Source organism: Emydura macquarii, unplaced genomic scaffold, assembly GCF_026122565.2.
Source record: "Emydura macquarii macquarii isolate MOO-44397 ecotype Brisbane River unplaced genomic scaffold, CSIRO-AGI_Emac_v2 contig_2768, whole genome shotgun sequence".
Classification (NCBI taxonomy): domain Eukaryota; kingdom Metazoa; phylum Chordata; order Testudines; family Chelidae; genus Emydura; species Emydura macquarii.
In genome coordinates, this window is record NW_027132905.1 from 40,477,425 (window position 1) to 40,738,961 (window position 261,537).

Below are 261,537 nucleotides of genomic sequence, written 5' to 3' on the forward strand. Positions count from 1 at the left end.
GAGAATTCATTTTGAGCTCAATTCTAGAAAGGGGCTGCATTTCTGTGCTTTTGTTTTATCTGAACCTCTCTTAATGCTAATGGAAATGGTAACCTATGCCATCAAGTTCTCCTGGCATATCTTCACATGTGGATGTCTTCTCCTGGATGCTGTGAAACCCCAGAATCTTGCCAGAGGCAATCCACCCAGGCCTTCTTCCTTCTTTACTAACTGAGACTGTGTGCTGGTTAATATTAACTTTGAATTGCTCCTGCTTTATCACAATAGCCTACAAAATTTTCTCTCCTTGGTCTCAGGCTCTGAACTAGCTACGAGTTCCAGGTTAATTTTAATTTTCAGTTTAAGAATGTAATCCTCAAGACGTCGCTTTCTCTGTGAAGTATAGGAATTGCCTCTTCATCTTTTCTGTTTTCTTGGATTTGTTTTATTTTGTTTTTTGTTTGTTTTTTCTCTATAGTATAAATTCTGCTTAAGGGGGGATGTAATCAGAACATCAAAAAGAGACAGTACACCTATTGGTTAGAGTGTAGGACTGGGAGTCAGGACTTCTGTGTTCTATTCCTGCCTATGAGAGAAGGGTGTTCCTAGTGGTTAGGGCAGGACTCCTGGATTCTCTTCCCAGTTCTTCACTGATTTGATTTGATGCTGCATCATGGGAAGCCACTTTGCCTGTTTGTCTCAGTTTACCCATCTGTATTTTTTTTTTTTTTACATTTAAAATAATATGAAGTTTGTATGCATCAACCCCTGTGGTTTCTGAGCATGTGACAAACACTGCATTACACTGAATACCCACAACACAGAACAGAACTAACCCCTTCCAGTACTATCCCTGACCACCCCAAGGAAAAATTCTCTCCAAGGACTGCTATAGTCAACCACTGCCTGACCAAAATGGCATAGATGGTGCTGTAAAGAGCAAAATTCTGGACCACCAGAGGGAGTGATGGGGACCCTAAATGAAAATGAGAGACTCCCCTTTAGAGACTGTGAAATTAGAATGGACATACAAATACTTATCTCCTAGGTGGGCTGTAAAGCTTAAATTGTTAATTAATGAGTGTAAAGTGATTTAACATCCTTGGCAGAAAGGAGCTAGAGAGATGCAAATATTGTTAATTAATTTATTATTAATTATTATGTATTATTAATGTTATCAGTGATTTTCCAATTAAGATCATGGGGAAAGCAAGGGATCTCTCATTGGCAACTGTGTGAAATGGGAAAATAGGTGAAAGATGATTTATAAATAGTGACTGGCATCACTGAGGCCCAGATCCTATACCATTAAAGCGAAGTTGAGCTTTGCTATTGACTTAATGACCAAGCTCAAGCCTTTAATCTTTGGTAAACAAAACCTAAGTGTGTAGTTTGCAAGGGTTTTTTTTTTTTAATTAACACTCTGAAACAAATTACTTTTTCATTCTGTCACTAGTTAACACAGGTTTCTGGAGAGGCATGGTGATGCTTCTTTTTGCAGGATTTGTGTTCTTTTTAAGGTGTATTGTCACCCTTTGAGACACACTAGTTATTTCATAAACTCTTAGGTTTTAAGTGTTTTTTTACTGTTTATTTTAAAGGGAGGAAATAGCAGGTGTGATTACTAAAATGATCCAATTTGCTTGACATACTGTAGAAGCAAATAGAAAAAAAAATCAAAAAGCTGAATGCAAGAAAACTGCCAAGACGACATTTTTAACACTTACACCAGACAAACTGTTGGGTTTCAAATTGGCAAACAGTTTGTGATGACAGTCCTTTGATAGTTTTCTCTCTATGAGATGCTCCAACAGGAAAACTCATCTCCTGGGAAGAGGGGCTCCTAGGTACTGGGGAGCAGATGATGCCACTCAAATCCAGATTGCTAGAGAATCATGGAATTGTAGAAATTAAAGCTCGGATCCTGCAATCGGATTGCAGGGTTGAGTCTTAAAAATGGGAAGAGCTTACTTGGCTTGACAGCACAAGATGATGCAGAATAATGCTGGGTACATAATCAGTAACATAGTTTATTGGCTGAATGGAGCCTTTTTCTGATTGGTGCAAACAAACCCACACAGTTCGGCGGGGGAGGAATATGATGGCTTTAGCCACTTTTTATGCCAGGAGCCATTTTGCATCCCAGAACCTAGAACCATTAATGATCTGGAAGATGGGGTAGATTGCACCCTCAGCAAGTTTGCAGATGACACTAAGCTGTGGGGAGTGGTAGATACCCTGGAAGGTAGGGATAGGATACAGAAGGGCCAAAAGAAATCTAATGAGGTTCAACAAAGAAAAGTGCAGAGTCCTCCACTTAGGAAGGAAGAATCCCATGCACAGCTATAGACTGGGGACCAATGAGCTAGGCAGCAGTTCTGCAGAAAGGACCTGGGGGTAACAGTGGATAAAAAGCTGGATATGAGTCAGCAGTGTGCCCTGGTTGTCAAGAAGGCTAATAGCATATTGGGCTGCATTAGGAGGAGCATTGCCAGCAGGTCACGGGAAGTGATTATTCCCCTCTATTCGGCATTGGTAAGGCTGCATTTAGAGTATTGTGTCCAGTTTTGGGTCCCCCACTATAAAAAGGATGTAGACAAGTTGGAGAGAGTACAGCGGAGGGCAACAAAAATGATTAGGGGGCTGGAGCACAGAACTTATGAGGAGAGGCTAAGGAAACTGGGCTTGTTTAGTCTGCAAAAGAGAAGAATGAGGGGGGATTTGATAACAGCCTTTAACTACCTGAAAGGGGGTTCCAGGGAGAATGGGGCTAGGCTGTTCTCGGTGGTGGCAGATGACAGAACAAGGAGCAACAGTCTCAAGTTGCAGTTAGGGAGGTCTAGGTTGGATATTAGGAAAAAGTTTTTCACTAGGAGGGTGGTGAAGCACTGGAATGGGTTACTTAGGGAAGTGGTGGAATCTCCATCTTTAGAGGTTTTTAAGCTGAGGCTTGACAAAGCCCTGGCTGGGATGATATAGCTGAGGTTAGTCCTGCTTTGAGCAGGGGGTTGGACTAGATGACCTCCTGAGGTCCCTTCCAACTCTAATATTCTGTGATTCTAAGATGCACTTAGATAGCCCTGAGTGCCTGCCTAAGTTATGGCAGCCCAAAATCAGATGCATATAATCGCTAATGCTGGCTCCTGCTCCTTCATGCCCTAGCTTCCAGAGAGGGCCTTGAAAGATAGTCAACGGTTGTTGTACTCAGTTCCTGCACCAAGGCAATTCACCCCCAGCTGGATCAGTCAGTTACAGTCCCTTTATCCTGCCAAAATAGGAGGGAGAATCCTTCCTTATATTTCTTATTAATTTCTCCTGTATCCAAAATTTTTTCAGGCAGATGCACTTCAAGCTGTGAGCTTCTTAAAATCCCAATATTGCCAGCCTCATATGTTTAAAAATCATGAGTCAGGCCCAGCAAGTCATGAGAATGGTTTAAACATGATTTTTAAAATAATTTTTGGGTTCTCTTTATTTGCCTTCTGCCATTGTGGGCTTTAGACATTATTATAAGTTTTATTGTGCAACTACAAAGGCTTACACATCTTTTTAAAAATGGAAGCTGAGATTTTCAGATAACATGATTCCATCAGCTGGGTCTTTGGGAGAAATACCAACAATTGTGACACTCCCAATAAAATTGCAAGAGTTGGCAACACTGATTTATTGAGAGTATTCAGAATTCACATTTCACTAGTTGAGCTATTTTGAATAGACCTATGTGTCACATTGTTTACACACACATACTGTTCTTTGACTAGCTAAATGTAACTCTGAGCATGCAAGAGCCAAAGATTTTTTGTGTCTATAAATTTGAAGTTCACTTTCAGTCTAGACCATATTTCCCTAGTTTCTTTATAAGAATGTCATATGGGACCGTGTCAAAAGCCTTCCCAAAAATCTATGGCACCTCTGTGCAGAGGTTCCAGCACAAAGACTGTGTACCACTCACATCCCATCAGTGCAGACACAATAAGAAACTCTTTGCCTTGAACTTTCACCCATAACTCCAACCAAGCCTGTGCACAATCTTTTATGAGGTTCAAAAGAAACTCTCTGAATTCATCTCTCCACATGTTATTTCTCATTTCTGGTAGAGAGAAGCCTGAACCAAAATCCAATATCAAAGCTTTGGGAAGTCTCAGATGCAGAGTTGCATCCCCTTTAGTTTCTGGGTCCTCTGAACAGTCCTGTCCTGTCCGGGACATAGAAGTGCTCAGATACTACCAGAAAGGCTCTTTGTAGACATTTCTAGTCATATAGGAAGGAGCCACAATTAGGAATCTCAGAGAAATTTAATTCCTACTAGACTTCCAACTCAGTTTGCTAGGCTCACAATGGTGCATATGAGCTTCAGAGAAACATCCCAGCTTTGTTGGAGTAATCCCCACCCTCCAACAAAAGGCTGCACATGCCTTGTGCAAGGTTAAAAGTTATCTACTGCCTGGGATTAAACTAAACAGAACCTTCAGCCTCAGCTTTCTTCTCGAGTTTTTCATGTTATGATTCCTCTCTTCAGTCTTGTCTTCATTCAGAAAAACACGGATGTTCTTACCACCTGTGTTAGATAATGTGGTAAAAGCCTAAAGTTTGTGTGTTTTACATGGATTAGTTGGTTGAGATAAACCCTAGGTTCTCCCCTATTTATCTCAAGCTGTCAACGTGTGTGAAAACTACTGTTGCCTCATCCACACAAGGATTTTACCATGTGTTCACTAACATGTGGTTACCCCCACACACGTCTTTTTCCTAGTGTGGACACACCTGAGGAGGAGGAGGAGCTGGAGCAGCTGCTGCTGCTGCTGCTGCTACCACCTCTCCTAGCTCCAACTTCCTTTCCAGCTAGTTCCACCTCCTCTATTTGCAGGGGGCAGTTTAATGAATCACACCTGCCCTAATGAGTCATCAGTGAATAAATTGTAGCTTCCAACACCTATCAGCAGGCTGGGACAGTCCTGCTATCTATAATAGGGGCTGTATCTAGACCAAACCTGAAATCTCAACCATTTGTTGTTCATGGTTCAATGGTCAGTTTATTACAATATAGTCCTGCAAATAGTTGAATGGCACCTCCATGCATCTTCCTTTGGGTCTAGTATATCATAACTATCCCACTTAGGAAGGGAAGAAATTATGGTTGTCAGGATAGTGCCCAGTCTAAAGTCTCTAATCTTGCAATCTGTTTTATTTTCCTCTTGAGGAGGAGAAGGTGCTGATGCACAGACAGAAATATTTGGTTCATTTGCACAAGGACCCATGCCCTCAACTGGAGGGATTGTATAGCCCTGTGTCATAGGTTTGGTACCGTTATCAACTCACTGAGATTCTCCTTTGGATCAAGTTGTAGCGCCCTATGCTCTGGGGTAGGAGGATCTGAGCTCTGTTTCTGCAGGTGCCCTGAGATTGTGAGTGGCCATAGCGTGCATTATAGTTACAACCAGCAGTTAAAGAGAAGGGGACCCCTGCTCCTCTCCCTGGCTTGGGCACGCAGTGATCCCCTGGCTCTGTAGCTGGTATGAGGAGAACTCCATCTCCAGTTTCAGTCCGCCTCAACCACTTATTTCAACCATAGAGTCCTAGTCGTCATAGACTTCTGTGTGAGCTAGTGTGTACGTACAAAATATCCAAGATCCTTCTCCCATACATACAAGTAGGGCTTTGACATCAGATTCACCAGACCAGTGCAGTCGATGGGGAAAGAGTGGATGTCAGAAATAACGGATCAAACCTGCTATTTACAGTAGAAAAGGGAACTTTCCAAATTCCTCGTTATTTATTTTCTTCTCTTCTCTCCATTAAACTTTTCTCCTGCTAAACACCAGCCAGGCTACTCAAACTTTATATCATTTAAGTGGATGTGTTACACCTACAGCTGAATGAATAATTCAGTTCCTAGTCACTGTCTGACTTTGATAGGAAGAAAAGGGGGAGTCCCCAAGGATCTGATTATGTGAATCTTAGCTCAGCTGGGGGGAGGGGAAGGCTAATTAATTACATATTTACTGTGGGGAATACTTAAGAAGCACCCAAGTACTGATTTTCATGGGGTGTCTCTGATCACAGTTGAGACCATAGTACCAAGGCAACCAGCCTCTTGGAAACTTAACGCTTTCACGTCTGGTTAGAGCATTGGGAAATTAAAAAACAACAACAAAACACCTGGATTGTGTTTCATTTGAAAAACACCTGAACTGCAGAATGATTCATCATCTGGTGCTGTTGGATTCATTGTTGATGCAGTTGTGAAGGTGATTTTTTTTCCCCTCCCCATGTTGTTTTCCATTTCCTGGGAGACTTTACATCTGAAAGCAAATGTGGAGCCGGCTGCCTCTCCCAGAGAGTTAAGGCAACATGGTAGTATTACCATTGACACTAGAGATGCAAATTATTTTTCACTTGGCACCAGAAAGATTTGTGCTGCCAAGAGAACTATCTCTAGATTAAGCTTTTTTTTTAAATACTGCAAACTATTTTGGTAGCAGCAAATTACTGTTGCTTGGTGGTACATGATCTCTGGCTATTTTTAATGCCTCTGGGACACATTTGCAACTCTCCTTCCAGTGTACATGTATGGTCACTGTCTGAAGGAATCAAGGCCCCTTTTATAGCTAGACCATTTCCATTCTGTGCAGAACAGGTGAGAACTGCAGTTTTAGAATGATTTGCTCCTTCAGCTCTGGTAGTATATCTCTATAATGTAAAAACCCTGTTCACAAACACTTATTGCTTAATGTTTCTAATGACGGCTTTGAGCTTTCCTTATACATTCCCATTTGGGCTTGTTATTCTTCCTCATTTCCTGTCCTAAAGAATAGAACAGAGTTTTTGTGTGCTTTATAAAAAGCTGTTCTGTTTTGCCCTAGAGGTGGCTGCATTTGGTGTATTACCGTATGCATAGGGCTGTATTCTGGCTGGTGAGGCGCCGGGGTGCATACCACCACACCTGTCTCCAGAGAGGTGAGCAAAGTGGAAACTGGCAGTCCTGATTCTATTTCCATTACAACATAATTTGCCTCTTCCCAAGCCCTCTGCAGCTTTGGAGAGGTTTAATAGGACATGGCCATGAGACAAGGGCTCACAGTCTGCAAGATCATTAATGAGTGTTTCTTGGCCCATGCTGCTTTAGTACAGCATCTCCCATAGATTTATTCCCAGTCCTAGTAGATTGCAGAGAAAATTTATGCTGTGTACAGCTGTGTCCACGGTGAAGAGGATTGTGCCACTTTCCCTGCACTTACCAGAATCTGGCAATGGTTTGTAAAGTATTTTGGCATCTCTTGAGAGGACAGGAGCTGTAACAGAAAGATATAGGCCAGATTCTTTGGATTGGCTGTGCCACACTCGATGCAGGACCCAGGGTGAGGGCAAAAGGTAGTGTTGATCCTGGGATGGCTAGGGAACAATCCAACCTAAATCAGCTCTAAATTATGCCAGCATTTATTGTCCCCTCAGGACTGTTCTGCCACCTTGGGATCACTAGAGCACAACGTTGCTGCCACGCCCCCTTCCATGTCTGACCCACTGCCATCATTTCCCTGCTATGGGGGAAGGGCTGGTAGCATAGAACCAGTTACAGCAGCTTTAATCCCCCTGGGGATTCACCTGTGTCAGAGGACTGCCCTTCAACCTCCTGGGAGGGAAGCAAGGATCTGTGTTAATAAAATGGCCTGCCAAATAAAACCAAGTTTCATGAAGAGCACTGCAAGAGGAGAACACCCTTCTCCAGCAAAAGATCCCTTTGGAATTAGGAATTGGCGGGTGAGATGTGCATGTGCTTCCTTGATTTATCCTGAGCCCCAGCATCGTGGAGAACAAAAATAACGTCAGCACATCCCAGGGGCTCACTTGCCAATTCCAGCAACAGGTGGCAGCATGTCATGCTGCAGCTTTAGTGGCCTCTGGAGTGAAATGGCAGCTTGTGCACAGGGCAGTTTGCCTATTGCTAGAAAGGCCGGCTCCATTCAGCCTTTCTGTCACCTGGCAGCACTCATGTTTTCCTCTGTGAGCAATGGCATTTCCCCAGCCAGCACCTCCAAAAAACCCCTTCTTTAAAAAAGGGAAAGTGTTTCCACAGCTCTGGGAAGTCCTCTCCTCAAAACCTTCCAGAACTTTTCCATAGTTAATTTCTATGCTGTGGGAAATCTTTTGGGGTTGTTGCGACTCTTTCAGAGGGTCAGTAAATCAATCTGGTTTTATTCTGGGAATTGGAGCTGAATGGTTATCTTTTTGGCAGCAATGTGGTCTGATGGGCAACTCACAGGACCATAACCCAGGGCTTTGTTGGCCTATTATCCACCCCTTGGCACCTGTATTGTCACTTTTCTCTTGTACAAAGTGGGCCCAGTTTCTCGTGACCCTGCACTTCTGCCTTGATTCTCCATTGCACTGCACCTTCCTTCTGTAGCCATTTGCAAAAAGGTGCAAAATGCTACCATTGGTGTTGATGGGTGGAGAATGGTGATTTGGTAGCAGTTTTACACACACATTTCTCACAGATGTAAGAATCTGTCCCGCCCGCTCTGCCATTGCCTCTCTCTGAAACCTTGGGGACAATACTGACTCACTTTCCACATCTGTAAAAGGGAGACAATAACACCGGCATTGTTTTTAGTTAGCCTACAGGAAGCGCTTTGTTGATGTAGCAAGCTAATAAAGTTAAGGATGTTTATAAACTGGCAATGAGACTAAAACAAAACCCTGGATCAGAAGCAGGGAAGAACTAGAATTAAACCTCCAGGAAAGGAAGAAAAGTAGCTCTCTGGTTAAGGGACTAAACTGGAACTCAGGAGATCTGGATTCAATTCCTGGCTTAGCCACAGACTCCCTGTGTGACCTTGGGCAAGTTGCTTAGGCCCAGATCCTCAAAGGTATTTAGGTGCCTACCTCCCACTGAAATCAAACAGGAGTCAGGCACCTAAATACCTTTGAGGATCTGGGCCTTAATGTCTTGGCGCCTCATCTCTCCATCTGTAAAATGAGAATAATAATCCTGCCTTTCTCCATGATTTGTCTGTTTGGAGAGTAGGTTCTCTGGAGCTGGGACTGTCTATTACTAAGTGTATGGATAGTGCCTAGCACAATGGGGCCCTACTCTTAGATGGGCAGTCTAGGTGATGGTCTAATACAAATAGTTCTCATAAAAAGGCCCAGGTGCAGTTAGTTCTGTATGAAGACTTGGGGTTCAGGGTAGATAGGCAGTTCTCCCCTATTTCTATTCACAATACAGGTAGGGCAGGTATCAACCCTCCCACTCCCCTTATTGTGGGTACCCACATTATTTCAGAACCACTGGACACAGACCTGCCCTATTGAGGCTCACCTTCCATGATGACATCACGTACAGACTGGGAGTACAGTTTTTCCCCTCGTCTTCATTTTAATTCATAGGATTTTTTTTTTTTTTTAATCTGCTGTTTATTCTCCATCTTGGATGCATAGATGCCTCCAGCAAGCTTTGTGTGCCAGGGAATTATGGGTCCACAGTGTCTGCAAATCTGCATCGCAGCCAAAGCCTTTGAAAGCTGCATCTCTTGAATGGCATGACTTTGGCTGGCTTCCTCCCTTACCCTCCCTCTCTTTCTCTCCATTAATCCAGCCTGGTTATCCCCACAACTCTGAGTGGAGCCTGTCTGCACTGCACAGCATAGAACTTGGTGGGGGGGCGTCTTCACTTCCTAGCAGATGAGCTCTGAAGCCTCCTGCATAAGGCATAAGAACAGGTAGCACATGGGCTGCACTCTTCCTGCCTACCACCATGACTAAACACTTTGGGACCGGCTTTCAGAAGGGCTCTGACAGTAGGACCCCACTCTCCTAACTGCATGATACTCAGAAAGGGTAGGGGCACACCCTGTCTGTTTGTTCACTCCAAAGGAACTTCCAAAGGGGAAGCTGCATCTGATTTTCCTTTCTTCTCCAGCCCTTTTGCTGTTTCTTCTTTTATTTAAAATATTCATGCTTTCTGTGTTTCCCAAGTAAATCAGAATGCATATGAAGTGCTAGTTACATGTAGTTATAGAAGCTGTTTTCCCCTCTGATGGCCTGCAAGCATTTTTTTCCCTAAAACTGTCTCTTTCCCACCTCCCCACCCCCGAGCTTCAGCAAGCTCAGCTGCACATAATGACATCCAATCTGTTCAGGAAAAGGAAAAACCAGGAGAGGGAGAATATTTCCCTTTGATTTATAGAGAAGCCAAGCTGGCAGAGAACCCAGCTCAGGGATGGGTGGAAGAGAAAGCAAAAAGCAAATTTGTGATGCACAGGCAAACTCTCCCCCTGGGAAGGTGCCAGCCAGCACAGCAGCCTCGGTCGACAGAGAAGCTTTGCAGGTTTCATCTGTGCACCCCAGGCGTCTTCCTTCCCAGTGCATTACTATCTCCCTGCAAACACACACCCACGGTCTGTGCAAAGCCGCACTTGCTAATTTAATTTTAAAATGACATTAGAGCTAATACAACCCAGCTCATTAGCACTAGACAAAACACACAGATCTCCATGTGAAGAGACGGTGGCTTAGACCTGGGCAGAGTGGAGACCCGGCAGTTCTGATGCCGCTGTTCTCATTCCAAGGTACCATTTTCGAATGAGGATCCGTGCTTTGGATGAGAAAGATGTGGCTCACTTAGGAACAAGGGATGAGTGAGATAAGCGAGTGAAGAAGATGGATCTTGACTTATGGTTAAGTCACTGGACTGGGACTGCCCGGTGTGAATCAGGAGTAACTCTACCAAAGTTGATGGAGTCACACTAGTGTAAAACCATTGTGAGTGAGAGAATACTCAGGTGCGTAGTGTTTTGTAGACTCACTTATCCCCCTCACTGCCTAGGGGTAAATGACAACACATGGCACATGTTTGGACCTGACCTGATTTGGGAATATTTACTCTTCTGGCTGTGGTCATGAATGGGATGGACAGCTAGAGGCAGAAGCATCCAGTGTGATATAGCCAGGAACTGCACAGTTTCCATTGTACCTTAGTCCTGAACTGCAGCCCCCCCTATTCCGGTCCTGAGCTCCTCATCCCCACTCTTAAATCTCTCTCTCTTTCTCTCTCTCTCTCTCACACACACACGCACATGCATGCACGCGCGCACACGCACACACACAGGGCTTTTCCCGTACACTGCCTGGATCCTGACCTTCAGTACCTCCTCCAGTCCTGCACCCCAGCACACATGCACAGATAACGCTGCTCACATACCTCAGTCCTGACCTGCAGTGCCTCCTGCTTGGAGCCATCTTGAATAGAGCTTGCCACTGACACTGAGTCACACAGTGATTTTTCTGCTGTGGTTATATGCCCCCCAACTGCCAGCCCCACAAAGGAGACCCAGCAAACTCATGGATGACCCAGGCTTCAGAAAGGAAGGGGTTCGTGCATTAAGCCACTGGGTCGCCTGGCTTCCTCAAACAATTTCATAACGTCTCTACCAGGAGACATTCCCATTCCCATGTCATTGTTCACAGAAGTGTAAACAACTTCACTCAACCACAAATAATTCCCCGTGCTCTTCTCTCTGCTGAAAATCCATCTGTGGAACTGATAGTGGCTTTGCCATCTGACTCTCAGAGCTATGCCCTGCCATGTCATGGTGATCCATTTAATAAGTGCAACAGCCCAGAGGATGGCATGTCATTTAGTTTGCTTTGCAGCAGGACAGGATGTGCGGAAAGTAACAGACAAACAAAGCGCTCCTGACCCCAGCTGCAATGGAAACAGGTGCTTTTCGCATGGGGAAGCCACTGTCAGTTCTGATTGTTCAAGTACTCTCTAGCAAAGAGGATGATACAGCCTGGCATGAAGGACAAGGAGCAAGATAAATGCCAGCAAACCGGCATGAAGGCAGCATCAGCATCTAAACTGCTATAGAAATTAACTGTGTGTGTCTGTTGTTATTACGTACTGTCAAGTCATCTGGTTTAGGTAATCAAGGGAGAGCTGTACTGAGAGATTCTGGCTCCTTTCAGAGAGCCAGCCCTCAAACGCAGCCAGGCTAGCGGAGATTCTGCATCCATTGTACTCTGCAAAAGAGAGAGTATTTACACTGCATGCACCTCACAGCTAAGCTAGCATGAGAGCCTGGAGAACTGGAAGTTCACGTCTGCACAGGGGTGGTCCCAGGGGCAGAGCAGGGATGCGTATGTTCCAGGAAACAATAATGCATTGCAAGGTCATTGGTGACTGACTCTAGGAGGTGATGCCAGAACAGTCTCACTGGCTGGGCTTTCCCTTGGCTCAGACCCAACTGTGGACACAGAGCCAAATGAGAGCCAGCGTTGTCAGTTCGAGACAGGCTTATCTGCCCTAAGTCACTGTCATGTTTTCAGGCTAAGCACTTTGTCGTTAATTGATCCGCAGTGGCTGATTTGGCACAAAAGCCTATTTCCTTTTGCATGCATCATCCCAGTGTTCAGTCCCTGAATGTCTTTGCACCCAGAGTCCTGGGATTTCCACTACCATCCATTAATTAGCCTCCCAACCCCTGGGAGGCAGGGGAGTGTTATCCTCATTCTCTAGAGGGGCACTGAGACACGCAGATGTGAAGTGACTTTCTAAAGTTACACAACAAGTTAGTGGAAAAGTTGGGAAAGGAAGCTGGGCATCCTGACTCCTGGGTGTGTCCAGAAATACTGAGTCAGTGACAGACAGACAGATTTCAAGGGAGTTACAACAGCTCTGGTTTAGGCCCTGAAAGCATGGCAACTTTCTAGGCAAACAGAGCCATCCACCAGCAATTCCCACAGCTTTGGGAAGCAGCGTTGGTCAGGTCAGTGTCTACAGACAACACTCTCCCCGCCTCTCCGTTCCCCTCCCACCCCCGACTCACCACACTACAAAATATAGATTGGTTGAGTCTGCCCCACCTTCTGTATTTCATTTACATTAGCACCAGAGGGCTCCAGTCAAGGCCAGAGCCCCCACTGTGCTAAATGCTGTGTGTACACACACACAGATATATATAGTCAGAGACAGTCCCTGGCCTGAAGAGATTACAAGATAGACAAAGGATGGGAAAGGACACAGAGGTGCAGAGCCTTGCTCCAGGAGGCTTGAACCCCAAGCCGTTGCCCTATCCACTACGGCTTCTCTGGCATTTTCACATTCGCCTATTCAATTGCCTCCGGGCTGCAACGTGTTGATTAGCAGAAGCCAGGGGGAAGGACATGGCTGTGAGCCTACCTAAATTTGAGAGGCAAGCAGCCTGCAAGCTCCGTACCTAACCACAGCTTGTTCAGTTTTCAGATACCTCTGTTCCCATTGATACCATGGGGACCTAGCCACCTGTCCCAGGGACACGCTTTTGTTGTCTACTCAGGCCTACAGGGACCAAACCCAACCAAGCCAGATGGCTCAGGGCCAGAACTGCTGGAAAACTCAATCAGTAGCACCACCCACTTCTATTTTGTTCCTGACAGCAGATATGTGATTTCAGCACTCGTCTGCTAGATGAGAATAATTAAAACCCAGACCACCCTGGCCCAAAGCTTCCCCGTAGGTAAGATTTCAAGCTTATGACACCTACCTCAGCCTAATTATAAGCTAAGAACAACTTGGCTCCCAATTTTCCACATTGATTTCTTTTCTCTCTCTCTCTCTCTCTCTCTCTGCAACTATAAATAAACAGATTAATATTCTGGTAATTGAATTGCAGCCATCCCCATGAGCCTCTTGTTCCCATCTCCCTCCAGCAGGATGGTGAGCCAGGATGAAATGCCTGCTTTCTGGTAAGTACCATCCACATAGCAGCTGGAGAACAGAGAATCTGAGGGAAATGCACAAGTGCTCTGGCGTTTTTTTATTTCCTGGGGGCATTTATAGAGGACAGGTCTCAGAGCACAAGTGCATTTGCTGCACGATAGGCTAAGCAAAGGAAAACACAAGCCTTACAAAGCATCCCATGTGCCTGACTCCTCCATCCTCCCCCGGGCACACACCCTATGGCTCTGATATCTACTGTCGTTGTGCCATCACACATGGTTGCTGGTTGTGGAAGGCACACAAGGATGCAAGCTTAGGGCTGGCTGATGAGACTGAGCCATAATTAACTCTGTGCTGTGCAGGGTCTCAGCTCCACGACTCATCTCATCAAGGTTGATGGGATGCTTGTGACAACCTCCCCATGCAGCCCTTTGACAATTGAGGAAGCAGTGAGTGCGAGGGTAGAAGCAGTGTGGTCCAGTGGAAAGAGCAGGGAACTGGACATCTGGCCTGTAATTCCAGGCTCTGCCATTGGCTCACATTGTGAGCTTTGGCAACAACATTAAATGCTTCAGCTTACTTCAGCTGTTTGTTACGAGGGTTAATGGACGCTGAGGAGCACTCTGAGGGCCTGGTCTGAATGGTACTACAGCATGCATCATCTCAAGGCCCAATCCTGCTAGGTGCTTGGTACATTCTTTGGGGTGCTGAATCCTTAACTGTCATGGAGTTCAACAGAAGGAGTTGCTCCCACCTTGCAGTGGCACTCAAAGAGAAAGGAGCTTTTGGCCCAGCTTTTATGAAACCTGCCAATCCAGACTCTTTGCTGGGCTCCTGTCCTGTGTTATTGGCTGACTTGTAGAGATGCACCAACCAGCCAACATCTCTTTAAGATTCTGATAAATGAGACTTGGTTTCAATCTGGCCTTTGTTTTGCCCTTGCAAATCTGAAACACAGTTGATGAGATTTTGCAAAACCCAAACCACCAGCCCCAGTTTTACCCTTCTCTTCTGACTGGTGCCATGCTGACAATATCTCTGTGCATAGCCAGTTTGTCTGAGGGCAGGGAATCATTCAGATATCTGTGCCAGCCTCCTGTTGGGATTAGAAGGATCTGCCAGCGCTAATCCAGGATTAATTTTCAAAACAAAAGTATTGTTTTGCTGGCTATGTGTGCTGCATCTGGAAGGGTTGCATGCAGGGAGCAAACTCGGTCTCCTGAGTGGGTCTCCCCTGTGTCCTTTTGTCTCCTTGTGTGTTCTTTCTGGGGAATTGTCTCCTAGAGAATAAACATTAGGCTCACTCCTCACTGGATGCTCACCTCCAGTGCAGTTAGACTACTCAGTGGAGTTAGTGTGAGGATAAAGGTGATCTGATGTATATGATGAGAAGCAGCAGTTTCTAACGGCTAACACACAGGACCGAGAGCTAGGACACCCCTGGGTTCTGCCACTAGCTTACTCTGTGCTCTTGGGCAAATTGCTCCACCTTGGTCCCTCAGTTTCCCCCTCTGTGGAATGGGCACAACAACCTTACAGTGGGGCTGGGAGGATTAATGTTTGCTGTACTTTGAGATCCTCCAAGGAAAGACTGTGCAAAAGGGCATTGTGTTACCATTGTTTACACCGCCAGCCTTCCATTGACTTCAGCAGGGATTTAACTGAAGTAAGCAGTGAGTGAAGCCTCTGTCAGGACTCTTTGGCGAGGAGTTGCACAGTGTTTCTGGATTTCCCCAGTCCAACCTCCCTCCCCCAGGCTGTACTTGTCCCACACCCTCATTTCCTGTAAGCTTTGCAGAGTTCCTCTTTCCATTTCAGCTAATTTTCCACGTGGCAAAGCATAAAAGGTCCAGCTTTTGGAGTGGTGCATATGCCAGACAGGGGGACAGATCTGCTTAATACTTGCTCCTTCCTGGTCAGGCACCTGACGCAGCACTGGGAGGAGCTGTAACCTTCCGGGCCTGAGGATGACTGCTACTATGTGGCATTGCTATAAGGAAACCAGCACCTGTGTCTGTCATCCTGTCTCTCTCCTGATTCACACAGAAACCAAGCCTTAACAGCACAGAGACCTCCTGGCGGCTGCTGTCTGAGACACTGACTACGGTATTTCCTGTGTCTGTGCGCACCTGTGCCCACAAACTCAGCATCTGTGCTGTGCTGGGGAGGGAGAGGAAGAGGAAGGGTTGCCAGTCTTGCAGCAGCAACAAACGCAAGAGAGAGAGCCCGGTTTCATTCCCAACATGCTGTCTGAATCAGAATTGATGCATTAGCTTATTAACAGCTCCATTCCATATCTCAACACCCCAGACAAGGAGTTTGCTCCGCAGAGATCTTTGTTCCCCTTTGGGGGGTAGGGGCTGCGGGAGGAATTAGGAAATACCAAGCCAATGAGAGCCATTTGGCATTGTTCCACCAGCACACACTGTTTTATTAACAGAAATCACTCACGTCGCTGAGACATGGAGCCAGCCAAACCCTGCAGCAGTGCCAGCAATCAGGGGCTGTCTCCTTGCTGCTGTGGTTCCCACCAGTACATGAGACACATCGATGCACTTGGATGGAACGGAGTGCAAGCGAAAGAGGAAGAAGGGTAGAGGGACCTGCTTGTGTTTAGTGAGATACAGTCTTTTAGGGTGGAGAGGCCCGGTTCATCGCGCGGGTAGCTCCACTGGCATCTGCGGTTTACAGACAGGATCAGTTTGGCCCTCAGTCAGTTCTGAATAGTTGTCACACGAGGAAGCCAACATCCCTGCCAATGGGACACCCCTGACCTGTGGGAACCTTGAACTCCTAGAACCACAAATGTTAAACAGAAGCCTGGGTTCTGGTGTCTGAGCCCTGCCACTGACTCACTGTGTGACCTCATGCAAGTATCTTAGCTACTTATGTGGCCCCCTCTTACCGCAGTATCTGAGTACCTCCCAATTTGTACCATATTTATTCTCACAGCACCCCAATGTGGTAGGGCAGTGCTACTCTCCCCATTTAACAGTTAAAGAGCAGAGACTGAGAGAGGCTAAGGGACTTCCCCAGGGTCATGCAAGGGGTCTGGTGGAGCAGGAAATTGAATGTAGGTCTCCCTAACCATTGGGCAGTCCTTCCTCCCCAGATGTTCAATGTGTTTGAGACTGTGATGCGTCACAGCTTCACAGAGTGCCATAAAGGCTCTGAAATCAGAAGACAAATAAAAAGAACTCAAATTTAATTTAATTTTTTTTTTTTTGACCTCATGAGTTTTTGGAGCCTGACTCAGGATTTGTGAAAGCTTGGGGCTGCCAATGCTGCACTGTGCACAGACCTGTACAGATAACAAATATGGCAGTTAGAATCATGAGTGTCAGCCACCCAGGCTTCACGGGGACCATCTCCCCACAAGTCCTTTAAGAGGGGTTAGCTGAGCTGCAGCCAGCCAATCTCAGGGCCACAATCTCATCCTAATCTATGTCTTCTCACTTTTCCTAGCTGCTTTCTGAAGATTAAGGCCTGATCTATTCATGCAGTTGTATCAGTTTAATGGTTTCATTTTCTACCTATTTAGTGTGTGTGACTACACTTATATTGGTTTAAATCTGGCTTGTATTAGTTTGGCTAGCATCAGCAAATTTATAGATACAATCTAAACCAATATAACCCATTTTGAACCAACAGTAGAGGCTTTCTCTATGCTGGGAAGTTGCATTGGTTTAATCTAAGGTTTGAATTTAAACCAATACAATTAAGATAGTGCAAATCTCTGTGTGGATACTCTTATTTCAGTATCAGAGTGGTTGTTTTTCGTTAATTTAGGTCATTTAGAAACAGGTTTAAGTTAAATTGCAAGAAGCCATTCTGACACTGAAATAAGTGTCCACTCAAGGACTTGAATCATTTTAACTATATTGGTTTAACAAGCAATTTAAAATAAACTGATGCAACTTTCCCATCAGACAATACAGTGCAACTTTTGTGTGTTAACTCTCTGGTCTTACACTGGATTAACTTGAATGGTTTAGTTAATGTCTATACGTAGACAAGCCCCAAGCAGCCAAGGTCTTTGGCATCTTTACTTGCTCCCTGCATGTGACAAGCAATATCCTGTTGACTGTTGGTAAACACTGGAGCCCTCCAATAACAACATGTTACTTGCTGTTCCTTCCCCACATTCAGTGATAGATGTCAAAAACCAGAGCCTACCCCTGACTTGAGCTTCTTTCCCATCTGATGTGCACACAATTAGCTGACCTTGACACCACACCTAGCTCCCCACGCTGCTGTCTCATTAGCTTGTGCTCCAGCCATGCTTACCTTTCACAGGTCTAAATTCATAGCTGGGCCACCCGTGATGTGAATAGTTCCACTGCATTTGCTGGAGCAAGTGCTCGTAACTCTGGCAGGATCTGGCTGCAAGCTGTATAGACTCCAGTTACTCAGATATCTCCTAACCCTGCAGGGGGGCCAGATCACTAAACACAAGGTAGCAGACAAGGGAATGTTTAATTCACCAGCACAGATTCCTCTGCCCATCGCTGCCTATTTGATTAAAAATATATATACATGCCAAAGGCTTGATATGTCTCATGTGCCCCATTTAGCATCTGCTGAGAATCCCGGAGCTGCCTGCAGTGGAAAACAAATCACTGGAGGATAGATTTGATGGAAGGAAAAAACAAAGCAATTGACACCCTCAGGCACCAAAAATCTCCAAACTGATTCTTGCTGACTACAGGCAGCAAAGCAATTTATGGGAACATGGTTGAGAGCTCTCTTTATTTCAGAGATGCAAAATCCCTGCCTGGCACTTATGTTAACACTTCATAAGGCAAAGCCAATGAGCTATCTGGGCTCCCAAGGCCTCAGCCCTGGGGAAGCTCTTAATGGGAGTCAAAAGAGAGATTAAACTCTGGAGAGAAATCAGGGAAATGTGAAACAAAGGCAGAGGTGTAGCATGAGGGCTGAGGAGCTCAATACAGAGGAAGCAAACGTCTCCTGTGCTGTGGATTCCCTTGCATTGCATTCTCTCTTTGGGCCAGATCCTCAGCACGGGTGAATCGGGATAACTCCATCAATGGATATGGTCCTTGAGTCCAATGAATGGAAAGCACTCTGCAGATGGAAGCAGGGGTGTTTGGTAGCTGGTGTTTGGTAGGTGGCAGCCAGATTTATTTTTTTTAAGGAGTTATTGCAGTGAGAGACAGGAAAACAGACGGAGTGGGAGAGAGAGCAGTGAGTGGTTCATTGGCACCGTTTGTCTGGCACAGCAGGTTCAGCACTTACTTTTGAGCTACGTCTCTCTCCAGATGGCTGGTGGGAGCCAATTACCCAGCTCCCTGCATATCGTGCTCCACACTGGAAATGTATTGTACCTCTTGCCATCTTTTAAAAGCTTTTTTTTTTTTTTAACCCAGTGTAACCCACCGGTGAGTGTATATTAGGGTTGCCTGCTGTACCTGATCCATAAAATATATGAATTTGTTCACTCCAGCTCTGGGTCTTTATCCCAAGCTATAACACCCTAAGCTTTTAGCATTAGAGGTCCCTGGTTCAATCCCCATAGGGTGGTCATAGAACCCATCTTCCTGCCTTTCAGCTGTTGCTTTTGTTTTATCTGAGGCTCATTTCTCATCTGAATCATGTCATGCAATAATTCCTCAGGGGAAAGAGGATTCACCTGGGTACACTGGATTCATTTCTCTGAACATCACTGGATTCGTGCAAACAATTAATTAGTAATGAAGGAGGGTGAGAAGCTAGAAGTTAGAAAAGTAAAAATGGATGGGCCGGTACCATGAACAAAGAATCTTTTCAGGAACTTGATAGAGTGACCCTGGTCCTACAAATTTTATTTATTGTTAAGCTTTTCTATGGCCCAGGTTGCCATAGTAACCGAGAACCTCATCTACATTGAAGAATTTGCCCTTACAACCCCCCATGAAGGTAGCAGTTGTTTTACGGTGGAGAAACTGAGGCACTGAGATATTAAGGCCTGATTTTCAGGGGTGCAGGTTCGCCAGCACTCCCATTGACTTCAGCGAGAGTTGTGGGTGCTCAGCCTTTCTGAAAATCAGGTTCTGTGTGGCTTGCAGTGGGCTTTCATAGCAGCTTAAGGAATAGAACCCCGTTCTTCTGAGTCCCAGTCCACGACCTAGACCAAAAATCTGCCTCATTCTAGTGAAACAGAATAAAAGGCCCAAATTATTTCCAGGGCACCACAAAGCAGAAGCTGCAACTCAAATATAGTGAACCTCTCTTCAGAATTTAAAGAGTCCTGTCTCCATAAGGGGCCACTCTCTATATCATGTAGATAAAATCCATCTGTAGGGCAGTTTCGAATAAAGTGAATGAATGACACCTATATGTGTGTCCATTCTCACTGGCATCTGGACTCTCTGAAGCAGCCAGTTTACTAAATGCTCCCAAATTAATTTCCTGCCTACATGAAGCCTATGAAGTTGCCATCTTTAAAATGTTCCCAAAGATTTTGAAATAATCCTTTCTTTCTTAAAGGCCATTAGTATTTGCTGCATGTGAGTCATTAAGCAAACTGGAGATAGTTTGTATCCTACTGGTTCCTCTGCAGAGCAGGAGGAAGTTAGGGTTCCTAGAGCGCCCGTCTCATGAGCTGGTTAACCTCAACTTGCTTCTGACTCACAAAGTGCATTACACACTGGGCTTCCTTCTCTTCCCCCCCTCCCACTCCTGATTTTCCATTTGAAATATGGCATGAGCTGGGACATGCAATCAATGGGAAGAACTTACAGGAAATGGAAGCCATAAACAAAGATGATTGGCTGAGTTTAAGTGAAGTCTGGAGTGCAGTTGTTGAAACAAACTACTCGCTTCAGTTCTGTCCGGGTCACTAGGATGAATACATTTTAGATTGAAATGTGGGAGAAAGATGGCTTGAGTTGGCCAGGGATAGCGTAGTCTCCTTCTGGGGGGAATGGCTGAGATACGCCTTTTAAAAGTGGACTGCATGTATCTTCCAGCACTGGACGAAGAGGGCATAAGACTTCATTCTACTTTTGGCTGAAGCCACTGACTTTCTCGGTAACCTTAGATGCATCACTTTGCCTCGCTGCTCCCGTGAGGCCAGACTTCCAGAAAGGCTCAGCAACCACAACTGGGGCCGTATTTTCCAGAAAACTTAGCTTCCATTCAGGCATCTTTAAATCAAGACTGAACATCTTTTGAAAAGATGTGCCATAGCTCAAACAGCTCTGTGTTTGATGCAGAAACTACAGGGTGACAATCTCTGGGCTGGGTAATGCAGGAAGTCAGACTAGATTATCATAATTGTATCTTCTGACCTTAAAATCTATTAATCTAAATACATGCTTGTATTTTCAAAAGAGGTCAGCACCCAGCACCTTCCCTTGTTCTCAACAGATGTGGTAGGCTGGGGATTTTCTGTTGTTTTCAATGGGAGCTGCTGGGGACTGGACACTTTTGAAAGTCTGGTCATTTCATTTAGGTGCCAAATGAGGGCTGACTGCTTCTGAATTCTGGCCCTACTTGTGGATGCAAAGCCCATCTGGAAATTCTGGTCTTAGTTATCCTGACTGTAACATGGAGCTAATGATTCTTCCACCCCTTTCTAAAGTACTGTGAGATCTATGGATGAAAGTGCCACATATCCCTCTCATAATAGCTAATTAAATAAGAAGCTTGTGAATCAAACCCTAGCAATATTGCAATGAACAGAACAACTCTTTCGTTTTCTCATGCTGCCTTTTCAATACAGAATAAAGATACTGCATAGGTCGATGTAGCTTGAGGGAAAAGTCTCAAGCAGCCATATGTGGCGGGTGGGAATGTGTTCTTGGGATCAGAATAGGGAATGCATGACAGGACTCCTGGGTGTCATTTGCTGCTCTGCCACTGATTTGCTCTGGGACATTAGGCAAGTCACATCCCTCCTCTGCCTCTGTAAAATACAGAGAATACACCTCACAGGGGGTTTTTGGAACTTAAAATTAAATGTCTGCAGGGTGTTCTGTGACTCTTGGATGTTATTCAAGAGCAAAATATTATTAAAATCCCATAGTTTCAATTATTTCTTCTGATTTCTAACTCCAAGAGAATCCATGTCTGTCACATGGTAGCTGGTCCCTGTGGATAGTCCAAGCGTAGCGCCCCTGGACCAGAGCAGGTGAGCCCAATCCAGCTAATTCTAGAGGGCTGGGATCAGGCCCCTGGGAAGGAGAGGCTGAGCCCTGGAGTGGAAAAGCCACACTGGAGTGGAACTAGCTCCTGAGGTGGGTCCCTGGAGCAGGGACTCAGGGAAACAGCTCTGCGGATGCTGGTCCAGCAGGGGAGCAGAGCTGACTGAGGCAGGAGCTGGAGTACCAGAGACCCCTAGGTGGGTTGGCCGTAGGGCCAAGGACTTTAAGACTATTTTCTGTTTGTTTGATAACCTCTGTTTAAAGGAATAAACCTCCTTGAAAAGACTGGACATGGTGGTGCATGCTTTGGAGCTGGGGAGAAGGGCAGCTCTCTAACAATGGTACCAGAAGTGGGATACTGGCTCAGTGACAATGTTCCTTTAAGGCACTGGGGTACATTGGTAACTGTAACATAGATATGAGGAATATGGCTCCTTGCTTGAGCTGGCCGACTCATAAGGCTCCTTGTCACGTCTGATTGGAATTAACTCTGCTTTCTTCCTTCAACTACTCTCCACCCTTCAGAAAGGAAACTGCAGTAACAAATCAGATTCTTCAGTAATGCATTTCAAGTTTGGGGGGTTTTTAGGTCCTGGAGCAAAATTCACCAGTTTTAGAGGGACAACAGGAAAGGGGGGAATGAGGTGGAAGTATATATAATCCCTTTAATATTTTAAAATTTAATTATTTCCAAATTAGGTTAGCGAGACTGTCAAGAATACTGCATCTAAAGTATGGAGCCCACAGGCAGCATTGGAAAATGAGACGAGAAATTAATAAAAAAAAAAAAAAAAAGCTATTGCTTCAAGGCAGCAGACTGGAACGCTGACATTCCATTACTCCGTCTGTCTGCTGAATTCATTTAGAATCTGTGGCCTAAATAGGCTAGTTTAAAGAGGCATGCTCCAGTGTTGGTGTTTTTTTATTTTATATATATAACATTTTTTTTTGCTAGGGGATTTCTCTTTAGAGGAAGCAAACTGTATATGAAACGGGCAGGGGATTTGCACATCATGGGATTGGGGTATTGCTAACCTATCTGTAGTTAAAATGATATTTTAATGCCTTTTGTAAAGTTTTACAGTGTGTGGTCTGGAGCTTGCAATTGGCCCAGGGTGAGCGACCCCCCAGTGGGGCAGTACACAGGCACCAGGGCTTGCGTATGCAGATCCAATTACAGGATTGGACCTAAATCTGGAATGACAGCAGCCACCATTGATGTGCAGTCAATTCAGGAGTGTGGGGGTGGGGAAGAAAGCTAGGATGTGACAGCTGTTTAACAGCTCTTGGCAATGCTACATAAAAGTTTGGGACAGGAAGTGAATCAAAGTCCTAAATGCAGTTTGAATTTAGGCCTACCTAAGTGTAGTCAGACCAAAGAATCTGACGCCCCCTACTGTTGAGTGTTTCAAAGTTCCCAGGTGATCAAGATGCTCTATCTTACATCTCATCCAAAAACACTGCACCCTCCAGCAGCACAGCATTCCCTGACATCAAGTAAGGGCATTGGTTTAATGCTGACTCAGAGGGAAGAACGCCACCCACCAAAACACCATGGCCAATTCTGGCAGCACCATTTTTTTTTCCCTGGGGAGATCCCCTTCAAGTACTGACCTTGTGCTTCCCTGCTTGGCATGTGTGAGATCCAAGATCAAAAGCTTGAAGCCATCTAACTGCAGCATTAGAAGATCTCATAAGCATATACAAGAGGCTAGAAAGCTGGTTTAACAGCAGTCTAGAAGGGAAAGAAGAAAATGATTCTCCACTTTGCTAACAGGAGACTTACAAGTGTTTCACTTCTGGGCATTTTCTGAACCATCTGGATACCAGGAGGATAAAAGCTACCAATGTAACCTCCCACTAAGATCAATTGTTTAAAGCTTTCTATGTATTTCTAGTCTGGCTTTGTCTTCCCCCGCAAGATTTAGAAACAGGTCCATGAATATCCTAGGAGCAGAATAGTGTAATGTTCTATTTATTTATTTTTCTCACTGTGCCTTTTTTATGTAAATCATCTCAAATTCCCTGATTTATCATCTTTGAGGCCTTTGGACTAATCACATAGAAAGGAAACCCATGAATTTTTATGGGGAGTCATATATAAGCTGTTAAATTGGCCCCTTCTCCTCATGCTTTGCTCTCAATATGGATTTTGTCAAAAGTTTTTGCTGAGTGAAATGCAGATTACCCAGCAGACGGATGTCCTGGTAAAGCTTCAAATGGCTTTAGTGATGCAATCTACCTGGAGACGGCATCCTGGGTTTTGTTTCCAAACATACATGATCTTATCTGGCAATATTCTCAGAGCCCTCCTTCAAATTCCCGAGGACCTTCAACTCTCATTGGCCCACCCTTTTGCAGGATCAAGCCCATATTTCCTAATCTAGTTGTTTATTTTAGGCATTTAGACTATGCACGTCACTGGTATCTTGTGCTGGAGAAGGCACAGGCACTATATGCCCATGCCTAGGGCTCCTTGAGTCACATGATTCCTTCAGAATCTCAGTTTCTAGGTGGATTTTTGGTTTGGTTTGGTTTGGTTTGGTTTCTAGTGCTCCTGGTTGAGAAAAATAGCTTGAAAACATAACCCATGTTGTGCTCTCAATATGCTGAGTCTGCCTGCGTCTGTAAAGAGCCTGAAACAATAGCTCTGAGAAGGGGAGCGCCTTATTCATCTCAGTGGGGTGTTAATTCCAATGCCCACTGTTCTTGGAGACCTTGCCAACCCCACCCAGCAGAAGATTTAGTGGATGGCAGTGGGAAAGAAATGCAGCCTAGACCTCTACTTTAGCAGCTATCCTAGCAGCTGGAGTTTAAGTATTGTTTCCATTCCCCCTGCCTCTCCAGGGAAAAGGCTCCTGTTGCCATCCCTGCTATACCTCCTGGGGGAAAAGGAGGTCCTATGCTGCTGCCCTGTTTCTCTAGGAGGGAAGGAAGCCCACTGCCACTCCAAGTGAGGGGTAGAGATGCAGCATGGGGATTTCAAAGCACTTTAGAAGATGAAACGCATAATCATCATCATTTTCACAGGTGGGGATGCTGAGACACAGAGAGGTGAAGTTCTCACCCAAGGGCATGCAGCCAGTCAGTGGCAGACCCATGACTAGAACTCAGGAGTCCTCCTGACTCCCAGTCATATGCTCATTCCTCTAGCCAAAAGCCGAGTCATTGTCACTGACTGAGAGAGAGATCTGTGCGACCACTCGCTAATCGGTAGCTCAGCACACAGCTGTGCTACAGCTCAGGCAAGCATTCCAGTGCTCAGGTCGGTGGAGATTTCAGTCCAGCATGAGGCAAAGTATAAAACTGAGAGCACAGCAAAACATTTGGCAGAAGAAGCATGGTCTGCAGTCCTCTATGACACTGGTCACAAAGTATTAGTTTCCTCTATCACCCATTCACAGAGCAATGCTCACTTTTAATCACTCTTGTTCTTCCCACAACATGTGATACTGCTGAAGAATCATGTGTTTGAGTTAAGGAAATGACTCGTTCAGCTTTAATGATTTTCTTATTAATCTGTGACCAGTTAGGAAATTTGAGTTTTTACCATGACCAATGCAATGACATTTTTCAACTCTGTTGATGTGCATGTACTCGTCCTGTCCCATCATCCCCCCAGTCATGTTGCAATGGGCTGGGGCTGGTTTTTTAATATCCTCATAGAATGGAAAGGAGATGCCCCATCTTGTGAAATAAAACAGTGCAGTTGTTGAGCTGCCACTCCTCTCCCTGGGCTTCACAACCCAAGCCCGAATATCTGCACAGCTATTTTTAGCACCATAGGATGCACCCTGCAAGCTCAAGTCGGTAAACCCAGGCTCTGAGACTCATTGAAAGAGGTTTCTGCTTGCCATGGGAGACATATCCTGGATGTGCTGAATATCTGTCCATGAGTGTCACAGTAGGAGCCGTTGGATGTTGAACTCTTTTGTAAACTTGGTACCTACTAAAAATAGAGCTGGGCGAATAATGGATTTTTCAGTATGCTGGCAATTCTGAAAAGTCAAAAAAGAAAATTCATTTTGGATTGAATAAAACATTGTTTGCCCCAAAACAAAACGTTTCGATTTCGAGCATTTTTTAACATATGATTTTTTCATTTCCAAACAAAATATCGTTCTGAACAAAAAATTGAAATGTGTCCATTTTTTTGGAATTTTGTTTTTCCAAAACAATTTGGTGAAACTTGACACATATTCACAAAATGCTTTAGTGTCAATGAATCTGCATTTTTTACCCCCAAAATACATTTTTTTTTTTTTTTTTTTTAGCCAAAAAATTTCACTCAGCTCTTCTTGAAGATCTGGCCCTGAGCTCTTTTGAGAATTTGACTTCCCCTCTCCACAATTCTAAATTAAACCCTAGATCCAACACTCCCATGTGAGATACTCTCTAACTCAACCAGTTCTTATCTTACTGCACTGATGGCCTGTGCTATACAGGAGATCAGACTAGATTATCATAAGCGTCCCTTCTGCCCTTAATATCTGTGAAATTTGGGCGAGTTTCAAAATCCAATGTTCTTAGGTGAAATCCATTTCATGCCCCCTTGATTGCATTGTGACGGCCACCAATGGCCAAGCAGGGTATCCCTGAAGCAGATCTCTCTCAAACACTGTTGTTTCACTCCACAAGGCTTCATACAAGCCTTTTCTGTTGTTGATGTTCTAGTTTCAATCTGTGTGTGTTCACATCACCCCAAAATACCACTGAGGCACGGGACAGGATTGAGAAAAGATTAGACATTTGTATGGAGGACAATGAGACCATCCACAGATACATTAGATAGGATGAAAACTTTCAAAATAAGGAATATAAACCCTCATGCTTCAGGACTTAAAACAGTCCTTACTGATGGAGATTAGAAACAAACTCCCCTATGGGCAGATTATTCCATAATTGCTTTTTATCAGATCATAGAAATTATGGGGTTACTTCTGGCTGAAGCATGTAATACTGAGCACTGTTCAAGATAGGATCCACTTCAGTGTCCACCACCGTGTTGTACATCATAGCTATCTAGAACTTTACAGCAGAAGCTGGGCTAGAACTTGGATCTTGCCTATTTAAAAGTATAGATCCTTATCAGCTGAGCAAAAAGAAACTTTTACCTTGTAGCAACCCATAGATGAGCAGTTCCAAGTCCATCCAGGGAAGGGCAGAGAGTCACATGTACACTAGCCAGCTCATTACAATATTTTTACACTATATTTTTTTCCAAACCTTTCCTCTGTTTTCTACTTAGATAGGTATGATGGAGTATGTTATTCATGCTGCATGTTTGCTAATGCATTTCTCATCCAGTCTAAAGAATGGACATAGGCCCTCTGGGTAAATAATAAATGTACTTGTGAAATTTCCTCCAGAGAGTTAATATAATATCTTGCAAATATGAGTCATAGTAATGTATATTCCATCTTTTTAACACTGACAATAGGGGAAAATATTCTAAAAATCAGTTTGTTTCTTTACTTGTTTTAAAAAGACTTTTAATGGGATTGCAGTTTAACTTTTAAAAGGATTTTAATAGGGATCATTTGCTGCCGGGAACATCTGTGCAGTTAAACAACATATTTTATTATTTTCAGAAGACTAGCCCCTTGCTTACACTGAAGGAACCAAACAAGTTCTCACATGTATATTGATTGAAAATCCTCAGGGTTTTACCATTCTTGGAAATATGTTGTTTTACAGAACTGTAAAATTAATTATTTTAGGGGGGAGGCATATTTTCTATCTCATTAATCTGAACTGACAATTTCGTACTAACTGCCCCTTTCCTGCAACTTGTATGACAAATTTCTTACCACACAAGTCACCTCACTGAAAGCGTGAGAGCAATCCTTACTCATGCAAGGTTTGTGCACACAGGCTTTTTTACATAGTAAAAAGAATATAGAGGACATGAATCGATAAACTGTGGTGGTTTTGAACTTATTTTAAGCATACTTCTCTTGAAACAGAAACAGAATTTGAAAAGTCAAAAGAATAAAAAATGGTTCCAGTGCATGCAGAGAATGGCACTTGTTCTGTTTGATAGTCTTCAGGGATTGTTCAATGAAAAGGCTTCCATTTTTGTTGTGCTTTTCTGTTAGTAAAACAGGAACAAAACCAACCATTTTCTTCTACAGGTATGTGCAGTAGAATGCAATATCTATACACACAAACACACAGGATGGTGGTGTACAAGGATAATATATTATTGAATATAACCCTAAACTCCTAACCTTTTGAAAAGGGGCCAACAACTGCCACTAGTCCTTGAGTAACTAGGCCACAGCCTCTGCTTGTGTTCTGCCTCACTATCTCATTGTTAATCTCATCCCACATTACTATGTGCAAATCAAAAACAAACAAAAAAAAGTTTGGTGTTTTTGAATGATTATTAAAAAGGGATACAAACAAACCAAGATTCACAGCAACAGTCACTTACCCAGTGAATGAAAATTACTCGCTGGGTTACTAGCTCATCTTGGAGAACTCTTCTGGCTGTAAGAGCATCTCCTCTCGCATCCTTAAGGTGATGGGACCACTTGACTTTCCTTCATTAAGAGCCCTAAAAGAGACACTCAGAATCACAAGAGCCTTGAACACACCTACAAGCATACCCAAACGCATCAGAGAAATATTTTCCCACTAGCAGCTTCACTGCAGAGAACAAGGAGGACATCCTTCCACACTCAAAACTGGCATAGTCTTCCATGAGACTTCTCTGGTAAAGTAATGGCAGCAGCTGGCCTTAACAGTTTGTTCACTGTCTTATTCCTTTCTATTTCAAAGTGTTTTAATATGAACTGCCTATCCTGATTCTCTATTTTATTCCTCTGTGCTACAGAGGAACAAAGTTCTTTCCTTCCCTATTAAAACCAAATTCGTCTATGGCAGTGGTCCCCAAACTTTTTCCATCCCTCCTCCTCTTTACCCAGTCTGCGCACCCCCAAGAGCTGCGATCAGGAGCCAGGGCTGGGGGTGGGGCCAGAACTGTAGTCAGACTCAGGAGCTGGGGCGAGGAATAGAGTCATGGTTGGGGGCTGGGAGTGGGGCCAGGAGCAGGGCTGAGGCTGGAGCTGCGGCCAGGATCAGGAGTCAGGGGACATGACCACAGCTGGAGCTGTGGCTGGGGCTGCAGCTGGGAGCAGAGTTGGGCCAGGGCTGTGGCCGGGAGTGGGGCCACAGTCAGGACTGAGGCCAGGGCTCGAACTACAGCGGGGGGCCAGAGTGGAGCTGGGGGCAAAGCAGGGCTAGGTGGTGCTTCCTCCTCACCCCCAGTGGGGGCTGGCCCAGGCCCTGCCGTACCTCCCGAATGCTCCTCTGTATCCCCCTCCTGGGGGCATGCCCCATAGTTTGGGACCACTGTTCTATGGTGTCCACTTTCCCACACCTCCATCATTCCCACGCGTGCATACACACACAAAAACTAAACCCTCGTTTCTCTGCACAAGTCAGATCTTCTTATGGTTTGGAGTCCAATTTTTGAGGTGTTGAGTACTCTCAACTCCCAGTGAGCTCAGTAGGAGTTAAGAACACTCAGCACTTTGCAAAATCAGGCCCTATAGTTATTTTTATGGAGCTTTCTTTGTATTTTCCTCTACTTTTCATAGGACAAGCTCTGTTAGAACGTGCTATGTAGGTCTCTAAGGTATGACATAGGGATCAGGGAAAAACAGATGCTCAGCTGGTGTAAATCAGCTTAGCTCCTTTAAAGTCAATGGAGCTGCACCAGTGTATACCAGCTAAGGATCTGGCCCAATATTTGGCAATACTTTGATTCCCTGGAACTGCAGGATTGCATGCATCCCAGCAAGAACAAGTTGGAGTATGGCTATACTAGACTTTTTTTTTAATCTCAAGCTAATTTATTGCCAAGTAACTCAAAATAATCCACACATTTGTAATAGTTGATGTGGACATTCCCAAATGTTTGTTCCAGGCTACCCCTGTTTTTACTTTAGGGCAATCAACCAATTCTTAGATAAAATTCTAGTGTAGACAAAACCTTGTGCTTTCAAACTTCTGTGGTAACAAAATGAAATTCTGTGCTGTTTGTGTGTGGGTCTTTTGGATGATACTTTAAAAACTGAGCTTCTGGGTGAACATTTAACATCCCTTGGCACAGTCTTTGACAATGGGTATGTCTACACTGCAATCCTGGGCTGTGACTGCAGCTCCTGTAGCTAGCTATAACTGAGCTCTCTGTGATCTAGCTAACTCAGGTACCAGAGTAGTGATGCTGCTACACCACAGTTTTAACACAGGCTAGCTGCCAAAGTGATTACCCAGATTTCTGGGCAGGTTTGTGCAGCCCAATGTGCCATGGTTTCACAGCTATTGGTACCCGAGCTAGCTATAGCTGTGCTGTGTGCCTGGTCTCCCAGCGGACACCTGAGATGTGGCTACCTTTCAGTGGCCCAGAACTTGACTCTGTCTATGCATATACACGTGTGCCAGCAGAACTATCCTGAAGTGTCATTTGCAGTGATGGTATGGTAAAAACATTGGAGGGAAAGATAGCTAGAGGGGAACCTCAGCTAATGAGGCTTATACCTAATATGCTTCCTCCACTGGTCCTTTACTTCTCATCCTGTTAGATACTGAAGTTGATCCTGAGACAATTAAAAGGTTCACGTGATGAGAATGAAGATTGCAGCTATCCCTCTTGATGTTACTTACTTACAGTTTCACCTAGGCTGCTGTTAGAACTGTGAACTCTGTAACCTTCCCTGTTTGGTCCTGGGCTTGTTATTTATGCTCCCGGCAGGCTTATCTTCCTCTTTACGTACCAACGGAACTGGAAATAAGCACCTGGCCTACGACGCTGCAAGCATTAGAGCTGCATGGGACTGTAACTGGGGAAGCAGCCCCTGGAGACTTGCATTAAAAACATTGTGTTATTCCTCCCGTCTCCCATTAGGCTGCAGTTCAGCCCATTTAACTGCTGCTGTTACTTACATGTGCCCATTTCCACTTGGATGCTCTTTCAGTCCAGCTCAGGATCCTGCTTGATCCTGCCTAAGTCTTTAGATCTTAAGAGAATTCCCTGAGCGTTGGTTAAAATGCACTCAGGCTGCACTGGCAAACACGTATTTTAGTGTTAACATTTCTCCCTCCTGGAATCAGAACTGCTTCACCATGAGTCTCTCAGACAGCTACTGGGGGGAGTTTGCTCTCACTGCAAGGGGAAAGCCCTGTGTTGTCAGAACAGGATTTGATTTGTAACCCTGCTGTCACCATGACAGGAAGCATAGTGATAACTGAAATCCTAGGCCCTTGTGACTCCATTCTGTGTGTTTAATTGTAAGTGAAAAACTGCAGAGTTTAAAGGTAAACTTCTAAGCAAATCTAAAACCTGACTTAATCCCTGATTTCTCAGCTTTCAATCCCCACTAATCAGGCAGTCAGGGTTCATCACTGCAGAAAGAAATGGCAGCTAACTTTGAAGAAATTTCTTTCCCATCTGCAAAAGCCTTTTAGTCCATTTTGGTTGAATGAAGATATCCCAGAATGCATCTTTCTGTGGCATCACAAACACCATGGGTAGCAACTGAGTTTGAGATGTCACTTTCTGGGACCTCTTCAGGAAAGAATGAGAGGATATATAATTTAAAATGTACTGCTGGGTTGAATGCCCCTGCTCCCTAACTGGTGGAACTATTCAGCCTGTAAATCCATGTAATTGTAGAGTCCCAACTCTGCTACTTCCCTAATCATCCATAGAGTCTTGCAAGGCAAAAAGGGTAGATGAAACCTGAATTTCTAAAAGCAATGAAACCAACCTGAAAAACTTTGTTTTAAAACAACTTTCAGGCCTTTCAAATACATGAACAAGATTGGGGGGGGGGGGGGGGCGGGGCTAATGGCACAACCTCCCCCTCCCCCCCCCCCCCCCGTTATTAAGCCTTTTGACGAGCATCTTTAATTCAATGGCATATTTGCCACTCACCTTTAAGGAGCTCTGTTAAATGGTCTGTCTCTTTAAAAGATTTCCTTTAGGAAGAGACTTAGCTCATTTTCCTGAAAGGAAGAAGAGACTCCAAGGTCCTCTCCTAAATAGGTAATTGCTTGTGACTCTTCAGGTCTCAGAAACTTGAACAGGTAATTGGCTCCAATTAAGTTTCCTCACAGGTGCTTATGCAGCTGCCAGCTGGAAATAGCAGCGACGCAGCCACTCTTGGAAAGTGAACTAACCTCAGGAGGAGTGGGGGGTCAAGAATATGGCAAGGAATAAAGCACAGGAGGAGATCGTGAGAGAGGCAGCAAGTGATCAATCTCAGCACTATGGTCTCATGGCACAGCTGGCTCAGCCAGGGGCTCACGTGAGGACAGTTGCACAAGAACCTCTGGAAAATGAACCTGTGTGAGATGCCCTACTTGCCTGCAGGCATTCGATAACCTCAGGGCTTTGGCCAAGCAGAGCTGCCCAAGGAGGCTGCAGCTTCCTAGCCAAACACAGTATGAAAACCCAAGGCCTGATTCTTCTCTCGCACCAGTTGTACAGCTCTGTAACCCTGCCGATTTCACTAGAGTTGCTCCTGGCTCATACCAGTGTGACAGAGAGGAGAATCAGGCCCTAGTTCTTTTGCACTACCCACACTTCTCCAACCCACAGCTCTGCTGCCCCTTAGCAATTCCACAGTAACGGGCTGGGGACCTGTACTGAAGGAACTCTAGCAAATGTCATAAACCTGAAACAGAACCAAATGGAAGGATCCAGGCTTTGAATTTACCTTCTCTACAGTGTTGTTTTGCCTTAGCTTCTTGATTTGTCACTCCTCATCCTCAATGCTCTGCTACGCTGTCTCTCTGATTTAGATGCAAGGCAGGGTTCTGGCCTTTAATGGTCTAGTCCAGTGTTTCTCAATTAAATTTGGCCGCGGAACCCTTTATAACTTCTGCGGGGCCATGTGATACCCTCCGCTGAAAAATCCGGGACATCTTCCCCTTTTCGGCGGCGCGCTGTCAGCTGTTTGGCAGCACGCGCTGTCAGCTGTTTTCGGCGGTGCGATTTCAGCAGCTTTCGGTGGCGCAGTTTCAATTTTTCGTGGAACCCTGAAATTCATCTTGCGGAACCCCAGGGTTCCATGGAACACCAATTGAGAAACACTGGTCTAGTCTGTAATGAACATTATCCTTCAGTGGCTTTTGCTTTGGTCTGGTTACTGCAGGACCTGTGTTCCCTACATTGCACAAGCTCCCAGTTGTTTTGCAGGGGCTGTTTGAGTCAAAGTTTTGATTTTATTCTATTAAGGTAGGATTTTCAAAAGGGCCTAAGGGACCTGGAAAGGCAATGGGACTTGTGCTTCTAAGTGGAATGCAAGTCCCACCACTTAGGCCTGGTCTACACTTTCCTGGCGATTCGGCAGCAGTTGACAGGAGTTACACAAGCTATGCAGCGTAGCTTGTGTAACTCCCATCGACTGTTGTGCTTCCCTTCTGTGCGGCGTCTTCACTGCACTGCGCGGTTCCCATCGACGCAGCACTATGCCACTTGAGGGGGTGGTTTTACAGTGTTGACTTCTGGATCAATTGAGCAGGTCTTCACTGACCGCTCAATTGATCCAGAAAGGCCAATCTGACGGCAGCGACTTTGCCGCTGTCAGTGTAGACATACCCTTAGGCACTTTTGAAAACCTCACTCATGAGCCTCCATTTGTTGAGTCCTTGCAGTTCATTTTATAATGCATGTAGGTGTGATTGAATAATGTTTGTGCCCTTGCCAGAGGGCGTCAATAGATTCATTTTAGACACTGAAAAAATAAATATAAATAAAAAAACTCTGGCAACTTCTACACTACTCATAAAACAGTGTCCAACAATGAGAACAGATGAAATCATCTGGGGCTCAATGACCCCTGCTACAAAGTATGTTATTGGGCTCAATTTTATTCACTTACCTAGTGTGGAAAAAGAATTCTCTCCCCTGCAAGAAATACCGGGTGAAATTCTCTGGGCTGGGTTATGCAGAAGGGCAAACTGGATGATCACAATTGTCTCTTCTGGGCTGAATATCTATGACTCCATAAGACCCATTTGAGCTGGCTATAGCTGCTGCAGTTCCACGCTCTTGCTTTGTATAAGACTGTGCAAGCTTACTGTGCATTTGAAGAAACCACTTTAAAAAACACAACATGTAAATTGACATAGTTTGGAAGTATCAGAAAGCTTCACAGCTGTACATTTCATGGATTTGAGTGTTCCTCTGTCTTATCTATAAACTCCATTGAACCACAGGTGGTAAAAGACATTGGAAAAGGCCCAAATTGTTGCACAGATGGTCATTAATGGTGAGAAAGGAAAAAGGGAAAGTGAACACATTTTTCCAGACTTCTGAGGAAGGGGAGGGAAATGTGACAGCTGAGCCCATTAATGTCAGAGGAATTCAAGCCACTGTGTAACTCAGGAAAAACTCATTTCTCCTGCAGTGCAGAAACTCTTAGCCAGACATGGCCTGAAGTGAAATCACAGCTCTAAACGTCTCCTGGACTTTGTTAGTTTCCAGTTCTGGGTCTGACTTTTGTGGTTGGTTCTGAGCTGACAAAAAGCCTCAGATTCAAATACTCCAAAATCAGGGGATGTTTGGATGCAAGCTTTGTATCTCCACTCCCTAGGTCTGGTTCAGATTGGGCTGTGGAAATGCTCCAGAAGATGCCCCTTTACTTGGGTCACTTAAAAATAGACTGGGGCAAGAGTGGTGAGCCAAAGCATGGTACTAGAAATTGTACAATAGGGCACGTTCCTGCACTAGCTGGAGGAGTGACAATAGATGAAGAGAAAGATCTAAGAAATCTTTTCCATCTCTAGTTTGTGATTCTGTGGTAAGCATCCAAGCATAATTGAGCCTCTCCGTGGGCCTCCTATGAACCGGTGGCCACATGAGATATCCGGTGATTTCTGGTGCTGGATGTGGTAAGAATTACTGCTAGGACAATCATAACACTTACCCTTTGGGGCCCAATCCTGCAACTGCACATGCTTATCTTTGTTACTTACATGAATGAAGTTATTCCTGGGCATAACTGTGGGGCGGGGGGGAGGGAGAGCCCTCAACCACAGGTAACAAAGCTGGATCGGTAACATTATTACCAATATACAGATGGGAAAACTGGGGCATCAAATGCAGAAGGGACTTACCCAAGGTCACAAAGCAGATCAGTGGCACAGCCAGGAGTAGAACCTAGCTTTGCCGACTCCCTCCTTGACCCATCTCCCTGACCATACTGCTCCTTGTGACAGCTGGTCCCAGGATATTAGAGAGACAAGGTGGGGGAGGCAATGTCTTTTATTGGACCAGCTTCTGTTGGTGAGAGAGAGAAGTTTTTGAGTTTACATGGAGCTCTTCTTCACATTTGGGAAATGTACTATGTTATAGCTAAATACCAGGTGGAACAGATTGTTTAGCATAAGTAGTTAACACACATATTTCAAGGGACTATTCAAGGTAAAGTAGCCCGTTAACACCTCTCCAGTCATAGGGGAAAAGGAGAAAAAAACAGACTGGGAGCAGAGGGAGGAGGGGGTTACATGAGCTCTAGATTGTAATAAGCCATAAATCCAGGAAGGGCCGTATTATCCATTAGGCAAAATAGGCACAGTGCCTAGGGCCTACAAAACTTTCAGGGCCTATGAAAAAAATTTGTATATATAATTTTTTTATTTTTACTTAAAAAAACTATTTATTAATAGCTTAAAATCAAATTAGTTATTTCGGTCTGGGGGCCTATGAAGGCAAGTGTGCCTAGGGCCTACGAAGGTCTTAAAACGGCCCTGAATCCAGGGTCTCTATTCTGTCCATGATTTTTGGTATCTAGCAAAGTTATGAATTTAAGCTCCCAGGCTCATCATTCGAAAGTAGATGTTCTGCAGGTTTCCTGTGAGGATGAGGATTGTTTGATGAGTTCCTGTATGAGTTCCAGGGTGGGGTGGAAGGTGACAACCAGAAGTGTGCTACTGGATGGGGGTTTATTTCTGTATTGCAACAGGTTCTCTTTGGGTACCCATCCGTTAAAACTTTCTCTAGCATCAACTTCCTGGACACCACAATCAGCTTCAGCAATGGAACCCTACAGACAACTATGCACAAGAAACCCCTGGATCACCCTCCCCTTCCTTCACAGAGCCAGTAACCACCCCAAACACACCAAGAAATCTGTTATCTATAGTCAGGAACTCAGATACCCCAGAATAAGCTCCAAGGAGAAAGTCCGGGATATATACCTTAACACACTTAAAACCGCCTTCACCAAATAAGGACATGCCAGAGGACATGAGAAATATACCTCATCATGGAATGGGCTAGCCAAATACCTGAAGGGAACCTGATCCACTACAGAAAGAAACCCCGCTCTGACCGCACACTCCTAGTTGTTACTGCCACCGGTATCACCAGTAGACAGGGTATCATCAAACATGTACAACCCATAATCAATGGGGACCACATCCAGGAAAATCTTTCCTGAACCCCCCTCTTCTGGCCTTCAAACAACGCCCCAGTCCCCCCAAGCTCTTCATCATCAGAAGGAAGCTCATCACCACAGACCAGGCCATGTCATCTCAAAGCCCACATCTCGATCAATCAATCAATCAATCAGTAAATATTCTGATTTGCTTTTCGATTTGAGTTTCAAGGCAGTTCTTATTTTAGTTCAAGCATTCCCCTTTGATCTGATATACAACTACACTACCAGCTTGCGAGGGTAACTGTAAATTCGCTTTGTGTGCTCAATTTAGCTCAATTTGTACATCTTTCCTGAAGACATTACAAGTGACAGGTTTGTGATCCGTGTGGAAATAATTTCACCAAGCAGGTTATAATAGACTTCTACATTCTTGAGAATATGTTGATATTCTCCTCAGCCCACACACTTCCTCTCTTTAATGTTATTTACATGTTTGTGTAAGTGCTAAAAATGATAAACGCTATTGCACAATAACATACAGTAAACGCTGCAACATATCAGACAGCAGATTTCTGTGCTGGGAGAGGAAAAGCTCCCATCCGTTCCCACCCATTATTTGCATTACTGGTCTCCGAGAAAGATTTATTTATATATATTTGCCTGTGGGGATATGTATTGGGGTTTTCCTCAGGTTCATCTAGCCCTGTTATCCAACCATTATGAAATTAAGCCTTTCACCCATCAGAGTTTGAGTTTATTAAGGGGAAAGATGACAGCCCGTCTGCTCTGATTGCAAAAATGGTCATGAGATTGCTGGTTTCTTGTCTGGGTTTTTCTGTTTCAGACAGACTGTCTCCCTGCAGAGAGGGCCCACAGGAGGCTGGGAGAAACCAGGAGGTAGTAACAGACTGGCAGCCAGCAATATTAGATGTAAATGTTTTCAAACATGAACCAACTGGGTGAGGGGCAGACCTCTTAGACCCTGCAGATGAAGAAACGTCTGTTTTGTTTTTCTGGTGGTTTATAAAGCAGCAAATTATTACTATGGTTTGTGACCCAAGCTGCCACTCTCACTTCTGTTTTTCATTCCCTCTTCCTGTGGTATAAAATCCACGTCTGGAGAATGTACAATATTATGTATAAATTCCTGGGCATAGTTTGTGGCATCCTTTTTCATGTTTTTTATGTGACTCAGTAAATATTTCAGGCCCCATCCTGCAACCCTGACCCACTTGAGTAATCCCATTAACTTCAATGGGTTTATTCCTGTGGATAAGGACTGCCTCAGTGTGTGCTTCTCAACACTGCAGTGTTGCTAATTCTTGTGATTTTATCACAAGCTTCATATTTGGTGTTTCTCTGAAAGCCCCAGCTCCTGGAGTCATGGGAAGACACAACCATATCAGCTTTCATAGTTTAAAAAAAGGAAGTTTCTAACCCTGAGTCTAGTGGGAGAATGCCTAGTTTGTGAATCCCACTGGGGCTTAAGGATGAGCTGGGTACTGGGCGTCAGGACTTATGCGGTCATGCACATGCCCACCAGCACAAATTTAGGTGCCTAGTTAATTCAGATGCCTACAGGGTTAGGCAGCAGCTGAGTGGGGGTTTTGATTTTGGACTTAGGCAGCTAAAGTGGTAGTTGGCATCCACATCTCTTTGTGGACCTAGCCCTAACTGTGCAAAAGCCAGAAGAGAAATAGAAAAAACCCAGAATGTATAATTAAAAAACCCCTCCATTTTTAACCCAATCCCATGAATTTTGGAGGCCTGGCCTGTGATTTTTGAGTGTTCAGGGTTGGTAATGCAGAAGTGTGATTAAAGGCCTGGCCCCTAAAACTGCATTCACCAGAAGGGAGAAATACCCATGGATGCTACTCATTCTGTGTTACTGCCCCCAAACTACTTCTGAAAGAGACTTTGATCGGAGAGGTTCCAGCAACAGAATGGAGATGTTGGAATTTCCTTGGCTGCCTATAACCAAGGAAAAAGAAACATTTTGTCATAGTCATAGAATGATAGAGCTGCAGGCAAGAAGGGATCATCCGGTCTGATGTCCTGTATATCACAGGCGACCCACACCATCCAGCAGCCATACACTGAACCCGACGACTGGAATTAGACCAAAGTATTACAGCCCACAGGAGACCAAACTGTTATACGCCCCAGGCAGCCAACAGGAATAACTGAGGTGCACCAATGCCCAAGGCACCTGCAATGGCAGGGAATTGATTAATCTGAATAGGTTATTTCAAAGGCTCGGGGCCTGATCCTGCAAGCTGCTCTGTGCAGGACAGGCTCTGGAAGCGAATGGGCCTTTGCAAGGGCAAAATACGTGATAAATGTTTCAGAGAGTTGGAAAAATGTTTCCAGGTTCGGTCTCCATGTCCTTTTGCTTATAAACCAGACGCTTTATTATCAGAAGCCCAACTGTACAGACTGTAGTGGGAGAGGAAATTGGAACTATGATATTTTTAGAAACTTCTACGAAAAAACCCTAACATAGTTTCTTCATAGGGAATAACATTGTCATTCATAGGCGCACCATGTCATGATTTTTCAGGGCTAAAAGCAAAAGCCTTATATCATTAGAAATCCAGCAATCTGTCTTTCCAGTGCTATGATGTGCTCTCACTTTTCACCTTGATTTGATTGGTTATGGGTTTGGGATCTTAAACTTGTCATTGGTCCAAGACTAAATAATTCCTAATTTAGTATCTAGGTCAGTATAATTATGTGACTCAAGTTTCACACTTTGTGTGGACAACAGGAAAAATGTTGTAGCAGGTGGTTTAAAAAAATTAATAATAAACCAATGGCTGTTTGAAATGCCTCAGCTTTTTGGACTGTTAGAACTTAGTCTGAGCAAAACTGGATTGGAGGGCAGAGGGCTGTTAAGGTGATCAAACACAATTTATCACATGGCTCTGCAATTTATTACATAGATATTACCATTACCAGCACGGGGGGGTGTTTGCTTCCTAGGAGACACACAAACCAAACTAACCTCTAACAACCATACCAAGATCAAAATTCTAATTCCAGACATGGTGTGCAACTCAGGGGCTAGCACTGCATCTGAAATATAATACACCTGAGATTAGAGTCTGGCCTTAAAGATATAGTTTCTCTTAAGCCTCACTCTGCTTGGACTATAATTGTAGTAAAGTGAGTAAGTAGCTGTGCAGATGCTAACCAGATGCAAATATCAAACTACAGTTCAACATGTTTCCTGACAATAATACTACAGTGTTACTATGGTGATAACAGATTCACTAGAGGTTTGATTTAATAAAGCATGATTGCATGTTAGTATCTGTATAGTTACCATAGTTTTATTCAAACAACTGTGCTTTTACTATAGTTTTATGAGTGAACTAATAGTATTACCACTGGGCTTAGTTTTTCCTTGAGAATCCTCTATTTTCAAGAGAAAATTTGCTGTCTAAGCAGGTCCTGGTAAATTGTCTTAATTGATCTTTCCCCCCAAAAAAACTGGCAAATAGGGATATCTATGACTCTGAACATACAGTTTCAGTCCCTGAACATTAAAGCCATCGAGCTTGGTGGCAATGCCATAAAATTGTTAAATACTGAATTCATATCATGCTGTTTGATATTCAGTCAATTGATTTAGGGTCCAATCCTGAGTAAGACTCCCCAAAGAAGCCCTAAGAGTTTGGGGTAAACAAAGAACACAAGATCAGACCCTTTGTGTCTAGTGTTTAATGCTATTTGTGTGTCAGTTAGCAACAGACGGGAGCATTCAACTCCCAGCGTCTGCTCAGCCAAGGACTCAAATGTCAAGACTTCTACTTAATTATTTAAAGCTAATCACCTGTGATCTGATAGGGCTAAATTCTACTCCATTATAAATCCAATGAATGTGAATGTCACTCTGGATTTACACCAGTGGAGCTAACAGCACATTTTGGCCCTTAAATCCCACTTGAGGTTCTGATCTCCCTTGTCTTGCACTTTGTCTAGTCGTTTACAGCTGTGGAAAGTGGCTGTCAGTGGTAGGAGAGGGGACTTGGCAGCGTTTTCACACTCACTTTGCATAGGCATGAATGATGACACAAGGTGCAAGACAGTGGCAAATCAGGCCCAGAATAAGCTAAATTCTTCTGGCACCTCTGCCCTGATCCTGCTTTCACTGTAGTCAATGGCAAAACTCTCACTGGCTGTAATGGTGTGGGCTCCTCTCCTTAACTCCAGGTGTGTCATTTCAGAAAAATTGGTGGGGAGGAGATGGAGATGGCCAGGTTGTGTCAGCGTATAAAACGTTATATGGGACGATATCCTACAAAGTCTGGTGGGGAGCAAAAAGTGGAGCAGACAGAGCTATGAAAAGTCTGTGGGTGGCAAACCAAGATCTGGGAGGGGCAACTGCCACCCTTGTTCCATAGCAAATGTCGCCCCTCTGTAACACTCTGTGGCCCCCTTCACTTTGATAAGCTGGTATTCAATTAACATTTGGATCAGTTTAGGTCCCTTCTACATTCTATGAGACTGAGAGGAGCTGCTGTCTCCTTTTACCCCTGAATAATAAAAATAATACTACTGGTAATTCATAATGATGATGCTAATCCTCCAGCCAAATGTGTGCGATCATCGTTAGCTCAGCACTATTCTCAGGCAGAGCTTCATTGGTATTCAGTACACCGCCACCTCTGTCACTGCTCTGTGCACTCCGGGTCTGGAATCCTCAGGGAGCCTCACAGCTGTCAGATTGACTTCCATCATTTCTTCCTGAGCCGAGACACAAATTACCCAGCCAGCCATCAGGCTAGACTCTGCAATCGAACCTACAATTTCTAAGTGGTAAAATCCCCCATCCCAATTCAGAGAAAAGGTTCAGTCTGTGCGGGGGTGGGGAGGGGACCGTTTGGGGTTGTGGGGGGTGGATTTCTCCTTTCCTCTTCTGTTCTTTTGAAGTCATTATCGGGCTGGAGATCTCCTAAAACACAAGAGGCAGAGAGATATGCCTGGGCTAATGACTGGCAAGCCCTGAGTGAGTCACAGACATGTCAGCTCAGAATCTTACCTGGAAAGACCAGACTATTGAGTGTATGTCTACACAGCAAAGAAAAACCCATGGCTAGCCTGTCAGCTGACTTGGGCTCACAGGGCTGGCGTTAGATCAGAAACTGAGGGACCCTGCTGTATTTCATTTCCACAATGTTCTGAAGTAGGTGAGTGTTGGAATCATGTAAGAAATGTCTCATAGCCCTGCACCTTCCCTATTCCACCCTTCCTGTCACTCTTCTCTCTCTGTGACAGCCATCAAATACAGTCCGAGCCAGACAGTGCACTCAACAACAACCTCATTCCACATTCCCACTTTGTCCCTTTCCAGCCCTGCATATGCCTATGCCAATGGCTAGCTCCCAAGGTTTCTGAAGTGCAGCTGAATAAGGAAAGGCTTTGAATGGGTCAGATAGGTTTGTAGATTATTGAAATGTCTCAGCATCCCAGGGAAATTGGGAAATTAGATATAATTAGGCAGAGAACATACATAATTTTTTTTAAAAAAGCACCCCCATCCAGGCATTCCTACCTAAAAAGAACGCCTTTAAAATTCCCCTTGAATTTGCCGAACAGGCTTGAATGGTAGGAGAAGTGTATGAGTCATTCTTTCTCTCTGCAGAACAGGAAAGCCTGTGGAGGGTGGAGGCATGTCAGCGCACAATGTGGTACACTTTAAAATTTCAGCTGAAATGACTAGGTTGAAGAAGTAGGAGGCTTGATACTACACACTTGAGAAGATAAGGGCAGAAGGAATTACTGGACAGGAATAAGTCACTTGGCCCAACTTTTTCATATAGGTATCTCAAGTTCAGATCTCTTCATTCTTTCTCCAGAATCTGTCTGTTTGCCTTGCATTGTGAGTGAGACTCATTATCTTAGCCACTCAGAGAGCTACCACTGGCCAATTGTTCTTAATCTGAGTTGTAAGGAGAAGGACAGAACTAGTCCCATGCACAGAGCATCAGTAACATGCATCTGTCACCCAAAAATTCACAGGGATCCCATTTCCAATCCTGTTGTTGCCCATCTCAATAGAACCGGGCAGGGATCGCTGTAGCCCTACAATAATCTCTGCAGCTCCAGTGCAAGCTGGTTGGAAGGGTGAGGATCCATGGAGGAATGCCATAGGTGATGGAGAGCTCATTAGTATGCCTTTCCTGCCCCCCTGCCAGCAATTCTGCACCACCCATCTGCAGGGCAAAGGCAGATCCTCTCTACTGTTGCACTCCATTTCCAGCATCCTCGGCACTGGCTGGCATGGTGCAATGCCAGCAGTCCCAGGGCCAGTGGTCCAACACTCTTCTTGCTGCCATGTTACATGGGCCCAGGACTTGCTCGAAGTACAGGTTAGTGCAGTCTCCAGGGTAGTCAGCATGGCAGCAGAACAAGATCTTGGTCCACATAGAGGGACAGCACATGCATTGGCTATGCGAGCGTCCCAAGCTCTCATACTGAGAAACCTCAATATCTGTTGCAACAAAGGCCCTGATCCAAAGTCCAGGGAGATCAGTGGGAATCTTTCCAATGAGTTTGATGGGCTTTGGATCAGACCCCAAATGAGTAATTGTTTGCTCTTCTCTAGTGCCTTCCATCCAAGGATCTCAAAGCACTTTACAAGCATTAATTATCCTTCCCCTCCCCATCCTTCCAGTGAGTAGGGAAATACTAAACCCATTTTATAGATGGAAACTGAGATACAGGATAGGTGACTAACATTACAAGAGCTAATCAGCAGCTAAACCACAAATCAAACCCAGGAATCCTGTCTCTCAGGCTTGTCCATGCTGCTTCTCAATGTACTGCAGAAAAGGTTGAAATAACAACATAATTCATAAAAACCCACATGCCACAAGCCCCCAAGTGGATGGATAATTATTGTAAGAGTAGACTGAACCAGGTGGTAATAAACTAAACGCTAGGAGCACAATCCTGTCACGTGCTGCCCTGTTACAAGCCTGGATGCTTCCAAAGGACTCTGCAGTGCACTGGCTCATGTACCATCTTCCCCAAGGGGGCATGATCTGCTGCTAGCCCCGCAGCCTGTTTGTGCATATGGCATGTGCTGGCTTGCGCAGAGGCCATTCCTTCTCAGAAAAGCTCTAAACAGCACTCTGTAGTGAGACATGGTGGCAGCCCCCATCCTGCCTAGGACCTAGCACAACACCACTGCCAATGGTCACCCTTATGTGGCTCCCTCCAGAAAAGAGCAGGGCTCTGGCCCTATATTTACACATGGGAGATCACCCTCTCTAACAACAATTTGCAGATCCGGTAATCACTCCCCTGGAGCTAATGGGAGTTTTATGCATAAAACAAATGCAGGAGACAGCCCTGTTGTTTAGCTGAATTTTTAACAGAAGGTGTTTCATCAAATAGCTCAAAATCTTGTCTGTTTTCTGTAATGCTTTATCTCCATAGCGCATCTGCTAACCCGGTGCATCATGTTTAGCCAAGCCAAAAATGAAACCTATGACAGGCCTTCCTAGTTTTTTGTGACTAATTTATCCGCTTGTAGAGCAGGTGGAGCTGTTTGTTCTGAATTTAGCCCCCAGTCCAGATTTTGGCAGAAGAATTCACCAAATGCTTTCCGCAGATAATTTCTGGCCCCTTTGCTGTGTGCAAATGGTTTTAAAGATGGTCATAATTTTTCAAATTTCAGTGAAATTTTTAATTTTGGAAGCAAAGAAAAAAAAATGAATGAACATTTTCTCTCCTTTCTGCACCAGCTCTGAAATTCACTGTTAGAAATGTCTCTGACTGGGTGACTGGAAAGTGCCTAATAAAATGCTGTCATGAATTCCCACACAAGTATCATTCAGTGCTAAAATGTGTGAAGTGTTGGGGCTCTGTGAACATTGTCATAAGCACACAGTTGTCCAAATACCCACAAATGATGACTCTGAAGTTTGCTCTTATTCAGAAACAGTTTCTAACTGCCAGTATTCTTTGATCAAGTCAGGTCATTCCTTACAATGTCCAGAGCAGTTCACTCATTCCTAGTGATCAGCGTGCCCTGTAGCTAGGCCACAGCTAGGCCCAGCAGTAATCAGGGATTACTAATGATACATATTGAAATCTACTCCCTCGAGCCATTCTTCAGAGAATCAGGGAAATATCAAGCAAAAAGGACGGTCTCTTGTCTTTTATGCTGAAATTCGTTTATCGAGGGGGTTCGTTAGCCTTTGTGCCTTGCTTCCCCAGGATCAGAAGCATTCAACCCTCTTATTAAAAGGAACAGTCTTTGCAGTTTTGAATTCTGCCCATTGCAACATTAGGTCTGGAACTCTCAGTGAGAAGAGCAGGCAGGTGTACACAGAGCCGATACTTGCATTGCTGTCTCTCTTGTAGGATGCGGCATGTGCACCTAGAGCATATGAGCAGTGCCTCTGGGAGCAGCATCAGAGGAGAACCTCTGATTCCAGGATAGCTTTGCTCACATCTCCTGTATGTTCTCATCTGTGCAAGATAACATGTGATGTTCTCTTGTGTGAACCTTTTCTCCCTGTGTTTACAATGGCTTGTCTCTCGTTCTCGTTGAAATATATTTTCTTCCTTCCTCTGTATTTAAAATATTACACTCCACATGCTGATTTCAAACACAGCAGCAAAGACATACAGATGCTAAGAAGAGAAGCAGTGGCAGGCAGTGTAAGGAAAAGCATGCCAAGGAGTCAGCACGTACGTACCTGCTTCCCAGCACAATACCAACAGCATGAGCTTAGCACTCAAGATGGGCAGTTTGAGGAGCATAATCATGTGCTCCTCTCACGGAAGCTTCTGTGGTTCTCCTAACTCTAAAATAAACCGTTCCTGTTGAAAAGGCCTGTTTGCACTCTATGGGTCAGATTTTCAAAAGCGCTCACAGCCTTTGGGTGCTGGGCTCTTTGAAAATCTGGCTATAAGAGTCACAATAAGAGCTACAGGGGCCCAAGCCCTTTAGAAAGTCCAGCCCTTATTTAGGTGCCTAAATGGGAGCTGAGGTATTGGAAAATCTGGCCCGAGTTGTGGGTGCTGAGCCCTTGAAAATCTGGACTCACATATGTTGGGGGAGGGGGGAGGGGCCAGAAGTGATATGGGGTTGGTAAGGCAGTTCCAGTTTAAATGGTTGGTAAGAAACAGTAGTTTGATTCTTAATTCAGAACAGCGACCCGAAATCCTTTCAGGGAGCTATTCACCATTTGTTGAATTTCACAAAGTCCATACGACCCGAGGGACAGATTCTGATCTGAGTTACTCTGGTCTAAGGACTTACTCTGAATTTACACTGGTGTAATTGAGAGAGTTACACTGATAAAGCTGACCCTGAAGCCCTGTCTATTCTGTGGTTTTTTGCACTATTGGCTGCATTGACATGAGTCTCTGGTGTAGACATGCCATGTAGACAAGCCCTGCATGGGGCTGTGCTAAGTCAACAAAGATCTATTGCAATCAGTGACCGGATACTATTCTGGGAACCACCCCAGCTATTAATTTCAACATCAGACATAAAATAGGTCACTTCTGTAGCTTTGAGTTCCCCTGTGTATCTGTACAGGTGACCTCCCAGCAGTGACCTACAATCAGGAGATGCAGTCTGAAGCAGCAACAATTTCCTCACAGCAAGAACCTGCCAATGCTTCTTCCTGAGGTGGGTTTTGGTTGTTGGGTTTTTTTTGTTTTTTGTTTTGTTTTGTTTTGTTTTTTTTAAGTAGGTCAAGCCTGTGAACTGCTCAGACTCTGCGGACCCTCCATTCATTTTATCACTGTCACCCAGCACTGTAGAGAGACTGGCTACTTCTTTGTGAATGAACACTGGCAGCCTGGATGCAACATAAATTCAGTTAGTGCAAGCTCAGATGCTTGCTAGACTAAAATCAGAGCAGCCACACAAACAACAATCACTTAGCTAAAAGAGGACACTCCGGGACGGGGAAATCTTAAAGATCTGCTAACACCATTTGGAAAACATTGTGTTTCCAGAAAATTACCTTTATCCCTCTCTCCCTATCTTATTTACTTCTTAGGCTATGTCTACACTGCTGAGGGAAGTCCACTTACTTTAAGTCGACTTTCAGCAGCCGATTTTTAGAAATCGCAGCAGCGTGTATACACTACGCTGTTTGCGCAGGTCTCCTGCGTTTACACTGACCAGCCTTAATTCGAATTGCAAAGCAGTGCAATGTGGGTAGCTATCCCACAGTGCAACTAGCCACGGTGGCTGTTGGGACAAGTGTCATCGTCCCAGGATGCAACGCTGCTTTTCCCCCTTCTCCCCCCCAAACAAAAACAGGAAAAGTATTTTTGTGCCGATTTTTTACTCCCCGTGATTGCCATTGCTGCAGACACATGGAGCCAGCTCAACTCTGCACTATAATTGTGAGCGTGACAAATACATCGCGGCTTATCATCGATTATTTTAGAAATAGAGCAAGAAGCCGAAGCACAGACAACACCGATGCTACAAGCCATCTGCAGTCCATGGAGCGCCGGTTCTGGTGCAGGGAAACAAGCACACACTGGTGGGACCACATCGTTATGCAGCTGTAGGATGATGATCAGTGGCTGCAAAACTTTCGTATGCGAAAGGCAACTTTCCTCGAACTGTGCTCGGAGCTGGCCCTGTCCATGAAGCACGTGAATACTCGCTTGAGACAAGCTATGATGGTGGAGAAGAGAGTCACCACTGCTCTGTGGAAGCTGGCAACCCCCGACTGTTACCGCTCAGTTGGGAATCAATTCGGAGTCAGTAAATCTACAGTGGGCATAGCCGTGAATCAAGTGTGCAGTGCCATAAATAGACTTCTGCTATAAAGGCTAGTGACTTTGGGAAATGTGCAGGACATAATGCAGGGGTTTGCCACAATGGGCTTCCCAAACTGTGGGGAGGAGGGGGCCATTGATGGGATGCACATCCCCATCTTAGCACCAGCACACCTAGCGACCAAGTACATAAACCGCAAGAGATACTTTTCCATGGTCCTGCAGGGGCTTGTGGATCACAGGGGTCGTTTCAAAGACATCTATGTGGGGTGGCCTGGGAAGGTGCATGAGACTTATGTATTTCGTAATTCAGGGCTGTTCTCTAAGATGCAGGTGGGCACTTTCTTCCCAGACCAAAAAATTCACACTGGGGGTGTGGAAATGCCAATAGTGATCCTGGGGGATCCTGCTTACCCCTTGCTCCCTTGGCTAATGAAACCATACACCGGTCACCTTGACAGTGACAAGGAGTGTTTTAATAAGAGGTTAAGCAGTTGCAGAATGGTTGTAGAATGTGCCTTTGGGCGTTTAAAGGGTAGATGGAGGAGTCTCCTCACTAGGCTGGACATGAGTGAGAAGTACCTCCCTTCTGTGATATCTGCTTGCTGTGTTCTTCAGAATGTGTGTGAAGCGAAGGGTGAGAGGCTGTGGAGGCAGAAAGACTGGCTGCCAATTATGAGCAGCCAGATGCCAGCACAGAATGAAAGAAAAATAACAAGGTAGCCACTGTTAGCATAGTGAAGAAAATGATACAACTCTAACAATGTAGATAGTGATTGACCTGATACAATGTAGACAATGATCTCCTGCTACAATATAGACAATAATCGCCATGCAGTGCATGGGGCAAACACAGAGCCTCATTCCATTCCTGACATCCCAGAAGGGTCTGCTCGCTGTGCCATTACAGAGAGGATCAGAGGACAGCGTGGTGGGGGGGGGGAACCTCTGCTGGTCTTTTAAACCCTTACAGAGAGGAATTGTGGAGAGTGGGGGGGAGGAGGGGGGATCTCTGCTTAAAACAAAGATTTGCTGGACGCAGCGGGGTACCGGCAGTGTTCTGCCATGCTTGCAGCGAAGTATCCTACCGTGGAGTGAGGAATAAGGCAGCCCTCCCCTGAAAAGTTTTGTGAAGGATAACAGATTACATACATTAAAGTTTCTGTGAGATATCAACTGATGATAAACTGATGATTCCAATGGATTTATATCAGCTGATATATCAGACGATCTGGTCCATCGACTTGTATGGAGCTATGTCAGCTTACACTAAACAAAATTCTGGCCCACTGACTTGAATAGAACAATGTCAGTTTACCTCTGGCCTGTAATGCTGCTCATAGATGTCATAATTTCTCTCTTTTCTCTCCCTATTTTTTATTACCATTGATACTGCATGGAAATTCAAGGCAGGTTCAACTGACCTCTGGGTAATCCCACAGTACAGTCACTGAAGCGCCTAAAATCCCCTTTGAGCCTCCCTCCCCCATCTCCCCAATGTAAAAGGACAGAACTGCTAAGAAGAAAAAAAACCTCACCAGATGTGCCTTCCCTGGGATCATTAGTGCTGTCCTGTGAGCTGCTGGACTGCTCAGGGGTCAGGAATATGTCCTGACTTTCAGGGAGAACGGACACCCCGCTCTCCTGCACCCTGCTCTCCTCAGCCGCCTCCTCCTCCTCCTCGTCCATAGAGTCCTCATCATTGCCATGTGACCTAGCGGAGGTATCGATACTGCGGGGTGGCACCGTGGTGGGATCACCACCGAGAATTGCATGCACCGCATCATGGAAGCGGCATGTTTGGGCGAGGAGCCAGAACGGCTGTTAGCCTCCCTGGCTTTCTGATAAGACTGACGCAGCTCCTTGATCTTCACGCAGTACTGCTGAGTGTCCCTCTGGTGTCCCTTCTCCAGCATGCCTTGGGATATCTTCCCATAAATGTCCAGATTCCTTTTGCTGGCTCTGAGCTGAGCCAGAACGGACTCCTCACCCCACAGCCCAATGAGGTCTGGAGCGCGTTTGAGTTTTGCAGTAGCCATGCGGAGAACAGTGACAAAGTTCCATGCTGGCAGCACAGGAAATGAAAATTCAAATCTTCCCGGGGCTTGAGGGGAGGGGACTTCTCCTGGTAGTGTGACCACTGAGCAGCACAGCGCGACTGTCCAGAGTGGTCAAAACAAGGCATTGTGGAATTAATTCGATTTATGTGATGTTGTGTCTACACTGACACTAAATTGATTTAACAAATTCGATTTAGGCACTACGCCACTTGCAGAGGTGGTCTTAAGTCAATTTTCCAGGTACCTTCATTTGAATTATCAGTGGTGCCAGTGTAGACACAGGTGTAAGTAGGTCAACTTAAGTGACTGTAAGTCAACCTAAGTCACCAGTGTAGACCAGGCCTTAGTTTTCTAAAACTCCCATCGCCATGCCTCCTAAGCACTTGGACTCTAAGATCATCAGTTCATGCAATCAGCATACCTTCATTGATTCCAATGGATTTATATCAGCTGATATATCAGACAATCTGGTCCATCGACTTGTATGGAGCTATGTCAGCTTACACTAAACAAAATTCTGGCCCACTGACTTGAATAGAACAATGTCAGTTTACCTCTGGCCTGTAATGCTGCTCATAGATGTCATAATTTCTCTCTTTTCTCTCCCTATTTTTTATTACCATTGATACTGCATGGAAATTCAAGGCAGGTTCAGACTGTTATACCACCCATTTCATAGGGGTCCCACCCCAGCAGGGGAAGGAGTGCTTCTTCAGGTGCTCCTTGGCTCAGGGCATGTGATTCTCCTTATGGTCAGCAGGCAGCAACGGACTGTATTCGAATTTTTTAAAATGTAGATTGTTCACATGCATTTTGATCATTGATGATCATTTGATCAATGTCTGAATAATCTGAAGCAGCTCCGGCTTTCTCCAAACTTCTTTGGCCTGATAGCCATACATCATTCAGCATCTCCTGCTTTCAGAAGAGACAGGTATACAGAACTGCTTTGTATTATGGTAATTTCACTATGCAATGTTGTTGTAGCCATGTTGGCCCCAGGATAGAGAGACAAGGTGGGTGAAGTAATATCTTTTATTGGATAATTTCTGTTAATGAGAGAGACAAGCTCTTCTTACACCAAGCTCTTCTTCAGGTCTCAATGAGACTCAATCAGGTATTTTCACTGACAGATACAGATGAGCCCATGGAGCTTCAGAATGAGCACATTTATTTTCTCATTTTCAAATTACCCCAAACTTTACAGAACCTGTAAAGCAACTTTACGTTAGGTTTGAGTTTGGAGCAAACTTCAGGCTCTTTCTTTCCTAAAGCTCTGGGTTTGAAGAGAAAACCTTTACTAAAAGACTAATTGATTTTAAACCAGAAAACATTGACACATTGCTTCCTTAGTAATGAGTGATGTGTCTGGCAGACAAAGTTGTAGGAAATAAATCTTTATTAAACATGTTGAGTGGCCAATGTTATATGCTGAGGCTCTCTAGGCAGGGACTGTCTTTTTGTTCTGTGTTTGTACAGCGCCTAGCACAATGGTCTATGGTAAATGTTCCTATGCACTACCACAATACAAGTAATAGTAATGTGAGATGTCCACTTGGCTTCTGCATATGTTTCTGGGTTCCCTGGGGTTTCCCTGAACTAGGTCCCTCCTTAAACCTGACCCTGTTTCTCCAGTTCCATTCATCATAGTATAACAACAGGTCTGAGTCCTGGACTCCTTGCTCAGGCAAACCTCCTGCTGAAGTCAGTGGGAGTTTTACCAGAGTTAGGTGTGCAGGATCAAGTCTTTACTTTGCATAGCATCATTTAGACCAATTATATCACCAAACCCTCTGCGGAGTTAAGGCTGCATGAAGCATATGATAAATTACAGATAGTGGAATGTAAAGCTAGTGTATAATGAGTAAATTAAGGTGTTCATTCATAAGATCAATAAGAATTCAAAACATTTATCAAGCAATAAACATCTCTATTTTCAGCTGATTTTTCTGGTTTGATTAGACCACTTGACATTTTTTTAAAAATGAATGGACAGCATCCATGCTCTGTGAGGATGTTATTATTAAAACATATTGATCAGATTATCTATTAAGGGTCAGGGACATTTTTTGGCTTTCTGTGAAATCTTGGCCAACATTTTCACATCTGACCTCTTAAATATGGGCACCTCAATGTTTTTGGAAGCCCAGCTTTAATCATCCATACCATGAATTTTCATCCTCTGGGTTTTCAGCCTCCAAAGAGTCAGGACCATCCTTCCCTTCCCATATTATTAGATGGGAAAGGGGTCCTAGCTAGATCTTGACAGATGGGAAGTGGGGTTCTGAGGGGAGATATGAAAAAGAGGGTTGTGCTATGGAAAAGTTAAAAACTATTGGCATACATGGATTTAGATGCTACTTAGACACCTCAATCCATACCTTTGGGCAGTTCATTTGAAAAGTTTGCACTAACATTGTTTAGGGCTAATGTTCTGTCTCTCATGTGGATCTAGTCACCTGTGCTCTGAAACCTCACCACAGTAGCTATTTATATTGTGTGTGTGTGTTTATCGCATATAGATAATCTTCTTCTTGTCTCACTGATAAGAGCTGTTCTTCTATCATCCTGAGATGCAGAGCTGCTATTCACACACCAGCCCAGGGCTTTAGTACTATTATGTAAAATGATTTGATGTCATTATTCTTGTATCCAAGAAGAAGAAGCAAGAGAACACTGGTTTCTTTTTTCCTCCTTTCCATGTCCTTGATGTTTCATAGTTTGGCCAGCACCTCACTATTTTTTCCTTTCAGTTGCTACCATAGAGCTTTTTATACAAACCTCTTTGGAGCTGTTTTCTGATGCCTGGAGTACTTACGCCAAAGTTCTGTTCATTTTTTCCTGGCAGCAGCTACTTCACAGAGAATATCGTTAATTACAACTTTTGCTTCTCTGAGGCTGCATCTTCGGTTTTCTGTATTAGAAGAGACAAGCTAGTTAGACCTCTACAGAATGTTCAACCCTATGGAATGACAGAAAGCGACCTGGCACATGTTGGAGATATTAAGGACAGATTTGTCAAAATTGGGACCTAAAACAGGGCACAGAAAACCATGTTGAGTGACCTAAACAGTGGTCTGATTTTTCAAAATTGCTGAGTATCCGCATCTGCCACTAACTTCAATGGTGGCTGCATGTACTCAGCGGCTTTGAAAAATCAGTCCACCTTTATTTAGGTGTCTAACTTTGGGCTCTCTGGTGTAACCAGTCTGGTTTTGGTATCTTGATGCTTGTGAGGTCTCTTGCTGTCACTCTGATCTGGAGCTGGAGACTTGTGCTCATTGAGATCTAGCTGGGCTGGGGAAAGCTGGAGATGGCATGATGAACATCCTGCTAGCCTCAAAGCACTGGTCTCTACATCCTATTGCCTGTCCCCATGCTACCCACTTCTCACCTTTCACTTTCTCCAGGTTTAGTTTTAATACCATGCTTCTCAGATGGGTCTCTGTTTAACACAAGCTCTATTTCAGTGCTGGAAGAAGATGATGAAGGAGAATGGTGGAATCTTTGCAGACCTCCTTTGAGAGCTTAATTCCGGGTGATGTGTAACAGAACATCCAATCACAACTGAATAAAAATGTCTTATGGACCTGTCCGGACATCTGTCATTTTATGTTGATTTTTATTTCCAGTTACAAATTGGTAGCCATGGTTATAAATTGATACCAGCATCTTATTCTTAGCAGGTCAAGTGAAAGTTCAAGAACAGAATGAAGACTTGACTCTCCTAATGTGTGGAAATAATAATCATATTTTGGACATCTATAGTAACTCTCAGCTGAGGATCTCAGGATGAAATCTCAGCATCCATTAATTAAGCCTCACAATGTCTGTGTGAGGCAGATAGGCATCAGTATATTCACAATACAGACAGGAAAACTGAGACAAAGGTTTAAGTCATTGGCTGGGAAAGGGTTCCAGGATTAGCTCTTATATAGCACTTTTTTACTAAGTGCTTTACTAAAGACGGCAAGTATCATTTCCCCTATGTTACTGATGAAAAAACACTGAGGTATAGAGGCCAACCTAGGAATAGAACCTAGGACTCCTGAATCACTATCCAGTGCTTTACCTAACAGACTGTGCTGCACCAGAATCCCTAAGGTGATTGTCTCATTGCAGATAAGCCTGTGTCACTGCATGTTATGGACTGCACTCAAATTTAAAGGGCTTAATAAATGGTCTTTTTTACTAATCTCCCTTGTGTCTGCCTTCAGCTAGAATCCTGGTGTCATCACTCCAGTGAGGATGATTTGTGCCCAGCAATGGGGAAATCCTGGTTTCTGGGTAAGCCAATAAAATTCCAGACTTGAACGCTTAGAGACTCTGCACGGGAGGCTGGCCATGGAAAAGGCCTCACTTGGTAGGCAATTGGCTCCAGTTGTGCAGGAGCTGTTAAGTTGGACCTTACCAGTAGGGGGCTCTGTGGTGGCAGGGAAAACTGCTGCTTTCCAGGGAGTAGGAGAGAGACTGTAACCTCCTCTGGGGAATGAGAAGGGGTGGGGGGGAAACAGTGCAAGGAAAATGGTATCACTGGAGCCAAGAATGCAGAAACGCCCTTAATTTGCTCTGTGCCTTCAGGTCTCAGCCCAACTGTTTGGAGCTCTTGGCATTCGGCAAGAGAGAAATAATGTGTTGCCACAACAGCATAATTTGCCCCTGCCGAAAAGCTGCTGATGTCCTTGTGTGAAACGCTAAAGGGAAACAAATCTTGGAGCAGTCTGGCTCAGAGCAGCTGAACGGATTCAAACTCCTGCAAACACTCGTGCCTCAGCAGGTCCCTTGCACAGCCCTGAGAGGCTGGACCAGACGCTCTCTGGTCTCCCTCCCTCTGCACAAACAACCCCTGGTTTTGGTTGTTTATTCACTATATGTAAATGTGATGGGCCCAATGCTGCCACCATTGGGCCAGATCCTGAAGTGATGAGCATGTGCACTTCCCACTGATGTCAATGAGAGCAGCCCATTCAGTTCAATGGGATTACTGCCATTGACATCAATGGAAGCGGGACTGGGACCTATTTATAGTTTCCTGCTGCTGTTAAAGCTGACTAGATAATCTGGTTCCGCCAATAGGTATGGAAACAGGGGGCATCACCCCAATGCCTGGGGTAAAAAAGACAACTATTTTGTCCGTGAATCAAGACAGTGCTACAGCAATCAGAATCAGAAGATGATAAAGTGGGAGGGGAAGAACCCTTACAGCTGTTCTCACGTCCCCTCTTCCAGCTAAGGTTGCTTCAGATAAAAGCAGGGATCATGAGCAGGGGAATTTGGAAAAAATTAGTTTACACAAATGCCAGGGTTTCCTGTAGCTGCTATAAGTTGCATTGTTTATTGTGGATTTTCTTTTCTTCCCTTTCTCTTTTTGCTCCGCGGGACTGCACAAGTGTCAATGTTTTAAATGGAAAGATTTGCAGCAAGCCATCAATCATTGGGCACGCAGGATATATCTTCTGGCTTAGTCTTGCTCATGCATCTATAAATCAGCATAGCTGGAATATTTGTGGTTGTCTGTAGGAGATTTATGCAGGTGGGAGATTAGAACCAGTCTGTCATTTTTGTGGGGGAAGCACGAGATGGAAGGGGCTGGGGAATGCTAGCTCGCAGGAAGGATTTATGATAATGTCAACGGATATTTAGGGGTTTCATAGAGGGACAATTAGGAAAAAGTGCGTGTGGTATGCCTCTTTAATTTGGAACCAGGACTTGGTTGTTTAGATGCGTCATTTTCAATGAGTCTAGTCAGAGGGAGAAGTTACATGGACATTCATCTTCTTAGAGCTGCCTGGTTTGGTTTGGTTTTTAAATTCAAAGCATTTTGTTTATGGCTTATGCATTCCTTTTGGGTTTTTTTAATCTAGCCTCTAGTTGCAAATTAGCTTTATAGGTAACTATATCAGGTGAAGAAGTCCTTGTAGCCCATGTCTTGCTGGGTAATTACATAGTGTAAATATATCTGTCTTGGACAATAAACATAAATATATAGCTTGTCTAATGGGGGAGAAAGGAAATGTGTCTCCTGCTACTGACAGCAAATCCAAGCCAGATTCTCAGCTGATGTAAATCAGCATAGTTTAATTGATCTCAGTGGAGCCATGTCATTTTATACTAGTTGAGGATCTGGCCATTGCAGAATTTCACATGTATCATCTAAAAGGTCTTTTCCATCTCTGTGTTCTATGATCTCAGAACAGGGTAAGGCACAAAATTAAAAATAGTGGCCTATTTATTTTCTGCACCCTTTGCAATTTCTAACCTTAGTTGGTTGCTGGCATTCTAGTGCATTGTTGCTATAGGCCAGCAACAGCCCACCAGGAGCGCTGAGAATTGAATAGCTGTGAGCGGCCGTTAGGCCTTGGCCTGCTAATCTTCCCTTTGCAGTCTCAGGCAAAGGCCAGGACTGAACTGTGTGAAGGTCACTGCTGCGGCTTTCCTCTTACCTCATATTTAATGAGAACAACCCTGTTCCTAATTGCTTCCTAGCTCTGACAACCTGGACAATACATTTTGGACAGCTAAAAAAAATGCTGCAAAATACATGATGCCCAAAAGGCCTTCTCTCTCTCTCTCTCTCTCTCTCTCTCTCTTCCTCTCAGAGTAAAAACGTCTTTCTGCCTTTTAAGTTGTTTGCACCCACCAATTCCTCCCTTTTGTTTGTAGTTCAGATTGGGCTGTAATATGATATTGGCTGATCAGCTGCAGCCAGCCAGCCTGCCTTCAAAGACAGGCCTATGGAGCCATCTGTGACTCCAGCAGACATGTCTGCATCATCTGTTTCTGTGGCCTGACTGCCTGCTTCTTTCCTTCCAGTGCAAACAGGGTCTGAGGGAGGGGAAAACTCACCCACAAGACTCCCAAGATCTACACACTGACCAGTGGCACCAGAATCCAACCAGATGAAAAGCTATCCCTCAGTCCATTGAGCCAAAATGTTGGTCTTGAATATTTTCCTAATTGGGGAAGAATGCTTTGCCAGTAGTTTTTAAGAGCAAGAAAATCTCCATGGTAGGAAATATTAACTCCTTTATCACAGTACCTTTTTCCATGCTCTGTCATAAACTATCAGGGCATCTTATTAAATATAAGTAAAAATACTTTCCAGTGATATCAAGAGCCTAATTTGAAGAGACATTGACACTACTAGTTAGGTCAGATTTTCATATATCTTTTTTTCCCTTATCCCTCTTTGCTGAGTCCAAAAGGAAAAAATACCAGATTAGCTCTACCAATGACAGCAGCCTGCTGCTGCTTATTAATAATACTATAAACAAGCCTACAATAACAAACCAATGTGTGTGTTTGTGTGTGTGTGCCAAACAGAAGAAAGCAGTTTTTGGGGGCAAATTATCAGAGTTTAGATTCAAACGCCCAAAGCATTAGATTTACAGATAGGTCTGAACAGCAAAGTCCAGATCTCAACTTCCCCAGCCTGCAGAGTGGTTTGGATCTAGTGTTTTAGCTCATCCCAGCATAAAGACCCAGCCATGAAATTTGAATCAAAATGCAAACTTTCCCACGTGAGCATGGGTGTTTGGATCTGAGATCTTAGTTCAGGGCCTAATCGCCAATTACCCTGAAACATGGTGGATTTAGTTGTCAGAGATTCATGCAAACAACCTCTTTGGTTCTCATCCATGCTGAGTCCTTCCTTCCCTAAGTCTTGAGGTCAAATTAACCCTAAACAGTCACAGTGGAGCTCTGTTAAAAGCAAGTAAGTTTTAAAGCGTAAGTCCATGCAAAATGGTAAAAAGGCACAGGCGTGTGTGCAACAGGATGACAAGCTGTGGGATGAGTTACAGATCCCCAGCTCAGGTGAGTTTCCTGTGCTAGCAGATTTCATGATGAAAGTTGCACACTGCTCTAGTTATTAACATTCAGTAATAACTAAACTATTAGCATTTTTATAGTGTTTACATTATCTAATGATCACTTGCCACATGCCTGGAAGGTAGATCTGTAATAATATTCCCTGTGGCACTAGTTAAGGCCCTGATTCAGCAATTGACTTCATGTGGGCAGATCCATGTTCCTGCATGAAATCAAATGGAGGATTTGGTCTAAGTGACTTGCCTCAGGCCACACAACAGTGCAGAGAGCTCCTAAAAGTTCGTCTACACTGAGAGCTTGTGTACAGTTGAAATGCTATAGCAACCTAGTGTTGTCTATGCTAGGATTAGGTCATTTTACCTGTCAGTCAGGGGTGCAGATTTTTCACACTCTGAGCAACGTAGCTGGGTTGACTTAAACTTTGCATATGGACTTGATCTCAAGAAAATTAATCCGAATTAACTGAAGGTCTGAATTTAAAGTGTATCAGTTAAACTGCATTAAAACACCTGTAGTGGATGCTCTTATTTAGAATGAGAGAGTAGCCTTAATTTGATTTAGTTTAGAATTGGGAAGTGAATTTTAAGTTAAATTGAATGAAGGTCACTTGAATTCTGAACAAGAACATTGAAGCTAAGGTCTAATGCAGTTTAACTAATGCACTTCATAAATTAATTTGGATTAGTTTTCCTAAGAGTCCCCATGAAGACAAGCCCTACATCACAGGCCACCGCTCAAATCACTAGACCACACTTCATTTCACTTAACTAGTTGCACAGCTGTCCTATTCTGGAATAATCTTTGCAAAACTATTTCGAGTGCAGAAACTGCAAATTTTATGGAAAATTATTTACTGTCTTTACAGTAGCAACTTCCATTGCTGCCCACACTTCTCCACCACCTCAAATTCAAGCACTGTTCCCAACTTTTATCACTGGTTCCATGATATTTGGTGTTTTGCTTAAAGCCCCAGCTCCTGGAGTCATGATTGTGAGAATCTCAGCTTTCATTTTAAAAAAGTAGAACTTTTAGAACTAGAACTTGTAGTTGCAGACAAAAATGTGACCAAAGTGTAGCCTAAAGGGTGAGAAGTCAGAAAGCAAATAAAAGGACCAATATTTATTTATTTATTTATTTTTAAATATCCTGATTTTTAAGCCATTCTCATGGGGAGGTTTGAGGCTTGACTTGAGATTTTTGGATACTTGAGGCTAGTGCTACTGTACTGTACTATACTGTGTAGCCTAGTGGTAGGGCACCACACTGGAACTCAGGCATGGGTGCCAGAAAAATTTTTGTAGTGGGGGTATTGAAAGCCATTGAACCGAACTGTAAACCTGCTTGTATATGATGGAACCACTTCAAGCCAGGGAGTGCAGCATTCTTTTACCAGCTCTTATATTGAATGACCTTGGGTGTGCCACTTACCTCCTTGTGCCTCAATTTTCCCCATCTGTAAAATGGGGATAATGAGAGTGCGCTCCTTTGTAAAGCATTTTGAAATCTATAAGAGTTAGGTATTATTATTACAATCTTCTGGTCCTTCCTTTTAACTAGAGCATTGGCAAATACTGCATTTTAAAAATGGCATCCTCTGCATGCTTTCTGAACTTATTTATCTCTTTGGCAAAAGACAAAGAAGTGCTTTGCAGAAATAGAATTGTTTTCACCTGGTAATTACCCTCCCCCCACTCCTCAAAAAAATAAATTGAATTGAACAAACTGTTTGCAAATAACTCATGAAAATTAAAACAAAGGCAAACCTATTGAATTAAGTTATTAAGACAAACAGCTGATGTAAATAATGGCACCTTTATTAGATTTTGTGTGGCCTTTTAAAAAAAATATTAAATTTTTGCCTGGCTGGAGCCTAATCTCCCTCATTCTCAACTGTAAAGCTTAAGTAATTAACCAAACTGATATCTCTTCATAAACCTGAAATACGTTGCAAACTGAAAACCAGTGAAAAGTATTAATTCCTGACCCTTAACAAGGGTCCCATCAATTGCATAGCAACGTGTGCTGTCATGGACAGCTGAGAAAAGGGGTAACCTGCCTGATTAATTGGTTTAGCTCACATGGATAAATGTGGCACTCATCAATTAAAAGGTATATTGGACGAACTCCAGAAGTGCAGATCTGTAACAGGAAAGGCCCGTCTCCATACACATTTTCCTGTAATATAAAATAAAATGACAGCATGTTACAATGTGAATAGCTGAACTTCACCCCCCTTCAATCTACACAGTTTAGTCTAATTTGTTATTATTAGGGTAGTGCCTAGAAACCCCAGCCAGGATCCGAGGCTCAGTGTGCTAGGTGCTGTACAAACATATAGTAAGAGACAGCTCCTGCCCCAAAGTACTTACAGTCTAAGGCCCTGATCATGCAAACACATATGTACATACTTAACTTACTGTGTGAAAGTGAAACCTGTGTCAGGCTGGGTCTACACTTGAAAGTTATATTGGAATAGTGACCTCAGTAAGTGGTGTGAAAAAACACACCCTTGACCCATGTAGCTATGCTGACTTAATCCTCACTGCAGATGCAGCTACATCAACAGAAGACTGCATCCCTTGATGTAGCTGTCGTTCAGGGAGGGGGTGTTCCTTCACTGACAGAAAAACCCCTTCTGCTGGCAGAGGCTCCATCTACGCAATGGGGCTTGCAGGCATAGTTAAGTCAGGGCTGATCTAGGCCTGGTCTACATGAATAATCCACATCCCCTGAGAGGTGTAATTAAGCCAACCCCCAATGTAGACAGTGCTAGTTCGACGAAAGATTTCTTCCATTGACCACACTACCATCAGTCAGGGAGGCGGATTACCTGTGCCAACAGGAGAAGCCCTCCTGAAAAGTCTACAGCCCTGAGTGACAGAACTATGCTGACCTAACCCCTGGTGTAGACAGAATTCTTCCATCCATCTACCTACTGCCTTTTGGGGAGGCGGGTTAAGACTGTGACAGGAGAACATAAGCAGGCGGACTCCCTGGAATGATGACCCAGGCACGATCCCAGTGACAACAGAACATGTGTTTATCATGGTAAGAGGGGACAAAAGCAGCTCCCCTCCTGCTGCTGGTGCTGCTGACTTCCCTCCCTGCACCTTCCTTCCAGGGACACTTGATAAGTCAAGGCTCCTTCCCCTCTAGGATGAGCTACACCCTTTAGGGACTGTCTGTGGCTGTGCCAAACAGACCCAGCCAGCACAGTAACTCCATTACAATAGTAGACCTGCAATGAGGGAGAGGGAAAGCACGGCTGGATATAGGGACAGGCGACCGCCTGGAGTGCCAGGCTCAGCATGCTGTTTTTCTTGTTAGCAACAAAAGGGAAAATAGAAGGTTTGCAGTAAAATGCTTCAGGTATTCTATAGTGGATTCATTTTTCACTAACCTCGTAGCATGTTCTGGACTTTTGCAGAATCTCATGGAACCTTCTGAGAACTACGTTTTCCTCGAATTTTGTCAGCCAGCTATTTAACAAAGAGGGGGGAACGGGGACTGAAGAAGTTCCTCACCTGGGGCATCATTTGGTCTAGGGTCGGCCCTGAGGGGGAGCTCCGCAATGTTGCATTCAAACATTGTCTCTCCTCCCACTAGCTTAGCCATGACTAGTTGTTTTGCTTTGGCTTCTTGCAGGAACAACCACCCAACTGCCTCTGACTTGTTGGGGACCCGGTGGGTGACGTCCCTCCTCCTCCACTCAGTGCTAATAGCCATCGCAGTTTATTTTGCCAAATACATCTGCCCTCCCCGCCAAAGAGCTGAATGAATGTAGCGCCTGTGAACATTAGCAGCTCATTTACACTTTAAACATTATAAGACAATAAACCTTAATTGTCTCATCACAGCATGTTTTGAAAATGTTATGTCAGTGATTTTTTTAAAAGGAAGTATTTCTGTTCCCATGAAATGGTCGATCCCAGAAAAAAGCCACTGTCTTGGAAAGTGAAAAAGGTAAGATGAGCCAACACCTAGGATAAGCATTCCCTGGGGCAGAACCACTCTTGATCAGTGCTGGTGGAAGTGAGATCACCATCAGCCCTTCTTCTGTTGTAAAGAAATACTGCTGAGGGGGTCAAACAAAGAGTGATTCCTTAACCCCAAAACCTCAATAGGCGGGTTCTTATTGCATGAGGGGGATGGTTTGGATCTAGGCCACATTTTTTCCAAGCTCCCAGCATTCAGGATGTTTCAACTACATGTTATTAATGCTATTGTTTATTCATACTAGAGGAAGGCCTAGGAACTCTGACCAAAGATCCTCCCGTGTGCTAGGCACTATACAAACAAATATCAAAGGAAGCAGTCCTTGCCCCAGATAGCTTGTAATTTCAGTCCACCTCTGACTGATACCTGGGGAAAAAAAGGGTCCAGAATAATGGCCCATAGAAGGTATTGGGGCCCACCTTCTCTGTAGTCCATTCAGAATACCTCTGCAGTCCTTGTGGAGTCAGCAAGGACCCATGTTGCCGACTAAGCCTCCCAATGTTTGGCTGTGTATCTGAGCCTCTTGGGCATCTTTATCTTTTGCCTCATTTCTCCTTCACATTTGCCCATCACTTTGGTATCTGGGCACAAACAAAATTACATAGAATTTCAATCTTTCAGCAGGACTATGGTCCTTCTGCCACTCTTTTCTATCTAAGTACTTAGGTTAGCCTTGTCACCAAAATACCTGTGCACCAGATTATCTGAGTCTCCATCCCACTTGACCACCCTTTATGCCCTTGACTAGCCCTGTTATTTAGGGGTATACATAATTCTGTGACTGCTTTGTACCTATAACTGTTCTTAATATATGGGTACCTTTTTTGCCCAGCATGCCTTTCTGAGCCTGGCCATTTAAATTTGGCAGAGTTATGATGCTGTAGCCCTAAAGTGACCAGTTTAAAATTGGCTGCTGCTCCTCCCCCATTTCAAGTGGACAAGTATTCACTCCTGTTTTGATTTCCCTGTCTTATTTTAGAGAAGGCACATTCCCACAATGCTGCTGTGAATACTGGGATTTGTCCTGCTGTTTATCTCAAGAACTGGAGTAGTTCTCATTGTTTATCTTGTGCTGTTTGTAAAGAGATGGTTTGGAAATTGGGCTAGAACTCTCATGAGAACAGACCTTTGTTGAGATTTTGAGTGCTTCTTGCTCCAGACTGGACCAGGGATCCCTTTCTGGTGGAATTTTGCTACTTTTGCCTGCACACCTGGTATGCTTAACCTGGCATTGTAAGGTTCATCCTTTGCTGGGGAACTAATGGTATGACAGCAAAACTTTCCCATAGTAAGTGTGAAAGAAAATCCCAATAAGTCTAGCCCATCCTTATCCCCCCCATTTCACTCTCCAGGCCTTCTTCACCTTTTAAGGTATGTGATAATGCCTCCAAACAGACTTTAGTTGGATTGTTTACAATGCATTTATTTTAAATTAGCAATGTCAAGGTGGGTGTAATCATAGTTGATTTCATGATCAGACACTGCCTCTGATTGAGGGAAATCGTTCTGGTTTGCTGTTCTTGCTGAAGAATGTTTAAAATGAAGGGGAACAGCCATCCATTCACTGTAAATTGAAATGCAAATAATCAGCCATCTATATAATCTATAATGTAACACATAAATATACTATAGATACTATACTATAGATATACTATAAATATACTGTAGATACTATAAAAACAACGAGAGTTCTGTGGCACTTTAAAGACTAACAAATTTAATATCTGTAGACATAAGCTTTCGAGAGTCTTCAGCTATCTATACTACGTGTGTATACACTCACCTTAGCTGGCAGTGTATGTGTGGTTTTATATATAAAGTAAAAATCACCAGTGAATGAAACATCCATAATATATAACCTCACATATATTCCTATCTAAGATGTGTGTGTATGTATATATAAATAGACGTGTGTAACCATATATAAATTGTGCACACACACACCTAAGATGGAAGTGTGTGTATAGATAGATGAAGTTATGTATTATGAAAGTTTTGTTCTCAGATGATTTTTATTTTTCCACAAATATTGAATGAAGAGCTATTTTAACATTGAAAAACATGTAGAATTTTTAATTTTAGCCTGGTTTTGACACAAAGCTCAAAAAGGGGCCTTAATTCAGAAAATAATCCGAACTCAATGATTCTTCTGTGAAAACATAACCACTTTCCGGAACTGCAATGCAAAAAGCATGAATGCTGTATTATTTCACATCCTTGTGAATTCTACGCACCCATCTAATATACAGTGACACTTCTCTCAATAGTCCCATCCTAGAAGATGGCTTTCAAAGACAGCGGCAGGGCAATAGGGAAGACATTCAATCACTATGCATAATGACAGACTAAAATCACTTCAAATGCATTTTGGGGTCTTAAATATATTTAACAAGCAAATAGGAAAGCAGCATCTTGCCCTTATGATGATTACATTGTTTGTTACTTGTATTGTAGTGCCTACAGGCTCTGGTCAGGGATCAGGGCCCCATTGTGCTAGTTGCTGTACACACACACACAAAAAAAAAAATAAAAAAGCAATTCCCGCCCCCAAAAGATCTTACAGTTTAGTTCCTACAAATTAATTGGCTTGAGCACAACCCCCTGCATTCCCACAGGGTTCCATGTAGGTGTAGGGACATGATGGGCAGATCCATCTGTAATACGATGAGAGAATGAACAAATGGGGCAGGGGAGGACTATTGATGCAAAGTAAGACTGAAGGAATCTGCTTTGCCATGCGGTTATCAGAATGTTTCAAAGTTGTTGTAACCCTGCGTTCTTGAATGACTTTTAATTTATTTCTTGTCTATAGTTGCTGCCTGGATGCTAGAAGACAGCTGTTTGCTGACCTCCTCTCACAATTTCCTTCATAGATAGGGGGTTGTTTGATTTGTTAATATAAAATTAGAGAGGAACACACACATCTTTGGATCCCAGAGGAGGCGGGTTGGATTCAGGGGACTTGCCTTAGGCCCATCTCTGGTGTGATCTTAAACCAATAACAAGGGGGGGAGTGATTCTGGGAAACAAAACTGGCTGGTGCATTTAGAGAGTACAGTGCTCCGATAATAGGGCAAGGCTGGAAAGCAGGATGTGTAATTGAGACACTGGAGAGGTAAATGCTCTAATGATGGGAACTACACGCTCGCGGGAGGTCTCCCCCCCTGAGCACAGGCTGCTTCTCAGCTCCTTCAAAACAAGACATCAAGCAGATGCCAGTTTCCATGGTGACTGTTACACTCCTGTGTTAATAATGTTGTGACCTCAGTGATTACACTTGGCCTAATTTAAAAAAAAAAAAAAAAAAAAAAAAATGCAGGAGTTGGGTCAGATGCTGTCATCCACCTGGAAGCTGCAAACTCTGCTCTCCTTTGATGGTTAAGAACAGCTTTAAGCTCTGCTAGCTGACTGCTCCAGAAACCTAACAGGAAGTTTTCCCCAGACCAGAAGCTGAATGGTGCACAGATGGGACTGGGACAATAGTTGCCCTCAGAAAACCCTCCCCCACAAACCACTTCCCTGCTGCGTCCGAGGCAAGAAAACATGTAGTTTTCAAAATAACTTACTTAGGGTTTGATCTGCAGCACCATGAACTCCATGGGAACCTTTCCAGTGTCCTCAGTAGGCCTTGAATCAGGCCATGAGAACAGAATTTGGCCCCGTCCATGAAAAGTTAGGTAAAACGTCCATAGCAATAAAGCACCAAACCTAGCAGAAGAAAGTCACCTGGTTTTGCTATGAAGCCACATCTTGGCCTAGTTGAGTCTGAAAAGTTATCAGGTTTTACAAACCTTTCTGGTTAACACTAGCCATGTTTAAGGGAAATACCGTGCAGGCGGGGCTGAGGCAAGAGCAATTGTTTCATTGGGAAAGCATGAAAAACCACAGAGGTTTTGCTTTGAATTTTCAGGTTTGTTCACAGCAGCTGTAGGAAACAAATCCTCTGAGAATTGAACCCAGTGCAGTTTGCCTGGATAGGTAAAACAGACACAGTTCTTTAGTGCAATTTGTACCCATGCACAGAGAGACTTTCCAGTGGAAAGGAAGGGATGAGTGACTCCTCTTAGCCCTCAGACTTAGAAAAAGAAAGGCTTTTTTGGGCTGAAATTTTCAAAAGTGGGGAATGATTTGGGTGTCCAACCTGAGAAATCTTGTGCCTGACTGTCAGAGGAGCTGAGCCCCTGCCGTTCCCATCAATCTCTGCTGGAGCTGTGGGGTTCCTGCCTCTCACAATATCAGGCCAAAGATATCTCAAACTCAGATATGCTCAAGTTAAGGCACCTATATTCAGTGTCTGGGGCTTCTGCCTGGAGCCAGGGCTGCTATTCCTTATTAATTGTAGGGGCTTTTTTAAAATGTGAGGTACTATATCATCCTGCAGAAGTACAAATAAGTCAGGAAATCTGTGCACCTCCCAGGGGTTCTCAAGTCTTTTTTTCCTGGGACCCCTTTGAAAATATTTCAGGCTGTAATGACCCTCCAAAAAAGTGACAACCCCCCCATGCCATGCCACCCTTCTGCACTGCTGCTGGGGGCGGCGCTGCCTTCAGAGCACCCGGTCAGCAGCCGCTGCTCTCCAGCCACCCAGCTCTGCAGGGTTCTGGCTGTCAGCCATGCACGGCATGTGCAGGAGCTGATAGCTTGTGACCCCCCATATAATAACCTTGTGACCCCTTGAGGGGTCCCGACCCCCGAGTCTGAGAGCCCCTGAGGGTTATAAGGGCTGCAAACAAAGCCTGAAACAAAATAATTGATGAAAAAAATGAAACTGGCATCATCTTTTTGACCAGGAGGTTTTTCTCAAAATCAATCTGTAAACTCAGGGGAGGAGGAGCTGGGCAGAGAGTTCACACCTAGCACTCAAAGCCTCACAGCTGGTAGCCACACCTGCTTAAAGTAGGAGCACACATGCCAGCCATGCTGCTAGTGACAGGAGGCCTGATCCAAAGCCCACTGAAGTCACATTCAGACCCTGTTTGCTCCTGCAGATGCTTTCTGGATGGGACCTAGGGAAGCAACCAGCATCTTCTTCCCTTTCTTCAGTTACTCAGAACTGGAGAAAAGTTGTTTTTTTAACAAGCTAAACATATGGTTGTCAGCAGATGAGCGAGCGTGTACTAGCTGGTGTTTGCCAGTGCGGAATAGAGCTAGATGCTCTCACTGCTACCCTATGTGAGAGCATTTGACTCTGTTGCTGCTAAACCATTTTCAGCTCATTAGCTGGGCTTAAAGTCATTTGAGATGGTTTGTTTCCCTGATACTCAGAGGTGTTGCTAGATCCATTTGGAATCATGATTAAGCAGGCGGAGGGGAATTATGCGGTGCTTCTGCATTTGAGTGTCAGAGTGCCCCCACAGCCACCAGCTAAAAAACTGAGTCATGCAGCAGCAATAACATGGCAGTCTGAGCCTCAAGAGGCCCTGTCAGCCACCAATCTCAGTGCCTGGGAAGGAAATAGTGTGCTATCTGCCTAGCAAATGAGCAACCAGAGGCATAGAGTGGTTCAGTGACTTACCCAACAGTGAGCCAGGAGCTGGGAACAAAGTTCCCAGGAGCTTAGAAAGGAGAGCTTTGGACTGGGGCTCAGAAAAATCTGGGTTCTACTTGCATCTCTGCCATAGACCTTCTTTGTGACCATGGGTGGGTCACGTTAATCTCTCTCTGCTAGTTCCCTGATGGTAAAAGAGGGGTGATAATGCAAACCTACCTCAGAGATGTGTAATGAGGATACGTAATTGCACAGTGCTCAGGTTCTAGAATGATGAAGGTCACTGCATACCTGGATGGCTAGACTCCATCTCCCTTGCTCTGCCCTCTGAATGTGCTGCCACAAACCCAGCAGGTTCCTCAAAATCAAGTTTACGCAGTTAGAGCCTAGGTGTTCAACCACGGCATGGTGATGAGCAAGGCATCGATGCCCTAGCGGGCCTTGGCTATGGACACAGTAGGGCAGCCCTGTAGCAGAATGTGCTATTAATACTCCCCGTGTACTCTCCAGGTCAAATGGGGGGAGGAGTGCAAGAAAGGGAGAGGGGTGAGCCTAGAGGAAACCTCTGAATCACTAGAGCAGCAAGTGCTGGCAGGGAAACACCCTCTTCAAAGGAACCAACCTGCCAGAGTGATAGGGGAAACCAAGGGAAAAGGCTGACATTGTGTGAGGCCCCTTCCCTCTGAGAAATTAGACCAGTAATTAATTAAAGTGACTCCTCCCCTCTCCATGGTCTTGTATGGAGAGGGGGAGAGATGCATAGAACATACTTACTTACTAGTAGCAAAGTTTCTTCCCACCATACCAGCTCTGCCCTGCCCTGGCCATGCTGCAGATGCAGTCTCATCCCTCTTTTCATTAGTTCCAGAGGGGTAGCCGTGTTAGTTTGTATACAGCAAAAACAACGAGTGTTCTGTGGCACTTTAAATTACATTTGTTAGTCTTTAAAGTGCCACAGAACTCTCGTTGTTTTTCCTCTTTTCATTGGTGAGAGTAAGAGGGGGACCAAGCTTTCCCCCACCCACCTCCCTAGCCCCTTTGTGGGGGGGCCCTCTAAATCAGGGGTGAGCTGTGTCCACAAACAGTGCTGTGATTCTGCACTCCCCAGAGAGTGGTGCTGAGCCAATGTAACCTTTGGGTGGGCTAGTAGTTCACTTCATTGCCCTTCTCCAGTGCTTAAAATAACCCAGCTCCCATGGAAAAATATCTGGAGGGAGACCCAGAATTCAGTCTTTAAGGATTTTCAGCAAGGCTTGCACGGGATCATCCTTCACACATTCAAGTGCCCAAAAGAACACAAAGGAATGAACTTAATTTAGTACCAACTTTAGAAATCTTAATGACAAACATAAAACAATGATTTTTACAACAGAACATGGCTATTTTATCATCCACATCCATTACAGATTTACATACAACATAAATAAAGAGAACAAATCAAATTTAAACAGGTCAGTCCCAACAGAAACTCAGAGTTCCCAAAGCTTAGGCTGAATTCACCCGAATCTGAGTTAGCATCTTTGATCACCCAGTCTACAGTCTGCTGAGCCAAAAGCAACATCTTCCCTCCACTTGCAGCAGGAATCTGCAGCTGGAATCCAGGCAGGGTCTTCCTCCTCCTCTGCTGAAATCAGGATTGGCCAGTCAGCTAACTGATTAACCAACCCCTCCCTTAAGTGTGTAGATTTTAAAAAACCCCGTTACAAGAGAATACAAAACTGAGAACAGCAAAATAGAAATGACTCTTCCCCATTATGCCGCGTAAAGAGAAGTTAGTGACTCAGTCTGGTCCCGCCCATTTCACTAAAACAGTTTGGCTAAACTCAAACAACGCTTAAAATCAAAGCACACAATTAAATGAGAAGAAATCGTTTCCCCTCTTCTCTAATTCACACTGCCAGGGCTTCCCTGGTGGAGGATGAACAACCTCACTGACCTGCTGAAAAATGCTTCAGCCTTCGGGCCAATAGCCTGCATCTGGCCTCAGCTCCGCCCTCCCACCCAGCTCACACAGAGCCAGTGGCCTTGCTGCCCTAGTGGAGTCTGAGCCCAGCAACAGGGAGCCTATTGGAGCATCCCCGGAACCTCCAGCCCAATTCCAGAAACTTCTGGGCTGTGGTGTTCTCAATCTGCCTAGCAACAGTGGCCTAGCCCCAGCCCCCTGGAAGAGCTATCTGTCAATCTATCTCTCTCTGTCATGCACCTGGCTTGCCCCTGCAATCATTGAGTCTCAGGTCAGCGCCCTCCTTCCACACGAGCCAGCGTCTCACCCCGGGCAGACTGTCCCTGGGCCAGGTCGGAGGTGAGCTCTGACGCCCTGCCCACAGGTAGCCAGAGCTATCCTTGCCTGGCACCGTCACCCCCGAGAGGATGGCGGGAACGTGGGGGACGGGCCCGACTTAAGGGCTCCTGCTCCTGCTCCTGACTGCCCAGCGCTGTGGGAGAGCGGCCGTTTCCTTGGTAAGTACCCCCCCTGCCAGTGATTGAACACGAGGCCTGGCCACGCCTGCCTGCTGGGTGTCATGGCCCAACTACGAGCGGGGGCAGCCACACCCCGGCCAGGGCTTGCTGTGTCGAGGGCTGTTTTCAGCTCTGGCAACTGCAGTGGTACCAGCGACGTAGAACGTCCCTTTTGCCGGAGCTAGAGGCCCTCTCTATCCGCTGCCCCCCTTTATCTGGCCAGCCCACATCTCTGGCCATGGAGGCCACACCTTGAGCACAGCAGCAGGTTAAGGGCCAGATTGTGGCATGTTGCTGGTGGGGAAAAACATGGAGCTACCCCACCCCGGGGCACAGTCCATCCCCGAGCTCTCTGGTGCACAGGGGAGAAGTGCATGCACTTCCCTGTCCGTTGGATAGCACAGCTCCCTAGGCCACTGCATCCTAAACTGGAGCATTGTGGCCCCCCTTGTCTCTCCCAGCCAGGGTTAATGGAAAGGGTGCAGCTCGCTCTCCTTTCTGACTGCAGGGAGTGATGCTCCCCTCCTTGGCTGTGTTGTAGTGTGAGCTACTTCTCTTCCAAACAACTGCACCCACTGCTCCTCGCCTCCACTCCTGGGGGATGATGTGCATCCACAGGGCTCTAGGAGGCAGCAATCGCTGACCACAGGGACAGTGATTGCCTCCAGCTCTGGAGGTACAAGGGGTCCTTAGGCCACATGCATGCAACTACTAAGGACAATCCAGCCCTAATTCTAGGGGTAGACCTCTGAGGTCACATGCTTTCCTAGGGTGGTTGGCTTCCTGTCCACTGTAAAAACAACAAGAGTCCTGTAGCACCTAACAAATTCCTGCGGGCATAAGCTTTCGTGGGCTGCAACCCACTTTGTCAGATGCAGCCCACAAAAGCTTATGCCCGCAGGAATTTGTTAGTCTTTAAGGTGCTACAGGACTCTCGTTTTTGCTGTATACAGACTAACACGGCTATCCCTCTGGAACTGTCCACTGTAAAGCACATTCCTTGGTGCCCAGCAAACAGAAGAAGAGGAGGAACAAACCATGTCCTGCTCTGCGCATGCTCACCAGTCAGGTGCTTCCATTATCCATTGCATTTTTTTTTTTTAGGAGGGCACTTTCCTGCTTAGAAACATAGAAGTCAAGACATAGCAAGGTCCACCAGTGCCCAGGAAACTGATGGGGTGAGGACCCTTCCCTGGTCATGGCTGTTGAGTCTTTGCTCAATGCTCCAAAGGCTGGTGATAAACAGAGTGCAAAGGGCAGACAGCTGGTGTTCCGTGTGCATCACACCTCTGCTAGTGGCTAGCTCCTCTCTGTTCTCTTCGTTTGCCACTATGACAGACATTACAGATGCTTTTATTCATTTTAAATTCATTCTTAGATTTGGGATTTGAAATAAAAATCTGCCTTACTTCTTGGTGGGGAGAGAGCATAGCCCTAGTCATCTGTGCATGGGTTTATTCCTGAATCGGCTAGTGACTCTCTGTGTGGTTTTCAGCCTGTATGAGGTCCAAATTCTGTTCTCAGTTATGCTGGTGCAAATCAGGGGCACTTGGGATTTAACTGGTTGGTGTAAATGAGAGTAGAAGTTTGCCATCTGTTTGCTGTTTCCCCATCTGTAAAATGGGAGTGATGGTTGACTTAATGTAAGGCACAATGTGCCCTCTTCTTGGAGAGTAGTACAGCAAAGTGCTCGCCACCAAGATTAAAGGGTGCACAATTGAACCCATACAGACCTGAACTAAATCTCACTGTAACCCCAATGAACTTCATGAGCCTGAGACATGATTCTCCTCTTATGCCACTGTGAATTGGGAGTAATGCTAGTGAACTCCTGGAGTCCCCGAGTGCAAAACCAGTGGACGTTTGAGGACAAGCAGGCCCATTAGATTTACACTGGTGCCATGAGATCAGGCTCTGCCCCTGTAAACACTGGGTATCTGTTATTTTGAGTGGGCCTTGTAGTTTTGAAAGAAGGAGAAAAAAAATTGATTTGTTAGAAAACAAGACCCTCCAGTCTCTGAAGTTCCATATTTTCCTTTCTCATCTCTCCCTAGAGTACCCGCATAGAAATCCATAGCTAGCCAAAGAAACCATGCTGCTCTCATCTGCTGAAGGTGCATTTTTTTTTCATGGTGAAAAGTTCCAGAGGGGTAGCCGTGTTAGTCTGTATACAGCAAAAACAACGAAAGACCTGTAGCACCTTAAAGATTAACAAATTTCTGTGGGCATAAGCTTTCGTGGGCTGCAACCCACTTCGTCAGATGCATGCCCACGAAAGCTTATGCCTGCAGAAATGTGTTAGTCTTTAAGGTGCTACAGGACTCTCGTAGTTTTCTTTTAGTGATTGCTGTCCTGTGCAATGCTCGCAGTTGGTCAGTGGTGTCACCTGATTTTCTGAAGTTGCTTCCAATGATGAATTGCTCGCCTACAAGAAGCTCTCTGCTTTCCTGCCCCTGAAAAGAATCAAGGGCGCTCTTCCAATTAGAGCAACTCTGGCTTGTCAGTGCCCTACAGATTTTTTTTTTCAACAAACACCCGGAAACAGAGTCAAATGCAGACTGTAATTGGCTATTACACCATTAAACAAATCACGTTAGGTGCCTTCAATTCTTGTTTAAAGCAGTAAAGGTTGAGGTTGCTAAGCACCTTGCAAGACTGGTTAAAAAAATTGAAGAGGTATAGTGGTTTCCAACAGATGTGTGCTGAGAAACAGTAGATTCATAAAGGTGCCTGGAAAGATCTTTCTTTCTTCCTTCCCATCTACTGAGGCAGCAGTTGATCTACAGTATTAGCAACAGGGGTAGGTTATCTAGCCAGTTGTTGGCTGGACACCAGAACTTTGGAAATTGCGAAATGAGAAAAAAAATCATTCCAAATCAGAATAAGCTGAAATTTCCCGTGAATGAAAATTCAGAAAAATTTCTAATTTGGGACCATCAAAACATTTTATTTAGATAACATCAGATCATCTAATCTCAATAAGGTAAAAATGTTTCATTTCAGTGGTGTCAATTTATTAAGTTTAGACATTTATATTATAGTGAAATATTAAATATAATATATTAAATATAACATTAAATATAGTGTTAAAATTAATATTTTACTTTAATATAAAGTTCTATATGAAATGAATTGCAATGTTTTTACCTTATCAAAACAAAACAAAGCTGAAACAATTTGTTTAGAGGGCCCTCCTCCCCCCCCCCCCAATTTACCAATTGATTTTTTCACATGTTCTGTCAAAAATTTTCAGAACAGCTATAGTCCAGCCCAGCTAATACAAGTCAGGTTCATCTCCTGGGTCACCCATGCACTGGCATAAAACTGTGGTGTTTGAGCTTCATGCAGACATTACTGTTTATAACTGAATTTGTAAACTTTTGTCTGACCACCTCCTCTCCCTTGGGTTTTTTTTGCCTCCCCTGAACCTAAATTTATGGATCAATTTATTTAAGCGTCTCTTGAAAGTTAGTGCAGAGATGGTGCGATTTTTGTATACACTAGCAGTTAGATTGCACCTCAAAAATCAAGCCATGTAATCTCTTAATAGCCCATATAGCATTTTTATTTTAGACTGCCTAAGTGTATTCCAGAGGGCCTCAGCTGTTCATGTCCACCCTAAAAGGCTGCGCTTGCTCTTATCTCTACAGCACTGAGTCCTTTGTTGGGATGAATTTTCATTTGTTCTCAGTCTGATAAGCCGTATTCCTGGCACATCCACTTACTACACCCTTGACATGTGCAGCCTGTGCGGTTAGGTTCTTATCAGATTGACATACATGAGTGTGTCTGGAGACTATCTTTGGGTCTCCAGGGTTGTGCTGAACTACATGAAAGACCTTTCTACTCTATATGCAGAGTTGTTGTTAGCTGTGTTGGTCCCAGGGCATGGGAGAGACAGAGGTTGGTCCAAAAGAAGATAGTGCCCCACCCACCATGTCTGTGTACTCTATAGATTATCATCAAGGCGCCCACCCAGAAAAATATGTAAGCATATGCTTAATTTTAAGCCTGAGAGTATTCCCATTTGGAACCAATGCAACTACTCACATGCTTAAAGTTAAGAATGTGCTCAAATGCTTCCTCAGATCAAGTGCCAAGTTTGTAACCAGATTGACTCTGCACATATGTTTGTGCCCACACAGAACTAATGAGGGCATGATTGTCAAGTCAGATGTACGTTCTAATGAGGTTTTTAGGCTGGCCCGGTTCTATATGTACAACTAGCTTAGACAGGGCTCCTAACTCCCAGGTCTATGAGCAGGTGGAAAACTCAAGGAGTATTGCACCAATATGAAAAATACACACTATCCTTTGCCCATGGTAGATATAGCTGAGGCTCAGATTTTCCAGCCAATGCATAGATGCAAGTAGGTTTTGGGCAGGTTAACACAGTCATGGTGGGGAAAGTGTTGTTGTGCGGATGCATTGAATTATGTTATCTGTAATGCAGGCAGATTTAGGACTTCAAGCCCCACTTACTCTTCTCTTGCAACCGTCCAGAGTGTAGATGAAGCATAAATACACAGTCTGATCTCATGCTGGAGACAGACTAACAAAAAGGGCAATTTGATGCTTAACTGAAATCAGTTTTTCTTTCTCATGTCTGATTGCTTATTTGAGGTATTTTGCTTTCCACATGGGTCTGGGTTGCTAAGGCCCAGAAATGACACCATGGCTCACTGCACACATGGCTTGTGCAATTAGCACTCCAGGCATATGTTTAGCAAAAGGAACAGTAGGTCACCTGTTCCCTGCCCTGCAGCCTGAACAGCTCAACATTTCTCTAATCCCTGATGTAATTGAGATAGACAGCTAACCAACAACTGAGGAATTCTGACACTGCACGAGCTCAGGGATGCGACAGACATTCAGCCCCCGAGAGGGGAGTACTTTGCTGCAGGATTTTTCAATTTGCAATCAAGGCTGCTCTGGGAAAGGTAAAGGAAGGAAGAAAAGCCCAGACCTGCAACAGCAGTTATAGGTCATGACCCATGGCAATGAGTCGAAAACATGCTTTGGTGATTCCTGCCAGATAACAGTAGCTCAGGGGGCTGGCTCCCCAGAATTTCAGCCTCTTGTAAAAAAACAACCCAGGTCAGTGGTGAAAAGGGTGGAGGAAGTTTCCAGGAACTGATTGCCTGGCTAGGGTGATTTGTTTCATTGCCTGTGTTGGGGCTCAGGGTGCAAGCTGATAAGCACCTTCAACTTTGCTCTAAAAGGTGCCGTGTATAGCTGTGGAGAAGGGTTTTGACTGGCTGGAATTACAGGTATGCACAGCAGTGTGGGTTCATTTCTAGTTTTCATGTTGTTCCTGCCAACAGCTGCAGAGAGTACAGAGTAAATTTTGTGGCAGAGGAGGGAGAAAACAGGCCCAGATACGTACTTGTTAAGAGAAGGACCATCTTTAGCAGGAGGCCTAAAAATACTAAAGACTTTGGGCTTGACTCTATTTGTTTCTTCCATCTATCTTGTGCAGTAATCTATACCCATGCAAAGCGGGTGTAAGACTATACCATTCTGACCTGGTACCATTTAGCAACCACTTCCCTCAGCGGCTGCCCAACATGCAGTATGATAGAGACTCAAGCTCTGGGATATTGATATGTGGGCAAATATTTGTCATGCTGACCTCCTCCTGAGAAGGAAGCAAGAACAGATGCAAGGAAAACCTGCTGCAGATTTTGAGGAGCAAAGGGGAGTGGGCTTCAGTTGGGGAGCAAGAGGGGCCAAGAAGGCAGGGACTTGAAGCACTGATTCATAATGGGAAGCTGAAAGAGGGAACGGTCCCAACTCCGCTTGGCTAGCTGAGCCTTGGAGAAGGGAAATTGATGGTGTGACGAGGCAGGCACTGTTGCTGTCCTAACAGTGCTGTGCTAAGTGCTAATGGAACAACACATTATGAACGTAGAGAGCAGTTGCAAGCTTTGGTGAGTGTTTGTGAACAGTGGAATCATTGGATAAGTGTGCAAATGAGTGTGATCGTGATGGGGCTGGCAGCTAAACTAAGGTGCAATGGGTAGGACACTGAATTGGGCCACTAGAGTCCTTGTTCTATTCCTGGTTTTGCCACTGACCTGCTGGGTCACCTTGGGTAAGCCTCTTTCCTTTCTGTTTGTCCATCTTGTCAAGATTGTGATCTCTTTGGCCTCGGCTTGTCTCTTGCTCTGTGTTTGTACGACACAAAGGGGTCCCGATCTCCGTTGTGAGAGTGTTACCATAATCTAAATAATCAGCAAGGGTTGCAGTGGTCATTCGATATACTTCTCATGAAGTCTCTTTCGATTTCATTTTTCATTCTGGCTGGCTTGAAGCATCTGCTCCTTTTCCATTTGGATTCGGTTCTGGTGTGAAGTTTAGCAGCTGTACTTTCCTTTCATGTGTTCTCTCTCACCACCGCCGCATGTGATATTACAGCTTCCTCTATGACAGACAGTTTTGTACATGGCAGCGTGAGCCAGAAAACACTGCAAAGCCAAACAGGCTAAAAACTGCATTGTGATTATCTGAGATGAGGGGAGCCTGTGGGCTTGGCACTGGCTTTCTGTACAAAACTGTGGGAGCTCAGAGGGAAAGCACAGTTCAGTGTTCAGTTAAATCTGAATAAATCCAAATATCCTGGCACTTGCGTTTATTTTTCATTGGCTTTTCCCCTCCGTCAGGACCATTTATGGGGCTGAAATAATATGGACAGCTCTTCCTATGGTATTTCCACCCATTCAGGAACTGAAATGAGATGACCACATTAGAAAATGATGAGAAGACCACATTATTTCAGCCCTGCGAACGGCTCCCTGCAGCATTACAAAAGCCAGTGGAAAAACATAAACACAATAAATACTAGACATGCATGTGTCCTTGAGTCAGATCTGCTCACATTTCCTGCTTCACAACGAGAGCCGGCCTGGGTGTTTAGGGAAAAGCATGTTGGATTGTATTTGTTCTTGAGCACCATCGGAATTGTCAGCTAATTCCTACTAGTGCAATTGTTACTGGAAGATGACAAAAGAGGCAGTCTGGATCCCAGCTGGCTAGTCCCACGCAGAGTCCAATCAAAATAATAATTTGCCTTGAAAAGTTGATGCGATCTGAAAAGCATTGGGTCAGATTCTCTGGTCCTTACTCATTTCTGACTCATGGACAAAACTCTGATTGACTTCAGAGGGTGGAATAAGGATTGTAGGATCTGGCTCATAGAGGGAATAAACACAAGAACCACACACTTGTCGTTTTTACCAAGTCACTTTCCTAGCTCTAACCACATGCTAGATGTTGGTGTGGCTAAGTGATGACTCATTTCAAGCATGAAGGGGAAAAATATTTATCATGAGGGGAAAATCTTTTTTTTTTTTTTTTTATTTATAACCTGTCAGTGAGGCTCTCAGAACCCAAATTTGCTTTGGGGAGTTAATAAACAACACCCTTAGCTTTGGGTCTAACGTTTGGGTGCTTGCAAAGTACACATGGTACATTTTAAAACCATTGCACAGCTGCGGGGAAGCGTTTCCTCCTGTGATTCACCCTGTCCCATCTCAGGGTCAAATGCAAAGCTGTCCATTTGCTCTGTGGAGACAGGAGCTAACGTAGCTGATCTCAAAAATCAATGCCAAAACCTCTCTAAAAGCCAGGAGCTTCTCTGAGTGGGTAACTAAAGCTGAGAGGTGCACGTGCTGGGAAAATGGGTTGAATGATTTAAAAAAAACTCCTAGAAAGATTGACCAATAAACATTTTATACTGGAGCTACGCCCAGCCCCCCCAATATGAAAACTACCCCACCACCACCACCAGTGTTGGTTAGCGATAATGCCACACTGAGAAATACTTGATTCAAGCCCTGGAATGAGAGGTAGGAGGAAAAGGTGATAAATTCCTTGTGTTGAGTGGATTTCAAAGAATCCAAACAGCTTTCTCATATTAAAATGCGTCTAGTGTGTTTCCTAACAACATTGAACTCTGTAGGCTTATCTTTCTTTCCTTCCTGTTTTTTGTCTCTAATTAATTTCATACAAGATCATCATGTTTCTCCCCATCTCGCTTACCCACAAGCAGATATGGACTTAGGTGTATTAAATATTTTTGTCTTGGTAGAAAGACGGTTTTGTGGTTAAGGCACTGGAGTGGATCTTAGGAGATCTGGGTTCAATTCTAGGCTATGTCACAGACTCCCTGGGTGAACTTTGTCAAGTCATTTAATCTTTCTGTGCCTCAGTTCCCCATTTGGAAAAATGGGGATAATAATCCAGGCTGTGTCTGTCCTGTCTACCTTGTAATCTGTTCAGGGGCGGGAAAGAACATACAACACCTAGGACAGCCGGACCCTGATCTTGGCTGATGCCTATAGACACACTGGAATACAAATAATAAATAGTTACTGACAATCTGTGCTTTAAAAATAAAAGGTGTGGGTGAAAATGGTAGGTAGCCTTTAAATAGCTTAAGTTATTGGTGGTGAATAACATTTTGGATCAAATTCTGCTCTCCTGCTGATGTAAATCTGGAGTATCTCTGTGGATTTCAGTGGGGCAGTTTGCATGCATAAGGGGTTCCCTGGGTGAGTAAGGGGTGCAGATGCAGGTCCTGAATAAGAGCTTCAGGATATGCCCCTCTCTGAATATGAGGTGACAATTTTTGGAAGAAATGCTGCTTTATAGACTATACCTCTGATTCTTCCTTACTGGAGCTAACAGGAGAGGAGCAGAGGTGGGCCTGCCCAGGTCAGCAGCCACTCCAGAAAAATAGAGGAGAAAGGCAGGATTATTTCAAAGGAAAGGTAAAGTCCCAGTCTTTCAAAGGTTTCTGGCAAAGTCTTCAGTGCCTCCCTTTCTCTTCCTCCAATCTGAGCTGCATCCTGGGGACACAGCTGGATGTATTGCATTGCATCGACAGTGCAGCAGAATCCCTGAGATGTATGGCCCAGAGCTGTCAAGATGATTGGATAGTTTGCATTTGAGAAATACCTGGGCCATCGTTCTGTTCAGTCTGCGGAGGACAGGGCTGGCGGTGGTTGGTGGTGCAGTTTATTTAGCACCTCAACAAGATTTAACATGATTACTCTTTAAATCTTAGCACACTATTCAGAGAGGTAGAGTGCCATAAAGGTGTCTGGTAAACAGATGTTACATTCTCTGTAAACTGCCAGGCGTGTGTGCATCGTTCTGAACAGATATGGAAGCAGCCTCTTTGGTAGTATTAGCTCCTCGGATAACTCATAAAACCTACACTGCTCTGGCTGGTGGAGGTAGACAGTGCTGAGGGCATCTTTTAAACCAAGGTGTTGAGATAATTGGGACCAAGATATAGCACTCCCTTACTGATTTGACCCCTCAAAGTTAATTATTATAAGTAGGGATGGAAATCTTCCTGTGAGATTTTACGTCCCACCATTAATGATTGGAGCAAAGACTTAAATTTAAGCCTGCAGCATCCCTGGTGAGTGCCCTAACTGCCAGGCAGAGTCATCCTCTGTCTTGCTGTCTCTCACTAGCTCCTGGTGAAGCTGTACCACTTTGTATAAATAATTATTTATCAGTGGGCTGAACAGGCTGACTCTATTGGCCACTATTTGAGGCTGTGGGAGCCTCAGGTTCAAGTCCCTGCTTTTAGAACTCTTTAACTATCTATTAAGTGCACCAGCTCAAGCAGGAGAGGCGGAGAGAGTAGCCAATCGCCCAGTGGTGAGGACCCTCATTTCAGATGTGGTAGACTCAGGTTTAAGTCTCTGGTCTGATTCAGGCAGATTACAGACTGGAATCTGGGTCTCCCACATCCTAACCGAGATCCCTAACCACCAAGTTTCAGTTTCAATGAATTGGCATTTTCTGATGAAAATCTGTTTCATGAAAAATTTCCCAACCAGCTCTATTAGTGACTCTTGATCTTAACCTACCTCATCTGTGAATCTTCTGAGACTAGCTCAGGACTGATCAGGAATTGCCACTGTCAGCCTCAGTCGGGTTTTCTTGTGGGAGGAAAGTCACTGATGACTAACACTAGTATAGAAGAAGCTCATGGTCTTTAGCAGTGAGGACTTTTCAACCACTGGTAAAGACTAGAGGAGGCACTTAGATACCACAGCAATGGCAATCTCACCTGGGCATCCTGAAGGACTTTAATTCTCACGATCCCTTTGGCGGTAGAGGAGGGGAGTAGCTAAGTATGACTAGACTATTTTACAGGGAGGCACAGTCAGATTTTCAAAGGGTGGCCCATTGATTTGGGACCTTTCCGTTTCTGGCTTCCCAACCTGAGATATCTTGGGGCTGGTTTTCACAAGTGCCGAGTGCCCCCAGAATCAAGCTGAATTTGTTTCAGGATGGGAACCCAAAATTAGCAGCCTTAAAAAAAATAAAAAATAAATCAGCCTCAGTGTTTTTCCCAAAGTCACTCAAGAAAACAGCAAATTCAAGAACAGAACTATGAGTCCTCAGGCATTTAATGAGATTAAAGCACATGCTGAACATCAAGATAAAAATAAGACCAAAGTGTCTAAATATTGGAAGGGTCTTGGCACAGATTCATGCTGCAATACCTGGGTTCAGTGCGGGTAAGCTAAATGGGGATTTCCACCATGACTGAATTTCCTGACTTTTGTGGGTACAATTCAGCATTTTTTCATTATCTGATCTCTGGGCTCTTTCTTTCTTTTGGTTGGTTGTCTGTCATATTTGACAGAGAAATTGCGAAGACAAAATGCTAACACACTTGCTTAGGGCTATTTTTAATCTACTGTAGGTGAAAGATCAGAAGGCGTTTTTTTGGAAAGATTTATATGTCGTCAGTATCCTCACCCTGAGACAGATTGGGTAAATGGGATTTGACAAACTGCAGGACAGGAGATTTAAACTGCTGACCTCTGACATCAGGAGTCACAGCCACCGTATATTATCACGTTTATGTTCAGAGGCTAAATTCCTTGCTCTAAGGGAATCTCATAAATGTTTAACAAAGCTACAGAAAGAGAGTTATTATTCAGCCTTTAAGGTTTACTGTGGTGGTCAGTGGTTAAGTCTCTTTTCGGGTTGTTGTGGCATTTAGTGTAAAATACTGTTGCTAATAGTTAAGTAGTCTTGGTATTTGCAGAGATCAGGATAATTCAGTTCATTGCAAAGCAAGGGCCCTGCCTACCCTAATAACAATTCAGCTGCAGGAGACACATGCTTTATGCTTCTTCTTTAATTGTATCACCTACCCAAATCCCTTCCCAGCATCTCTAGGGACTCATGTGATTCTAGCCACTTACTATGTCCACTTCTGAATCCAAAGCACTTATGCATGTCCCATTGAAGTCAATGGGTCTGAAAAACAGATTTAAAATGAAGCACATGCTTCAGTGCTTTGCTAAATTGAGGCCCAAGTTTCTGCAGCTCATCATGATGGCCTGGGAGGGCGAGGGAAGGATGGACACATTATATAACACCCCCACCCCCTTACCAACACAGAAACAAACTTTAGGCTATGTACACATTACAGCTTAAGTGAGGTGTGAATAATCCAACCCCCAACACCCCAACACCCCCCCCCTTTGTGACATAAGTTATACAAACCTAAGCGCCAGTGTGGACAGCGCTATGTCAGCAGGGGAGCTTCTCCTGCTGACATAGCTACTGCTGCTTTCAGAGACTGGAGTAATTAAGTCAATGGGAGAGCTCTCTCCCATCCGCTTAGAGCGTCTGCACTAGCAGCACTAGAGCGGCGCTGCTGCATCAGTGCAGCTGTGCCTCTGTAAGCTCTGAAGTATAGTCATAGCTTTAGCAATGGTTGGAAACAATAAGTTGTCATGCTTAAGGCTGCTCAGCCATTGGCATTACTGCATGGGTGTTGTATTGAAATTGAGAGAATGTGGGGAGGAGAGAGGAAAACGGGAAAGGAGAAAAGAGAAAGAGGATGGAGCAGTGGAAGGAGGATCAGCGGAGGACTGGAGAGAAGGAGGGAGAGACAGGCCTGAGATGCCAGTGACTATGCCACCAAGGCTGGACTCTGGCCCCTGTAGAAAAACATGATGTGTCTGCCTTAGACATTGTCAAAGGTTACTCATCCAAGTGTAGCTGGTCCTCTGATCTCAGACATGTTCCATGCAATATCTATGCCCAGTGCATAAGGCTTTTCTCTTAAATTATACATCATTGGGGCGAGCAGATAACCAGTTAGTGTACAGATTTGTTCTGCTCATGCAAATCTTTTCTTGGGCAAAGGGGGCCTCGTAGATAGATTTAGCCGGGGGGAGGAGGGGAAAGAAAAAAGTTTAATCTTAAATGGCAATTGTCATCTTCTGGCTAATGATAAGCCATATTATGGCCTGCATGTCGGCTGTAAGTGAGCAGAAAGACACAGCAAGGTGTATGTTGCGATGAGATAACATAGTGCTCAAAAGCCAATGACCTGCAAAGCACATTATCTCCCAGTTGCACAAACCCTGCAGAGTCATCCTGCACATGTATGCCACCAAATCCAAAGTCCCCTTCCTCTCTGTTCAGTATTTGCACATTTCTTGGTATTTTACCCAACTGTTCTTCTTTTATTTTGAAAACATTCACTCCCTTTCCTGTGCATTTAATCAGTTTTTGTGTATATAAAAAGCCTGACTTGAGAGGGGATAAGCAACCTTCAACTGAGGCTGGGGGCACTTGGCATCTCTTGGCCCAATAACCCTTTGTTAGACAAGTCAATACAGACATACAGAGCCAGATTCTCAGCTGGGGTAAATCCGTGCAACCCTACAGATGATCTAAGCATGTGCCTGACAGTGTCTAATTTATCATTTTTCATTTGCTGTAATTAAAATCACACATCTCTGCTACCTTCAAAAACGAAGGCTTTCAGCTTAAAAACTATGTTAGATGAAAATTGTTCCAAGGCAAAATTGACTTTTCTGGTTATAATTGATTAGAAAGTGGCAGAGAACTGAAGTTTGTAGATACAGTACCAAACATTTTAGGAGCTTTGCATGTGAAGATTGTCCCAGCCATGTAAAAGTATTATGCATTTGGAGACAGGGCAGTCTGCATGATGCACTGCAACTTCTGCTCAATGGATTAGACTCAGGCCAGTCCACCAGGGCTGGCACCAGCATGAAGAAAAATCATTTGAAGAAAATAAGGGGATGAAAATGTCTGACTGATTTCTGTCTTTTTGAGTCTGCGAATGCATTTCCTTCTCTTTATAGAACTGTAATTGTTTCTTTGTGCACAATGGGACAGAATGTTAACTGACCCTTCTGAGAAATTCAGAGAAGAGTTGGCTTCTTGAATAAGACATGAAGAGCCAAATCCACCGCTGGTTGTAATTCCATTAACTTCAGGGATGTATTTGGTGCAGGAATCCTTGTGTGAATCTAGCACTAGAGTACGGAGCATCAGAGAATGAAGGCATGATTGCATACAAAAAGATACAGCATGGGTTGGGATCAGGACCATTTCCCCCTGCTAGAATGCCTCACGGCTGACCAGAAGAGACCACCAGTAAAGCAGAGGAGAAAATTCAGTCCTTGGCCTTTCTGCTCTGCTTGCCAGGAAGGGGGCCCGTTAGCACCAAGTGTAATGGCAGTAAAACCACCTGTCCATTAAGAAATGGGTTGAGACCCACCAGACCCATTTCCCACTGAGTATGTTGCTAGCATAGGATAGGATGCCTTGGCAGATGTAGTCAGAGTCTAACTCTTAGATCAGGCAAGCTCTTGGTTTAGGGGTCATGCTGGAGAGGTAGGTGGGAGGAAGCTATCCTTTATGGAATTTTGTGTGGAAGCCATCTTTTGCTGTACACAAGATTTGTGGTGATTTTAAACTCTGGCCGTGTGCAGCTACTTCCACCTCTCCAGAATGGGTATAAAATGCTACAGGATCAGCACGGCAGCTTTTTATCCCTCCTTTGCACTCTACACAGGTGTACATTATTATTATTTGTCTTCGGGTAGCACATGGAGGCTCACTCCAAATTCCATGGAGCAGAGACTGACGACTCCTCTCCAGGGTTTGTGCACCCAGCACACGGGGACTTTGGACTGAGTTGGGGCCTTTGGGTGCTACTGCAATATCAATAAAAAGCCCATTTTACAAACAAATGCTAAGCTAGAATTAAAAAAAGGATTGGGAGACAAAGCAGAGGCAACAGAAACAATCTCTCCTTCTCTTCGTCTGAGTAACTTTACTTGGTGAGACACCGTTTCTGACTACAGCTGCAGCACTGTAAATGCCTGCTAGATGTCTGGGTGATAATCCACTCAAAGCAATTATAGGGCATCCGTCATCAGCAGGGACTGAGCCACTGGCCTCTTATCTGGGAAAACTGATAGATGAGAAAAGGGGAAAAAAATCAATGCCTTTCACCAAAATTATCTCCCAGATTGAATTAAGCAGCATGGTATCCCTGCTTTTCACACTGCGAAAGTCAGAGCTGGAAGAATCTGTGTGCAGTGCACTTGGCTCACAGGAGAGGCAGGTCACGTACTGATCCCACACTTGCATTTCTTGAGCATCCAAAAACTCCCATTCACCTCAGTAGGACTCTTGGGTGTGAAAGGAATGCAGGATTTGGGTCCACTATAATCCTCACCTCCTGGTCCCGATTCCAGTGGGGCAGGCCCCATTTCAGCCCTACTAGATCATTATCGCTGGATCATAACATTGTCTTGCCACGCTCCAGCACCCGCAGTCTTTTGCGAGTGTAAAGGATCATGTGGATTTGGGATACAGGGTCATAGTTCATCAGTTTCATTGGGTTACTGGTCTAAAATGTGGAGATGGAGGGTGAGGGGTAACATTTTCAAAAGTATCTGAGTGACTCAGGCTATGTCTACACTACAGACTTCTGTTCACACAGAAGAGGGTTGATCCCTGACTGAAAGAGCTGTGCTGGCAGAAACCCCTAGTGTAGGAACAGCTCTACCAGCAAAGCTGTGCTTTTACTAGTAGAGCTTGTCTTCCTCGTGGGGGTGGTTTAACTTTCCCAGTACAGAGCACAGCTTTGCCAGTAGAGCATGTCCACTCTAGGACTACTTTAACAGCACAGTATATTAGGCCATGCCTACACTACAGAGCGTATGGTGGCATAGGCCCTACTGTAGACCACCCTATGTCGATAGCAGGAGGAGTTTTGCTGGCATAGTAACAGTGCCTCCCTGAACGACATTAGCTATGGAAACAGAAGCACTCTTCTTTTGGTGTAGTTGCATCTACACAGGGTTTTTTGCTAGCATAGCTATGATGGCTAGGGGTGTGTGATTTTGTTCCATAGTTAGCCTGTGTAAGTTCCAGATGTAGAGCAGGCCCTGGTATTCCTATCCTAGTGAAGTAGGCCCTCGTATGCCTCTCCCTAGTATAGACAATGACATAGAGCTTAAGTCCCATTTTCAGAAGGACTTGGCCACGTCACAGCCTAAGGCTTTGTCTACACACACATGCTGTGCCACTTGTACCATATCAGTATAATTAAGGCACAACAAGCCCCTAGTGTGGATGCAGTACTACAGGTATGACTGTGCTTATGCTTGTGTAACTTTTTCCCATACAGGAAGGGGAGTGAGCTATGCTGGCATAATAACATTTATACCAGGACAAGTGTGTCCACATTACGGGTTGTACTGGTATAAATATACTGGCAAAAATTACTCCTCTATGTGACATAGCTGTACTGGTACAAAAGCTATGTATAAGAGCAAGCGTTAGGTCCATTGAAAGTCACTGAGATTTGGGCTCCTACATCGCTTAGACACTTTTGAAATGTTTACTGCTGGAGACTGTTAGTTCTGCAGTTTGTTGCGAGGGCATATGCTGCAGCTGGGGTGAAGGCCTGGTGCTTGTATCTATCCGTGTCAATGCCCTCATATGACACGCATCATCACTGTACGTGAGTACACGGTATCTTTGTTCAGGGAAACCCCAGGCATTGGTGAAGTCTCTGGCCTTTTCATTTCGTTGCTATCTCCCCCATCTACCCTATTTATTTCCAGGGCTGGATGGGATGTAATTAAATCCTAATTTTCTGTCTGCAGGAGACTAGTTCTCTTATGAAATGATGGTGAGATCCAGGAGGTAGATAAACCAAGGTATTTATGAGCGCTTAGTAAAATTGCTGTCTATAAAATGACACCTTCCCCTGCTGATTCTGGAATCAATGCTACAAAGGCCACCAGATCACCTGTAGATATGCTTGTTAGATGGCGTTGCCTGCTCAGTTTACAAAAGAAAACCAAAAGGCAGGTCCTTATGAACAGTAGCAGCAGGATCATCATTCAGGGATGCTACAGACAAGGCAATTATACAGGGGTGAGCTGGCTTAAAACACAGCTGTGGGAGCATCAGCCTTGCAAATGTAACTCAAGCTACTACAGCATACTGTGTCCCTCTCCAGTGTCTGGGTCACACAAAGTATAACAGCTTACTACTGCTACCAGCTCAATGAGATGCTTCTTTAGCTTAAGTGGTAGAGACTGAGCTGAAGGTCCTGGGTTTTAACCCGGTTGATGACTCCTAGAGAGATGGTTGTTACATGAACCCAATACAGTACACTGTATATTCAGGAGTTACTGGAGTGTTCTCCCAGCATGGTCACCACTCAGCCTTATCCCCTCTGGTTTGGTTTCAGAAATAAAAAAGCAGAATATGGGACAAACCATGTCAGACTCCTTAATTTCCTGTATGGGGGGGTGTCATTGCAAACATTTGCTTTTGATCCATGTGGGATAGCAACCACTCTCCCTTTTTCTTTCTCACTCCTTCTCCCCCAAGTTTTGCCTTCATTCCACAGTTTGGGCATACCTGAAGCGATTAGAAGAGTCACTGAGGCGGGAGAGGGGGGACAGGGAACACCATGGCAGGAATGGGCTCTGTGGAAGCACTCAGAAGAATGAGAGACATCCCTCAAGTCCCCGATTAGAGCTGACTCAACAAAAAACTCACACAAAAACGAACCTGATGCTTTAACCAGCCAAACAAAACACCCCTGCTGCACAGAACACTTGGACTATATCAGTTGAATACAGAGACCCATGGAAACTTTTTTCCCTCCCAAATGCAAGTCTGTGGGAATTTGCATTGCAGTCAGGTATACTTAGAGTGCACATAAACTATCTAATAAAAATTCCACTGGAGTGTACGTCATACAGCTGTGTTTTATTATATTTGCGCTCCCTTCCCACTGACAGCGCCTTTATAACTGGATTACTCACATATTATCATTAACTCTGACACTCCTGGGTTTTTTACTGCTTCCCCGCTTCCTATCATCTTCTGCAAGTTTTATCCCTACTCTGCAGATGTTCTAAAATGTATTTCTTTTCATATCCTTGCAGCTGACATATATGGGAGTTGGGGGGGGGGGGGAATGTGGTTTGAATATCTTGGGCTTTAAGAAGGGCTCACATAATTTTAGTAATGACAACTACTCTACTTTGTTGCTTAGTTTTTCTGTAGACACAGGGCTCCATCCATGTAGGTGTGGATGTGTGTGTGTTGGGGGGGCCTTGGGAGAAGACCCTGAAGATTAAAATGTGTCGAGCTATTGTCTAGCCATAGTAATATGATTGCATAGCTGTTTGCTTGCACAGCTGTTGCTTTCCACATTGCTGTCAGTCATGTTAATCAGGTCTTCACCCACTGTTTGAAACCAACAGCTTGTGCAGTCACCCTCTGACCTGTATGGCATATGAGATTTAAATGTCCAAGAAAGATTCATCCCCATAATCCTATCTGGGATTTTGGAATAACCAAAGCAGAGGTAGTTATGGAGGAATCCATCCCAGATTTTACAGAAGATCTAAGACACGCAATCTGCGTGTGCATGTGTACAGCACCTAGACCACTGGGCCTTGGATCCTGAGCAGGCTGCTTGGGCCCTGTGGCAATACAGCTAGTAAATAACGATCATGTGTTACTTCTCCAGCCAGAATGGGTTTAAGCAATAAAACAGTTCTTGATCTTAATAATATTGTTTTAGGGCCAAATTCTGTTTTCACTAAGACTGATACAGATTAAGGATGACTCCACGTTAAAGTTCATGTAATTTTCACCAAACATACACTAGTCTAACGGAATGAAGAATTCAGCTCTTCCTGAATTCAGACATAGCTCCCAGCTCCTTCAGGCATGTCCCCACTACAGTCAGGAGCAATGACTGTTGCACATGTAGACGGACCAAAGCTAGCTTTGATCAAGCCAGCTTGCTAACAATAGCTGTGTAGCTGTGGTGGGCATGTGTGATGGCATAGGCTAGCCACTCAAATACATACCCAGGGTCCCTTAGGGTGACCAGATGTCCCAATTTTATAGGGACAGTGCCGGTATTTGGGGCTTTTTCTTACAGAGGTGCCCATTACTCCCCACCCCTGTCCCGATTTTTTCCCCACTTGCTATCTGGTCACCCTAGATAACACTAGGATAGCTAACCAGCTGCTGCAGTCACCCCTCCTGATTGCCGTGTAGGCATATCCTTAGTCAGCAAGAGCTGTGTGAGACAGAATATGACAGAACTGACTTGTAACAAGAGAGAATCTGATTGGTTGGGGATGCCCAGGAGTATCTCAAATGATACATTGGGTACATGAAGACAATGTTTTGTAGTGTGTCATCCTAGAAGCATCACTCCCAAGGGCAGTACTTCCACTGGTGGGTGCTAGCATCGATCTAGTGGGCAGGAGATTAGGATTTTGACGCTGGTACTCAGGAAACCCTGGGTTTATTCCTGGCTCCCCCACTGACCAGCTAGGGGACTTGGACCAAGTCATGTCATCTCTCTCTGTCTCTGTTTCTCCATGTGCCCTTTGTCTGTCAAACCTATTTAGCCTGTAAGCTCTTTGGGGCAGGCCCATCTTCCCACAAATATTTATGCAGCTCCTACCACAATGGGGTTCTGATTTCATCGGGGTCCTCTTGGGGCTGCTGCAATGCAAATAAAGTAATAACTTGCCAACTAGTGTATGCAATATGACTTCCTGAAGTGCTGCTGTCATGAGATAGAGCTTCCCAGTTGTGCTAAGGAAGAAAATAGTGCTGTGTTGAAAGATTGAGTTCATGATACCCCCCTTTACTGGTGGGATAGGCAGACATCCTTTGTTTTTGGAGGAACGCCACATTGATGGAACTGGCCAGGTCCATGTCTGTTCCTCAGCCTTCACTAAACGAGTGAAAGTTATACTTGTAGTAAAGTGGAAGTAGTCTGTGGGGAGTATAGCTCCAACTGATAATACTCTCAGCACCCCAGTTTACCCTTTAACGACCACTTTACTACAATGCTTTCATGAGCCACAATGATTCAGTTACTCCTAATGGGTTTCCTAGTCGTTAGCATGAAGCAGTGATTTTTCCGTGGCTGGTCTTGAGAATATTTGTTGCTGCTACACTGCTTCAGTGGCTGGCTATCCATAACAGATTCTATACCGTACTGCTCAGAATTACTTCTCTAAATCTGAGTTTCATTGCTGAAAAGACTCGGTATGAAAATGCAGTCACTAGAAGAAAATGACTTTGAGTGGGAGAAAGGGCTCAATTTCTCAATGCATCACTCTGCTTTGTTCCATGTCGGGATGCAGTCAGGCTCCTGAAAGGGTCACAGATACAGTTCAGTGTGTGTTCAATCACAATAGGAATTCCTATGGAATTACATGGACACTTCAGCCTAAAGATGTCATCATGCTTAATCAGTGTTACACCCAATGCCAAAGGAATTTGTAATGATTTGTCAGTTTGTTCAGTTTTCACCTTTAATTATACTTAGTTTGTCTGGTATTTTAGCTGAACAATTTTCCTGCTCTTGGATTTTTTTGTGCAAACTGAGGTTTTGAAGTAATATGTTGATGAAGTAATAGGTAATGGTGACCACTGTACATATTGTATCTGCAGCCTCATCAGCAGGTTGCTAGGAAAAAGGCTATAAAATCCAGGGCACAAATAGTATGTTGGGGTGCAATATTTTCACAAGTGGTTAGTAGTTTTAGGTGCCTTAATTTCTGGGCCCCCAACTGGAGACAGCTTAAAGGGACCTGTTTTTCTTAAGGTGCTAAGCACCTGTCCTTTGAAAATCAGACTCTTTTGAATCAGTTGTGGATTCAGAATCACTAGCCACTTTTGAAATCCTTGCCCAGGGCATCAGACAAAATTGGCGTCCCTGAATTACACAGCTATGACTGGTAACTTAGAAGGCAAGAATTTTTGTTTTGTTTTGTGTTGTTGTTGCTTCCAAGCAAATTAGCATCAGCTTTTGATGGCAATTGGGTTTTTTCCAGATGCCTGCCAAAACTTACCTTCAGCTCAGAAATCAGCCTGAATTTAGGGGACATCTGTCATATGCATCAAATAAGCACCTCGCTTACAAAAGATTTAAGCTTGGGATGGCGGGGGAGGCAAATGAAAAACACAGTTCTTTTGCTCTATGTATGTGTCTGCAATCTAGGTCAGTTTTATAAAGGCTCCTAGAATAAAGAGTAGCCAGATAAACTTGAGAGAGCTGAGCAGGGATGATCCAAGTAGAAAGTGCCCCATAGGGTTGGAAAGCTAAATGCCACTCAGATACAGACAGCGAAGATTTCCATGCTGTGGGCCAATCTCTGGCTGCCAAGTTAGCCTTAGCAGTCTCCAGAAAAACCCGAGAGAGCAGAGCCAGATTCTGGTTTCTGTTTAAACCTGCAGAAGAGCTAGGTCCCTCTTACATCCTGAGCTATCGTTCTGGGACCTGTGTGCATGCACTTCCTGACATGGCTATGGCAGCCAAGCACCTCGCTTCTGCCAGGACAACACGAACTACAGCTCTGCTTTGACCCTGTATATGTGCAGCCAACCTAGAGCTGTTTACATGGGCAGAGAGAACATTGGCTGGATCCCACCTCCCCACTCAGAACAAAGGCATTGATGACTTCAAAGGGAGTGGTCCCTGCATACGGATGGCAGTATCAGCCTCCTTGGCTCATTTGCGCCCGTTAACACGATGGCAATTAACCTGAAGCATAGACCATGCTCTGCTGTCAGCTGTGCCAGTGTAAATCTGGACTGATTTCAGCGGAGTGATTCTGACTTGCAGCAGAGTATATGAAGTCAGAATTTGCCCCCATATTCCACACTGAAGGAAATGTACAATTGCATGGTAAGAAAATGAACTAGTGAATATTGTAAGTGGCAGGGAATGCGACTCCTCACTGCAAGGTGGAAACAGTTATTTTATTTTTGTAAGCCATTTTCAGGAAGACTGGCTGTATTTTTAATAGCACATCAGCTTGCCTTGTTCTTGGAGCTTCGCAGTATTTTTGGAAAAAGAAAATAAGTGGCAACTCAATTTTTGCAGGCCCAGTTCTTATCTCAAGCAAAACATTAGAGGTTTATCTAAACAAGTGGGGTGGGGGGAGGGAGGGAAGGCTTGACACTTGTACTAAAAATGGACATTTCCAGTCAAGTATGCAAGTCAGATAATTTGAATATTTGATATTTTAATTTTGGCTTGCAAAATTAAAAAAGGTGGGTAGATGATGGGACCTGTAGGTGGATTTGTGTATGTAAGGGTGAAAGTACCAGTATGTGGTCCAGTCAATTGGAAGTGAAGATGGATGAAAACCTATTTCACTGAAGTCTCTGGTTATTTTTGTTCTGTCCTTCCAGGAGTTCATTTGGCAATTGCATTTTCAGGCCTCTGAGATGCCAATCCTGCAAACACACACATGCTGAACATGAAGTCAGTGAGTCTATTGATGTACGTAGCTGAGCCCTTGTGCGTTTGCCGGCAGAGCCTTAATCCGCATTGGTGTTTGACATGAAGGTATTGAATCTGTCTGTGTTCTGGCATTCAGAAGCATCTGTGGGTGAATCCATCTAGATTCTTTGAAGTGGAAGTGTTTGCAGATTTAGCTTTGTGAACTAGAAGATGGGATTCAGGGAGTGAATGATGATTGCAGTTTCTCTTCATTCTCTTATTTCTATGCACTGGAGTCCATATATAGAGCATGTAAAATTAAATGGGAAGAGCCCTAATGTTACATTACAGTCGTGCTTCTGCTTGGGAATTTTTCTTAAGGTAACTCCTTGTCATCAAAACATCTCAGACACCCACTACTCACTCCGTGACCTAAAGAGAACCCCACATAAACACCTGGGCTGCTGAGGCAAATTCAGACCAACCCTTTGCTGTATGTTTCTCCCCTTTTGGGAGCTGGAGGAAGAAGTGACCGGTTCAGTTCCCACTACTCCACCAGAAATGTCCATTGGAGTCATGACCAGCTTGTTCATTTAGTTATAGAATAGGAAAGGTGTCTGTTAATGATCTCTCACCGGCAATTGTCAGCATAGGCAGGAGGAATTAGGCCAGAGCACCGCAGAACATATACTAAAAATATATGGGTGCCAAAAGCTCAAGGGTTGTGATGAGGCAGTAGCAAAAGAGAGAGAAAATCTTGGGGGGAGAGATGAGAGGCCTGGTCATAAGAAAGAGAAATCTAAATGCCTTGTTCTAATCCGGCGCTTCCTTTCCACCTGAGGGATCATAGATACAATGGTTGTGGGAGACTTGCTGGCTAAGGGGGACTGGGTCTTTCACTGTTTGGACATTGGTTTGAATCCAGCTCTAGCTCTGACCAAAAGCTGATGGCTGCTTGCGGGGCAAAGTGAAATTAGTTCGCAGGTTTCAGAACAAGCCCACAAGACACGTCCCTACCGCTAAAAAATTGCCACCATAATAGATGTAATTTGGGCCCATGTTGGGAGTGTCGGCAGAAAGTCCAAGATGAAATGTACCATGGAAATGCTTTGCTCCCGCTGTACTGGTGGGAGGCAGCATGTAGAGGAAATGTGTTGTCCCCTTCCCACTCCTCCCCCCCCCCCCACCCCCCACACACACAGAAAGAGAGAGAATGGGGTCAGTCCCCTTAGGCCAGCATTGCTGTCCCATACTGTGTGGGGTGTTCCACCTTCCACAGGAGCATTCACCAGCTCACCCAGCCCATGCCACATATGCCCACTGCTTCCAGCCAGGATGTGGAGGGAGGGAATGGGAACAAACAAACAAAAGGATGAGTCAGAAATATAAGGTAGAATAAAAACCAAACAAAAACCAAAAAAACAAACCCACCCTGTTGATCCTTTTCTGGCTTTTCCACTGTTTTACAAGGGTATGCGAAGAAATGGACCAGAGCTGTGGAAATTCTGCTGCCATTTCTCAGAAAACCATAAGAAGACTTGCCACAAATTACTTTAACATATGTTTCCGTCCTCTTCTTTGCTTTTTTCCCTCTTCTATTTTTTTGGGTTTTTTTATTGAACATTAATTTTTTATATATATATATATATATACATTTCTCTCTTCTCAATAGAAAATGGACTGACCTTTTTCACAGGGAAATTGAAGAAAAAGTAATTGTGTGTGTGTTTGTTTTCCACTGTATTTTCTTCTTCCCTACATTATACAGCCATAGGGCTCAGCAACAGGGCACAAAACAACGATCTGTGCCTGCACGGTCCCTGTAGAGTCCTGTTGCTAAGCTGTCTGGGATACAGTGCAGGGAAGGTGCTGCGATAATGCTCAACCGCGTGTTGGTGGCTTAGAACATACAAGACTGTGCGTGCAGATTTCTGGTATGCCAGAAGAGATCAAACGCAGCAGGAAATCTGAGTCTGCCTCCTACATGAAAGAGAATTTGATGCCACCTCCACCTACAGAAGCCAGATATCATAGTTTGTTTTTTGAGGGATGGATCTGTTGTTAAGCTGCATACTTTCAAAAACTGGAACATAATAAATCTGCGTCACAAGCTGAAATGGGCAAGCTATTGTATTTACAATATGGTAGGGATATATCTGTGCATACGTACAAGCTATTTAACTACAGAGAAGGCAAAGGACACAGCGTTTTTAGCTAGTATTGCTATATAGTCAGGATGGGTAACTCTATGCGCTCCTCTGTGTCCATGTATATGTGGTGGTGTTTATACAGTACCCAAAATATGGCTTGATGCTGTAGGGTAAGTCTGTGCTGCAATGGAAGACCTGCAGCTGGCTGTAGCTGATTTGGGCGTGAGCTGCTGGGCTAAAGCTTGCAGTGTAGACGTTGGGGCCCAGCCTGGAGCATGGGCTCTGATGCCCTGTGGGTGGTGTGGGGCCCAGAGCCCGGGCTCTAGCCCAGCCTGAAAACTTACACTGCAATTTTTAGCCCCACAGCCCAAGCCTCGCTAGCCAAGTCAGATGACCTGGGCTCTGAGGCTTGGTGCCACAGGTATTTTATTGCAATGTTTAGATGTATCTTTAGCCATGTACAAAGACCCCACTGAAATGAACTCGTCCTCTCAGGGTGCATCTACACTGCAAATAACAAATCAAACCCAGCAGCAGTGAGTCTCTGAGCCCAGGTCAATTAACTCAGGCTGGTGCTATGGGGCTGCAAATAGCAGTGTAGGCATGCCCTCTCAGGCTGGAGCCTGGTCTATGCCCCGCCACCCTTGCCATTTCAGAGCCCAGGCTGCAGCCTGAATGTCTACGCTGCTGTTCTTAGTTCCGTAGCATCAGCCCCAAGAGCCTGCAGCAGTTGACCCAGACTCTGAGACTTGTTGCTGCCGGGCTCTTAGTTCGCAGTGTAGACATCAGCCTGGGCTGGGGGAGACCTGATTTGATTCTCTGCCACAGACTTCCTGTGTGACCCTGGGCAAATCACTTAGTCCATCACTGGGCCTCATTTCCTTCTGTAAAATGGGGATTTCAAAGCACTTTAGAAGATGAGGAAAGTGAGGCACAGCAGGGACGTGCCTTGCCCAGGGTCATCCAGAAGCCAGTAGCTGAAGCGTGACCGGAACGCAGGTCTTCTGAGTCCCAACGCTGTCAGCTAAAGGGATGTCCAGGCACAAACAAGCTTGGAACCTGCTGAGAACCCAGTAGGGCTTGAACTTTCTTTTTTTCAAAAAAAAACAAAACAAAACACGTGATGAGCGTTCACAGCGCCTGCTAGACCCAGGCCATCAGTCTGTCTGGCTATGAGGAGCTGCCTAATTACTTTGCTGCTGCTGTTTAAAGCTGGACTAGAGGGCCTAGGGAAGGAGGAAGACGACCTTCCTAGCAGGACGGGGGTTTCCATTTATAACTCTGCAGAGGGTGCAAGGGCCCAGTCAACAAAGGCCTCGAGTTGGCTGAAGTGGTGGATAGGCACCTAATAGCGCTTAGAAAAATTTCTAAGCGCTGTTTGGTGCCTAGTGTCTTTCGAAGTCAATGGGATTTTGGTGCCGAAAACTTCCTGCTCCCCGCCCTCAAATCCTCTATGGCTCCAAAGTTAAGCAGCTGCAGTGCAAGCTTCTGCCCACTCTCAACCTAGTAAACCCACAGAGAACCTGGGTGTTAGCGGAGCCAGGGCCAGAGCTGAGTTACTCGGATGGGCCCAGAGTAACCCTGGTATTGCCATGGTAGTACTCCTGCCTTATGCTGCTGTGAGCACAGGATGGTCCAATTGGTAGTGTGTGACCTGAGGGGCTTAGCTGGTCAGCTAAAGTTCTTATAACTTAAGTAACCAAAAAAAAACCCTGCTAATGTAGACGGTGGGTGAGCTGGTAATTTCCCCCACACTGCAGGGGCTGTGGAGAGCCATAGCTTTAGCCTCAGGACTGCAAGGTTTGAGTCGTGGGGGCACTCGAACTGAGTCATGATCGGTTGAGCACGTCACTTGGACTGGGCTTTTCAAAGGGGACTGTCAATGGGCATTGACCACCTTTGAAAACACTGTTCGGGAGGGCTACGACATCTTTCTCTGCTACTGAGTTTCACATCTCCCTAAAGAGCACTGACGTCTTTGGGCCTACTGGCAGAAAAAGATATTGTTTAAAGCCATTGCGGGACGGGCGTTCTAATTCCAGAAACCCTATGGCAGCTTGGATGGACACCCCCAGAGCAACTTTGTGCTGGGACAAAGTGATGATATAGTTAAAATTGTGGGAGTGCAGACTGAAGGAACCACTCTCTAGGGTTTCACAAAATCGTTCTCTTAACTATTGATGTTTGCGAACCTAAAAAGACACAAGGACGCTCCAGCTGACAAATAGCTGCTCATTTTCCACCAGCTTAAAAAAAAACCAAAACCTTAGCGTCAACGTCTGGGCAATCTCTAACATAAAAGGCCCTTTGGTGGTAAAGATTTTTGCCTGAACTTTTGAAATAAACACGAAGGCTAACTGTGTGGCAGATACGTTACTGAGGGTCTCAGTATGGGTGGGAGATGGGGGCAGCAGCACTCCGCCTCCCCTTAGTGCTAAAGGCGAGGGCTGATCCGCCCAGCTGTCTCAATCTGGAAATCGATGAGAATCAGCTTTTAATGTAGCAGGACTCTCAAATTGCTTTAACAACAATATACACACACACAGGCGTTACTTCATTTAGCATTGCATGAAAGATGGGTACAGGCAGTGTCCTACTATGGTAGCGACTATGCAGACTTGCCAGGACCCTGGTTTTTTTTAAATCCGCTGAAGGTCCATACACAGTAGACAACCTTCATAGAGTGCCATTTACCTCTGTCAGAAGGGCAAGGCTGCCAGAGCACATTGAGTAGGTGTTTCAGGCCGACATGGAGTCTCTTAATTCACTCTGGGAGGACTATGTTGACAGATGGGGCAGGGCTCTCATTGCATTTCTCCAATCAGCTATTTTAGGCATGGCTGGGGGTTTTTAACTGGAAAAATTCCTTTTCCTAGTCAGCAGTGTGCGCAAAAGGCCCCTTCATCGTTTATTGCGCACATGAAACAGAGCGCCTGGGGAGTTAAAGAGACATGCCCTAGCTTCCCAGGTAGCCATGTCCTTAATGCCCTCTCCCCCTGTCTTGGCCTGCCTGTAAGACATCCTTCTCACCTTATTTTTGCGCTTTATCCTGAGTCTTTTTAATGGGCATGGGGGCAGAGAGTGGCTTCGTGCCACTGGAAAGGGCTGCTCCTTGGCGAGTATCTTGCTCCCTTTTAATTCAATGGGAATTTTTTTGCCATGCTGAGACCAAACTTTGCATCACTCACAGTTAACTGTGAGAAATGGTAACCTTAGTAAATATTCAGCTAGAAGTAAGCTCTCCAGGCAGGAGCGTTGTCAGGTGTTTCCACAGCACCTAGTGTAACAGGGGCCTAACTGGCACTACTCTAATAGAAATTTACCGTAGTGCAGAGGGAGCTTGCATGAGGGAATATGAAGGGAGAGGCTCCTAAGTGGTGAATGGGATTAGATTTTGAGTAGGGGAGGGCTGGTGTGACTATTATTCTGACAGAAACAAGAGGGAAATGAAACCAGGTATTTCCTGATATGCCAGTGTATGGTGCTACTGTGTGTGAGTGAGAGAGAAAGGGAGAGACCGACAAGCCTGAATTATCAAGAGCGACTCCTGCTTTTGGGCACCCAATTCACACCATGTTAAAAGGAGCCTGATTTTCAGTTGGCAGCTGCTCAGCCCTTTCTGAAATTTAGGCCCCCTTTAAGTTAACACGCTGGGTCATTCCAATTGGAGCTAGGTGTCTAATACCTTTGAGGAGCTGGGACTTAGCCACTCTGAGAATTTAGACCATAATGCAGGTACTGAGAGACTCAATTAAGATCGCTTATCTATTTTTTTTTTCTGGACAAACAATTTTATTTTAGGTAATGCGTCTATACACTGTACATTCAGTCACTGTGGTATATAAGCATAGCTATTTTCATACATAATCTCATGAAGTCCTTTATTTTACAATATTATCTGTTTCAGAGGAGGGGATGTGGAAAAGGGGATGTAAAAGGACTGTCAAGGTACACAGCGAAATAGATAAATATGCCAAGCTTTTTTCTTATTTTTTTTAAATCAGGCATTTATAAACAAGAAAGCATACATTAATTACATAAAAATAGTTCTAGAATAGTAGAGTAAGTCATAATATTGTCATTAGCAGCAGCATAGGAGAGACCAGGATAACAAAATGTGCTGAAATGCTATTGGCTATTATAAATGTATAGATCTTTTTCCTCAATTGGAAAAAAAATGTCATTTCTGTGAATTCATTTGATTTTAAAAAACAAAGAACACCCAAAAAACAAAACATCCCTCTAAAACACATGGACCGATGGGGGGAAAATCAACTTCTTTTTAATAATAAAATACTTTACAATGAAAATAAGGACAAATAAAATGCAAATGATAATGAAAAGTTAACTCACTTTGAAAACTTGCAAAAAGTGTTTGTTTTTTGTTTTGTTTTTCCTAACAGACAGCAAAAGTTGTTCTTAGTTAAAAACACAACTCATAAAACAAGACAACTACCAGGTAAGAAAGAGTTTTGAAAAGTAAACACCATATACACTTATAATACAACAGTGTAAAATGAAAAAAAATGTATTTACATGTTGAATTTACTTTTTTATTTTTTTTACATTGGCTAGTTCTGTTTGAAAAGCAGGGTATCATGTATATTAGTTAGCTGCTCCATAGATATGAATGTTATTGCTGTTTTTTCCCTTCGTTAAGTCTTCTTTCAGTATAGAAACAGTGAGTAATTAAACAGAATATACAATTATCTAGGTAATATATTTTTAAGTATAGGGAGAGTCAATAGCCTGTATAAAACACCTCTTCTCCCTTTTAACTTCTTAAAGGAAACTAAATGGCAAATGCAAAGGGAGGGAATGCAATCCTACAGTTCCTAGGCACCCTATTGACTTGGGTGCATATGGATGCAGCCATGATCAAATTAAAAGCAATTCAATCTGTGAGGGATGTAACTATTTTACTTCAGTGCTATGTTGCATACGCAGAAATTACACACAGAACTCCCTCACCACAAACAACCGTCACCGAAGTTTCTGTCACCAGTGTTACCACCATTATCGACAGATGTTTTCTAGAATCAAGTGGCTGTGTGATCTTGAAAATACCCAGATATCCTCTTTCCCCGATACATTGATTTATAATCCCTGAATAGAAGTTTTGAGTTAAAAAGAAAAGGACATGCTCTCTAGCGATGCCAAGATTCTACTGTTTGCTCATCACAAAATTTATTTTGGAAAGACGAAAAAAAATCAAATCCCATTTTACAGACGTCTCCTAACATAGTGCTGGTGTAGTTTGTTCCCATAGTCTTCTTGCATTATTAGGAGTGGGGTTCTTAACCTTATTTTATTGCATCAGGTTAAACCTTAATTTAGAGCGATTTTCTATTAGGTTGTTTCCTCCAACTTAAAATAACTCTACTTAGCGCTTGATTTTAATTTGAAACATAGTAAAGGTGGCAGTCAAAGGATTACACTCAACCGATTTATTGTAACATATCGTGAAAAATCAAAACTTAAAAAACCTAATAGCACGCAGTTTGAATATGGAGAATTTTCCTCCCTGGTGTTTCTTGATAAAGCTATTTGCGATCTTATTTTTTCCTTCCCTGAAAAAATGCAGAATTCATTTGTTTTCGAGAAAAAAGACTTCATACACACAGGAGAAGTTGTCCCGGTGAATAAATATACATGCCACATAAATACAAGGATGAAATATATGATCCACTGCAGGTAAGAAGCGTTGTTTTTCCTGGATGAGACAGTTAGAGACTTCAACATGCTGCAAATTTTTGTTATGTCATAAGGAAAGAGATACATTCAAAGGTTAGACAAAAAAATTAAAATTTCTGCTTCAAAGAAGCCAGGATAGTGAAAAGCAACAGATTTGTTCTATGTGTAATTTCTTGACATGGCAATAGAGCACAGCATATGAGAGACCTTCTAAAATATGCAACACTCAGCTAAAGCTAAATTATTTAGTTTCCCTTAAAGAAATAACTGAAAAATACAGATGTGGAAATCATAAGGCTGAGAACAATTTTATGCATATTGCATAACAAACCCTTTACATAAGACAGTAATAATGCCCATTAATGAATATACATATGGCAGAGATTTTAATTCCATGCATACGATTTTTAATAATTGCAGAAAAATACAAAGAAGCAAAAAAAAAACAAAAACAACCCCCCCCCCAAAACAAAAAAAACCCACATAAAAATACCCCTGCATAAACAATGTTCCTTTTGCATTGCACTTTAGAAGAGATTTGCACCTTAATTCAATCTCCACCATCCCAAACACACAAGGGCTATCCCTCCTCCCCCTGTATAACCGGACAGTTTTCATTTAATGTAATTTACTTGGTATTACAATTTTTGTTTGCTCCCCACAGTTCTGCATTGTCCCAATAATTTGATTCTTGTCATACACCATCTCTTTGTACCTAAAACATATATGAACTTTACTTCCCATTAATGCTCACAGTTACAATGGTTATTATAATGGATTCAAGCAAATAGCTCTTGTTTTAAAAAAAAATTTAAAAATCTTTTATTTCTCTCTAATGCACTGTAAGTAAATACTATAATTTTAGGATTGGCAGCCGCTTTTTGTCAACTGGGAAATAATTTTCAAGCTTACACAGTTTGCATAAATGTCCAAAAAGCAACTAAAGATTACCAGGAATATGCTCCACTGAGAGAATAACTTCTGTTTATAATGATGCACAGGTTACTTTTTTTTTTTTTTTGAAGTTGAAAAAAAAAAGTCAACATTTTCTTTACAAGATGCTGAAAGGAAAAATTAGCTGGAAGGCACATCAGCAGCCCCAGGTCCAATTTTCACCTTATGCCTTTAAACTTGGGTGCACAATGAGATGTGTTTTATTTTTTATTAAATGATTTCCCTTGTTCAGTAAAGCACTGCATCTATTTATGACAAGCACATGGGAAAAGCCCAAATCTCCACATCCTTCCACTTTCTGTCGGTGTGTACAACCATGCAAAGCGAGTGTAAAATACTGCTACTAGTGTACGTTTATGGAAAATCCTGATTTGGTAGCTCTATCCCTGCCTCTGCATTCACTTTGCCTGGGTGTGAATGATGACTTGAGGTGCCAGGCTGTGGAGAATCAGGCGGATGTTCTGATGTCTTTAAAGCACGTTCCAACCTAGAATGATCAACCTGTAAACTTTACAACTGTGGAATAAAATGCAGAGGAAGATTTTGACAAAGTGCAGTTCTTTTAAAAAAAAAAAAAAAAAAAGACAGTGATGTAATGCTGCATTTTTATTCCAGGGCTGCGGCTTGGATCCCAAAATTAAAGTAATTTCTATTTAAAAAAAAAAAAAAGTAGCCTTATTCACAGCAGCAAAATTGTCATTCTTAGTTTTCTGTAGTATCTGGTGTTGCATTCTCCTTGGGCACAGAAATCCTGACAGATGATGCGGAGTAGGTAAATCAATATGGAATTTATGAAAAGATTGTGTAACAAAGATGAGTTCTCTGGAAAACTGAAAGCTGAAGTAAAGTTTTCAGAATGACTTCAAAATGCATCTCTTCTTCTTTTTTTTTTTTTTTGCTTACTTTTCAGCCAACTAAGTTCATTCACTTTCTTTCTTTTCCTTAAACTGAAGTGCTCTTGGATGAAGTGAGTCTTTTGAACACATCAGTTAATGCCAGGTATCTTTAAAAATTATGGCGTGATTTACAAACACTGAAGTCAATAAGGCTGGGTTTATCTCTCCCTAACATACACTCCCCACACATGCACTCCCCTCCATCCTTCTTTCTTCCTGGATTTAGCAGAGGAAAATGAGGATCGTTCATACTAAGAAAAAAAATCAACTTTGAAAAGCACTCTGAAATTCTCAAAGAACCCCATGACAGTGTTAAAACTGTGATGGCTTCCTAAGGGGTGGAAAATTGCTGATGAAATGGCATCATCATCAGAGAGTTTCTATAGTAAGAATACCAAAGCCTGTAACAAGTCATGTAAAATTTGTGCATTAAGGGTTTTATTTATTATTTTGTTTTGCTTTTAAAGGCTTGTTATAAAAAAAAATCTCGTTAATTGTTTTAATACCAAGTCTGTATAATATAATCATTTTAAATAGCTTATAACAAAAAGTTTGGTGGGTTTTTTGTTTTTTTAAATTCCAAAGTGTTTCAGCAAGCACAAGGACAACATAAAAGCACTGCATGGCTGCTTGCTTTATACTCTGGTTTGAGTTGGATGATGCTGCTTGCTTGAAGTTTGCCAGTAGAAAATTTGCTGTGGACTCAAAAGTATTTAGTTTATAAACACTTCGTGTGTTATAGGCACAGTAAGATGTTGTGCTATATGGATTGAAAAAAGAGGCATAAGTCAGTGCTTCTGTTGTAAAGAGTAACATTTGCCCTCCAACTAATAATAAAGTCCATATTTATAGATGTGTGCAGAGATACACACACCCGCTCACGCATACACGTCCACACACACCCCACACATCCTTCCTTACTGTGCATATCTGTCATTCTGTATATGGATTAGATGATGCGGTGTTTGTTTAGTTCTCAATGTCATTTGCTGTGTTCTCACTGCTGGGATGATTGCTTGATTTAGGCCACAGTTGTTCCTGAAGTTCCTTGACCACTTTTTCCAAGTGTTCCCGAGCCTCCCTCTCATGCAGCAGGTCAGCTCGGAGCTGTTCCCTGTCAGCCTCGGCATGCTGAAGCTTAACCTGTAGGTCCTCAATCTACAGCAAAGCAAATGGGGGGGAAGGGGAGGAAAAAAAACCACACCATAGTATTTTGGTTCCATTGGGTCTCTGTGCAGTCAAACAAGGACTAGATAATTTTGGAAAAATAACCTGAGTAGTTTATATAGGCTATGAGATGAGTAATGTAACCTCCTGCTGCAGGGTACTCGAGGATCAATGGCAGGAGCAAGAAGGAATTTCTTCATTCCTACCCCCCTGTACAGTTAGCCATGTGCATGATAGGAGCTGTTCACCTTCTTGGAAGCACTTCACTATTAGAGATAGGTACAAGACATGTTGGACCAATGGTATGGTATGAATCACAGAAGAGTTAGAAGGGGAAAGACTGAGGAGGTCATTTACTGAAGCCCCAAGCTCGTGCAGTTCTTAAACCCATGGATTTTTCAGGTAGCAACATGCAGGAGTATAACTGCCTGCTAAATGGCTGAAGTGACTCATTTCCATGCAGTTTAGATGGGTGATTAGCATGAATCTCCAAAAATGCTTTCTGATGAGCCGGCTGGACCTTCAAGTTTCTCACAGCCCCCCGAAAGGTCAACTGTGATCTCACTTTACACACAGACAAGAATCCCGACACTTTGGATGTTAAACGGAAAGGAGTTTGGGGAAGGGAAGACAATGCTAGTCATGTAATCATGCAGCTGATTTGAAGGGAAGGCATGAGCGGTGTGGGCTGAAGGAGGGAAAACATGAATATTTTAAATTGCCTCTGCCCCCCCCAGCAATGCTCTTTGACAAATTCAGACTGGAAATAAGGCCTACATTTTTAACATGGAGGGTAAACTAATGTGCATTCTCCATGATAGGTAATTTTAAACTGGCAGTTGGTCAAACTCATTTTTTGACCAGAGTGAGCTGAAAGTGGTCGCTGGGCCATAAACTGATGCTGAAAAAGCAGCTGGGCTTCCAGGCACAGGGATGGGGCCAAAGAGTCCATGGCTCCTTACACAAAGGAGGAAGGGTTAGCACCTGACAGGCATGCCTTTTACCAGGAGGTTGGCCCCTAACTTTTAAATTCCTGTTGACAAGCCCAGCCCTGGGTTTATTATGTCTTCTCATGCTTGTTCGCTGCTATTTCTCAGACTAAACCTGGCAAAAGAACTGTGGTTTCTTCAAAAATCATTAACATGTGCGCACACATACTCTCCCTCGCTCTCGTTCTTCCTGTGCAAGTTTGGCAGCTACAATTTAAGGCACAAGGACATATAGTATAAAATTTTCAAAAACACTTAGCAGCGTAAGTCCCAGTGACTTTCTTCAAAATTTTTAGCCTCTTAAGTACCTAAGTCACTTTTGAAAATTTTAACCTTAGGCTCCTAAGTCAATTAGGTGTTTTTGCAAATTTTAGCCTCATGCTAAATCCATGTATCTGAAAACCTCACTACTGGGAGACTATTATGGGAGATGAAAAAAAATACAAGTCAAATTTTATTCCAGAGCAAAATACAAGAGATGACACACCTGCAGCTCAGCAAAGCTTCATCCATCCATAAGTAAAAGGGTTTATTTGATCTGCACTGCCTGTGGCCTTGGTGGTTTTTTGTTTTTTTTTGCTGAAGTGGAAGTCAATTGTAGGTAACACCCAGTGCAACAGAGCTCAAGTCTGGGTATGTTTAGTCTGGACACCTCTTATCAGTGAAACATCCCGTGATGCTAGGGAGGAAGCCCACATCATTTCCTGTTTCTGGTCTCCTGGTTAGGCATGTCTCAGAGCGGTACAATCAGACCACTCCCCTTCCCGTTATTGAGAGCCAAGGTTAGATAAATTTAGGTTGTTGCTTTTTCTTTTTGCCTTTTAAAAGGACTCTTTGAAAGGCTGCAGTTTTAAGTTTTGGTATTTGGGAAGAATGATCTGCAATCCAGGCTCAAATGAGGGGATGTATGTGTAATGACATGCTACATTAGATATGAGCTAATGTGAATACACATATTTTGATCCGTGATCTAATCCTCTAGTAGTTCAAATGCATGCTACTTATATGGTGCTTGCATAGATGTTACATGTATCTCTGCTCTGTGCAGACTGACATCTAGCAAAAATAATTATTCATTCCCCCCAGACAATGCTAAAACAACATGAAACTGGCTGCTTTCCAGGAATTTTCAGGAAGGATGGGCGGGAGGAAGATAGGAAGTTAGTGTGGGGAGAGGGACTCTGGCAGGAAGGCAGCTGCTTGGACAGGGAGTGAAACCTGCCCCATCTCCCTGTTGCCAGAAACTCCCTGTGATCTAGACTCTCTCTGATCCATCTCCCGTATTAACCACTTTTCACCCAGATGCTTGGACTGGGAACCAGTGGGGAAACAGTTTGGCAGAAGGTGGTCAAGGAGGGAGCAGGATCGAATAGGGCTAGATGGCAGAACGGGAGAGGCAGGTGAGGGGAGGGAATTGGGGAGAAGTGCTACTTGGGGGATTTTTGGAGAGGAGCAGGTTGTGAGAGGGTTAACAAGTGGCATGAGGCTTGTTCTTTTATGGGAAGGGAATCAGGGGCCACTGAGGTTGTTTTAGTGATGGGGGAGAAGGGAGGGCAGAGCACTGCAGAGGATTCCTCTTGACTGCTGTTTCTCACGGAAATCCAGGGGCTGCCATTCTGCTCTTAGCTGAGCCTGTTAAGCTGGTCATTTCAGGGGGCTTGGAACAGTGGTTGGCCTTGCATTCCACATGCCCTGCAAGACCAAGACACAACAAGGCGACTTAAGGACATGCAGCCAGAGCTCTTGGGGCCCCGGCTTTTGTTGGTGACTATTTTGTTAGAACAGAATCTGGCTGAGGGGAGGCGGAGAGGGGACGGGGGTTAATGTAAAAGCTCAAAGGGTATAAGAGATGCTTACAGTGAAACACTCCTGCTGCCCCAGAGATTCCACTGGCTCTTCTTAGACCTGCTACTTCGCTCAGTTTGTACCTCACAGCCATCAGCAAAACTCCCTCTCACTGGTGCAGTCCAGTCTTGCAGCCTGACCCACTCCTATTCTTCTGAATCTGCACATGATTGCTAGGGAAATCCTATTACGGAAAGTGACTGAAATCTATGGGACTTTGTCTAATACTCTCACTAAATCAAATCACCCCTGGACAGAGGGACAGCACATGGCCCAAGGGGCTCAACTGGGAGTGTAGCAGTGCCAGGGCCAATGCTGGCCCCCTTCACAGGGTGAATTTTACCCATCAGGAATATCCTTGGCACAGCCTGCAGCTAAAATGTCTGAGTTTAGTTGTGTGGGTGACCTTCCTCACACCTGGGGAGCGTTTACAGAAGGCCTAACTCTGGAGAAGGAAGGATGGGTTTGTGCGTAAGGTGCTGGACTGGAACTCAGGGGAGTTAGGTCCAATTTTCTGCTCTGTCACAGGCTCCCTACATGACCTGGCAAGTCACTTCACCTCTTTATTGCCTCAGCTCCCCGTCTGTAAAATGGAAGAAAATTCTTCCCCATGTCTCAGCGTACCGGGTGGCCTAGATACTACAGAGGGGCCATACAGGTACCTACACAGGCAAAGAATATGTCTACTGGAGTCAAGGGGTGTACAGGCTGAAGAAGGATGGCTGATTAACCCTAAGAAGTGGAGAGCAGGGAAGCTCAACTCTCAAAGGCCTGGCCTTACCTGGGCAGAGTACTTGGCCCGCAGCCTGCCTGCTTCACATCCTTTGTCGCACACCCGGATCTGCCTGGCTTGCTCCAGTTCCCGCTTTAGTCGTATCCGCGACTCATTGGCTTCTTTCATTTTCTTCTCGTTCTCAGCTCTAAGACGTTCAATCTCTTTCCTCAAGTTGCGCTTTGCCTCGGTTGCCTCTCTCAGCTTCTCCTTCTTAGCCACGCGGAGGAACTCCAGCTCCTAGAAGGCACAAGCAATTATAGAAAAATCACAGGAACAGAAGCAGCTCATACAAGATTACAGCAAGAAACGGGGTTCAAAAAAGAATGAGGTAAGTTAATGGAGGTTAGGTCCATCAATGGCTATTAGCCAAGATGATCAGGGATGTAACCCCTTGCTCTGGGTGTCCGTAAACATCTGACAGCTGGAAGCTGGGACTGGACAAAAGGGGATGGATCACTCGATAATTGCCCTGTTCTACTCATTGCCTTTGAAGCATCTGGCATTGGCCACAGTCAGAAGACAGGCTACTGGGCTAGATGGACCATTGGTCTGATGCGGTATGGTTGCTCTTATGTTCTTAATTGATACTGGAAAGGAGAGATGGATCTAAACCAAACCTCCAGATTCAAACACCGCTGCATTTTTGAGTGTTGGGGGAGGGAAGGAGGCTGAAATCTGAACCTAGCTCATAATTTTGCAAATGACCCAATTCTTCTAATGGACCAAGCCAAAATCCTGGGCCCAGAGTACCCTGGGTCCAAGGTGCCCTGAACTCTTTAAAAAGCCAGGCCTGATCCAAATTTTGCATCTTTACTATCAAGCAAAATGGCTGTCACTATCTAAGGCTGAAGAAAGATTAACTGGAATTAACTCTTTTGGTGCATCCACTGCCAGTGCTGAATGCTGCACACTCTGAAAGTTGCTTTCAGCCTGAAGGATCAAATGAGTTAACCTAAATGGTTGTCCTTTATCTGGAGATACGAAGCTGAGGTTGCACAAAGTCAGGACAATGCAGCCTGTGACTGCCACTTGTGAAGGGCAAAGTTGGTCAAGAAAGGCTTTACAGCTGCTGAAATCAAGCAACAACTCCATTGCAACTGGCCAGGAAGATACTTGTGATGAGTGTAAAAATAAGTTACTTATTTTTAATTTCTAACATTAAGCAGTTCTGTTGTACTATCTATGTTTGTGTGCAGCCCATGGAGCGGAATGCTCTGCCACATTTAGTAAACCCCTGCGGTAAAAGCAAAGCTAAATCCAACCTCCATTTCCCCCTGAAAACTTTCCCTTCCTGCCATCTAAGTTCTTAGCATGAACAACTATCATGAAAACTGTCACCCAAGTGAGAGCTGTGAAATTAAATTAAACCAGAAGGAAATTAAAGGGAACAAAAAGACAGGAGAAGGCTAACTGGTAGTTAAAAAAAAAAAAAAAAAAAAAAAAAGTGTGTGTGTGTGTATGTACACTGCCCACATCTATATATCATATGCTTTTCACATTACGAATATTCTAATCTCAATACCATATCTATGTACCAATTACTTACGCTTCTGCTTGCAAAAAATGGCTCTGATCTGGCTTTTTAAAGGGTTAAATTAAATAAACTATGGCACATCACTCCCTGCCCCCAGAAGCTGGACTTCCTCTCTGTCCGAGGCAAACCCTCACAGCAACATGTCTCTGTTAAGTAACACTCAGCAGTCGGGTCATGGGAAATTCACTCCTTTGATAATCTCACTTCCCAGCCAGGCCATTGTTAGCTCAACCCCAACACTGGGGGCGCGCATGCACGTACTCCCTATCTCTGTGGAATAGAAAACTCAGAGCTGCTGAAATGGAAACCAAGGGCCAGACACCATCCTCTCTTCCAGTCTGACACATTCCTTTGCTTGATTAACCCTGTAAAGCTCACCGTGGATTCAGCACCTGCTTTATACATAAATGGGGTTTGCTTTTTTTTTTTTAAAACATAGCTGGCTTCATTGAAACACAAGGAAACCAAGTGGTTTGCCCCTAGGGCATAGAGGGAGTGAGCAGCTCTGGCTGACTGAGAGTGCTAGATCTCCTTCCCCTTGAGAGCTGACCCTGCAACCTGTGATACAGAGGACTACTTTACAGGAGCAGTATATCAGTGTGAGAGATTGGGCTGCAAGACTGGGCCTAATGCTGGAGTCAGTGCCAATAAATTGGGCAGACTTTGGTTCAAATATGAATCTGGTTCATCCGGGCACCCTTCTCCTGCTATGGGGACAGTGATAGAGCACCTAAGTTCTAATATTACATTTTCTTGGTGCAAAGCCTTAGTGCAAACCAATCACATCTATATCTGAGCCAGTGACCCCCCTAACCTGGCATTTATTGGCTAACAGGAACATGTGCCTGCTTTTGGCAAATAGCAAGATGGTCCCTGCTACCTCTGCTCCCAGACCTCTATGCTAAAAATAATGTGGACCTCATTGTTAAAGAAAATATCCCAGCTCCATTGAACTGGGGCTACAATACCACCTAGTTATGCTCCAACTAGTTACCAGCTAGTTCTGCTTCAAATGCAGACTGGACCCTGGTTACTAGCACATAGATGTAGATAGCTGATTATAGACTGGCAATCTCGCCTCCCCAGCATGCTGATGCCATGCCCTGCTGCGATGTGCCTGGGTTGGACAAGGGTGACATTTTACATGCATCCCAACTGCCAAAAGCTCTCAATAGGCCCTTCTTTGGGGAGAGAAATGTGTGAACTTCATCAAAATGAAAACAATTTTAACTCAGCTGGGCCTGGCAAGCTTTTCAAAGGGAAACTGGGAAAATGATTTGGTTTTGGTTAAAAATTTGGGATTCTGTCTTAAGCAGAGGCAGGTGGCATGTGTGAAATGTAGACAAAGCTCCTGTATGCCATGCATTGCTCTTTTCTGTTTCGAACCAGAACTCCAGGGAATACTGCTAACTTTTTGGAAAGACAGATGAATTATTTTCAATGCAAGACTAGCCAACTGATTCCCTTTGGCAGTGGATATGCAGGAAGCTGTCGTCCATCATTACCTGGTGCAAACTGCGTTTAGCCTGCAAGGCAGCATTTAGCTTCTCCTCCTGTTTCACTCTCATTTTAACCACTTCATGGAGGAATTTCTCTTTGGCTTCTTTAGTATCCAGGCCGCTGTCTAGGGCCTGCCTTAGATGCTCCAGTTCAGCTTCCAACCCGCTGCTGTGAGACTCAGCATGGGTTGCAACCTCAAAGGAGTTGCTGACAGTGGCTGGGGTTTGCATTCCAGGTGAGCTCATGTCCTTCGCAGAGCTGGACGAAGTAAAGGATGGGGAGGAGAGTGAGGACAGGGATGAGGTGACTGAAAATGAAAAAAGAAAGGAATTAAAAACCCCAAAAGTGAACAAACAGTTGTACTTTGCATTCACAGCAACCTCACTTCGAATGGGATGAGACCCTTTGAAAACATGGAGCAACTCAATGAATAATGTTGCAAACAGGAGAAAGGAAAGAAACGTTTTATGCCCTGATACTTGATGTACGATGAAAATACAAATTTGAGCACTGCACAGGGCTGCAAGGCTCCCACCAAAGCCAGTGGGAATTTTGTGGGAGTTTTGTCTGAGCAGGGACTTGGGATTTAGCCCACTGAGCTCATGCCTGCATGCAAATGATCTGAACTCTCCATCTGGAGAACATTTCCAGTGTTTTGGGGAAGAACTGGATAGGGAAATTCTGCTAGTCTCTGTGGGTGAAATTCAGCTTGCATATGTAAGTCCCAGGACAGAATTTTTTTGCACCAGAGGATCAGCCAGCGCAGCATCACAACTGTTTGATGTATGTTATACTCATTTGCATGGGCATTCACCATTTTAATGCAAGTGTGAGGTTTTGTGGGGGCAGCCAATGCATGTGCTTTTCTGTGGGTGCACACTTGGGTGCCCTCCAGTGAAAATTTCACCCCTGACTTATGCCACCATTTCTCTGTTTTTCACTATTTCAGTCATTTATTTAAGTCTGGGATTTTCCAAGAGGCCATGGGGAGTTAGGTATCTAGATCACATTAGGCACTCAACTCCCATTAAACTTCCACTGGAAGTTTGACTTCCAAGCCCAAAATTATTTAAGGAAAAAAAAAATAAATGCAGATAACTCACACTTACATTCCTCCCGGGTTTCTACTTCAATCTCTGCTTCTGACTCTTTGTCCTCTTCGGTAGCAGTGACGGTGGCCATTGCTTCCGGGACTGCTGAGTTGTCTGCAGGCAGCTTTCTTTTCCGTGGCTGGACTGGGCTGCTCAGCGGCTCACTGCTCCGTGACACGACTGTGGCACATGGGGAATTGCTTACAATCTTCTGCTGAGCAGGAGGTGCAAGAGCCACGTTGGGGGCCACAGCATTCTCGAAACTTTTGTAGGAATAAAAACTGTTTGGAAAGGGAGAGATGAAGGAAAAAGGGAAAACTTCAGTCCTGCCCCTGCCTTCACAATGCCTCCTATTCAGCCTATTGTACTGAGAAAAGCTAGATCCTCCATTGGTGTAACACAATGCAACTGCATTGATTTCAACCCTGTTTTACACTAGCTGAGGATTTGGCCCTGTGAGCTCCACCCATTAAGTGTTCCATGCTCTTCTAAAGGCACAGAGGATTTACACAGGTAACCTCCACTTAGTTCAACAGGAATTAGGAATTAAATACTGTGAACGCAGAAGGTACCAGACCCTCAAGTCTCCCATACATTAAATGCTGTTTCCATATTTCTGTTTCTGGTGCTTTTTTGATTCTTCCAAGATATGGTGCTTTTCCATTTACCTACCCACAAATGCCTTGCAAATTTTGAGATTGCACAGCCTGGGGAATGCCAACAACATTCTGTACTGTATAATTAATTTTTCCACATTGCATGTATGTGTGTGTGTGTATATATTATATTACATTCAATGAAGTATGTTAAAGAACATAGATTGCAATGTCAAGCACTCAAAAGGTAGGAAAGGCCAGAATTAAGGTTGCCCGTGTAGCCTTAATTCAGCTTCATTGCACATATGTAGCGTGAGACAATCTTTAATTATACGTTAAAGTCTCCAGTGAGCATGTGCAAACTAAAATTTTTCTGAGGCTTATAATTGCCAAATGTGGATGAATTTTCACAGGGACAGCAAGACACATGCTCGAAACCAGGGTGACTCCCCAACCAAATTCTAAGCACTTTTTTCAAGTGCTAGAGTGTATTAACAAAATGGTTGTAAGAATTTTTTTTAACAGGAGCAAAACAGTGTATTTCCCCCAATCTCTTCTCAGAAGCTTCCTAACCGTTTCAGCTGAAACTTGTACAAAAAATTCAGTCTGAGGCAGACAACTGGCATGAAAGTTTTCAACCTGTGCAGTTAAAGTTTGGCAAGATTATAAACAACTGAAAACAGGGACTTACAATGGAAAGCATCAGGCAACCTCAAGTATGGGCAGCACTATCACCACTGCCTAGACAAGAACTGATTCTGATCACGCTTGCACCAGTATAAATCAGGAGTAATTATTGAAGTCACACGATGGAGTTACACTAGTATAAAAACCTAATGTGAGAGCAGAATCAGGCCCATAACAGCAACTTTCCAACAATGGTTGTCAAAGCCTTGGCTGTATAATTTGTAGATGCAAAAGCAAGCGTACATGTACAAAGTGGGGTACACATGCAAATAGAGTATACATTTATACACAGCGTGCACAAGCACAGATTGCAGTCACAACTTCAACAGTTTTTTTCCAAATCTGGACCTCCAGGTGTCCATGGAGATTTCCATATGCAGACCCTATTGCAGTTACAGCCAAACGAACATTCATATACTGTATAGACATGCATGCAGAATCACGTGGATCTAAACACCTTTGTACAAGTACAGACCCTTTTACATTCCAAAAAAATGAAAGAGCTGTACAGAAGGGAGATAAATACAATTTAAATAAAAATCTAAGCAGCCAGGTTGGAATGATGGATAAGGCATTGGGGGGATCTGCAGAAAGGAGTGCGGGCGGCAGTGCTAAGAAATGCTGTTGAAACCTCTCCAGAAGTAACCAGGAGTGGGATGGGGGTCCTGGGAGACATAAAAATCATGGACTGATACAGGAGGACAGAGTGTTTAAAGCCAGAAGGATGGGAGCAATGGGTAGGATACTGGAGACCTGGGGTCCAATCCCAACTGTGCCACTGATGTGCTGCGCCTTTGTTTCCCCTCCCACTTTTTGTTTTTCTCATCTATTCAGATGATGGGCTCTTTGGGGCAGGGATTCTTCTCTGTGGCTATTCAGCGCCAAGCATAATGGGGCTCCAATCTCTGTGCTGCTGTAATAATAATAATTACCAAGAAAGCAGCCATAGGCATATGGCTTTGGAAGCCAACTCCATTAATTCCCATAACAACTGGAAGCCCTGTTAAATCCTGAAATACTAACTCGTACATTCAATAAAATGGGTTTGAAGTAGACTGATTGACTGAACAGTGTTTGTTAGGAAGTACAGAATCAAGACGTTCAGAAGCACAAGTCAAACATGCCATGAGCCAGAGTTTGAGTGTTACTAGGGACAGCTATCTCAGTATATTTCAACAGCGAATGCCAAAGGGATAAGATTTTAGAGACAGTAAATTTAACAGATGACTACTATACATGGACACTGGCTTGAGAGCCTTAGAAAAAGGGTGAATTTAGTGCATGTGAAATGTGCCCTACAGAATGAGGAACAATAAATGCAGCAGGAGTGGATGCTTCCATGAACCATCATGCCTAGGATGTCTCAACCCATATCTCATGAGACTATCTGTACAACCATGAGGATGGTTTCAGCTCTATGGCCCATTCAATCCAGGGCATTTCTGCTTAGACTGCCAACAAGGGAGCCAATGTGTCAGCTTTGATGGTTGTTTGGTGACAGGGACACTTGTGTGCTACTGACCTGGGCTGAGACCACCAGACAGATTACACAGGGGCCACCAAAGAGCTGTCTGGTGATAATAACTGGTTCTAACCAATTTGGTGCAGATGCCACCCATCATCCTAGAATTTGATGACCAAGTCATCTTTAAATAGCAGATGGACAAAACTCTAGACTAACTGAACAAAATGATTTTGTCTTTGCACCACCGAACTAGCAACGACTCATGAACAGATCCTAAATTTCCCAATCTTTTGAGGCATGTTTCACTCAAGAAAGCTGAATTAATGAATGCACAAATTCTGCCACTTTCTTGTTTTTCCTCCACAGAATCAAAAACTCTGCAGCTGCAGCTGCTTTCATAGTGGACTGAATTGAACTGAACAACATAGCTACTAATATCAACACAAGGGAAACCCCCACAAAGGGGATTTCTGTCAAATAAAATTGATTCTCTCTCCCACCCCATGGCTCATGTCTTCTTACCTGTCTCGGATCAACAGGGGAAGATGTGTCGAGAGCTCTTTCTCGTTTGCTGAAACAGCAGGGGACCAAGGCCGGAAAGCAGAGAGACGCTGACGGGGATGGACGCAACCAATACTCTGCAAGGGAGGGAAGGGAAGAAAGGAAGAGAAAAACAAAAATAGGTCACCATTGAGTATATTTTTTAGAAGTATAAATGGCAAGGGAAACTTATTGACTTGCGAGCATGCATGTGTTCTGTTATCTCTAGCACAATTCCCCAGCGAGGTCAGCTTGCTGGCCCTAACTGCTTAGCAGTTTTCACTGGAAGAGCCGAGTTTGGATTAGATTTAAAATCCCCTTCAGTTGCTGCTTGCCAACAAATAACATGTGGTTTGCAAGAGACCACATGGGGCTCCAGGGCCTTTCAGGATTCCCATACCACTGAGGCATCAAGAAATTGCTTATTTCATCCCACAGCCACGCCAGTTCTCATTGAGGGGCAGCAGGAGAAGGGGAAGGACAGCGTAATTCACTCTTCATTGGGGAAATGTGGAAAACATTTTTCATTTTAGAAAGCACGGGTCAAAGCCATGCTTGGTGGTGTTCCATTGGCTTCAAAGGAGGGACACCAAGCACAAATATCTTCCCACCAATCTATTTTAAATAGGGCAAGTGTGTTACTTAAATCACCTTATTGGATGAACCAGACAAGGACCGTAACCAACTGGACTGCTTTTCCTTCTCAGCAGAAGTTGGAGACTGGGAAGCAGAGTCATCAATTTTGGGCTTTTTGGAAGCAGGAGGATCTGAAGAGACCTGAAAGGAAGAAGGGAGGAAGGAGAGAATCAGAGATTAATTTTTTTTTCCACAGTCAGTTTAGTGCTAGGATAAAAGGTGATATTTAAAACAAATATTGATCTTTTCCTGCCATTCCTTGAACAGAACTGTCATTTCATGACTACATCCTAAAGAGCTGCAAATGGGAGAGACAAAAGGACAGTCACAGATGTATTCCACGACACAACACTGGCTTCATTCATTCATTAAAAAATAAATGGCAAGACAGACAGTTACAATACAAGGGCTAAAGTGAAACATAAATATAACTGAGGTATCCATACTGTGCCACTAAGAAATATCTGCCTTTTTATTATGCTTATTATATGCAGAAAGGTAAATTTTAATGTGGTTTCTGAATTGGAAAGATTATTTTAAATGAGAACAGAGCAGACTTTGTTATTCTGTTTGCAATGGTTGTTATGCCGATGACTTCACTACCCCACAGCTGCAGTGGATTCTGGGGGCGCTGCCAAGAGCTGCTTTGCCTTTTCCACAAGTGGCTCAGCTTGGCCTATAAATCACCCTCAAGCATAAAAAAGTCCTTTGGCAGGCAGGACCCCTTTCCCTCAACACCATGAAGAAATAAAATTCCTACAGTCCCAGTGTGGCTTGCAAAAAAATTGGTAACTACTGGTTTCACTGGTGTGCTGGGGATACCAGACTGACGCTCCGCCAGCACAAACAAGGCTAGCAAACTGGCTCTGGCCCTCGTTCCACATGAAGAGTACAAATAATAAAACAAGAACACACCAACTTACTTTCTTTCTGAATTGGAATACTCCTTGCTTTTCCATATTGCTATCCAAGAGAGCTCTTATTAATATGGCAGCACAATATGGCAATTACCAGTAATAATCCTAATACCATATGTTATACAGCGCTTTTCCATCCCAGGATCACAGAGCACTATACAAAGGTGGGTAAGTATCACTGTCTCTGTTTTACAAATGAGGAAAATGTGGGACAGACAAGTTTTAAGGGCAAGATTTTCACAAGTGTCTACTGATTCTGAGTGCCCAGCTTGAGACACCTTAAAGAGGCCTGGTTGATAGAGGGCGGGTGCTCAGCACTATCTGAAAATCAGGCACCTTTAAGGCATCTCAAGTTGAGGACCCAAAACTGAGTTACCCCAAACCACTACTCTGCTCTGAGTGATTTATCAGATGAGTTGCAGGCAGAGCTGAGATTCAAACTCCCCTCTCCAGACGCCCAGTCCACTATCATAGCCATGCTTCTCATAGCAAAGCCTGGAGCTGAATGCCAAGCAAAAAAACAGCCTTAATTTGGAGGTCTCTCTGACATCAAGTACACAGTCAATCTACTACTTTTATGGGTGGCAGAGCAGCTTTGCCAAGCTGCGGCTCAAGCCAACCAGTCTCTAGTTAATGCCAGTTAACCTGGCAGCCTGTGCTGCTCTGACTGCTCATGGTCTTTTACGGCCTGATATGCACTGTAACATAATCAAACCCAGCACAGATCTCTTACTATAACATTCTAAGGTGAGCTAGAGAGACTGGGGCGCCTTTCCATACACAGCAGATGAAGCAAGAGTACCTGTGTGTATAGTTGCAAGTGAAAAATTAACCGGTGCCAGTGCCAAATGCCTGCACCAGTGGATTTGCAAGGGCTTCTTTTGGCGCAGCATCAGCCTTTTTTATTTCTTTGGGCTGACTCTGGAAGAGGCTGTGACACAGCCCCTCTAGCTCAGCTAGAAAGGGACACTTCGGAACGCTTTCTGCGGAAAGCATGGGGCAGCGGGTTGGGGAAAAGTTCGTTTTTGCTGTCAGAGATGCTATCTGTGCAGAAGCAGTGACAGCATCAGAATGGTATTTGGCAAGCAAGGCGGGTCCCAGCCCTATCCACTGGGGATGGTGAGCAATGTGGGGAGGGGAGAGGAAGGGGCCTGGAATGAAAAAGGCAACAGGTGGCAAGACTCAGCATGGAGACCAATCCTCCCCTCCATCCCCACTACCCTACTCAACTGCAGGAGAATATTCTGTTCAAGCAGGATGGAGGACAGATATCCTGGGCCCTGTGCACACACAGTTAGTGCCTTAATGGGCTCGGAAAGGGCGGGGGGAACTGTGTAAAAACAAGCAGCTTTTGGTGAAACGAGGAGGAAAATGTCACGTCTTAAAGGAGCTGGAGGGACAATATTTAAAAGTCACCTAATTTGCATTTTAAAGAGACAACATTCTCTTTTTTTGTTTCTCCCCCTCCTCCCTTTTTTCCTCAAATCAAGGCTGACATCCAAGGCAGAGGGGAAGCCTGAGCTGCAAAAAATAGGAGCAGCAACTGAAACAATCTGTATCCCTTGCTGCCACTGGTCAGCACTGTTCTGTTTCTGTGAACCTGAGCCGTGATGAGAAATCCTGCGCAACAGTGGGGTAGGAGGAAACCCCCCCACCCCACACACGGGGGAGAAGAGAAACAGCTGCTGATGGCCCATTGCTCTAAAATGAAGCAACATCATCTCTCACCATGTGGTGCTAACATTCCTGAGAATCAGTGTTGGCTTGTGGGCAGGGCACCGGACTGTGACTTGGAAGCCCTGGAGTCTGTTGCTGACACCGAGCTTACTATGTGACCTCAGGCAAGTCACTTCACCTCCCGCTGCCTCTGTTTCCCCTTCCACCCTTTATCTGGCTTGTCTAGTTAGATTATTAACTCTTTGGGGCAGGAACTGCCCACCATGTACAATCAGGACTATGGGTGCTACTGTAATACTACTACTACTACTACTAATTGCTCTCTCATCTGGTTTGATACTACAACCCTCAGTGTGCAATAATGAACCAAGAACCAGTGCTGTTCATTAAGAAGTGGGGATAAGGCCTTGAAATCCAAAAAGCAGTGGGTCAGTCACTCCTTGCCATGTCACACATGCCATTTGGTTACCCTTCTTGTTACATTCTTATCTATCTGGGCATCCACTGAAAATATTTTTCCCTCCTCACTTAGCTGCAGCAGCTATGCCACAAACCCATCAAAGACTCATGATCTACAAGTGTCAAAAGTGGTCAACCCATGATCAATAGGCACAGCAGAGAGGTCACACAGGCAGCCAATGAGAAAGCATTACTTTTGATTTGCAAAGCAGAGTCTGCTGATGAAAGAGGCAGAATCTGATCTTCCCAGGACAAGGGAGTGTGAGTAACAGCTTAGAAAAATTGGGGCTGAGGAGGTGGACGATTACAGGAAGGGAAAAGACAAAAACAATCAAGTAGTCTGGACACTGAAATGCAAAAATATGATGTGACATGGAGTACAACTCCCCCTTCCATCTGATTCAATGATTACACCCCAGGCTAGGACAGGCTCTCGGCTGGTAATACATAAGAGTGTCGAAAGTACTGCACTGTCACTTTCATTATGGCCAAAGCAGCCAGCATGGAGGATACACAGTAGATCATATGTGGATGAAAATTCTTTTATCTCCCTCCAAATATATTAAATATGCAAAATTACAAATAAAATATTAACAGGTGGCATTTAAAAGGGCAATAAGGATGCTTTTCACCATGCTTATAAATAACTTTCCCCTCCACTCTTCCCCGCCCCCCCCCCCCCCACTGGTATGTGTAATAAACTCTTAGAAGCTTGAAACAAAATAGATGTTTCCTTAAACCTTTTCCCCCTTTGCTTGTGTTGCTCAAGAACACTGGTTTGTTATTGTACAGTTCCGCATAAGCGCTGGGGCTGCTCATGATGGTTTGTTGTGGCAAGGTACCTCATACAGGCTAGAGCTATGGAAAGTGGCTTGTTATTGTAGAGTTGCTCAATAGCACTGGTGAAAGACATCTCTTGTTATAGGGGAGCTTAGGAGCACTGTGGCATTTGCCTTTTTTTTTTTTTTTCCCTCCCCTAAAGCATTTGATTTGGTAAGGAGAAACAGTAGAGAAAGGTTTATATGGATTCTACAAAAAGATACAAAAATGACATTTTGAACCTGCTAACCATGATGTCTTATCGTCACATTGGTATTAATCAGGCTAGTTTGGATTTTGGCCAAATGAGGTCACTTTGACATGTCATGCTAGCTTGATTAGGTATTGTATTATCAAAGCATGAGATCAGTGGAGATGCCCTTTACCCACTGCTTCTCAGAAAGACATCCTGTCCCTCCCAAATGCTAAATAATAATACTAAAACAAGCAGACCAGGAGTTAAATAGCAAGCCCGGCCTGGAACCTGCAAGTTCCTTTTCAGTCCAACACAGAGTGAACATTGGGCTCTCAGAATAAGATACTTCCAAGCCATTCAAGATTGGATCATTCATGGGTGCTCCCTCTGGGGTTTGCACATCAAGTTTCCTCTCCAGGCTGTTTCCAGCTTGACACATCTAGGCTGAGTAGGTGCTTTTTTTCCTCCAGGCTCCTCTATTCCCAAGGGTTTCTCTTAAGCACAAAGCAGGGAGTGCTCTGTGTGTGTGTCTGCCTAAGCCACGCTATAATGTGAGCAACTATCTGCTACGAGCTAAGCTCAGGCACTACAAGCAAAGCAGTGTTCTCACTTGGAGGAGGAGAACAATAGCATGGGCCAAACCCTGAGAGATGCAAAGTCCATAGGAGCTGCTGGCAATTCAACCTCTCTCACAATCTGACCCTGTGCTCAATAAGGCAACAACAAGCAAACATGTCTGTTTCCCTCGTCTGTGAAACCAAACAGCACCCCAAACCCAACAGCTGCAAACACCAAAGGACATGTCAAAAAGCCTGGGTTCATTCTGCTCACTCCAGTTTAACACTACAATAACTCTATTGATCTACACTGGTGCAAACGAGAGCAGAATCGGGCTTGTTTGCCTAGTAGGAGGGGAAAACTTTAGGTGGGGAGGGGCAGGCGGGCGGGCGAGCGGATATTTTAAGGTAGTGACACAAAACAGGGGTTGCTTAGTATCATGTGTGGTGATGAGAGTCCCTGACTAGGAACATAGGAACTTCTGTACAAGATTGGAGCATTAGTCAACCTATTCTGGTCTCCCATCTCTGACCCTACCCCCTAGCAGATGCTTCAGGGGAAGGTGCAGGAAACCTAGTAGTCGTTTAACTGATGGCTATTAATGGGTGACGGGACCCAAAATGAAGGCTGGTTTCGGTTCAGACTGGGATCTGCAGGGGTGCACCCACCAGAGTTGAGAGGATCCAAATGAGAAGCAGCCTCCAAAAAAGAAGGGACCCATTCTCCAGTTCCCATTCAGCCCTTTGGGACCAAATCTCTCACCACAGCTAAATTTAATCCTAATCCAGAACCCCAAAAAGCCTACTACAGACAAGATCTCCAGTTAAAATGGAGGGAGGAGTCTCCTGCACATTGCACAAGATTTTAATCCTTCCCAGGGTGGATGTGAATGCAGCCCCCATAGCTGGGGGTAAAGCAAGTGAGAAAAGAAAAACTCCAGGCTTTTGCTCTTTGAGTTCAGTGATGCAGGGCAAGCCCGGCCACTATGACTATTATTGTAGCTTTGAGAACATCTGACAGGCTGGCAGCAGGTGCAGTGACCCACACTGCCTGGGGTTACTGATTCATCTTTGCATAGAAATCAGACAGTTAAAGGGACAGAGCATTTTCTGTGCGGAGACTCTGACTAGGCCATAGGGTATCTTTCCCTCAACCCCACCCCTTACTTTTAAATGGAGCTTAAAATGGATTGGGAATGAGGGAACAATATTGGCAGAAATCACTGTATCCTACTTGGCTAGGAACTTCTTTAAAGGGTTGAATTGTGGCCTGACTTCATGTGGTTGCAGATGGGCTAAGAGCAGAACCCACCCGTCCCCACAACACCACTCCTCAGATCACAGCCCTGGGTTGGGAGTGGGGGGCAGGCTCCAAAGGGCCACTATCGTCCCCCACAAGAAAAGCTGCACTAAAGAAAGAAGTAACCTGCCCCAGGTTACGGGACTGTAGTAATGGTGAGAAGCAGGGAAGGAACTGTGATGCACAATTCCATTCTATGGCCGCTCAGCTTCACGCCTCTCTTAACACAGGATTGAGCCCAGAAGGTCCAAAGTCACCATCAAGAATAAATTATTCAGTCTGTTGGGGGAGGGAAGGAAGGTTGTGAAAGGGCAATTCAGGAGACCAAGCCACAGTAATGCACAATTTTTACATGTACATCTATCAACGCACTCCAGGGAGATATATGGGAGGGGCTATGGTCAAGAACTTGGAGTGGATCTTACCACAAACAAAAGCCTACCTTTTCATGGTCGCTTGCATCACAAAGAGTGATCCCAGAAACCTCTATTTTCATCTCTATGTGACTACCAGAAGGAAAAAGAAATGTGTGTATTGTGTATGGATCTGACTCTTCATCTCCCTTACGCTGGTGTACCAGTCAGGAACGCCAGAGAAGTCACAGGGGTTACACCCACATAAAACCAGTGGAAGCAAAATCAGAAAGACGCCCATACATCTATGCATAGCATAGATAGCATGTTGTTCAAGCTGCAGCTTTTGCAGCTACCCTATGCAAAGAGCTGAGTTCAGTTATACCATAAGACGGAGTTTTTTGTCTCAGCAGATACTCAGCCTGTGAAAATTAAGTGGATTTCTCACTAAGGGCAAAAACCACAAGACCAAATGCCAGTCTGATACCTATTTGAAGAAACCTCAAAAATACATTTCTTGGGGGTTAAAAACATGTCAGACACCAAAAGATAAAAATACATGAAAATAAAGAAACAAATGGCTAAACAACAATAAAATATATAATTGATATCCAACTTCTGTCCAAATGGGTCAGCAGCAGAGAGCAAGGTTATGACCCGGTTCAGCTGTGCAGCATTAAAGTACCACTGTTTGTGATGCTGTAGTCAAGGGTCAGTATGCAATTGGGTCTGATCCCAAGCCAATGGGAGTAATTCTACTGCCTTCCGCGTATTCTGGATCAGAACCTGTAAGCTGTTATTTGCGGTCTTTACAACTGGCCGCAAACATTAGGTGTGGGTTGAGAGACGTGGGTGCTTCTTGTCTCATGTTTGCACATTTATCCCAAAGAAACTTGTGATCTAGAGATGCACCTGGATAGGAGACGGACCTGGAGAAAGTGGAATGGCCATAAAAAAGCCATTGCCGCCTACTGGGACCAAGCACATGCACACCAGAGAACGAGGACAGTCATGAAAAGGATGCTAATATAAGTGACACATATTGGGCTGCATCCACCTTTGATGTAACTTTCCCCCTCAGCTAGATGATTCAGTAGAAGGACCTGGGGCTGGAACTCAGAAAACCTGAGTTCAGTTCTTGGCTCTGTCACTGACTTGCTGTGTGGGTCTTGGGAAAATCACAAAGCACCATCTGTACAATAGAGATAATGGCTCTCTACCTCACAGGGCTGTTATGAGGGTAAAACCAATTAGTGACTGAGTGAGGCACAGATAACGGGCTACATAAGTGCCTAGACAGACCAAGTTCTGCCTGGAGTGTGAATGACTGTGTCATTACCATCCAGGAGCTCCTTGCTGTCCTAAATGAACGAGGCAGGTCTGAGTCCAAGTCTTAGTGGATGGGTGTTATTTTTAAAAAAATGGCATTTGGCCCAATGTAGCACCTGTCACGGCCTGCTCAGAAAGGCCAAGGGCCAAACGGGACAGGACGGACACAATGGGCGGCATTTTCAAAAGCACCTTTGACATATAAGCACATATGCCACTGAAAGCCAATGGGACTTGTGCTCCCAAGGCCCTCGGGTGCTTCTGAAAGCCCCTCCCCAATGTGTGTGTGGGTAGAAAGCTTGCCCATTGCCAGCTGCAGAGCACCCATCATGTGGCTCCCTGGCAGACTTCACTCTCCAGGAGCTGCTGGGCTGGAGATTTTCACCAGCACTCGTTTGAGTTTAAAAGTAAATCTTCCAACTAGAAATTCAGTAGCCAAACAAACAACAATGGTGCATCTAATCTCTCTTTCCAGGCCTTTGCACCATGCTCGCTGCTGTGGTATCTGAGCATGAGGTGTAGAACAGAAATAAGCTGCAGCTGGTAATTTGACTCAGCAAACTATGCTCATTCTTATCAGGATCAGGCTCACCCCTTTCATTCTGTCCTCTTGCAGCAAAAGTGTTGCAGAAAGCACTTAAGAGATCTATTACCAACTATGCCCCAAAGGAGCCCATAGACAACATGCAACTGATTCAGGAAAGTCATGTCCAGATGGGATCTTGCTAGGCAAAACAGATACCAGGAGCTTCTGAGATACAGCCTGTGTGGCCATAGCTAGCTCACAGAAAGCCATGAGGTATTCAACCTCAGTCAGGGAGCAAGGCTATTTTAAGGACTCTTTTCCTCCCCTCACCAAGGAACCTTGCAATTAAAATAAAACCAGCCAAACAGAACAGCTGAACGTGTGATCCTTCAGGGATTGTTCTGCTTTCCTTAATCAGGGACAAAAAGTGGGTCAGTGCAACTCTCCTAACCCCTCTGTGTGCTGTGCCACTGCAACGAGCCCCAAGAAAGCCTCTGTATGCAAGATGTGTCACTCAGTGTCTAGTTAGAAGTCGGGACCCTGGGGTCTGTTCCCAGCCCTGGAAGGGAGGGGTGTAACGATCAGAGATGGGACTGGCAGACATGATTTCTACGTTCTATTCTGAGCGCTACTGCTGCTGATTCACCAAGTCACTTCCATTCAGCTCCTTTGTGTATCAAATGGGGATAACGACATCACTTACCCACCTCCAAGTACTTTGTCTTGGAAGAAAGTTGGCATAGACAGGATTATTATTAAACAGAATGAAATGGCAGTGTCACAAATGGAGTCCCTTCCCCCAATCATAACCCCAAAGGTTGTTCGGTTTTAAGGGCCCTAAAGTTGGTTCAGGCCATTGCACATGCCATCATGGCCACACATTTCACAGTAATGCCAAACGGCAGGCTGCATAGGACACATCCTCGGGTGCCATGAGTAGCAGTCTGGAGAAAGCGTGCATTATGTTACCAACAAACACTCTAAGCTGTTCCTTCAAGTCAGCTTGCAAGCCTCAAGGAGCATGGAGGCTTGAGTTAACCCCAGGCATTCTTATACAGTGCTGAGTCTCCTCTGACTTACACCAATGCAAATCAGGAGTAACTCCGCTGAAGACCATGGAGTTACATGAGAGGTCAATCCAGAGTAAGTGAGAGGGGAATCAAACCCTGTGTGTTTATTTGGCAGGTGCAACGTGCTCTACAGGCATTCAATTGTGAACAAACTCTTGCAAAATCCCAAACTAGGCATAGTTTAGATTTGAGTTCCCCTTTCATCCAAATCCTTTAAAACCTTGACACAAGCTCCAATCATTAGCAGAACACTTGCTTCCTACAGGCTTTTGGTGACGCAGCCCCACTGGTGATTAATAAGGTATTAAGGGGTCTCCATCAAGGAATGTACTTTCACGTGGACTGCAGAAAAATATTTAGTCTGATGCAGATTGATAGCTACAAACGACCTGTCTCAGTAACACAGGGTAAGCTCAGAGCACTGTAATCTGGAGCAGTAGGAAGATTTACTGTATCCTTACTGTATATATTGAAAAGAGAAAAACCTACCATATCTAAACACCAGTTCTAGGAAGTGCTTACCACAGTCTCCCCCCTCCCCTCCCTTTTTTTTAATGACGTTTCTGGTTTTGGTGGCAGGAGGCCAGACCGTCACAGTGCAGAGTTCTCTGTCTTTGCCCACCCGACAGCTCTGGTGGAAACAGCAAGTATTCATTTTACCCTGTCATTTTGGGAGGCCTGATGACATGAAGTATTTGCTTTCTATTCCTGCCCTTCCCAGCACGCTCGCTGGCTGCCACTGTGTCGCCCTGCGTCTGACCTGCGGGGAGGCTTCATAAACCACAGCTGAAAGCCCTTCAGAGAGTGCCTGTTACACAGTGGTTTGAAAAGGTGCTGTGAAAAGCACGTTTCTAGAGCCTCTCTGCTCACTCTTGTATTGGAGATCTGACCTGGACTCACTTTGCCTGCTCCCAGAGGGAGAGCCTTCAGGTTGCTCAGAAGCCTTATTCTACTTAATCCATACCAGTGCAAACGCTACGACTTCCCAGCCAAAGAATGTTATGTAAGATGCACTGTTTTAGTTATATGGTGCTTCAGAAAGTTCAGCTCCAGGATTTGAGAACAAAGGGGCTAATTCTCCTCTCACATCAGTGTAAAGTCCTTTGACTCCAATGGAGTCACTTCTGATTTACAGGAAGGAAGACAGGAATTGGACTCATTCTGGTTCATACAAAATGCTTCTCACTCACACTTTCTCAATCTAATATAATTTCTGATACAGAGTCTCTTTTGTAAAATGCCTGCAGTGAAGCAAAATTAAAACTGTTTTCTAGAAAATGCTTTGCTTAGCCCCAGCGGCTGCCTCGGCTTCCATTTCCAAACTTCTTGGCCAGCGTGCGGAGGAAGCCTTTTTTTCCCCCTTGCTGTCTGAACTTTTCTTCCTTTTTTTTTTATTTACTGTAATATTTTGGTCAGTCTTCATTTGGTGGTTGTGCTTACACTCACAACTAGCCAATAGTGGATCCATATAAAAAATCTTCTAGCCCAATTTCCTAACAGTTTGTTCTAGTTGCTATCACAAAAACAACAAAAAACAACTGACGCTGTGGCTTGATTTTAAAATTTCACTGGAAGAAAACAACATATATATGTGCGTAATTTGCTTTTCAAAGTGCTAAATACAATTTAGCAACTCCAGAGAGGTTGTGAATTTTGTAAACTGGGGGATCTTGGCTCCATTTATGCACAGGAGCATATTTATTAGGACAAAAAAATGGCCATGATTTGTGTAAAAAAACACCTCCTGGGATACTTTCAGATTGCTACAGGCTGTAGTGTAGCTTGCAAACTTATTTCTGAAATTAATATTTTGTAGGGGTGGAGTGGTAGAAAGAGCCAACTATTCCTATCTGGACATTTAGATTCAGAAAAAACTGCTCTAACAGTTGAACTGGCTCAAAGTTATTACTGAACTCAGGAATTAGACTCTCTTACTCCCCTTCCGCCTCAATCTGTTAAATTGTTTGATTAAAATGATTCTTTGGGCCTGATCCTACATATTCTGACCCAAGGGAAGCTGAAGAGACTTCACCCATCAGTAAAAGGTGGTAGGACTGGGTCCATAGAGCTGGATTTCAAGGCTTGAGGCCAGTCACCGATAGCTGGCTTAACAGAGAATACAGAAACATTTTTGCAGCTTGTTGTTGGTTTACTGTTTCCTTCAAGGGCACGATTAAGCAACCACTTGGGTCCAGACGTCTTCTGATAAGGGCACTTCCCTGCCTGCCTGAGCCCTAGGTGCTCTGACAGAATAACTTCAGCAAATGAGCACCCTTCTCTGTATTTCACTGCATTCAAATCAAAGACTCTCTCTGCAAGGGGTACAATTTTAACTTTTCTCTACTTTAGGGTTCAGATGCATCCTCACAAAGGAAAACCACAGTATACACATATTTTTTAAAATAAGCGACAGCCAGTTTCAGCTTGCTGTTCCGAGAAACTCTGAGCCAGACATAAACAGCTCTTATCCTTGAAATTACTCCCAGACACCTACAGGGTTGACCAAGCTGACTAAATCTGGGGAGGATTTTAGACATGCAGCCCCTGATGGGATCCTTGCACACAACCACATCAAAACACACATACAAAGCCCAGAGAGGTTGCACAGCTGGAATCAAAAAACCCAATGTACTTATTATTTAAAAAAAAAAAAAAAAAAAAAGTTTGTGAATGCAGCTGGAATGTAACTGTGGATATTATTTTATAAAGGAAGGAACGTGTGTGTGCATGCATGTGTGTAAATATAAGTATTTGTGTGCATGCGTGCACATGTATGTATATATAATAAATAGGAAGTATTTCACTCTGAGCAATCTGGAAAAAATGCACCGAGTGAAATAATGCTATTTATTTTTATCTGTAAACGAATTCCTTTTTCAGATTTCAGCTGCCATCTAGCCTAGAAAAAAAAGCAGTCCTCATAGGGCAATGCACTAACACGACTTCACTAGAGCTGGACGAACCTGTCTCAAACCCCATAGCCTATACTAACCAGTTGTCTCATACACACATATACAAAGCAGACTGTAACATTTCTATTACCAAAATAATCTTCATTATAAATTACACACACTCCTATTCTGAGCTGCTATTTCAGAATTGGGGGGGAGGGGGCGGGCTTCGCTTTCCCTCTGTTTCTCATCCCTGCATTTTAAAAGATTATGTTTCTAGCTTACGGGTGCAGCGATAACCTCAAAAAAGCAAAGGCAGTGATATCTGCCTGAATCTGCAGACAGGCTGAAACAATAGCTCAGGGATTCAGAGAGTGGGGTTAAACTGGGGTCGCAAAACCCTTGGGTGTTGTGAAAAGATGTCAGGGAGTTATCACCATGCTTCCCTTCACATGTTGCTGAATGGGAGGTGGGCTCTGGGGGATCTCAGTATGGAAAAAACCAACGTTTTGAACCAAAGTGACAAGGTGACTTTAAAAGTATGTTTCCCCTTTGAACCAGACAGCTGCCTCCAGAAAGCCTTCTACTCTATCTGGATGACGATTACAAAAACATAGCTTTTTCAATCCAAAGATCTCAAAGCACTTTGCAAGCATTCATTAAATAATTAAACCTCCCACCTACACCAGTGTTAGCAAGAGGTCAAACTAGATGATATCATGGCCCCTGCAGGCCTTAAAAATCTATAAATTTACAGGGGTTATGAAACCGACATTTATCCACAAGAGCCACTCTGTATTTTTTCAATATGCATGAAATAATCCCACATCTCAGATACCACTAGTAATCACTGTGGGTGAACACTGACTTTCTAGTGATGACAGCAGAGATTATTGTTCTCATTGCACAGATGGGGAAACTGAGGTACTGAATACTTAAGAGTAATCATGGACAGGGCCAAGAATGGAATACAGAGTCCTGTGTTGTAATCACAACACTCCTTCCCCAAATAGAAAAGGGAGTACAGCCTGAATGTCAAGAATTAAATCTCTAGAGTACAGTGCTCCCACAGGAAAACCTTGGTAAAGAAAGTGCCAAAAAAATAAAGTTGATTATTTGTTAAGAACTGTACTTGGTGTTTGGCCCTGGGTCAAAGCCCCTTTTTCACTGGCGAAGATTCTGCCTTACTCTTCCAGCGCAAACTAAAACTTATGGCTAGAAAAGAATTCCCTACCCTGAGGTTTGGGTAAACACACAAAAACCAACCAACCAACATACACACACATATCCCAATGCTGGAGCAGAGCCAGTCGCTGACACTAGTGGAAACCAGGTCAAAGCAGGAAAAATGGCCCCTTCTCTGCGGCTCATTTTTGTTGGCAACAGTTGTGTGGGAACTCTTTGAATTCTATGTGGATACCGAGAGGATGTGATTGGTGTTTGTGTGTGTCTGAGAGAGAAACTGAGTGTGAGCATGTGCACATGCATGCATGTGTGCTCAAGGATGGTACACAGGAGGGAGGAACCTAGGGCTTTGATCCTACACCAATGAAGTTGAGGAGAGTTTTGCCATTGGGTTTCATGGAAGCAGGATTCAACAGGAAGCAAGCAACCTCCTTTAAACAGCCCTACTCTGCTGGTTTTCAAACCCTGCCCTACAGGGTCATTGTCCTGGGAACCTAAAAAGCATTTAACAGATAACATCTGCCACTCCCCCCCCCCCTTTTTTAAATTAAAACCAGAATCTGGTGCCCTATTTGCTTGTAAGTTCCCATCTTGAAATTCTCTCAAAGGCATCAGTTTCTCTATTTAGAGGAGTCCACTCTGCCAGCCAAAAATCTCATTTTAATTTCAAACCTTAAATAAAAGGGCAAGTATTCCCCTCGTGGCTTTTGCTAATGTCGGCTCTAGCAAGCGTGTTGTTCTTCCTCAAATATCATCTGACGCATAATAAACTTCAGTGGCCAGTGTTCACAAACTCTGAAAAGAGGGGGGAAACCCAACATTGATAGAAAACAGATGGGGTCTTCTTGTTGTTTTGTTAAACCCTCCTCTAGTTTCAGGTCAGACTATTAACAAGCTGTAAAATGGACTGATTTGGGGTTTTTTCTGATTCCTCTGGTGCCTGCGGTAGTAGCCCATGGTCTCCTAAAAACACAACCTGCCTTTGATTTAAAATGGGAATGCAGCTAAATGCTGCCAGCACCTGGAGAATGCAAACTTATAGGATTTCTCTGCTGCAAATGGTCAATGATGCTGTGGATTTCTGCATTTTTTAACAATTAATTCCAACATGCTGCATGGCAGATTTACTCCTCCTCCACCCCTTTGTGTGATGAAACATCTTGGATGGGGGACAGGCAGGATGTGCAGCACCACTAAACAATCAAGCTGTCTTCGGAAGTGCAGGGGAAAGCTCTATCTGCATGTGTCTTTTGATGGCTACTTAACACCCTTGAATGCATCCCCAAGCTTGAGATGGCTTATTATGTCTAAAAGTAGGCCCTCTGCTGACCTCCACAAACTGCAACACCCATTTGGCTTCTCCCTTCATTACAGCACACATATTGACTGCTGCAGGGAGAGAGAGCTAACGAATACAACTGGTTTTTGCATATGGCAGCTGCTTACGGCTCTACAGATCTGAATGCCTGCATGTCACATGGGGGCACTGAACAGAGCTCTTGGAATGATGCTGAAGCCCCCTTACCTCACGGGCCTGGCATTTGTTTTCAGACACCTTCTTGTTTTTCTGTTCCTCTCAGGCCCATTCCACTTGTGCTAGGATCTCTCCACCAGGTACCTTTCCGAAACAGTGCCTGTGCCAATGCTACCCCCCACTGAATAACCTATAGGCACCATGGTCTTCCTTAAAGGAAGCTGTTTGTTCCTGTCTTGCTAAACTAATGTCTTTCTGGCACTATTCCCATGACATAATCAGCTTCTCCCAGTTAAGACTGAGAGCAGTCTGCTTCTAACGCCAGGATCACCCTCGATGCGAACCCAATATGTTAACTGACAGGCTGCTACTGCGCCCGGCTGTCAATCAAAGCGACTATCTCCCATCCATGCCATGTGAAAGGGGACTTCAGCATGAGTTTTACATCCCAAGCCCTGCTGCTTTGCAGAGAGATGCCTACAGCTAAAATGTGAATAAAATCCTTTATGGATGGCTGCCAGGATTATGATTTTTAAAAGCATTTTAAATATTTTATTGGTAGAACATTCTTCAAGTCAGTGCAGGGGCTTGGGTTTTTTAAAAAAAATATATAGAACCATGGATTAAAAAGAAAAACAAAACTAAATAATGTAACACAAAGATGCAATGCCCCCTCAGGAATCTCTTCTGTCCCTTTTGCAGAGAATTAGGCAGTCAGAGCCTCTCCCACTCCTCCTCCAGGCACCTAACCTGATACTTGTGGCAGGCTAGTTTGCTGTCAGTACCTTTGGCAAAACCATGGCACATGTGCATGGCCACGTGACACTGACAGGCAGCAGTGGGGTGGAGGAGGAGAGAAACAGAACTGTGAGATTCATCAGAATAAGCTGGGAAGAGTAGTCTAAGCGCATCACAATAAATTACTTCAAAGTTCAAAGAGCCAGCTGATCATGAGACACACTTCTTAAATCCTGGAGGTTCCCAAAGGACCACAGTCATACACTCCTTCCTGGAGGTTCCTAAGGGACCACAGTCATACAATCCTTCCTTTTAATTAAAAGCTGCAGTATCAGTGTTAATAATTTGCACTTATACAGCACTTCTCATCAGAAGATCTCGAAACACAATCCTACAGGCAATTACATCCATTCTATAGAAAAGTAAAACAGAGGCTGTGGCAGCTTGCTCAAAGACATATAGGAAGTCACTGTCGGAGCTAGAACCAGAATGCAGGAGTAATTCCTGTTCCCTGCTCTAACCAGTGGACGACATAACTTCCATGTCCAAGGCTGTTTAAAAGTCTAAAGGGAGGGTCTATTGTTAATTCAATAATTATTAATTGTTTACAAATCTCATTAAGGCTAATGGAAACTGCAAACACAAATTCCCATTCTTAATAAATGAAAACGTATGTCCTCACACATCTCTCCAGAGTTTCTTACTGACTGCCATATTTTTCATCACAAGCAAACCTTTAGTGCAGATTGAAAGGAACAGATTGTGCATATACAGGGTAAGACATTTTGGGTACAATTTAGGGGCCTAAACGAGGATTTAAAGTCAATAAAAGGACATAGCTTTTTCTTCCCATCTTTCTTTTCAGTCAGGCCAGGGACCCTGACAAATGTTGCATTCCAGGGAGGTGTCTCCTTCATCACCACACACCAAGTAGTGGGAGAAACCAAATTCTTTGCTTTCAAAATATTTTGAAAGCTACAGAAAAGACAGGCAGATGCTTCTGTAAGTACCAGACAACTAATGCGCTCTGAAGAAGGGTTATGATTCTAGGAAACCCACAAGAAGCTCATCTACTTTAAGTAACCGTTATTACTTCTGAAACCTCCCCAGAGCTCCAAGGATAAAGCCAGACAACCAATTACAGTCTTAGACTTTCAAAGCCTCTTTTGCTGCCTTTAGAAATAAGCATCACGTGCTCTTTGCACCAGACATTGTGCTTAGAAGGGGCGTTTGCGGAGAGGGGAAAGTGGCGGGGTAAGAGGAGGAAAGCTCTTCAGTTCAGCCTTTCCAGCAGCTCTATACAGCTGGCTCCCCTTTTCTTCTGGCACTTTACAAACAGTGTGCATTCTTCTCCATCACCCCAATTTCTTCTTTATTCCAGCATAAAAATCATCCATTCAACCTATGATATTGTAGATAGTAAGATTTTTTTAAATGCAACTGATATAGATGCAGATACACATTTATATATCATCAAACGAAAGAAAAAGGAATTTAAAAAAAAACGGGACGGGATGGACATGAGGGGAAAAAAACTGGGACACCACAAGAAGGCTTTCAGCTCTTGTATAATGTGATGGATTTTAAGCCTTAAGGGGCAGAACTGGCTAAGCAATATTACAATGCAGCATGACTGAGCAGCCACATGGATTGTGTCTGCAACAACTCTATTAATAGGATAAAAGTAAAGATAGAAAAGGTTTGGCTATATATACAGCCTGTATCAACCAATACAATTGCCTGGCTCTCTTTTTCTTTCTATATTAGGCCCTACAGCCTTTCACAGAGTGCAGTAGAAACCACAGTATCTAATGGCCCAGTCCCGCAAACATGTACACAAGTAAACTTTTTTGCCTGAATTACCTTGATTGATGTTTTTGTAGGCCTCAATTCAGCATCTGTCTCAAACAAAGCACTTAACGTGCACAGTAAGTCCCATTTAAGTTAACTGGACTTAAGCACAAGCTTAACTTTAAGCACGTTTATGTGCTTTGCAGAATCTGGGACTCAGGTGGTAAATGCACAATCAGATACATTCCTTTTGTTCAAATAATTAAATATCCAAACATTTACTGGACACCTTTACTATTTTTCCACACTCCCTTCTCATTTTCTTGTTACAGTGAGAGTCCTATTCCACATTCCCATCCCATGTGTGCAATCTGCATGACCCCTATAAAGACGGTCAAATAAATATCTGGTGATCTCACAAGTATGAAAATAAGCTTATTTAAAACAAAAAATTATATCTTCAGGGGATTTGGCAATAACTTTCAATTATTTTTAATGGCCTGGAAAATTAAAATAAGAAAATAGCGTGGTATAAATGTTAGGGAACATTATTAAGCAGTTTTCATAACTTCTCAGTCTTAGCTTAATACACAAAAAGAGACTTTTTTTTACGCCTACCCCCATGGTCATCTGTTCAATATGAATGGACTGTCTGTTCCCATGCTTCCTCAAGGGGGAACTGAACTGAAACGTGCTATGATGGAAACCAGACTCAGCTTGACCTGGTGGGCAACAAGAACTTGACAGAACCCTCAAAACTTGGGTTTAATTATAAACCACTGCAGAGTTTGGATTGCAGCCTGAGAGCAGACATACAGGGAACTAACTACCGTATGTCTGAGAGAAGCTGCTTTAGAGCTAGGAACATCAGCTCCCCCTTCCACACCCTCTTTATTTTTCTGAAGTGGGGGTGGGTTTTTTCCCCATCTTCAACACAACTGATTTATTCATTAACCGCAAACTACACAAGATTTCCAAGGTAATAGCCCACGCCTGTCTTCCTTTCTTCTTGGGGAATCACACTGTAAGAAGTCTTTGACATTTCATCCAACATATATATCATGGGAATCAACAAAGAATTGAAATTCAGCCCCAGTGTTGTGACTTCAAGTTTTCTAATGAAGTCTGTGATGCAGTGATTGGAAAACACAGACTCTGAGCAGTATCATTTCTTAAGAAACCTTTTAAGCAGTCCATCTGGAATGCAGCAAACCAAATCTTCACTGAAAAGTACATGCAGTTCTATGGACTTTAGTACTCATATCCAGAGCAGAATTGGGCTAACAAGTTTATAAGATTCCACCCTCAGCCCTCTGTTACACAAAGGCTTCCTTATTTTTTAATTATTTAATAACATGGATCTTTGGAAAATTTACAAGGGAGTACAGTGAATTACTTCTGACCTGCTAAGAAAACAATATTAGCCTGACTCTACTCTCATTTACATTGGTGTAAATCAGCAGTGAAGCCTGATCGAAAGCCAACTGGACTTGGCTTCAACGGTCTTTGGAACAGATGCTCACTCTACTGAAGTCAACAGAGTTACACTGGGGTAAGTGAAGAGAGAATCAGAAACCATTAACACTCTCCATTCCACTAGTATCTCTGGATGATGTTAAACAGCAGCTACTAAAGGTCGATGTTATTGACTCATCAAGTCCTGACAACTTGCATCCAAGAGTTTTAAAAGAGCTGGCTGGGGTGCTCACTGCATTGTTAATGTTGATTTTTAATAAATGTTGGAACACTGGGGAAGTCCCAGAAGACTAGAAAAAAGCTAATGTTATGCCAATATTTAAAATGGGTAAACAGAACGATCTCAGTAATTATAGGCCTATTAGTCCAACACTGATCCTGGGCAAGATAATGGAGAGGGTAGGCTGATCCATGACTCGATTAATGAAGAATTAAAGGAGAGTAATATAATTAATGCAAATCAACATGGGTTTATGGAAAACAGATCCCATCAAACTAATCTGATATTTTTGGACACAATTACAAGTTTGTCTGATAAAGAAAATAGTGTTGTCATAACACACTTAGACTTTTATCAAGTGTTTGAATTGGTACCACACAACATTTTGTTTAAAAAACTGGAACAATATAAAAATAAACATAGCAAACATTAAATGGATTAAAACTGGCTAACAGATAGTTCTCAAAATGTAACTGTAAACAGGGAAGCACCATTGAGTGGCTGTTTTTCCATTTGGGTCCCGCAGGTATCGGTTCTTGGCCACACTCTAACATTTTTACCAATGACCTGGAACAAACAAAGTCATCACTGACGAAATGATCAGATGACACAAACATTGGGGGAGTGGTAAATAATTAAGAGGACAGGTCTCAACTACCAAGTCATCTGGATTGTTGGTAAGCTGGCGGCAAGCTTTTTAATAAGGCTAAATGTAAATGTTGACATCTAAGAACAAATCATTTAGGCCATATTTACTGGATGGGAGAATCTATCGTGGGAGATAGTAGCTCTGAGTAAGATTTGAGAGTGGTGCTGGATAATCAGCTGAACATGAGCTCTCAGTGTAACACTATGGCCAAAAGTCTTATGCAGGCAGACCTGGGATGCATAAACGGGAATCTTGAGTAGGAGTAGAGGGGTTATTTTACCTCTCTGTATTTGGCACTGATGGACCAATGCTGGAATACTGTGTCCAGTTCTGTTAACTCTGCTCTATGGCTATGGAAGAGGTCCTTTACCTTCTTCCCTCCCTCTGTGCAATGCTATTATGAAAAGCAAAACTCAAAACCACAAATGGTACTTGAGGGATAACATCAGTGGCTCGAACTTAAATGCACCAGAGCACAGAAATTCAGAGATAACCATGAAACTCCAGGCAAACAATCTATCCTTAAGTCACCCTTCTGTGCCTACATAATCAAGGATATCTGACATATGTAACATCATGCACTGTTAAGAGACTTCAGCACCAAAGAGCGAGGTAAGCACAGTGTGCTGGCAGTCCAGTGTTTCATTTAATCTCTCAATTTCCCTGCCAGAGTAGCACCTTATATTACATTACCAGAGTTTTGTTTGGTTTAAATGGTGCAATACATTTAAAAAAAGACAACCCCACTTACAAAGCCATGAGAATAAATTGTCTGGAGGACTTAGCTTATTTGCAAACCACCAGACACTGAAGTGCCTTGTTGCACCCAAACAGCAAACAAGAATGCAAAACTCAAACATGTGATTAGAAAGAGGAAGCTGTACCACCTCTCCTGCTTTCACTTTTGCATCCCAACATAAAAGGGAAAGTTTCATTCAGCCTCAGTGGAGAAGGCCCTGGCTAAAATGCTGCAATATTAAAAAGGTGCTGGGTGGTGGGGGGAAGGGAAGAAAAGTTGCACTATAAGGCCTTTTATTGCTTTTTAATTCTTTTTTTAGCTTTGTGTTTAGAGATTACAGGTGGATGATCAAAATTCCTAGCAAGTCTCTAACTATACTACCTGAACGATGGGTCTCAAATCTGAGAGTCACACAGTTCCCTACAACCAGACATAAACAGACTCTGGACTGGCTTGGAAGCCTAGTGACATAAACCGCTGTGAGCCTCCGCACAAGACTTTGGGTTGGATTCCCAGCCTCCCATTCCCTGCACAAGCAGGAGCTGGGAGTGCTGCAGGGGCTGCATGCTCAGCTCCTGGAGCAGGATGAGGATGGATGGTGCTACTCATCACTCTGCAGCATACCCTGAATGCTCTAGGGTTTTTGGAAGAATGGTCATGACACACCACCACAGGGGTACAGAGCAGGGGGACAGGGTGTGTGGAGGAGGATAGGGATCTCCAAATGTGTTAGAGATTTTGCCACCCCTTATCTCTCTGAGGGGAAAGCAGTTGCTCTGCTAGTACCGTTCACTGCCAAATAAACAAAAACTGCTTCACAAACTACAAAGAGTAAATAAGAGGAGAGGTGGCATTTTGCCCTAGAAAGCCTGCTCAGGCTGTGAGAAACAGCACCGTCTAGGGGAGAATCTAGCCAGCCAGTACCCAGGACAAACATAATCTAGCTCCAGAGGAGTTGGAAAAAGGGATCAGGTGGATGTAAAACCAGTTACTCGATCAAAGGGCCTAAGGCTTCCAAGGCTCAGATCAATCACACTAGGACATGAACCATGCTAATTCACAACCATCTTCAGAAGGGGTTTTTAACATAGCTCTCCTAGGCAGGCCTGACGACTGGGTTTAAAGAGTATTTGCACGTAGTTTCCCCATCCATTTTGAAGAAGGGTCATTGTTTAACAAACACGTGAGGTGAAGCCGGGCTGCAGACTAATAACCCCCGCCAAGCAGTCTATGGCATGCTTTTATCACCACCTCCCATCCTGCTGCTACTGATGCCAACTGGGAGTTTTGCCACCAATTTCCAGGGCAGCCAGATCAAGCTGCCGCCATGTGGAAGCAAAATGGTATGAAGGCCCAAATTCTGATCTCAGGGAGAGTGGTGCAAAGGGTTTATCCCCCAGCATACAGGCGCATAATTCATCTGCCAAGACTCCAACAAGTTTCAAAACAGGTGGAAAGGATTTAAAAGAAAGGGTGGAATCCTCCCCACCCCCTTAAGAAATAAAGAGAATGAATTTGGTGGGGAAGAAGTTTATCATCTCATCTGCTGCTGCCGGGTAGAGAGCAGTGAGGGGAAGGCAGGCAAATAATAAGTCTGGCTCAGCTGTTCAGGGTGGCAGGTGTCCCGAAATCCTCATTGCAGAGAACAAGCCAAGAGGTCATAGGAGTCATGAGTATTCGGAATGGAGCGGGGAAACAATAGGTTTGGGGCCCTCTGTCCCCTTGCCTTTCTTGTCTCCTTTGTTAGCAAATGCCTTCCCAGAATGGCTGCTAGTCTTATTCTAGGGGGTGTTGGGTTTTTTTTTAATCTCCACAGCCTGGTGACTTAAAAAAAAAAAAAAAGCCCCCTCCCCTCACCTTATTGTCCGATTCTAGCATGCGTGTCATCAACCCCTTTCAGCCGGCAAGGGAGGCTGCTGGAGACTCTTGTTCTTCAATCAGGGCCAGGCAGAGGCCAGAATAACGGGGCCAGACGCAGGGACAGGCCCTTGCAACTTAGCATTCTTATGCTCACCCTTTGGTGTTGCTCTCTGAGGGGCCAGCTCAGTGCAAACCTGGGGAACAATGCTAGCAGGTACCACGGCATATTAGAGCAAGAGATCGTGCTCTGGTGGAGCTGAACCGGTGGTAGAAACAGTGGGAAATTTCAGGGTGGTTGAGGGGGCGGGGGAGGGGGGGGAGGATAATATAGACATGGCCATTCTTGCATGCTTTGTGTCTACAGCTAAAACAGGTTGTAAAGGAACTGTGCCTCTTTCTTCCTGCTATGATCACAGATGTTTTCTGAGAGGGTGACCTACTGGTTAAAGCAGAGGGCAGTCTGTTACAACTCCAAGATTCTATTCCAGCACTATACTGCTCATGTATGTGACACTGGGCAAGTCCCTTAACCTCTTTGTATCTCGCTCTCAACTGCTGTGAAAAGCTTAATTTGTCCAGGGCTTTGAGATGGTCATTACATAATGGCAAAGAATTATTCTTGCTTAACCATGGTATGGTCAGGGTCTTGGGGGCAAAACACAGACCTCACAGAAATTCAGATAAGGGTATAAGGATCAATTCTCCTCTCTCTCAGTTTTTCATCCCTGATTTCAAAGGTCCTGAGACCCCTGTTTTTCACAGTTTGGAGAGTAGAGCGAGGCCCTAATTTTCACTCATGGAAGTAGTAAGATAAGTCAGTTCTCTCAGCTCGAGTGAAATACTCTGAATTCATCATCAGTTTTAATTTGGGATTGGCAGTTGCTTACAAATATATTTCAGAGAATAAAAGAAGAGGAAGGTCCTTGCCTCATTGATGCAGATGGACACATGGGACATGATTCTACTCGCTTGGTGTTTCCTGGAAGTTACACTTATGTGAACTCTAAGAGGAGAATCAAGCTCTGAATCTACTCCACTCTGAGTGATCATGATAACCACCTTTCCTGAATTCACAGCTCCACATACAGCTTTCATTTTGTCCCACAAAACAAGGATTTTTGCTGTGTGCTACTGTAGACCATTTAATGGGATACTACTTGTGCTTTAATCTCCATAAAGAGAGACACGTGTGGATTGGGAGTAACATCTTGAAAGGAGATTGAGTGTAATAAGAGGGCAGATGGATTGAAAGAAGATTAATACTTCATTTGATTCCAAACTGCCAGACCAAATACGATGGCTTATCTGCCCCTCCCTGCCCGATCTGAACGTGATTCCTGATACAAGGCCATGAGAAATAAGCCACAAAAACAAAACCCAACAAAAACTGGCAAGCTTTATTTTATCATTTGGATTGGTCCCATTCATGTGAATAGGAGATAAGCCTGTAATGTAGTTAAACCTTCCTCATTTTGCCATTTGCCATCCAAGGTCTCAACATATCCTAGGCTAGAGAGGCACTGCATGATTTACGACACCATCATATTATTTGTGAGAGCTGCAGCAAGTCTTTTCTCAAAGGTATTTGGGCCTGTTGCTCTGAATCACTGTTGTTCTCAGGTTCAAGGGGAGACATGTTTTCATAAGCTGATTTCCCTATGCCTGAGGATTTAATCAGGTCAAAGTAGTGATTAAAAGCTGGACTATACACAATCCTTAAAGGACTAGCTGCAATATTAAGCTTTTTTTTTTTTTGACTGAAACAAAAAATATTAAATATCTGTCCCTAGTGCATATATCTTTTTTAAAGTTAATCTGAAAATCTGCTAGTATGTGGGCCTCTTTTCCTTTCAGGTGGGGAGCAAGGCTATGGAAGGGTACCGTTGTCCAAATAATGTGACTGCATCTATGATTATTCCCATCAGGACGTGCTTGGTAGGTTTTTCTGATGTTTGGTTTCCTCCACTGCATGTCTTCTAAATTTTCTGCACCATAGCTTCAACCCTGTAATACTATCTACTGTCTTTTCTCCAGTTTCCAGCTCGCTAAAGTGTAGGCCTGTGGTTCTTTCCACCCATCCAAAGACAACAGCTTTATACCATGATATATTTATAGTGGTGAGGAAGGGGATAAGACGAAGAAGAAAAACCCCAAACACTAAGCTGCATTTCTCCACAAGCTTCATACAGAGTGAAAGGACCACAAAGACCAAAAATGCTTCCTTCATGAATTCCATAAATATGATGGTCACTGGGTGAATGAATCAACAAGCTTTGCCCATACAATGTGTCAGCCTCCTGCCCATAATGACACGGAAGAATTTTCATTTTTACTTTGTCTTGCCAACATGAACTAATTAATGCTCATACCACCCCGGGAGAGGTCACCGTAGCCTCGTTTTACAAATGGAGAAATTGAGACTAGGAAGGCAGGCTAAAACCACCCAATGGAGAGAGCTGGGATTAGACCTCAGTGGTTCCTGGCTCCTACTCACTGTGCTCCAGCCACCAGACCACATTCTAAAAATCACTGTCCATTTCTACAGGCATGATTCGTAGAAGTGATGAGTAGAGCTCTGCATGGATACAAAATTTGTATCTGCATACGATCCGCAAAAATGATCCATGGATATAAAGTGGATATCTGCAGATTTGTAGGGCTCTAGTGATGAGCAACCACTGTTCCTATGAAAGTTCATGGGAGCTATAGGTACTGATTCCCCCTGTGAATCAGGACCAGTGGGGGATATTTTCAAAGGCACCTAAGTGATTTAGAAGCACAAGCCCCAGTGAAAGTCAGCCGCACTTGTTCTATTTACAGGACTTGGTTCTCCCTCTCACTTTCACCCGTTTGACCCTTATACTCCAGTGGGGCTATTCCTTCACAGCACAATGGGACATCATTTCACCCAAACTATCCATAATGCTGTACTCCTTTCCATTCCCCCCACAACTCCTTTTCACATGGCTTAACCATTTTCAAGCTAATCTGGGTCCTCTCTAATAGGGTTAGATACTAAAACCACATCCAGCTGACAGCATTCACTCTAGAACTAAAAGGCCAGTGTGGAACACAATCAACAGGAAGCGGAGTTAGGGTGGTTGGGAGGACAGGATGATACTTACTCTTCCCCACATTTAATTATAATTGGTGCAGAGCTTGGAAAGAGTATCTTTATGCAGTCCCTGGATTTCCCCATGCTGCTTCACAATTTTAAAAGCAGGCTCTCCATTAATGGAAGATAATGTGGTTTGGAGTGTTGCTGTCAGTGTCCAGGAGCACCAAACAAACAAACATGCAGTCTAATTTTAAGACTGGGCACTCTAGTTCATCACTTGAATAGAGGTTCCTTTACAAAAAAAAAAAAAAAAAAGCTGTGCTCACTGACCGTGGGTCCTGTATAAAATTTACTTATTTCTTGCCATTTCTGCATCTGGCTCTTGCCAGATGGCAAGATGGCCCATCCTGTCCTGCGGATCCACAGGAATATTTCAGCACTGAGACAGAGGTTCAAGTAATGAATTTTAAGGATGTCCTTGAGAGTTGTAATTGTGCCTGCATCCTGACACCAATTCAACTGCCTCCCTCTGTTTTCATGACATTACATTTATATAGCAGTGCTTTCCCAATACATTTGGAGCATGTCTGATGCAGCTGTATGAAGCCCAGTGGAAATAAAAGCATGTGTTTGTATGTTACACTGGAGGAAGTGTTGTCTAATGGTTAGCGCAAGGGCCTGGAACTCAGTTTTACTGGGTTCTATTCCTGGTTCTGCCACTAATTTTTTGTGGGGCCTTAGGTAAGTCACTTACCTTCTCTGTGTCTCAGTTTCTCACTAAATAAAAATACCTGCCTCTCAGGTGTCCTGTGAGAATTAAATAATGTTTATAAATTACTTTGAGATCCTCAGATGAAAGGCACCACTGAAATAAGACTAACTGCTCTGGACATAGTACTAACAAAGCTCTGTGTAGGAATAATTCAAAATGCTTCTCACAATTCCCAGTTACAACTCAGTTAAACACCTTATATTCTAAGAAATAGCTCAAGATGGGAATTGTAATTTGTCTTCTACATACGACAGGCCTGATTTTCAAAAATTGGTGCATTTATACAACTTCTAAAGGCTCAGATTATCATTTAGGAGGAAAATAGCCACAGTTTCATTAGAGAGGAGATTTAAGGGCATGAATATGTGTATATATTTTATAAACCCTCTTGCTTCACTTAAAGGAGTTTAGGAAATATTAACTCCATGACAGGATAGTTCACAATCCTCCACTATAGGGTAGGTTTGTTTTTTTTGGCACATCTAGTTCTGAAGCATCTGGTACAGATCACCAGTTACCAAATTAAAGGAACCTCTAGTCTGATCCAGTGGCAATATCTTCGCTTCCTAGTGTACAAATGCCCATTTTGTGCACCTATGTTCTAATCAGAGCGTCTATACCTGGGATCTGAACATGCAAATAGGCCCTCCTTGTTTGAAAATGCGCACTAGGTGTCTGGTGAAAAAGAAATTTCTTAGCCATACTAAGGACACAGGCCAGATTTTCAAAGGTAAAGATGCAAAGGCACCTAGTGGGTTTTCAGAAGTGTGTAGGCACCTAACTCCTTTTGATTTCAATGGAAGTTAGGGTCACAGATGCTTTGGAAATCCCACTAGAGGCCTAGCTACATCTTGAGCTACCCAAATACCTTCAAAAATCTGGCCTGCACTTCTAACAGGCTGGGCCCTGTATGAAAGGACCACATTAAAGAATCTTCAAGATTTTCAGTATATTTTTTCCTCATGACCACTTCTACCAGCTGGCTGATCTTTTGTTAGCCCCTTGGATGGTCAATTAATCAGGTTTCACTCTATCTTACACAACCTGGTTTATGCTTCATAAGAAAGTCAAGTATTATTCTTGTGCTACATTTACCTGTAAGTGGAATATGTTGAGTTACTCTGAAAGAACAATGAACACAGAGCCAGGTACAAATGCTCTTTTACAATTCTGTTTTCCACTGGGGCAAACACAAAATATTTTCTAATTCAAAACAATAAGTAAACTATATGCATTCCTCCCAACATAAGGGAAGGCTTTAGAAGTAGTTGGAGAGAGAATGGAAGCTAATTCTTGTTGACTTAGGTATTTTACCTGTAAATCCTAGAAATGTAAGCTAAAAATGAAACTCAGAATTAGTTGGAGTTAAACAGGTGCTACTATGGGACCACACAAGCACACACAGATGCACACACAAACCCTATAGTTTTACTCGTTTTAACACTCCAGCTCCATGGCTGGATCGTTTACCCACTCTAGCTATGATCTGATCCAGTCTTGACAGATTTATTTATAGTGTTAATAAAGGAAGGTTACAATTCTGCAGCAGGCACTGGCCTGGCTAATGTCACCTCTGTAGGTGCAATCCCGTTAAGAGAGCCAACTACCAAAACCATCACACACAGGGATCGTTCAGACCTGTTCTCTTCTCTGTTTTAGCTTTTCCCTAGAAAGAATTCTGTGAATTTGTATCCAGGAAAGAAATGGGGCAGCAATGAATTTTCTAAAGTCAAAGTGCTGTTAATGTAGTGCTGAGGTTAGAACGTTTCCCTGTCCTCTACTTCCAGCTTCCCTTATGTCAGATCACATTAAACTAACAATCAATTTTTCTGTCTGGCCTTTTCCATCTCTCTGTCCAAATCGCAGAGAGTCTAGGGAAACTTGGCACATGGCCACAGATTCATCGATAGGTGGTTCCATAGCTGGTGGAATAACCTGCTGACACTGTGTCCTTTTTTTAATTTTCTTTGGCTTGTGTTCAAGCCTCACACCTGCTCAGCACAATTACTACAAAGATTAAAATTTGCATAGGTGAGAAATAAAAATAGCAGACAACAAGGATGTCACGGTCTTAAAGGACAGGAATGACCCTGGGCAAAATTAACCCTTTCCTGTGGTGCTGGCATACATATATAAAGCATCTGGGAATGGTCAGGTAGGCACGGGACAGACAGCACTGGACAGATAGCATGCAACTGCTCTGCTAAATGGAGCGCTCTAGCTCATGCACAGAGCCTGTGGTGTATTGCGAAAACTTATGTCCATTAGAGACCACAGCAAGATCCTGCCCTCAGATCTCCAAGCGTGGAGGGATGGTCACATGATCCGCGGCGTTTTGTTCCCGTCCCTGCCTTGGACTTCTTGGGTGACCTGGGGCGCTAGATGTCTGAGAGCTGTCAAGGTATCACCTCCATGAAGTTTTTTCTTTATATGCCACCTGTGGTGCTAAAAGACATAATTCAAATTCCTGAAATGTTCTGAGATTCCAAGACGGAAGTTCTACAACACGGTTTATAACTAGTGTAGTATGGATCTCATCTCCAGCATTCTGCAGTCCCCCACAGAAATGGACATCACTGATGTCGGACATGTAGGGAGAGTGGAATATCACAGTCCCACCCCGTGTATTAGAGAAGACCATTGTGCCTTAGCGTGGCAGAGAGGAGAGCAGGTCCTCAGGATGCTGTGCTCTCAGCACATCAGACTGTCATAATGTCAAATGCACAGTAATAAGAAGGGCAGAGTATTGTGCACAAACTCCCAATTGCATGTGTGTGTGAAACCAGAAAGGAGCATTCTAAGGACCCCCCATTTTGAATGGCATCTACTCACTGGCACCCTACAGACCATGTGCATGCACAAGCATGCATTCAGAACCGGTAAGCAAGTACGTAAGTAGCTTCTTGTGCACATTCATATGAGGGATTTGTATGTGAAAACTGGCACACATGCAAATGCTGCAGGCACAAGAAAATTTGCCTTCTCCTAAACTCTGACTCAGGTTAAGAACCAGAACTTCTCCAATTAAAGCATCAGCGCTCTGAAACACTACCCAGTTTACACTGAATGTAGATAAAGTACTACTTCACACAGGTCAATTGTCTTTAAATACATCACAGGGCCACTTGGGTATGTATCAATATTAATTCACATAACCAATCTATCTTTCTTAAAAACTAATCTATTTAAAACTAATCTATTTTTGGACAATAGCTATGCAGTATAGATATGTTAATTTATAGACTGGCTAAGAATCTCCAAGACAAAAGTACAAATGAAATACAAGAAATGCAAATTTCCGTTGCTGCTGCTCTGCTGACAAAAATAATCTATGACTTCCTCAAGGAAACTGAGTCGCCTAATTTTTGGCCTGGACGTTTCTCTCTCCCACGCCCCAGAACAACAAACATATTTACCATGATCAAGCACTATCTATCCATCTATCTGCCTGCCAACCTCTAACCAGGCATTTAGAATAGATTAACCCGGTCAGCCTGAATTATAGTGTCACCGCTGATAACACTACTCATTATACAGTTGTTCTTAAGCAGGGGAAAAAAATTGTTTGGTGAATGAAGGGCATGTACCAAAGATCAGCAAAGTCCATGGGAGTCTCTCTAGTGACTTCAGTGGGGTATGCATCAGACTCTTAACGCTGAGGAAAGATGCCAGGCTCCTAGCCCTGTAGTCTGAAGGCCTCTCTCTGGCCACAGAACAGTTGCAGCAACAGTACAAGTTTCATCCAAAGGGGCTTCAGACAACTTGAAGTGTGAGAGGAGAGCTCAAGTCTCCATAGCTCATTCAGTCCTTACCACTCTGCTCAGCCTGCCCAGCAAGGAGAACCCTCAGGGATCATAGACATGCATTATACATGTACCCCAATGAGAGGTGCGTGAGGAAAACCCAACCTTTTCAAGGTTTGCTGTTGGACCAAAGCTAATTATTTTGCGTTCTCTCTCCAGGGCTCAAAGGATCTTAGGAGCTGAATGGAGCAGAGCGGGTGTCTGTCAAAATAAAAAGAAACCACTAAGTCTCCAGGGAAGAAGGGCAGGGAGGAGGGGGAGTTATTGTAGTTTGGGGGGTGGGGGGCCTATAAAAGCACCATGACGACAGAGCAGGGTGATGGAGAGGTCAGTCCCTTTCAATGCTCTTCTTTCTCGTCCAAATGAGACACTTGACCATGTCTGTCACTGGAGTTCAATCAGAGGTAAATAACTAGAGGAGGGGGTGGGGGGCGCGGCCTAAACAGTCTACAGATGAGAGGCCGTAACCGGTAGACCCGACCTTCTGGCCCCTTCCCCCTTTCTTCTACAAAGGCAGTTTCTATAGCAGGAGACTCTGATTGAGACTCTCAAATGAAGTCCTTTTGGACATCACAGGGACAGAGCTAGGTCTTTGGACTATCCTTCCCATTTACCCAGATCCAATATCTTCTGCTTCTTCCAGCTCTTCATCAAGGAATGCGTGCTCTCTCTCTCTCTCTCTCTCTCTCTCTCTCTCACACACACACACACACACACACACACACACACACACACACACACACACACACACACACACACACACACACACACACACACACACACACACACACACACACACACACACACACACACACACACACACACACACACAGAGTGTCATTTTCAATAATGAAATGGGTGATTAATCTTGATAGGCATACGGCCCTTAGAATTACTTTTCAGCAGCTAGTGGTAGGTGGTCAAATTATACCTTTCCATCATATTTCACACTGTTGCATATCTCTTCAGTACATTTTCTCATGAAACACTGTAAAGATTCAGAACAATTAAACCTAACTACTGAGTAATTCCCACACTTATTTTTTTTTTTAAAGGATGAAATCACTCCTTCTAGTGCGGTACTAAACTGCTTTAGGGAAATAAAGACAAGAGAAGCTTGGAAGTTCCAATGCTACATTAAGTCACAGGTTTTTACAGAGAGCCACATGGGATAGGTGATTTGAATTAATCAGAAAAAATGGTGCATTATATCCCAAAAAAAAAGAAAAAGAAGAAAAGAAAAAAAAAAGAGCGATGCTTTCTTGTTCCATAGTTTTAGATGTAAGTGATTGTTCAGGGCCATTTCATGTTTTCATCAATTTATCACAGGTACAGAGGCTTGTAGGAAGGAGGGCCCCAGCACAACATATATTTTTAGCATTAAAAAAAAATGCTGAAATTTCCTGTCTGCTACAATATCAGCTGCGTTGGGGCGTGGGTCTTTTTTCTGGCTCATTGAGAGCTACAATCCTGATACTCTTAACTCACACTGATTACACCTTACTCCATGAGTAGTTCAACTGAGTATCCATATATAGCATTCAACACTGTAGGAAGATCAGAATCTATCTTTAAATTATACATTTCTACAAGGAGGGGGTTAAGAAAAACAAACAGCATCCTTTACTGTTCTTAATATAATTATTTGAAAAATATTAAGTGTCCCCTTGATGAACTTTTTAAGAAGAGTTAAATGGTGTAATTTCCTTCATCTCTTGTTCAGAATTTTATACATATGCATAACCCTGAAATCTGAAAAAGAATACTCCAGAACCAAAAAACAAAAGACAGAAAAGCATTTTTTTCAGATTCTAAGTAAAGAAAATCAAACTCCATCCCCCACCAAATTCTCCGTTCTATTTTTCCGTGCTGACCCCAAGAAAAAAATAATGGTAGTGCTTTTCTCAGAGCTTCTTTCTGGCCGATCCACATCAGACATTCCAACTAGATGATTTGTCTGAGTTAGGGTTAAGAGATGCATGAAGGGGATTGTGTTTTGGTTAACCGATTTCTTGGTCTTTGCTGCTCCTCACAAAGAATCACTAGAAGACAAGAGAATTTTTCCATCCAGAATTAGAGGAAATGTTGCAGAAAAGAGAAAGAAATTAAAAATGAAACACAGGATGTTGTGGTTACTGAGCTTGGAAAGTTTATTTACTAGGAATCTGAGTAAATTAAAAAGGAATGTTTTATAAGAACACTGAGGAAGTGTGGCTATGTTTATGGCTTCTTGGCTCATAACCTGTTTCTGGCCTCTTTAGAGTTTTGCTGTTAAAAGGGCCTTAACAAAATGGATGCAGTTTTATCCTCCTTTAGCTTTTATATGGTAACATATCTAGGGATTGCGCTTTTATGGCTGCTTAACAGTTTATTTGCTGAGAAAAATCTTCTGTGTTAAAGGAGTATCCATGAGGATTCAAGAGAGGACATTATACAGGGATGGTAAGTGGAGCTGGTGGAGAAAAGATGATTGTAGGGGTGAAGAGAGCACTCAAGTAGTGATTATAACAACCCCTTCCTGCCTCGCAAAGTGCTTTAGAAGCATCAATCAAGCAGGGAAAATGTCATAATCTCCATTTTACAGAGAGGGAAACTGAGGCACAGAGAAACATCAGTGGAAGAGCTGTGACCAGAACCTGGATCCTCTAACTGCCAGCCTTGTGATTTCACCTTGCTTCCCAAGGGCAAAATTACATTTTCAAATGTTTACTGACAAATTACTAAAGTTTATAGATAGAGGAAACATCATTGCACTGCCAACCTAACAGCCCTTCATGAGCATTCGTTCTATTGTGACTTAGCCTAAAGATCAGGAGAACGGAAAAGAATTTGAAATGTTAGATTACATAAGCCTGTAACCACTACCCAGCAATGGGGAAAAGTGCTGGATATTTGCACTCACAAAAAGATTTTCTAACCAGATGGCCAGAAGGACTGACATCACTCACATTCCAACTCATAGACACCCAAAAGCAGCACCAATATTAAGGCTGCAACCAGGTTGGCGTTCTAAATAATCTTTCCAAATCCCTCCTTTAATTCTGTCAAAAGTATCGTTGGTTTATGATAATTTACTTCCATTGGATACCATTTGTCCCAAACCCTCCCATGACTGTTTATGCAATCCATCCCTCTGCTGGAATGAACTCCCAATTCATCAAGGTACCTAAGCACAACACGCTTAGTATAAGGCCTGGTCTACACTATAAAGGTAGGTTGACATAAGCCGCCTTGCGTCAACCTATCTATGCATGTGTGTACACGAAAATTTGTCTCCTGCCAACGTAAGTGCCCCGTTATGGCGATGCAGTAAATCCACCTATCTGAACAGCGACAGTCCTCCAGAAGCTGTCTCACAATGCCAGACAATGACTGGTCCAGTCACAGTTGTGAACTCCCCCCACTGCCAAAAAATACTCGGTGTATATTTAAAATGCCTTTCCTTAACCACCCAGCTTGGCAAGCACACCTGGAGCTCTCCCTTGTTCTGTGCAGCTGCCCAATCACGCTGGCTCCATGCACTTAGATGCACTCTTGCCTGGAGTAGACAGGAGGTATTGGATCTTCTGGGCTTGTGGGGAGAAGAGGCTTGCAGGCACAGTTACGGACTCTGTAGAAACGTGGACATCTATGAAAAGATTGCACAGGAGATGCAGGTGAAGGGGTACAACCAGGATCAGCAGCAGTGCCACATGAAAGTGAAGGAATTGCAGCAGACATACCCCAAGGCCAAGAAGGCTAACAGTTGATCTGGGACTGAACTGCAGATCTGCCACTTTTATGACAAGCTGCATGCTATAGTTAGTGGGGACCCCAGAGCATCCTGCAGACCACTGTGGATAGCTTAGTGGAGCCCAAGACAGAGACCCCTACCATGAGCAGCAAGGAGGAGGAGGAGACTCAGCAGGAGGGTCTGGCTATGCTGCGATCCAGGACTTGTTTGTCACAGTCTAGCCCAAGGGTTCTCACAACAAACTTTTTGGTGGCCTCAGAGTACGGCCACCAACCTAGCTGGTGGCCACTCTAACAATTTTTCCTAAAACAATCCAAATAAATATGCACATATATATGTCCAAATCATTGTAAATTATTTACGTAGGGTTGTTTGTTTTTTTTCCAGGCTCAATAATAAAAATAATGTACAGCTGTCTCTATTCTTTACTGGACCTAAACAGAACAGAAACACAAATAAGGCACTCTGCACATTCTTTTTTGTTGTTGTTTCTTTTGCTTTTTCAGTTGCCTCCCCCTCCCCCCTTTTTTTTTAAAAAAAAAAAGACTTGCTAGCTAGTACCTCTGCTGCTGTGAAAAGTGATATTTGTATGTTGGTTAATATCACTTTTCACAGCACATTTAGTCAGCCCCAGCAAGCTCAGGGACAAATTAAACCTGGGATAGGCAGGTGGGTAGAGAGACAGTAGGGGCCAGGGGCGATATGGGGGTGAGTAGGGGGCCAGGGGCAATGAAAAGGGTGGGGTGAGCCGGGGTTCAAGCCTACTGCCAGAGCCCACCACTGCATGGTCGGACGCACGAGCCCGAAGCCCCACAGCCAGGGCTCTGGGGTTGGAACCCAAAATCCTGTGGCCCGAGCCCTTTAGGCAGTGAGAGCCAGAGGTGATGGGGGTGGGATGGGTGGTGAGACTGGGGCTGGAGCCCAAAGTCTCATAGCCAGAGCTTGCTGCCTGCCACCCCAGGTTCGAAGCCTAAGCCCCACTGCCCCTGGGAAAGTGGGGAATTCACCAGTGGCCTGCTCCACCAGCATTTATGTCTCCACAGAGGGGCAGGGCCCACCCCCCACCTTCAGCCCCCCCATCACCACCCAGGAGGCTTGTGGCCACAAGAAAAGCCCCTGGTGGCTGCATGTGGCCACAGTAATCGCATTTGAGAAGTAGTAGTCTAGCCAGTCCCACTAGCCAAGCACCGATGAGCCTAATGCAGGGAAAGGAACCTAATGCATTTTCCCTGAGACACATGTTTAAGAACCTTGGTGAATCAGGGCCTCTGCAGCAACACATAATTTTGGAAACTTTCTGGCTTATCTCAATTCACAAGTGTTACACGAGAGCAAGATTAAGGATGTGATGTGAAAACCTCACAAAAGGAATTCACAACTCCCACTGACCGCCTCTCTTTAAAGCACTTGATTAATTCGTGCAGCACTGCAATATGTGAGTCCACAGTGAGTTGGAATCATACACAATGGCACAAAGTAAGGACTGAAGTGTGGAACCTGCCTGCTCTGAATGTTTAAGTTGCAACTGCAACACAGATTCAGTTGTCATCCATTAGAACTTAATTCTACTGCACTTTTTTTTTTTTTTAATTTAAGAAAAGCCAATGAGAATCAGCGGAAGTGATGGATTGGATTCAGTGAAGTAAAATGTACGAACTGACTCCAAAATCTTCTCACCCCACAAGTGAAGTGAAATACTTATGGGGCCTTCAACATGTTTTTAAATCAAGCCATCTCAGAACTGTGGGAGGGAAAGAAAGAAAGATCAGAAACCATAATTTTATGTTTTATTTTTGCATTCCAGCCCTTTGAGACTCAGCAAAACAATTTTTTTTCTAAATTAAGTGGGGGGGAGGGAGCCGCTCCTGAGATTTGATCTTCTTGGACTGCAGGAGAGCTGCCCAGATTTTCCGCTAATGCATGGATGCAAACACTGATGGCCAGTGAAGTCTGTGCAGATGCACACATATACAATTGTGATGGCACTAATTGTTGCTTTGTGGAGGTTATACTTCAACCACTTCAGGTGACTCTGTTTCTCTTTGCCTACAAAATCATGGTTAAGCTCTGTAGCATGAACTGGGATCAAATGTGAGGAGAATCAGGCCCAGAGGTGATATTATTGATGATTATTTGGATTGCAGTAACATTTAGAGGCCACCACCCAGGGAGCAACCCACCAACCCATACAAAGAAAAGAGAGCTCCTGTCCCAAAGAGCATAGACTCTTTCTCCATCAGAAATGGAATTATGTGCTACTTCTGTGTTACAGGCCATATCCTGCTCCATTAAATGGGAGTTAGATAACTGGCTTCAGTGACAGCAGAACATGGCCTGGAGTTATTTCACAGGGTATTTTCTGTTGCTTTGCTAAGTTTTCCCCCAACCCTGACACTATTTGCTTTGACAGCATATTTGCTTCCCAGCAGGGACAAACCTTTACAAAATAGTATTCTCATAAAATATTACAATTTGCCAACCAGTTCATCCACCTCTGAAAGTAACTTTAAACTGAAAGAAAACGAAATCAGTGGAGTTTAAAATGCAGTGCAACTAGTTTTATGAAGTGCTCAGCATCTATAACCTGTGAGCAACTGGCTATAAATATGCTTCAGGAAAGTTTATCTGCGAAAGAACACTAGAATAAAACGTTTCTATCCCACCAAGATGGCTCTCTTCTTCTTCTTTAAAACAAGAACGAAAATAAGCAAGTGTAATTGTTACTTAATGGGATCTATGGGCCAAATTCAATACGGACACAAAAGGTAACTGCTTACAAACAACCAAGCTGAGGTTGATCCTGGGCCCATTTAAGTCAATGTTTCATTGACTTCAGTAGGGCTAGGATCTCACCCCAACATAACAAAAAGAACAATATATATATATTTAACCCACGGGACTAATTCAGGCAAGTAAGAAAAATCTTGCTGCCCTCCATGCAGATTTGGCAGGAAATTTCTATATGGGACTTTCTTCTTTTATAAAAATATTTTGCCATTCTCTAATCACAGGTCACCAAGTGTTTTAAGGAACGAATCCTCACTCCTCCTCGCTCCTCTCCGTGGTGTTGGCACATCTTAAAGGAAGTTATGAAGAGGCTTGGAAGGATTAGATTTTTATCAATAAATGTCAATTTCATCTACACACACACAGACAAAAAATATTTCCATCAAGCATAACTGAAATGTACAAATAGGCAAAATAAGAAAAATGCTGCTTGAGACCTAAGTTTGATTTGGGGATATTGACTTTGTATATTTTGACGTGTGATATTGATCATTTGTGTTTTAACAGTTATCAAGCTTTTGCCTTTTTGAATCTCAGTGTCTACTGTCATTAAATAATTACTGTCTGACCTCCCTATGTTTTCCCAGAACCGTGGAAATTAAATAGATTAAAAACTGAAAAAATGCTTTAAAATAACCAGATATTATACATCAAAATTGTTTTAAAAAAATCCAATTCTGCCAAGCCTAGTTATGAATTGCAACACATCATTATTTACAGCTGAGGAAACTGAAGCATACAGAGTTTAAAAGACTTATCCAAAGTCACACATGATGCCAGTGGTACAGCCAGAAATGGAATGTCTCAGTGTCTCCGTCTGTAAAATGGGAGTGATAATACTTACCTTCCTCATGAAGGAGGAAGGTAGTGAGGTTTCATTAATTAGTAAAGTGCTTTGAGATTCTCAGATGGAAGAGACTGTAGAAGTGAAAGGCGTTTTCACCATCATTATTAGTGCACAAGATATTAGCCAATGGGAAGAGCCATATATATTTCTTAAGCCTCTTGACTCCTGCAAAATACAGCACCAGGAGGATAGTGCCGGGGGGTTGAGGTGAAGGGGAGCATGGGGGAAACAAAGTGGATTCAAACAACAGTGGCCTTTCTAGTGAGAGAGGTATATTTCTTTAAATCATCCTCTGCACAAAAAAGAAGCCGGTATTAGTTGTGTCTGGGAAGCTGGCACTCCAAAGCCTGCCAAGTTTCCATGCAAAATAAAACCTTTTATTTGTTCAACTTTCTCCATCTCTCTCTCTCTCCGTACAAAAGCTTCATGGTTCAGCGCAGTGTGATGAATTATACATTACAGCTCAATTATGATGAAATATACTCAGGGAAAACCAGAATCTAAAGAAGTGGGATAAGAGAAAGGAGGGAAGAGAATATTAGGTAGGAAGAAGAGGGAAAGAAAAAAAATGAACTCGGGCTTTTGGAAAATTGAAAAAAGAAGGCAAGGACGTGGGACTGCTCAACAGTTTTAGAAAGAACAGCCAAATTAAACAGAATGAGGAATGAAAGAGTTCAAAGATGTACAGTACTAGCCTTAAGTTATATATCAAAACAAATTCAGGACAAGAGATGTCCTGCTTACCTCAGAAGTCATGCAGGCATTCTAGGGAGAAAAAAAATCAAATTCAGCTTATCTAGGAATGGTGTGTCAGGCACTGGATTCAAAAGCCTGCTTCATCTAAGCAAAGATGAACTGTAGTAGTTTCAGGACCACACCAAGCTTTGCAAGGATAAGTTATTGGCAAGGGGGGAAACATCATCCCAGATGCTTTCATCTTATTCTACTCTTTCTTCTTTCCATAACAACTTTTGCTCTGAAAGGCCATAGCAAAGGCATGTACCTGAATTATAAATGCTATCATATGAGCTCTGACCTCCAGAACTGTGCGAATAACTGATTTTTTTGGTTCACTGACAATTCTGAAAAAGTGAAAAAAAAATTTATTTCCAGTCAAAATAAAAACAAATTTTTTCAAAAGGTTCAACTAATCAAAAAGTTGGGGGGAGGGAGGTTCCGCTTGAATGAAACGTTTCATGTGACAAAATGTTTCCTTGAGTTTTCCCACCTCTTTTAAAATTGTTTTTAAAAATAAAATTATAGGGGTTTTCAAAACAAAAAGGTACTTTATATAAAAAAAAGTCGAAACATTTCATGTAGAAAATGTCAAAATGAAATGTTCCAACTTTTTTGGAAATTGTTTTTTTCCCCCAACCAAAACAATTAGTCAAAAACGACACTTATTTATCAAATGTTTCAGTCAACCTGAATCTGCATTTTTCTCCCCCCAAAAACTTTTGGTTTAAAAATTTCTCCCAGTTCTGATCTATTTATACAGGGACAAGCTGTAAAACACTTAAACATTTACAGCACTGGCCTGTTATAGTAACAACGACTAACATTAAGATGCATTAAGGCAGTGGTTCTTCTACTTTTTCATCCCACAGACTGTTGTGCGAAAGAGATCCCCCAGAGACCTTGCTCACCTCTTAGCGACCAAACCCCAAATTCATTGGTTCTGAAAATATTCCATGCTGCGTACCTTCGCAGATCGTGAGAGAGCACTTTGAGAACTTCTGTATGAAGGTAACATGACTCACTACAGCATGTTTGAGTAAAGCTCTGTTCTGTCAGGCACATTTAACATGAAAGGTCCAGAGACACAGCACCAAAGAGGAAGTTTCATATTTTACAGGACTTCTTCAAAATGGCCCCATGTTTTTGTTCAAATGAAACTTCAGCTAAAAAAAATGTGGTTATGCAAATAATTAGAATAGCTAATAGCAGCTGTCATCTCAGAAGATTATTGCTGGCAATATTGTATGTGTGTGTGTGGGTGATTTTAAATAATAAAAAGGGTTTGTCACTCACTCTAACATTATGGGTTTATTATTCTCTCTTTCCTCTCTCTCACACACACACTCACTCTCTCTCATTACCCTTCATCCTTCTTTCAGATCCCCATGCTGTACAACATGGAAATAACGACACTGTAATGATCCTTCCTGACTGCCCTGTTCTAGAAACGGGCAGGCAAGAGTCATCCCTGAGTCACCTTTCTCACCACTGTCTACTCCACAGAGAAAACCAAATCCCTAACATCACTGCTGAACTTGGCATTCCCTGCAAAATGGGTTTTAGACCTCAGACCTAGCTGCAACCTGCACAATATGAAAAATATCAGCAGAGAAAATCCTGTCTGAGTCAATTTTTCTATTGGAAAATAAATCACCAATCAAGTGAATGCACTTCTGACACTGAAAATAAGTATGAGAATGTGCAAGGAACAAAATGTGTGGGTCCTTATTAAGAAGAAGAGGACAGACACACAGAGAGACAATAGTTTATCCATCCTCCCAGAAGTGCCCCAAGTCCCTTTGTTTACTGTGGAAAGAGTCAGCCGAGTGGAAAAACAGCCCACTACTCTTACAGGCTTCAAACATTATTTGTCCAACAGCCTAAATCAGGAGATTTATGTTTCTCTCAAATTAGTATCTTTGCTAATAAATAAAACCTAACATTTTCACTACAGAGAGTAGCGCCTGCAGAAGAGCTTAGACAGCAGCCTTGAAAGAGAAAGCACATTTCCCTCCTGTCCCGTCTCCATGAATTCACCTTTGCATCACACTATAGGAACTAATGTTCCATGGCAAAAAATACTGCTCTTATTTATAAGCACAAACTGCCATACAGCTCTCCCAGGTTAGGAACTGTGCTAAAAAGCCAAACTTTACTCAATTTATATATTGAGATAACATACTTTTTATGGGTGAAGGATATTTGAAATTACTTGCAAAATCCCCAGGTATTTTGAACTGTGGCCATGCTATAAACCCAAGGACCTCCATGGAATGCGTCGGGATAATAATCTATTCACTTAAAGGCACTCTGCTTCCACATGCAGGGGGTTCCCCTGTCCTGACTGGCATTTTATTACACATCACTTGTCTTACATAATTGATTATCATAATCAAGGGAAGGAAAGAAGGATCCTTTTGACTAGAATCAATAGAGATCTACAGGATTTGTTACAAAGTGAATTATCACCTTACCGCTTCTTCAGAGTCCCTTCTATGTCCCTTCCCCGACAGTCAGAAAAATCCATATTCACCAGGTATCATGTGTGTCCCGAAATCTGCTCCACTATGTAAAAAGGCCACACTGAATTCTCCAGGAAAGAGAAGGAGTCCACTTTCAGGACCATGGGATCACATGCATGTTATTTATAATTAATATGCTAATTTTATTATGGGACAAAAAGCCTGAAAATCAAAACGCAAGTAGCAGAAAATAAAGAAATAAAAACAGCCCATTTGTTAGACAGTACAAAATCATCCCAAGGAGAAGTAGCTAATGCATTAAAAGTATCTCCTTGAAATGTAAGACACTCTAAGTCAAGGTTAATACAAGTACATGGGGCACTTACACTGCATAGCTCTATGTATTACTTTTGCAAGTGCTATTCCAGCAAATGTACAAGATGCACCAGAAAGATCCTCTAGATAGTGAAACAATTTAATACTTACACTATACAAAGAGGACACTGAATACCACATGCTCACATATTTAACTATGTGCTAAAGAGTATCAATTTTTCAGCATTTGTACACAGAAATTCTCATTTACAGCTCTGCTATACTACAAAAAATAAATGCCTAAAATAAAGTCCTGAAGAATGGGAAGATGCTTCATTTTTAAGACTTCTATTCATTTAGAGTTCAATCCATATTAAACAGCTTCCTGCACCAGAGGCGTAAGCAGAACTGATTTTTGGCAGGGCCTGTGGTTGACACTGGTGAGCACAAGCCTTGTGTCACAAGTGAAACAGAGGCTCATAAAAACGCGGGATGAATTGCTTAAAATCTGATTGAGTGGGCCTGCTTTCAAAGTGGGTGGGCCACGGCCCTTCCGTAGCTAGGCCACTGGTTTGCACCAGGTAAGATTTTTGTCTGACAAGCCACAATGAAGGAAATCTCATATTTTGAGCTCTGATCCCAGTATTTGAGTGCCAGGCTGCCCAGCGAAATGACAATCTCTCAAAAAAATTTTGAGCCGTAGTCATTTGTTCATAGACAAAGAGGGTCGTAGCTTGGCAAAGCATGTTCCCTTCATTACTTTGCAGATTTTGAGCTGTGCTTAGGAAAACGTAACAAGGAGATTCAGTTATATACCAAGAAGCAACTAGAACATCTCAGCAGCCAGGATGAAAGAGATATTTCATGGGAAGAATACCTCTTATCCAGATCTTTTCATCCACAGATTTCAAACCACTTTACAATGTCGTTAATTCTCATTATCCCCATTTCACAGATGAAGCACAGAGAGGGAAAGCAACTTGCCCAAGGTCACTCAGCCGCCAAATGGCAGACCCAGGAACAGAACCATGCTTGTAGGAAAACTTGGAAACAACTCCTTCAACGTAACAAATACAGCAACCCGTTCCTGCTAAACTATGTGTGGTCTGTGGAGACGACTCAAGTCCTTGAAAGAGAGAATATTCCAGACATACAGACAAAATAAACTGCGCCTTGCAACCCAAACATCCAGCACAATGAGTCTAAACTGTTGATCATTCCAACAGGCTGAAAAGAATGGCTGATGAAGAAACATCTGTGTAAATTAAAAGGATACTCAAGCCAGAGGAACCTTGTTCGAGGCCTCAGGATGCACTGTAAACACCCAAAGGAGCAGTCTATAGTCTGTGCTAACCACAGGACAGCTGTTATGTATTTATATTGTGTCAGTATAGTGGCACCATTGGAACTGCTACATAAACAAAGTAATGTAGCAAATATTTTCACTATAAACCATCTATTTCAGGAGTTAATACTTCTGCCCAAACAAAATGTGAACACCCTGAATCACAATATATAAAGTTGTAGCCCAGGCGTTAGAGGGTGTGATGCAAGGTGGGCTAAATATTTATTCAAAAATATTTTAAATATATCTGGATGCTGTTGAATTTTTAATGTTTAAAAACATCTTAGGTTCTCTGGACACTTTTATGCTCCCCTGTATCAGAATTACGTTATAGCAAATGAAATTTTACATGCTATTTGTCCATAATGTAATATTTGAGACGCAACTTTCTATCAATGCTAGTGTAAAACTCTTACCAAAGACTATGGGAGTATTGCGTGTGCACAGATGACATGATATGGCCTTGATAAATAATGGGCCCGATCCTGCATTTCTCGTGCACTGTGAAATCCCATTAAATGGAACACCCTACTTGAATTTGTCCAGGAAGTGGCCACCCTCACCTTCTTCAAATCCCACCTCTGCTGGGTTGGGTGCCAATCAAAGCAAGCAAATAGTATTTATTTTTAAATACATATATTTACTATCTTCAGGAGCTATCAGATTGTGCAATAGCTGCCTTTAGAACTGTGTCATCTGACTCCTGTTACCTTTGTCCTCCATCAGCCTTTCCCTCCTTTTGTTTGTCTCACTCATTTGTTGTATCTTGTCTCAAATTAGATTGTAGCATAAGCTTCCTGGGGCAAGGACTGTCTATTCCTCTGCATTGGTACAGCACCTAACACAACCGGCCCTGATCCTCACTGAGGGCTTGAGCCACCAGTGCAATACTAATAATTATGAGTCTGGGCTTGGTAATACTGCAAAATTGGGATCTGAGATATACAAACATTTCACTGTCGACTACATAAGACTGGAAAAGGAGCTAACCGTCCATTGCTCCACACTTACCAGAGGTAAAGATGAACTTTGAGGGAAGGATTCCAATCCAAGTTACACTGGTGTAAATCTGGAGTAATTTTAGCAGAGTCATTCCAGATTTACACTATTATAATCAAGATCCGAATTGGACATGGAGGATAAAATTTTAAGCAGTTCACTTGTACAGCTTATCCTCATTGCCTGCAAAATGCCCAAGAATGGGACACAAAATCAATTTGATTCTTTCTATTGACTCCAGTGAACTTTGGATAGGTCCTTACACTGGTGCGTCAATCAGGCATAACTCCAAACCATTCTATATATATCGTTAATTAAAAAACCCACTGGCTCTGAAAAACTCCTGGAAAGGTGCTAAACTCACTAATGCAACAGGTGGAATCACATTTTCTTTCCACAAGTGCTTTTCATTACAGAATCACTGTGTGGATGAGAAACCCGTGCACTTTTCTCTTCCCTTGCAGAGGACAAAGCTGTCTGTTTAACAAGCTCTCCTTGTTAATTTTATTTCTTTTGTATAGCTTACAAACTGAGTCAAGGGACACATTTTTTTTTAATACTATTCTTGATAAGAGTTCAGCAAAGACTTTAAAAACCTATTTAACACTCAATCTATGAGTCAATGCTTTAACACACTGACTCTCCGGGCTGCTGTTTTCTCCCTATGGCAACAACTGCAGGCATTTAAAAAAAAAAGTGTGCGCTCGATGAATCTTTGCTGTCTGAACTTTTTCTTTTCAGATTGTCACCAAATGGAAAAAAATTAAAATGAAAAAAAAATTAACAATGCAACTACATCTGCACAATTTTCCACTGGTCAGGGGGAAGTGAATGACAGAAGATCCTCTTGGTTTAGAGAAGGGAACAGAGGGGAGATTGGAAGGGGGAAAAAGAAGTCTGAAAAAGGCAGATTGTGTCTGAAAATCCAACTCCATTTCTGTCTCTTTCTCTCTCTCATTTTGTTTTTTAATACCAACTGTGGCTCAGAATGCTGATGTGTGTGTCTTTTGAAAGTTAACATTTAACAGAGATTTCAGGTCTACTGAATTCCAAGAAATAAAAATAAACTCTTGTCCTGCTTTAGTTGCCAGCTGAGGCCAATGTTTACTGAGAGGAATATTGGGAACCAAGGAGATTTTAGGGTGGAAAAGTTCCAAGCAGACTTGTTGGCCTGTCCCCCCTGTCCCCAATGCGAACAATTTGGAGCCAACACTATTTTTCTCCTACAGACACTTGTCTGACTTTTCTCAGATATTATGCAGAGTGCTTATTATTAATAATAATAATAATAATGTTTTTTAAGGGGTGGTGCATAAGAGCCAACCAAGAATGACTCATTGTGCTAGGCACTGTTGTACAGGACTCTGATCCAATAATACAAACAACAATTATTAATAATAATTAGATGCGAATGGGGGTCCACTGTCAAATAAAAACATTCCCCCCATCTCTGTCCCAAACACCACTCTGTTGAACTCCATGCATCACTGCAGCTTAGTCCTTGGTACTCAACATAATAACAAGGCTATAAAGTTTTTGTCTACTAGTCCACAGCCAGTTTGTTTAAACAAGAAAGATTACCACACAGAGGGCATCTCACTCTACAGACGATGTTGTAATTAAGATATATGAAGCTGCCTTTTCCTGCAGTTGTGCTTTAACTATCTAAAAGAAAAGTGTAGACATGGTCAAGTTTACTGGTAAATTGTTTAGGGCCTGATTCAAAACCCAACAAAGTCAATAGAAAGATTCCATCGACTTCAGTGGGCTTTGGAGCGGGCCCAGCCTTCATATGATTTGGCCTATAGCTAAACTGTAGATAATTAATCAATCCTGTTCAGATGTTCCACACTGGCAAGGGGCATTTTAGACAACCTAACTTCTCTCACAGTAGGAAGTCAGATTCTAAATAAAATGTGTAGATACAATAAATAAATAAATAAAAATACAAACCAGGGCACATGCCATCTTTCAAAAGAAGGTAAAAAGTTTAATTCCTACTGACTGGGAGGCAGAAGCTGAGCTGCTGCACTCCTTACTTCCAGGTAAAAATACCAGCATACAGACAAGAGATGCCACAGTCTTCTGAAAAGAAAATACCCCACAGCCTAAAAAAAGGAGAAAAGAGGCACTGGTTTGCCTGGAGCAAGTGAAGCATATTTGTATCATGAGCTTTTCTTTAACATGCAATATTCTGCAGGGTCTCTCTTTCATGTGTTCTTAGTAATCTTCTGTCAGTAAAATATAATGCTCCCTGTTTTGCAACCATTACTAAGGTTGACTATTACTTACTCATCGAGTCCCCTGGGGCTACTCACAGGAGTAAATACTACTCAGCGTGAATAAGGGTTGCTCATTGTGTGTATATGACCTTATATATGTAACTAACTTTTGTTCTGCTGGCCTGTCAGACTTCTCTTGGTTTCTAAAGGAAGATGTTGATCCAGAGACCTATATTGCTCTACCTTCTGAGCCCCAAACATGAGATGCAAAAGCAGCAGCTCAGGAAGATTTACAGAATATGGGGATTTTTTCAACACAATTACATGGTCTTTTGCGCAGAGATTCATGATTCAGCATTTGAAGGGAGGTAAATTTAGGTCTTAAAAGGAGGGAAATCCTTCATAAAGAGGAACAGTTGAGTAGTTGTCATATGAAACTCAGCACTTTCCGTTCATTGGGTTTCTAGTTTTGCTTCACATGTCAACATGCCCTTTGAGTCTCACTGAGAAGGAAAGAAACCCGAAACTCATACGAAACCACAGAAATTTTGTCTGCTTTCTGCCCAATATCATAAATTGTTCCCAGGCTCCTCAGGCATGCTCCAAAAGAAAAGCCTGCGAACCTCGGTGAACCTGGTCCAAGTTTAGATTTTATAATGAAACCCAAAACCTGGTGACTTGCATCTGGTTTGAGGTTTAGGTCCAGCTTTGTTAGGAAATATTGCACAGCTCAGCAAGGGACTGGGAAACTTCAGAGAGTAAACCCTGGCTTTCCACTAAGAGCATTTCAGTTTGAGTCATGTGTGATGGGAGGGTGGGGATCTGAACTCCAGTCATAAAACAGCCCAAAGGTGTAAGATTTAGAGCTCAGTCCTGCACAAGAAGAGAACTCCAAATGAACTCAAGAGAGCTCCCAGAGTGGAGAGCTAGCAGGACTATGTCCTGTCTTTCAGCACGGCTGGCTAGGGATGGTCTCTCCAAGCCAAAACAAGTGATGGGAATTGGTTTCTAAACAAAAACAAAAAACTCTTTTCTCCAACAAGAAAAAGAGCAGCAACTCTAAACTAGCATGCCTAAAAGGTGACATCTTCCAAAGGAAAGGGGACCAAAGTACTAATCTGGGGATAAAGAACAGGAATTTGTTTAGAATGGGGTTTATTTGGTTTCTTGTCTCCTCCCATCAGAAGGAATGTCGGTTCTCCATATTTGGGGGAGCAGTGGGAATGCCCAGGTGACAGGACCTATGGTCAAGTCCATCTGCCTGATTTAAATGGAAAGGGAAGCGATGGCAGAGACCTACTCACCCGGATTAACAAGAAGCCTACAGTGATTTTTATTGGAGGCCAATGTGGTGGTTGCTACTGGAACATCTGAAACAATGCAAATTTAAAATGTAAGTTCTGAACCCAACAGAAACAACTGTGGATGGGGTTAGCAGCTGGAACTACTCCCAAAAGGCTGGAGCAAAGTGCACTCCCTTAGCCTAACTCTTCAAAATAAGAACAAAAAGAAAAGCCAGCCTGGAGCTGTGTGAATAAAACTCTTTATCTGTTAACCTTAAACCCTGAAGACAGTCCAATTTCTTTTTCTGGAATATCAAACCACAAAACGCCTCACGAATCTAGTGGGTGAACCTGCTTCTGCTCCCCATATCACAAAACACATTGGGCTGGTTTCATATTGGGCAGCATAGTTCACGCTAGAATCCCCCCTTTTCCCTGCAAAAAACACCTTTTTTCAAGATGCACATATTTCCACCTAGCTTTGCAGGCACGGGGAAGCAAAAATGCTACATCTAATCCAGAGAAAGAATCCACATTTCACCTCCTGAGTGCATAGGGATCATATTTCTTCTTTTTTGCTTCCTTTTTCTGGCCCCCCCTTTAAAAAAAACTCTTCCAGGTCTGGCAACCCTAATGTTTTTTTTCCTCCATAGAAACCGACATAACAGTGAGTCTGAGCCAGTCTCTAGCTCCACAAATACAGGCTGACCCAAAGCAGATGCAAGAGAGAGACGGAGACAAGGAGAGAAGTGTCCAGGGTACCAACAGGCTACCAAGCACATCTGATCCTTCAAAGTATTGCTCTAAATTCTGGACAAAGGCGACAGCCCTATGGATTCAGCACTGACCCAGGGACCCAGCTGACCCAAGGAAAAAAATTCATTTCACACTCTGCTTCCATGCCACAAATTTAGCCAATTAAAAGAAAAAAATGCTTTGCCTCCCATATTTTCTCAAGCATTGGCACAAGGAGAAACTCTTATGTAAGGGGGAGATCAAGTATCCATGTGCAAGTCATACCAGCTCAGTGAGTTTTCCAGGGCACTAGCCAGGCTACAAACGTGCTGCGTGGTTTTTCATAACAAAACCCCCCTACTTTAAATAAAAATCAAAAACACCCCTCACCTTTCTCTGTGAAACATACACCATTCGCTGGCCTAGTTGGCAATATGATTTTATATAAAATAAATAGAGAGTAACAGAATTTATTTAGATCCTCATACCCACACTCCAAGCCAGGTCTACACTAGAAAAGGTTTGCTAATATAGCTACATGCTGGTTCCCTGGACAAAACGAGCTATACCAGCAAAAGCATTATTTTGCTAGTACAACTATGTCGATCTACACTAGGACTTTTGCTGGCATAGAAATGTTGCCAAAACATCATAACCATTCCCCAGCCAAAAATTTCTAGTGTAGACCTGGCCTACGGCAGGCAAATCCCTTTAATTATGATAGCTCTGCTTTGAATAAACCCTTATTCACACTAAAAGGGGCTGGTGTTCCCTAAGTCGGTCTCAGGGTACATCTACACTGCAATAACAGACCCATGGCACGACTGCAGCTGGCGCAGGTCAGCTGACTCAAGCTTGGGAGCTAAAAATTGCAGTGTGGACATTTGGAGCGCAGGCTCTGAAACCCCATTGGAGGGCTTGGGGAACGGTCTCAGTGCCCGGGCTCTAGAGCATGCCCAAATGCCTACACTGCAGTTATTAGCCTCCGCAGGCTGAGCCTGTAAGACCAAGTCAATTGACCCAGGCTCTGAAACTCGGTGCTGCAGGCTTTTTATTGCATAGTAGATGTGCCCTTGGAGACCTCTGGGGGGGGGGAATCTTCCCTGGATGTAAATATATTCTGATTAACAGAGGAGCAGATCAAAGCAAAGTCTCCAGTGCCCAATAAGGAACGTTTACAGAGTGTAATCTACAAGCCATATCCCCAGCTCCGCTGGCTGCTGTGTTTGTCCCTCCACCATAAAAGCCATATTTTCTGAAGGTGTCTACCAACACCAACGGGGAAAGGCTCTGGCCAACATATTCCTGCGCCCGCACCATTGGGAAGAGCAGGACTAGTGTGCAGTATCTGCTCTCTCCATCTTTAGGACAGGGCAGCCCAAACATTGAGATGCTGAAGGAAACCCTGGAGACTTGTCCGGGACATAATGCCTCCATTTAAAACGTAAGAAAATTTCACACATACATCCCCCTCCCCCCAACGATTTGTGCCTATATTTTTCAAACAGGTGACTGAAAATTCCTAGCTTTTTGCACTCACCAGTCACGACAGGAACCCACCATGGATCGGCATTGCCCTTGTGCTGCAGAGAGTAACTGTGATCATGATGTTACGACTCCAGGGGCTCTATCTGGCCCTCAGCAGACTGGGTTTGTTGAGTCATGTCATGCTACCAGCCCTCATTGTAACTACCACACACTGAAGTAATGCAGCAGGACTTCAACTTCCCTCTCAACCCCCCAAGCACGAATGAAAAAGGGAGCTGTGTGTATCTACCTTCTATGCACTCCACTGACAGGGGCTGTCAGCGGTAAGGGAGCCCAGGCAGAAATTCAGTTGTGTGTTGCCTCTAACTCCAGAAGAGGCAGACTGAGGGCAGGAAGAGAGGAGACGGCCAGTCTCTGATTTCTGAACCCACAGCCCATGCAGTCTCTGACACTAAAGGTATAAGAGCCATTTCACCTCTTTCACCGGCTTTCTTCCAACAGCAGCAGTATATAGGGCCATGGATCTGTGGCCAACAAAGGGAACAGCTTGTTCAAAAAAGGATATGGGGCTGGGAAGAGATCCTTTCCGATAACCCTGTGCTCAGTTTGGATCTTAAACTTGCTGCAGGTTTGATGGCCTTTAAATGACGTAACCCCATCTATCAATGGGGTTTCTCATAAGCGCTTCATTGCTCTCTGAGTGCACCTGCACCAGCCCTGTCAAAGCTGGGACCCGGAGAGACCCAACCTTTCAAAGCTGTATGAATCTCTTTACACCAAGCATCTGAAAGGACGTATTAAATCACCAACTGACCCTAAAATGTGATTTTATCTGGGCCTCATCCGTCTAACCCAACTTAGAGAAAGCTTGGTGGTTACAGCTAACACTTGGATGTGCTGGGAATGTTACCCAGGTCTCCTGACAACCAGTTCAGTGCCCTCTCCACAGCACTGAACAGTGTCAGAATGAGTCAGCTGTGTGTTAGAGGCCCTGTACTCATAATAGAGAAGTTCCTTTAGCTACACATCAAGGGTTTATGCTTTTGGAGCAGGAGAATCTGGGTTCTATTCTCATAGCTGCAATGAAGTTTCAAGTGGGCATGTTGCATTTTAGGAAAGCACACAGGTGGGCATGGATTTGTTACACTATTATACAGCATATCGCTCACAAGACTTCAAATGACAAATCGAGGAAACAGGGTAACACTCAAGGAGAAGCAAAGGGGAGAATTTCTTATAATGGCTTGGATTTGTCTTCTGTATGTTTGGCTTGTCTCTCAGCACCAGAGGAGAACTCTCAAACTTGTCCAGCAAAATCTTTCAAAAGTTCAGGATGAAAACCCCACAATCCTGCAATATTATAATGACTCCTCTACCACACTGGGAGAAAAAACAAACTCACTCCAGAACAGAGGAAAAGTGCCAAGTGAAAAACAATCCCGACAATCAAAGAGGAAGGCTCAAAACTCCCTTGCTACAGCCTGCCTCTGAGCCTGCAGGAATGACTGGCCTCCCTCACGTGCAGGGAAGACAATAAGGAACAAGAGCACATTGTGTGTGGAAAGCCAAGGGAGTGCTTCTTGATGGAGAGGAGAAGAAGGGGCTGGGACTGATGCACATTATCCTGCAGGTTCTGAAAAGCGCACATTCTGGACAAGGTCAATGACTCCTGGTTTTGTGGGCAGCCTCACAGTAAATGGTTTAGCAGTGATTCAGTTCTTGGAAGGACAAAATTGCAATACTCCCAGCCCATGCTGACTGTGAAGCATCACCAAGGAGGCTGAGTGTACCAGCCTCCCCTTTGCCCTTCCACCCAGCTGGAGAAGAGGTGCAGGGAAGGAATAGAGCCACAGCTCTCAGCAACGCAGGTTCTGGAGGAAAAAGCCAGGGGACAAAAGGCTGGATTCTGCAAGGTGCTGAGAGCTCTGTGGCCATCACCAAGCCAAGCAGGTAAGCACCTTTAAGCCTTGGAGATGATATTTTTCACTTGCTCTTCACAGGAGTGCGACTGATGACACAAGGCATGAGGCAGGGAAGAATAGGGACCACAGCTGTTTTGCCCCCGGTGTGCACTCACTGACTGCACAAGGCATGAGGCAGGGGATTAGTTCCCTCCTGTGGGTCTGACTAGCTCCATTTGATTTCAGGGAGCTATGCACCATTTGAAGCATTGTGAGTGAGATCAGAATCGGCCCAGCTGAGCTGAACGCACTGTGCATCTGGCTCCCACTTCTCCCAGGCAACAGCACACCACCACATTAGGAGGAATCTGCTTTTGCACAAGCCCCACCACATCCCTTCTTGCCCCTGGCTTCTCCTTCTATAAAAGAAAGCAGAGAAAGAAGAAACCTTCCATGACTCAAATTGTACAACAGAGACTCTGCCACAGAGTCTCTATGCACAGAAATTCCATGCTTGAAGAACAAGAGTATAACAGTAAGAACATGCTACCGACCCCCAATCAGGAGGGCGACTGTGATTGTGAAATGATCAGGAAGATTAGAGAGGCTACAAAGGCAGAAATTGCGATAAGAATGGGGGATTTTAACTATCTTCATATTGACTGGGTACGTCACCTCAGGAAGGGATGCACAGATGACATTTCTAGACATATTAAATGACTGCTTCTTGGAGAAGCTTGTCATAGAACACACAAGGGGAGAAGCAATTCTTGATTTAGTCTGAAGTGGAATGCAGGATCTGTCCAAGAGGTGAATATAAATGAACCGCTTGGTAATAGTGACCATAATGCAAATCAATTTAAACATCCTTGTAGGAGGAAAAATACCAAAGAAACCCACTACAGTAGCATTTAACTTCAAACAGGAGAACTACACAAAAAATGAGGAAGGTAGTTAAACAGACATTAAAAGGACCAGTTACAAGGGTGAAAATGCCTCCCAACTGCATGGAGACCATTTAAAAACACCATAATGGAGACTCAAACTAAATGTATACCCCAAACCAAAAAACAGTAAGAAGACCAAAAATATTTTTTAAAATGCCACCATGGCTAAACAGCAAAGGCATCCTTTAAAAATTGGAAGTCAAATCCTAGTGAAGAAAATAGAAGTCAGCATAAACTCTGGCAAGTGTAAAAATATAATATGGCAGGCCAAGAAAGAATATGAAGACCAACTAGCCAAGGACACAAAAACTAACAGCAAATATTTTTTAAAGTACATCAGAAGCAGGAAGTCTGACAAACAAGCAGCGAGGCCACTGGAAGATCGAGGTGCAAAAAGAACCCTCAAGGAAGACCAGGCACTGAGGAGAAGCTAAATGAATTCTTCACATTGGTCTTCACTGCAGAGGATATGGGGGGAATCCCCAGCCCCGAGCCACTTTTTTTAGGTGACAAATCTAAGGAACTGTCCCAGATTGAGGTTTCAATAGAGGAGATTTTGAAACAAATTGATATATTAAAAAGTCACCAGGACCACATAGCAGTCACCCAAGAGTTCTGAAGGAACTCAAATATGAAACTGCAGAAATACTAACTGTGATATGTAACCTATCACTTAAATCAGCCTCTGTACCAGATGATTGGAGGGTAGCTAATGTAATGCCTATTTTTAAAAAAGGCTCCAGAGGCAATTCCGGTGATCACAGCCCGGTAAACCTAACTTCTGTACTAGCAAATTGGTTGAAACTATAGTAAAGAACAAAATTATCAGACACTTAGATAAACACAATATCTTTGGGAAGAGTCAACATGGCTTTTGTAAAGGGAAATCATGTCTTACCAATCTATTAGAATTCTTTGAGTGAGTCAACAAGTATGTGGACAAGGGTGACCAGTAGCTATAGTGTATTTGGACTTTCAGAAAGCCTTTAGCAAGGTCCTTCACCAAGGGCTCTTAAACAAACTAAGTTGTTGTGGGATAAGAAGGAATGTCCTCTCCTAGAGGTTAAAAGATAGGAAACAAAGAGTAGGAATAAATGGTCAGTTTTCATAATGGAGAGAGGTAAATTGTGTGGTCCCCCAACAATCTGTAATGGGACCAGTGCTGTTCAACTTATTCATAAATGATCAGGAAAAAGGGGTGAACAGTGAGGTGACAAAGTTTGCAGATGATACAAAATTACTCAAGATAGTGAAGTGCAAAGTTGACTGTGAATAGTTACAAAGGAATCTCACTAAGCAAGGTGATTGGGTGACAAAATGGCAGATTAAATTCAACATTGATAAGTGCAAAGTAATGCACATTGTTAATCCCAGTTATAGATACAAAATGATGGGACCTAAATTAGTTGTTACCACTCAAGAAAGAGCTCTCGGAATCACAGATAGTTCTCTGAAAACCTCCGCTCCGTGTGCAGCAACAGTCCAAAAAACTAGCAGAATGTTAGAAACCATTAGGAAAGAGATAGATAATAAGACAGAAAATATCATCATGCCATTATAAAAATCCATGGTACAGCCACACCTGGAGTACTGCATGCAATTCTAGTTGCCTCATCTCTAAAAAGATCAATTAGAATTGGACATGGTGCAGACAAGGGCAACAAAAATAATTAGGTATATAGAACAGCTTCCATATAACTAGAGATGAAAAGACTGGGACTGTTCAACTTAGAAAAGAGATGACTAAGGGGGGATATGATAGAAGTCCATAAAACCATGAATGGTGTGGAGAAAGTGGTAGGAAGCATTATTTGCCTCTTTATATAACACAAGAATCACCCAATGAAATTAATAGGCAGTAGGTTTAAAACAAACAAAACAAAGTATTTCTCCATACAACTCACAGTCAACATGTGGAACTTGTTGTCAGGGAATGTTGTGAAGGCCAAAAGTATAACTGGGTTCAAAAAAGAATGAGATAAGTTCATGGCGTATAGGGCCATCAATGGCTATTAGCCAACATGGTCAAGGACCCAACCCTATACTCCAGGTGTTCTTAAACCTCCAATTATTAGAAGCTGGGACTGGATGACAGGAGATGGATCACTCAAAATTGCCCTGTTCTGTTCATTCCCTGTGAAGCTCCTGGCATTGGCCACTGTCAGAGACAGGATACAGAACTAGATGGACCATTGCTCTGACCCAGTATGACCATTCTTATGCTCTTTCCTTGTGATCCCCACACAGTCAGTCACACACTGGTCTGAATTCACAATGCAACTACACTTTGCAATGAACTTTCTTTGGGTTTTAATTTTCCCCCTTCCTCTCTCATCCTGTCTGTTTCGTCTGAAGCTGCGGTTCAAAACACACAGACAGAATTATCATGGCCCATCTTTTTTTTTTTTTTTTTTTTTTTTAAAAACGCTGTGTTGGACTGTCGCCTCAGCATGATGCATTTTTAATAGGGTTTCTACACACAGACAATCAGGCTGCTAATGACAAGCATTTTGTTTCTTTCCTCTTCCTCTCCTCTTCCCAAGGTAAGTCGGTGCAGAGTTGTGATATTTCAGTGCACCTTATTACAAACAGACATCGCTGGCATGACACACAATAATAAAGTTGACAGCATTTGTTCTCTAAGAGCTTTGATGCTGCTCATTGACATCCATAGCAAGATTTCAGTCTCATGTATTTTCCCTTCCTTTTTTTGGGAGCTCATACCCAAATTTAACTCCTGTAGCCCACTTTGCTTTAATGACAAAGGAGCCTAGCACAAGATCTCAAGATACTGGGCACAGAAACAATACAAATGGATCTCTGGACTCAGTGCATCTTGGGCCAGTCCAATCTCCTCCAGCTGTGGACCTGGATGGGGAGGAATGTGAGATGACGAAAAGCTATTACCTCAACCTGATTTCCCCTGCTCAGCTCTCCAAGTCCTCAATTTCCCAGCTAACCCCTCTGCCTCACTGAGAACATCGCAAACTGCAAGGCCACCCAGCACAAAAGAACCCATTTAAAGCTACTTCAAGCAGGTGATCCAGCCTCAGGATACATTGTTCTAATGTGTAATTCCAGCATGACAGCCAGGTTATTAATAATATCACTTAAGACGTAGAAGCAGTGGCGTATGGAGGGTCTCCGGCGCCAGGGGCCCAAGCCTACATTTGCGCCCTCCCAGGCCCCACCCCTCCCACACACAGGGCAGGAGGGGTTTGTACCTGTGGAGGGAGGGGAGCGTGAGGCTTAAGGGGGGCATAAATATAGACTTGGCTCCCCCCCGTGCACTTACCCGCCACATGGTGCCAGCCTCTACCGCTCCAGCCCAGTGCCAGCTCCGATGGGTGTGGCCTCACCCCTGGCCTGGGGAGGGGGGCTGAGCCGGCCCTTCATGATGCGCGGGGGGGGAGGGTGCTGAGGGGCACCCCTCAGAGCCTCCTCCCCCTCCCGCCTGTCGTGAAGGGCTGGCCTGGTATGCCCCCCCAAGCCTGCACTTACCCACCGCTCTAGCCCTGTAGCCTGGCACAGGCTTGGATGGGTGGCCTTACCCCAACACCATGCACATGGGGGGGTGGAGAAGAGGGTCGCCAGGCCAGCCCTTCACCATGTGGGGGGGAGGTTGCCCCTCAGAGTCTCCTGCATCCCTGCCTCCTGCGCGTGATGAAGGGCAAGCCTGACATTCCCCACCCGAAGGCCAGAGCCCGGGGGCTTAGCCCCCACCTTGATATGCCACTGGGTAGAAGATCAGGAAACACTGCTCAGAGACCACAGTAATGAGTGTGAAGATGGATAGAGAGAGAGATTTATTTTAAGGACAAGGCGTCACAGTTCTTAATCTGTTTCTAAACTGATCGCACTTAAAACCTCTAAATGTAAAGCTGTAATTTAGCTCTGAAAAGAAATCTGCATATAAATACAAAACAGGAGTACTGATGTCACTAGCTTCTTTTCCCCCTCCCTGTTCCCTCTCCTTCAGCAGAACATTTAAAATGGGCCAAAATTAAGGAGAAAAGGCTCTACTGTCTCCAGAGCTAAGATGTACCAGTTTGACTTGGCAGCTGAACAGCCTTCCACTGATTTGACGCCCTCCCCCCTCCCCGAATTCTCCCATCTAACTGCAGCTGGAGATGTCGTTAGAGAAAAGAAGAGGCATTTCCTGTGTGGGTTTTTTCCCCCCCTACATTCTTGGCACAAAGGGGAAGGGAAGAGAGAGAGAGAGAGAGAGAGAGAGAGAGAATGTGTATGTGCCGGGGAGGTGGGGAGGAGAGAGCGAAGTGAGGGGGAAGCCTGGCTTCCCACCAAAAACCCTACAGACTGTGGGCTTCAGGAGTCAGAAGAGGTGTAATATTCCCTTCGCCTCCTGAGATTCTCTATAGCAACTGACCTCAGAGGCCATAATGATGAAGGACCCATTTGCTATGCGATGGTGGCTTGACACATGGCAATGACATTATGTCCTGGCAGGATAATTTTCAGAAACTGCAGGGTCGCTGGAGATTTCAAGGATTTCCATTTTGAATTCCACAGAGTTTAGTTATTTACACCTTAAACCCAGCTGCATAAAAGTCTTTGAGAGTTCTGTAAATATAAAAAATAACCTGAAGAAATAGAGAGGCGAAGTTTGCTCTATAATTGCAGAGAAAGATAATGTGTAGTGGATATAGAACTGGCTAATCAATCCCACCAGGCCTTAGGACGTCACTGCTGTCTTCTGAAAAAGTGACCTCCTGGTCTACATTAGAGGAGTGAGTCAATGGCAGGAGTCATGGCTCCCATCCCCTGCCCTAACAACAAGGCCACACATCCTTGCTGCACCAAGGACACAGCCTGATTATCTAACATCGAAACATTTTCCTTTGTGTAGAAGATTCCCCTTTCTGGGAGGAAAGTTCTTGTAAATATCTCAGCTAACAAGCCTGACTTTTTTTTTTTTTTTTTTAAATGCATTAATAGCCACAACCTGCAAGGAGGCAGACAGACAGCTCTTTGTAACACTGACAAGCTGCCTGTCCTTCCATGCCAAGATGCATTGTAGAAAGCAGCCGCTTCCCCCACTACCACTACCACCGCACTGACCTCGAAAGGCTTCTAGTGTTCAGAGCTGCCCCTGGTGGGATGTTACACAGCAAAAGCCATAAGCTAGGCTACTGCAACCTGATCTCCCTGGTTTCACTTAGTCACTGTTCTCCAATACAGATCAAAACCCTTGCAAAACCTGAGTCAATTTAAACATTGTCTGTGAATTAAACAAATTCTTTGGTGGGTGGGCAGGGACAGGTGAGTCAGTCTGCCTAAACTTTAACCTACCCTAAAGCTGAGGGACAGGAGAAATATAAAAGGAGGAAAGAGATTTATAGGTGCTTTTTGTTTAAGCTAAGCATCAAACCAGGCTAGCTTGGTGCACCACGTGTTCTGTTTGTGTAAATGTCTCTTTTTCCCATTAGGTCTATTTTTTCTCCTGACTCTAACCCTCTTCCTAGATCTCCTGAGGCACTACACTGAGTCTGAGCATCACACCCACAGAAGGGAAGGCATGTGACCCTTATCTAGTCAATACCTTCTTTTGCTCAGCAACAAGGCAACAGCTTCAGGTCCATTTATTTCCCTTCTGCCTCTACTCCTCCTCCTGGCAATGTAAGGGGAAGAATTTTCTTCCTCATTAAGGGCCAGATCCTGCTCTCTCGGAAATCCATAAAGGTTTTAACTCATTCTATCCTCAAGCCCTTCCTCTTATTATTAGTATAACAGTAGCCCTAATCAAGGTTAAGGCCCTATTGTACTAGGCCCTATGTGTTAAGGCCCTATTGCACACTCCCACACACCATTACAGCCAGTCAGACATTAGAGTGTTTAAGCAGACAAGACCAACATGGAGCAGATGGTGTCACAGAAATATTGAGTTGACCATGGTCACCCAGGAAGTCTGTGGCAGAAACAAGAATTGAAGCTGGATCTCCCAAGTCCCAGCACAGCACAGCACCTTAACCACAAGGCCATCTTTTCTCCCCCACTTTCATGCACTCAGAACTTTCTCAGTATGGTTGATCTATTCAGATGTCGAGTAGGAGATAAGTGATATACACATAGGAATTATCTGCTTTTTTACAAGCAATTCCTTAAAATACCAATGGTGTTTTGATCAGCTGCCTCTCTCAGGGCGGCAGCAAAAGCATGTTCCATCTGGAGTTAGACTGGTTTTTTTCCTCCCAAACAAAATGAAAGAAAGAGAGCAAGATACAGATATTGTATTGATTTGGCTTTTTAGATAAATTGTTACTCACACCTTCACATACACCATCTCATTCCTTTGAAGGCACTAATCTTTTCTTATCTGTAAATGGCTTTGGTACTCAGAGTAATACGCACTTGGCAGGCAGCGCAGAAATGGCTTAATGCAGTCTGATTTCAAGACGATTTAGTGGGTCACCTCCTACTGTTCCATTCTGCAGGCACAGAATCTCATTACCATCCTGATGTTTCACAAGGGGGAGTGAAGGAGGGGAGTGGTTTTCAGAAGACCAGTGACCTTTGAAGGAGTCACTAATGTTTCCATCTCCAAGCTTGAAGTTGGTGACCCCGCTGGTTCTCAACTGCACGAAGGCCACTTTCAAAGGTTTTAGCACTACAAAGGGGCCTGAAAGCGGGCAGAAAGGGCCACCTAGCAAGACCCCCAGCACAAGGGACCTCTCCAGCTGGTGCAGAGCCTTGGTATCAGCTCTGCTCTCAGCCCCTCATGTAGAGGGATGTGTGTGTGTCAGTGGTGTGGTTGTAGTGCTTCAACCCACAGGAAACAGAGTTTCCATGAGGCTTACACCAGGGGCAAGGATGCAAGCCATAATATGTGGAGTCCAAAGTTAAAGCCATGTAGGCTTCCCCCTGATTCCACTCCCAGCTAACACAATGAGAACCGGGCCCTGTGTCTACAGAACTGCACATGCTTCTGAGCACGATGAGTAATGTAAACATGCAGGTAACATGAGAGGTGTCTGGCTTGCACTTTGAGAGTCTTTTGGGGCTTTCACAATGGTCACTCATTAAAGAAAATTCAAATCCTCCAAGAAGAGCATAAGGAAAGCTGGCATTCATGTTACAATAGGTAGGTACTATCTATGAAGGTAATCTAAACAGCTTTCTACACAGGAAAGGAACCTTTGGGCACAGAATCAAGAGCAATTCATTCCCATAAAACAGCTAGGTTACTTACCTCCCCTTCATATCTCCAATTCCTACAACATAGCTCAGGAACCAGCTACAGGAGCATGGATGTGCGCCGAGCAGTCAGGGCGAACACCATTTGTCAAGGAAAGGGGGTTAGGGATACACTACAGAAAGCAACTTCCATTAATGCTGCAGCTCCACATGAGCTGCATTACACTGGCTTAGTGTCTCTGCTGGCCCCAGCAGGCTGGATTGTCAGGTGAACTCTTTTCAGATAGCCTGGGTTAGTCATGCTGAAAATTTGCAACTTTTCTCCTCTGGAAATTGTTCCCCTCCCCTTTTCCTGTACGCTGAACTAGAGAAGGTGGCCATCTCCCAAAAGCCAACTACATGTCAAAATGGAATCCACAGCCCCACAGCATAGCAAACAGAAATTTCACATCATCTTTAAAGGCTCAAGAGGGCATAGGCAAAATTCTCCCCTTTTACAGCCCTGAAAGCAAGGAGGGAGGTGCCTGTGCCTAGCAGACTTTCACCTTCCGAATGTCCAATGACAGCAGGGGATGGAGATTCTAGAAAGTCACTGTGGGCTGCTGAGAAATTTAGACCCAGCTCAAAATTGGGATAGTGATTTGGCATTTCTCTGAGCTTGCTTTCACTGCATAACTTGAATGTGGCCTCTAACTTGTGTCCCCCATCAACACAAAAAAATCCTTATCTCAACATGGGAGTGCTTTTAACTCTAGCCGACTGAGCTGGCTGGGGGTGTAGGCTAATGCTCGAGTTACCACAACTTGACAATTGCTAACCCAACCAATCTGTAGCATGGACACAGATCAGCTTCTCTTAAATGCCACTAGTCCTGCAATGCCTTCCCACAATTCTCCATCCCCATGTGCCTAGAAAGTTCTCCCACAGTTCATTGGGAAGGAATTCACAGGGCAGCTTTAGCTTATTGCAGTGCAAAGAACTATGGGATAGGTCCCCAGAAATCTTAATGTAATGCACAAGTGAGAGCAGCACTAGTACAGACACATCAGTGCAAGTGTTACTTCACACTCAGGCTGATTTCTCTGGAGTTAGGTTTGGTTTACACTAAAAATATTGACCCAGCTATATCCCTCAGGGACATAAAAAATCCACATTGCTGAGCACTATAGCTTTCACCCCTCTGAGCACACAGTACTAGGTTGACCGAAGAATTCTTCCATTGACCTAGCTATCGCCTGTCAGGGAGGTGGATTAACTAGAGTATCTACACTGAAGCTGTGCTGTGCCAGTGGTTTAAGTGTAGGCATAGCTTTGTCTACACTATAAAGATAAATCGACCTATATTAGGTCAACTTACAGCCCCCCCTTCAGTTACTGCGGTGGCTGATGTCCACGCTGCCCTCCTTGGGTCGATGGTGCACCTCTTCACCAGGAGCACTTCCACCAGCGTAGAGGGGCAGTGTGAGGAGCTGAGAGCCCAGTCTCTCAGCTCCGCTGGCAGCTTCCTGTCAGGAGACCAGCTGCCCCACAGGCTCCTGGAGGGCTGCCCCTCCCCTTCTTCCTGTTCCTCGCTGGGAGCCAGGGTAAGCTGCCATGGGCTTTTTGCCCCTGGGGAGCAGGGTCCAGCTGCCCCTGGGTTTCTGCCCCAGGGAGTGGGGTCCAACAGCCCTGGCTTCTCCCTCCCTCCCTTCTCCCCCACCTGCCCGCTTCCTGCAAGAGAAGCCATTCATGGCTTCTCACCCTGCTCCCAGGGGGTACAGCTGCTCAGCTCTCCAGGGGAGCAGGGGGAAGCTGGGCTATAGCTGTCCGGCTTTCTAGAATGACAACTAACAGCCAATGTAAGGAACACAGTGTCTACACAAAAAGCTAACTTTGTCGAGAAAACTTTGTAGTGTAGACCAGCTCTAAGGCTAACGCAAGAGGAGCAACTTAAATGTGAGTAACTCGAGTTAATTCTGCAATGAAGGAAGACCCTCTAAAGCCTCTCATCTTGAAGGATCCTGAAGTACTTCATAAATTTAAGACAGATCATATGCAAACTTCCCCTGTCTGTGCCTCAGTTTCCTCATTGATAAAACAGGGATAAGGATACTGACCGTCCTTTGTAATAAGATTTGAGATCTATGCACAAGAAGTGCTAAATCAGAGCTACACATTATTAAGTGTCTTTTTAAACCCCTTTCCATGGTCCAATATTCAACCCTCCTCTAATAGATGCCTGAGTACTGGGAAGAGAAAAGGGAAAAAACACAGCTATCTATTATCTACCTCCTCCATAACACAAAGTGTTTCTAATGGTGCCTCGATAATAAAAAAAGATCAGCCTGGGTTCATTAAATACTGCAGTTTTTCCTTCACAGGTTGCTAGTCCTTTACCACTATTGCCTATGTGATTGGGTTAGGTTAAGAAATCACGGCTCAATATTCATGGTAATGTTAAGTCAGTGAAAGGAGATTGTTAAACTCTGCAGGAGGGGGGGAAAAACAATAAAGTCTTCTAGTACATGCTTAATTTCTCAAGCCTTCTTGATACAAGTAGCCATGCTCAGTTTATTCTGTGAAAAATGAGGCAAATACCCTCCTTTTTATAGGCAGTGGTGGTAACCAGATGTGTTGGAGTTTACCAAGCAGTAATATCCACATGCAGATAAACACCCAGACAAAGCTGCAGTGTTTATCCCTGGTGTGTGGATATTACTGCCAACTAAACTCTGATACTCCCAGCTGTTATCACCATTATTTTGTGTTCCAAAATGAAAAAAAGCCACAAACTTCCGAACTGCCAGACGAGTATCAGTTGACAATGGCTCTTCCTTCAAATGTTAATCATCCAAGCATTTTACACCCGATTACTGAGCCCTGGTAGGCAAGTATCCTTGATGTGTCTTCACACTCGGTGACAGACTACAGCCCTTACACCAATCACCACCCCTTGATGACTGACACATCCCCCAATGAACCAAACTGGCTTCTGTTTTAGGGGCTCTTTCAGAGTCCCTCTTCCTTCACCACAACAGTGTGTTTGTTGATTCAGTCTGCCTCTCCTTCCTCCCCCTTACCCTGAGGTTAGTGTGGGGAGCAGAAGAAATGGGGCCAATTAAATGAGGGAGCAGGTGGCAGCCAAGTGGGATCATGGGAAGAAGATAGGAAATTTCCTTTCTTCTTCAGGCTTTGCTATCTCCGCACTGAGCCTGTACTTATAAAACAGGTGCTGCTTCACCATATGTCTCAGTGTAAGCCACACTACACAACTCCTGTCTTGTTGTGACAAAAGAAACCCTTTATCGTTAGGCATTGTGCTACACAAGACTCTAGGTTTCTTATCCAAGAGAGGCAACAAGCATAAAATATATTGTGGTGCCTTATAGCTGCATGTGCATGGAAATACAAATTTAATTCAATTCTCTCTCTCAGTATGTGAGTGTGTTGTATGAGAGGAAAATAACCCAGATTCCATGGTCATTAGTACAGTGTTAATGATAGACAGAGAGCACATGTTCTGACTTACCCATTTTCATCTCTCTTAGTCAATGTATAGCAATAATACACACGGTGCTCAGAAAAATGTGTCAGACAGAATTAAGTTAAAATTTATTGGGAAACCATTAAAAGTCATCAGGATTGTCAGAAAGGCCTAATAGAACACTTAAGCTTTCTGCCTACTGTCCTCTCCTTAACCCCTATTCTTGGCCTTTTAGGAGATAAATATCTTGCACAAACAAAATTACCTTTGACTGCAGCAGCTGAACTTCTGAATCCATTGAAAAGAAGCTCACTGACTACAGGGAGTGGGTTGCCACAGACAAACTTCAGAGAGCAGACAAGAAAAACAAGTTTAATTAAAGGCACTTTTACATAATCAATTTTCCCTTTTATATCACAAACTTCTAATGTGTATCTGAAGTGTCTGACACAATTCACTCCTGACACAGGCAGGTCCTGTAAATGAGAGTAGGCAGCATGTATGAAAAGCCTGATGCTGTGAAGTGCTGAGCACCACCTTCAAATCCCAATGACTTCAAGATTCAACTATGGGTGGGAATATATTTTGCAGGCTATGAGCTGGTAGGTTTCTGCAGCATAGTAGTTCAGTCCCAGTTTTATAAAATTGGGTGAAAATATAACAGACAGAAAATATGATTGTATTATGGCAGCACCTAACGCTCCCAACCTTGCTCATTGTGCTAGGTATTGCACATGTGTGAGACATAAGGATTCCAGGGCAGGGACTAATTTACTAGACAAGGCAGACATAGGGTGGGAGCAGAAACAGAGAGGTGAACTGACTTGCCCAAGGTCACACACCAGGTCAGTGACAGAGCTGGGAAGAGAACCCTGGACCAGTGCTGTAGCCAGTCCAGTGCTGTAGCCCCTCTATGATCCAGAAGAGCCTAAAATTTGTAAATAGAATCTAAAGGCCAAATCACTTATACCAGGAGGGATTCGAAGCTGAACTGATGTAAACTGAGAGCAGAATCTGGTATTGCACTTGTATCTGATGGCTTTTATTTTTAAAACATGGATTGAACAGCCAATACCTATAGTATTTTATTACACACACACAAAATGAGAGGGTAGAATATACATATATGTGTGCACACATTCCCATATATAATGTGACCCAACCATCATGGCAAAAACACTTCCTTCAAACTAGAGAACCACAAAATCTAAGATTTATTATTTTCATAATATTAGAAGGGAGAAAAATCAATGGCATAATAAAGAGACTCAGTACAAGAAAGTGAACCCCAGCTCACAGGCTGAGTTGTTTTCATGGGTGGGGAGTAGCTTATGTGGTTTGTTTTTAAATCAAGAGCATTAGTGTTTCGCACTAGTGTGTCCCCTTTACCCACTCTCTTTTCCATGTGCACGGTGCCTGTAAAAATTCCTGCGCGCTATTTGCAGGCAAGGTCACTGTGAAAGGGCATGGCTGTGAGCCAGAGCGATTTTCAGCAGAGCTGCAGGGAGGGGAGGGGAAGCTCAGGAACTCAATTATAAGTTTCTACAGTCTAGCCAGGAGGCTGCAAGCCCAGACTGTGGCTGTTCTGTCCTCTGTACGCACTCCCTCCTCCTGCTTCTCCTTCTCTTTCCCCCTCCCCCCCATCTCCCTCAGTCTGCCCAGCTTGTCTGCCGCCTCAGTATAGCTGACGCATTTCACAAGCATTCTTAAAGTCACAGTAGGGTATTTATGGAGAAAATGCAGTTTCCCCTGATGGCCTGATAAATCCATATGTGGTTTTCCGGAATGACATGCTGGTATGCAGAATGCGCATTACATGTCCTTTAACAGTCATTCTGGCTATTAACAATAGGAATTAATATTGTTTTTATAACACACTCCTTTATAGCAACTCTGCCTAGCAATCTGCCAACCTAACTGTGCGTCTAATAACACAGTCCCATCCTGTTAGCATTCATTTACGCAGTTGAAATGCGCAGCCACTCCTTCACAATCCAGATACGAGTCGGGTCACCGTAAAGGAACAGACAATTAATCCTCAGAAGCTCTGTTGTCTCAAGGCGCATGACTTACAGTCAGGCTGTGCCATAGAAGTGATGCAGATTATAATCTTACTGGTTTGAATTAATACAGATTCTCAGGCAAAGAGAGCCCTTCCCAAAAACGTTCTACACAGTACCCAAATTTCTTCCCTGACCTGAAGAAGGGCTCTATGTAGCTCAAAAGCTTGTCTCTCTCACCAACAGAATTTGGTCCAATAAAAGATACTACCTCACTTACCTTGTCTCTCTAATATCCTGGGACCAACATGATTTCAACAACACTGCATACAGTTCCCAAAGACACTACTGAGCCAGGCAAATCCTGAACGGTGGTTTAAGGAATCATCTGAATTAAAGATGCTGCTACTTTTTATATATATTTATTAATCTATGGTGCTTTATATTCCAAAAACGTTATCTGTGTCCCTTGTAGGTTCTTGACCTGAATTCACATGTTACAAACAAGCAGCAGTGCTGCTGGCAGCAAAGGCTGCTACGCAAAGGCAATATTCTGGCATGCAAAGCCACCGGGCATACACTGCCTGAGAACAGAACAAAACAGGAGCCTTTTCACCCCACAGAAAAGTCTCTTGTTGCTGTTCAAATGGCCCGGAAGTCCTTATGACGTACACCAGGCACAAAAAGCACAGCTCCAAAGGGTAGTCAGCCTACATGCTTTGAACTTTGCAACCCCTAAAACAAATCAACTTTCGACCTGTATGTCCCAACCTGAAACTGATGGGCTTTTGGGCCACCACTCCAGAAATTAAGTGTTCTCCTGGTAATAAAGAACAACAACATTTTAACCCTCTCAGGACCACAGTCATGCACAAATGTTCTAAATATGTACGCCCTTTCCCCCTCCACCAAGTATTCATTTGGGTAGCTGGAAAATGCATGAGTTCAAATCCTTTAAACAAAAGGGTGAACGAATCTATAGGGAGGCTACACAGGTAAATTGTTAGCAGTGTTTTCTAGCCTGCCTGAAAACAGGACAGCAATTCCATAATTACGCACAATGGATACTCTGCTCACATATGTGAACCAGCTATGTAAATGATTTCAGAACTCCAGAAGCCTGGATTTGCTCTACACCAGAAGGGTTTCTTCAGGGCCTGATTCTGATTTTAGATAAGCCAGAGTAGCTCCTGTGACATCAACTCACACCAGCATTTTTGAGATCAGAATCCAATGCAATGTTTTTCAGGTCATATCGCTGTAGATTTTTAGATAAAGAAGGCTAAGCACTGCTTGCCTGAGAATGAATTCAGTCACAGCGAAGTCCTAAAGGCGTTGTTACATGCCAACTGGAGGAAGTGATTAAAAATTAATGCAAGCTGAGAGATACAGAAACCTGAAAGGGTGTGCCCGTAAAACACACTTTCAATCTGTCTCATCAGCAATTTTTTTCTCCTCTTCTGCTTCTTATAATCACAGTCTCATGGGAAGCAGTTGGGGCATGAACTCAGTGTTTTCATACAGATTCACCCCCTGAACAGCTAAAAACAAGAAACTTCATGTTACCCAGAAGTGGGGGAGAGGAGGATCTTTCTTTCTAGGTGGGGATGATGGGGGGTGAGGAGTTGGAGGCACAGCTGTTGGTGGCAATTACAGCACCGAGAAGTGTAATCTCTGCTAATTCATCTCTAAACGTCCGGGGGTGAGCTGCCCTCATACAATTCCCTTCTTGGGTTGTTTCTATTATTATTAGAAATACATCCTTAAGCAACCTTGAAAGAATCTAGCATGTCTGTTTCTCAAGGCTCCTCTGTGGCTGGGCAGCTGGGGCATAAAAAGTAAAACGTACACTCAGTAGAAAAGTGAAAGGCAAATATATGGCTTCCACTGAGTTAAACACAGGGTATAGCACCTCGTTATGCAACTAATAATACAGTACAAAGCACACAAGAACCCATGCTCAAGGTATTTTATCTGGCTGGCAACAAGATTTAAAGCATTAGTGGAGGAACATCTCCCTCCAACATCTTAAAATACTGCTTTCCCTCAAGTTGAAAACACATTCACTTTCCCCAGAGAAGGCAACATTAGTTGGACGTTTCATGGCTCTGTGGATTTTAACAATTTAATTAGTGGATGTGGCTTTCTTCTTTGGGACAACATAGGATTCAATCTCATTCTCCTAATCTGTCTGAGCTATTTATGAAGAAAAACACTTCATTTTCAGTTTGGACACAAAATAAAAGGCAGCTGGGAATCACACATTGGTAATAAAATCTGTGGTTAAGCTTCACTAGCGTTCATGGAAGGTCTGGACTTCTCCCCCTGCCACTTTCTCCTCCAAGTATGGAAAATCCCAGCATCCGTTATGGTCATTTCACTGACAAGTCAGAGCTGCTTCTGTTCCTCCCAGTGAAGGGTCTTGACCTGTGACCTTTGCCCTTGCCAAACCCTCTGACTCTTCCATACACCATCCAGTGCCCCTGGGACTTCCAATTTTTATTGCTCCACATACATTGCCGGCAATAAAATGAGAGTTGGAAGCTGAGTGCAAAAAGGGATGATGCTAAATACATTGTGGCCTATACGTTGTAACAGAGCCTGCATGTTATGATAAGGATACCATGCTACACTGCTGATTGGAGCAGCTTGGAAGGAGGTCCCTGCTGTTCAGTTTTTACTCCAGCAAATATTTATTTGATTTCCATGGGAGTAAAGAACTCAGGACTTGGCCCCCAGCAACATTCCCTCCTCCCTTTTTGGGAGTAGAGTAGGATGCTACTTTTCGTAATTGTTCCTGATGTTCCTTGCAGTTTGCATGATTTTGGAACATCGACTCTATCATTTTTAAAACTCTGGTTGCCATAGCAGCACAGAATGTGGCTCTTAACTGTACACATTCTTTTGATGGGAGTCTGGCTTCTTCTTCTTTTTTAAATGTGCCTCCTCTGAGGAAGCTCATGATATAATGACAAAATCCTTGGAAATAGCTCACAAAGCAAATGGTGGCTGTGAAAAAGAAAAAAAGTTGGGCAGAATAGGCAGCTGGGGCACTTCTCTTTTGAAAGCAGACTCTAAGCAGCACATTTCAGATGGTCTCAGGGAGGTTGTAAACATGGGCAAGTCAAGCCACTTTTTTTGTGGAGGCAGTTAACAGTACTGTACTCAGCCATTGTTTCCCTTTGAAAGGTCTTACGTTGGCCTGATTACTCAAACCCAGAACTTTAAACCTTGAGCAAGCTTTCAAAGAACGACTGGAAGAGATAAGGGCCAGTTTCCATGCAACCAGGCAGACAAAAAGTAACTGCATTACCCAACCCCTCCCGCCTCTCCACTCCCTCGTCCCTTCCAACTATCTGCCAGGGCCTCTAAGGGCACAGCAGGAAGTGGGCAGGGCAAAATACAGTCATTGCTAGAAGAGAACTGATCTATCTGGATGACTGCACTAACAATGACTCCAGCGTGACCCAGGATTCCATTCTACAAGGCAGCATGTAAAGGGTATTGCATGGCTGAGAGTCCCAAGATCCTCCTTCTCAAAGCCTGTCTTTTGCACAGAAGTTTCTGACTTGTTCATCAGAGATGTTCTAAGCTGAATTTCCAGCCCATCCTAGCAAGACGCTGAGCTCCTTCCCACGTTGACTGGAGCAAAGGGTACTCAGCACCTCACAGAATCAAGCCCTTAACCATTCACGCTGGGGTTCTGGGCTTCCGTTCTAATGGGCCTGCAAGCTTTCATACTGCTTCTCCAAAGTTCTTGGGTCGTGAAAGCTGGCTGAGCATCTCTCATGAGAATTCCCATAGCTCCTGCTTCCAGCCAGGCTACAGCTTTCTTGCCTTATTTCTGCCTGCTGCAGTTGGAACTCAGAAGTGCAGAAGAGTGTGAAAATTAAAATTAAATTTGAAGTTGAATGCTTCCAAAACTTCAAAAAAAGTTTAGTTTGAGTCTGGGGCAAAGGTATGGGTCACAGTTTACCCTCCCCACCAAACATTCAAAGCAAATCATTAATAATGGTAATACTCTAAATAGCTCAAAGTGCCTCATTAAACTGGATAAACATGATTGACTTAAAATCCCTGTGTCTGGTACAACCCATCTGTATAAACAGGGACAGAGTCGGTAGCAGTCAAAAACCGAACTCAGGTGTCCTGACCCTCATCCCTGTGCCCAATTCACTAGACTACAACCTGCCCTGACCCGAAAGAAAACTAATGATATGCTGTGTCAGAAAATCAGCCAGTCTGATGTCAAAAAGAAAGACATGCTTGACTAAATGAGGATCAGAATGACACAGCAATATACTGATTTTAACAAGGTCATGAGCTGCTGCCCAAAGTAGAATGGCAAAGTAACAGTTTTTCTCTTTCCTGTGATGCTGGCTTCAATTGTCAACAGTAGTTTTGTGCTTTTGGGTGCCTGGATCTTTGTGGGCTCAATTTGAGTCCCTTTAAAGCATGGGTGTTTGGCACTTTCTGAAAATCAAGTCCCTTTAAGGTGTCTTGCATTTTGTATGCAAAAAAAAAAAAAATCACAAGTCACTTTTGAAAAAGTTCACATTTAGTTTGATACAATTTCCCAGGGTGTCTGCTAGTACTTCCATGTTCCAAATACCTCATACCACATGGAAAACCTGAATATCTCTTGGGTTCACTCAATGACCATTATATTCAAGAAATAATCCTGATCCCAACAGAAGAATCTCACCTTACATCTGTAAAAGATGTAGCAAAGTTAACGGTCAACATTCATTTATTTTAAGTTCTAAAATCTCTTTACTATAAAGAGTCCAGTTCACTGCATACAGTACAAAAGACCATTAATCAGCCTTGTCTACATGTGTAGACCACCAAAGCCTTCAAGAGAAAATAAAGTCTTGGACTAACCTGTTCATTTCCATATTTTCCCGTCAATCATGCAACTTATCCATAACTTTTTCAGAGGAAAAGGGGATATGAGGGGACAGGAACATCATGACGGGTGAGAAAATTAACATGCAAGATAAATCATAGGCCTTATGGATAAAAGTATAGTACCAGGAGACTTGACCAAGTCAAATTGTTACCATTTCAAAATGAGACGTAACCAGTTTGTAGCTATGTTGGAGTTCTCTCTTCCCCCCACCCTTCCCCAAGCACTTCTTGTTGCCACAGCTGCACATAACAGCCATTGCCTGAGGTCTCAATGACATCAGAAGGGCAAGCGCTTCTGGAGATACATTCTACTGATTAGCTATTTGGCAAGTCTGTAAAATTTGCTGGCCATGGTTAACGATTTCTGGCTTGAAGGAAATTCATGTCCAGTCAAATCTGCACAAACATAAGTGAAACAGAATACACCTGATTCTCCTCTTGCATCAGTTTTTCATTTGTCACTCCTTTGGCACCAGTGGACAATAACTTGTGATTTATACAAGCCTAGAGGGTAAGAAGAATCAGGCCAACATGCTACTAAGAGATCTCCCTCACCAAATAAATAAACTGAGTCTCAATTAACTGTATAGGTTAGGTCATTCTCATTGACCTTGCTAGGTTCTCCACCATGCACCTTTATAAAATTGCTCAACTACTTATGCCAATTCCGGGCTCCGGAGTACATAATGTAAATACCTCTTCCTTGCCATATGCTCAGGTCTAGTAGCCTAATTTCTTTGTTTAAATATTTAGAATATGGGGAACTGAGTCCTGCCTCAGTATGAGGCCTGATGCTGCTTTTGTTGGTGAAGATTAACACAAATTGAATTGTGCCCTCCATTCAGAGTTCAGCCTTATCTATAGTTTGCCTCTTTACACATTCCAAGAGCTTCTTACACATTGCCAGTCACTCAAGACTGCAACTTTAACCCCTGAACAAGTTTTCGAATAACTGCTCATGGTTTAAAAGTGGCCATTTCTTCATTAGCAAAACAGGCCCTGCTGAAAACTAGCTCTTTTAATCATTTGTACTGTCTCCTTTATTCATCCCCTCTCCCACAAACAAACAGACATTCTTTTAAATAATAACTATATCTTTCACCATTTATCGTGACTTTAATTACTGAATTGACTAGGGTTACTCCGGCAAAATGCCAGCCACGGCTTTACTATAAATTTACAACTAAATTCTTCAAAGAGGGGAAGACATGAAAAAGATACACTGGAATTTGGGGGGTGGCTGAGGAAGGGGCGATAGATCCTAAGCTCTTGATCGGAAAAAATTCAGCCTCCATTTTCCCTGTGATTCTTACTTCCCTTCCCATCCTACTAACCAATACTGGTCTCCCATTCTTGTCCATCCCATCTCAAAGCACTCTGTCTGCCCCTCTTAAACACACGGTCACATCACTGAAAACACCAAGTAATCTTGCAACCAAGAATCCAACCACTGGGGACACTAGTGTGCTTTCTTGTGCTATTAGTCACACCTGTTTTGAGTGTGTGCAACTGGGAGTCAAACCTGTTCCCAACACTGGTGGGTAATTATGCTCTCAAATGAATATTGCTATGTCACCCTTCCATGTAACACAACAGCACTACATTTAAAACAGTGATTCCATTTATGAACCCTTCTTTTCAGTGGCTTATGAACTGACCACAGTAAACTTACTCTGTCCGTGTAATCTAATTTACAAAGTCTTGGGCCAAAGAGCCAGACTCAAAAATTAAAGTATTTCTGGCCACTTCTAAGATATACACTGTGCTGCTTTAGGGCATCATCTTGTGCTCCCCTATCTGCCTTTTATATCCATCAGTTGTCTCTCGTCTTAGATAGCAAGCTCTTCAACAAAGCTGGATTATGTTTGTACCGTGCTTGTACAATGGGTCTAGAGCCTCTAGGTGCTACGGCAATACAAATAAACCGAGAACTAATAATAAAGATACATGAAGTGATCAAGATTTTCAAAAGTGACTAGTGATTTTCAGTGCTCAATCTGAGACACCTAAAGATGCCTGAGAGCGGGTACTCAGCACTTTCTGAAAATCAGGTCCCTTTAAAATGTCTGAAGCTAAGAACCAAAAAAAAGAGAGAGAGAGAGAGCACGCAAGAGAGAAGGTGGGTGAGGTAATATCTTTTAATGGACCAACTTCTTTTGGTGAGAGGGACGACCTTTTGAGCTTACACAGAAAAAAAATATTACTTCACCCATCTTGTCTTTCTAACATCCTGGGACCAACACAGCTACAACAACACTGCAAACAGACAAACAAAAACAAAACAAAGAAGAGGCACCTATAATCACTGGTTACTTTTGAAAATCTTGGCCAGCGCTGCATTGGCTAGTTAAAATACATACAATGTTTTCCTAAGGCCTTAAATATCTGACAAGTGATTAATCTATAAAACAGTCTAAACACTTTTGATACTTTGTAAAAAGTTTTTTAAAAATATTAACAACAGGCAAGATGCTGAGATCAGTGGCAGGGCAGGGATAATTTATTCAGCTAAAATGTCATAATGTTTAGTGTTAATGTGTAGCAGTCCAACTGACACTAGAGAGGAGACTAAAAGTTCTGGCCCACTGGTCCAAAGGTCTGTGAACCAGCAAAAGATTTACACAGCAGACATCAGACCTGATTCAGACAACAGATGTTAAGTTAGCCCCATTTACACTAGAATATTCTTTTATTTTCTTCTTTATTTTTTTTTTTTTTAGTATGAATACATTTAGAATTTGTTTCTTTCAAAAATATGAAATTCATACATGCATGAAGCAAAACCTGATCTACTAGTGGTAAACCCCAGAAAAGCCCATATTACAAGACCTGCGGCCTAAAGTCAACCAGGTTCCTCAAGAAGAAGGGTTACGATGAAAAACCAAAATACCACAACACTAACATTGCATGGGCTAATATAGCGTGCATCTCTCCACTCCTAATGCATGCTTTTCAAACTGCACCTTCAGAACAGCCATTTATTTCAGTGCCACCTGCAAGCTAAACTCTGGCAAAAAAACAAACCAACATTTCTAATCAGGAAGATCCTGAGATTTTCCTGTGAGCATGAAAGTAAAAATGATAACTGGGACATTTACATATTCTGACTTTCTTGTGGTTCCCTAGTAGCAATTAAAAGGGGGTTGCGTCTCCACATGTATCTTCTCACTTTCTGGTTTATAATGCTTTTCAAACTTTTTGGAATAGTGAATTTTTTTTTAAGTCAACAAAAATTACTGTTGTTCACCATAGTGTAAGTTGGATTCTAAGGATACCTCTACATGTATGTTACTGTCTTCCACATGTATGTTTTCATTACTGTCCTAGTCAGACTACTTTGGCAAAAGACCAAACACTCCTTTTACTAACTCTTTAAAGAACTTCCTATGAGTGGAATGGAATGAATGAGAAAAGGTACACAAATTATACAAGTTAATACAGAATACATTTAGCGTGTACCTCTCAAACACTATCCTTGGTAAAATCATCCTAATGACCATGGTTCTTATTTCTTTAATGGTGTGCATCTATTTTCTCAACATGATACAATGAGCAACAGCTTTGCGAATTCTTTTGCCCCTGAGGAGAAACGCATTGATACACCCGTTTGTATAAGGCTGCAAGCCTTTTATTTAAGATTAAGTACCCAAAGGATCTGTTCAGAAGATAGTTTGCTGCATTAGTTGGAAAGATACTCAGAGATAATTAGGATTTGGTTATAATGCATAAGAACAATAGGCCCAAAGCCTCTTGACAGGAAAAAAATATGTAGCCATAGTGTTCCGGTACTTTACGGAACATCTGATTGATTAGTTTTTGTTTTTTTTCCAACTACTGCCTCTAAGAAGCAGGGTCCCAGAGCCACATGGCAATCCCCCGTGACACATCACACCATTAACATCTAAAGCAGAGCAGATATGCTCCAGCGGAGCCTGGTAAGGTCATGCTGAGGCTGAAATATGTTTTCCAGGCAGACTGCAAGACATTTATCTAGCAAGATGCTTCCAATGCCAACGGCACAGTCTGAATAAAAGGCACATCACTTACCTGTTCCAAGATCCAGCGGAGAGAGAGAGAGGAACACAAGCATGGAGAGGAAAAAAAACAGAGAAAAAGAACGTAAGCAATATAGAGTGCATCCATGAAGCTAGGCATTAGAATGAGATGTCCCCCTGCTCACGCAAGTAGCCCGCCCCTCCCCCAAGTGAATGATGATACTTGCATGAGAAAGGTGAGCCAAACTGGGGCCAAATCAACTACATGCTCATACCCCACTTTGGCTAAGTGTGAAGTGTTGTCTAAGAATCAATATATTAAAGAACTGCTTTAGATCATAAACAAGGTAGAACTTTCGAAAGCAGAGACTTATGTTAACATCCCATTAAATAACCTTCCACTTGGGTATTGCAGCAAAAAAAGAGGTTCTGATGGGCTCATATTTTAGATTAACTAGTCAACAAAACTAGACATGGCATCAGAAACCCATTAGACAAGGGTCAAGATTTTTGCTTACATGCTTTCCTGAATCGATTTCCAGTAGGGCTCAGGACCCCCGAGCGCCCACTGAAGTCAATGGGATTTTACTAGGTGCCCAGCCCTTTTCAAAAATCAGTTCACTGATTTAGGTCTCTAAATATGGATTTAGGAGCCTAACTTTAGGCTCTTCTTATTGCTTGGAAAATATTGGCCATCGTTTTTAGTCGACCTCCCACAATATGAAGTCATAGCTTTTCCTTTAGCACTGGCTCATCAAAGCAAAAAAAAATGTCTTGAAAATCACAGTGATCGTTTAAGAATTTACTTGGCATTAATAAGTAGTGGCTATAAAGGATTTTCACTGGGAGTAGCAGGCTGTTTTGGTGTGATAGAAAAGACACACAGACGCTGCAAAGCTTTCCCGACTCACCACTCCCCACACTTCACTCCTCACTTTTCCCCCTATTTTTCCCGAGCTGTTGCTCTAGATGGCTGTAAAGTCTCACAATTGCCCTGGCTTTCAGTGTTTTATGCTGTTTTAAGGCCCTGTCTCTCAAAAGTAAAGTAAATATGCAGCTATCCTTAAATAATAAAATATGCCTTCAAGATCCATGGCTGGAATTGTTTACAGATCTTTCAAATGAGCCTCACAAGAAAGATTCTCCTAAAAGACACCAAGTGTCATAAACAAAGAGATAACATCCCTGACCTGTCTGATGCCCTCCCAGGGATGGGGGTGGTCATGAAATGGGAGTCATGAGAACCAAGCTAAAGGCAGTTTAAAAAAAAAAAAAAAAAAAAAAGGAGGGCTATGACCTTTTGAACTGTGGGTCTTTTACAACAGTGCAGAGCTAGAACTGCAGTGGAGAAAGGTGCATGCAGTGGTGGAGTGCATCTTTGGACTTCGGTCAGTTGTAACTAGTGCAGAAGATGCCTGGGTTTGAAGGAATGGGTGATGTGGAAAGGCAAAAGGAAAGCAGCTGTAGGCATCATGGCAGCATGTTACTGCTGTCTTAATAAATCCCATCAAACTGACTGCACAACGGCAGGATGATCAAGGGCAGCAGCACAAACTGAAATGCATGCAAAAGAGTGAGTGAATTAACTATGGGGGGGGGGGAGGATGATTTGAGGCTCAAGGGGAATCCCCTCAATTGTCCAAATATGGTGAGGATAGATTATCTCAGCTATTTTAAGTGGACCATCACCTGTATTTCCCCTCTGCCTCATGCCATCTTCCCATCAGTAACAACCACATCAGCCAAGGATGTGGGCAGGCGAACAATCCCTGATACCTACAATGATCAAGGATGCCCAGTCATCCATATGTTAAAGGTAAAACTATTTTTCCCTCCAGCAAGCAGCCCCCATCGCCCCCCACTCCCAAACCATGGTTCCAACCTCTGAAATGCATCAATCACCTCTGTTGCATCTACCAACCTGAATAGTAGTTTTTAGTAATGGCTAAACATACCTTACCCTATCTCCCTCTGAGTCTCCATTAAGGCCTTGAATGAGGCTATTTTACAGGCTAATGTGTGTCCCATGTCTCCTAACAGAGCTTGGAAGAAATTAGCCAGCACTGATGAGGATATTGCTATGTATCACAGACCAAGAAAACATCCATCTGTGCCAAGAAAAAGGGCTCAGAATAGTTTATTAATAAAGGTCTAACAGAATCTGCAGCAAATGTTACGGACTTCTTTAAAAATTGTAATAACACAATCTGGTATCATGTAAAAGAGAAGAAAGTAGCACTCTTGCCGGGTAACTGCAATTGGTTTCAATTAGTGGTGAACACCAGTTTTATAGGACAACGTTAATTTTTTTATGATTGTCTTACTAATAGTGGCTCCTCTTTTCTAGGGTGGATGTGTGAAAGACAACATTTAGCTTCAGGGAATGTTTATGTTACTTTTACTTTATTTTTATCTTTGCACCTAGAAGATGTCGGGAGAATGTCTCCTCTTCCATTTAGTCCAGGTCATTTAAACTGAGTGATGCATTTTGTATACCAATAGAGCTGTTAAACAGGCAGCAGAAATAGTCCCAATTCAATTGTCATGCATGTCAGCAGTCTGAAATACACCCAGTAGGAGATTTAAACTTCCTCTTTAGAGGAGGGCAATGTGTGCTTAAAGAAAGGCGAACTAAGGCCTTGACTACATGGGAAAGTTGCACTGGTTTAAAAACCGATTTATATTAAACTTAAACTTAAATTAAATTAACCAGAGTTAAGCTGGTTGCAGCCCTTGCACAGACACTTATTTTGATTTAAGAGAGGCTTATTTCAGTTTAATTTAAACATGTTCCTAAATTATATAAACTAAACAGAAAAAAAAAAGACCACTCTTATCAGGATCATCTACAAGGGGATTATATTGTTTTAACTACGCTGGTTTAAATTCACACCCTAGATTAAAACTATGCAACCTTCCCATGTAGACAAGACTTAAAATGGATGCTGGATGTTTACTATCTCAGGCCAATTTTTCAAACTGCTGAGCATTTTAAATCTTCATTGCCTGCAGTGGGAAAGGGGGGCACTCAACACTTCACAGGATCAGAACCTGGTATTTTGAATTTTTTCCAAATCCTCCCTGCATTTCAAGTGGGCTTCACACAAGTTCTTATTAGCATCAGCTGTCATGCTAACTAGCATGCAATTTATTTTCCTCACTCCCTTTGCTTATCATTCCTGCTCTCACCTGCATGAAAATTAAAATAACTAGGTAGCAATATTTCAACTACAATCTTAAAAAAAAAAAAAGTTAAAGTTACACAGCAAGTTTTATTTTAACAAGGAGCCTGGAAACTCCACTTCTATTCAGAATATGAAAGATTATTCAGATTAACAGGATAAAATGTGCTGGGAAGGTGAATTACCAATTCTGAGATGCCCATGAAACTGGGGCCAAATGAAAGTCATGCATCAAAATCACAAGTAATGTGCAGTTTTGGTGGGAAAGCCTGATGCAGGCAGTGGGAATGAGGTCAAGCCCCCAGCCACGCCCCCATGCTGAGCAGCCTCACTCCCATTTGAAATGTTGCCAGCATGACAATGTCCCTGCCTGGGAGACTTCTTTGCACACCTGTGCAGACAGGTAGCAAAATTGTGCACCCAAACGTCAAAGTGATACTCAGGGCAGGGTGAGACCATGTGAACTGAAACCAAAGGAAACGTCCACACACCCCAAGAAGAAACACCACTGAGGAATGCACAGTGCATTTTCAGCTGCCCCACTACTCAGTCCTGTAGCTAACATGGGCAGAAGCATAATAAGAGACCAGTTCTAGACAGAAAGATAGAAGTTCAGCCTCTGTGTCCATTTAAATTCTTGCTCCTCTATGTAACAGCAAACCTTAAACAAAACTGCAATAAGATTATTTCATGCCAGAGTAGGATATACTTGTATTCATTCCCCAGTGCTTCCTAGATCGTTCATTGATAATATTGGATAAGAAAGGAAAGCATGGCACTCGAGGACATAAAAATTCACTGGACAGGAAAAAGCCACTTGGCCAACAAAGTATGTTGTGACTAGAGGTCTACATAGATTAAGGTAGGTTTTTGTGGTTTCCAGTAGACGGTTGTGACTGACACGATGCTAAGAAATCAGCCCTCCTTCCTCTTCCTGTCCTATGATCTTCAGCGTCATCTGTTAAGATTTTGCTGTATGCAAAAATATTAGGAAATGTGCTTTTAATTGAAAGAGCAAAATACTGTCTTTAGTTCAGAAGATTCTTGAGCCTTGAAAACTGCCATGAAAATGTACTAACTCAGACACCAAATCAACTCTCCTGTCCCTGATAAAGAAAAGAAGAATGATATTTTGGGGCCACATCTACACTAGAAGGATGACAGCAGCATAATCCCTTAGTGTAAACACAGCCTACAGCAACAGAAGGGGTTTCTCCATCGGTATAGAAACATCGCCTCCCTGAGCAACATTAGCTAAGTCGACAGAAACATTATTTTGTCATCCTAGTATTTAGATCAGCACAGCTACAGCGCTCAGGGATGTGGGTTTTTTGCAACCTGTCTCCCCCACCCCCCAATTACTCACACTAGATAAGAATCTGAAAAAAACTGGGGTATGAGTGAGAAAAGCTTCACTGATCCTGCACTCCAAACTTGGCTTATCCCTGACCTCCCAACCAAAACCCTTTAGGAGGCACATAACCAGCTTTAAGGACTGATTCTGGAAAGCATTACTATTCAGGACAGCACTCTAACGTCTGTATAAAGCCCACTGATTTCAAGTCTCAGGGACTTAAACACTTGCTTAAAGTTAAGCATAAAAGTGATGTCCCCTGAACTGAGGGCTTCCAATGTGCCTATTTTCATTTGCTGCACCATCAGACAACCTTTACCTCTGAAACCTACCCGGTTGTGTTCCTTTTGGCCACTAGACATTTTTCTTAAAATTTCTCACTATTCCTCTCATAGGTGCAGCTCTGCCAGTGGAAGGGGTGCTACATTGGACAAGGGGATGGCATTTTAATGTCATCCAGACCAGCTCTGAGCTGAGCTCAGATGGTGGTTAAAATGCCTGTATCCAGTCTTCACTAACCGTGCCACAATTGCTACCATGGGTAGAGCCACCAAGATTGTAGCAACAGTGCGGAATTTCAGGAAGAAAAAAATCTAGTGTAAACAAAGGCTTAGGTAGTATCCACCACTGTCTAGTGTATTGGTAACTCACAGCCTGCAGGGCAATTGGGAATGAGGGTCTGTATGCTTATACTGCCTTCTGAGCACCTCAGCAGGACAGCACATTGAGCATAAACGAGCTGTTTTAATAAAAAGTGCTTGGCAACAGGGGTTTTGTATAATACAAACATTTCTACATAAAAACCCAAGGTAGCTCTCCCTGTGCAATTACAACAGAGTCCACAATAACACAGACCAGATGTGCACTCTGCATTCCAGAGAACTGGTTAATCTGGAGATTCTGTATGGCGAGCTAAAATAGTCTGTAGAGTGATTCACGTTAACTGGGTTTGACTCCGTTTTAAAATGGCCTTCACTATTCTGCAAAAGAAGGGCATCAATCTATCAAGACTTCTTTTAGAAAAAGCTGATTCATCACTTTAAAGACAGTTCACATTCACAGTTTAACCTCAGTTCACAGCTTTTATACCCCATCCAAGAGATCTCTTTCATCTTGCACTTACAGGTGCTTGATACATTTCTCTTTGGAAAAAACAATGTGCTGGGGCCCACTGTGACTGCTCACTGATTTTACACTGGGGCCAGGTCTACATTATACATTTATGTCGGTATAACTACATCACTTAGGGGTGTGAAAAATCCACGCCCGAGTGACACAGTTATACCAATCTAACCTCCTATGTAGACAGAACTATGTCAACAGAAAGGCTTTTCCCCTCGACACAGCTCTTGCCTATCATGGAGATGGATTAACTATGCTGACAGAAGTATTCCCGTTAGTGTGGTAGTGTGTTCACTGAAGCGCTGCAGCGGTACCGCTGCACCAGTGCAACATTTTAAGTGAAGACCTACCCTCAGTGTAGTTCCATTCACTACAGCAGAGGTATCCTGCTCTATGCCAGCATTAAGTAAAGAAGAATCAGGCCCAATAAGTACAGTGTCCTTCTGATACATTTAACAAACATACCCATCAAACAAAACACTCTTCTCACTTACACTGGTGCAGTAAATTGGGAGTAATCCCGCTGCAGTGAATGGATTTACACCACTGTGTAACAGATAGATCCACTGTATATAATAGTGCATGCACAGACCATAAGAGGGAATCTTGCAGAGCTGTCCAAATCCATGCTCTCCATAATGGGTGAGGTTGTGAGAAAATATTTAAAATCGGATACATCTTGTTCTTTTCTACCCAGAAGCCCCCTTAAAATGATTTGGTTCTGGGGACAGCATTCCCCCGAAGATGCCCTTCTGCCAGCACCCCTCTCTGTCCAAAACAGCTGTATTGAAACTCTATACTGCAGCCTCTGGAATTCCTGTCTTGGCCTTTCCCTCCAAGGTCTGGTATGGCAGCACAACAACCTTTCATAAACTACTAATTGCGCACAAAGGAAAAAGTAACCGAGAAGCCTGAACTTGCCAGTTCATTGTTCAGGAGTCTGCCTAGCTTTTTCATCTAACTAGAGTATTTTACAAAGTTCAAGCTGTGTCTAATCTGTCTATTCTCCAGGTCTTCCAGCAATCAGAGCCTGCCTTGCTCAGCCTCCACCCATAACACAGGCAGCAATGTACGTGAGAAGGAAGGAAAGGGGTAGGAGTGGCTAGTCAGGACAAGCCATTTTACAGTCCCTGCATTCCAACTCTCCTGCCTAACTCCTGTCTTTGGAAAAAAACTGGACAGCCTGAACTTTTGACCCTCAGTACAGACGCCCAACCAGAGTAGAAAAGAACCATAAAGGTGTCTGATTAGGGGCGTGATCTCATGACAACCGTCTGCAGCTCGTTTCCTCACCATCCTCCTCAAAAAAATGTGTATTGCCCATTTTACGACTGCCAGATGGTAGACCCTACTGACTGCAAACCTTCTATCATCCATGGTGACCGTCCAACCTCACATAAAACTGGGAGACTGAATCTTGCCCTCTCCATCCCGGCACAAAGGTGCGGAGAGCTGCAAACCTCAAAGAGGCCGACTGTATTGGTTCCAGTCCAGCAGTGCCCATCAGTCTGTTTACAATCTCATTCAAGGGATTCACACATGTGCTGGAAACAATGGCGAATTAGTAATTATTGCAATTTATTTATACAGCATCAAAGGCGTGCATCGTGCTTTAAGAGGCAAATAAGAGACAGGTCCTTGCCCTGAGGAGCTGAACTCAGAATGGATGCTGTAATGTAAACACCAGAGGTCTATGCACAGAGCACCATGGTGTTTATTTAAAAGAAAATAAAAAGAATTAGAAGCAAATTGCGAGTTCTTTCCTTGGGTTTCATTCAATGAGTGGCCAGTCATAGCACAGGTATGGAACACAACATTGCAACTTGGAAATTAAGAGCTTGTCTGGAATAGCTCCCTATGTGGACACTCTATTCTGGAACAAAAGTCATTTATTCCAGAATAACTAGTGCACTTCCAAAGCAGAGTAATTATCCTGAAACAACCTGTATTCCAGAACACACCGTGTCCACATAGAGAGCTATTTTAGAATTGCTACTGCAGAACGGCAATAGCTATTCCAGTCAATCTCTCCATGTTCCAGGCCAATGTTCCCATCTTATGGCATTGTGACTAAGGCTAGGCAATTGTAGAGACCTGACATGGGGCAGATATGATTGCCTCTTGTATATTTCCTGCATGCAGCTCTAATTTTTTTAAATACATCATTCTAGATTTCCCCTTTTCCCCTCCTCACCTTAACCCATCACCTTCTATTTATGTAGCATCTGAATTAACCTTCCACCTTCGTCATCAGCCTCAAGCCATGCTCCCATCTCTCTCATATGCAATACAAGAGCCATTAGACATTAAGACCCTGAACCTAGCACTATGATCAGTGCAGGCAGGTTTCTGCAACCCAATGCAGTCCGCAGGGCTCCACAAGGGCAGGGCTCCATGCACACCTCCCTGACACAGTCAGCCTTCTCTTGCAACTGATCCGCAATACTATCAGTTTTTGCTGGCCTAAGACCTCATATTTCCTGCCAATCCCCAGCACCTAGCAAAAGAGGCAGCTTGAAAGACCCCCACCGATAAACAGAAAATTCAACAGCCTCATTCTCTTAAGAAGCAGAAATCATCATTATGGAGTACGGGGACCGTATATAATTCTATTAAAAGCTCCTTTAATTCTGGTTACTGGCCTGAAATGATCTAACCACCCCTCTTAAGCCATGGTCCTCTCTAAATAAGAACAACTGCACATCGCATTTTTTTCAAGGAAATGTAAGGGGCTGGTATACATGGACATAGCTTCAGTGAAGTCAACAAACTGCACCCATTAATTGCAATAAACATAGGGCCAAAGTGTGAGGATCTCACAGAGTGTTTTTCTTAGTCCTCAACCAGCACAAAACTCTTATTGAAGTCAAGAATTTGCTAAAAAATAGAATAAGAATCATCATTAATAGACTGTCTCTTCCTTTTTCTCTAGCCCCAACTCCCAAAGCAGTTATGATGGTCAGATTTAGAAGTGTGTCACCTGGCCTAGTTTTGTTACTTTCATTCCTTCCTCGCTGCCACTTTAACTGATTAAACCCAAAAGTTCACAACCCCAGTGTCCTCAAATTCTCCCCAAATGTAGTGCTGTCCCTCCCATCAACAATGAAAGAGATTTATAGCCAGGCTGATTGTAGACTCCCCTTCTCCCTCCCCACACAAACATACCATCATGTCATAAAATTCAGTCTGACCCTTTTTGTTGTTGTTTACGATGCAGTCCTCCTTTAGCTTCTGTCCTGAATAGTGATCAAGAAGGATATTTAGACCTAATTGCTCTGAGCGCCTCCTAATGACCATAGTCACCACCTTTTTAATGACCAGGAGAGAGAAAGGGAAAAAAAGAGGAAAGAAATAACTCAGACTTGACTCAGCCATTCAAAAAAAAGTGGGGGTGGGAAACAAAGCAAGCTTAAACTCTGAGGTTCTCTTCTCCCATATATCTGCACGCATAACTCCAGTGAAGGTTAGTGGGGATGCACACACAGAATACAGAACATATCCCTATGACTCGCAGACAAGAATTTAATTTAGGGTTGGATTCTCCTCCCACTAACATCAGTGGATTGACTTTAGTGGCATTACTTTCATGCTGGTCTGAATGGAAGATTTATATTTATATGGTATATATCATTGTAAGCCAGAACCGAAATGCTCTCCATGAGGTGAATTCTTTGTCCACACGGCAATGTTATGGTACTGTACTTAATTACAGCATGAAGGACCAAATGGGGTTGGCCAATGCCACCAGCAAACCACGCATTTGTGCATGCAAAACAAGTAATGGCTTACAGAAGCATTGTATCTGCAAGGGTTTAATTTCCCATTTAAACATAGATTTGGGGAGAATCAATGGTCACATAAAAACTCATTTGCATGTACACCCTTGCTCACATCCTAAACTGTCTACGTCCCCTGGCAGATACCCTAAGGACTGGAGGGAATTTCACTACTTCTCTCACCCTTGCTTGTGGCCCTGCAAATGATAAGAATAGCCCTGATCTCTAAATATCAATTGCAAATTCTAGCTGAAATCCAGAGGAGATTCTCCTGCAACTTATACCAGTATAAAATCAAGAGTGACTTCAATGTAGTTACTCCTGATATTATACACTGGAATTACTGTTACAATTGACATCAGGAGGCCCAAGTAAACAAATGATGATCAGTCCTACTTAGTCCAGTATTCCAACTCCAGTAGTGGACAGACTCAGATACCTTCAGAGGAAGCTGAGGGTTTCCTATGCTACAGTTACTCTTATTTTTCTACTAGCTCCCATTTCAGAGAAACAAATTCAAGGTCAATATTTCTCGTGGAAAGGGAAAGGCTCCTGAATTTTTAGCCTGCCCTGGTTTTTCTCTAGGAGACTTAGTTTTCTCTTTGTCAGCTTTTTTGTCTTTCCCTGTTTCCGGGGGCCTGGATATGTTTTTGGTGCTGTTCCCGTGTTGGCATTCCCTATTAAGTCCCCTAACACCAGACTTCAGTGCTGTCACCATAATGAGGTATTGCTCATTGCTGTCTGTTGTAAAATCTGCTTGGGGTTCAACAATAAATTCTTAGCACAAATGGGTTTTTCTGAATTTTTTTCTCTTTCCCCTCCAACATCTGGCCAGCAGAAGTGCTGATATATCCCTCTTATTTACTGCGCTTCTGTAATTTACATCCCAATGCTAAACAAAAACCACATGCAAGCATCCAATAGTGCCAAACAGTCTAATACTTAAAAATACTTATAAAAACACAGGAAGTTATTTACTGAATTTAAAATGCACATTGCCTATAAATAAATTAACACCAGGAGAAAAACATGGTGTCTTGTTAATTAACACTAGACAGGAAAATGTTTCTAGAAAGGGGTGTGGAATCTAGGTATGTTTTATAGTGGCGTCTGCTACAGTTACTCTCATTTCTACTAGCATTTTCATTATACACCTCTGTACCCTTCTTTTTTCTATATACCTTCTTAAGATCCATTCTGACTGGGGCATCTACAAGAAATTAGTCAGGCTGGGAGTCAGGTGTTGGGTTGTTTTTTTGTTTGGTCGCTTATGTTTTTTAAACAACACTTTCAGGTCATCTGGAACTACCAAGTTGCACAATTACTAACCTATATAACTCCACAATCCTCTCATCCTGTCTACCCATTTCCCTCACCTACTCATGCTGCATCTTGTCTCACAAGCTCTATAGAACAGGAGCTGTGTCCTCCCATGGGTTTGTATAGCACCTCGAGTAATCAGTGGCCCTGGCCCCGATTGGGGATTTTGCATGCTACAGCACTACAAATTATAAACAACAACAGCAGCAGCAGCTAAACCAACATTAAAGGGAGAAATGAGCATAAAATCTTTGCTTGCACTGGCCAGAATGCAGTCTTCAGTGGAGTTACTCCAGATCTACACACTAGTGAAACTAACTTAAATGTGGCCTATTGTCCTAAATCATCCAGCTCTACCTTGCAATTAAAAGGGTATTTCCAGACAAGGAACAAATTCAATCCTTAGTTTCATCCATGCAACCTTGTTGTTTGGAATGGAAATGAGAGCAGGTTTTGGCTGCACTGGCTGACTTCACATGCACTGTATGCTGCAACAGCTAAGAACAAAGGTGGGGGGGGGGGAAGAGAAGAGGTCAGTTAAATAACCCAGATTTGCTCTTCATTATACCACCTGTAGAACCAGAGCAGTTGACTTCAGGAGTTTCTCTGAATTTACACAAGTGTAACTGAGATCAGAATCTGACCCCCATGTCCTGACTTGTGTGTATTTGTCAGACAGTGGTCGTTATTTGAAATGGGGAGGTTGTATGCGTGACTTAAGAGCAGACCCAAATCCTGATTCTTGGCTCCACATGAGGCAATTTTTACACAGTCCTACATGGAAATCTTGGTGGTTTTCCAGCCCATACATGACTCATTTTGAAATAATATAAAAAAGACCCACAATCTGGTTTGGTTGCCTGTGCTCCATTTTGAAGGAGCTGTTAAAATCCAACACCAGTAAAGTTATGACAGCCTTTATAACAGAAAACCTATGCACACAAAATGCATTTTCAACCTGACTGTCAAAAATTAGATGCATTTAACCTGCTAACTAATTTCTCAAGCTAATGCTCCACTGCAGCATGGAGGTGGGCACTGTATGGTGCCTGATCAGAACATCTTGTAAATTTGCTCCCCCAAAATAACCCCACTGTATTCCAGTGAGACTTTAAACAAAAGTATATAGGGCCAGACTATAATCTCAGTAACACTAGTGTAATTCAGGAGTAACTCCAATGAAGTCTGTGGAATTTCCTTAGATTTGTATGAGTGTAAATGAGATGAAAGGATTAACATTTCCAAAATGGATGTCTAGGAGTTATATGCCATTCAGTTGTAGCCATGTCAGCCCCAGGATACTAGAGAGACAAAATGGGTGAGGTAATATCTTGTATCGGACCTTTACCAGACCAGAAGAGCTCTGTATGGCTCAAAAGCTTGTCTCTTTTACCAACAGAAGTTGGTCCAATAAAAAATATTATCTCACCCACCTTGTCTATCCAGGGCATAGGCACCTAAATAAATGGCTTGATTTTCAGAAGTACTGAGCCCCAGCAGCTCCCACTGACTCTATTAGCAGCTGCACCCACAGCCATGACGGCAGAATTGGACTCACAGGGTCAAATCTTGACCTCACTGAAGTCTATGGGAGTTTTGCCATTGACTTCAATGGGGCTGCGATTTGACCAAGACTTTCTTGATTAGAGTCACAGCTCATACAGGACCTGACTCAACTCTCCTGAAGTCAAGCGAGGCCTACACATTTCACCAGAGTAAGGAACATGGAGTCAAAGCTTGCTACAAACCAGAAGAGTTCTGATTTTTTCATGTGTTATTTTGAACCACTGGTGTGTTTATAATCAGTCCCTGATAAAATCACAAGAGGTGTAATAAAGAGATTAACAAGTGTCTTGTTTTAGCACACCCCAAATGACTCCACAAGGCCAAAAACAAAATAAAAAGTACCGTCTCACCCAATGCCTTCTGCTCTGCATCTTACCTCTCACCCAGATACTCCTTTATAAAAGGCATACAGCATAAGCATCTTTCACTAAATACATTGCAGGGTGCTTTGACCTCCTGAATGTGTTCCACTTGGAAGATTTGCCATCAATGAAGTGTAGTGACATATACATTAGGATATGTTCCCCATACACTTTAAAAATTAAAAAAAGGATAAAGAATACTAGAAGCAATTTTACAAATAAACATTGTGTATTTGGGAAAGATTACTGTGCTGTGTCTAGCTAGCATATTCTAATTCCCCCTGCAATTTACACTTCTAAGAAACTCCACTCAAAGTTGCTTTGGGCATTCTGATAAACATCCAAACTTTTATCTTTCTCTTCCTACCTCAAGGATTAAAAAAGAAATGCACAGTGCAACTAATATCCATTCCTACCAAGATCTTGTTTATTCTGTCTGCTGAGGGTAGAATCAATATTTCAGGTAACTCTGCAACGGTCAAGGTAGCATCTTGGGTCTTCTTTAAACTACATTTTTCTTCTGCTGCTGAATGCAAAGTCTGCTCAGTCCTTTACTGGAGTGCCTATCCCTTCTTCCAATGGTTTTCAGGAGTGTGGGGAGTGGAAGGGAAATCTGAACATTTAATTTACTCCCTAATCTGTCAAGGGGGCACAAGTATCTATTCAACATAGCTAACAAAAACAAAACAAAAGCAACCTAACAAGAGCAACAGAAAAGTCAGTTGTTTATTGAGAACTAGCAAGGCTCAGATGCAAGAATCAGTTTGTATGGAAAAAAGACACGGTCATTGACACACACAACAAAAGCTGCACAGTTGGCTGAATGTGTAGTTCTGCATATCTGTCAAACACCCATAATTCTTTACCGACACAGTAATCTCTGCAGATATCCAGAGACTTTTACAATTTGGTAATTGTTTATTAGTTGTAATCCCACCTTAGCTGAGAAAAAGGCAAGAAGAAGAGGCAGGCATGGAAATAAAGCAAAGATTTGGAAACTAATTTCCTCTGGCTGTGGCTGTGGTGTAAATCCACAGCAACTCCAATGACATCAATGGAGTGACACCAGTGTAAACAAGAGCAGAATTTGGACTGCAACCCCAACTGGCAACAATGGGACTGCCACATGCCAATTATACAGCAGGGAACCACAGTGTGGCTTGGAGAGCACAGTTCTATGCGGCACATGTACATCCAAACAGATGCGTTCACTAGTCCATACTAATTTTTCAGCCTGTTCCAATGGCCCGTTAACTAACGACCCCTATTAAACCCTTAAATAATTCTTCTCAATAGGCCACAAGCATACAGTTTCAAGGAAACATAATGACATACAAGTGATCTCAGCTAGAAATCCTCAATACACTTGTTAATTGGGATCTCTACATCTATTTTTATATCTGTGTGTTAACTCTGTGTGTGTTGGTCAGGGAGGGGGAAAGAGGAGGGGAGACAAGATAACCCATGCCTAGTTTTTGCAATACTATGAATGCATATTTATCAAAAACAGTAAGTAAATATACGTTCCCACCTTTCCTCATTCTTAAATACATACCCTTTATTGCAAAATTAATCACAGTCAATATAAAAGCTATATGCACATTATCTCAGCTTCCTTTAATTTAGTGTAATTTTAAAGAAGGGTCATGTATTATTTCACTTCTCTATCAAGGTGGTAATTTTTAAATGATTTAAACTCCCTTAGCATATAGAAATTAGGACGCGATTTTGATGCAGCACCACGAGTCTGCAGCTACTGCAATGTTCACAAAGTCAGATTACAGACCACTAGTACACATGAGCATGGAGGGTGAAATTCAGGCCTGTGCAGAAAGCCCCCAAACACCCTCAAAACTAGGGATTAAGGGGCACCCAAGCCTTGAGCTGGCTCTTGGAATATAGGTGAATTTTATCCTTGATGCTGTAGGTTTCTTCCCCACCCCCAGTGTCGGAACTAGTCTCCCTTGCTTCCAGTGGTGACTGTTCCTTATTCAGCTGTTAATCCCTAAAGCAGCTTTAACGTTACTGATATTCTTCCACCTTCCCGTCTGCTTTCTGAAGTCAGCTATTGTACTCACCAAGCCTAATCTAATGAGGCATACAGTCCAGTTGACACTGATAGGCCACCCCAGCAATGTGCCAGTTTCACTCTATTTGCTAATTTGCCAGCAGACACAAGAGAAAGCAGCTGGTAGAAGGACACTGGTGGTGTAGCAACAAAACAATTTCAGACCCACATTTTCTAGAGTGACTAATGATTTTAAAGGCCTTCATGTTCAGGTTCCCAACCTGAGACAGCTTAAAGGGGCTTGGCTTTCAGACCATGCTGAACACCAGCCCTCTGAAAAACAGGACCCATTAAGGTTTCTCCAGCTGGGCACCCAAAAACAGAGGGATGCAAACATCATTTGTCACCATTTAAAGTCTTGTCCCCTATCTGCCATTTCACCTGGAGTTTGCAGGGAGATGAAAATCAGAGAATACCAGCAGTGTTTAGGAAGGGGGATAAAACCAGAATCAGCTGCCACCTCTACGTTCAGTTCACTTGAAGCTGTATCACTTCACTGCAAGCTGTCATATCAACACCCTCATGAGCTGCATCTTACCCTCTGGGGTACTGGGACTACCATCTGCTGCTTAAACCAAGGAACTGGGAGCAAGAATGACTGCTAGCTTCCATTCCGAGCTTTGGGAATGGGTGTGGTCTGGTGTTTACAGCATGAGATTGGGTGTCAGGACTCCTGGATTCTATTCTGAGCCCTGGGAGGAACAGTCTATCAGGAAACAGATACCCCAGGACTCGAAGATTCTATTCTGGGCTTGATAAGTCAGGTATAATAAAGCTCTCCTACCTCAAAAAGTTGTGCTAGAATTACTTAATGTCTGTGAAGTACTCCAAGAGTCTTGAACAGGCAGTGTGGGAAGTGCAGGGAACAGCTATTGGTATTGTAATAGGGGCCCTGACTGCGTGTGGGGTATCAGTAGGATGGCGAAACTGAACGGCAAGGACATAAAAGATTTCTAAAGGCAAAAGTCCAGCTGGCTGCTCTGTGAAAAGGTTGCATGGTTAGCCAGGCCTCCTGTCGCAGCCTTGGCTTCCCGCAGCCCAGTCAATTTCCAGAGCTGCTTCAGCATATGCATGTGTGTGCGTGCAGGCCTGGCCTCCCCTTTTGAAAAGGGAATCTAACAAATCCTCCCAGACAGCGTTAGAGAAGAGAGGAGACATTACCAGATCAAAACGGCCGCCTCAAGTGACCCTTTTCTGCTTCAGAGACAGTTACATAAGCTTTCTGCAGAAGCGGGAGCTGACTGGAATGCAGGGAGACAGAACAAGAAACCTCTCTCGTCAACGCCTTCCCTTCTGCTGATTACCTCTCCTGTAAATTCTTTGCCACATGGGGCCATATTTTTAAAAGCAGTGGCAATTACCTATGAGCCGCTCCTTGCCATAGAGGCAGGGTGCACCCACAGTCTCGGAAGTGACACGTTTGATGGGGAGGTGAGGGGAAAGCCTCTTTATTCAGCAACACAGGTATAGAGAAGTGTCGGTGCATCAAAACACAGCCCATTAAAGGCTCAGCTGCATCAAGAATACAGTGACCACCTTCCACTGCTCAGGCTCACAGTCAGCACTTAGAGCATGCACCCAAGTCCATGCTTAACCACCACAGCACTTAAGCAAAGTGCTTGAGTTCCATTGACTTCTTTCGGATTTAGGCACATATTTTAGTACTATTCTGAATAAGGGAGGGCTACTGGCTCAGGACCCAAAGGAGCAGTCTAGAAAAACTACTATGTCAGGCTCAAGATCAAAACACTAACAAGATTCAGAAACATCTCTGGACCTCATCTAAGCAGACAAGAGTGAGCACATCAGTGCATGATCTCCCAACACTGTTTTTTTTCTGATGCCAACAAGGGCCTGATGGAGAAAGAGAAGAAAGAGGGATGTTCTGAAGCTCTAACACCATTTCTTATTCCATAATTGTTTAAAATTTATTTGTGAAATTCCTAGGAAAGCCCCACAAAGATCTGGAAGTCACAGACTGGGGTAAATGGTGTGTAGTCATGCAACCTATGATCATGCAAATTAAGGGAAACTTATACAGAGGGGGGAAAAGGGGGAGAAATGCATTTACATGGGTAGGCAGTTAGTAAATGTTGAGAGCCTGGGAACTGTGGCACATCTTTAAAAGAGAGAGTTTAGAGGAGAAGTTGGGGACTTCCTGGGGCTGACCCACTGTTAACAAATCACTTACATTTGCTAGCTGGCTGTTGCTACCGATATAAAAATCTCTGTTTGTTTTCATCATGATCTGACCTTAATTGCAAGCTGCTCCCAGAAGATATCGGGCCACAGTTGCAGGAGTGTTGATGAACGCCTTTTAAGGACTTTGGCCAGGGGAACTGTGCTGTGGGTAATTTAATTAACGGTTCAGCGTCCGACACACGACTGCAGCCAACTTTGATGCTATAAGCCTCCAATCCCCTTGGGGAATGACCTCTGAGTATCCCATAAGAAAAAAATCCCCCCTTGTTTACTGACCTTTCCTAGGCAAGGTCATAAAGCAGAAAACCAATGTGCTTCTTCCCTGCATTCCTATTCTTATTTTAGAGGGGCTGGCCGTTTTGCATGTCTCACCAAGCAGGCACCACAGCACTGTTCATTGCAGCAGTCCAGGCTCTGCCAATTAGACTCTTGATTTTACTCAGCAAGGCACAGAAATTCTAAGTGTAGGATATTACAGTGTTTTCCAGAAAAGGTCTAAAATTAATCACAAGACAGAATCTGGCTGCAGGGATCTGGTGCTGAGGGGAGAGTATTGCTCAGCCTTTGAAGCTGACCTCGCCGAAAGTTGCTGATCTCTCCTCTTCAAGGGGAAAGCTCGAGCAATACCAAGGAGAACAGGAGAGGATGCTTTCTCTCTTGCTAAATCCTTTTTCTGCAAAAGCAGAACCAAGCCTGAAATGAGTGAATCTGCATTAGGGTGGTTCTGCTTTTGCTCTGTTCAAATGGGAAACTAAACAGCAAGAAAGAAAGAGACAACATGAACAAGCTGCTGCCTCTCTTGGCGTTCAAAATAGCCACCCTCCAAATTCATTACAATACCATTAGGCCAGTGACACCGCTCTCAGTCTGTGTAAGGATCCATCACATCAAGGGGAAATGCCAGATATCGTCCTGTAACTCAGGGAAGCAGTGAAAGGCTATGTCTGAGGAGCAGTTATCGTTTCAAACTTGGCTTTTTTTCTTTTAACATGCCTGGATCAGGCTGCTGCAGCTTTCTTCTGTATATGAAACATGGACACAGATCTGCCAAAGGCTTTGTCCCCTGACCATGCTCACACCTCATGTTGTTGGTGCAGTGTAGGGACCTAAACAGGAGGTTCTGCAGATATCCCAGCAACAACGTTCTTTCCTTGTGTCAAACTTTGGCAACCCCAGTGAAATGATGATCAAATGTGCTTAAGCTCGGCCCCCACATGCAAATGGGAGTCAAAAGCTCTGCTTCCCTGTCAGCCTAGTGGATTAACACATATATTATTACCCTGTCATAGGCATCCTGCAGAACGAACCAATGCAATAAAAGCAGACTGAAAAGCCTGACGGACCTATTCTTCCTCGGTTACACCTGAGCAGTCCCACCCACATGAGCAGTGCTGCACAGGGTAGAGGACAAGATTTGGGCCATTTTACATACAAAAACAAGAGCCAAGACTTGCAAAAGTGACCAGTGATTTGAGGTGCCTGCAGCACCTCGATCTTCAGTGAGTAGGATCCACACTCTCTGAAACTTGTGCTACTTTAAGGCATCTCTTGTTGGGCACCCAAAAATCACCACTCACTTTTGCAAATCTCAGCCAGAGTGCCACATTCTGATTTCCGTTACACCATTAAATGCTATATGTATATCTTTCAGAGTTGCTATTGTTTTCTTTTTCCCTTTACAGGGAAGGAATTCCCCATCCCCCAACCCCTGAAACCACTCCACCTCATTTCCATCTGGCTGATGCTGCATTAATGCTAAACCTCCAGCTGGATCCCACAGTATTGGCTTGAACATTTTGTTCCAGCGGAGCTGAACTCTAGGAGACTCTCTCAGCTCTGAAGACAAATCACAAGGCTTTATGTACATACAAGAGTAGCCTCTAAATAACAGACTGTGCCCCTGGTACCATGACGGGTAGGCTGGAAATGGGGGCTAGTTCATGGAAGAAGGCCAATTGTTGTGCTGTGTGGGTTTTTTTGTTTTGGTTTTTAAAACACTACCTCTTTTCATTCAGGGCAGACAGACACTGGAGACTCTCTCTCTCCCTAACATGGCAGGATTTACTCTGCATCTCTTAACACTTTCCTGGACTGTGGTTTGACTCTGGGAACTGCTTTTCACAGAAAACACCACTTTACACACCAGGATTTATTAAAATGAATCCGTGAATTTAAAAATAATCTCGATTGAATTTATAGCTCTATTGATTTGTGTGGTTTTGCCCCTGCTAGGAAAATTTCTGACAGCCCCAACCATGGTATCAGCCAAAAAAAAAGGGTAACCTGGAAGGAGAGGGCACTGAAAGCAGGTTGACCTCTGCAACACTTTGGCTCACAGTCAGTGTTGCAGTTTATGAAGGCAGTTGGATTAGGTTACCAGTTAAATACCCAATCCTGCAAACATTTACTACCGCGGTGGGCAGTGCTGACTAACAAGTGTTGTGCCACTGACTTCAATGGGACTACTCAGGATAGGAATTATTACACCCCATTGTAAATCTGTGAAGGAGAGATTAAATTCTCTGCATCAAATTCTGGAAAGAAGCCTCGAACGTTGGATACGCAAATGACCCAGTTAAAATCACCATGACCCACTTCTGTTATGACAGGAAGGCAGTCTTTACAATTTCCCCCAAAAAGAGTTAACCTAACTGTTTCCAGTATCTTAATCAAGCTAGAAATAGTCCCCTTATGCATCCAGAATCCTTGTATTCATAATAAGAAATAAGAATGTCTTACATTTTTATAGCACATTTCACTCTAATGCATCCCAAAGTGCTATACAATCAAAAGAAGCACATTACAAAGATAAAAAGAGTCGCTTCACCATATTAAATGTTTCCCACTAGCTCTCAGCAAAAATAAGAATATCAGTATCAAACCCAATAAGAATAAGAACACTTCTCCAGGAAACTAAGGGTGTCTCTACACTACAACAGCAGAGCTAGGGCACTGCAGCTATGCCGCTTTAGCGCTGTAGTGTAGATGCAGTCTACACTGATGGCAAGGGTTTTGCCATCGATGCAGTTAATCCACTTCTCTGAGAGACAGCAGCTAGGTCAATGGAAGGATTTCATCGACCTAGCCGCATCTACCTTCGGAATTAGGTTGACTTAACTACAGGGCTCAAGGTGGGAAATTTTTCACAGCTCCAACCAACAGAGCTAGGTCAACCTACGTTTTAGGTATAGACCAAGCTGAAGACTGAATTTTGGTGCAGTCTGAAGTGATGCCAAGTCCTACTGTGGATATTAAGAAATTAAGAGCCTGTTTCCCATTTACACTAAAGCCCCTTACCCTACCCTGACAGTGGAAGTGACCATAAAGTGGCAGTAAATGTACTGTGCACCCATTTGAAAGTGTCTTTAACTAAGAGCCCTTTACACTGCTGGAGAGAGAGATCAAGGTCTGTGGATCTCAGATAGGTCTCAGTCACCTGCAGATCCACCAGCAATAACGGGCTATCATTTTATTGGAAGACAATCATCCTCGAACTCTGAAGCACTGCTGAAGACTATTCTAGAGCAGCGTAAAAGGGCCTTAATGTAAATGAGAATCAAGCTCTAAGTGTCAACACACTGCATTTTAAGTACAAACGATATGATGATAATGTGAAAACCTGTCCAAGTGCACCAAACGAGAATGCTAATCAATGCGTTGGTGTTTAGCAGGGGAATGGGGCATTTATTTTTCTTGCAATTTAAACAAATAAGAATTTTTTGAGACAATCCATGCAATACAAGGCAAGAGGGGGGAAGGGGAAAAAATCTGTCATCCCTTTAAATAGCCACAACCTACTATATTACATCTGTCTCAGTACAGATCACCCCACTGTGCTCACATGACCCTCAGACACCACGGTTGTGTTGGATAAAACAGCACACAAAGAGCCATCAGGAATAACAAAAAACTCCTGAACTTTGAAATGAAGAGAGAATTCAGTCAGCAACTCCTGCCCTGGTGAAAACCAACCAGACTTTTCCCTTTTGTGCACAGCACACTGCTTGCACTCTGGGGGAGAATTTACTCTGCACCCAAGGAAGAGAGACTTGCTTAACAAAAAAAAAACAAACAAAAAAAACCCATAACTGATTAAAAGACCACAGTTCCAATTACATTCTTTCTCCTCCCCCACCACAGCTAACTTTTCTTTCCCCCAAAGTATAATTCATATACTAAAACAATAAGTGCTAAGATACCAGCAGAATATTGTTCATAGGTAATAAACTGCTAATACAAGTGTGCTTATTCTCTTAAAGGTCAAAATGTATTCATTTAAAAAAAAATCCTAAAGCAGAACAATTTCATAAGAATAAACTCACTACCTAAGCCCCGCTCCTGCAGACGCTTTAGCACATGCACAATTTTACTCACATGAGTAATCCCATTAAAGTTGGCAAGAGTAAAGGTATGCACATACTTAAGTGTCTGCAGGATCAGGGTAAAAATTCTATTGCACTTTCATTGAGGGATTTGGGCAGAAAGTGACAACATGGATGGTGGGAGGGAAGTCACCTAAAGAACCAAAGAGACAACAACCAACCCTGCATTATGGTTCTAGTCCTGCACAAGGATCCGCACAGGACAGTCCTTGCAGGGAGACCACCTGACCTTATGCAGCTGTTCCTGTCTCCAGTTTCTATGATTCCATGATCAAGAAAGTACTACAACTTCAATGAAGGCTTGCAGGCAATGCATTTGCCATTGCTCTCCATGTCACATGACTAATGATACCAAGCCAGACCCAGACCTACGCTCCTTGCACTCCTAAAACACCCCCGAAGGTCAATGGGAGCTTGGGGTAAAAACAGTTTCAAGAACAAACACCAGAGGAGAGGACAGAGGGGGGAAAAGGGATTCAGGAGTATGTTACAAACCATGAGACTGATTTGGTCTGAGTATATTTTCAATTAATTTGAGGATAAAACATGTCTTTTTTAAAAAAAACATGCACCAAATGTTCTGATAATTTGAATGCACCTGTGTCACAGTCCTCCCATATAATACTCACAACTTCCCTTTCAACTTGACTTCCAGGGAGACCACGACTATAAGAGAGAGAAGGATATGGCACTTTTTGTAAATCTCAAGGGAGGCAGGAGGTGGGTGCAAGACAGAATCAGAGTGTTGCTCTTAAGCCACTTCTATGTTAGTGTACATTCCTTCAGGTCTCTGGAACACTTTTAATTAAATACACAGTGTGCCCAGCAAACACAAGGATGAGTGTTGAGAAAAATGGGTAAACACTCTGGCCAAAGGCACAAATGCACAGAGGTCAGAGAGAGAGGAGGTGTAGGCAAAAAGTAGCTCAGCCTGGTCTGCACCTAAAACCTAGCTATGTCACTCAGGGCTGAGGAACATTTTGCACCCTGTGCAATGTAGTTAGATTAACCTAACCCCCGCTGTAAATGCGGCTAGCTCAACAGAAAAATTCTTCCATTGACCTAGCTACCAACTCTTGGAGAGGTGGATTAAAGATACCAATAGAAAACCCCTTCCGTCAATGTAGGAAGTGTCTCCCTTATGTTGCTACAGCAGCGCTGTGCCTCCATAGCTGCTGTTGTACAGACACACCCCAACTCAGATTGAGACTTTCTATAGGTTTGTAGCTGGCCAATGCCTATCTACTCAACAAATCAAGATAAGACCTTCTTTGACTGTGAGCTCCTTGAGGCAGGAACCTGCCCTTCAACACTGAATAGCTGTTAGTACGCATGCATAGGGAACAACTACAAACTTGAGAACGCAGAAAAGTTTACTAGAGAAGATGACTTTGCACCTATGTAGCCTCCATTTTCCTCCAAGGATCTCAAAATTCTTCCCCACATGGAGCCAGGCAACAGCCTAGTGAAGTAGGTCAGTGTTACTGTTCCCATTTTATAGATGGAGAAATAGAGGCACAGAAAAGTGACTTGCCCAAGAGCACAGAGTGAGGTAGTGGCAGAGAGATAGGAGCAGAATGCAGGAGCCCTAAAAACCTTTGTCTAATTCCCTGCTGGTATCAGGGGGAACTGTTTAAGTGACAACAGTCTGTTTCTGGCTGTCTGTGGGCTGCAGCTCTGCCCAGAATCTCTGCAGCCCTCTGTGCTGTGGCCACACCCCCGACATACCCCTCCAGACAACACCCATGGGCTTGGGAGGGGAGTCCACAGAAGGCAGCCTTACAGCTGTACAGTACCTGCAAAAGGAAAAAACTCCTCCCATTGGACACAGAGCTTTTAGGGACCCTTTACAACATATCAGCCCTTTTACCCAGTGTCAAGCAGCTGCAGCAGGAACCTAGTCTTCTAGTCTTCTTTTGCACTCATTACAAATCTGTTCTCCCCACCCCCACCCCTAACCTTGACCAACCTTTTGAAGCGACATAGCTGCAGTGGGGTGTTGATTAAAAGAGGAAGTTTGCCCTGACACCACAAGACTGACGCCCTAGAGACAGCCATTGTGTAACCTCCTTCTGTGTCTGTGTGTTGCTGGTTCCCCTGCCAAATCTCAGTTGTCAGGATACAAAAATAAAAACAACATGCCACTTTTCATCAGTATTTTTTTCTTCCTCTCTTAACGTCCCTTACCAAGATGAGCTGGATTTTAAGGCTGCACATGGGGCTCTGCTGGAACCTCTGCAGAAAGGTACCTCAAGACAAGCCCTCAGGTCTCCAGCCTCAAAAGCTGCCCCAGTGACCACAAGAATCCAAAAGATGCCCAATATTATAATGCATTGCCAATTGTAGCTGATGAGGGCAGTGGCAATGATCTGTTCCACCTTACACCAATTCAGAGCAGCTCCTGAGCTCCCCATGAGTGCAAGAACACAGGAGGGGGAAAGCTTCAGCATCGCTGTATATAATCTCTAGCCTATTAATAAACAACCACTACCACTTAGCACTCAGCTAGTCCTTTATGTATTCAAAGTGCTTCACAAAGATCTTCCTAACCTCCCAGTCAGGCAGGGAGCTAAATATTATTATTCCCATTCCACACAGAGGTACATTGACTTGCCCAAGGGCACAGAAGAAAATAATGGTAAGAGCTGGGACTAGAACCCATGTCTCTCGACTCCCAGTCCACTAGTCAACACTGCCTCTCTGTAACTTTAAGAATCTTTTTATGAGAAAGGAAAACTAACTCCTCAGCCCACCACCCAAGAACAAATGATTCCTAACAAACCCCAACCAAATTCAGATTGAGGGACGAATGAACTTGTGTAGTTTCAAGAGCTGATCCAGCCCAGACCTGCCCATAACCAGCAGGAATTCTTTCCCCCCCCCCCTTCCCCAGTCTCTCCCCCACCCCCTCTACTCCCCTCACACACACTCTAGACTAAATTACACAGTTAAAACTGGGGTCAGATTAACAGAAATCAGGTGTTAACACTGGTGTGAAATTAAATGCTTCTTGGGTAAAAAAAAAAAACCCAACAACTGATGCATCACCTCTAACTGAGGAGCCTGCAAAAAGATATGAACATTCCCCTGAGTTGAGCACATCTTGTTAACCCAACTTTTCCTGCAAAACCCTCTAAGGTGTGCTCATTGCCTATAGAGATTTTCTTGTTACTACACTGAAGACAAGAACAGGCTTGATCTTCAAAGAATCCACTGATACCTAGTTGGGGAAGGGGAATGCCGCAGATGACAACTGCCAGGTTTTGTTTTCCCCCCAGTATGCTTGAGTTTCACTCTGGAATGAGCTGCATGCTGGTGCTGACCTCTCTGCTGCCATTCTATAGGCCTTGTCTACACCAGAAAGTGTTGTCGACACAAGTTACAGCGACGATCAAAAAGCGCTGTAATTACGCTTGTGCCTGTCCACACAGCACTCGTGTCACCAAAGCACGTCCACAGTGTGTGCTCTAGCATCGACAGTGAGACCAGTGCACATTGGGCAGCTATCCCATTGTGCAACTTGTTACCTTGTGCCACTAGGAGTTATGGGAAAGCAGGGATTGTAGTGCATTATGGGTGCTGGCTCAGCATCCTATGATGCAGTGATTTCCATCCCGTCATTCCATGGGCTTTCGACTGCATTTCATGGAATTTTTCAATGGCCCCCAACGTTTCCCATTCATAGCCCTTCTCTGCCATTAAACGAGAAATCTGACTGTACGTATAGAAGTTCCTTTGACTGGAGCAGAGCTAGGACTGCACAGCCTCCTCTCCCCAAATGCTGATCAGATGGTCTGGTGTGCTCCAAGCAGGAAAGCGTTAGGTGTGTGGAGCCACCATGGTCAGCTGGGAAGATGAGATCTGAGCTTTCCATGCCCACTAAGCAGGAAGTGGAATTTCAAAAATTCCCAGGACTTTAAAGGGGAAGGGATGGATTGCTGCAGGGCAGCAGAGTTCAAACTGATGGCCAGAGCAGTCGGGATGGGCATTGTGAGACACTTCCTGGAGGCCATTTACCGCAACATAACCAAGTGCGGTGTCTGCACTGACACTTTGTCACAAAAAGCTCTATGCCTCTCATCCAGGTGGTTTTATTTTGTTGCAAAATCAAGGGAGTTGGGCTGGCAATGGGAGGATTGCAGTGTGTACACCACCACTGTTTTGGAGCAAAAAGCTGACTTTGGTTGACAAAAGTCTCTAGTGTAGACCAGGCCATAGACTCATTTGTCTCATCAATCGCAGAGCATCCCATTCCTACTCCTCTGCATACATGGTCCCAAATGATCCATCTCTCCACAACATCTTGCAAAGTTTGGAACCCACAATTCTCCTGTAGTTTTCTCAGTGTTTTGATGCACTTTATGGCTTAGACTGAAATGTGTCTTTTTCTTTTTAAAGAATTAAAAACAAAATAACTAATCAACCATAAACAGAAATATGCTGTCAGCACAATAGCCTCCTTGAGAGTCCTGCACACTTCAAATAAAAATACAGGAGGCTGATTCTGTGCTCCAGTTACACTGCTGTAAGTCAGAAGTAACTCTACTGAAATCAACGTAGCTACAACCAATATAAAATCATTGTAAGCAAAATCGGGCCCTAAGTATTTATGTGCATACATAAAATAGATCTGTATTCACCTGGAGAGGGCACAGCCCTAGAAAATCTATTGTAAAAAACTCAGGTCAAGTTTAGTTCAGCTTTGCTCAATTTTAATTGTATTTCTTTGAGGGGCGAGTTAAATCTAGTTGTTCTCCCCCCATCCCCATGGTAGATGGCAGGGGAGGTTGTTTGTGCATTTGTGAGGCTGGATATTTGGAAGCCATGGTGCGACTGATGAGTTCATTTTACTAGCGCCATTCTGATGAAGGTGGAGTGGGCTCTCAGAACTGCTAGTCAGAATTTCAACTAATCATTTTGTCACATGTATGTGGCATGGATGTATCAGACATCCATCACTGATCATCATGCGATAGTGTATCCATGGTTCTTCACTTTATTAATACCAGACCTCAAAGCTCTGGCTAACACTGCTGAACTGTGGCTGGTTTGGGTTCTTTTCTCTAGCACTAGGGGGAAGAGTCCAACCACAGGAGGTTTCATTTTAATACCTCACCTGCATTTTGACTCCCAACAGCTCAGAAGGAACAGTTGGAACAAAAGGGGAATGGATCCCCCAAAATATTTTGTTGTCATGCTTTAAAATTCTTTAGCTTAATCAACAGACTGGGGACGACAGAAAGGATTAATGCAAACCTAGCATGTGTATTTTCATAGAACACAGACCCAAACAAACATTCACATCTACACTTTATTGGATTTGTTGGTATAATCAGCAAGTACCAGTGACTCAATTAGCCTCTTAGCAGTGCCTAAATGCCACTAATTCAGCATGCTGGCTGCTGTAGCATGTGCATACAAGCTTGTCCCTTTAGATTTATCAGTAACAGCACCACTATTCTTCTCATGACAGCACTAGGGGCCCAGACAGTGCCTCCCTCTCTCTGTTCTGCCAGCCACACAAAAAGAAAAGAGCCCAGGGCTGGCTGCCTGTGAGCCTTGAGTCTGAAGAGAAAGGAAAGGGAAGACACTATTGCTATTCATTTGAGAGCTTCATCCATCAGGAGTTTTTTTCAAAGTTAAAATTAAAAACGCATTCTGAGAAGCTTCATGGTTTAGAGCAACAGCCTAATAAGGTGTTAAAGAAATTGAACTAAATTTTTAATGGTCAAATTTTCTGTAAGCAGGAGGACATTTTACCTGTAAGGTTCAATGCATCACAGACAACGGGGGTGAAGAAGTCCTCCTTTGGATTCTATCTAGTTCATGCTCCTGTAAGAGCCAGACTTTTCCTTAAAGTGTATTATCTATTACTTTGCTTTTAGGTTAAAGGATAAACCATTAACAGGGAAACCCCACTTCTGACTGAAATTTCTGCCTCTATTACAGTTACCAGTAACACTATTTTCAATTTGCCTATATTGTGCATATGACAGCACTTATGTACAGCCAATTTCACCATCCTCTGGTGTCTAATTAATTTGTCAGTTTCTCCCCTTCCTGAAAAGACCCTTATAAACCTCAGCAGGGGAAAACCCTGTATAACAAAACAGTGAAAGCACTGTATTTAAATATTGACATCATACTATTTATAAAGGGGCCAGATTTTTTTAAAATAAAGACAATTTCAAAACATGCAAGCTGACCACGTCCCTACAACATGACTCTGTGGTTTTTATGGACATACATCAATTGTGCATGAGATCTGACTCTGCTCTCATATATCCTGACTTACATTGGGAGTAATTCCACCAAAGCAAATAAGGCTGCACCAGCAGAAAACCGGTGTAGTTGAGAGGAAAATCAGGGCCCATGGTACGTAAGATGAGGTTCTGTCTCCTTACTCACACCAAGTAGAACTTACTCAATATGAGCAAGGGGTGCAGAACTGGGGCTTGACCCTGCAAGGTGCTGAACACTCTTATGAGGTGCTCAGGACCCTCAAATCCCACTGAGTCCAGGCGTTCAACACATTGCAGGATTGAATCCATTAGACCTGTTTTGCTGGATAGTTACTATATTAACTACATATGGAACTGCAGGCTTGGGGAAAAACACTGGGAATCCCAGAGGAGGTGAAAGCTTTAGCTAACCAGTGCACACAAAGAGCAGAACATTCTTATCCCATGGGACAGTGCACAAAGCGCCCCCAAACCCCACACACTTTTCTCACCAGTTAAAGAGGAAGGCTCATTAATAAATGGTCAAAGGCGAAATCATTCTAGGTTTTGGAGCCACAACACTTGCAAAAAGGCATTATCCCTTTAAAGCCCTCCCATCAGCTTCCCAGCTGATGTTCACATGGCATCTAAAAGGCTAGGTAGGAGCCTGGCAACCATGCAGGATTCCTATAATATTTGCAAAACAAAACAAAGGGGGGGAAAGAATACCCCCTCTTTACACCCACTAGACATGCAACCAGAACTTGCACCTCCCTCACTGCTCCATTAATATTCAGCAGCTTAAAACAAAGATAGACAAAAGAATGGTAACCTCAGTGCCCAGAGAATTCATTAAACCTTCAGTATTTCGGTTCACCAGCCTCTCAGCTGCAATTGACAAACTGGAAAGAATGTCATTACTCTATGTTTAGCTGCAGCCTGTTTCATAGTGAAGCGAGGCTGATCTCACACTAAGTCACAATAAGGTGCCAGACCTCAGGCTGGGGGATAAATACTTAAATGTCTGATTTTGGCAAAGGGTGAAGAGGAGAGAGGTTTTGTAAAAAAATAGTTAATTTTGAAGAAAAAAATAGAACCAGATACACAGCTGGTGTAAACCAGCATCGCTTCATGGACGTCACCAGAGTCACGCTGGCTGTGCAGCTGGCCCCCAGACGGCAAATGTAATGCAAGGTCCACTGAAAGCAAAGAAGATGCTCTCAGTTTCATGCTGTTGTAGCCACACTTCAGTTTGATGCCCGGTTTTAAGAAGCAAACAATATTAGCAATAATCATCTTGTGTTTATATAGCATCTCTCCTCCCAAAGGATCCCAAAGCACTTTCCGACTGCCATATAAACCACATGCAGGGATCTTCTGCCACTGAAATGCAGTTGCCTCTCTAGCAGGTAGGAATCAGACTCCTGGATTAATTTTGCTGCGCTTGTTGATACAGTAAGAAACCACTTAACGTGAAATTGGTCCACTTACAAAGCAAGGGAATGGAAGTGCCAAATTGTATCAAAGCACTGCTGAGTGCAATTCCCGTTACAAGCCTCCCCTCCCCTCCCCCAGAGGCTCAAATCCTCTTCCCTGTGCAAAGGCAGAGAAAACAGTCAGTTTTCAGGATTTCTCTGAGGATTCAAGGGTGTGCACAGCCTCTGAAGTTAACAACTGGGGCCTCAGGTTGCTGTGCCCATGTCATCACGTAGCCTGCCCTTTTCACAAGCCCCCTCTGTGGGTTCACAGCACAGGCTACCACCTCCCCTCGTAGCAGACCCACACTGGTTCCACTGCAGTCAGGGCTTTCAATGGCTCTCACAGGGACCACCGGCCGTAGCAGGCAACAAAGCTTTTTGTGAGCTCCTTCATCCTAAGAGCCCAACCTCGCAGGGCAGCCATGAGCCACAACACCAGCAATCAGGAACCCTTTGTTTTTTTGGCAGTGCCACATAAACAATAAAGTGCCACCTGAATTCAGTGAGTGCTCTGGCTGCACGACACGAAGATAGAACCCAGCTCCACAGAAAATGAAAGCGGAGATTATTTTCAAAACCTTCTCTCGAGTGGGTAATGTTATCGTGGTTCCTGGACTTTTTGTCTTTCCTTGTCGGAAAGCTGACTAGCTAATTCATGGGCAGCATGGGAAAGGCAGAGGGCAACCGACAGACGCAGAATACTTAAAACAGGCCTGAGAATGGAGACAAAGCGTCCCCTTTCACCTCCTGCTGTTATTTACCATCTGGGCTCCTGAAAAGGGGGTGATGGGTGGGAGCGTGACAGGTCTGGGAAGGGGCAGTATATTTAATACTTTGTGTGTGTGAGGAGGTCATGTGTCAGCGCCTTCACAGCACATGAGAACACAACCACAAGAAGCCTCAACAAAAGGGTTGCCTCTTCTAAACCAGCCAGAAATTCTATGAATGGATGTCCTGGCACCACCACAGCAGTCTGCTCAGAATAAGGGACTGCTTTTTAGAAATTGCACACGGCTTAGAGAAACATCTCTAGGACCTAGCACACACGCTCCTATCTTGAGAGCACAGTGACATGCTGAAGGGACACTACCAGGTGAAAAATCTTGTAAGTTTTATCTGTTATTAATAATCCCTTCGATAATTAGAACTGAAATGGTTCTCAAAAGCAAAAAATTAAATTTCCCTTCTGCAGACACACAGCTCTTTCAGTTTGGAAAACAAAATAGTACGTTTCACATTAGTTTACAGTCACTTCCACTTTGTTTTTTCTGCATTGTGTTTAGGTTACAAACTCTTGAGGGGGATATTTAAAATCCACTGAGTCTGAGCGTTGCAAGAACCAGTTTGTGTTGGACTCCTTTCTTTCACATTTGTATTGATATTAATACAGAAAAAAAGACTGAAATCTCACATCAGGGAAGCACAAGATTTTTGTTTTTAAAGATTATTTATTATGTGATATTATTTCACAAAAACAATTTTCCAAAAGAAGAGACATGAAATCAAGAGTTCAGGTTTGAGGAGGTTTCTCTTCCATTTTCTGCTTTCATTCCTAAACAGGATTCTTAATAGTGTGCACTCTTTTCCACATTTAGTGCTACTGTAAATCTTTTAACAGGATCCCTTAGTCAACCGACATGATGGAATATTGAATGTGAGCATCCTAGCCTCTTGCCCAGACTGGCTGTCTGCTGACTAGAGTGTTTCTAACAATGCTGCTACTGTAGACATTACTGTGTGCATTTGTTAAATTATTTAAAATCCATACCCTATGAGATGCACAGATGTGAGATTCAGTCACCAGAATTAATGCAGCAGGTTTTATATATACATATATATATATATATATATATATATATATACACACACACACACATACACACACACACACACACACTAAATAAATAAATAAATAAATAAAATAATTTTATACATATAATATCCATGTGGCTCTCAAAGTCTGTTACTGGAAACCACTTCTTCCAGCTAAAAGCTTTAAACTGAGGATATCTGTCCTGTACCATCAACTGTACAGTAAAGATAATGGAGGTCTGCATGTTATGAAAGAACAATAAGCATAATTTTAACTGTGCTGATGGAAAGTTAGAAGGACTAAACTGGAGTTTAAAAGGGCTCCACAGAACCTTAACGCAATTCTTCAAAATGTCATTACAGTACGCACTGAAAATCTGCAAGACACTAACTTGTAAATGAAAATGTTATTCTTGTTGTTCCACAACCTCTCCTTTGTGCGTGTGTGCACGCTATCACAAAACAAGTTCCCAATAAGCACTATAAGGAATTGCAATTAGCATGTTGTTGCAATGCACTGAAACAGTCTAGGACTTTCATGCCATTTAAACTTACATAGACTTCCACTCCACCCAAATTCACAGAGAGGGGTGGAACTGGGGAATGCCCCGACCTACTATCCTCTGTAGCTGGTGAAGCAACGTAGCACCAGCTCTGCTCCTGAGTGCTTGTTTGCCTGCACAATGCCTGCTCAGCATCCCAATGCACCTTTGGTCACTCAGCACCACTGCATAGGATATTCCATGCTAGATACTCATCCCTTCCTGAATGCCCCATTTGAAATTCTGTAAGACCATGCACTGCAGACAGGTGTTGGGGTGCCTGCCTGATGAAAAGTTGCCTGTCTGCCTAATAGTGAGCAATTCTCCTCAATGGGAGATAACATGAGCAGAATATCCCAATGCCTAACTTATTGCCTGATTGGTGCCTGGAGAGATTTTTATAAAACAAGGAGGCAGCTGTTTTTCTGAATTTTACCTAAAAGTCAGAGGGGCGGGTGACAGATGCTTAGCATTAGAACAATGTCTCCTGGATCACAAGCCATATCTGAGGACAGGAGCATGGTGCTGGGTGGCCAAATTTCCTACAGTACCCTATTTGGAGTTAGCATCCTTATTTATTACTGGCATCCCCATTAAAGAGCTGAATATTTCATTGAGCAGCTTGGGGAGTGAGGGAGACAAGCAACACTGGCTGAGTTGCATCACATTTAACAATGGTCTGATCTGAGGTCAATATGGCTGAGTGACATCAACAGCTGAACTTGACTTTACAACAGTTCTGGCTTTGCTATGTTTGTGCGGTTATAGGGACAAATATTCTCTGCTGCTGTGAATGGGCATAACTTCTCTAAAACCAACAGAGCTGCAGCCAAGTACACCAGTAGAGCCTATTTGGTTCGTTCTGGTTTATTTTAGACACATTTTTATTTTCCTGTGTGTCAGGAATCTTAGTTGACAGGGAAAAGAGCAAAGAAAGAAGTGGGATTATTTGCTGCTTTGAATCAGGGGAAGGGTGGATCACATAATTAAATCTGTCCCAGGACTCCAAATAACAGACTATTTACATAGATCACATTTTCTTTTTACATGGAGAACATATAAAAAAAGGTTCCAGAGGGGTAGCCGTGTTAGTCTGTATACAGCAAAAACAACGAGAGTCCTGTAGCACCTTAAAGACTAACACATTTCTGTGGGCATAAATTTTCGTGGGCTGCAACCCACTTCATCAGATTCTGACGAAATGGGTTACAGCCGACAAAAGCTAATTGAACGAAGTGGGTTGCAGCCCACGAAAGCTTATGCCCACAGAAACGTGTTAGTCTTTAAGGTGCTACAGGACTCTTGTTGTTTTTAATATATAAAAAAAGTGACTTCTCCACTCAATCCCAACTCCTGTTTTTCTTGAGCCACCCCCCAGCTGCACACATTTACATGGGAAGAACCAGAGGCGTTTTGTATAAACAGGAATGTAGTGGAAGACTAACAAGGATTTCTGAGGGCACAGGGATCTCACTGCATTCACCACTTCCTCACTGGAGATTTCCACATCTAAAAACCTCCTTGTCCTTTTGAACTAATTTTCTAAAGGGCAGTTCTGTGCATACGTTTTTAGCTGCATGAGATCCCAAGCAAGAGACAATTTAAAAATAACTATAATGGCACACGGAGTTTTACAATTCATCTGCTCTTACAGTCCTGACCTAGGCACAACTTCTATCAGGAAGAGAGACCTGGGTCAGGTCAACACCTGAAACTTTTGCCAGTATAACAATGTAAGTTAGAGATGTAGTTTGGTTTTGTTTTTTGGCAGCATTTCTATACCAGCAAAAAAGCCCTAGCATACATGCAGTTATAACAGCAAAAAGCACTATTGCTGGTATAGCTCATTTCATTTGGAAAACCAGTATCAGCTATACTGGCAAAAGCACTTTTCACCTGCATAAAATACCTCTACGCTAGAAAGGTAGTGTAGACCTGAGCAAGGGAAATCCCCTGTGACAACTGCACCATCCTTCTTTCTCATTAGGGCTTCTCTTCATAGCTAACATCTATGATTCCTCTACAATTCTTCCTCTGCCTCTCAATACACACACCTCACCTCAGAGAGAGAGGTTGCCTGCAGGTTCATCTCTCCATAGCATGAAACACAGGATTCCCCCCTACAGGCTTTCTGCGTACTTAATGTCTCTCCTGGCTGGGTTTGCGCATCATCTGGAAGAGATCTTTCCGCTGTAAGTTTTCCTCTCTCACATCGCAAGTCATTATTCGTCAGCATCAGCCTGCAAGGGCTTTTGTGCGCACTTACGCACTTACTGAATCTATGCTGTGTAGCTCAGCTGCACCCCAGGATCTGGCCCCGTGACTCAACAGTAGGTTAAGAGTTTACTTGAGCAGGAAAAGCACAGAAATGGGAGTCAGGGCTCCTAGATTCTCTGAATGGCTCTATCACTGACTCACTGTGTGGCTCTCAATATCATTTCCGTACAGACATGCTACATTCAAGACCCATGGCTCTAGGAAATGGACAGTTAGCCTATAGTACTAAGAGTTTTCTGGTGGGTATGAGTATTTGATGCGATGGTGATAGCCAAGAAGAAAGGAAACTTTAACTTTCTTTAAAATTATTATTTATAAAGCAGAAAAGTGTATGGAATCCCTAAAACCCAGCCAAGGGAAAGCGTCAGGGATGAATGGTACCACTCATTCTCCATGGGGCACACACAACCCTGAGTTCAGATGCTGTCAGGCAAAGAGTTTTCAAAAGGCTCCTTCCAAATGAAAAGTTACTCCAAGTTGCCAGTAAACTAGGATCAAAACATTTTCAGAATTCCCTGCTTTGAAAGTGGTGACAAACATACATTATAATGGAGGAGGAATAATTTTTCCACACATACAATGAAGAAATGTAAGTAAAATTGTGAAAGGGAGAAGGAAATTCCTTCTCTCCTAGATGGAGGATTTTTCAGCCTGAATTAAATTAAAACAGATGGGTTATAAACCCTTCTAAAAAAGGAGGTGAGTAAAGGGGGTGTTTCTGCAATGGAAAAAGCAACTCAGCCTGAACTCCAGCAGGGCTGCCGGGCATTGCTTTAATGAAGGCTTGAACGTCAAATGATCTGAGGAGGAGTCCTGTAATCCAGACACCAGAGACCCTGGGAGAATAGTTGGGGATTCAGAACCCCCATGAGAGAAGGAGCTGAAGGTAAAAGATATCTGAGAGGGTAAAGAGTCTGTTAACCAACACCAAAATCTCCACAAACAAACAAAAAAAAAAAAAAAAACCTGCAGGCAAAAAGGGAAAGTGGAAATGCAGGGAGCCAGAAAAAGCAATTGTGATCAGAGCTGGGTTTACAACACTCCTGGGATTCTGTATGACTGGGGAGCCCTTGGCTTGCACACACTGGGAAGAACAGGCTTCTGTGAGGATCCACAAAAATACAAACCAATGAGGGTTTTCCTGTGGCTACAGCTATTCTGGATGCCATATAACGTGCTATAGAAAGCGAAGGTGATGAAATGACTTCACTTCTGGAGGGCAAATTCTACTTTCATGTGTGCATGTACTGCTCTCATGGACTTGGGAGCTGAACCCAGCATTTGGCCCAGAAATGTTATAGCAGCCCGAGGATGGGTCTTGTGGTTGATCCACAGGTCTTGTCAGGACACCTGGGTTCCCTCCTCAGCAATACCACTGACTCAATAGGTCCTGTTAGGCAAGTCATTCACGTCTCGATGCTTCACTGACCCTACTCCACAAGCTAAATGCGCTAATATCTGCTGGATTCTGAGATCCTCAGCTTGAAGGTGCTGGAGAAAGCGTTGGCTGATCTAAAAGGGTGGGAGGCAGGTGATTTCCCACATGGGGCATGGAACTGGAGTGTTTCTTGTCCCGCTTTCAACTTGATGTTTATTGTAGATTTGTTTGCTGTTTTGATAGCCTGTGTAGATTGCAGATAACAGGCAATACCAGAGATGTTCCTCCCTCCCACTTCTATATTTATTTGGGCAGGCTACCTATTTAAGTTAATTCTGTTTTAATTCTGCATTTCTGTTAAGGTGCCTACAGGCTTTTGGGCAGAGACACCTGAGAAATTAAAATCTATTTACTTACTGATTGGTGTAGATAGGAGTTCTGCGCTCAGAGGGGAGGTAGGACAAGCCTCAGAGGTAGATCCGCATGCAGTTCTACTCTTGGGTCAAATCTCACTTCCACCGATATCAGCTGCAGACCTCCATAGAAAGAGAGCAGACACTGGGGTGCTCAGATCCAGCATGCAGATCTGGCAGCAGAGTTTGATGACCTGCCTATAATACTAAGATATTCAATACCGTAGCCTTTAAATTCCACCTGCTTTGCAGAGTAAACAGGTACACGCTAGTTCTGCTCTAGTTAGCATGCTAAAAATAGCCATGTAGCTGGGGGTAGCACAGACAGCTCAGGCTAGCTCGGGTCAAGCTAGCATGCATTCTACCTGCCCTGGAAAGCATGCTCCCAACTGCTCTGTGGACATATCCTGAATGACACTGGTTTCCTGCAAGAGACACTACTACAATCACACAGCTGGCTTAGCCCTATGCTCAGTCTATGGCTACAGAAAGAAGAGAACAAGGCCCTGACCTTTCTGTGCTCAGAAATTTCATGCGAGTCAGATTTCAGAATAGCCTCCATTTTTAAATGAAACACTCAGCAAATGCAGGGCACGATTCTGACCTCAACTGTTGCCAATGACTGTAAAAGCACAGGGAAAGGAGAAAGGCCTATTTTAAAAGTTAAGAACACAATGACCCTCAAGGCCAGCCAAGGCTCTAAGTACTGACCTCTTTGTTTGGCAGGACTGTTTTAGGACTATTGGTCAAGTAGAAGGCAGATTCAGGTGATGTCACAGACATTGTTCACCTCTTCTTTCTGGGAAGTGACCCTTCCCCGCTCCACCTCACTGTTCTAAACAGTCATGGGGACAAGGACATCTTCCTCCTCCCCAAACTAAAGGTGGGTGCCATCCTGATGTCAGAGTTACCAAGTAGGAAGTTGCTCTCAGAGAACTACAGAGCAGAATGGCACCACCCCCAAAGGCTCTTCCATGCCAGAATGGAGTATTAGAGCTAAGGAGCCTGGTTCAGTGCTGGACTTCCAGAAAATTTCACATCAGCATAACATAAAAAGGCTTGCCTACACTGGGGTTTTATTTTCTGCATCACTGCCATTGCACTATTGCTACTCCATTGCAAACCTCTAACACAGACATGAGCCACTGGTGTGAAAAGCAACTTGGACACTGCAAATCACCTTTTACACCAAAGTGGCATAACTATACTACAAAATTGCAGCAAGTGTAGCTATACCAATGTAGCTACAACAAATGAAACACACAAACACACAGACATATACAGACAGAGCTCACTACAGACAAGTCGTACATTAATTTTTTTTTAAAGCTAAAGAAATGTAATAAATGCTTTAATCTGGGGGCAATTAACAGGGTTTTACCGCATCTCCACAGGTTCTAAAAGAGCTTTATAAATGAAAACAAAAAAAGCATGAAGGTCAGACACACTGGGGGATGCTCACAGTATTTAAGAATATTAAACCCCCTCACCCCCCCCAAAAAATCACAGTTTTGATCGTTCTACAGGAGAAAACGTAGCAAATTTACAACAAAACTGTCAAGTAATTAAGACAAGGCGCTTCACAAATGAACTTAAACTGCTAATTAAAAATTCCTTGCTTAATTGCCTGCATTTGCATTTCATTCAACTCAGAGTATAAATGGTTTGGGCAACACATAGACCCGTCACTGGGTAGAAAAAGGCTTCAGGTAAAATAAAGAGGAGGCACCAAGAAGCAGCATCAGCAGCTTCGGAAGGAACTGGAAGGTGCCATCTGAAATCTTGGATACTCATTTTGATCTGCACCTTTGCAGTGCTATACCTGGGGACTGGATGTTCCAAACATATTCTGAGACTCAAATACAATACTCAGGACCAAACCTAGTAATAACCACAAATGGGAGCACAGGGCACAATAAACATACGCAACACAAGCAAGTGGTCCATTTTGCTCCCCATCGCACTCGCCAATGCCTGTGTCTGGTGTACAGCTCCAGTTACTCTCTGGCAGGAGGATTATTTTTCAACAGACCCAGCTGTTGCACACTCAAACACTGAGATGCAAGAAGAGGAGCAAGGAGAACCACCAAAGCTGCTCTGCTTTTCCACCAAAACACATGGGGAAGCTAGAGGACAAAGCAGACGAAAGAAGTTCTGCAGCAAAAAATTTCAGCTATACATCAGAAAAAAATATCCTAACTAGGAGATCTATTAGGCAGTGGAAGGAAAATGGCGGGAGACCCATTGGTTTCATCATCTATAACTGAACTGGAGGATATAGCTCTTCCAGAGGAATATCAAACTCATTCTGAGGAGGGGGTTGCTATCTATATTTAATTATGGTAATGGTTTGGGGTTTCAAATCAGGACTATAAACTCCTCACAACATATAATGGATAGGGGACTTCACCCCTCTGCATCCTTGTCACAGGATGTCTGCAGACTCAGGCAGACATCACTGTGTCGATTATACTCCGCTCATATTTGGAAGGTTATCGCTGCAGCCATGATGGCTAGAAACTTACTTTTGGTTTAAAATGAAAGCTGAGATACTGCAGAAACTGAACATGTCATGCTGACCACAAACACATCTTGTCAGATCGATGGGTGCATAACAGCTCTGCAGCATGGTAGATTTTCTCCAATCTCTGAGCACTGGAATTCTGTGACAGATTCTGTGGGAGTGAAACATTATTTCCCAAACTCTGCCAGCTCTTGTCTTTGTAATGATGGTAAGGAATGGTAAAAGCCACAAAAAAAGACATCTGTCTTATTTATCTCAAGGCCAAAGGGATTAAATCTATGGCACTGATTCAGATCTCACACCAACATAAATCAGGAGTCACTCTTTTTAAATTGATGGGATTACACCAGAGCAAAAGCAATGCAAAGTGAGATCAGAATCAGCCTCTGCAATCCTAAATTCTCCTGAAAAATTAGTTAGCTAATTAATTATTTAATGAGTTGTGCCCTTTGATCATCTCCCTTCTGCAAACACAGCTTCTTCCCCCACTAACCCAAGAACACACACCTTAATTTAGAAGGAACACCAACAAATTCCTGCTCTGCTAAGGACCAATCCTGGAGCATGCATAACTCCCACTAAACCTGAGGTTGGACCCTTAAAATTCCTGAAACCAAATTACACTGTGTATAATGCTGATTCCACCATACAAACCAATGTAACTACTTTCACATTAATGGGGTTCCTGAGAATTTACAAGAATGTGACTGGGAGTGGCAGCCAGCCCCTGGCATTTACATTTTTATAGACAAGAGGTTGAGTATTAGAATGATAAAAGTTATTTTTAATCTATTTCTAATATACAGAGACTTCTCCAGCAAAAAAAAAATAAAAATTAAATAATGACTCACCAATAGGAGACACAGAATTAGTATCTGTTTAACCATACAAATATAAACAGACAGGTTTGCATATTTTATTTAAACTGTCCTTTCTGAATTTAAACCTGTCTCCTGCTCCTCTGATGTAGAGTGATGACTGCATAAGGCAGCAGTGCCTGGAGTAAAATTTAGCTTCCTCCCCTTCCCTCTTGGACTTCAGAGTTTTATGGAAATTTTCTCTATGGATCACAGAATTCCAATCACTGGTGCAAAAGAGGCCTTGTATGTACAGCTCTCTCCTCTGACTTGCACTGTTTTACACTAGTAACTCCATTGATTTCAATGGAGTTGCTCCTAATTTACACCAGTGTAAACTAAAATCAGAGTCAGTCTAGCTTGTCTTTTTGTAAGTAAATAAATAAATAAAGGAACCGGCTCACTCCACTGAAGTGAGAGCTACACAGAGGTAAGAGTGATGAAAGTGCAAGGAGAATCAGACCCATTCATTTTATGCAGTCTCTAAGAAACAGTTCATGTATCATAAGAACACTTTTCCTTGAGCTCCTGGCTGGATCATGGAGCCCTGCTATAAAATCTAATGGTACACTCCATTAATGGGTATCCAAAATTATAAGGGTTCCCCCATCCCTATTAAAAAGAGGGGTGTTGTGTCCTTTAGTTCATTTTTAACAGCTCCCGTAAGTCTCTGAAATATTAATATTCTCCCCAAGCAAGCCAGCAGCTGCTCCTCTAGCCTGTTTTGTTGAGCGCTTTTTTTTTTTGGTTCTGTGTGCTTTGCATATGAAACAAGACATTCCCCATCCACCCACCCCCCAATCTAACAGGGACCTCACTTCCTCCCCATGAAACAAGCAGCCTATTCAGCAAAAGGGAAATCCCAGGATGCACTGGGGCAGAGCAGCTAAACAAGGAGCTTGAAAAAAAATGAAAAAAGAAGTTTGAGTGCATCCAAATGAGGAGAAAGAAGAGCAATTGAGCTGGTAATTGCGACCTTGAAAACCAATAATTTAGGATGTGGATCTGCTGTGCCAATCTTTCAAAAAGTTTTCCAAGAAGGCAATTCTGTTCTGTCCCTACAGCGATAACCCACAAAAGATATAGTACACAGCAGCAGCAATCCGTTGCCAAACTGAACCACAGATAGCCAGATTGAAGTGTCTTCTATAATTACAGAACCAGATTCTGCAGGATAAATCTGGAATAACTCTATTGTTACTCCACGATCTCATCAAGAGCAGAATCTGACCTATGGGCCTCATGGAAAACTTTGAAGAGCAGCTACTTTGGGTTTGCCCTTTTTTAAAAATAAAATAAAAAAAAAACAACAACAAAAAAACCTTTTTACTTTTTAAAGTTTGCATGAAAACAGGATTTTTTCCACTCTACATTTTTTCTCTCTAATGCTTGCTTTGTGACAACACAATTGTCTCCACAACAACTAACTGTGATGTCACAGAGGATTATGATTTCAAATGGGGGAAATTAGCAAACAGAGAAGGAGAGGGGGCTTCTAAGCAACAAAGGAGTAGTTTTAATGCAAATGTCATAAGGAAGACTATAGCAACATACACAAAAGGATTTCAAGTCTGCAATGACAAGTATCAGCTGCTCCTTAAGGATAGCGTAAAAGAACAACATAAAGCAAGTGTATGAATTGGGTCTGGTTGATCATAGAAATCCAATTAAATCAAAAAAAGTTACATCAACATAAAAACTAGAGAAATGAAATGGTGAACAATGCCCTTTAACTATTGTGATCTTATTTGTTCATTTTTAGAAACTTAAAATAATATTACATACTTTCATGCACAAATTCTGCTCTTAGACTGGTGTAAATTCCAGTAACTCTAGTAAATAAAGTTACACTAGATTTCCACCAATAATTTAAGAGAAGAATTTGACCCTCAAACTACAAACCACTGGAGAAAGAGGCCCAACTTCTGAAACGGTTACTCAGGCAAATTCCGCTCATGGCTACAATGATATAAATCTGGATTAATTCCATTGCTGTCACTGGAGTTAGTCCAGTAACACAGAACAGAATTTTACCTAATGCGAATTTGTCTGAATTAAAGCAAGACACTTGACCTGATTCTGATACCAAAGAGGGGTCTAATTCAAAGTCAACTGAAGTCAATGGCAGTGTTTCCATTGACTTCAACTGATCTTGGACCAGACCCTTACAGTTTTTATACCAGCAGTTTTTATACTGATGTCAGTAGGGTTTACTCTTGATTTACACTAGGCCACAAATAAAAAGTGAGTTAAGAATTTGACCCAGTGTGAACAATTATTTAAAGTACCACACTCCCTTTTATACACAAAGACTGAATGGCATAGGTATAATATCTCCAAACTATAATGTATCTCCATATACTAATATAGATCACCATTTGTGATTCAGAGCCCAGATCTCTCCTGTCTTTCCAATACAGCGTGTCATGTTTTAAATCTTCTCTATAAAAATATCTTTCATCTTGAGCAGTGAACTGCTAAACACATAAGAAAATAAAAAGAAGCATGAAAATCTGTACTAACACAAATGCTCCAAATGCCAAGACTAACTTATTTCTAAAAATTAATTCAACTCTTTCATTTCTTAGCTGCAGGCCATTTGCTGCCACTCCTTTTTTCCACCCAAACAAAAGACGAAAGGGATGACTCAAAGGAACTTGAATTTCAAGCTAAAGCCACAAAGCACTAAATGCTTGATCTTAATATTAAACAGGTGTGCAGATGCCATTCATTCAAGACTCATCATGGCTGGGTTTTGGGGTTTTTTTAAACTTGAAAAAGCCCTGATTTCCTTAAAGACACATGGACAAATTCAATGACGACACAAGTGGTGGCGTAAGTCACGTGTTGGGATTTAAATTGCCCTGGAAATGGGTGTGTTGCCAATCCCAAGCATTCAAAAATCATGACTCAAGCCCCTAAAAATCATGAGGCTGATTTAAAAATCATTAGATTTTGGGTTCTTTTTCGTAGCCTTCTGGTTTTTGAGCCATTACTGGGCTCACATTCTACAGCTTTTTTCCACAACCACAAGTTCTAGAAACTTACTTTAAAAAAAATTGGATATTTTAAAAGAAGGAAAACACAGGCATAAAAGGAAACCCCTCTCATGTATACTAAAGAGACAAATTCTGATCTCAGTACCACCAGAATAAATCTGGAGTAACTTGACTGGAAATCACAGCAAAATATTGTCCTCAATCCTCGTACTATAAATTTTGCTTCTCAGGCCCATTAATTAAGGTTTGGATTTCAAGGATTTTCTTTTAATTTTAGGTTACAAACTAGAGGCAGTGAAAGCTATAAAGCTTATTTTCCTGTTTAAAGCTGAATAATCATCATTTTTCCTTTTTATTTTTTAAAGGGAAAAAAAGGATACTTGTCAAATAAAAGACCAAAACAGTCTTCGAGAACTGTAAGAACTGTATCTTCCATACAGTTATCTTTTTTTTCCTTAAGAGTAATTGATGGTTTCCAGTGTATGCTGTAACAATCACTGTTCTAGAGAGCAAAAGCATCATTATGCAATACATACATTTTAATGCTCCATAGAATTAATTTAGTTAACTAGAAAGATGTTGCAAAAGCATCTGCAAGTTTTAGGTGTGCAATTCAAGATGCCCAGAGCTCCAATAACACACAGTAAGTCACTGGTAATAAATAGCTAGAGAAAACAGCGACTAAGGTCCCAATCCTACAATGTAATCCCTGTATGGGCAGATCCTTTTGCCTGCACAGAGTCACACAGAAGTTAATGGGACTCTGCATGGTCCTTGGGATCACCTGCGCAGATCAGGCTGCAGTATTGGATCCAGCCAAGTACACACCCTTGGGCTAGGGTCAGAGTTGACAAAAAAGGGTATTTTAGTTTCTTAGGGTTATGTCTACACTACAATAAAACACCCACTGCTGCCTGTGTCTGCAGAGTTGGGCTCATGGGGCTCGGGTTGCAGAACCCAGGCTCCCACCTGAGCCTGAACATCTACACTGCAGTTTTATTTCCCCAAACCCAAGTCAGCTGACACAGACCAGCTGCGAGTGTTTTACTGCAGTGTAGACATATCATCAAAGTTCAACAAAGACAAGTGTTGGCTGGAGGTTTTTTCCTTGCCTGCATCTCAGCGCCAAGTGACATAAAAGGTTTTCAGACCAATGAAAACGTACAGGACACTTTTCCACTAATGACCAAAGATTAATCAAAAGGAGTATCACAGAAGTATCTCCAGACCCTTTTGTTACTTACAGGGTGGAAGCCTCAGTCACAGTTGTCTTCTGGCTAACAACAGTAATAAAGGCAACAACTTCCCATCAAAGCAGAAAAATCCAAAGACTGAGAAAAGCCAGGTTGGGCTGTTATTTATTATTTTTAACAGCACCACTGGCATGAACAGCAGCTTTACAGACACTCTGTGTAAAGAAAGAGGTCCCCACCCAGAGAAGCCTCCAATCTATCAGCCAACCTGACTTTGCCTGGGCATTACGGTCTGTTCTGCACAGACGCAGACCTATGGTAGACATAATTCAGTGAAGGATGGGATGGGGAAAGGGTTCATGGGAGAATGAAGGTTAGAGCAGTGAAAAGACATGGAACAGTTTTCCCCCCTAATGCAAGCAGATGTTGTCCAATTAAAGATGCAAATAAATCATCCTCTGCATTGCAAGTCAGAAAACACAAACACACAAAGCTTTCTAAATACATTTCAGTTTAAACTTGCATAAGTTTATGATGATTTCTCCACTGGGAGAATTATGCAATCCTTAGAAAGAGAGACATTATTACAGCTTGTGTAACTATTTCAGTGCCACCAAGAGAACAGTAATCTGCTTCAGGAGATGCAGACACAACCCTAGCAAAGAGCAACACACACTCTTATATGTGGGGAGAGTAGCCACTATGGGAGCTAAGACCAGAGACTAGCTTCCAGAGCGACTGCTCTGTAATTGAGCTAGAGGGGCTGCTCCCTCTGCGCCAGCCAAAAAAGTCTCTGTTATACTTAACCCAGACTTCCTAACACTTGATATCCTGTCTGCTATTTCAATGCCCTTACTCAATGTTTCAGACAGACATTACACAAACTGGCTGGTGAAAAGGGCTTGAGAAACCAAGAAGCAATCCAAGTGAATGACCTTATTCTTTAAATTGATACCACTGACTGAGGCTGAGCAGAAACTGAAGAACAAAGGTACAGAAGTGCACGTCTTCTTGTATGCCATCAAAATTCTCCACAGGGAAAATGGAGGACATACAAAGCCACACTATTATAAATAAATAAACAAACAAACAAACTGTTAACAACCTAGCAATCATGCTTGCACAAAGGAGGCTAGCATACCACATTCTGAAGAAGAAGAAACATTACTGAAAAGAAAACAAAACCAAGAAGAGATCCTACTGTCCACAAAACATATGCAAAGGTGACTGCACATAAATCAATAGACAACAGGGCCAGATCATTGATTAGTTCATTTGCTCTTTACTCTGAGCCTAAAATATGATGCTGCAACTGTTACTTATGCACGTAATCTGTACTTACATGCATATTTCCATTGACTTTAATGGGACTGCAGGGATTACTCAGTGTGAATAAGCACTATAGGATCGGGTCCTTATTTAGCAGAAAAGGTAACTATACAGCTTGTTGCTTTAATACTACATCCTCAGCCTGAAAAAGCCCGATTAGAGCAGAAAGCAGCCAACCATTGATTGAACCAATGATAAAACCTTCACTCATGGGAATTCCCACTGACTTCAAGAGGAGTACCATTACAGAACAGTGGCAGGAGTAGGCCCAAATTCGTATCAATCCATGTTTTTGTTCCCTCATTCCAGAGCAAGCAAAAATAGCACAATTAGCTCAGTTCGGAAAGGCCAGTATCCATCAGCCAGCAGCCTTCCCCAAAATTAAGAACATACCCATTGAAAAGAATTATAACTATATTTAATGCCATTTGCATGCAAGTTTATGGTACATACTGGAAACAAAGCATGTCCCTTACTCCAGCTTTAGAGGGAAGATTTGCTAGGCTGCAAAAATCTCTATTTAGCAACTAATATCTAAACACCTACAGCAATCTTAAATCCCAATTCCTGCACATGACATCGTCCTTTCTGTCTTTGAACATGGTGGGACTACTTACAGTAGTAAGCACTATCCATCCCTTCAGTAAATGTTTTCAGGAGCCGATCCATAGTGCACTTCTGAAAATGAAACCCAATTTTGATCTGCATTTCCCAAAGCAGATATACCAAAGTAATAACACAGCTCCAGATTCTGCTCTCAGATGTAGCAGACTTCAGTGGAGCTACTCTGGATTCAAATGGGTGCAATTAGATCAAGATCTGTTCCTGTGACTGTAGGGCCACACTCTAGGATGGCTGGAACAGCTAGTCAAAGTACAGGAAGGAGTTTGATACAACTACAGTATTTTTGTGGTTTGTGGGCAAATAGGCTTCAGTTACTTTGTCTGCTGACTCCTTGAGTGAGAACTGCAGAACTAGTACCAAAACTTGCACACAAACTATACTTATGTTACAGAGAAAAGCTATAATCTGAGTTTGCAAAAAAAAAAAAAAGTTAAAGGAGCCAAGAGGTGGAGGGAGAACACAGTATATCTTAAGTGAGCAATCACAGTTGCCCATAGTGAATTCTATGCACTTTAATAATAATTTTCCAAGGTAAAATAACACAGTATCAATGCAATCCCATTATTTTCCAATCTCTCTGCAGACAGAAAACTACTACTGCGTAGCTTTTAGCCTGGAGCAGCAAATGAAATGCAAAGATTCTGTGAACAAAAATGTCAATGTTTACTACCAAAATTCAGAAAATATTTTAAAAAGGCCTAAAAAATAACCAGATGTTATGTTTGTTAATAGTCAAATACATTTCATTTCATTTCATAATGAGGTCCACAAATTCAAATACAGACATGCTGAACTATTACTGTTTTTAGATAAAGAAAGCATTATCTGGAGGTCAATTTGATTTATGTGCCTTGCCCAGCCACTCAACCAAAACAGAGTAGTCCTATTGATTGCTAGTATTCTATAACTAGACTACCTAGGAAGCAGTGAGATATAAGTTACCAGTATTCATTCCTTAACTATTTTTCTTTTCCAAGAGTTCAGAGATAGGGCTCTAGGGCTAAATCCTCCAACTGGAGACAGTGGTTACAACTCCCATTAACTTCTGGGCAAAGTAACACAGTGTTGGGCCCAAAGCTTGCTCCTGTCTTTGAAAAGAATTAAACATGACAAACAGAACTGGGTCTGAACAATGCATCTTGAGATGGATCTTTTTGTGTGATGTCTAGCCAGAGCATGCGTGAAGCCACCAGTGCAAATTCCCATTATCAGACATTTATCACAATGCTAGTGCTGCACACATGCACAATTTTTGACTGTGATGGGTTGTGTTAGAGGTCCTCTTCAAAACTGGAATCAGGACCATGCTAACTACAACTGTGTCAAAAGAACCCTGCTCCTTGAAATGTTCTAGCATGGTTTCCCTAATCAGAGCGAACATTGATTTTTTTTATTCCTGAGAACTATGCTAGCCAAAACATGCTTAGGCTAAATAGTCTCGTCAACACTAGGGTTAGCTTAAAATTTCCCATCATTCTAGCAATGGTGAGAGATGTAGCATAGATAATGTGCAAGCGTCTGCCAGCATTTTAACCACTGTGTTGTCTAGACATGCTCTGAAGCCTAGTATAGACACCTCCAGATGGTGTATGGCATGCTTTTATAAACAATAATCTAAACACAGATCCCAAGAAACAAAAATATGCCCTCACTGGTCAGGAAGATCAAGTTAGACCCCTGCTAGCAACAACCATATTCAATTCCTGAGGAGTTAGTTCAAATATTAGGTCCCTGTAATGTAGTCAGGACCAAACTGTGTTTATCTTTGTCCCTAAAGTGTATGAAAGCCTTGGAGAGGTCCAAGTTCTGAGTCCATGAGCCACAAAAAGGATGAGGAAGAATAGACAACAAAGGGAGCAAATGTTTGGTTTTAATGTTGGGATTTTCAAAAGAGCAGAATGGAGTTAGGCACCCAAAATTTGCGAGAGAGAGAGAGAGAGACACACACACACACACACACACACACACACACTTTTCTTACTTCTCAATCCGCAACATCTGTAAATCAGTTTCCATTCCTGGGGGAAAAAATAGCTGATGTCTGCTTAAACACTGACATCTCCACAAATACACAGGATTTTGCTTTAAGCTTGGTATCATTTTTGGAGCTTAGTTTCTGAGCCGTAAAATGACACCAAGCTTAAGCTGTTGCTCTAAGCCATTGCTGGTTTCTGCTTTAGTGGCCATCTTGGTTTTTATTAAAGATTTTCAAATACAATTTATAACAGTCAGATAATGCAACGAGTCATTTCAGTGCCATTTATAATAGTGGGCCTGATCCTGCAGTCTTTAGGAAGGCAAAATTCCCCCATTGATTTTTATCTAGCCCATTTTTATAGGTAGTGATGGACTAGCTAGAAGTTTGGGTGCCACTCCTGGGCAGAATTACGAGTTCTATACTGTGCACATGCCATATATTCCTAGCAACTGAAAGAGATTCACCGTTAGTTAGCAGTGGTCTGTGCTTCTGGGGCAGAAGGATCTGAATTTTATCCCTGCTGCCACTGTGAAGTTCTGGGTGGCCATAGCGTGCAGTACAATGACAGCTGTGAAGTACTTAAGTGGCCACAGCTATCTTACAATGTCACTCAAAGCTGCATTATTTCACCGTGAATAATTTCTGTCCTTTGATTTGGCTGCACACTTGACCTGGCTAAACCTTAAATCCAGCTGAGAAAGCTAGTGGTGTGGCAGCAGTGCTGGATTTGGAGGAACTGCTAAATAAAGTAGAAGGCCTACTGTGCTCATTTGCATATCAATACCCAGAATGCTACTTCTAGCTCACAGTTACTTCATAGAAATGCTGGGACCTGAGCCATGGGAACATTGCAGTGCTGGTGTGTGTGGGAGTGTGCACATGTGTGCACAGAATTCTCTTATCTTCCTAGTCTTTGATTCTATGTAGTTTTGCTAAAAAAGATTAGTGATCTGAAATGCAAGGGGAGGAGGATGTTAAAGCGTCATCAGACTGTGCTCAATTCAATGACCCACAGAAAGTGTTATGGAGTAAGGGGACAGGATCCCACACTATTTTACTGGAAAATACCTACCAATCGAAAAAGCTTTAAAGCCCCCTTTTGAGGCTTTACTAGCTCAGTCGTTTTGGAGACATGCTGGCATGCAGAGAGCAGACAGATAGCACACTGGGATCACTGAGATGGGGCAAGGGCATGAGCCACGTGGCACAGGAGAGACAGGGATGGGGATCCAGATCTGGCCTATACTGGTCAGAGGAGACCATGGAGGCCTCAACTGAAATACTGTGTCCAGCACCACACTTGAGAAAAGATGTGGACAAATTGGGAGAAAAAAAAATCCAGAGGAAAGTAACAAATATGATGAAAGGCCTAAAAAACACAACCTATGTGGAAAGATTGAAACAATTGGGTGTGTTTAGTCTGGAGAAGAGAAGACTGAGGGGGGACACGGTAACAGTCTTCAAGAATATAAAAGATTGTTATAAAAAGGACGGAGATAAATTGTTCTTCTTAGCCACTGAGGATAGGACAAGAATCAACGGGCTCAAACTGCAGCAAGGGAGATTTAAGTTGGATATTAGGAAAAACCTCCTAACTGTAGGGGTACTTAAGCACTGGAACAAATTATCTAGGGAAGTTGTGGAAGTTTATAAGAACAGGTTAGACAAACACCTGTCAGGGATGATCTAGAGATTCTTGATAATACTTAGTCCTGCCTCAGTGCAGGGGACCGGAGGAGACAACACATCAAGATCCCTTCCAGTTCTACATTTCTGTGATTCTATCTAACTCTACCAAAAGTAGCCAGGGCTCTTGATTTATGGGACCCATTTTTGCAGTCCTGGAAGGTTTTAAATCTTAGGACACAACTGAAAACTTGGTGGCTGTGCTTTGAATTGCTCCATTCCAGACAGAATGGGAGAGAAGGTACTAATGGGGAGAGCTAGAGGAGAACATGACATGTATAAAGGTAGAAGCTGTGGCAGGAGACTAGGAAAGGACCAGGAGAACAGAAAATGCCAGGAGGAAGTAGGAGAGCAGGAGTGGAGCAGACAATCCAGGTGACAAAGAGAGGCAGAAGGGGAGGGATTAAGATGAGGGCAAAGGCTGAGGGAAAACAGGAAAGAACTCAAAAGAAGAGGAATCTCTGGGAAGTGGTGGGAAGGTGAAGGTTAAAAGTGGAGTGGATATGAAGAAGCTCACCAGAGAACGGTCAGTGCAGGGGAAAACAGACCTGAGATTAGGGAGGAAATAAAAAGGAATAAAACTAAAAAGAAAAGCAAAAGAAGAAAAATGACAGACTGAGGGATTTGCTCTGCTGGGCTGCAGAGTTCAGAGCTTCCTCGAATCTGTCGTTTAATCCACTGTCCCCTGCCCGAGGCTTTCACCTGCACTGCAGCTCTAGACCAGAGCCACTTCTGGGAAGAGCAAAACCTCAGACACCACACCTTGCACAATCACATGGACAGAGACACAACACACCTCATACAGTCATGCTGACACCCCCATCCCCAAACATACAGAAAGCCCCAGAGACACACAGTCCAAAACACGTATACACAGACACATCAAGAAACTGAGGAAAAAGTAATTTGAACAAATCATAGAAGGCACATGACAAAGGCACACATCACACACACACAAATGGATATATGACAAAACAAGTAACACAAGCACATACATAAAAAAAGAGAAACGACACAGACACACATGCGTCACCTATGCATCCACAAACAAGCACCACACAAACATGCACACAGACAGTAATAAACACAGAGAGACAGAGACAGATGCAGGTTCTTCCTTTCATCTCCTTGCTAGGAAACCTAAAATTTACTCCAATGTAATTCGCCTCGGGCCGCAAACTAGCAGCCTCAGAGCCAGATTCAATCTCTCCATAATTATCTGCAAACGCTGCTACAACACAAACGACCTTAACATACGATATCCCCTTGGCTACATCTGATGGAAAAAGGCTGCAGAAAAAGGAAACATAAGTGAGCTAAGGCAATTCCAAAATTCTGCCTAGTTTGCCAGGTAAGTTGTTGACAGAGTCTCTTCAAGATAGCGCTGTATTCATATAGGAGCCAAGAAGCCAACTCAAAAGCCTTGAAACTTAGCCCAGTTCTGCACAGGAACTAAGATAAAACAACCCCATCCCCTGAACGTATGCACACCATCCACCCCTTACAATATTGCATTTTGAAAGCCAACACCCTGGGAATTTCATAGCATAAATAATACATTTTGGCCAAAGTAGCCACTGATTATTTAATATTTTTGATGCCACAATTTTAAGTGCCTAACTAAAGCCTCTTTGATCCTGATTTGTCAGAGGTTCTGGTGCACCTTTCCCACAGGCTTCATTTGGAGACATGAGTGCTCAGCGCTTTCTGAGAAAGTCAAGTCCCTTTTGGGGTGGGATCTCAAGTTGGGCTCCACCCCTAAAAATAAATTTTTTTAAAAAAAAATCAATAAATGAAACCACCCCAAGTTCAGTAGCCTCTTTTGAAAAATGTTGGTCCTTGTGGCCCTGACTTCTCCACCCAGTTCCAGTCAAGGGTTCTAGATATTACTAAAAATAGAGTCAAACTTCATAAAAACCACTGTGAGAAAAAAAAATGACACCTCTTAAGGTTTGAAATTAATCAAATGAAAGGGGTCAGCTATGGAATTGGGGTAGGGAATCAACAAATATGGAACTGACCCAGGTAATATTCAAACACACCTTTCTGGGAGCAGAAGAGGAAAGCGGTGGAAGGTGGTCTAAGTGGGATGCCACAATCACAGGAAGGTCCCTTCACCCCAAAAATCCTCATTCCCCAAATTTTCCCTCCCCACACATCTCTACAGACAGTCAATTCCACAAGGCCCCTTAGTGGATGATTAGCAACGGACAGACAAGCCATTAAAAACACATCCACCTTCAACTATGGCGATAATGTGGCTCATTACAGCCCATCCCTGCCACAATGGTTCTGACCCTCCAGCTGGTGGGGAGGGTGGAATCTGGGAAACTAGAGGGAGGAGGAGTCTAGTCAGTGATTTAAAACAAAACAAAACAAAAATAGAGGCAAGGAGGAGCTAAATTAACTGCGACTCCCAAGGCTAGCTGGGCTAAGTGAACCTTTATGTGCATAGCATTTAATAAGCCTGGATATTTTTAAAAGAGAATGTGTTTAAAACAGGCATTTGGAACGTGATGAGAATCTCCCTACACATTCACAATAGGCTTTAAATGCTTCTCCCTGAGTTTGCCCCTAGCTCTGCGGGCCCAGCACCTCCAGCAGATAAAAATTCCTAACAAAATGAGACAAAATCCACCCAACAAGCCAGCACAGCAGAACTCAAGGGAAGGAGTTAACTCGACTTTTCCTGTTTGCTCTTTTTTTTTTTTTTTTTTTTTGGTGGAGGTGTGGGGCTGGACAGTGTGCTGCTCATCCCCAGCCAATTACACCACCGCCAACAAGCCAGACATCCTGGTGTCTGTAAGGAAGTTCTCAGGGCCTTGTGGCATTGCTGCCCATTGAGCAGGACTGGTGCCAGGGGCCACCAAGGCCTGCCACCCACCCACACAGTGTGGATTTAGGCTGCTCAGACTGAGGGGGAAAAAAAGCCACCTAAAATAAATGTGGGTTAGCAGTCTGGATGGGCAGAGTCAACACAGCATGGCATATTTTAGAGACTGTTGCAGTTGGCCCTAGACAGATTCATTTACTGGATGTATACAAAATCCAATACACAAAGTCAGTCTGATCGTAGGATTCAGACAATGTGCACAGTCTTCTCTGTTCACATACCAGGCACTAATGCAGGTTACTACTATACTGACCTATTGTCAGAATTTTTCTATGTATCCCTATAACCAGTCACACTTCATTCCCATCTACGCTTGGAGATAATTTAGGCTCTGTTCCCAGACCTGTTCAATTTATTAGCATATACATGAGAAGGGCAGTTGTATGTATTTGTGTACAGAGCAGTTTGTTACTGTTATTTGTTCTTGCCCCAGATTCCATGGTCCCCATTCAGACTCTGATCCCAAAGTCCTTGTCCTGGCCAGCACTTCCAGTGAAAATATGAGGAGAAGAGGGAAAAAAGGTAGCAGAATTGGGCCCTTATTGTACATTTCAAAGAAGACATATAAAATTAAAAGTATTTTAAATAAAACCTAGAAGCCACCAACAAGGACAACAATATAAGCCTACAAGAAAGCAAAGTGCAGTCTCTAAGAATGCTCTTCCATATCAATCCACTAGGTTGGATTTCACAGCATGAAGAGATTGCTGTGCGCCTTTAAGGGGAAAGTGGCCACCAAAACTGGTATATCTGGAGATCCCTGAATTTCCCCACCCTCCACCTCCACAATCAGAGGCCACTTACCCTGGGTGCTTTTCTCTTGTATTTGTTGTTGTAGTCAAATTTCTCTTTCATTTCATCCAAGAACTGGCCCAGCCTTGCTTTCTCCTCTTTCCCGGTGTAATCCTGGCTGAGGAGGATATAGGACCTCCAGTTAGCTGAGTCAAAGCCCCAGTGGCAAGTCCTGTTCTCCAGGGATTTATGTGAGTGGACCACAAATTTGTGAGGCGGGTACATGAGCCTGCAGTCCAAGCACTGGATGCAGGCTGCGCTGGGGTTGGTGTACAGCTCTGGCACGAGGAGTCCCTTGCACTTCCCAAAGCACTCGTGATACACCTTGAAGCTCTTCTCCGTGAGCTCCAGCTCAATGGTGCTGGAGAACTCCTTCTTGCAGTGGGGCGGGTACGCGCCCCCATAGAGTAGGGCATTGCAGAGCCTCTCGGCGTCCGTCTTGGTGATGAGCCCGCAGGACGGGGCAGAGAAGGGCAGGATGCCCATGACTTTCAGGATCTCCAGCTGGTCGGCCGTGCACCGGGAGCAGTAAATGTGCAGCTCGTCGCACACCGAGTTGATCTGCTGCAGGGAGAAGTCCCTGAGCACAGAGTTCAGGATCTGGGGCAAGCACAGCCGCTTCTCCCCACCCACCACGAAGCAGGAGATGGTCTCCCCTTCCAGGATGGTCTCGCACCTCTCCGTGGACCTGTCCGAGGGCATGAAGAAGGGGCCCGGCATCACCGGCGGGGGCTGGATGGGGGGCAGATGCAGGACGGGCTCCGTCGGCTCTTTGCCATTGTCCTTCTTGTACATCTCCTGCGCCCAGCGGGCGGAGAAGGCGGCCGGGCCACCCAGGGAGCTCATGGAGCTCAGATGAAACTGTTCCAAGGTCTTCTGCAGTCCTGGATGAGGCTGGAAGCTGCTTCTACTGACAGTCTCCATGTTTTAGTTCCTGATCCTCCCCAGACCTCACCAAAAAAAAAAGCACCCCAGAAATAAGAGAAAAGTGCCCCCCTTTCTTTTCCACCCGGGTAACAATCCCCTACCGGGCTCAACAGAGAAAAACCAGCTTTTCTGCCCCTTTCTTCTCCAGCCTGGGCGGGCGCCGGTGCCCCCAGTTCCCTACCTCGGGGCGTACGGCACTTTCCCCACCTCCCGAGCTAGTCCCGAGCCGCCCCGGCGCAGCGGAGAGAGTCAAGCCAGGAGCGGTCTCCGCAGCCAGCCCGGCCGGCCGTCCCCGCCTCCCCCCACCCAGCCTCCCTCACCCCCGGCACCAAGCAACAACAACAACAAAAAAATACCACCCAGGACAGTCTGTGCCACGCTCCAGCCCCGGGGGCTCAGGCGCGGGCGGGCTGCGGCTCCGCAGCGGTCCCCCGGCGGGCCATGGCCAGCGAAGGGCAGGGGAAAAGCAACGTTGCCGGAGGCCGAAAGCTTGGTCCCGGGGGAGGGGATGCAACAAAATAAATGTTTTTAAAAAGTAGGAAATAAAAAGAAAAATCTTTTGCGCTTTCCCGCTGTGGCGAGCGAGCGGGCGGGGGTCGGGCTTGCGGCGGGCTTCCCCCCCTTTCAGTGCGGCTCCCGGCTGGGTCGGGGGAAGGTCTCCTCTTTGCTTTCAGTCCTGCTCTCGTCTAGTGTGGGGCTGCTGCTGCGGGGAGCTGCCGCCCGGCGCCGTCCTCTCCCCAGCAGCGACTGAGGGAGACTGACTGAGGGAGCGCGAGCGCCTCTCCGCCGCGCGGAGCTCTCCCGCCTGCCGCCGCCGCCGCTCCCCCTCCCCCTCGCGCGCGCGCGCCCCCGCCCCGCCCCTGTTTGTTGGTGTGTCTGCTTCAGTCATTGAATCCCAGCCAAGAATGTGACCAACTCCCCAGGCTGGGCTCTTCCAGGAACAGGGGCCGCCTCCCCCCGCGCCGCTCTGCGCACAGCCGCCGCGGCCGAGGCAAGCCGACAGAAAAACCCTGAGCGAGCCGCCGGGCTGGGGAAGAGTAAAGTGCTGGGTTCACAGACCCGCCAGCTAGGAAGGAAGAGGGCGGGAGGGCGAGGACTTTGCTCTGAGCGTTTTGCTTCTGGACAAAATGCTGATTTCCTGATTATTTACTGGGGGTTTGTTTGTTTGGGTTGGTTTTTAAATCAAACACCCTAGGCACGGGACATAAGCACATGGTACATGCAATTCACACGCAAGTCACAAAACATGCATACACCATGTGTCTGTAATTCAAGACATGTACAAACATGACACAAAACATACGTGTACACACATGCATCCAACACAAGCCCAAGGAGATGCACGTAACGTATATATGTAATACAAATACAAGCATGCACAACATTTATGCACAGCACACATCTTCATACATAAAGCATGTACATCTAACAAGCACAAAACACACACACAACACATACACGTAACATGCACAAAACACAATGTGTAAAACAACACACACACACATAGTGCAAAACATACGCCCAATATACATGCATAACACAAAGACACAGTATATACATGGAACACAAACACAAACCACATGGCATAGCCTGCTGTAACACAAGCACAGGGTGATAGTGGAGAACAAAGAGAGAAAAACACATTTTCATCTGAAACTGCAGGATTTTAGGTCAGAAAAAATAAATTTATCCAGTCAAAAGGTGGCCTGAGATTGTTAAGGGCCATGACTAATAGAGGAACTCCCTTTCACATCTCATGCAAAACACAGCACCTGACCACCCTCAGGCATTGATATGCATTGACTCACAAAGAAGAGCACCCTCTATTGAATCAACTACACCACTTCCTTCAGCACCAAGATTGTCCTTACAAGTCTCCCCTGCAATCACTGACCCCATCCAGCCCTACTTAGTTTGGGAAAATCTACAGGAAAATACCCATGTACGCACACTCCATTTTTACTCAGCACCTTGGGTTTCTTGCTGTAATGAAAACAAACTAGAATTGGATGATGTTCTCCAGAGTTCAAGACTTTTCCCAACAGAAATCTGTTTTCAAATAATTTTGGTTGAAATATTTCTGTTTTTTTTTAAATGAATTATAAGGCCAAAATTTGAAATTTTTCGACCATGAAAACTTTTTTATTTTACTGGACTTTTCAACCAATTCCAAATACAAAACATAAGAAGCAAGTTTCAAACCCAAAAAGATTGAAACAAGGATTATTTCCATCACCTTTCATAAATCAACATTTTTATTTAACTCTAATGTGCAGACAAGAACAGGTGGCATGACTAGCTTCCCCAGAAATATTATGATTAATTATTATTATTTGTATTGCCATACCATCTAGGACCGCCAGTTTAGAAGCCCCAGTTAGGGACCTGTTGTGTCAGGCACTGTGAAAACACAAAGCAGAAATATAGTCCCTGCCCCAAAAAGCTGGCAATCTAAATATAAAACAGAACACAACAGGTGGATGCTGACAGATCGGGGGAGGAGGGTGAGCAGATAGGAATGTCCAATAAATTAAATTTGAAGGATCAGTGCAGACACAAAAATAGGAAATTTGGCCAAAATCAATGTGCTGGGGGAACACAATGGCCTTTGATATTTTATTTAGATACTAAAACTTTGAATTCACTCCCCACAGCATTCAATTAGCAGCTGATTTGGCAATTTCCAGGGCACAGTCCCAGAGGTTTCAGTTTCTTGTAAATCATTCCTTAGTTACTTTGGTCCTTAACATTTATAATTGTGAGGACGCCTACAACATAACCAGCTAAGGGCCCCATTGTGTGAGCCAACATACACATTGTTAAATGACAGTCCATGCCTTATATTGCTGTCACTGTTATTCTGGTGGCAGGAAAATGGGGTGTGCGCACAGAAGGGGGCTCTGATTCCACAATTTGAATAAGCGTGGATGAGCTGAGGGGTCCATTCACATGTATCCAGTTGAAGCATCAGGGTTTAAAGAATTAAAAAGGGGTCCATAAAAGGAAAGAACTTCATGTGACTAGCATCTGTCATATCATTCAATGCACTAGAGAAGGTGCTCAGAGAAGCTGAAAAGAATGATTAATTATTATTCTTACCGTAAGCCCTTTGGGACAGTGATCACCTTTTTGTTCTGTGTTTGTACAGTGCCTGCTATGGGGTCCTGGTCCATGAGTGAGGCTCTTAGGTGCCACTGCAATACAAATATTAAATAATAATAGGTCTGAAAAGTACTAACCAGCACCCAGGGCCCTAATATGCTAGGTACTGTACATTTATGCAATTAAAACAAAAGAGATAGTCCCTTATGCTAAAAAAGCTTACTATTTACTGGCAGAATTCTGGGCGGCATTACTAGTAATATATAAAAGGCATTGGTTAAGAATATATTCTTTTAAATATAAAATTCAATTTTGCATGTTTGGAACTCTGTGTATGTTACCTCCTGATAATATGAAGTATGTATGCTGTCTACACACCCACGTTTGTTTCCAAATTGTATGGTATTCTTTATTTAAAGAATAAATAAAGACCATTACCCCTTTTTGACCCCAACAAGGGAGAAGAGCTAGGGACATCTCTAGTGAATTGATTTTATATGGAAGGTGCTCAGATACTACAGTGATGGGACACAGAATAAGACCCTAAAACAGATTAGAAAAATCCAGATGTATTCAAACACCAACCATAGAGTCCCTGATCCTTTCAAAGAGAAAAATATATGCTTAGGAAAAAAAATTCTCATTAATGGGCAAGCCACATTCCACTGGAAGCTGGTTTGTTAGTATATGTTTTAAAAAAACAACAACAACAACAAAACCAACCACCATTGTTCATTTTAAGAGAGGTGGCTCCTCCCAGTAAAGGAGCTGTTTTTGGACAAGCTGACACTAACGGGAATTCCTAAAGGAAAGAGGACTACACAAAGGAAAGGAAGTATGGTGGGTGGTTAAGGTGTAGAACATCTGGTTTCTGTTCCTAAATCTTCCAGCAACCTCCTGTTGCCTTGGGCAAGTCATTTAATCTTTCTGTGCCTCATTTCCTCATCTGTAAAATGGAGGTATGCAGACTACCTGACAGTCTGGACAAACCCGGATTAACCAATGTGCATTCAGTGCACAGGGTCCCGATCAAGAGGAGATCAAACAAACAAACAAACAAAAAACAGAGTGGCACTGCAACCCCACGTGCCAGGTCGCAACAACACTCGCTCAAGTTTGGCCTGGCCACCTCCCTGTCTTAAAGGAGGGCCCTGCACTGCTCAGGCTCCTCCCTTCTACAGATAAATCATGGGGTAGAAGGAAACTGGGTATGTGAACACTGTCCTCCTATGAGCTATACACATGCAGTAGGTGACCCTGGGCAAGTCCCATCCTCACTCTGTGCCTCAGTTTCCCCACCTGCAACTGTGGATAGTGACCCTGCCCTAACTGAGAAGGAGGCTTGTGAGGAGGTTTAGTTCATGAATGGGTATAAAGCACTTTGAGATCCTCAGCCAAGCAGCTCTGGAGAAGGGCAAAGGATTAGTATCAAATAGCTCAGTGTTGTGGTTTTTCCTAACAGGTTTAGGCATTAAAAAGCTTGTGTCTGTGCTGCTCACAATACAGTAAAACTTCCGCTTGTCTGTATCCCAAAGGCTTTGCAGAGTTAAAGAGCAGCGGGGAGGGAGCCAAGGGGAGACTGGCCTGGGGAATAGAGAGATGGCTCACTTTGGATTAACGTGACAGCAGGTTTTGAAGCCTCTTGCCTTCCTGATGAAGGACTTTGAATGCAGCATGTGTATTAAAAAAAAAAAATCTCACTCATCTCACACACACATCCCGCTCACACACACCCCCACTGCCCCACCAACCAATTCAGATCACTCAGGCTTGACAGCCCTCTAGCTGGAGAAAGCAGAAACAGAGAGGGGGGGGAAATCTCAGAGGAAGGGCCCTAACACCACAGTGTTGTTTTTCTCTCTCTCTCTCTTTTTTTTCCCCCCCTCTCTATTGCCTTCAAGGCCAGCAGCTCCTGAAATACAAATACTCTTGTAAACTTCTGAACCACACAACCCTGTGGTGGGTGGGTGTTTGCTCCCTGCCTGCCAGTTACAATCCACCCACAGATTCCAAAGGCCCAGAACGAAAAGCAGACTCCATTTTCCATATTTAACAGGCAATTCATTCCATGTTTGGGTCACTTGCAAATCTGTGAGCATCTTCCACCATCGTTGCCCCAAACCCTTCCATCTCTCCAAGTGGGGAGAGGGACATGTTTGTGCCTGAAACATTCCACATACACACATAAAAATAAGCTCTAGTCCTCTCTGCTGCCAGATGTGCCATTCAGAAGGAAGGCAGGGGTATTATCAGGGACAGGATTGCATATTGCAACTATTTTATATAACAGCTGAGGGGGGTCTGCATCTGGAGGGGGGCAGGGAGACAGGTGACATCTGAAAGCACTGAGGCAAAACAGACATAAAGATGCCACTCAGAGCAGCTAAAGATCATAATATATCTTGATTTAGATGGTAAATTCCGGGGGCAGAGACTGGCCCTTTACTCTGTGCTTGTACAGTACATGGCACAGTGGGGCCCAATCCAGACAGGATTTTGGGAAACTACAGGTAATAAATGAACAAAAATCAGGTGAAAGAAGACTATGAAAGGTGAAAGAAGACTGCCCTCTGGGAGCCTCTGCTGGAGAGTCTCTATTATTAATGATTATTCATTATGGTAGTAACTAGAGGCCCCGACCAGAATTGTACAGAACTTTGCACAATGGGCCCCCAAGTGCTCTCTCAAAAGAGTTTAGCAATTCCCAGGCACCTAAAAGAAGTAGCCACATCTTCAGGTGTGCTCAGCACCCAACAGCTCCTGATGTTTTCAAAGAGAGGTCCTGGATGCTGAACAGGTTTGAAAATCTGGCCGCTTAGGTGACACTTTATGCCAATTATTTAGTTCTCTAATTTGCATATTTGCAAGTAATTTGCATGCGCCCATAACTTGAGTTTAGGGTCAACACATCCTACCGCAAGCAGTGGTAAGGCTGGACGTGGAGCAGCACCAAATTTAACAGATATGAAGGTGGGGAGGGATCTGGGGATGTGCTGGCAGGTGTCTGGGATGGCTGGGCATCTGCTATGATGTGAGGGAGCTGGAAAACTGAGTACTGGGGTATGTGCGGGGTGCAGGGTCCAGCTAGGAGGCAGGGGTTTGGGTTCTTTCTGCGGGACAGTGGGTCTGGTCTCTGTGGAAAGTAGGAGGTTTAGGGGAACCTGGAGCTCATATTGAGCCCCTCTCCCCTTCTATCCCTGCTTGCTTGGATCCAGCAGGGGCAGCAGCCAGCCGGGAGACATAGGTGCACCAGGCTGCCTGCTGCAGCTGGGCTCCACAGCAACATCTATGGGCTGCAAGAGGAACTGCAGCTCCTGCTGCAGCTCAGCCATGTGCGCAATGCAAAAAGTCTGAGTTGCAGGATCCGGGGCTGCCCAACACGGGAGCATCTCACAAAATGCCTGGCCTGTGCCAGCCTGGTCCATAAGAGCTGATGGGTACCGAGCACTTCTGAAAGTCCAGCCCCTAGGATCTGATCCGAAGCCCACTGAACTCAATGGAAAGACTCTTACTGACTTCTCCAGGCTTTGGGCCAGACCCATAGCAAGAGACTGTCCTTGCCCCAAAGAGTTTACAACTAGATGGGCAAAAAGCTGGAACCCCAGTCCAGTGCTTTAACTCCGGACCATCCCTCCTCTCGGTTTTGCTCCCTTCCTTCCTGTTGCTTGGTGACCCTGCCTGATGGATCTAGCATGCCAACGCGCTTATTCAGCAAAGAACTGAGATCAAACGGACTTGAGCAGATTGCACAGATTCATTGATTCCAAGGGAACGCTGTGATTCTCTCTAGTCTGACTGCCTGTATAACACGTCCTAGAGCTTCCTCCAAATAATGCCTAGAGCAGATCTTTTAGACAAGCACCCTATCTTGATTAAAAATTGCCAGTGACACCACGACCCTGGGTGCTTTGGTGCCCTGCCTACATAGGGTCTTAGTTATCACTGGGTACAATCAAAACGGGAAACAAGCCTCCACCTAAGAGGAGAATCATTTAGCCATGTGCATTAACTTCAATATTAAGTCTGTTTAATAGAAAACAATTGGACCTTAAGAAATGCTTCATTGGCCCAGATCCTCGGAGGTATTTAGGCTCTGGACTTTTGTTTTTTGATGCACTGCTTGTTGCCAGGCTAAAAATGTAACGTTAGCAAAATTACATTAATCCTGTTTTTTTTTTTTTCTTTAACTGCAGCCACCTGCTGTTCTCATCTTGTCAGTAAGTACAGGAGACAGTTTTTACAATCACCAGTCAATTACTCAGAGTACACTTGACCCCGCACATATATTCTCAGTCCATGGTGTACTCTGGTGACCTGCTCTGATCACTTTGCAGTTTCATTACTGCTGCACAGTGAAAGGAGTTCGTGGGAAGTGCAGCAGGAACTGCATCTGGGTTCCCCTTCTGCCACTCCCGGGGCATCTTCTAACACACACACACGGCAATGTGCAGGCTGCAGGGGAAGTCAGATGGTACTGCAGTAGGGATCAATAACCTACTGAACTCTGACATTACTGAATATTTTTGTTTATACAACCCTCCAGCATTTAGGAAGTTAAAAAAAGCAACCACACCCACATCCAAAGCTAAGAGCACCCTACATTTTAGTTACTTGCATGTAGCCTCATGAAATCCAGCAAATCTGCATCTTTAATTTTGTTTGCTGGATTGCACTAAGTAGTTTGTACAAAATGAAAACTCCCTGAGGACAGAGTCCCCTCTAAACACAGTTTTAGTCCGCACTTAGTTTGTACAATTAGAACATTGAGGGGGGAGAAGATAAATCACTTTTCCCCCGCTGAGGCTGCTCACTTACTTTTTTGCACCTTCACTGGGCTCCACTAGTGAAAGTAAGGTAAACAGTAACACAGAGGCTATATCTTCACTGACGGCAGCAAGTTCGCTGCCATCAGATCAACTTCTCTGGATCGACTGATCGGTCAGTGAAGACCTGTTCAGTCGATCCAGAAATCAACATATTAAGACCACCTCCTCAAGTAGTGTAGCACTGCATTGACGGGAACAGTGCAGTGAAGACGGCACGCAGAAGAAAAGCAGAGAAGTCGACAGGAGTTACGCAAGCCCTAAGTGCCATTTGCTGTTGCCCATATGCTGGGACAATACTATAGTGCTTGACTTCAGAACAATGCAACGGAGAGTTTAATTTTATTTTTTTAAAAGGTGGTTTTAATTGAAATTTAAAACAAAAAAGCATTCAAGTATTTCTAGCCCATTCAGTTTTGTAATTAAAAATTTATTTAAAGAACATAACCTAAATCTAAGGCATTATAGCAAAAGTGTCAACCTTGGTTTCTAAAGTTAGGCCTCTACATTTATACTCAGACACCTGAATAACAGGCTTGACTTTCAGATAGGGCATGGGCCCACAATGCCCATTGACTTTAAAAAGAGTGTCTCTGTCGTTATATCTGAGAACAGACACCGGCCCAGAAATGTGACAGTAAATAGAGGAATACAGCAAAGTTCTAACCTCAGTATCTCATCTTTGAGCCAACCCCGAGCAGCAGTGGTTGAATGGGATTCACGGTGAGGGTGTCCAGACTGGAATAATAAAGCATCTCACCCCCTAGTTGGCTCAGTGCCTTGTGTGTCTAGCAGGGCTCAAACTGAGGGAAGATGCAGTTCCACTTGTTAAAATACAAAATAAAGACAGTGACTGAATGAATGTGGATGGAGGACCGGAAGACAGGGGAGTTCCCTCTGCTAGGATAGTCCCTCTGGAGCTCCACTGTGTGGTTTCAGTGAAGAAACCCTAGTTGGACAGGGACCTCTGAGGCTGTGTACTCTGAACCGCAGAGGCTGGGGAGCTGCAGAGCTGAGCTGGTGAGTCCTGGGAAAGCAGAGCCACAGACACAGCTCTGTAGAGTGGGAGGGAAGGCCTAGGCCAGGGAACCAGACAGAGAGGATTGCCAAGACAGAATGAGGGCGGAGCAAAAACACCAGCACCAAGCAAACATATGGTGGGCAGGGGAGACCACACACAGTTCTAGGGTCACCCTCTCCTTCCCCTATTATTATTATGCATGCCCAGGGTGGAGATGACAAAGTAGTTTTGCACCAGCAAACTTCTCCTTCATGTGGCCTTGTCTTTCACTTCTCCCTTCTTGTTTAGTATCTGCTCAGCACTGCGATGGCAGCAGGCTATGTCGAGTCTTTGGATTCCACTCTACTAGCTGTGTTGTTTTACAGGGCTGGACTCAGGACTTTGCTGCTTCCAAGCAGTGTCCAATGGCATCAGAGATTGGAGAGTTGTCCCCTTACAAGCATCCCATCTCCAGAGGTGCCCCATCCCTCTACAGCTAATTCTACCTACCTCCTTCCTTCCCTCCCTCCATGCCTGTTACTACCCTGTTGTGGATGCACACAAGCTAGAGTAGCACACTGGTCAGTGTGAATCACACATCCCTCTCTGTGCTAAATCTGCAGAGGATACAAGTCTGCCACAGACCCCCATGGCAGAGCCCCACATTCTACTGCAAGGTCTAACAGCTCTGGAGGTCCCCAGTTCAGTCACCAGAGTGTCAGCCAAGATGGTGGCAATCACTTAAGTGAGAGTCTGCAGTGGTTCCTATGACTCTTGGACCTGGATGCTGGGGATCAGCTTCCTCCGTCCAGGGGAATTATGTAAGCCACTGGTTAGCATGTATTATACATCCCTTCTGTGCACATGATCCACAGAACCTAAGTCTTAAGCTCAGGCTGTAGAGATTCATGCTCTCTGCTCTAGAGGTCCCCAGTTTTGGCCAATATGGCAGCCATAATGCTAGCACAACTCAGCAACCTGTCCAAAAGGTAAACTGCCTGAGGGAACTGGATGCCCAAGTCCCATTAACTGTAAAGGAAATTGGGTGTCCAAACCCCTTAGGCATCTTTTAAAGCCTCAGCCTAAGTCTTTACAGACCCTGACACCACTGGCCCTTTTGCTAACAGGTCCGTGGGGGGTGGCTGTGGGTTATGGCATCCCACCTTAAAACATGACCCACTCTCGCTCCTGATTTTAACATTTACAGGGCAAGAGCCCATCAGAGGTTATGGGAGAGCCTCCCTGCAGTGGGTGGTGCTTTAACGCTCTCCACCCTTGCAGGATATCTTTTCCAGGTGGCTGGTATGCTGCCCAGGGGCCTCCCCCACCTCACAATACTCTGTCCATACATGCCCCAGCAGATGCCGCCGCACACCTCATTAAAAAAACCAGGCGTGCCTGCCATTGCCAATTAAAAAAAAACCTAAGTTAATTTACTGGAGAAGTGAGAGGAAGGCATGCAAGCTGGAACCCCCAGGATTCCCAAGGGAGTTAGCAGAACAGCCCTGCCAGGTTGTCAGGACAGCGAAGACCTTAGGGTTTTTACTTTTATATTGCAACTTTAATTCCCATGTATACATGTACACCGCTCCCAGGGAGCGGCTAGTGGTCAAAGCACAACACGTTGCACTGATAGGAGGAGAGGGCTAAGGACAGCCAGACAAAGCCCTGCTCTTATATAAGAGTTTATGGGACAGTTCCTGTCCATGTACAGTGCAGCAGAGCAGCTCCCAGGCTGGAAGGGACCCCAGGCAGGACCCCGTCTGCAACTCAGTGTCAACACCCCTGCAGGCAGAGGCTGAATCAACTGATGCACCAGAGATTCAAACTGAGGCTTCCATGCAAATTAGGCATTTTAAACGTGAAGATTAAGACTACTATGGTCTCCCCTTTGGCTCAGGGTCTACAGTGACTGCTAAAGAGGGGTGGCGATGCGTGTCCCAATCCTGCACACATAGGAGTTAGTTCTCTCATTAGCTTCAACGGGAGCAGGCCTTGCACATGCTGCTGGCTTCAGCGGCACAGCTCCAGATCAAGGACCTGCAGGGCTGGGCCCCCAAGGCTGGCATGTTTTAACCTGCAGAAACCTATGCTTAGTGATAATATTTCCTCCCATTAATTTCACATTCAGGCCATCCACAAACTGGGGGCCAAACTCTACCTTCTTCACTAACACATTAAAGATCCCTCCCTCCACTTCCCAGCTGACCCTCCCTTTTATTCTCATTTCTTACTTACCGGAGATTATTCTAGGGCACCACGTGCCATAAAAAGAACATCTGTCCAGAGAGTGCAATGTGGGACCATGCTAGCTGCAGAGCTTTCAGCATGTGGGACTGTCACAAAGACCCAAGCTCCTCGTCTATGCACCATAAAAAATGTTCAAGGGGAGCGAGCCCCACCGCCTGGCTGGAATTTCTGATCTTTGCCCCTTGTTGTAAGCTAATCCTGCTTTTGCCTCTCTGACACACAGGCCATGAAAAAAAAAGAAAAGAAAAGAAATTAAGGCCTACATCCACTGGGTGATCACTGTGGAGGTTCACAAGTGCTTGTGTCACCTCTCAAGTTGTTCAGAACATGCAGTCCCCAAATCTTCTCCCCTTCTCCCCACAAACTCCAGTAGTCTGATCTCATTTATTTATAGGCATTTCTGTGGTGCCCATCACCATAGCAACTGGGCACCTCGCTAGCATTAATTGATGTATTGTCACAACCACCTCATGAGATAGGGAAGAATTAGTATCCCCCATCTTATAGATGGGAAACTGAGGCACAGAGAAGGGAAGCAACTTCCCTAAGGTCAATACAAGGAGTCTGTGGCAGAGCCTAGCTCTTCTGCCAAGTTCAAATCCAAGACCACCCTTCATGTTCCCTACTGAAATTCCATCAAAATCCCTGGAATTCCTTCCAATTTACACCACAGCAAGAGAAGAATCTGGTGCTAAATGGCAGGTGGTTTGAGTGTTACATTCCCCTTCAATCATGAGACTCCTTCCCAAACCCTGCCGGGCAGTCAAGCCATCACTGGAATCAGACCCACCATTCACCATTCTAGCACCAGATTGTGAAAACATTTTGCGAGACTGCCGTGTTCACCAGAACATCTGCTGCCCTTCTTCTTCCACCACCCACTCCTCTTCTTCAGAAAAGAAGCCACAGCTTGGCATCGGAACAGAAATCTGCCTACTTTGAAGAAGATATCAGGTTATGTTTTTATGTTAAATGTTTTTTGGTTTTTTTTTTAAATAGCCACAGGGGGACAGAATGGCTCATGGACTGGGAATGGGCAGTGGAACTTTAAAGCTCAGGGCAGCAATCCCCAACCTTATCCATACTATGCCCCCATGTTACACTAAAAGAAAAGCTTCAGGAGCCCTCTCTCTCCCATCTAGGTATAGAGAAATGGAAGGTGACCAGGACTGAAAGATGCTCCCATTCAATGCACACATGAGAGGAGTTTGGTAGTTCCCAGGGAGAGGGCTGAAATCTGCCCCTGAGCAGAGCAGCTGCCTCTGAGTGTTGTTGTTTGTTTGTTTGTTTGTTTTGGGCGGGGGGGGGGGCAGGGGTTGTCACAGCAGGCACCTGTCCCTGGACCAAGGGGTATCCGCTCTGTAATAGCCTGAGGCTCTAGCAGAGCCAGCAAGGTCTCTCCTGCACCACAGCACCAGGGTGCTCAGAGCTGCCCAGGACTTTTCTTCTCTAAATCGGGGTGTGAACTCAGAGCTATGTAAATGTGCCAGATCCCATCCAGCTCTGGGAGCAGCTCCCAGTAGGAGACATTGATGAGAAAGTGGCAGCCAGGGGCCTCGTGAGTTTGAAGTTACAGGCAAAGTGCTCCAGCTGTGAAATGCCTTTCTCCAGCCATCACCCGGCCTGTACTGCCTCAGGTCACCTTTGAGACCCAACAGCCATCAGATGGCAGCAGCTTTTGGACACAGTTTACCTAAGCTGAATTTGAACCTGTAAGCTAAAGGCCAAATGTTACTAATCCCCTGAGTCAGCCAGTCCCTGCAAAGACAAAGTTAAAGAGATATTACCTACAAAATATTTTCATGTGCCTATTCAGGGCCGAGTTCGCTCTGGCACACAGTCACCCCACTCTTATTTCTATGCGCTTGGTCCATGTGGGATCATCTGCTGATCTTAATGGGACGCTGTGTGAACACAGTAATCATGATCATGGATCAGAGAGGTCATTTCAGCCCTTAGTAATCATCACGCTGCATTGTTCATAGCTGGGTTTCTCAGAAGTACTGAAGAGACTGAGATTTTGTAAGATCTGTAATGAGCTGTCCTTGCTCTGCTTCAAAAATCGCAGATTTATGTTAGTTGTTCCAGCAATGTCAGCATTTTTGAATGGGATTAGGAGAGATTTCATTTTCACTGCACACTTATCTGCACACCAGGTCTGTGACATACAGCCATGATTTTGAAGGGGAAGCAGAGAGATTCTTCTTGTCCCCCCATCATACCATATTCCACAGTATTTTTTTCTGTTTTAAATAAACTTTCAAACAGGCTAGGTGCACAGTTGCACCAGCCATATGCACACAACTGCAAGACTAATTTACATGGACATTTACTGTGACAGCACATGTAAATCAGGAAACTGCAAACATATGTACTTGCAGCTGACTGGTGTATGAAAAGACACAGAAATGACAAAAACAATTGTGCCCTTAACTTCTTTAAAAATCTGTCCTGCTAATCTTAATAAGTCACATGAGTAAATGTCCAAACCTCTGAACAGTTCATCATGGTTATTGTTGTTGATTATTATTTGTATTCCAGTAGTGCTTCAGGGACCCAACTGAGATCAGGTCTGCACTATGCTGGGGAGTGTATAGTCACATACACTGCCACAAATATTTACAGTCTAAACAGACAAGAGGTGGGAGGGGAAAGAGAAGCACAAAGAAGTAAAGTGACTTGCCCAAGGTCCCACAGTATGACAGTGGCAGAGCCAGAAATAGAATTCAGGTCCCCAGAGAACCAATACACCTGTTTGTTAAATCTTTTCCCCATCCTAAATAGTATAAAAAGGTCCCCCCTCTGGACTCTTCAAATAAGCAGTGGTTTCTTAATATCCCATTGATTTGGAATGGATTTTTTTCACTGTTGTCTAACATCCAGGAATGTTGACAACGGGCACCAACTATAAATTATGAAATGAAGAAATAAATTAAACCGACAAAGCAGGTGGCAGCACACAGTACTCTAGCTGCCGCTGTGTTCTTTCAGAAAGGTCCTGGCTGGGAGCCTAGATGGTCCTGGGAATCAGTAATAGGAAAGAAGCTTCTCATCCAGTCCCCTTGTTCTAATATAGCCCAGGTCAGTAATGACTGAGAGGTTTTGGTTTAATGGCTATTCTTGGCCCATGCAGTGGGAGTTCAGTATCCAATGGACAACTCACTCTATGACTCCAAATACCACCATGCCACTGTAAAAACCAAAGGCTATTAGCCCATGGAGATTCTCATACACACACTCACACCCACACTTCTGTCTTCACATGGCCCTCCCACACTAGAAGCGGCACACATGCCCTTGCTGCACTGCTCCCTGAACAGTCACTCCATCCCCATTCACAAGCCCTACACTCACATCCAAGAAGGCGCAGGGTGTCTATATGGAGAGCACTAACAACAAGTAGCAATTGTCCAGCCCTCAGAGCAGGCAGGCTGGCGGGTTCAGGCTGGTCTCGCTTTGCCTCTTCTTTTTCCCCTCCTCTTTTTCACAAGTTTCTGCTTGATTTCTTTTGTGCATGTGGCAGGCCTGGGAATGACACTCCCTCCCTCCTTCTCTGTTTCCAGCGTGTAATCCAAAACCCATCCTGAAGCAATGACCACGTCTGTACCGTGCATACTCCAACATTACCACTAAGACCCAAGTTGCATCGGGTACTGAGCCAGCTGGCAACTTTCCCTCGCCTCTGCTTTCTCTCCGCCACCATTCTGGGGCTTACGCTGGACTCCCTGCCTTCTGGGGCTCACACTGGACCCATGGTGCTCCTGGTAATGAATGCAACCCGTTCTAACAAACATGAGGCATATTTGTGAGTTCAGAGCGCACTCAACTGCCTTCTATTTCACGTTTCTTACCATAAATCTGGGTAACACTTTATTTTAATTACTGGGACATTTTCTAACTTTTATTGTTTCTGGCAAAGACATGTGAAATGAGCTCATTCATTATATAAGGTATGTGAGCTATTTCTTCAGGGGAAATGATGTTCTATATAATTCCTACAGTCCAACAAGATGCCATTCACCCTACTACTTAGCGTCATGAGGCATCACACAGGCTGGGAACAGTGATCTAACCTGCTCCTGAGTGACAATGGCCCTGGCAATGATTTATCTGTCTATCCATCCATCTACCGTGACCTTGCTGCATTTCTAATGCACCCAACTCTGTACTGTCTGGGAGGCAATACATCACGTGTTTCTTTCATGTCTCTTCCTGCAGCTGTGGGAATGCTGCCTTGAGACGTTATTCTGATAGCACAGATGGGTCCAAGCTGCAAAGTTTGGATCTGGATCTGAATTTTCCCAGTGTTCAGGGGTATTTGGGTCTTGTGATTTGGATGAAGGCCCATCCTGGTAAGCCTTACAGGGAAGTGAGTAGTGAAGCAATCCAATGGATGAGTGCCGCACCCAGGCCAAGATTTAGGAAGACAGTGGGTAGAGACAGTAGGCAGAGCAGACTGCAGTCAGTCAGTCTGGGAGCTAGAGAGAACCAGAGTGTTTCTCCATGTCTTGCAGCTTCAATGAAGAATCCCCTTTGTATCATTACAGCCAAATCCTGTCGTTTCTCTACTGTGAAGGATGCTACAGGCTGGAGAGACTGGGACTGACTCCTCCAGTTCCAATCAGAAGTTTCCTGGGTAGGCCATCCGTGGGCCCGCTGCTGCTTCCACAGCAGTCACTGGGCACGGACTTCAGAGAGAGATTAAGTCAGACCCTCTGTCAGCAAACAGAGGCAAAAAGAAATGCATTGAGGGCCCAGATCCAGTAGGTGCTGAGCATTCAATGGGAATTAAGAGCACTCTGTATCTTGTAGCGTCAAGCCCTAGCTTCTCAGCCAATGATTTTAGGTTAGACAGAAGGTGTCATTACTCAAGGTACCTCTTTTGATAATTGTTTAGAGTTTAGGAATTGACTACTGCCCTTTATGCTGTGGAGCAATGCATCCCCTTGTCTATGCGTTCAGGCTCCTCCTAGATGATACCTTCCCTGTTCATATTGCTGAGTTTAAGATGATGGAATTGGCCACTTGCCCAGCTGGGGGGTGGGAATTGGGGGAGGGGGAAGGAAAGCAGTGAGCATAATGGAATGGCTTTCTGAATAAAGTAAGTGAAAATCCCATGCAGATAGCACATGGCATGTATAATGACTCACACTCCACATTTTCACAAGGGGAAAATTTAAGACCCGTGTTCAAAGTTAAAAGATGGAAGTTTTTATAAAAATGTCCATGGTGTTAAGTTACTGTCTGTTCTGACATAAAGCAACCTAAAAGAAAAAAAAATCAACCAATTTACTCATTTAGTCATAAGAGTTTTTTGTTTTATGGATAAAGTGTGAATCTCTGGATTAGAGAGATACTAGCATAAACAGTCCAGCCCAAAGAGAATGGAGGGTTTGGTCTAACTGCTTACTAGCTAGCATATGAGTTTCAGATCTTTAAAAAAGTATGAGAAAAGAGCCTTAACCTATAGAATGGAAGATTAAACTGTGATCCACAGTGGGGATTTTCTGTGTACATGCTCAGCTCGAAAAAGAGCTTTCGCTTGAACAGCCTCCGTGGTCTTCTGCCAGGAAGATTTTACTAAAGAAGTATTTTCCCTTCCTTGTGAACCAAGCCACTGAGCAGTCAGATAAAACATATGTAATAAATAATAATAATAATGTCCATATTTTGATTGGAGAAACTAGAAATTCTTTTCAGCAGTCTTCCTGTTCCCCGCCCCCATTCATTCTAATGGATTCATAACAACAACTTTTTCCTTCTGCTTTTAAGCAAGAACATACATTTCTTTCTTTTCAGAGAGTTGAATTCTTGGAACTCATACTATATGCATTTTGCTATTTTTACCCACCCTGCTCCTTCCTGTATCCATGGAGTTTCATCAAAATATTGGATTCCAGTCTCTAATGACATAACCTTCCCCTTTCCTTCCTGCTCTCAAATCGCCTCTCATTTTCTCACTAGGTCCGCTGGCTTCTCTGATTTTCAGAGGCTTTTTTCCTCTCTTTCAAGTTTCTTGTTTTCTTTCTCTGCGGTCCAACTGGGCACCAACACCTTCCCTCTTCTTTACAGAGGAAAAAGGAACATTACGTACTCACCAACAAGTTTTTTCGAAGTAGACTCAGAGAACAGATTCCCTTCTTACACCAGAGTAAGTAACTCTGATTTCAAAGGAGCAATGGGCTTGATTCTGCTCTTACGCCACTATAAAACTGGAGTAATTCCACAGAAGTCAGTGTGCCCAGTTCTCATCTCACATTGCTCTGGTGTAATTCAAGAGAATGCAAGCAGGAAATCAATGGAGCTGCTGTGGTGTACAATTAGAATAAGAGAGCTCAGAATCAGGCCTAACCACTTCACTGGTTTTATTTTAGCTTACATATTAATAGTCGGATATGGGCCAGATACTGTTTGGTGTAAATCTGTGGTAACTTCATGGGCTTCACTGGAATTAGTCCAGATTTACACTGGTGTAACAGATCAGAATCTGGCCTGACCTGGCTTTTCCATATGCAAAATATACTTTGCTAGGGCTGTACCTCCCTGCAGGAGGGGTGGTTGCTTTTGTGTGGGGCTTCTGGGGTAAACTGAGACAAAGTGTGGGGAAAGGGAGTCTTGCGTAACTACTCCCTGCCTCGGAAAAAATCCATCTGTCTGAATTCTAGAAATTGGACCATTTGGTTGATCTGTAGGAACAATGCAGTCAAGTCAATAAAGATAAAGTGGGTCAGATCCAAAAGGGGTCAATTATTATTTCTGCACAAGTCGGAAGCATTTATGATGCTAGGAAAGCTGCCTAAGTTACAATGGCTCTAGGGCAGGTTTAAGCAGGTTTTACTTGCACATGAGATTTCTAATTAATAAAACATACTTAGTTGATTTAGCAATTGTCACAAGGGTTTATGGCATCTCTGACAATCTGAATGCATTTTGTCCACTTTGCAGCTCCAATGCAGCCCACACGTTATTACCAGGACGTTAATTCAAGTGAGTGGGAACATGAAGACAAACCTATGCCATGGGGAGTGCATTTCCCAGGCATACCTCGCATTGTATGTGTCCCAGCATGTCACTGCAAGCCCTCCTTCTAGCCTCAGCTGGCAACATCCAGAAAGAGAGTGCTGGATGCTGCAGCGAGTCAAGGCTGTCCCCCACGACTCTGTCCTCAGGCTGGAACCTGTCGGGGGCTGTCATGCCTGATGGCATCACTCAAAGGCAGAGGCTCCTTGTCAGATTTGCTCTCAGTGACGCACTCTCAAGGAGACAGCATCTCCAGTTTCAGGGGCAGAGCGACTCAGGGGGCACTAAAGTTTGGCCATCTGAGCCCTGCAGTGACAACCTGCCAGGAGCTCAAAGCCCACATGTAGAATCTGATCCCATCAGGTGCTAAGCACTCTCCATTCCAATGAAGTCAATGGCTCAGCACCTCACACGATTTGACCCCTTAATCTGCACAAGGTTACACATGCCATTATGTGCAGCACAAACCATGCAGTCTGTGGAGGTTATACATCCCAGCCAGCAATGCTCTGCCTAGGCTACATGGCTCCAAAGTGGAGCATCATGTGTTCCTGGCATGCATAGCCGCCCCGGGGAGCACTTCCATGTTAAGGGTGAGGGTAACCACATAGGCTGCACCATAGAATGCTTCTGACTCTCGGGTCATGCTTTGAGCAGCGCAGTGACACGTAGTGCTTTTCACAAGAGGTCATTCACCAGCAAGTTAATAGTTGGGTCTGGAGTTTCTCCAGAGTCTGGGATTGTTCAGATCTGGGAATTTGATTTGGGCTCATCTGAAGCTTGCACAAATTCATGCTTCCATGCTTTTCTCCCATCCTATCCTCTTGTAGCCACATTATTGAATTTTTAAACCCCCCCACAGGCAGAGAGTTCTTATAGCCTGTGGCTTAGTGGAAAAGGCCACTGGACCAGGACTCAGGGAACCAGAGTTCCATTCTTAACTCTGACACTGGTTTGCTGAGTCACCTCCCCTACCTGTGCCTCAATTTCCCAATCTATGCCATCGAAATAATGAAACTGACCTCCTTGGTAAAGCACCTTGAGATGTATGAATGAAAAGTGGTATGTAGGAACAAGATATTATGAGAGGCAGCATGGTCTATGACTAGGGAGTGAGGAGATCTTTATTCTATTCCCAGCTCTACCACAGATCTGCTGTGTGACTGTGAGCAAGTCTCTTCCTTTCTCTGTGCCTCCCACTTCCCATCTCCCCCCTTAGTCTCCCATGTCAATTTACACTCTAAGCTCTTTGGGGCAGAGACTACTCTCAGACCTGGTCTACACTTAAAACACAAGTTGATGTAGTTACAGTATTCAGGGGTATGAAAAAAATCTACCCACACCTCGTCAACCTCATCCTGCTGTAGATCCAGCTAGGTTGATGGATGAATTGCTTGGGGAGGCGGAGTTCCTATAGCAGAGGAAAAACACCTTTCATTGCTGTAGGCTGTGTCTACACTAAAGGGCTATGCTGCCAGCATAGCTATGCTGCTCTAGTCCTCATAGTGTAGACATGGCCTCAGTGTGTCTGTAGAGCGGCCCCAATTTTGATCAAGGTGTCTAGATGCTACTGTAACACAAACACCACAAGTAGCTGTAGGGATTGGAGTGCAAAGGGACAGGCTGCTGTGAAGGGCTAGTTCTCTCTGCTACCTCCTTGTGCTGCTGGCCAGAGTATCCTGGAACTTTCATTCCAGGGCCCCCATTCCCGAGTCCAAACTCGCCTGACTCTGAACACACGCACTTGCCTGGGCAAGATGGACCTTTTGTGAGGAGCCTGACACAAGTACCATACACAAACGAGCAACAGAAGGAATGTAACCTGAGAAATCCAGCCTCAGGAGATTTTTTTTATGAATCAGTTCTTGGTATGCAACACCTCATTGTGTTTTGGGGGAGTCATACAGAGTTTAGAGGTCATATTAACTGTTTCTCTAGCAGGGATCTGTATTATTCTCTTCTCTGCCTCCCTAAGTGCTTTGGTGCTCTGTTTTCTCAACCAGATGGGTGCACAAGGCTGTGGGCTAGTGGTTAACATTGCTTTTGCAGGACCGTGTGAGTACTGTTAATCCAAATTTATAGGCTAGATTCTGTGCTCAGTTACACCAGTGTAAATTGGGATGACTCACATCTGAGGAGCTCAGTGGAGTCATTCTGATTTACAGTGGTGTGCTGAGCACAGGATCTGGCCCACTGCAGAGCAAGTGCAGGAATGATATAAAAGGTGGCATACACTTCACATTGGAAGCCTGGTTTGGACCTTACTCCTGATTTACACTGGTGTAAGTAACTCCATTGTAGCCAAGAGGTCCATCAACATAAATCCAGCTTAAGTGCAATCAGTGTACATCAGTTAAAAATGGGTCCTAGTGGCAAAGTGGTGTAACTTGTATCAATTTGGTGGCTGTGCAATTTTTATTCAGTGGAGATTATATTTAACCCCTGGTATCAAAAGACAACTCTGTTGACATCAATCCAGGTTGTGTCTGCTTATACCAGAGGCTGAATTTGGCCCTGGTAGCATTAGAATGGGGTGGTGTAAGTGAAGTAGCTGGGGGCTGCTTCTACTCTTATAGCAGTGTAAGTTAGGAATAACTCACTGATATCACTGGAGTGACACCGATGCAGCAGAGATCAGACTCAGGACTGCTTTCTTACCCTCACCGCTCTCACTGCCCTTCAGCTACCTTGACATGGAATTCACATTAACTGACCACGCCCACTGAACATTACATTGGTGCAAGTTACACCACTTTGCCATTTACACCTGCAGGGCTGTGGTTGGCCCGGATACATCAAGTCACAGATACAGATTTTGTTTTCATTCAAGGAAGAGTGAGCCCCAGATAAGAGAAATTGATTCTGGGCAGCTCAGCCTGCTGTTCCGGACACTTTGTTCCCAGTGTCCTCCACCAATAACTGAGAACCAAGAGGTCCCACTTGACTTGTTTCCAGAGGCAGATGATGAACTGAGATTGTTCTCACCGTTCGCAATCACCTGAGTGAACAGCCATCTAGATTTTTTTTTAAAAAAAGGGCATTTGGCTGCTATAGGGTTTAATCAAATAGAAACATCCACTGTTTGTGCAACTTCAAAGCATTATTTGAAAGCACTTCATGTGCATCACAAATGTTTCCTCATACTTCCACATCCCTCGTTTGCCAATGCTGTATATTGCAGCACTGGCTTCCAAAGGTATCTGAAACTCACATGAATCTGTCTAAACAAATACACAGGCAGATAGTTTAAAATGGAGCATTCCCATCTGCTGGACCTTTCCACAGCTGACATTTGATTGTGACCGTCACCTCCTAATGTGCAGATTTCACCTCCAACAGAAGACGGTGCCAAGCATGTTCTAATTTCCATGTGTAATATTTAACTTGGAAAGGCTCAGTGACAACTGCAGAGTAGAAGTTAACAACCAGTTTGAATTGCTATTAGCATGCCAGGAGGAGGAGGTGCGGGGGGAGGGGAGGGAGGGTGAGTAGAGGGGAATACAAGACCAAATGAGCTGTGGACTGTGAGAGAGAGAGAGAGAGAGAGAGAGAGAGAGAGAGAGGTCATCTCTGAAAAAAGAACACAATCCCAGTTAGATAAATGGTACAAGAATAACCAGGAGATGGGCTAGTTGTGAAGGGCAGAAGTTACAAAGATGCCACGTCAGAACCTAACTGGAAAAGACTAAACCCACTATAAGAATTCCAGTGAAAGCAAGAGAATTCTGGTGGCTGGTGAGATGCCATATACTCAAAGGGAGAGAATAGACTTTAGGAGCACAACATTGTTGCAGCATTGTAGTGGTCAACTGGCTCTGGGGGGTTATTAGATGAAGCCCCAGTCAGCCAATGGGAGATAATTCTGATGAAATGCTCCTGGTTTCTGTTGTCATTGGCTGTTTGCATTGATCCTCTGCCTCCTCTTGAAGGGGAGTTGTGTAGATGGAGCTTGGGAATG

General features: G+C 43.7%; 1 protein-coding gene across 3 annotated transcripts; it reads right to left on the reverse strand.

The window, feature by feature from the left end:
- Positions 1-98,559: 98,559 nt before the first annotated feature.
- SKI (SKI proto-oncogene) lies at positions 98,560-240,199 on the reverse strand. Of its 3 annotated transcripts, none has more exons than XM_067567161.1 (7): positions 238,470-240,199; positions 112,961-113,086; positions 112,292-112,407; positions 109,040-109,302; positions 107,936-108,237; positions 104,903-105,133; positions 98,560-101,278 (listed from the first exon to the last, which is right to left on the reverse strand). In XM_067567161.1, exons 1-7 carry the CDS (start codon positions 239,379-239,381, stop codon positions 101,090-101,092), a joined length of 2,139 nt encoding a protein of 712 aa, XP_067423262.1. In that variant the 5' UTR covers positions 239,382-240,199; the 3' UTR covers positions 98,560-101,089. The 3 variants fall into 3 exon arrangements, with proteins under 3 accessions (XP_067423262.1, XP_067423261.1, XP_067423263.1); XM_067567160.1 differs by having other exon boundaries at positions 109,034-109,302; XM_067567162.1 differs by lacking the exon at positions 98,560-101,278 and adding an exon at positions 101,310-103,968 and having other exon boundaries at positions 109,034-109,302.
- Positions 240,200-261,537: the final 21,338 nt, after the last annotated feature.

What these genes read in the sequence shown, in the direction of transcription:
- SKI (XM_067567160.1), bottom strand. Translation starts at nt 239,381, where the DNA reads ATGGAGACTGTCAGTAGAAGCAGCTTCCAGCCTCATCCAGGACTGCAG. An exon ending in TGTCTGGTTCATCCAATAAG is followed by an intron (nt 112,408 to 112,960) that starts GTGATTTAAGTA and finishes CCTCCCTTGCAG; the next exon opens with AGTATTGGTTGCGTCCATCC. An exon ending in GGGCCAAGTACTCTGCCCAG is followed by an intron (nt 101,279 to 104,902) that starts GTAAGGCCAGGC and finishes GCTTTGCTGTAG; the next exon opens with ATTGAGGACCTACAGGTTAA.